General features: G+C 39.9%; 2 protein-coding genes and 1 non-coding gene across 10 annotated transcripts; 2 read left to right on the forward strand and 1 right to left on the reverse strand.

The window, feature by feature from the left end:
- Positions 1–51,281: 51,281 nt before the first annotated feature.
- On the reverse strand, positions 51,282–143,401 carry CGA (glycoprotein hormones, alpha polypeptide). Of its 3 annotated transcripts, none has more exons than XM_055136568.1 (4): positions 143,336–143,401; positions 53,425–53,531; positions 52,202–52,386; positions 51,282–51,620 (listed from the first exon to the last, which is right to left on the reverse strand). In XM_055136568.1, the coding sequence occupies exons 2-4, from the start codon at positions 53,522–53,524 to the stop codon at positions 51,543–51,545; spliced, it is 363 nt and encodes a 120-aa protein (XP_054992543.1). In that variant the 5' UTR covers positions 53,525–53,531; positions 143,336–143,401; the 3' UTR covers positions 51,282–51,542. The 3 variants fall into 3 exon arrangements, with proteins under 3 accessions (XP_054992543.1, XP_054992542.1, XP_004605795.2); XM_055136567.1 differs by lacking the exon at positions 143,336–143,401 and adding an exon at positions 75,451–75,492; XM_004605738.2 differs by lacking the exon at positions 143,336–143,401 and having other exon boundaries at positions 53,425–53,775.
- Positions 108,217–108,346, forward strand: LOC129404687 (small nucleolar RNA SNORA52). The gene has a single exon (XR_008630056.1). It is a non-coding gene; the product is annotated as a small nucleolar RNA SNORA52 (small nucleolar RNA).
- A 4,862-nt stretch (positions 143,402–148,263) lies between the features above and the next one.
- On the forward strand, positions 148,264–237,493 carry ZNF292 (zinc finger protein 292). 6 transcript variants are annotated; one of them, XM_004605650.2, is made up of 8 exons: positions 148,264–148,452; positions 191,572–191,726; positions 191,920–191,998; positions 194,125–194,260; positions 208,943–209,145; positions 216,056–216,192; positions 219,413–219,554; positions 227,958–237,493. In XM_004605650.2, the coding sequence occupies exons 1-8, from the start codon at positions 148,285–148,287 to the stop codon at positions 235,107–235,109; spliced, it is 8,172 nt and encodes a 2,723-aa protein (XP_004605707.2). In that variant the 5' UTR covers positions 148,264–148,284; the 3' UTR covers positions 235,110–237,493. The 6 variants fall into 6 exon arrangements, with proteins under 6 accessions (XP_004605707.2, XP_054991128.1, XP_054991131.1 ...); XM_055135153.1 differs by having other exon boundaries at positions 148,319–148,452; positions 191,572–191,631; XM_055135154.1 differs by lacking the exons at positions 148,264–148,452; positions 191,572–191,726; positions 191,920–191,998 and adding an exon at positions 192,801–192,846.
- The last annotated feature ends 6,300 nt before the right edge of the window (positions 237,494–243,793 follow it).

Consider the following 243,793-nt stretch of genomic DNA (forward strand, 5'->3'; position numbering starts at 1 on the left):
TCCTCTGCCGGTTCCTTCATATGTGAAGCTCATTCAAATGTGTGGAGAGGGGCCTTGAGCATGGCTGTGGCTGGGTTCCAGAGGTCTTCGGCTTCAGGAACTCTGCTCAGGATGGGAAGGGAAACTCAACCCACCCCCTCCGAGGGGCCCAGTGAAGACAGCCAGGCGAGGGGGCAAGAGACTCTGTCATTTTCTATACAGTAATGACTCTGACATACCATGCAATTTCTAAATATAGACTGGCAATCCTTTCACCTATTGGCTTAACTTCTACAATCCCTTCCTTAAATTGAGCACTGCTATATCTTTAATTTTTTCTGAATACAGTGGGATTATGGAATTGCATGTAAAAAATCAATTCAGAGATTTAAGAGATTGTCTCATAGATGGGAGCATAAAAATGTAATCATATTCACTTGCTGGGATTTACTTTTATTCAGCTCTCTTATTTCTAAGATATTTCAGATGATTGATATTCACTGATGACTAAAAAATGCATCAATATTCAAATCTGTATTTTTGCAAAGTTTTCTTTAACTAGTGAAATAAAACTCGTCTTTCAAGCAGACATGTTCCTTCATTTGTAGTACCCCAATAACCGCAAATGGAGCATTCAAATTTCAATCCATCTCAACAGACTTTGGACAGTTATTTGAGTTAATCATGGATCTAATCTCCTAAATATCTCTAGATTTTGTACAGAGATTGCAAAATTGAATAGATGTGGAATCATAAAATTAATTTGCAGATATTCAGAGTGAGCTATTCATGTCTGTCACTGACAAATATCACGAGGTTGAAGAGGTAAAGCACTTGTTCTTCATATGGCTGACCTACATTTGACCCCCCCACACACTCAATATGGTCCCTTGGGCATCTCTAGGAGGGATTCCTTAATACAGAGTCAGGATTAGGCCCTGAGAACTGACATGTGTGGAAAAAAAACCAAACAAAAATCATTCTAATATTTTGCAAAGATAGTAAAAGACTGAAAAGGAGGCAAACAGGCCCAGATGTAGAGAGCATAGAAATAAATCCACACATACATGTGCTTCTCATTTACAACAAAGGAGCCATGACCACACAATGAAGGAAAGAGTCTCTTCAAAAAATGTTGATGGGGAAACTGAACAACCATATGCTAAAAAAATTAAATTGGATCTTAATTTCAAACTATATACCAAAATTAACTAAAACTAAAAATAAGGACTAGAATAGAAAAAAAAACATAGTATATTATAATGCAAATCAAAACCATAAAGAGATATTACCTCACACAGTGAAAATGGTCCATATTTAAAACTTTAGAAACAACCATTTTTTGGGGCTGGAGCGATAGCACAGCGGGTAGGGCGTTTGCCTTGCACGCGGCCGACCCGGGTTCTAATCCCAGCATCCCATATGGTCCCCTGAGCACCGCCAGGGGTAATTCCTGAGTGAAGAGCCAGGAGTAACCCCTGTGCATCGCTGGGTGTGACCCAAAAACCAAAAAAAAAAAAAAAAAGAAAAGAAACAACCATTTTGGAAAAGTGTTAGTAAAGATGTGGGGAAAAAAAAACACATGTGGGGGGAAAGGAACTCTGGTATATTGTTGGTGGGTATGTAAATCAGTTCAATCTTTATGGATAAATGTACAGCTCTTCCTTTACAAAATAAAATGAGGGATCTGGAAATGTAATCCGGTGGGAGAATGCCTAATTGCTGGCATGAGGCTGCTAGTTACATCCCTGGAACCACAATGTTGGCAATTTATTATTACAGAAAATACTGGTATTGCTAGTAATACCAATTAGTGGGTATTGAATGCAATACTCAGCTCTGCCCTTATGATGCCTACCTCTATATTCATGGATACAGCCTAGGAAATGCAATAACAATAATAACAAAAACAATGGGAAGTGTAGGGAAAAGAAAAGAAAAAATAGAGATACTATATGGTTCAGTGACATCACTCTTTAGAATTTATCTGAAGATATGAAAACAGTAATTAAAACGGATGAATACTTGCACCCTGTGTTCATATAATTTCATCATCATCATCATCATCATCATCATCCCGTTGATCATTGAATTTCTTGAGCGGTCTCAGTAACGTCTCCATTCGTCCTAGCCCTAAGATTTTAGAAGCCTCTCTTTACTCTTCCTTTCCAACAGTGTTGCATTGGAGGCTCTTTCAGGGTCAGGGGAATGAGACCCAGAATAGTTACTGGTTTTGGAACATGAATACACCATGGGGAGTTTTCGAGGCTCTCCCATGTGGGCAGGAAACTCTTGGTAGCTTGCCAGGTTCTCCCGAGGGAAAAGTAGCCTATAAGATAGTGAAACCATAGAACAACTGAGATGTCCACATACAGAGGGTTACTAAAAGAAGATGTGGTGGGGCCAGAGTGATAGCACAGAGGGTAGAGTGTTTGTCTTGAACACTTCGATCTAGGTTCCATTCCCAGAATGGCATATGGTCTAGGTTCGATCTAGGTTCCATTCCCAGAATGGCATAATGAGCACAGAGCTAGGAGTAACCCCTGGAGTAAGGAGTAAGACCTGTTGATGAATAGGTCTTCCCTCCCTCCCCATAAGAAAAAAAAAGCTGTAGTATAGATATTCAAAGTCATACTACTCTGCCTTTAAGTAATATAAAATAGTATCTTTTGCGACTATATGAATGAAACTTGAACAGATGATACTAAGTGAAAAAAGTAAGAAAGTAAAATACTGGGTGATTCACTTATATGTGAAAATGAAGAACTTAAACAAATAATCTGTGAAAAACAACAAAACTAATTCCTAGAGAGAAATGTATGGTAGGGAAAGGGAAGGTATTGTGGGAGAAACAGGTATAGGTAGAAAGTCTTTTGGTGGTCGGATGGCACTGAGCTGTAATAGTGGGTACAGTGAATCTTATACACCTATAGAAATTCAAGCCTATACCTTTGAAACTTATGGTATAGTTAACCAATGAGTAATTCTATTTATGTATTTCTATTTATTGTATATTATATTGTTTTTATTTAGCATAGTTTAGGAAGTTACAGTATCATTAAAGTTTATGATGCCAATATGCAAAATTACTACACCCTGCCACCACCTAAGTGCCCACAACTCTCCACCAATGTCTCTTCATCTCTTCCAAGCTTCCCTCCCCACCCCAAGCAGAGCTCCCGAGGCCAAAGACCTCCAGAGCCTAGCCCCAGCCATGCTCAAGGCCCCTCTCCACACGTTCGAACGAGCTTCACATGTGAAGGTACTGGCAGAGGAACCCAGGTGTGTGGGACCCGGGACTGAGACCTCCAAGTCTGCTCGGATCGGGACTAGGCCTCTTTTGCCCAGACTCCCTATTTCCCAGTAGCTAGGTGGCCACACCCAGGGACTGCCCCCTGCACCGTGTAATCCCATCAACAGCCAACATCCAGAGACTATAAAACCAGGCTCTCGGACATCTTATAGCCTAGTTCTCCCCTTCGCAAGGGAGAACCGAAAGTTCTCAGCAAGAACCTGGCAAGCTACTGAGAGTTTCCTGCTCACATGGGAGAGCCTCACAAACTCCAGATGGTGTATTCATATGCCTAAACCAATAACAATGATGGGTCTCATTCCCCTGACCCTGAAAGAACCTCCAAAGTGGCACCATTGTAAAAGACGAGTAAAGAGAGGCTTCTAAAATCTCAGAGCTAGGATGAATGGAGACGTTACTGAGACCGCTCGAGAAATTCGACGATCAATGGGATAATGATGATGATGATGATGATGATGATGATGATGATGATGATGATGATTCTTGTGTTCATGGTTTGTTATTGTCCTGTACTGTAGGATGACATTACTTTGTCCTTTCCCTCCTTGCCACAAGTAGCTTGTCCCGGTTTTACCCAGAGTTTAGGCTTACCCCAGTCTCACCCATCAAGGTGTTCCCGAATCTCTCCCATCCCTTTGTTTAGCTATAATCACTTCTCCATGTTCTCTTCCCCAAAACAGTTAATCCGCGGCTTTCCCTTAATCTGACTGCTAATTTGCAAGGTCAGACCTTCCTAGGATACTGAATTTATATTATATAAGTTAATATTGCCTTTCTCTTCTTCTTGTGCCTTTTGAATAATTTACTTTAAAGCAATGACTGTTTTGTATGGACACAAGAAGACAATATTATGTTTTTATAACTTGGGAATTAATTGGCCTCGAATATTCCCTCCCGGGCCTCTGCTTTCTCCACTTAAGCCTCAGTTGCCCTCAGTTCCTAGCACCCCAAAGTAGGGTCCCCGACGTGGGACAGGAAGGATCCAGGGCAAGCGGTGAGTTATGTGCTACCCTGGCATCGAGATGGGCCTGGCCAGAGTGCCTAATTCTTAACTATAAGTTAAGAGCTTGATCATAGACAAATGCTGTCATGATCCAGTAGTAATTATGAGACTGGGACCCTGCCAGGGATAGGAAAGACTGATCTGGCCTGAGCACTGTAGTCTGAGATTGAGATGGCCCCAGGAGAGCAATTCTATAAGCTTTAATGCATCTCTTATTGTGTCCATACAAAATAATTAATATTATGAATTCTTATATGTTTGCTGGCTGAGGAGAAGAGAAACACATTCATGGGACTCCGCCCTTGGGTGGATCCTCTTGCTGAAAGAGAATTAAGTCCTAGGAGAAGCATCCCCTAAGGAAAAGGAACCTTACCCTATTGATGGTGACCACACCTACGTGTAGGCCCCAACCCCCTGGTGCTGTGGAGATTTAACTAGGCTGTGAGAGTGGGTTGGGGGGCCAGATCCACGGGGCCAGATCCACGAGCCAGATCCACGGGGCCAGATCCACGGGGCCAGATCCACGAGCCAGATCCACGGGGCAGATCCACGGGGAGAGATCCAGGAGAGCGGGAGAGAAGCGGAGGGAGAGAATGAAATAAACGGATCGAGCAACCAGTTTGGCCTTCTTCCTTCTTCCTTCCGTCGCCTGCCCTCGACTGACGGCACACACAGCGGTTCTGGGGCACCGGACGCGGGCGGTGAGACAGAGCCGCCCAGAGAGCCCGCGAGTGCACGCGCCCCTCGGCGTTCTTTAGTTTTTTACACTGTACTATCTATTCTCTTTTCTGCACTATCAGGATAAAGTTTTGACTTTCTAATTCAATTGATGAGTGAGATTGTCTGGTATTTGTCCTTCTCCCTCTGACTTATTTTGCTTAACATGGCACCCTCTTCTTCCATCTATTTTGCAGTAAGCTACATGGCTTCATCTTGAGTTTCAATGGCATATTATTCCATTATGATTATATACCATAATTTCTTGATTCATTTATTCATAATTGGGCATTTGGGTTGTTTCCATACGCTGGCTATTGTACTAAGCAAAGCAATGAACATAAATATGAATAAATTTTTCCAATTAATATTTTTGTTCTTTGGGGAAGATGCTAAGAAATGATATTGCTGGGCTGTATGGTAGTTCTAATCATTTTTGAGAAATTTCCTTATTGCTCTCCATTGAGATTGAACTAGAGGACATTCCCATAAACAATGAATGAGGATTCCTTTCTTATCAACACTTGTTGTTGCAAATCTTTTTGACATACGCATTCTCACTTGCATGAGATAATAGCCCATTGTTGTTTTGACTTTCATTTCCATAATAAGAGTAAGTGACCATGAGCACTTTTTCATAGGCAGAGTTTGAGGAATCATATGTGGTGCCAGATATTCAACTTGGGTCAGACATGTACAAGGAAAACATCCTGCCCACTTTATTATGTCTCTGGTCCCTCTTCCCATTCTTGTTTTCTGGGGTTTTATTTTCCTCTTGGTTTATTTATTTATTTATTTTCTCACATGTAATAATATTTCTTTTTTAACCTGAGTTTCTTGTGTCTTCTTAATTTGATGTAGTCTCATTTGTTTATTTTTGTTTTTGTTGACTTTGCCCCTAGAGGCAAAACACTAAAGACACCTCTGAGGTCCGTCTTGCAGAGAGTTCTGCCTGTTTTCTTCAGTGAATTTTTTTAGTGAAGCAAAGTAGTTTTAGTTTTAAAAATTTGAATGGATGCAGAGACAGAGACAAATAAGTTCTCAAGAGAGACGACAGGCTTTTCCAGAGTAGAAAAAGACTCCTCGATTATTTTATGGATTCTGGTCTAATCTCCAAGTCTTTTAGTCACTTTGAGTTAACTTTTGTGAATGATATGAGATGTGGTGCAATTTCATTTTTTTACATGTAGCTATTCAGTTTTTGCCATGCCACCAGTGAGTAATTTTTGAAAAATTTTGAAAATTTTTGAAAATTTTGCTTTACTATTTATGACATTTTCTGATTTTTAGCACATACTATTTTGCACATACTATTTTGTTGGCAGGGGAGGCTCCCAAGCAATGCTCAGGAGATGCAGAGGCTCCGCCTGCAATTCTCAGCCACCCTGCATGTGATTCAATGCAAGCACCCACAGCCACAGGGCTGCTATGGCCCTGCAGTGCTGGGGGTTCAGTGATATAGGGGTAGGGGGGCCTCCAGGACCACACCCAGGGGTGCTGGGGAACCATGCAATGCTGGGAATAGAACCAGGGTGAGAGATGTGCTAGACATACGCCCTGACCCCAAAGCATACATTGTGACAATTCTTGCTTAATTTAAGACATTTGGACAGATTTTTCCCATAAATTTGTCCAGAATGAATTACACAAAATCAAATCAAAATTTACATGTTTTTCTACAGACAGTAAAGAGGCAAAAGCTGACAACTTTAGTCAACACAAGCAAATATGTTAGGGAGGATTCTTACATGTTTTCAGAATTCAATCTCAGACACTGTAATTTCATACATTGCCTTTTTTGTTTTTTGTTTATTTAATCTGAGCAAATTAAAAGGTAAAGAGTTTTAATATTCTTCAAGCAATCTTCTTTAATTTTTTTATTTTATAATGTAGTTCACAATATTTTATTACAGTTAATATTCAAATAACAATTCCACCACGATTACACCTTCCCACCCCCACATTTTGGATGTTTCCATCCCAAACCCCAATTCCTGCCCCAAAGCAGAACCGAAATAACATATTTTGTATTGTTTGTTATGCAAAACTGCTGAAAATGCTACTAAAAAGTATCTTTAGAGGAAAGAGTGTGAAAATTGTATTTTGTTGTATTTCACCCAGGGGCCATTAAGCCCTTCTATAAGAGATCACTAACATGTTGTTAAAGGTTGGCCTTGTGTGCTTTTACATATATATAACTGTAAAAAATATATATTTCTCTCTAATATTGGTTGCCTCCTACTTTGAATTCAATCAAATGTGGTGTGGGACTCTTGGAGTATGGGTAGGGTATGTGATATGAAGTGTCACGAGGTCCAGGAATAGGTTCACTCATGGGTGAGGTTCAGCCCCAGCGTGTGAAGCGCGGCCATGAGCATATCCATGGTTAAGTTCTGGAGGTTTTCAACTGCTGGGGCTGGGTCCCTTCGGGCGGGGAGGGGTCTCACCCACCCACCTCCAGGTTGCCAGGGTAAAACAGCCTGGAGCAGGGTCCAGCTAGCGGCATGGTTATGGCGAGTGTCATGCTATGCTCCCTTCTGGGAGAGAAGGACATGAGATCTTTTCGTGCAATCTTAAGTGAAATAGTGGACTTCTTCTCTGGAGTTTATTTCCACCAACGTTTTAAAAGCTCTGATCATATGATGCCAAAACAAAGTGGAGTAAGAAATACCCCATGGGGGGCAAGGGTGGCAAACAAAGTTGCCTTAGTGATTTTATTTTTTGCTTGTTTGGTTGGTTTTTGTTGTTGTTGTTTTGTTTTGGTTTTTTTTTTTTGAGCACAGCAAGTAGAGTTTATTTTTCAGTGAACTCTTTTTTAATAGTAATTTTTATTTTTATTGAATCACAGTGAGATAAAGCATTACAAAGCTGTTCATGATTGGGTTTCAGTCATACAATGTTCCAATACCTATCCCTCCACTAGTGTAACTTCCTAGCACCAATGTCCCCAGTTTCCCTCCCACCCAACTCCCAAGCCAGATGCCACCCCAGCCTGCCTCTATAGCATGCAGGCACCTCTTCTCTCTCTCTCTCTCTCTCTCTCTCTCTCTCTCTCTCTCTCTCTCTCTCTCTCTCTCTCTCTCTCTCGCTCACTCGCTTGCTCTTGCTCTCTCATTTTAGGCATTATGGTTTGCAATACAGATACTGAAAGGTTTTTATGTATATCCCTTTACCTACTTTCAACACTCAGTTCTTGTTCAGTGATCATTTCACTAATGTTGTCATAATGGACCCTCCTCTATCTTAACTACCTTCTACCCCCTGCCATACCCTTGTGGTAATTTCAAACCATTGACCAGTCCTCCTAGCCCATTTTTCCTGGACTCGTGTATTACTTTCATACTATATCTTATACTCCCAAAAATAAATGCAGTCATTCCATATCTGTCCCTCTCCTGCTGACTCATTTTACTCAGCCTGATACTCTCCATGCCCACCCACTTATAGGAAAATTTCATCTGGTAGGTAAGTCAGGGTGATATGGAAAGTTTCTGACCACAAATAAGCCATTTGGTTTTTTCAAAAGCTACATGCCTGGAGGAATAAAAGCAGAGTTGACATTCTCAAATTGAACAGAGCCAAATCTTTCTATTAAAACAGTTATAGTGCTACTTGTATGCTGTATGAGAAAAGGTCACTGAGCAAAGAACAGAAAGACTATGCAAGAGCACACACTTAAAAAAATTTTAATGGGGTCTTTTCTCTTTATCATCTAATATCCTGAAATGGAACAGACTATGATTAATTTTATCACTATAAAAAATGGATAGATTTTTAAGAAGAAGTGTTGAAAATTATACTCTAGCTTTTCTACACTTAGAACAGCAGACACTTTGGAAGAGGGCACTGAAACAATGTAAGCGTAAAGCCCTATCATTTACAGTACTGCAAATTCTGGTACTTCAAATTTTAAAAATTAATAAAAACATTTTAATGTTTTAATTAATCTTAATGAATAGCTTCCACTCATTCATAGAATTAATGAATCTATGAATTTATGAATTAATTCATCCAATGAATTAATGTATAGCTTCCATTCATCCATAGAGTAAAGTAGGACCTAGTTCATTATAGTCTTGAGTTCACATTAAAAATAAAAAATCTGGGGGGCTAGTTTACAGAGAAAGAGTAGAATCAGAAAGACATGTTTGATCCCCAGAACCACATATTGTCTCCTGAGACCTTCAGGGGTGATCTTTGAGCACAGAACCAGGAGTAAGCCCTAAGTACAGCTGGGTGTGGCCAAAAATTTTTTTTAATTTTTTTAAAAAATTGAAAGATAAGGCGGTTGGAGTGATAGCATGGCGGGTAGGGCATTTGCCTTGAACGCAGCCGACCCCGGGTTCAATTCCCAGCATCCCATATGGTCCCCTGAGCACGGCCAGGGGTAATTCCTGAGTGCAGAGCCAGGAGTGACTCCTGAGAATCACTGGATGTGACCCAAAAAACAAAAAAAAAAAGAGAGAGAGAAAGAAAGAAAGAAAGATAATACAGGAGGTAAGGCCATACTTTAGGGTTAACTGGGTTCCCCTCCTCCCTAGTACCCCCCAGAATGATCCCTGAGCACAGAACCAGTACTAATTACTCAGCATAGCGAGGTATGCCCCGTCCCCCCACAAACTAATACATATATAAATAAATAATCAGTGAACTTCGTTTAAGGAGACAGAGAATCTTTCAGAGCCTGTGAATAGATAGATAAATAGACAGACAGACAGAGAGACAGAAAGATAGATAGATCGATAGATAGATCGATAGATAGATAGATAGATAGATAGATAGATAGATAGATAGATAGATAGATAGATATGCAAAGTCATTCTTTTCAGTACAACCCCTTTATCTAGAATCAAGTAGTACTGACAGAAAAACAATTCTATGTGACTTTTGCTTTGTTGGGCGTGAATTTATCACAGTAACTATAAGCTTTCAGTAATTACTAACACAGGATTGAATATTCCACGTGATCTTATAAATAATTTAGACAGGATTTGTGCTAGTGAAGAAATTTTTGCCAACATTTTTAATCTTTTATGGAGGCTGGGGGAAACACACCCAGTGAGCAATGTTCTGGGATTACTCCTGGCTCTGCACTCAGGAATTATTGCCTCTTCTACTTTTATTTCCCCTGTCCAGAATCCTGCTTCCCTGTATATATATTCTTGTTCTCTTTCTTTATTTCACAGTTCGCAGCACCCACCATTTCTAAATGTTTTACTCTCTCTTCTTCTCTCCCTCTCTCTCTCTTTTTGTCTCTCTCTCTCTGTTTTTCTCTCTTCACCCCAAACCCCCACAAGCTACATGAGAACATATATTTATTTGTCTTTTTTGATCAGTTCTACATTGTCAGTGTCTGAAAGAGTGACTGGTAGAAAGAAGGCACCCCGAGTGCTGGGGAGATAGTTCAAAGGACTGGAGCACATTCCTGATATGCAGAGACCCTGAGCTCAATTTGGCATGCTCTGGTTCCCAAACACTGCCAGGTATGGCTCTGGTGGCCCCCAGCACCACTCACTAGAGCATTGAGCCAGTTGAGTCAGGTATCACTTCACTTGAGGGGCCTCAACACAGCAACAAATTTAGGCAACCAATTTTACCTATTGAATGAAAAAAAAGAATGGATGATTGCTCCACTTCATAAAACTTGACATCCCAAAATCCCTTTCTTCTCCTTCCCATACTTCCTAATAGCATATAAATCCTTCAATTCATCATACCAAAAATCTAAGTCACTTTCAGCCAACCCTCTCTTCATCTTATCCCTGTTTCATAAAGTATCAAAGTATGTAAGTCATTTAGAATCCGACTCACACACTTCTTTCTGCCTATTCCAATTTCCACTTCACCAAGCCTAGTCAAGGTCTTACCATCTCTTGTGTCTAGATTGCCTTCGACCTTCAAGTCTCTCTTAACTCCACCTCAACTCTCTATTCTTCCATTTATTCCCCACACTGATCAAAACTAAGATCATGAAAACACACAGGTCAGATCATATTATGCCCCTTTTCTAAATCATCATCATGGAATTTAAGGCTGTTCTAACAGTCCTGTAACCCTTATCTAACTACTTGCACTGTAGTGGCCAGCCATACTGGACAGTCCTACATCCCAAAACTATAAAATGCCACTACAATTGCAAGCCTTGCTTGTGTTGTGCCTTAGTCACTGGAGCCAAATCAGCAGTTATTTTTTCTAGGACGTATTTTTTAAAATCTCTGTGACTGTGTGTCTGTCTGTTGAACTCTCTCTCTCTCTCGCCCCTCTCTCTCTATCTCCCTCTTTGTTGATAACTATTTTAGCATGTAGCCATTTATCTTAAATGTTGAATGTTTCTCACCAAAAACCCAAATCCTGAAAGCTGGGAGCAGGCATTTGTGCAACAGTATACTGCAACACAAACTGCAGGGTTTGGGCATACAGGCATACAATTGTGAGAAGGAAATGTGTACCAACATCTCAGTGAAATGCAAGTTCATATAGAAAGTACCCCATGGTGAAGGGATATTTACACAATACCCATCAGATAAGGGGTTGATATCAATGGTATATAAAGCACTGGTTGAACTCTACAAGAAGAAAACATCCAACCCCATCAAAAAATGGGGCGAAGAAATGAACAGAAACTTTACCAAGGAAGAGATACGAATGGCCAAAAGGTACATGAAAAAGTGCTCTACATCACTAATCATCAGGGAGATGCAGATCAAAACAACCATGAGATACCACCTCACACCACAGAGGCTAGCACACATCCAAAAGAACAAAAGCAACCGCTGTTGGAGAGGATGTGGGGAGAAAGGGACCCTTCTACACTGCTGGTGGGAATGCCGACTGGTTCAGCCCTTTTGGAAAACAATATGGATGATTCTCAAAAAATTAGAAATTGAGCTCCCATTTGACCTAGCAATACCACTGCTGGGAATATATCCCAGAGAAGCAAAAAAGTATAGTCGAAATGACATCTGCACTTATATGTTCATCGCAACACTCTTTACAATAGCCAGAATCTGGAAAAAACCCGAGTGCCCTAGAACAGATGACTGGTTGAAGAAACTTTGGTACATCTATACAATGGAATACTATACAGCTGTTAGAAAGAATGAGGTCATGACGTTTGCATATAAGTGGATCAGCATGGAAAGTATTATGCTAAGTGAAATGAGTCAGAAAGAGAGAGACAGACATAGAAAGATTGCACTCATCTGTGGACTATAGAATAATAGACTATAAGACTAACACCCAAGAATAGTAGAAATAAGTACCAGGAGGTTGTCTCCATGGCTTGGAGGCTGGTCTCTCATTCTGGGCAACTCAGAGAAGGGAACACCAAGTAAAATGTGGTTGGAGATCATGTGGGGGAAAGATGATGTGGGCCGAATATAGACTAGAGACTGAACACAATGGCCACTCAACACCTTTATTGCAAACCACAACACCTAATCAGAGAGAGAGAACAAAAAGGAATACCCTGCCATAGTGGCAGTGTGGGGTGGGGGGAGACGGGACTGGGGAGGGGGGGAGGGATGTTGGGTTTACATGAGCACAAAAATGTATAAATCTGTAACTGTACCCTCACGTTGACTCACTAATTAAAAATAAACTATTAATTAAAAAAAAAAGAAAGTACCCCATGGTGTGATCAGATAGGATTCTCAAGCTGATTCAGGAAGGACACATTGACTCAATGAGTGCACATCTTGAGCTAATGTTTACTCATAATTCAGACCAAATTATAAAACAACATTAAGGCAGATCTACTATGTATCCCCTGTCTAGATTCGTGCAGTCTACAATCTATTATTTATGGCACTGGTCACAATAATATGACAGATAAGTTCTTCCATCCCCACTATCACCATCACACCTGCCCATACTGGATTGAGCAACTACCAAGCTATGAAATAGAATGACTACTTATATAAGTAAATCAAACTGCAAAATATTAAAAGGCAGAAAATTGGTGGGACAGCAGAAACACCATCTGCACTCCTATGTTCATTGCAGCGCTATTCACAATAGCCAGAATCTGGAAACAACCTGAGTGCCCAAGAACAGATGAATGGATAAAGAAACTATGGCACATCTACACAACGGAATACTATGCAACTGCTAAGAAAATTGAAATCATGAAATTTCCCTATTAATGGATGGACATGGAGAGTATCATGCTGAGTGAAATGAGTCAGAAGGAGAGGGACAAATATTGAATGACTGATTCAGGCTGGAACTATAGTACAGGGGGGAGGGAATTTGCCTTGCATGTGGCCAATGGAGGTTTGATCCCCAGCATCCTATATGATCCCCCAAGCAACGCTAGCAGTAATTCCTGAGTGCAAAGCCAAGAGTAAACACTGTGCATTGCCAGATGTGACCCAAAAAGCAAAAATAAATGAAAAATAAATAAATAAAAAGAATAACTGCGTTCATTTGTGGTATATAAATATATATATATATAATAGAAGTGTGTGGGAGGTGGAGGGTAGGTAAGATAGAGAAGAGATCAGTATGACAATAATAGCTGGGAATTATCATGCTGGACAAGATCTGAGGGTTAAAAGGAGGTGAAGGGATATTCTTGACAACTTCTCAGTATCAATATTGTAAACCACAATGCCCAAAAGGAGAGAGACAGAGACAGAGAGAGAAGAAAAGTGCCCACCAAGGGGGCAGGCTGGGAGGTGGGGAACTGAGGGGTGATGGGAGGGAACCTGAGGACCCTGGTGCTGTTAAATGTACTCTGGTGGAGGGGTGGGTGTTAGAATACTGTATGGCTGAAATCTATTCATGAACAGATTTGTAGGGGTCTACCTCACAGTGATTCAATAAAAAAGTAAAAAAGAAAAAGAAAAAAGAATATTGATGGGAGATGAGATGGATGGAGTGGGAAGAATATTTTCATGCAATTTTTAAATTTTAAATTTTAAAATGAAAAGAAAATTCATTTTATTTTGTTTTATTGCATCTGATTCATTGTAGTTACAATTAAACACATAGACAGACAAATGCATAAATGCACCACCGTGAGCATTATCAACATGGCTTTTTTCTTTTAATGTTTTTCTTTCTTTTCTTCCTTCATTTGACTCATCTCTCTCTTCAATTAATCTTTAGGATGCCCTTGTTAACAATCTTTATCATCATCATCCCGTTGATCGTCGATTTTCTCGAGCAGTCTCAGTAATGTCTCCATTCGTCCTAGCCTTGAGATTTTAGAAGCCTTTCTTTACTCGTCCTTCCCAATGTTGCCGCATTAGAGGCTCTTTCAGGGTCAGGGGAATGAGACCCATCATTGTAACTGGCTTTGGCAAATGAATACGCCACGGAGAGCTTGCCAGGCTCTCCCGTGTGGGCAGGAAACTCTCGGTAGCTTGCCAGGTTCTCTGAGAGGGAGAACTAGGCTATAAGATGTCACTTCTGGGAGCTTGTTTTTATAGTCTCTGGATGTTGGCCATTTATGGGATTACACAGGCCGGGACAGTTTCTGGGTGTGACCACCTAGCTACTGGAAAATGGAGGATCTGGGAGGAAGAGGCCCAGTCCCGATCTGAGCAGGCTTGGATATCTCAGCCCTTGGGTCTCGCACACCTGGGTTCTTCTGCTGGTTCCTTCATGCGTGAGGCTTGTCTGAATGTGTGTAGAGGGGCCTTGAACATGGCTGTGGCTGGTTTCCAGAAGTCTTTGGGTGCCAGGGCTTTGCTTGGGGCAGGGAGAGAAACTCAACCCAGCCCTCTAAGGGGCCCCGGTAAAGACAGCCAGACGTGGGGCCAAGAAACTCTGCCATTTTATTCATAATATCACAAAATAAAGCTGGATTTTTTTAAGCCAGAAATCAGGGACTAGAGTGGTAGCACAGCGGGTAGGGTGTTTGCTTTGCAGGTGGCTGAGCCGGGTTCGATTCCCAGCATCCCACATAGTTCCCTGAGCACCGCCAGAAGTAATTCCTGAGTGCATGAGCTAGGAGTAACCCTTGTGCATCGCCAGGTGTGACCCAAAAAGCAAAAGAAAGAAGAAAAAAGAAAAAAGCCAGAAATCAGGTTTTGTAGAAACAGCAAGAAGTGCCTATGTTTTCATGGCAACAACCAAAAGGCATGCCATGGGCCTGCTCTTTCCTGAGGGAAAACAGCACCAGAAATACAAGCTACTCAGTACCACCATCTGTGCAGTCCTTGAAAGGTGAAATAGGAGAAATTTGGAACATTCACCTATTCAAATAAAACCATATACCAGACAGCAATGCCAAAGAGAAATGGGTGACACCAAAAGGCAGGACACAAAGAAGACTACGGCTATGCCACAGGACTGTGCCTGAAGCCTGGGCAGGGCACTACCAGACCTGCCAGCTGTCCATGCAGAAGCATGCCCTTGTACAGCTTAAGATATATTGGGGCTGGAGCAATAGCACAGCAGATAGGGCATTTGCCTTGCATGTGGCTGACCCGTGTTCGATTCCCAGCATCCCATATGGTCCCCTGAGCACTGCCAGGGGTAATTCCTGAGGGCAGAGCCAGGAGTGACCCCTGTGCATTGCCAGGTGTGACCCAAAAAGAAAAAAAAATATATGTGTGCACGCATGCATGTGTGTGCATGTAAGTGTGTATGCATGTGTGCATGTGAGTGTGTCTGTATGGTGAAGAAAAGACCCTGCCACTCAGGCAACATTCCCCCAGAGGTAGGGGCTGAATCAGCCAGAACCAGCCTTCTTGAATAATGTGGGAAGATAAGCTAGAGAGACAGTACTGCAGGCAGGGCCCTTGCCTTATTCGTGGGCAACCCGGGATCAATATCTGGGAACCCATATGGTGGCCAAGCCCTGTCATGAGTGATCCCTGAGTGCAGAGATAGGAGGAAGCCCTGAGCATCTCTGGGTGTGGCCAGATATGGCCAGGAGGGAAAAAAAACAAAGAAAAATAATAAATAATGTAGGAAGAATGAACAATTTAGTGTGAATTTCTGCAAAGGCACACAATGGTAAATCTATATGCTAGCCATATTAATAATCATACATACACAAGAGTTTGTAATTATTGTCTTTATAGAAATTTAATTATTTTATGTGCTCTTAGAATCTTTCTTTTGTCACTCTTATCACCCCATAGAAATTCATCCAAATCAACAGAATAGGTAGATTCAATTTTTCTTTGTGTGGCTACATAAAATTTCATGATCTGTCTATTGCACAATGGTGTTCATTTTGGTTCTATATTTTCTCAATTTATAATCCATGCTACAATAAGCATAAATACACAAGTATACTAAATAGTGGTATATTTGTAATAAGGGCTAGAATTCCTGGAGTGCAATATAACTATTTTTCATTTCAAATATGTTGCCATGTGTTATATCATTGAAAGGCTTTAACCAGGCATATTTTCACCTGCAATGAATGAAAGACCCTTTGACCCATATCTCCCCCAGCAATAGGTGTTACTGAGCTTTTCAATTTCAATCTGTTCAACAGTAACAAGATGACATCTTGGTGTTACATTTTTATCTTTGTGGCACTAGTGAAAAACGTTTTTTGTTTGTTATCTGTCTGAATTTCTCTTCTGTGAATTGCTGATTTCTACTTTTGAGTGTATCTCTATTGGAGTCCTTTGGCAACTTGTTTCTACTTATAAGTTTTCTCTTAGTATTACAAAACTTGGAATATTAAATAACAATGTAAATGTTAACACTTTGTTGCTCTGCCTGAAAGTATTTTCCCAAAGCTTTCATTTGCATTTTGACTTACTTTATAGTACCTTTTGTCATATTTACATAATCAAATATTCTTATTTTAAACATTTTTAGGTTTCTAATCATAGTCAAGATATCTCTAGACCCTAGATTTTTAGTAGTCAACTACTTTTTTCTTGCAGAATACTAAAATTTTTGAATTAAGTGTTTAACCATTTATAATTTAAGATGGGAATAATTTAAGTATAATTTAATTCTGATTTTAATAGGAAACTTATCAACTAATTTATCAGTCAGTTTCTTAATTTCTTCCTTCTGAACTTATATATCTGCATGCTTTTTATTTAGTATCCCATAAAAAATGAAAAATGTCTTTAGAGCCTGCTTTTCTTTATCCATTTATTTATTTCATTTTTTTTCTTTTTGGGTCACACCCAGCTATACACAGGGGTTATTCCTGGCTTTGTACTCAGGAATTATTCCTGGCGGTGCTCAGGGGACCATATGGGATGCTGGAAATTGAACCCGGTCGGCTTTGTGCAAGGCAAATGCCGTACCCACTGTGCTATCGCTCCAGCCCCGCAGAAGATAATTTTTAGTATTCTTGACAAGCAATTGAAACGATGGAAGTAATTTTCTGAGAAATAAAACCATGAAAGGAATCAGGTGCGGTTGTAAGTGGAGGTGGTAAATTGGAAAGTTGATTTTAGACATGCTTATTCAACTTATTCAAGAATCTGGAATAGTAGTTGGGTACACCAAATCGATGTTCAGAGAATGTAGAGACTGAAGAGATGAATCTAAGGGAGATTCACATATAGTTGGTATTTGAAAATATGTAATTAGATAAGAGTTTCAGTGAGGTGAGTGGAGAAAATGAAGAGAAGCAACTCAAGAATGTTGTTCCGGGGAACTCCAAAGTTAAAAGGTTGGGAGATGGGAAGAATCAGCAAAAGGAAACAGAAAAAGTAGCTAGTGAGGTAGGAAGAAATCCAGGAGAGTATGGTATGCTGGAAATCAAATGAAGAAAGTATTTTTAGAATAAGGTTATGATCAATTCTACCAAATGTTATTGATCTTAAAAATTAAAAACTAGAATTGAACAGTGAATAAAGAAACATTGGCTAGGGCCAGAGTGTTAGAACAGCAGGTTAAGCATTTATCTTGCACACTACCCACCCAGTTTGATATCAGCACCCCATATGGTCCCCCAAGCACTGCCAGGAGTAATTTCTGAATGCAGAGCCAGGAGAGGGTCCTGAGCATTGCCAGATGTGACCCTCCCCCGAAAAAAAAGAAAGAGAGGAGAGGAGAGGAGAGGAGAGGAGAGGAGAGGAGAGGAGAGGAGAGGAGAGGAGAGGAGAGGAGAGGAGAGGAGAGGAGAGGAGGGGAGAGGAGAGGAGAGGAGAGGAGGGGGGAGGAGGGGAGGGGAGGAGAGGAGGGGGAGGGGAGGGGAGGAGAGGAGGGGGAGGGGAGGGCAGGGGAGGACAGGGGAGGAGAGGAGAGGGGTGGAGAGGAGGGGGAGGGGAGGGGAGGACAGGGGAGGAGAGGAGAGGAGGGGAGAGGAGGGGGAGGGGAGGGACAGGGGAGGAGAGGAGGGAGGGAGGGGAGGAGAGGGGAGGGGAGGAGAGGAGAGGAGAAAAGGAAAGGAAAGAGGAGGAAAGGAAAGAAAAGAAAAGTGAAGAGAAGAGAAGAGAAGAGAAAAGAGAAGAGAAGAGAAGAGAAGAGAAGAGAAGAGAAGAGAAGAGAAGAGAAGAGAAGAGAAGAGAAGAGAAGAGAAGAGAAGAGAGAGAAGAGAAGAGAAGAGAAGAGAAGAGAAGAGAAGAGAAGAGAAGAGAAGAGAAGAGAGAGAGAAGAAGAGAAGAGAAGAGGAAGAGAAGAGAAGAGAAGAGAAGAGAAGAGAAAGAGAAGAGAAAGAGAAGAGAAGAGAAGAGAAGAGAAAAGAAAAGAAAAGAAACATAGACATCACTGTTGACCTGAGGAAGAAATCGTTTGGTCATATGGGTAGCATATAAGAAAGTTTAAAAATATTAATAGCAATTAAGAACAAATTTGGACTGGAAAAGGAAGTATCGAATCTTTTTTTAATTCTTAATTAGTAACATCTGTATCTCACAATGGTCATAGACTTCTTCTCAGTACTTGACTGAATATGTGTCGATATGAATTTGTGTATCATTTGTCTAACTTACTGTCAGTTTGGCAGAAGTCAAAGCCACTTGTAATCTCCTTAAACTAATAAATTACCTGGGGGTGTGGGGTTGGGCCACACAAGACAATTGCTCAAGAGTTACTCCAAGCTTTGTGCCCAGGGGTCACTCCTAATAATGCTTAGGAGACCACATGCAGTGCTGGGGTAAAGTCAGAGGTGGCCACATTCAAAGCAAACACCTTAACCCCTTACAAATAATTTATTTTAAATTTTGACCCCACTAATAAATTATCTTTTTACAGTGGTACTTATGAGATTTCAACAGATTATGTTTAGCATGACTTTATATTATGCTAAACAATAAAGTAAAATAGCATAATTCTAGTCCAGAGCCCTACGGTCATTTAAATAATGTCTGCAAGATATGAGTTAAGGAGTGAGGGAATCTGGTGGTGGAAAGTTGTCATCTATGACAGATGACACCACTATATGATATTTTAATCAAGAACTAACAGTCCTTTAAAACTCAGTTTTGAAATTTGATTTTAATGTAAAAAAATAGCAGTAGCAGAAGAAATAATAGCCCAGGGAAATAATACAATACAAATTTATAAGATTTGGACAGAAATTGTCTCCCTATGAGAATTGCATACTAGATAGAAATCAAACATGAAAGAAAAAAGAAGCAGAAGAAAATATTGTCAGTGATAATGTTCATAGTTCCACTCCAGTGGATTTTGTAACTACAGAAACAATTGTGAATTCCCTTGAAATATCTTGCCTTGAGTCATTATGGAGTGTACAAAATTCCTTTTTCAAAAAACAGAACTAAATTAGATTTTTCAAAGTTTCACTAATCTTGCCTCATGTAGTTTTTAATTAAAGATGTAAACACTTCTAAAATTCAGAGTCAACATTTTCATTGATTTAGAAAAAGCACATGAGAATGAATTCTCATGTATCATACATGAGGTAGAAACTCACATAGTGAAGAATATGTCAAGTGGAAAAATTCTAATGACTAAAATAAGAAATACAACTAAGGTGATACCTTTATCTTTGTGGAAATGAAAAAATTAGATAAGCAAGGGCAAAAAATCTATCACTTATAAAGCTGTTAATCATTTGCTTTGGTTTACTATAAACCAAGTAATTAAAATAAAGGACTCTGTCAGCATGCATTCCCATCTCGAGCGGGTCCTCCAACCACATTTTACTTGGTGTTCCCTTCTCTATCTGAGCTGCCTTTTTCTCCAGCATTGTTTTTATATGTAATTATATAAATATAATATGTAGGAAGGATTGCAATCCTTTGGGAAAATTAATATTAAATATATGTATATGTTTAAATAAATTAATTAGTAAATAAAGGACTCTGTTGTATGGGCATTGAATGACTCTTTGAAGGAAAATCAACCTAAAACGACCAAGTATACTATTGATGTGTTATTCTACTTGACTTTTCAAGTAATCAACCAGCATTCTTAAAAGAAATATCTCTCTGACATCTAAAATTATGATGTTATTATTAAATACACACAGAAACCCACTATGGAGAGCTTAGAAAATGCCAACGGGGTCGGAGAGATAGTACAGCTCGTAGAGCATCTACTGTGCACACAGTTGACACCAATTCATTCCCCAGCACACGATACGATTCCCTGAGCCCCATCAGGAGTGATCCCTACTGCAGAGCCCAGCAGTGATCCCTGAGCAGCGCCAGGGGTGGTCCAGACCACCACCACACTCCAAAAATTCAATTAATTAACTTTAGTTTGTTTTTATTTCAAATTTTTCTGAAACGAAGGTGAATGACTGGTAACCACTCCATCCACCCCACCCTTCTCCTCTCCCCACACCCACCCTGCCGGGAGGGATTCAGGAACTCTTCGGTGCAGCTACAGCACTGGGGTTTGGACTCTTGGCCATGCACTTGTGAGGCCGATATTTCCAACCTCTGGGCCATCGTCTGCACCCCCTTAAGAATTGCCTTTGCTTACTCTTTTTAACTTTAGGCATCATGATTTACAATATTGGGAATGGCAGGATTCCATGCATAAAACATTCCAACACCACACCCACCACCGCAGTGCCAGCTCCCTTCCATGTTCCAGGGTTTGGCCCGGTCCTCTCCGTCCCACTCCCACAGTAAAATGCTTCCTATGAATCAGTTTCTGTTACTCACCACTGACTCACAACCCCAGTCCCCAAGTTTCACTTTTTGACCATTGTCATAAAAGCAAGAATCCTTTCTGCTCTTCTTTTGGTTCTGGGTTTCTTGAGCCAAAAGGATATTAATGAGTGTTCTTTATAAATATACAGTGGCATAACTCAAATTTAAGGAAAGTGGGGGATACCTTCAATATAGTTCCTGTGTATTGATTATATGTAGACAAACTAAATAATATAATTACATACATCACTGTCACTGTCACTGTCATCCCGTTGCTCGTCGATTTGCTCGAGCGGGCACCAGTAATGTATCCATTGTGAGACTTGTTGTTTCTCTGTTAGGCATAGCGAATAAGCCATGGGTAGCTTGCCAGGCTCTGCTGTGTGGGCAGGATACTCACATGGTAGCTCTCTGAGAGGCACGGAGAAATCAAACCCAAGTCAGCCACGTGCAAGGCAAATGCCTTACCAGCTGTGCTATCGCTCCAACCCCATTACACACATGTGAACTAAAATATATACTGTAACAGGGCATGGAATATGTATGCTCTTGCATAAAGATGTTAAATGTATAATGGCATAGATCTATGTGACTGAGCCCATACTCTGAATAAATGAGGCCCTAAATTCAGTCCCTGGCACCAAGAGAAAGAAAGAGATATGCCAGCATCTTCTTTTGGACTAGGAAACAGTTCTGGTGAAGGGGCAGGTGTTGGAACATTTTATGACTGAAACCCAATCATGAACAACCTTGTCACTGTATCTCACTGTGATTCAATTTTAAAAAATTAAATAAATTTCAAAAAATAAGTAAAATAAGCTAAGATAGAGTATGAGAGAAGCTGTTTATGTGAGCTCTAGAATCCAGATTTCAGTATTCAGAGGAAAGCAATGAACTCCTCTTGCATTGTGTATAACAAGAAAGAGCCCTGAGAGACAGCCTAGGTAGTCACGAAGGAATTCAAGCTGAGTAAGTGCTGGGAAACTGGGTCTCCGTCACATCCCAAGAATGCAGGCTCAGGAATGGGACATGAAGCCAATGACAGCAACATGCTTCATTGGAAAATTCTTCCAAAAGATATATTTTCACAAGGAAATAAGACTGTAAGCAAGAAGAGAAAATAAATGGGAGAAGGTCCTAGAAAACCAAAGAGACGGGGGACTGGGAGAATGGTACAGGGGGGCTTATAACACCAGGCTCGTAAGCACATTATTCCGAGTTCAGATCTCTGGCAAACCTATGCAGTAAGCACAGTCCTGACAGCTCAGCTTCTGTGATTCCTGATGCCATAAGAGATTTCTGGTGGTTTCTGAGCCAGGTGTGTATAAGCACCCACAAAAAAGGTGCAACCCCATGAGCACTGCAACTCAAAAAACAAAAGGTATACAAGCACCACAAGCAGGAAGTATGACCCCCCCCAGCCCCAACAAATGCCTGTGTGAGTAGCGTCGTGGCCCCTGGCAAGCACTACAACCAGAATTTGTATGTCTATATAGACTCACGACTGTGCCAACAAACGGCTAAAGCAGCTCAAAATCCAGTGAGCTCTGTAGTTAAGTCTGTGAGCACCACAACCTGATATGCGGCCTCAGGTGCACACCACATCTAAGTTGTGCGAACACCACAACCAAACATGTGTGCGACTCCCGGTCATCACAAAAACAATATCGGCCACAAAAAAGGGAAGCGGTGGGGGTTGAAATAAAGGAGGAAAGGAGTAAAGGAGGTAGCTCATGGGGTAGGGTGTATGCTTTATGTCTAGGAGCCCAGTTCTAACCCCAACACCACATGTTCCTCCCAAGCACCTCTGGGATTAACTCCCAAGCACTGAGCTGAGAGTACCAATGCTGGGTTTGTACACCCTCCCCCCAAAAAATAAAATAAAATAAGAAAGAAAAGGAAGTAGAGTCATAAAGAAAATGTAACCAGAAGCTCATTTCTTAAGGTCCAGGGCAACAGCAGTTGAGGGATAACAGGTCCCACCCGCTGTGAGACTTAGCAGGATAGGGTGAGTATGGGTAGCAGAGCTAAACCAGAAATTCAGAACATAGGAACCATTGCGCTCTCCAAATTGAGCCAAGCACTAGAAAATAAGCAAAAAAGCTATGATATGGGGTACTTCCTTATCTGCTACACTTTATGCACTTTCTCTGCAAAGAATCTGATGCTCTTTTTTTTTTCTGTATCCACTTACTCTCTTATACACAGTTCTACTAAGTGTAGTATTTACTTCCCACCTGTAACAAGTTAGAAGCAGGAGAAAAATTGAAACACTTTTCTTCAATAGTAGCAGAGATATCATGGAAGAAAACAGATACAATTCAGATATCGATACCTAAAAGCCTTTCATCTGATGGGAGAAAAACAGATACCTAAAAACCTTTCATCTGATGGGGGAAAAAATGAGGTCATTCATGTCAATAGTCTTAAGACCCCACTATGCTAGGATAAATTGTAATAAATGAATGGTTTGATTGATTCATCTATTTATATATTTAAGAATATTTACTCAGTATTTTGTATGTTTCAGGAAGCAGGATAGTTGCATGAGATACAACCGAGAATGAGATCAAAATTACTGTTCGTGAATAAGGCTTAATCTAAATGAGAGTACATTCCACTTTAAAACAATCACTTGAGGGGCTGGAGCAATAGCACAGTGGGTAGGGCGTGTGCCTTGCACGTGGCCAACCCAGGTTCGATTCCCAGCATCCCATATGGTCCCCCAAGCACTGCCAGGAGTAATTCCTGAGCACAGAGCCAGGAGTAACCCCTGTGCGTTGCCATGTGTGACCCAAAATAATTAATTAATTAAATTAATTAATAATAATAATAAAACAATCACTTGACTACAATAGTATAATAAAGGCAAGGAATTCTACAGCACCACAGAGGAAGGTTGAAATGCCAAGTAGAGAAAATAATACTTTCCAAGAATTATTGGGGGCTGCTCTCTCTCTCTCTCTCTCCCTCTCTCTCTCTCTCTCTCTCTCTCTCTCTCTCTCTCTCTCTCTCTCTCTCTGCAGGACCCTAGTCCCCAAGTGTGTCCAGGTGCCAAGGGGTGATGTAGCCATGAATCCAATTCTTAGACTCAGAAATGCTGGCCAATACTGGGGGCCAGCAGGCTCACACAGTGCAGGAGTACTATGCGGTACCAGGCATCAAACTCGGGGCCTCTTCATGTCAGGTTCGCATTCCAATTCTATAAGCTATCCCTGGGGGAGGCTCAAAGTGATAACAAAAGAATCAGAGCTGAAAGTGAAAATATTCTAAGCAGCACAGACAGGATGCGTTCTTGAAGCTGCGGTCTAGAGGCAAGTGATAAAACAGGGCCAGTGAGGAAGGAATAAGTTAATCTTAAATATTACCAGAACTGAACTCTGGCCAACATCCAGAGAGAGACTTAAAAGCAAGCTCTCAGAAGAGAGTGATGCAGAGAGTCTCTTGCCCGCATGCCTGGCTGTCTTCCCCGGGGCCCCTCGCAGGGGATGGGCTCCAGCTCCACCTCAAGTGGAGCTCCCGGCCGCCAAAGACCACCAGAACCTAGCTACAGCCATGTTGGAGGCCCCTCTCCACATGTTCGGACAAGCCTCCTGCATGAAGGTACCCGCAGAGGAACCCAGGTGTGTGTAATCCCATCAACAGCCAACATCCAGAAAGAGACTTAAAAGCAAGCTCTCAGAAGAGATATCTTTAGTCTACTTCTCGCTCAGAGAAACTGGCAATCTTCTGAGAGTTTCCTGCCCACATGGGACAGCCTTGCAAGCTTCCTATGGTGTATTCATATGCTAAATCCAGTAACAAGCTGGATCTCATTCCCCTGGCCCTGATAGAGCCCCCAGTGCGACATCGTTGGGAGGGCCCAGTCAGGATAGCCTTCTAAGATCTCAGGGAAAGGACGAAATGAGAGGTTACTGAGCCCACCCGAGAAATTGGTGATTAACGGGATTTTCGTGATTCGTGATTCATGAACTCTGTTATGCTTACAGCCCTGTCTTATTTCTCTTATGGCCCTTTCTATTTGACATGTTCTGAGACATGGATGAAGTGATTATGAACTTTCCAGATGACATAAAACTAAACCAGATAATGAAACCACTTCATTGGTCTCTAACAAGGCTGGGGACAAAATTAACCAGATAAAATATGACCTGAGTTGAAGGAAGACCTGATCATCCTGACTTTGCATTTGACACTAGCGCACAGCAAGGCTCATCTGAAAAACCCAAGTGGCTCTACTTGGATGTACACAAGCGGTGCATGAGAGCCCTCTAAAGGATGAAAACGTGGGGGCCAGAGAGACAAAAACAGGGAGGGTACTTGCCTTACCTGCAGCAGACCCTCATTCAATCCCTGATTGAACACAAGTTCCCCCTAGCCCCACCTTAACACAGAGCCATAGAGCCAGGAGTCAGCCCTGGGACCACCAAGTATAGCCCTAAAACCAAAAAACAAACAAAAATGCAAATGTAGGATACCGGACCAACTGCAGCTTCCTAAAGAAAGCAAATAAGAATGAGTTGGCAGGTTAGAACAAAGCAGAGGAATGCTCTCATGAGCATACCATTGAAGTGCTCGGTGACCCTAATGTGTGCCAGACAACACACATTTGCGTTGCAAGGTTATCAATCCAGTTGGAGGTTATCTAGTTGTTGTTCTTTTTGGGGGGCAGCAAGGAGCCACACCTGGCAGAGCTCAGGATCTTGGCTTGGCATTCAGAGAGCATTCTGGAGGGGTCGTGGTGGTTGGAATCTATTCCCACTTAGCTGTGTGCAAGGCAAGTGTCCTGCATTCTGAACTATTGCTTTGGTCCCAAAATTTCATTTTTAAACTATTAAATATCTATTTTGATAATAGTCTGATGAATTAGTAACTACAGACCATCACACACACAAAATGTTTTCCCTTTTTTACATGGTGACAAACACACAATATAGCAATTGGAAATAACCAGAGAAACAAATGTAGGAAGGAAGAAAGAAAAGGTCAGAGTTAGTGTCCTGGTGGTGTGGCTTGCAGAACATGTTCATACTCCTGCTCTAAGCTTGAGTTTCTCTAGTTCATTTACAATAAAATTAACCACTGGTTCTGATATTTTCCTCCATCTCTAAATCATTTTTTTTTCTTCCAGAGACAAAGTTCCCAGACTTCCCTGTAGTGGTTATTACTGTACACCGCCACAGGGTGGCGCTTCAAGTCCACAAAAGCCTCTTGGAACCATGGCAAGCAACTAAATGAAACACAGGCGGCCACCGACAGGTTTTCAGACACGGACACATTTTAAATATTTTCTCTGTTGTATTGATGCATAAAGCAGCATACTCTGAAGAAAGGGAAGTGGCCATCTTTAGAAAGAAAGAAAGCAACTCTGCAGCCGGAGGGGGAAAAGAGGTTATTGAAAGCAGTTTTTAAAGATCAATAATGTGCAACCTCCTTCGACTGAGGTATGATTAGCAGCTTACTGTGACAGAAGTAAGGTCCTTGCACAAAGGGCTTTTTGTTTAATGAGCTTTTTCCCAGTTGCACAGGGGTGCTTCCACGGATGAATTTTGTATTTGCACACCAGCTGAACTGGTGCATCTTATGGGTGTGTCTTTGACACTTTCTTGCCAAGGCCAAGAGGCTGGCTGCCCTAGGACCCAGACGATCTGTCTGGCTCCAACAACTTGCTGCCCTTGGGAAAGGCAAATACAAAAATGCCACTGGCATAACCAATTATTGCACTGTCTTAGATAAGGTCACTTGCACTTTCCCCCTTTGTCAAATTCCTGAAAGGCAGGGCTACAGACCAGTGGAAAAAAGAATAATGAGCTTTTTGTTATCATAAAGCTTGTGTTGAAAGGTCCTCTGACAAAGAAAAGATAGAAATCGGGTGTGTCTTGACTGGCTCTAACATTTTCTTTTGTAGCTATACTAACATTTTTCCAATTTTCAGCTTTTATTGCATGGAATAATATAATACATATTTAATATAGTTAAGTGATAACAAAATAGCTAGTCATGCTTGGTAATAAAAAAATAGCTAATGCATTTTTATTATATGCTAAGTACTGAGCATTTTATCTCCTCACTGCCTTTAATACAACAATCCTAAGAGAAAGGAATTAGCTCCATTTGCCAACTACAGAGATAAAACCTCAGCAGGGTTAAGTAATTTCTGCCCAGACATAGAGCAAAGAGAGGACAGAAACTTTCTGAGATGCATCCCTGCATTAACGAGCAAACTTATTCTTTACAATGAACGAATTTCATTAAGGTTTCAGAATGTCCCAGTTAAAGAACTCAGCCAGAGAAAAGATGTCCTGGTTCTGAGTTATCTTGCTAATCCTGCCCCATTGGCCTGTAAGTCCCACAGAGCAGCCCTATGATTAAACACTACCTCCTCCTGGCATCCCCAAGGCCAAAATAAATCCCACTTCCCCTCTGCTTCCAATGAAGTAACTCAGGATGTTCTGCTGACCTCCATTTCCACCCCAGGGCTGGAGAACACCCCACATTACACCAGTTGTAAGACTTTTCTTAACTTGGGCAGGAGCAATAGAACAGCAGGTAGGGTGTTTGCCTTGCAGGTGGCCAACCTGAGTTCAGTCCCCAGCATCCCATATGCCGCCCCCCCTCCCCAGCACTACCAGGAGTAATTCCTGTGTGCAGAGCCAGAAGTAACCCCTGAGCGTCACCGGTTGTGACCCAAAAATTTTTTAAAAAGACTTTTCTTAACTTCAGTTGTGTTTTTCAATCCTTGAAGATAAATAATAACTACTTCACAAGATGTGAGAAATCAATGAGCTTCTAATCATTCCTAAAATAGTGTACAAGCTGATAAGTGCTGATCAGCATCATTATCAATGATCCAGCATCTCCAGATTTGCTTCCCTTTTTCTAATCAGTTTTTTAACCTGCCTATATTCTTCGAATTTCACTCCTGACCTACCAAAAAAGCAGACTCAGATTCACCTTCCTTCTTCTCCAAGGACTCGGAAAACAAACTGGTGTCTCTAAAATACCACCAGGTTTGATACTCTCCGCATTAAAAAAAAAAAAATCATGACTTCATCATCTAGAAACTACAGATGTTCAGTTATCCTTAGAACAATATCTGAAGCTTTCCACAATTTGGTCCCACTATAATTATTCCCAGGCTTTCTTCTCAGTTTTTGTTTTATTCCAGTCACACCTTAAAGCTATGTCATGCCTTTGTACACACCGTTCCTTGTTCTACTTATTTCTGTGTGTATCCCCACCTGCCAAATGTCAGTGAGTCATTGTTAAAAGCATAAAATAAATTCCACTTTTTCCCAGTCTTTCTAATAAGAATTTCTACCAATCTATTTTTCAGTCACTCATGTAATTCGTTGAATTTTCCACTCATTTTTATTAATAATCTACTCTTTTATTTGATGATTTGTTCCCTCAATTAGACTATAATAAGATTGAGAGTAGGGACTGTTGAAATTGTATTCATTTCTGTATTTAAAGGCTCTGGGGTTGGCATACAAGAGGCTCTGATGGAATTTCTCTTAGAACAAAGCTAGAGAGAACTCCTCCCTTGACTAATGGGAGTCTATACTTAAAATCCTGAGAACTAAGAGTTTGCAGAAAAGCTTCTAGGGGGTACCTGTATAATCTCTGGGCAGCTAGGGAGAGTCCTGGTGGCTCTCCCTCTCACCTCCGGAGTTGGAGTTCGACGGACTCAGGCCGCTCCACTACGGGATAGGGGCAGGAGGGGCCAGGCCATGGGTGGATGAAGGAGGAACCAAGGGCCAAGACGGTGATCAGTTGCCATTTATTCCATTCTCCCCATGTGCCTGTTCCAGTCTCATTAAGCCCCTCATCCACTCTCCTCCTGTCTCTCCCACTCATCTCTCCGAGCTCCCTCGCACAGCCTGGGCTCTCTCTCTCCACAGGCCTCCTCTTACATTCTTCCCCTACATTCTTCTCCCTCTTTCCCCCTTGCTAGTCTCTCCACGCTCCATCTTGCTGCCCTGGTCTCTCTCTCTCATCTCTCTCCAACTTCTCACCCAGTCCCTGCAGCAAAATCAACATAAGAAAGCCCTTCCTTTGCTCACAGGCAAAATACCACTTAAGGTATTTTTCTCCTTTCCTTAGTCCAACAACTTAATTAACTTTTTTTTATTTTTTTGCTTTTTGGGTCACACCTGGTGATGCTCAGGGTTACTCCAGGTAACACTCAGGAATTACTCCTGGCGGTGCTCAAGAGACCATATGGGATGCTGGAAATCGAAGCTGGGTTGGCCACGAACAAGGCAAACGCCCTACCCACTGTACTATCGCTCCAGCCCTTAAATTAACATCTTAATTCTACTTCTTAATAATAGTTATTTTGTACAGACACAGTAAGAGACATATTGAGCTTATAGGGTAGCTCTCCTGTGAACATCTTGCCACAGACTCATTACAGTGCTCAGGCCAGATTAATCATTCCTAACCCTAGCAGGGTCCTAATCTAGCTATTGCTTTTAGAATCATGAAAACATTTGTCCATTACAACGCTCTTAACTTATAGTTAAGCATTATGGCACTTTGGCCAGGCCCATTTTGATGCCAGGGTAGCACAAAGCTTACAGCTTGCCCTAGGTCCATCCAGTCCCTTGTCAGCACCCTGCTTTTGGGGTGCTAGGAAGTAAGAACAACTGAGGCTTAGGTCGAGAGAACAGATGCCCCAGAGGTAATATTATCTGGAGTCAATTAACTCCCATGTTACAAAAGCACAGTATTAACAGTCTTCTTGTGCCCATACAAAAAGGACATTGCTCTGAATTAACTATGCAAAGGACTTAAGTAGAAGAGAAAAACAATATTTACAAGTCAACAGAGCACAGACAAAGAAGTTACAAATAAACACAGAGGAATGGGAGCACTGTGATAGGACTAGCCCAATAAACCTAAGCTTCCTGTGGCAACACAGAAAGGACAAACCAATGCTATCCTACAGGTACTTGTGAGATAGAGTACTGGATTTCCTGAGGTAACAGAATATTGCACAGTTTCCAAAGGGAGAAGATAGCAGCCTATTTAGCAGCAAGCACTAAGCAAATTAACTCTTCCTGTATGTGCTGGCCAACAAAACATTCCAGCACCACTGAGGATGTAATTGAAAACAATTGTTACCAAGAAATATCAGGAATGAATATTTCAACTTCCTTTTAAAATAGTTTTAACATTGTTGAATAAATTAGTACCTAATTAAGTGTCAAGATCCATTCATAGGCCAAAAGTTTTATAAAGTAAAATGTTTACTTGCCTTAATTTGAACCATCCCTTCCCATAGTTTTATTGTGTGTGTGTGTGTGTGTGTGTGTGTGTGTGTGTGTGTGTGCGCTCAAGAACTGGGAATAAAATCCATCGGGCCCTGACACATGATATAAGGCAAGTTCTTTGCCACTGAACTATATCCTCAGTCCTTGACTTTCATATTTCAAACCCTGATCATTCTGAAGAAGATATATACTGAAGAGATAGTATAGCAGGGAGGGTCCTTGCCTTGTGGACTGTCTTTTTGGATCAACCTGGGTTTGATCCTTGACATTCTACATGGTTCCCTAAGCCCCACCAGGAGAGATCCCTGGACCCTGAATCAGGAGAAAGTGCTTAACACCACCAGGTAAGGCCCAAAAATAAACAAAAATCATCTAAACTTTCTTTAATATTTTAGAGGAGTATTTTTTCCTTTTTCTGGTATTTTGATTAAAGGAAATAATTATAGAATGTAACTAAGTGTAATATTTCCCTTTACTTTGAGAAATATTACACTTAGTTACACGGGCAGGAGCGATAGCACAGTGGTAGGCCATTTGCCTGCACACAGCTGATCTGGGTTCTATTCCTCCGTCCCTCTCGGAGAGCCTGGCAAGCTACCAAGAGTATCTAGCCCACACAGCAGAGCCTGGTAAGCTACTCATGACGTATTCGATATGCCAAAAACAGTAACAAGTCTCACAATGGAGATGTTGGTGGTGCCCGCTCGAGCAAATCAATGAGCAATGAATGGGATGACAGTGACAGTGGACTAGCAACATGCACATCAAGTATTTGATCAAGGACAAAGGGAAGACTTCATATTTTCCTTTGAGCTGTGATTTTATGGAGTTGTTAACTATTGTGCTGATGATTTTATTTTTATTTCCTATGTCCAATGAGAAAGAATATGCATTAATGAAAATCTTATAATCTGCTTTACTCACATAAAAATGTGAAGTAACATGATAAATGTATCTATCAGGAAACTCCAATCATTAGAGCCAAAACTCCAGGGACTAAAGCAGTTGTCCTGCTGCTTTCTCTTGCTGATTCTTAGATCAAGAATTTAAGGCCCCAAAACAAAGAAAAATCATCCATGCTTTTTTTGATAATTAGAGGAATATTTTTTCCTTTAATATTTAGAGGACTGTTTATTCAAGGGAATTAAGGGAGAATAAATGCAAAATAGAGATTTTTAACTAGTGCTTCAGAATCGAATTCTGACAAGCAGTTTTAAATCAAAATTGGATGACACCAGCCCCATTCTTATTTGAGTTCTTACATCATACTAAATGGGACTTTTATAATCATCTGGAGTGGCATTTCTCAATCAAGAATGTTCATTAGAAATACCTGCTGAGTTTTACAGTGTTCGTATACTTTGGCTCAAGCACCATGGATTCAGATTCAATGGTCTGGGGTTGGGCTCAGGCATCTATAATTTATAGGGTCCGCAATGAGATTTTTTTAAATTAGGAAGCGTAGATATAAAGATATGACTTACATAAAGAAAAGTCACTGTCTTTTATTCTACAGTGGATTTTATAATCATCAGTGCATCCTCTATATATTCCAGTGGGTGACCAAGTCTATCTGCCAAGGTCCCACCACCACAGAAAAAAACATCATCAGAGCTAAAATTGCATCTAGGATTTCTTAACCGATAATTATGCCCCACCATTTAAAATTAAGTCATGCTATCAATGTTCCTCTTTAAGCTTTGTATGAGCAGATTGTCAACATAGTACAGAACAACACTGACATTTCACTTCACTGCATACTAGGGAATAAAGAAAAATCACATGTTATATGGCCTTGGTCTGCCTTGGTTCATTCCAGGCACATCACTTAGCTTTTCTCTCAACATATTTAGTGGCCTCTAGAGAAACAGACTTAAGTAATCAGGAACCATAGGGGAGCCTGAACGTATGGCCCCTACTGACGGTCGGGAACAGAGAAACAGATCCAGGTGTAGGCCTGGGAGCAGTTCAGTCTGGCTTGATAAAGATGTCCTCTATTTAGCACTGTCATCCCATCGATCATCGATTTGCTCGAGGGGGCACCAGTAACGTCTCCATTGTGAGACTTGTTGTTACTGCTTTTGGCTTATCAAATATGTCACGGGTAGCTTGCCAGGCTCTGCCATGCGGGTGGGATACTCTCGGTAGCTTGCCGGGCTCTCTGAGAGGGACAGAGAAGTCGAACCTGGGTCGGCCGCATGCAAAACAAACAGCCTACCCGCTGTGCTATTGCTCCAGCCCGTACTCTATTTAGGGGTGGACAATCAATATTAGAGAGCTTTCCCAGAAAGTAAGGACTGCATGGAGGAACAGGGTCGCTGAGAATCCAAAGGTAATTAAAACCTGGAGGTCTACTATTGCCATTTGGATTCTAGAAAAGCATAGAAAAGCATAGATTTAGACCCCTGCTTGGTTCTAAGTCTCCTGGAAATAAAAGAGAAAAAGACAAGAATTAAAAAAAAAAAAGACAAGAATTTATTTCCCTTTTTTTGATTTTTGGGCCACACCCAATAGTGCCCAGAGACTACTTCTAGCTCAGTGCTCAACGTTCAGAGGTTATTGCTGGAGTGCTAGAACGACCCTATGGCTCTAGGGATCTAAGCTGGGTCTTACGCAAAAAATGCATGCATTCCAACCCATTGAGCTATCTCTATGGGCCCCAAAAGTTATTTTTTACAAGACTTATTATTTGTTCTAATAAACAGACAATTATCTTAGATGGTCAATGAGATTGAAAATCAGGAAGTATTTAGCCCAGGAACTTTGACTAAAGAACATTTAAATAACTTAATTGACTTTCTTTAATTTTACAGTGATTATTCTGAACAGAAACGTAGGTCATTCTTTTACTGATTCCCTTATATGAGTCGAAAGCAAGACCTTCCTTGAATGGCAAACTGTTTTACTTTTGCCCCTTTGTCATGTGAACTTCACCTACTGATCATAACTCCACATACCCAAGCCCACAAAACCACTCAAACCAGCCATGGTCACATGGTCAAACAAAAACCTCAGACTAGAATCTTCCTTGGTCTCCCTGTCCTATTTGGGGAAACTGTGCTTAGAGGCCAAAGTCCAGCTTACCTATTACTACCTAAATTAAAATTATTTCTGCCCCAACTTCCTACACAAGGCAGAATTTATTATCCAGCCTCTCCACCTACAGTCAACTTGCCTCAAAACCTTCTCATGGTAACCATGGTGGAAAACTATTGTTTTATAACTAGTATCTATTACATATTTATTAGAAATTCAACAAGTTTGTCTTTTTAATTTAGACTGACTCCAAATGAAACTAAAGATATTGGGTTTTTTTAAATGAATTTTATAGTATTATCATGAGGGTCTATATATTCATCCTGCTTCCTCTATATATTACCAGATTATAATAAGTTTTAATCTATTATATATAAATCCATAATATGTAAAGTCATAACCAATGTATCACTTAAAAATAAACATAAATAAGTGAATAAAATATCAGTTTATGACTATTGTGTGAGTGGAAGGAATATGCGTAATTTTTGAATCGACTTTTATATTTTTTACCCTTGACATTATATTTTGATGAGGATAACTTTTATAAAATTTATCTCCATTTTAAAAGAAGCCTTTTCATAGAGGCAGGCTGAGGAAGAGAGGGAAACTGGGGACATTGGTTGAAGGAAGTGGACACTGGTGAAGGGATTGATGTTGGAGTATTATATGCATGAAGCTTAATAAACAACTTTGTAACTCTGTAACTTAGAGTGATTTAATAAATAAAAAGTAAATAAATAATTTTAAAATTTAAAATATAAGTAAGTCTGTCAATCTTCTCTCAGTGCCCACCTATCTTACAACCTTATTTTATTATGTTTTTAATCTAGTCACTATGAAATGACACAGTTACTCATGATTGGGTTTCAGGCATACAATGTTTCAACACTTTCCCCCTGTTCACTTCCCCCGACCAAGTCCTGTATTTGCCTCCCACTCACCAATCTGCCTCTATGAGACAGACACACTCCCCAGCCCCCATTTTTGTAAGTTTCTCCTCTGTAGTTTACAGTACTGTTGCTGAAAGGATTTGATGACACTTGACCACCTTTCAGCAACATCTTCTCCTCCCAACTGAACATTCCCTCCACCTTAGTCTTTGCCCCCTCCCTATCCTCTCCCTCACACACTGAAGACCAGTTTGCATGTCCTTTGTTTCCATTGTCTTTGAGGATTTCTTATTCTACCACTGTTTCTTTATATCCTCAGATGAGAGAGAGAATTCTATATTGGTCTCTCCCCCTCAGACTAACTTCACTCAGCATGATACTCTGCAGTTCCATCATGTACCAGCAAATTGAATTATTTTGTCTTTACTTATGGCCCAGTAATATTCCATTGTGTAGATGTACCATAATTTCTTTATCCACTAATCTATTCTTGAATATTTGAGTTGTTTCCAGATTTTGGCTATTGTGGGTAGTGCCACAAGAAATGTAAGGGTGAAGATGTTTTCTCTCCATTTTGTTTTGGGTTTATATTCCAAAATGTGCTATTGCTAGATCAAATGGAAGTTCAATTCCTAGTTTTTTTAGGAATGTCTACATTTTATTCCAATTGACATTCCCACCAGAAGTGGTTAAGAGTCTCTTTTTCCCTGCATCCACGCCACAATAGTTGTTTTTGTTCTTTTTGATGTGTACATCTCTATGGTGTGACGTGATATCTCATTGTTGTTTCGATTATCATCTCCCTGATGACAAGTGATGTAGAGCATTTTTTTAATTGAATCATCATGAGATACAGTTACAAAGCTTTCATGATTGAGTTTCAGTCACATAATGATTGAACACTCATCTCTCCACCAGTGTAAATTCCCCACCACCAATGTCCCCAGTATCCCTCCTGCCATCCCCACCCCACCCCATCCCCTGCAGGCACTTTCCTTTTAACTCTCTTGCTCTACTTTGGGGCATTATGGTTGGCAATACAGATACTTAGAGGCCATCACCTTTGGTCCTTTGTCTACTTTCAGCACACATCTCCCATCCGCAGCAATCCCTCCAACCATCATTGGCTTGTGGTTCCTCCTCTTTCCCAACTGCCTTCTCCCCCAGAACATGAGGCAGGCTTCGAACTGTGGAGCAATCCTCCTAGCTCCTGTCTCTACTGGATGCAGAGCATTTTTCCATGTGTCTTTTTGCTACTCACAGTTCTTCTTTGAGGAAGTTTCTGTCCATCTCTTCTCCCCATTTTTTGATAGGGTTGAATGTTTTTTTCTTGTAGCACAGCGGGTAGGGCATTTGCCTTGCATGCCGCTGAGCTGGGTTCAATTCCTCCGCCCCTCTCAGAGAGCCCAGCAAGCTACCAAGAGTATCCCATTCACATAGCAGAGCCTGGCAAGCTACCCGTGGCATATTCGATATGCCAAAAGCAGTAACAAGTCTCACACTGGCACCCATTCGAGCAAATTGATGAAAAATGTGATGACAGTGCTACAATGCTACAGTTGTACCAGTGTCTTATATACTTTTGATATTGATCCCTTACAGATGAGTGGTTGGAAAATAATTTCTCCCAGTTTGTGGGATGTCTTTGTATTATGGTATTCATTTACTTTGAGATGCATGTAGCACTGTCATTCTGTTGCTCATCAGTTTGCTCGGGCAGGCACTATTATTGTCTCCATTGAGAAACTTATTGTTACTGTTTTTGGCATGTCAAATACTCCACGGGTAGCTTACCAGGCTCTCCGAGAGGGATGGAGGAATCAAACTTGAGTTTACTGCGTGCAAGGCAAATGTCCTACCTGCTGTGTTATCGCTCCAGTCCATATAGTATAGACCCACTTGCTTAATTTTGCATCCACTTTCTTGGTCAGTGGCATTCCATCTTTGAAGATGACTTTACCTTCAATGTCATGGAAAGTTCTGCTAACATTTTCCTCTATGTACCTTATATATTTAGTTCTGATACCAAGGTCTTAGTGTATGATACTAGAAAGAGGCCTGAGTTCATTATTTTGTATGTAGCTGCCAGTTTTCCCAACACCACTTGAAAATACTTTTATTTTTTCTCCTTTATCAAAGATATCAGATCATATACTGAGGGTCTATCTCTGGATTTTCAAGTCTATTTCATTGATCTGAGGGTCTATCTTTTTGTTCCAGTACCATGCTGTTTTAATTACTACCTCTTTGTTCTGCAGTTTGAAGTTAGGGAAAGAAACACCTCCAATCTTCTTTTTCCAACAATTGCTTTAGCTACTCAGGATTGAGGGGTTATTGTTCCATATGAATTTTGGAGTGTTTGATCTATATTTTTGAAAAATATTATGCATATTTTTAAAGTGACTGCACTGAATTTGTACAATGTTTTGCAGACTATTGCCATTTTGACAATGTTACTTCTCCCAATCCATGAGCAGAGAATGTGTTTCCATTTCCTTGTGCCCTTTTTATTTCATTAAATAGTGTTTTGTAGTTTTCTTTGTATAGGTCTTTCACCTTTCTAGTTAAGCTGATTCCTAGGTACTTAATTTTCTGGGGCACAATGGTATATTATTAAAAAAAAATCTCTCTTCTATTTGCGTATAAGAAAACCATGGACTTTTGCATGTTAATTGTGTGACTTGTCACTTTACTATACAAATCTACTGTTTTGAAGAGTTTTCTTGTAGAGTATTTAGGTATTTCTAAATATAATATGTTATCTACAAATAGTGAGAGCTTGACTTTTTCCTTTCCTATCTGAATATCCTTAATATCTTTTCCTTGCCTAACTGCTATGACATGTACTTCAATACTATATTGAATAAAAGTGGTGAGAGTGAGCAATCTTGTCTTATGCCTATTCTTAGAGGGAAGGTTTTTAGTTTTTCCCCATTAATCATAAGGTCTGCTGTGGGCTTATGGTAGATGACTTTGACTATGTTGAGGAAAGTTCCTTCAATTCTCATTTTGTGGAGAGTTTTAATTATGAATGTCACATCGTTATTTTCTATCACTGACCACTGTTGGCATTCTATATAGCCCTTACAACAATTTTATTTATTATTATTATTTTTTTTGCTTTTGGCTCACACCCAGTGATGCACAGGGGTTACTCCTGGTTCATGCACCCAGGAAGTGGTGCTCAGGGACCATATGGGATGCTGGGAATCAAACCCAGGTAGACCAAGTGCAAGGCAAACGCCCTACCCGCTGTGTTATTGCTACAGCCCCAACAATTTTAAGTTAATTCGTGCTTATTCGTTTGTTTCATTATTTTCTGTCTTGGACTTGAATATAAATTCCTCAAGGGAAAAACTGTGTTGTTTTTTAACAACATAGCACTATAGCACTGTCATTCCGTCCCAAACTTCAATTTTCTCGAGCAGGCACCATTAATGTCTCCATAATGAGACTTGTTTTTACTGTTTTGGGCATATTGAATACTCCATGGGTAGCTTGTCAGGCTCTACCGTGCAGGGGGGATGCTCTCGGTAGCTTGCCGGGCTCTCTGAGAGGGGCAGAGGAATTGAACCTCTGTCGGCCGCGTGCAAGGCAAACCCCCTGCCTGCTGTGCTATCGCTCCAGTACTTTACATATACCCCAAAATTAGCCCAGTGTCGCACAAAACTTCTCCTCAAAAATCTTTGTTACTTGACAAATAAATGTACAGATGAACCCTAGCCTTACAGAGGACCTCTTTAAACCTTTTCCACCTGTGATCCCGTTTAACCAGCAAAATTTTCTCAACTCCAGAAATATATTTAGATAAAACATATATACAAATCAAACATTTACTGATAATAAACCATGAATTTATTTTAAAACAGGGACCAGGAGATTGTACAGTGGTTTCTGTGCCAGTACTTGACTTGCAGCATCATGTGGTTCCTCGAGTACTGGCCAAAGTAGCCCTGCAGGGGTGGCCTGAGTAACCCTCACCCACACACATAAATCACTGTATCACTGTATCATTGTCATCCTGTTGCTCATCGATTTGCTCAAGCGGGCACCAGTAACGTCTCCATTGTGAAACTTGTTGTTACTGTTTTGGCATATCGAATACACCACGGGTAGCTTGCCAGGCTCTCCGGGAAGGACGGAGGAATTAAACCCAGGTCAGTCGTGTGCAAGGCAAACGCCCTACCCACTGTGCTATCACTCCAGCATGGTGTGGGATATTAAATGTAATAAATTATTGTGACTATTAGCACTGTAGTCCCATTGTTCATCAATTTGCTTGAGGGGGCACCAGTAACATCTACATTGTGAGACTTGTTGTTACTGTTTTTGGCATATCGAATAAGCCACAGGTAGCTTGCCAGGCTCTGCTGTGCTGGCGGGATACTCTCAGTAGCTTGGTGCGCTCTCTGAGAGGGGCGGAGAAATCAAACCCAGCTGGCCACATGAAAGGCAAATAAATAACTAACCAAATAAATAAGTAAATATCTAGTTGGTCATTTATATGGGTTCATGATATGAAAAGCAACATGACTGATACTGTGTTAAAAATGTATTTATAAAGTGCTGGGGGGAAAAATCACCACATTAGAAGTTGCTCTTTAAGCTGATCTGACCCTTAGACTGGGTCAAACCACCAACACTGTAAGCAGCCAACAAGAACAAGAATATCCTGTTTGAAATGACTGATAAGGAGAACTTTTACCTGATTTTACTTGGAGCTCTCTCTGACCGGTTTACCTTCTGACCCTTTCACCTTCTCATTACTTCATCCATTACCTTATCCTTTTCTTCCTCCTTAGAAATCCCCTGGCTATTTTGAAACCTGTTTTAGGTTTCTGCCTAAATCTACATACCTTCATTGCAATTCTTTGCTCTCTCAAATAAAGAGCATTTTAGATTGCCTGCTAACCATAACATTCTCTTTCTGAAGTTAACCATAAATGCTTATCTTACAGATAACAATCCATTGTTTTGGTGAGTTATCACGTTGCTCAAGTTGTTTCAGGTTTGGCCACTGGAAATTCTTCCAGGTTCATTCCTGTGATTTTCAACGTGCCTCTCCCAGGAAGTACCAGTTTAGATTTGATTTCAACTTTTAAAATAAAATCAATCTTCTGGAAAGACTGCACTGCAATATTCCACTCTAATAAAACTCTATACCTACTTTCATTCTTAAAATTTGGAAGAGATTAGTGAGACTTAAATAATATTAGCAGTGTAATAAAGTAAGTGACCACCTGAGAGTTTGGAGCTACAGTTCTCAGACTTGCAGCTTGCCCTTCTCGGGGAAAGGAGTTCTTCCCGATCCCCACGCAGTTTTAAGACTTTCTTACCACAGAACAGAATTTTAGAAGGTAGTGAAGTAAATTAGTTTAATTGAGGGAGGATACTCATTTACTCATTCTAAAGAGAATGAGAGATTCTCCAGAGAGAAACAGACAGACAGACAGACAGACAGACAGACAGACAGACAGACAGACAGAGGCCCCAAGCAAGCATGGAGTAGAGTGCTGTAAAGTAAAAGAACAAATACACATCCAAAGTTGGTTGGGATGTGGACAGCCCCAGACTAGAGTGAACTGATTTGGGAAATTGATTTTATACCCCTCGAGATACCCCAGCTGATACTAAAAGTGGTTGCTAGAGAGTTGTCAAGGAGGAAGACATTTAACTTGTGGATCTTCTATTTAGGGGCATTGCTCCTGTTAAATGGTATCCTAAGGGCGTTGAGCCATTGAGTTTGGGTTGCAGCCTCACTAGGTCCAGGGTCTGTTGCGAGGGAGCCTCAGGGTAGTCTCCACTCTGGGCTGGGTCTGAGAGTCTCAATCCTAGGGAGACAAGACAGAGCAACTTCTCTTCAGCCCCTAACTTGGTGCATTTGGTTTTTTTTTCTGAGATTCTTTGCCAAAGGGCCTCTTCCAGATTGCTTCCTTCAAAGCTGCCTTAGGCAAACCACTATTCCATTCTTGCTCTCAGTTTACTTCTGTTTCCCAGGCCTACCTCTATTGCCTGCTTTATCTAATTGTTCCAACAGGCGTTGTAATTGAGAAAAAAGGTGTGTAGAAGGAAATTTGCACATGCAGAAATTCTACTTGCTGTCAACTTAGTTGAGAACCAATTACTGTTCACAGACAATTTACAACTGAATAAGTGATCAAGAGCATTTGAAGAAAATTGGTGTATAATTTTTGTGCTGTATATTTGCTGTCCTACTTTCTACAGACATTCTGGTAATTGAAGTGGCTTTAAAATAGCAGAATGTCTTCACTAAAAATTTTTGTACAAAATTTCAATTATGAACCCAACTTTTGACATCTTTAGAAAACCCTACTCTGATCCTCATTTCTCTCTCTCTCTCTCTCTCTCTCTCTCTCTCTCTCTCTCTCTCTCTCTCTCTCTCTCTCTCCTTATTTCCCTCTCTCTCTTCCCTAAGCGTCAGCTTTTAAGTTCTTGTACAAGTGAGTCCTGAAATTCAAATTTAATAGGAAAATACTCTTCAGAGCATGTGTTTTTCTGGGGGAATTGATTAAAATACATCTAACAGCTATTTCCTTTTTATGACTCCCATTTTGAAGTTTGATAATTAACTTCTCTCTTTTATCTGAGGAAGCTCAGATGCACTTCTGTTCTTTGAGAAAAATGTTTAATATTTGCAATACCATATGCTATGCAGTTTTGAATAGGAAGATATGGAAATCCTAGCTGTCTTTCAAACAGATAACTTTCTTTGTGTTTCTCCTAATTAAAGTCAAATAGAAAGTGTCTGAAAATGTTGAATCTTGAAAAGCTATAAAGGTGAGGTTCAAATGCAAACTTAATATCAGTGGGCAATTCACAGGTCCACAGGTTAGAATTTCCCCCATTTTTATTGATTTGTCATTAGTTTACAACAATATAGAATTGCAAGACTATGGCTTCACACTTCTCTATGTGCATAGGACTCACCACACCACCACCAAGGTACCAATGCAAAAGGAGACCCACCTGTTCATTTTTTCCCCTACCCACCTGTCCCTCTGGAAATCCCCAAAGTTTTCACCATGTCTAGCATTTACTTTTGTTAGTTTTTGCCACCTCATTTACCTTGTTTAGTAAGAAGCCACATATGAGTTAAACCACCTTAATTTTCTTTCACCTCCTTATTTATTTCATTTAATAACATCATCCCATGTTCCATTTGTCCCAACTAACACAACTTCATTTTGCTACAGCAGTTAAAACTTTTTCCATTAATTTTCTATACCACGGCTTTATCCTATCATTTATCTTGTGGATGTCTAGGTTGATTTTGTGTTTTGACTATTATGAGTCATGCTGTTGTGAACATGGGAATGAAAATTGCCACCCTTTAAACCAGTATCTTTATAACCTTCTGATAAATATCAAGGTGAGATGCTGCTGGATTATATGGTATCTCTGGCTTAGAGCTGTTTTCTTTAACCCTTCACCTTCCCTTTCCTTTGCTGTTAGACTCATTGCCGCATAGTGTCAGTGGTCAAACATGTGATTAGATGCTCACATAATTGCCTGTGAAATTGGGGGTCACACTAAAAGTCGAGGATGGAACTTGGCAATGTGGAGTGATGTCAGACATCATCATCAGACTTACAGCTTTTACACATGCAAGGTGAATGCTCTACCAGCAAATCAAATCCCTAGAGCCCCCACTTTTGTTCATATTTTTTTAGGACTCTTCATATTGTTTTCCATTAAGCTGCACTGCTTTGCATTTCCACCTACAGTGTACCACGAGCCCTTTTATTACCAATAAGTTTTGTTTCAAATTTTCTTCTCACTGTGGTTTAAATTTGTATATCCCTAATATTGATAGTGATTCTGAACAGTTTTAAATGTGTCTGTGGGCCATATGTTTATCAAAATTCATTTTCTTTCATACAATTCTTCTCATTGAGACAAATCTCCCCAAGAGTTCTCCAATTTGGAATCCAGAGGAAAATGGAATTGTTAGAGCATGTTGAGAGGTCGGAGCTGCTGAATTAAATTAAAAGTATGCAGATTATGGCCTTCTGAATGAGGAGACAGAAGCACCCATATGTATTGTACAAATAGCCCCCTCAACATACTGCTCATACTTTAAGGAATTAAACACACTGGGGTTGTTTTTGATTGAAGATACAGTTTCAGTGTTCATACAAATATCATGAGGCTTATTACTCAGAGATCCCAGAAATAGGAGACTTGGGGAAACACAACGAACTGTGACAAAGTCACTCCTTTATCCCAGGTTACCAAGAAACAGGAGTTTTAGGTCAGGCTGCAACTCCTATAATTTATTCATAAGGTAGTTAAGGAAGAGGTCACTAACTTTTCATGGATTCAACTCTAAGTGTGTTTTTTGTTTAATTTTATTTTTTCATGTATTTCATCAGAGTAGCATTGTCTTATAACATCCATTTGCATATCACTGAAAACTAAATATGTCTATACTATTTGTTTTTGTGGGTTTGTTGTTGCTGTTCATTTGTTTGGAGGCCATACTTGGCTATGCTCAGGGTTATTTCTTGCTCTGCACTGATGAATTACTCCTAGAGGGGCTCAGGGGACCATATGAGGTACTGGGGATCAAATTCAGGTTGGCCACATGCAAGGCAGAAATGCCCTACCTGCTGTACTATCACCCAGTTCTCCTAAGTAATTGTTTTGAAATGTTCCTTCAGGGTCTAGGGAGATGGCTCATTAGCTGGAGTTCATAATTTGCATACTGGGGCCCAGGTATAATCGCCAGCACATGTTCTCCAGAGCATCCCTAGGAGAAACCCTGAAGCACTGAGTTTGTAATAATCCCCAGAATCATTGGGTATGAAGAAGGAAAAAGATAGTGGGGGTGGGGGGTGGCAAAAGGGGAAGGTGGAAAAGAAGGAGAAGGAAAAGAACGAGAAGAAGGAAAAGGAGGAGAAAAAGGAAGAGAAAAGGTGGAAAAAAGAAAAAGAAGGGAAAAAAGGAGGCGTAGGAGAAGAAGGAGGAGGAGAAAGACAAGGAGACGTAGGGGAAGGAGGAAAAGAGAAACTTTTACACTAGAAGGAGGATCCTAAGCTTAAGTTGTTTTTTTAATTTTTTTATTTTATAAAGTAGTTCACAATATTTGATGACATTTAATATTCAAACACCATTCCCACCACCATATTTCCATCCCGAAACCCAATCCCTGACCAAAGTGGAACTTAAATAAGATATTTTGTATTGTTTGTTATAAAAAAAAACAACTAGTGAAAATGCTACCAAAAAAGTCTCCTTAGAGGAAAGAGTGTGAAGATTGCTGTATTTCACCCAGGAACCAAGCCCTTCTGTAAGAGATCACTAACATGTTGTTAGAGGTTGAGTCTTGTGTACTTTTTATATATGCATCTGTAAAAGAAAAATATTTTCCCTCTAAGATTGGTTGCCTCCTACTTTGAACACAGTCAAATATGGCGCCGCAATCTCAGAGTATGGGTAGCGTGTGTGGTTTGAAGTATTGTGCAACTGCAAATGTGGCTGCGCCATCCAGGAATAGATTCACTCATGGGTGAGGCTCTGCCCAAGTGTGTGGAGAGCGGCCATGAGCATGGCAGCAGCTGGGTTATGGAGGTGGTTGGCTGTTGGGGCTGGGTCCGGGGCACCCCGAGTAAAACAGTCTGGCACAGAGTCTGGTGGCATGGTTATGGCAAGTGACATGTTATGCTCCGTTCCGGGAGAGAAGGACATTCAATTTTATTTAAATGCTCACACTCTGGATGTGAGTGGAATTGCCATGTTGTAAAGTACTTAGGCAGCAACTCAAAATAGGTGTTTTTTCATCATATTAAGTATTCTTTCCCTTAGGAGTAATTGGTTGGGGCCGGAGTTATAGCACAGTGGGTAGGGTGTTTGACTTGCACGTGGCTGACCCGGGATTGATCCCCAGCATTCCATGTGGTCCTTGAAGCATCACCAGGAATAATTCCTGAGTGCAAAGCCAGGAGCAACCCCTAAGCATCGAAGGGTGTCACACACACACACACACACACACACACAAAGCAATTGGAATTGGAAAGAAGAGGCACAAAACTGGAGCTGGAGACTCGGAGGTCTATGCATCTTCAGTCCACATGCAAACCGTGCCTCCATTTACCCAGTTATCAGAAGGAAATGGTGCCACCTACATTGACTCAAAGTCCAGAAGTGAGTGACTGAGTGCGATTTTTTCCATTCAGCACGGAAAGAGAAAGTGTTGTGTGAATGTCAAGTGGCTGTTTAATTTTCTGTTAAGTAAATGGACCTCTCTGTGCCGCTTGAGGTTTGTGGTCCTAACTGACTTTTCACGTCAGCTTCATTTTCACTTACACATAGCTCCTTTGGTCTTATCTTCCTGATCTTCCTGCTGGACCAGATTATTTGTATCTTTTCTAGTTACTCTCTGAATAGTAAAAACAAAACTACTTGAGGCAGTATTTTCTCCAGAACTCTCCCAACAGTAAAGTTAGTTAAGACACAAGCATTTGGAACCTTAGCTCCCAAGATTCTCTCCTCTTTTGGTGGAGAGAATAGTCACACCCACCGGTGCTCGACAGCTGCTCCCTGCAAGGGTTCTAGGGTTGCTTCCTGTGCTTGAGGAGTCGGTGGTGCTAGAAAGCCACTCTGGGTCTCTCACAGCAAGCTATGTACTAGACCCCTTTGAGCTGTCTCCCCAGATAAAGTCAACTAAAATTCTCACCAATTGAAGATAAGAGTCATCAGTCTGGAGAGACAGCACAGGGGTTAAGGTGCTTGCCTTGCAGGTGACCAACCCTAGTTTCATCCCTGGCACCACAAATAGTCTCCTGAGGACTACCAAAGCCACGCCTGAGCACAGAGCCAGGAATAACTCCTTTCCAGCACCCCGAGGTGTGGCAACAAACCCCAAAATTAATTGCTCAATTAATTATTAAATAATTTTAATGAATAATTTGATTTTTTTGTAATTTTGATTTTTAAGATATGAGTCAGCCTCCCAAAATGCACCAGTGACCATATTAGGATGAGGACATCCTGACATCTATATAGGCTGCATGCAGTGTGTGGCCTGCACAAAGGGGCTCAGTGCATGATGGCATCAGACATCTTTCATTCCATTTCATTAGAAAGTGACATTTAACATTTACTCAAGCTTTAACTGTACAATGATTACTTAGATTCCGCCAGCATTTGGGAAAAAGGTGGAGAAACTGTCATGGTTTTTCCTTTCCGCCTTAATCCAGTTTGGCTGTCTCTGAGACAAGAAAGTACCTCGCAATCCTTCTTCCTTTTGCTCTTCGATATTTTCTCTTCCTTACTTATGTATGTCATCATTATTTACTCTTCTCAATCTATCACTCTTTTTTCTTTATATTCATTTATTTATTTATTTATTTAGGGGGGAGGGGGTTGGAGAACACTAAAGCAGTGCTCAAAGGATCTGGGGACCACTTCTGGCAACACTTTGCCAGCTGGCCCAGTTACCAGGGCCCTGCAGTGAGAGCAGCTGAGAACCAGAGGTGCTGGGGACCACCAAACCCACCCCCAGTGGTTTTCAGGGGACTCTGAAGCTACACTGATGCTGCTAGACTGATGCTGCTAGAGAGATCATGTGATGTCAGGGATCAAACTTAGTATCTCAGATGCAAGGCAATGCCCTGACCCCTGAGCTTCTCCACAGCCCGTTCACGCTACTGCTCTTTCCATATCAGCCTTTCTCTCATCCCCAGGAGATATAGAGGAGCCTTGTCTGTTTTACTGAAATCCCTCTTAAGCCCTTGTCATCCATGACATCTCCATAACTTCTTAGAAAATTTTGTCTGTAGGGTGGAGCGGGGGCGCTGCCGGGATTGGGGGAGAAGGGCGAGAAGGGTACAATCCAACAGCATTGGAGGAAAGTGGTCACTCTGGAGGACACCAGCGTTCTGAAAGAAGGTATAAAATGACTACTCTTATGCAGGCTGGGAGGTCAAGAGGGTAACCGGGGACATTGGCAGATGGAAGTGGACACTGCTGAAGGGATCAATGATGGAACATTGCATCACTGAACTCCATCATGGATAACTTAGTAGCTTTGAAATTCACAGTGGTTCCATTTTTTAAGATTTCTATCTGTGGCAAATTCTTTACACAACTACAAAATAATGGAACTCTTGTTTCTTCTTTTTATGCTTGATTGTCTTGCCTGATCCCAGCCTTTTCCTGGAACTAGGATGCAACCTGCCCCCTTCCCAGTGCAGATTTTGTTCGAGCGGGCACCAGTAACGTCTCTCATTAAAAGACTTATTGTTACTGTGTTTGGCATATCCAATATGCACGGGTAGCTTGCCAGGCGGTGCCGCTCAGGCTCCATACTCTCGGTAGCTTGCCGGGCTCTCCGAGAGGGGAGGAGGAATCGAACTCGGGTCGGCCTAGTGAAAGGCGAATGCCCAACCGCTGTGCTATCGCTCTAGCCCAAGTGCAGATAGACCTGGAAAGTGTGTTTAACAATTCTTATGATATGAATAGTCAACTGCATTGCCTCAGTCAGATGTGCTATCACTTACAGGGAAGGGGCATGGAATACTTGGTGTTAGGCATAAGAAAGGAATCTCAAATGGGAATTTCAGCAGCTCTCTGGAGAACTGTTTGAAGGAAAGACCCCATTAAACATGTGCTTCCTCTCCTTCTAATAGTACTTTTATGCATCATTCATAGCTAGGTTTGAAACAAAAATTTCAGCCTCTTTGCCTGCCTCTCTTCCTTCCTCCGATCTGAGTACATATCTGAGATTATAATCTTTTCTCCACAGGACTTTCAAGATGACTGTCCCAAACTACCTCATTCATTTTCTCAGACTAAAAATCTGTCCTAGAAAACTAGTCTTGCAACTTTTCTTTCTCATACTCCAGCACACCCCTGTGGCCACTCCTGTGGGTTTGTTACAAATGACCACAAATTAGCTGGGAGCCAGCAACTCTGAGCTGGAATACTTTCCTGAGCTCCTCATCACTCAATTTCCTGTCAGATACGCTCCCCTAGTAGCACTCCTCAGGCACTGCAGCTCAAAAAGTTCCAAGCTAACTTTGGAGTCTTGGCCCCAGAATACAAAACATTTCCTATTTACTAGTTATTGGCACAGTTACTTATCACTCACACACACACACACACACACACACACACACACACACACACACACAGAGTACCAGGGTCACACCCCAAATCATTTCATTTCATCAACTTAACCTTCATCCTCGGACTGGAGCGATAGCACAGTGGGTAGGGCATTTGCCTTGCACGCAGCTGACCTGGGTTCGATTCCTCTGTCTCTCTCAGAGAGCCCGCAAGCTACGGAGAGTATCCCACCCGCACAGCAGAGCCTGGCAAGCTACCTATGGCATATTTGATATGCCAAAAATAGTAACAACCAGTCTCACAATGGAGATGTTACTGGTGCCCACTCGAGCAAATGGATGAGCAATGGGATGACAGTGCTACAGTGCTAACCTTCATCCTCATTGCCAGAAAGTCTCGACTCTCTCTAATCAAGACAATTGCAAAAGCTCCAAGTAAGTCAGGTGATCTTGACTTCCCTTTAGTGTCTTCCCTTCCTAAATCTTTTTTTCTTGCTGCCAGAATTTCTCTAACGTACAAAGTTGAGGAACCTGCATAAGTAAGGTGCACAGTGAGTAAGGTGCTTGTCTTGCATGCAGCCATTCTTGCCACTGCATATGGTCTTCACTGACTAGAGTAATTCGAGGAGTAAACACTGAGTACTGATGGATGTGGCCCAATCACCCCAAAAATCAATAAACAAAATTACAATAAAGTACACAACTGAGCACCTCTTCCTTCAATGAGCTCCTCAGACTCTCGCTTCTTAAGTATGTTTCATGTAAGAAGTGTGAAAGGGCTACTAGGGGACAAAAGAGTAGGGACAAGAAGTCCCACATGCACCAGGAAGTTACTTTTCAAGTTACCTTTCCTTTTTACTTTTAGGGGGAGGACTCCCAAGTGGTGATCAAAGGGCTCAGGGGTCATTTTCAGTGATTCTCAGCCCACTAGGCTGATGGATTCAAGGATGTGGTGCTGCTTGAGTCCAGTGGTGTTTGTCAGACCACCAAGGCTACCTGTAGAGCCTTCAATACCCAGGAGCCTTCAATAACACTCAGACTGGATGCCAATAGTGAACAGGGACCAGAGCCCCTGTACTATAGCCTTTAGCCCTTAACGTACTTTTTCTCTTTCAACATATTTTCTTCATCCCTTCTTCTCATAGTGTTACTCTGATGACAGGAAGTCATACACTTGACCACAGTGCTTGCACAGAGTTGTGATACCCTAGTCATGCTCACACATAGTTGTGATGTGTATGAGACCACACACATTTTTTGTTGTGGTACCTGGGGTCGCAAATGGCAATGCCACAGTGATTATGCTCAGCCTGTGCAAAGCTGGGGATGGAACTCACAGCCTTACACTTGAAAAGGAAGCACCCTACCACTGAGTCATCCCAGGGTCACCATATTTAATCTCATGGTTTTGCTTTTCACTTCTTATTCTATAATCTACTTGGTTTTATTTTGAAAGTAAAATAACATTTCCTCTAAGTCTTCAAGTGATATTGATCTTGCATAAAGGTGCATGTTTGTCCCAAAACACTAAGGTTCTAGTTGGAATGCACATTTATTTGCATGTTAAACAAGAACTTCTTGGGGATAGAGTGATAGTACAGTGGGTAGGGCATTTGCCTTGCACATGGCAGACCCGGGTTCGATTCTCAGCATCCCATATGGTCCCCCAAGCAGCGCCAGGAGTGATTCTTGAGTGCAGAGCCAGGAGTCAGCCCTGAGCATTGCCGGGTGTAACCCAAAAAGCAAGCAAACAAACAAACAACAACAACAACAACAAAACCAAGAACTTCTTGGCAGGTATCTATTGGTTTCTGTAGTCTCTGCATTCCTACCACCTCTCTTTAGTCTATTCATACTGGCCTTCTTCAATTCTATCACCATCATACATCTCAGTATGTTTAGTTACATACTGAGTATGTTTAGTTACATCTCAGTATGTTTAGTTACACAACTTCTTCAAGCTAGAATGTAACCAAGCCCATCTATCTTCTATAACCAATCCCTATATCTATCTCTCTTCTACTTATCTTCTATATTCAGTATCTCTGAAGATATCTCTATCTTTTGTATTCAGTATCTCCTACTGTGTAAAGTTCCAACAAGTTAACCATATTTCCCTTTAACTACCAAAGTTCACACCCTTTTACATTGTGATTCTTTGTTTATGACTTTCCTCCCAACTTCACTATATAGATTGGGTCAACGCAGCTTGTGTTATATTAATCTTGGCTTTTCTAGAACAAGCACCATGCCTGGCACATGATCAAGTATGAAGTTCAATATAGCCATGACATTTCACCTGAGTATTCATCAGTTCTAATTTGACTGTCTTAAGTTACCACAGTGATATCCCTCTTCTCACCTATTGTTTCTTATATACCCACTGTCGAATCCCACAAGGACAAGGAAACTTCAGTTAGAAGCTTTCCATTTCTTTTCAATTATCCAGAACAATTCTTTTGGGCTGACACATAGTAAATTCTCAATAAAATATCTGTCAAATGTTTGAGTGATCCAAAATCAACGCCTTTGTTCTTCAATTTAAGGCATATTATATTTTCTCAATCTTGTCATGCAAAGAATGCCATTATCTCTGAATCCCCACAATGATTTATTTCTTATAGTCATAAAATAGAAGTATAATAAATAGATAGATGAAAAATGAAGTAATATCTGCATCTTTATTTCTTAAAGAGAACAAAGATCTATTTTAATGTTTCACCCTGGTTTTGGTGTGTCTCCCAACCTGACAGGAATTTTTCCCCAATTTATCCCAACCTGACTTTACTTAGAAATGGAATCTTAAAAAAAAAATTAGTGATGATGAAAAAGCATCTTATTGAACTTCTGTAACTGATGTGATTTTTTTTTTAATTAATTTCAGGTTCCTTTAAGAGTAGAACTTTTGGGTAACTTTGATCTATACCATAGCTAACGTCATTTACTTAACATAAAACCGTGGTCCTCAAAGTAAAAACTATCTTTGCTTTTAAGTATAAATGCTCAAAAATGTGATTCTGAGCGTGAAACTGCTCTGGAACATTTGAAGTGAAAGTACTTAGTACACTACCTCATTGATAGTAAGTGCACAGTGAGTACCATGTTCATCAAGATTCCCATCTACACCTGAATGTGAATTATTAAAGTGCCTGGTTCTAACTGGAGTTTTGGAGTGATAACCAATTTTAATTAAGGACAATAATGCTCTTTCCTTGGCCACCATTCACTTAGTTACAACATGGCCACCAAAGACTCATAAAGATGCTGCCAACATTTTTTTTTTGTTATACATAAGCCAGGTAAATATAACTTTAGACTGAGAAGGATTTTGCCTTTCTCTGACCCTAGGAAATTATTGTCTAATAATTTCAATTTGTATACTTCTTTAGTAAAAGGTTTCAGACCAAGCATCTCCAATATATGCATAATCATCTGTTTATAAAATAATGGATCAGAAAGATGATGCAAAGTGCTAGTATGCTTGCTTTGTATGCTGAAAGTGTTTGTTGGATCTATGACACAGCATGGTTCCCCAAGCGCTCTAGGGAATAAGCACTGTGCCATGAGTAGCTACTGAGCACTACTGGATGTGGTGCTAAAACAAAACCAAAAAAAGAAAAAAACAAAAGCTGCATACCATAGATATGTAATTGAACAATACTAATATATCTGTGCTCTTATAAAACGCTTCAAAATGGAAATTTAAAGGAGTGATACAACATGGATAGAAAGAAACAGAAACCCACACTTTTTTCCTTCGTCCCAATGAACTATCTCGTAACTAGCCCACTGGGTAAAAGATTCAGAAGTTGTTCTAAATGAGTCTCTGGAAACCAAGCCACTGAGTGCTTGGGACCCCAGTTCATTCACTGGCTCTCTCCGCCAATGAACAAAAATGAATGAATAAATAAATAAATAAATAAACAAACACCTAGATATTAACATTTAAGAAAAAAGTAGAATTCAGTGATAGTCATGATTGAAAGACTTTATTTCTAGTGGGACCAGGTTTTTAATGATCATGCTCGAAGCTCATACCAAATTTAAAGAACTCGATTATTGATTATATCATTGGAAAAATAATAAGACAATTAAGCTGCAGTATATCCTTGAAGCATGTCGGTAGAGGTATGATAAGGGGAAAGGAGGTTTTATGTCTCAAAGCCATAGCACTGAACAAATTAATTTTTCATCTTGGGAAGCTAGCAATCATCAGCGGCTCTTTGCAACATAGTCAAAATTTGTGGTAATAACAGGTACTACAGTGGCATTCTGTGTGGTTCTCCACTTTAGCATTTCCCATTACTGTGGCCTAAAGAGAATAGGGAAAATATTAGACAAGCAAAAATGAAAATGATCTGTGGCTAGCTGAACTAAATAGATGCTTGCTACATTGGCATACTCCCTCTTTGAGCTGTTACTTTTACTCTGAAAGGTCAGGGTCAGTCTTGTATTGAGCAGGCATAGAGTACTCTTTTCCATCCTGCCCCTTGTTCCCCACATCCTTATTCTGTTCATTCGGAATAAATCAAGCCTATGCCCACAAACTTTGTGACTTTTGATTAAAGGTGACAGTGCAATCCCTCACTCTTGTAACTCCCAAAAAGGGTATTAGACAACTTCTGCCTTTAACCTCTGTCTGTATTTTTTTTTTCTTTTTGGGTCACACCCGGCAATGCACAGGGGTTACTCCTGGCTTTGCACCCACTCAGGAATTATTCCTGTCGGTGCTCGGGGGACCATATGGGATGCTGGGAATAGAACCCAGGTCAGCCTCGTGCAAGGCAAACGCCCTACCTGCTGTGCTACTGCTCTAGCCCCTCCTATCTGTATTTTAAGGACATTGCACTGATTGGATGGTTAGAAAGTTGCAGGGACCCTTTAAGTTCTCACCTTGGTAAATGCTTTAGCCACACAGCATGTAGCTTCTGAGGTGATGTTCTTTGGGACCAACATTGTCTTCTTAGATCTTGCTGGTGTGGGATATGCTCTGGAGAAGCAACAACCCATGCACTGGTAAACTGGGGCACCCAGCTTGGAGAAATATTTGTTTTCCTTTAGTTTGCATTCTGGGCAACCTACCACACACAAAAAGGCCAAGAGCAAATTAATTCAAAAATTATTCAAAAGGAATATTTTTCTTTTTGTGGGATGATAAATCTTCTTTTCTTTATGGGACATCAAAGGAAATAAATATTGAGAGTTATATGCTAATCTTCATACATGTTATTCTATTTATATTAATTACAGCTATTTTCATAGGAAAATTTTTTTTTAGATAAGCATGGAAAATCCCAATAGTGGCAGTTTCTTTTTAAGCATGCATTCCCTTTTGCAATGCTAATAGTGTGCCTATAGGGAACACAAAACTTGACAGATGAAACACCATGTTTATCTGAGAGGAGAATTCTGCTCATAGGCAAAATATTTCCCTTCAGAATCTTCTATTGTTTTATCTCATAGCATTACAAACAGAGAGGCAAAGAAAAATATTTCAAAATTAAGAAAGCTCAGTAAGTATGGAGAGCCTGATATTAAATCAGCATATGCAATTGGGAATTGAGATTCAAATATTATCATTGTCTGGAGAAAAAACTATAACCAATAGTAGCTCACAACTTTATAGCAAATGGAATCATATCAGCTCCTGTTTAAGATTTTTCAAACAAATCAGCAAAGCAACTTGACTGCATAGAGTGGTTTTATTTTTCTCACTAACTGATGAAAATTCATTTGCAAGGACAATACTAAAATGCCTCAGATATTCCAGTTTCAAGAAAACTGAGACAACTAAATAAGAGTAAATTTCTACTTGTAAATTTCAGATAAAGATTAATAAGAAATTGATTTCAGATGATAATTTATAGGTTGCTATTTAAATAGCATCATTGAATGTTATTCAAATGAAATGTAAGATATTTACACTATGTGTTTTCTGAATCTAATTTAGTTTTATATTCTCAATATATAAGTGCTTAGTTATGTTATGTATCCATCTGCAAAAATATACCTATCTGCAAAGATTTTTAAAGGAGGTATAAATGCTTTAATGGAATTATTGATATATATATCTAGAAATGTGTCTTATTACTGAAAACCCAACATAGGTCACACACCCTGCATTCCAAATTCACCATCAGGGAAGGAATAGAGAATATGCAGAAACATAGTCAATGTAACGAGAATGACAGCTGCATGTTTCCTGTAGTAATCCATGACTTTCCTGCAAAACAGACATGAAAAAAACATTACTGTAAGATTGACTCCCATGTCATAAAAACCAGAAATTTTAACATCACTACTAAGTCATTTGTGCCATGACCCCTCACCTATAGCTCCCAACATGCTTTAAAATTGCATAAAAATACTTTAAGTTTATCTTTAGGTAAAAGGTAATGAATTGAGTCTTCCCTTTTTTCATATAAATCAATGGAATAGGACTTATTGATAACTGTTATCAAATGATCTTTTTAAAATACATTAGCCTAGGGGGGGTTTGGGGTGTGAGGGGGCGGGGTGGAGCTATACTGGGATTCTTGGTGGTGGAATATGAGCACTGGTGAAGGGATGGGTATTCGAGCATTGTATAACTGAGATTTAAACCTGAAAACTTTGTAACTTTGTAACTTTCCACAATAAAAAATAAAAAAATAATAAAATAAAATAATAAAATAAAATACATTAGCCTAAGAAGAAGCTTTAGCTTTTTCATTTGGGAAAAAAATTAACAAAACTGGATATATAAGAATATGAAGTGTTTAAAGGTAGATTGATGGATCAATCGATGGATCAATAGATAGATAACTGATAGACTTGAATGTAAAATTTAAAACCTCAACCCACATTCACAGATTGAATCATAGAAAGGACAATTTCTCTTCTACTTTTATTCACTGGTGGTAGGTGAGCTCTAAGATTTATTATAAATGTTAAATATTGGAATTTCACAGTTTTTCCACACAATGTTGCAGGAGAAGATGGTAAAGGATCTTAAAACTTTCTTAAATTCACTTCTTGATTTACATATAACTATAGACATATACCTATAGATATAACTTTATATATTTTAAAGGCAAGAAGTCAGATTATCCAAGCATTTTGAATGCATAAGGGCAGGCAATCCAAGAACAAATGAGTTATTAATATCAAGGCATTAACCTAACTGCATCTGAAAATAAAGAAATGGGGAATTGGATTGTATTCCTCCATTTCTTGGAAAAGTTCACATAGGATAAACAATCAAGTCTTTAAACCCTACCTTTTAGCTGAAAATGTTAAGGATTGCCTATGCTCAATTTATCTTTAGGAAATTTAAATTTATCTTTAGGAAATAGGTAATAAATTGAGTCTTCCCTTTTTCCATGTAAATCAATGGAATTAGGACTTATTGATAACTATTATCAAAGGATCTTTTTAAAATATGTTAGCTTATGAAGGAGCTTTAGCATTTTTATTTGGAAAAAATGTTAAACAAAGTGGATATGCAAGAATATATAGAGGGAAATAAAGTATCTATTACTAAAAAAAAAATAGAACATACAAAGAATGTATAGCAGCTTTTCAGAATCTCTTTTAGAAAACAGAACAGTAAGATTAGTTCTCAATTCACTTTATGAGGTCTCAATCTCCCTGACACCAAAGTCCAAGATTGTGCGAACAAAGAAAACTAGAGATAAATGCATCTCATGAAATTAGATACAAATGTCCTTCTTAAAAATAATGTATCTGGGGCTGGAGTGACAGCACAGTGGTTAGGGCATTCGCCTTGCATGTGGCCAACCCGGGTTTGAATCCCAGCATCCAAGAGTAGTAATTCCTGAGTGCAGAGCCAGGAGTAACCACTGTGCATTGCCGGGTGTGACCCAAAAAATAAATAAATAATGTATCTGAGGAAGACTAACAGATGGCAAACAGGAACCTAAAAATATGCTTATCATCACTTATTAGGGAAATCCAAATAAAGATGACATCTCACACCAGTACGAATGGCACATATGAAAAATACTGGGACCGGGGCTGGAGTGATAGCACAGCGGGTAGGGCGTTTGCCTTGCACGCGGCTGACCCGGGTTCGATTCCCAGCATCCCATATGGTCCCCTGAGCAATGCCAGGGGTGATTCCTGAGTGCAAAGCCAGGAATAACCCCGTGCATCGCCGGGTGTGACCAATAAAGAAAAAAATTTAAAAAAATACTGGGACCACTGCTAGTGAGAATGTTTCAAATGTTATGGAAAACAGTATAGCGGTATCTCGGTAAACTAAGAATTGAGGTCCCATATGACCCAGCAACTCAGCTTGTAGATATCTACCCCCAAGACACAAAAACATTCATTCAAAAGACATATGCACACCACTCCTTATTGCAGCACTTAGTACAATGGTTAAGATATGGAATTAACCTTGGTGTTCAAAAATAGATAAGAGGATCATGAAGATTTAGTATATATACTCAGTGGAAAACTGCTACACAGCTATAAGGAAATATAAAATGATGCAACTCACTGCAACATGGATGGAATGGAAAGATAACATGCTAAATGAAGTAAGTCAGAAGAAGGAGGACAAACATAGGATGATCTCATTTATTTGTAGCATATAGAAAAATTGGGCAAGGGAATGCAATGTTTGAAAGTAGGGGATGCCAAGATCACCCTAGACCTTAGAGTATAAGAGGGAGAAGAGCAGAGAAGGGAAATTGAGATGGGGTGAGAGCTATAGAGGAAGCAATGGAGAGCAGGGGCCAAGGGGATCTGAATACACAGGTTGAGTAAAGGTGGTATAACTAAATATCCAAGCCACAGAGCCAACAACACTGAAAACAAGAGATCCAAATTTCAACAATCAAACTTAACAATATGCCTGTCAGGGTGGCAGGATGGGGATGAGAGGAGAGTGTGGGTAGAAAGGAACATGGTAATCCTGGTGGAGGCAAGAAGGCACAGACTGGTGGGGGGGGGGTTGGTTCTGGAGCATAGTATGTTTAAAATCCAAATACAGAGAACTTCTCAAATCATGGTGCTTTCATTTCTTTAATTTTTTTAAAATAAATAAAGAAAATTGAACCCAAAATGTGTAAGAAGAATTATGCAACTTGAACAACTGAGAATAATTAATGGTATGCAAGGCTGGCTCAGTATTTTAAATTCATGTAGATTAATTCATCATATTTGTAGGTTAAAGAAAAAATATCACATGATTAAATAAATTAGTGAAGAAAAGCAACTGACAGCACCCAATTCTTTTTCATGGTTAAAAACTCTCAGCAAAGAAGAATCCTAAATATTTGCTCAACCTGATAAAAATTTGCAAAACCTAGTTTTGGTGGGGCTGGAGCAATAGCACAGGGGCTGGAGTGATAGCACAGCGGTAGGGCGTTTGCCTTTCATGCAGCCGACCCGTGTTCGATTCCTCCATCCCTCTTGGAGAGCCGGCAAGCTACCGAGAGTATCTTGCCCGTATGGCAGAGCCTGGCAAGCTACCCGTGGCATATTGGATATGTACAGTAACAGTAAGTCTCACAATGAGAGACATTACTGGTGCCCGCTCGAACAAATCCATGAGCAACGATGACAGTTTTGGTGAAAAAAACAAATCTGTCTCCCTAAGATCAGAAACATCGTTATAAAGTCTACTTTCACCTCTCTTACTAAGTATATTACCGGAAATCATCACCAGCCGAATAATAAAGGAGAAAAATTAATTAAAGTTAAGAAGGTTGAAAAGAAAAAATAAAATTAAGTAAATGGCATCATTATTTATTTTTCAGAAAGGTTGGGGAGTGAAGACTGCAAAGATAACACAGGGATTAAAACTTGTCCTTCATGAGAATGACTCTGGTTCAATCTCGATTACAACATATGTTACTTCAAGGACTACCAGGAGTGATCCCAGGGCATGGAGTCAGGAAGAAGCCCTGGTGTGGCCCCCAAAACAAAAACCAAACAAACAAGTAGCAACTAGGAACCTCCATAAAAGAATCTGAAACTAGTGAGTTCAGCAAGACTGTATGACACAAGATGAACATAAAAAAGTCTATTGCATCTCTAGTATCAAATTTCTTTCTTTTTATTTATTTTTTAAGTGCTTAATATCAAACCAAGGGTTTCACACTTACAAAGCAAATGCTCTACCACTGAGCACATTCCCAACCCTTAGAAACAAATTTAAAATAAAATACAATTTATAATTATTTCTAAGAAAATTAAATGTATTGGTATAAGTGCATCAAAATATGCACAGGTTTTATTTATGTTGAAAATCATAAAATACTGATTGAATAAATAAAAAACTTTAAATAAATCTCAGCACAGCTTTTGTAGACATATAAAAGATTATTATTATTGAAATGCAAAGGATCTAGAATAGCTAAAACAATTTTAGAAACAGAGTGGGAGGAATTATTCTTCCTAGTGTTAAGTTTTATTACATAGCTACAATAATCAAAACAGTGTGATATTGGCAGAGAGATAGATATATAGACAATTGGTACAGAATAAATTACTCAGAAATAGATCTACACAAGTATGTCCAGCCAGCTTTTGACAAAGATGCCAAACAATTAACAAAGGAATTCAACCATTTCAACACTTGCTAGGGCATTAACAAAGACATAATGTAAGCTTTCTACCTTATGTGACAATTAACTCAGCAGTGCAGCACTATTCACAGTAGCCAAAGTATAGAAATATAAACAACAGTATAGAAACAAGTGAACAAGACAGATGACTTGATAAACTGCAGTATATCACTGCATCACTGTCATCTCATTGTTCATTGATGTACTCGAGCAGGCACCAGAAATGTCTCTATTCCTCCCAGGCCTGAGATTTTAGCAGCCTCTCCTTACTGGTCATTCCCAACGATTGGAGGCTCTTTCAGGGTCAGGGGAATGAGACCTATCGTTACTGTTTTTTGGCATCTCCAATATGCCACGGGTAGTTTGCCAGACTCTGCCCGTGTGGGCAGGATACTCTCGGTAGCTTGCCAGGTTCTCCGAGAGGTGTATATAGATATGTTACTCTCTATGATTTGTTGCTGAAACAGTAGCAATATTAAGTATAGTTACTTTACAAGTTTACTTTTTAGTTGTCTGAAGTATTCCATAAATATACTGATTCCCTGTAACTGTTCCATTAGGAAACCAGCCCAATCACAGAGTGCAAATAGAAACAATAGGACAGGGCCCCCAAAGGTAAGATGGTTAAAGGTCAATAGTTCATTGTTGTTTTTTTTTGGGGGGGTCACACCCAAAGAGGTTACTCCTGGCTCATGCACTCAGGAATTACTCCTGGCAGTGCTCCGGGGACCATATGGGATGCTGGGAATCGAACCCAGGTGAACCTCGTGCAGGACAAAAGCCCTACCTGCTGTGCTATTGCTTCAGCCCCAATAGTTCATTGTTTTGTGTAATCACTTTTTCTTGTTTCTGTAACTGTGCTTGCCACGCTATGCTTGCTTACATAAGTTAGCTGGGCTCCAGGATATGGGTCTGCTGAGTTAAACTAATTTTGTGGGTGCTTATGAAAATGACAGGTGAGCCAGGAAGCAGTTTTTCCTAATGAAATACCAGTGCTTCTGCTGTGCAGTATATATAAATAATGAAATACTACTCTGCAATAAAAAGATGAAACCATACAATTGCCACTACATGGATGAAGCTAGAGAGTGTTGTGTGAATGAGTCAGCCGAAAGGAGAGGGAGATACAGAATGATCTAATACTTGGGATATAAAGAAACATAGTATGTGAATAAAAGATGGTCAAGGACAATAAAACTTAATAACTGCTTTATAGAATTGGACTTACCCAGGGAGTTGGGACACCTGAGACCATGGTGGAAGAAAGCAGACATTCTGTGGAGGGTGTGGTATGGAACATTATATGCATAGAACCCTATCATTAACAGTATTGTAAATCACAGTGCTTCAAATCGGGGAAAAAAAACTCAGTATGGATCATTAATGTAAAAATCTAAACCTAAAAACTTTTAAGGGAAAAACTGAAAAAAGAAAAGCCTTGAGATCAAGTAAGATGTTTTTAGGATTAACAACAAAAGCATGATTCTTGATAAATTGGGCTTCATTCAGATTATGAAGTAATGTTATTTTAGCAAGATGAAATGCAAGGTACTGATACAAAATATTTGCAAACCATATATCCAATAAAGAAGTAGTATCAAGAATAAATAAATAGCTCTTAAATATCAACAGAATAATCCAGTTAGAAAATGAGCATTTAACTGGAGAGAGCAGACAGACCCAAAATAAGCACATAGGAAGCAGTCGACATCAAAGCCAGAGAAATAGTTCTAAGATCTGGAGCTGAGCACACACCTTGCATGCAGTAGACCCTGGTACGGATCTGGCACCATATGCCCCCTACCCCAGGCCAATGTATGTGGCCCTAGTGACCCACAGACCCACAGGCTATGCACTGTCAGGCCTGGATAGCTGGGCTAGTATCACTAAGAGTGGCCCCCAGAAGCCCTGAGTAGTGGATGGGAGACCCTCAAAATTATTTTCATTGTAATACTCAGGTAATATTTGCTTTTTCCACTGTGTAAAGGAATTTTAGAGGTCCTATGGCATGGGACACTGCAACTGCTTAAGGAAATACACAAGGTGTAGTTATGTTCTACACTCTAAAAAACACAGGCGTGGCTCGCTGCCGAAATGAGATCCTGGGGGCCGCACGTGTGCGACCTCTCCCCAGATGCAAGAGCATGACTCCAGAGGCCAGCTAAACTACTTTTAGTATGGGCAGCTCCTTGCAGAATGTCTCCAGACTGAAAACTAAGCCGCAGCCCCATTCCTGCCCAGGAGGTGAAAGGTATTTCTCTCTCCCGCCTTTTTCCTTGCCGGGGGTGAAGGGCGTGGCGACCGCCATATTATGACGACCACAGATGAGAGTCTCAAGCTTGCAATGATCCAATATCTGGAAGAAACTTCCCTGGACTTAGTTGCTAAAATACAGAAATCCAAAACTGCGCGACCTCATATCTCTTCACAACAGGTCTGACTCTAGTGGGGAACTCCTAACAATAATAGTGAGGTTTTTGTTGAAATATTGAATGTAACCAAAATAAAGAGAAAGTAAAGTGAAATTTATCAGTTCGGGGGGGGGGCAAGATGGGAGGTATACTGGGGTTTTAGTATTTTAATTTTTTTTTTGGTGGTAGAATATGGGCACTGGTGAAGGGATGGTTGTTTCAGCATTGTATAACTGAGACTTAAACCTGAAAGCATTGTAATTTTCCACATGGTGACTCAATAAAATAAATAAATAAATAAATAATAAAAAACAGAGGCGTATTTTAAAAATTGAAAAAAGGTAAAATAATTTCACACAACTGATTGTGTTTTGGAATTCTATATTTTTCATAAAAATGTGCTAATTCTGCTAACATGTTATAGACTTAACATCATTTTATTTTATTTATTTTTTTTTTTTTGCGTTTTGGGTCACACCCGGCGATGCACAGGGGTTATTCCTAACTTTGCACTCAGGAATTACCCCTGGCGGTGCTCAGGGGACCATATGGGATGCTGGGAATCGAACCAGGGTCGGCCGCATGCAAGGCAAACGCCCTCCCCGCTGTGCTATAGCTCCAGCCCCTTAACATCATTTTAAATAAACAAATTTCTAACATAACTTCTGAATCAGTAAATATTCATACTTGAAAAAGTACTCTTCAGTCATTTTCTAGTGTGTAAAAATATTTTGAGGCCAAAAAGTTTGAGAACTTTTTGCCTTGGTAATATACAGAGCAGTAAAGAAATTAACAGAATTGAAACTGTTTTCCTTTTTAAACCAGCATTCTACTTAGGCATTGCAGCTCATATATTATGAAAATTCAGCATTATGCAGTGAACAATTATACCAGAATAAATTCAGAGAGAAACATTTATAACAAGATTGCAGAATGTGAGAGCACAGAGTCAATACACATTTTAGAGTTTGCTTTATGATAAAGAGCACTGAGAAGCAAAACCAAAGTCACCACTGCTTTAGCTTTCAATAATTGAAATGACTTTGTCTTCATTTCTAAATGAAATGAGATTAACCCAGCAGAAAGGATTGACCCTCACTTTTGAGGTATTTTTAAAAACACTTTCATAACTCTTTTATCAGCCATTTTCATAAATCTTTCTCTCATCCTAATGATTTCTTTAGACATTTCTGCCTTAGAATTTAGAGGGAAAATATCATTAAGAATCAAGGCAAGAAAAAAAGATTACATTCGCTGAGATTTATGCTATTTTTCAAAATATGCTCGATTCTTTGTATTCCAAGAGAAAGAGGTTTACATACATCATGTGTGCTATTGGGTGGGTGGGAGAGGTGAGGGGGGAGGGATGGTGGAGTGACCCACACCAGATTGACCCACACCAGATCCTAGACTCAAGGATTGATTGCAGCAGTGCTGTAGGATCCTGTGGCGCTGGAAACCAGCATCCTGCTGCCTCCCGGGCCCCAAACATCACATATTCTAAGCATGGCTGCTCATCATTGGCCTCCTGCTGATCATTGCTTCACAGTCATATGATTCCAAGTAGGTGTGTGTTTTCTCAAACTGGCCTTTAATACCTTCCTTTACCCCTTTCTCAGCCACCCACCTCCAAGGAGTTGCCCAGCGGTCAGTTTCTCTGTAAAGGTTTCACCCATCTCCAAAGTCACGCTAATAACTCTCTTCACTGCACCCACCTGTCACTCTGCATATCAGTCATAGATAAATGGTCAATCTGTTCTGAATCTGTCTTCCCATCCACATGCAAGCTACTTACAAATAGAAACTGCATCCCTCTAATTGACCTGCACCCTGGCCATGCACAAAAGAAAGGCAATTGCATGGTTCTAGCTCACAGAACAGAAATAATAAACTCAATCATATTTTCCTAGTATGAGCCTTCATTCACCCCAAGAAACAAACAAGCTCTTAAATGATAACTTAGAATAAGTGTTTGACAAAGTAAAATATTTTTAGATACAAATTTCCTAGAGGGCCTGAGAGGTAGTAAAAGGACCAGGTACATGTATGCCTTGCATGCAGCTTACCCTGGATCCCCCGAGCATGGCCTAATGCAGCACTGGAGTCCCTCAAGTCCTACTACTGCTTGTACTAAGACAGTTCTCAGCACAACGGGGTCTGGGCAGCATCTCATTCAACAGCTTCAGGATTCGACTGTTGGTAGAGCTCTTGTTGTCTGAGAATTGCTGAAAGTGGTCCCTGTGGCCCATTTAGTACAATTGGGAGATAACAAATAAATAAATAAATAAATAAATAAATTGACTAGAGAGAGGCCATTCTCACTTAGCTATGTGATTTGTAGCTGACTAATATGTGACTGTAAGAGCTGAGCTTGCCATGAAAAAGGATCACTTTATAGGGGCTCAGCAGGTAGGGCATTTGCCTTGCACGCGGCCAACCCGGGTTTGATTCCCAGCATCCCATATGGTCCCCTGAGCACCACCAGGAGTAATTCCTGAGTGGAGAGCCAGGAGTAACCCCTGTGCACTGCCGGGTGTGACCCAAAGAGGAAAAAAAATAAAAACATTAGCATTCTAAGCCTACTCAATTGTGTGTGTTTAAGTTTATGTCCAAGTCTCTATCTTTGTGAATTTAAATTATTGATACAATATGATTCTATTAGGAAAAGATCATTTTCTTGAAATTAAAAAAAGAACATTAGTATTGGGCCAGAGAGATAGTACATCACATAAGGTGCTTGCCTTGCACATTGCAGACCCTACACATGGTCCCCTGAGCACTGACAGGAGTAATCCCTGAGCACAGAATCAGGAATAGGTCTGAGCATAGCCAGGTATAGCCCAAAAAACAAACAAAAAACATTACAATATAATATAATGGTAATATAATATTACCATTTGTGATTATAATTTAACAGTCTTACATATTATGTATTGTAATTATATATAGTCAATATAGTCATATAGTATATATAGTCAGAAAGTCTCTTGCCCACGTGCCTGGCTGTCTTCCCCGGGGCCCCTCGAGAGGATGGGCTCCAGCTTCCCTCCCCACCCCGAGCAGAGCTCCCGGCGGCCGAAGACCCCCGGAACCTAGCCACAGCCATGCTCAAGGCCACTCTCCACACGTTCAGACGAGTCTCACGCATGAAGGTACCGGCAGAGGAGCCCAGGTGTGTGTAATCCCATCAACGGCCAACATCCAGAGACTTAAAAGCAAGCTCCCAGAAGCGTGCGGCCAAGCGATATCTCATAACCTACTTCTCCCTCTGGGAAAAACTGGCAAGCTACTGAGTTTCCTGCCCACATGGGAGAGCCTCGCAAGCTTCCCATGGTGTATTCATATGCCAAATCCAGTAACACGCTGGGTCTCATTCCCCTGACCCTGAAAGAGCCTCCAATGCGAAATCATTGGGAAGGCCGAGTAGAGAGAGCCTTCTAAAATCTCAGGGATAGGCTTTTCTGCCGCCGCACGAGCTCGACCCCAGAGGCAACTGAACTCCTTTGGACACGAACAGCGCCCCAAAAATGCCTCCAAACTGTGTGATCGGAGCTACTGGCCCATGGGCCTCCAGCGGGGCACGGTCTTTTCTCTCTCAACTCTCTCTTATTGAACGCAGCGAGGCGATTGCCGGTTTTTAGAGTATGCAGGTACCCGCGAAAGTCCGGGAAAGCCAAGGGGGCAGGATTTCTGGATCCGCCCTGCATCCGATATTTAAGCACAGTGCCATGTGGGTACGTTCTTTTCTGCCACCACGCAAGCTCGACTCCGGAGGCAACTGAATTCCTTTGGACACGAGCTGCGCCCCAAAAATGCCTCCAAACTGTGTGATCGGAGCTACTGGCCCATGGGCCTCCAGCGGGGCACGGTTCTTCTCTCCAGGCTTCTCCATCATATGAGCACCACAAAAGGGAAGTAAAAGATTGCAGTGATGCAATTACCAAAAGAATTTTCCCTGGACTTCATATAGAAATACCAAACCACGTGGCTGCGACCTAATATCTCCTGATTGTCAGCAACGTGAAAAGGTTCCTTTTTAGCAGGTCTTACTATGGGGGGAAACTCCAAACAATAGTACTGAGTTTTTTGTTGAAATATTGAAAGTAATCAAAGTAGCAGCTATTTCTTTAGACTGTGAACTAAGCCAAAGCCCCACACCGGCCGAGGTGAGGAAATATCCTTCTTTCTCGGTTCTTTTCCCTTTTCTGGGAGAAACGCAGTGTGGTGTCCACCATATTATGAAGTCTATTAAGCAGGCATGAACTTAGAGGCGCGGGAATGGGAGGGGGAAAAAATATAAATATATATATATATATATACTTGGAACAGCGGGACGCTTGGGAAGTCTCGGGCCGATACCAGCGCATGCTCTGCCAAGACTCGACCCGGGTGGCCACACTTTTGAGTGGCCGCGATGTTGCTGATCAACCAGAACCTGGAGCCTAACTAGACTACTTCCGGTTCCAGAAACTACTTGCAACCATGTCTCTAGACTGAACTAAGCCATAGCCCCACGCCGGCCGAGGACTGGAAATATCCATTTTTCTCGTAGGGCCGCGTGGTGTCAGCCATAATATAAGGACTATTCATTAAGCAGGCATGAACTTGGTGGCTCGGGAAGGAGGGGGGAAAACCTCTATGTACTTGAAACAACGGGACTTCATATCTCTCCAGTTTCAGCAATGGAAAACTAATTATCAAATGCTGCATTGGCAGTAGGGCTGTCTTTCTTGGGGGAAAACTCCAACAATAGTTAATGTTGTGTTGAAATATGGAATGTAATCAAGGTAAAGTGAAAATGAAGTGAAATTTAACAACTAAGCAGGCAGGGATGGGGGTGGGGGGCGGGGGGTGGGAGCTATACTGGGGTCTTTGGTGGTAGAATATGGGCACAGGTGAAAGGATGGGTGTTTGAGCATTGTATAACTGAGACATAAACCTGAGAACTTTGTAACTTTCCACATGGTGATTCAATAAAAAAATAAATAAAATTATAACCATGACCCAAGTAAAATAAATAAATAAATAAAATAAATTTAAAAATAAAAATAAAATAAAATCTCAGGGATAGGACGAATGGAGAGGTTGCTGAGACCGCTTGACAAATTCGACAATCAATGGGATGATGATGATGATGATGATGATGATGATGATGATGATGACGATGATGATGATGATGATGATGATATATAGTCAATATATTTAATGATTAATTGAAAAAGTAAACATTTTATCAAAGTACTTTACAAGCTTGAGTGGGCACCAGTAACATCTTCGCTCGAGCAAATCGATGAACAATGGGATGACAGCGCTACAGTGCTACTTTACAAGCATCTATATGAAACCTACATACACACAAATACATGTACCAAGTATGGTGAACACCTGTACCTACCCCAGATGCCAAAAAGGGTACAAAGATAGAGGAACCACTCTATTATATGGTAGTGGCAAAGACCTCACTGCGGAAAGAATAGAAACTGGAGAGATCTCCTGTGGTCGTCCTTAGAAAGTAAAACAGGCCAGAGGAGTGAGCACTAAGGGAAGGCAATGAATAACAAAAGGGGCTTCTTTTTTCACCTTCTCTCTCCCTGTCACACACCCAAAAATCTTGATAAAGTAAGGAATCCACAAGAGAAGTGACTCAGTCGTAGGGCATTTGCCTTGCCTATATGAGGCCCTTGATTTGATCCTAGACTTTAAAAGAAGAAAACCAGTGCTTCATAAAATCATCAGAACTGAGAGTTCTACAGCCCTGGATTATCTGTTCTACTACTAAAATACTCAAAGGCAAATAAATATGCATATTTACTATATCATAAACATGAATCCTTAATATTTAATAACCATGTGCACTGTAGCACTGTTGTTGCGTTGTGTATCGATTTGCTTGAGCGGGCACCAGTAATGTCTCCATTGTGAGACTTTTTACTGTTTTGGGCATATCAAATTGCCATGAGGAGCTTGCCAGGCTCTGCTGTGCAGGCGGGATACTCTCAGTAGCTTGCCGGGCTCTCTGAGAGGGACAGAAAAATTGAACCCAGGTTGGCTGTGTGCAAGGCAAATGCCCTACTTACTGTGCTATTGTTCCAGTACAATAACCATGTGTATTTAACATAAATATATATGTGCGTATAAGTAAAAGTTTGTCCCAAAGATATTGCAGGTGTTTGGTGCAATGAGGCATTCTGCTCTTTATTTACAAAGATACTGCTGCTGTTCTCCATGGCTTCTCCACTGCCAGAGATGTGAACTTTGCAGTTTTTCTAGTGTTAGTAATGATAGATGGAGTGACTCATGCAGACTTTCCACACAAGGAAGTTCAGCTGACTCATAACACATTTTTGAGATGACTGTCTAGGATTAGAAGTATAAACCTTCGTTAACAAAACAAATGAAAGCTAACTGACTTTTTGAGACTTAATCCAGGCTTCATCTCATTAGCTCTAACTCACCGAGGACAGAAAAAGATGACTCTATTCAGTGAATGATCACTGAGGCAAAGTTACCTTGTAAGGGAGATCTTTAGTCTCCAGTATGTTGCCTGACATGAAAAAGGTACTTATCATAGTTGGCTAACAGCATCTGTATCTGTTTGTTTTAGCATTGTGTGGGGTCCAGAGAAGAGAGCCACTTGTATGCCTTGATGAGATCTGAAGGTGGAAAGTTACAAGAGAAAGAATGTTTGAGATCCTGTATCTCACTTCCTCCTGCTAACAGGTCCTGAGCAGGTTCACCTCTATTTTCAGCCAATGTGCCTTCCTCTGCCTCCAGTTAGACTAATTCAGAGTCTGCAGCCAGAAGTCAGAAAACTACTTAGAGAGGACTTGGACTCTAGTTTTCTTTCCTCATGTATTTGGAAGCCTAGGTCTAAGAGTGAACGTCCTATGCTTCTACCTGCAACCTTAGCCATCCTGCAGATTCCCATTTCCTTTTTGCTCACAAGCTCTAGCATGACCTTGAAACCTGTGAACGTGTTCACCAAAAGTTTTCTCCGAAGATGGTGTCAACAAGGAATGGTTGAGAGGTTGGGGTGTGGTTAACAAGGAGAGAGCTGTTAAAATATTCCCACTACTGCCTCAGCTTCCATTCTTTGATGTAAATAATTAATGTTGTCTTCATCATCATCATCATCCCGTTGAAACAATGTTGAGCTCCTGCAAAACTGTCCCAATAATCTAAGATTAAGACAACATTTGGACTCACCTCACGCATGAAGGAACCAGCAGAGAAACCCAGGTGTGTGGGACTTGGGGCTGGGACCTCCAAGCCTGCTCGGATAAGGACTGGGCCTCTTCCGCCCAGATTCCCCATTTTCCAGTAGCTAGGCGGTCACACCCAGAAACTGCCATCAATGGCCAATATACAGAGACTATAAAACCAAACTCCCGGAAGTGACATCTTAGAGCCTAATTCTCCCTCTGGGAGAACCTGGCAAGCTACCGAGAGTTTCCTGCCCACATGGCAGAGCCTGGCAAACTTCCTGTGGCATATTCATACGCCAAAACCAGTAACAATGATGGGTCTCATTCCCCTGACCCTGAAAGAGCCTCCAGTGCAGGGCATTGGAGAGGATTAGTAAAGAGAGGCTGCTTAAATCTCAGGGCTAAGACGAATGGAGACGTTACTGAGACTGCTTGAGAAAATCGACGATCAACAGGATGATGATGATGATGACCCAACACACAAACAAAGGCAAGTGGGTACAAAATAGAGATGAATGCAGCCATGAAAACACGTGTAGATACTGTGACATTTGGTAGGCTGAGAACATTAAAACTGAGACATGAAAAGCTAAATAGAATAAAGAACGTGTACTTTATGTGAAAAGAAACACAACAGTTGTAAAGATATATTTATTTCTTTAACATTTGTGCAGAAGCTTCATGCATTCAGTCATCATTATAAATTCTCCCACAGGGGGAGATGGCAAATAGTATAAACACAAAATGGCTTAGAGTTCAGAGCAAATAAATTCAAATGAAATCACACTGTTTGGTGGTGGTTTGGGGGGTTGGATTTCTGTTCACTGATAGTACTATCTTGTGGCTCCACAAAGTTTGAAAAGGAACAAAATTTTTTTGCTTTATTTTTTACACTTCTTTATTGAATCACTGTGATATAGACCCTTCCAAAGCTGAAGGAACAATTTTTTTTCAAAATAAAATGTAGAAAAAAAAAAGAGGAAATAAAGAGATAGTTTAGACAGTTACTTTATGGATGAGGGTGCTTAGAAAGAATAGATAAATGATTACCTTAAATTATTAACACTAAAAAGAATGAAAAAAGGGCCAGAGCAATAGTACAACAGGTATATTTGCATACGGCTGACCCGGGTTTAATTCCCAGTATAGTCCCCCAAGCCTAGCAGACGTGATCCTTGAGTATAGAGCCAGGAGTAACCACTGAGCATAGCCAGATGTGGCCCATAACACCAAAAAACGAAAAGAAAGAGAAAAAAAGAGAACAAAGAAAAGAAAAAAGAATAGAAAAAGAGAGCAGGCAGTACTTGGAAGAAAACTGAAGTACTCATAGAATTATAAAAATGATCTCAATTCCTTTGAGGCCACTTTGTAACAATTCTATTTTTAGAAGTTTCTTTGACCAAATTTAATAGGCTTATAATATGCATAATTTCTACTCCAGTTGGTACTCTAAGATAATTTACAATGTTAACATAAGCATGTAATTAAAATATTGGTTATCTTTCCATTACCCAGCTAGATTATTTTAGCACATTATCATTTTATAATATATTAAATCAATACACAATTTTAACAGAATAAACTATACAGCATGAGATATTGTTTTAAATAAGAAATTAAAATGTTAGTTGTAAGGGAATGCCCTGCCACAGAGGCGGGGTGGGGTGGGAGGGATGAGATGGGGGAGTGAAAGGATGCTAGGGTCATCAGTGGAGAACGGGCAATGGTGGAGAGATGGGTACTCAAGCAGTGTATAACTGAAACACAAGCAGGAAAATATGTAAATCTGTGTCTGTACCCTCACAGTGATTCATTAATTAAAAATTTTTTTAATTTTAAAAAGTGCTTTTAAAATAAAATTTAATATTTAAGTGCATTTATATTAAACTGTGTTTTCTTTCATCCACTTAATTTAAAAAGTCAATTGTCCTTAAGAATATAATAAAATAAAATGTTAGTTGTTTTTAAAATCTCCTATTTTAAAAAATTAAGGTACTATTGGTTTGGGTCACTGCATATATTTTTGAAGGTTCATGCCTCTTCAAATGCCTGGTATCATTCCTCACTCCCCAGCAAAGTACCAGTATCCCTCCATCACAGACCACTAGACATCTCCAGCCTTTCTCCCGCCCTTGTCCCACTCTGGTAAATCAGTTCTGCAGTCAGAATCCAAAGGAGTATTTTGCCCTTTTCTTTTTTATGCTTCTTATGTTCTGTTATGAGTAAAATCACCTGGTAAAATACCTAATTTTAAAAATTACTAATCTTGCTCCTGAAAATAAAATGTTGGATGGTGTAAATTTATCACTCAGAAAAATAAAACATTCAAAGGACAGAAAATTTTTATGTGGAGCTTTATAGCGGTAATATCAGAATCTTTCTTGTCACTTTAAAATGTATACATTGGGCTGGAGCAATAGCACAGCAGGTAGGGCTTTTGCCTTGCACGTGGCTGACCCAGGTTCAATTCCCAGCATCCTACATGGTCCCCTGAGCACCATCAGGGATAATTAATTAATTAATTAAATGTATACATTATATTTTGCAGTGCTTATTCAAGCCATACTCCTGCAAGCTTTTGACACAGCAACTATCATTTCTTTTTTTTTTTTTTTTTTTTTTGCTTTTTGGGTCACACCTGGCGATGCACAGAGGTTACTCCTGGCTCTGCACTCAGGAATCACTCCTGGCGGTGTTCAGGGGACCATATGGGATGCTGGGAATCGAACCCGGGTCGGCCGCGTGCAAGGCAAACGCTCTACCCGCTGTGCTATTGCTCCAGCCCAGCAACTATCATTTCCATTTAAAAGCACTAAGTCATAAAATCACATTTAATTTGAGCCAGAAAGATAGCTCAAAGGATTAGAGAGTTCATGCCTTACATTCACTAAGCCCCAAGTTCATGCTCCTTCACCAGCACCACTGGATGTGGCCCTATGGCCTCAAACCTGCTGGGCCTCCAGCCATTCAGCTTCACCGGTCAAGTGCTGAACCGTCTGGCTGCACAGCTGGGTTGAGTATCCTTATGAAAGATCTCCTAGTCTTTCAAAAAAACAAATTTATTTTGCCTTGAATTCTTTCAATCATAGCAAGGACAGGCCAGGATTTTTAACTTCTTGATCATGACACTTTATTTTATAAGAATTTTTTCCTATGATACAAACAGAACAGAGGAGTTGCCAGGAGGAGCCTCCATTCATTGCCCGTTAGTTTTTATAGACATTGAAGTTTGCAAAAATAATCATAAAGATACCATTCCATCTATATTCTTACTGCGGTATGACTTGCTGCTCCAGCATCAAAAAATGTGTGTCTATTTTAGCACCGCATATGACCCAGGAGGTTCCTGTGACTACTTATGCCAAGGGAATATGGGAGGCTCAATGCTTCCCGCTGATGAGTAGATCCCTTCATGGACCAGACAATGCCTGCTTCTTTTAGAAGTCAGCGTCCATGTAAAGAATACTACTATTCTGAGACTAAGAAGTCCAGGTCACATGGAGAATAAAACACTTGAGAATAAGACATCACATCAAGGAAGCAGAAAAGGCCAAGAAGTAATGAGTGAAGAAACCATTCTAAACAACCCAGTTCAGTTGAGCTCCCAGACTGAGCACAAATGTATGAGAAGATTTTTGGAGGGTTGGGAAGAAGATGGAGGGGATCTTTAGGCACATCTAGTGGTGCTCAGGACTCGCTCCTGGCTATACTCCGGGATCACCCCTACTGGACTTTTGGGACTACATGGGTTGCTGGGAATCAAACCTGAATCAGCCAGCCAGGTGCAGGGCAAACACTCTACCTGCTGTACTATAGCTCTGGCCCTGCGAAGATATGTCAAACTGCACAACCCAGAATATTACTCAGTGGTAGAGCATTTGCCTTGCATGTATGTTTTGCCCCGGGTTTGATCCCCAGCACCACAAAATGAATAAATGAAATTAAAGCTGTCCAACTAAGCCCAGTACATCTCCTACAAAACTTTGGAAGATAAAAATAATTTAAGATCTACCCACTAAGTTTTGGGGTAGCTTGATGAAGCAATAGATAACTAGAGCAACGGTGCTCTCTCTCCCTCTCTCTCACTCTGTGTGTATGTGTGTGTGTGTGTGTTTGTCTATCTGTCTGTCTCTGTCTCTGTCTGTCTGTCTGTCTGTCTGTCTGTCTCTCATTGTTTGTCAACAGGCAGTGCACAGGACAAACTCCTAGCTCTGAGCTCAAGGATCACTCTTGGCAATGCTCGAGGAGTCATATGGAATGACAGAGGTGGAAACCTCATTGGTCACATGCAAGACAAGGGGAGACCTGTCTGCTACACTATCTCTCCCACAACTGCTCTCTCTTGTCACAAACATTTCTTCTCCCATCTGAGGTAAAGAATCCCAGTTCTGTCTTCTAGTACGTTTCTGCTGTGTGTTTGCAGCATGAATAAATTTGAACTTATGTAATATATTTTTAATCTATGAAAGAAATATAAATAGGTGTGAAATTTTGGGGAGCTAGCATTCATTGTTGTATACATTATCTACAATAATATATGGCATTAATAATAATAAAGATAACACACTTTAGAGCCAGAGAGATAGCAGGTAAGGTGCTTTCTTTGTATGTGATCAACTGCAATTCAGTCACCAGGACCCCTGATCAGAACCAGGAATAGCCTCTGAGTACCACCAAATGTGGCCTAATTCACCTACCCCAACATTAAAACAGTAGCTATCATTAATTGAGCACTTATGTACATTAAATATTCTTTGGGGCACCTTGAATAGGTAAGTATGATCAATACTCATGACAACCTTGTAAGATATTATTCTCATTTTGGCAGATTGAAAAACATTTAAAGGTGGAAAATGCACTCACAAAATCTGTCACTGGGCTGACCAGCCAAGATTCTTTTAAAGCCTCTTTACCATTTCAAATTCCTAATGCTGAACCATACTTCAGTCTAGTGCCTTCATATATTTATACTTTACAATGAACTTAAGTGATTTTTTTTCAGATGGTGTATTCTTAAATAAGATGCTGACATCTTTTTTAGAGCAACATTATGTTTTGCCAGGTTAAATATAACTTACTCATGTAAATTTTTACTTTACATAATTATCTGACTTCACCTTCTACAGAACAGCATGAAGAAAATCATTTCATAGACGAGAGAGTTTGTACAATGGAAACAGCACTTGCCTTGCACGCATCCAACCCAGGATCCATCCCCTGCTCTGCTTATGGTCCCCTGAGTTCTGCCAAGAGTGATCCCTGAGCTTAGGGCCAGGGGTAAGCCCTGAACACAGTCAGATGCGGTCCAAACAGTGCCCCGACCCCCTTCTACGAGAGCGCGTGCGCGCGCACACGAACACGCACACACGCATGCATGCACAAACTTTTATTTTTAAGGAAGATATTTCATTTGTTTAAGGAGATGTTTTTTAATTGATTCAGTATGCAGATTAGTGTCTGATTGTTGGAAAATAGAAAAATTGAGAGAAACATTGAATTTCATTTATGTTTCTCTGATTCTCTTTATACTTACAGAGGAAAACATTATTATTTGCAAGTGAGAAAACTACACTTCCCAAAATTTAAAAGTTTGCAAAAATCACCTGGAAAGTGATCTGATATTCATAGTACCCTTCTACCTATGCTACTCAGCCTTTCTGGAAGTATTTTGTTAATCCTTTTTCTTCATCATGACTTTGATCCATGTGTTTCTTACTGTTACAGTTGTCTTCTCTAAATTATTTCCTAATACTCCCTTGAGCCACCTATTGTTCTAAATTCCTCTCTCTTTAATAACTCCATGTAGTAAATGATAGGGTTTATCTATAGTATTTTTCTAAAAAGTTGTCCCTGGGGCATTTCAATAATGTTTCCATAATTTTAATCTAATAAACCAAGGATTTATCAGTTTGCTTTGTTCCACATTTTAATAGATATTGCTGAAAAGATGCACACCAAAACCAAGGTTTGCAAATACTATAAACTGATACTAAATATTTATAGGAGTCATAATCTGTAAAAATGGAAGTATATATGATAAAGCATATTATTCTCAATGAAAATATCAATTGATTACTATATGTTTTCTCTTTGTGTAAAATATCATGCTAATTTACTTTTGAACAAGATATATGTTACCTTCTAATTTTGATATTTTTATTTTCCTGAACTTATTTTTAGGTAAATTGTAATCCCACGTTTATAAAAAGAAGGAAGGGGCCTGGAGCAATAGCACAGCAGGTAGGGCGTTTGCCTTGCACGCGGCCGACCTGGGTTGGATTCCCAGCATCCCATATGGTCCCCGAAGCACTGCCAAGAGTAATTCCTGAGTGTAAAACCGGGAGTAACCCCTGTACATTGCCAGGTGTTATCCAAAAAGAAAAAAAAAAAGAAGTGTACAAGGAAACAGAATCTGTTCTAGAATACAATCAATTGATTTTATGACATTTTTTTCAGATGGCACCCTTTTCAACAGGATATACTAAGAAATATGACTCAAAATTAAAAATAAGCTATTATTGTAATGAATTTAAAATAAAAACTTTTATACAAATCAAGATGCTTAACTTTTAAAAAAATTATTACACAGTCCATCTCTGGATTTACATGGTCAATATCTTAATTGAAATCTTACTAAGTAATTATTTCATCTTTGGTATGGAGCCACTTGCTTAAGGACTACTCCCAGCAGAGTTTGGTGCTTCAGGGTTGGTCCCAGAAGATTTCTGGGTCATGTGGTACTAGTGGTCAAACCTGGAGCTACTACATGCAAAGCTAGTGCTCCAATCCTTTCAGTCATAGGTAATTTCCCTAGTCTTATATACTTATTTAAGACACCTTCAGGGCTTAAAAAGACTCTTTTATTCTCATAAAAAATATCTTTGGGAGAGTGTGCTACTCTCCCTAGTGTTTAGGGCTACTCCTGGCTCTGTGCTCAGAATTCACTTCAGGAACTGAGAGGTGCTGGGAGTCAGCCCAGTTCACCAGTATACAAAGCATGCACTCAGTCCATTGATCTCTCTCTCTCTCTCTTTCTCTCTCTCTCTCTTTGTGAGTGTGTGTCTATCTGTCTCTGTTTCTCTATCTCTGACTCCATCTGTTGTGTGTGTATATGTGTGTATGTCTCTGTCTCGCCACAACAACCCTCCCACAAGACCTTACTTACTTTTGAGTGTAGAAAGGACTTAATCATATAAAATGGAAGTGAAAAAATGATTGAAGGAGGAGAGATCAACAAATAAGGTGAAATCCTCTAGTGGATCAGTGGAGAGAATGGACTGTAGAGCTTATGAAACAGAATTTCCTACAAAAATGAAATAGACTTCCTGCATTTTTAAGAGAACCATAAAATATCAGTCCATGATTCTTTCTAATTTTTCCTTATCCTGTTCCTCAACACAAATAAGGAGACAAAAGAGCACTGTTATTTTTTAATCTAAATCTCCCAACCAGTTGCCATTTTAACTAGTGTTGAAGCAGATACAATTAAAGTTAGCAAAGGTTTCCAGAAAGACTTATTGTAACAAGCCAACTAGACTTAAACAAATGACTTAGAATTCCAAGGTCTTCAGTAATAGTCTCAGACAAACCACTAATGCTTACTTTTGTAGCAATTTATTGGGGGAAAAAAAGAAAATGGGGGATCAGAGATGGCAGAGATGTGACTCCTTGGTAGAACACATGCATGAGGCCCGGGGTTAAGTCCCCTATGTTACAAAAAAAGAGAAGTAAATAAAATGAAAGAGGGGAGAGAAAAGAAATGAAAGGGAAAGGTTCTGATAAAAGAAGAATGTAGAAATAGTCTGTTCAGGAAATTTCTGTGTTTCTATTCAATTCTACACTGAAGATCTAGTTAAAAGATATCAAGAGTCACTTTATCACTGGCCCAGCTTGAAGATACAGTTATGCATCATTTCAAAACCAATAATAAAATAATACCAGCAACTTACATAATGCCTACTCAGCCTCAGCCTGACCCCTGGAAGTCACTCAAAAGAATACCTGTCAAGCAATATCAAATATTGGTGAGAAAAAAATTTAGGTACTGTCAGACAGACATTCAACAGAAGACATTTGCTTCCTGGCTTCTGTTAGGCAATATTTTAGCCTGAGATCACAAACCACAATTTCACTGACTTCCTCACAATTTAATCATGAGTGCTGAGAAGAAAATGTTTAAATGCTTAATTCTCTTACTAAGATTCATGCCAAGGCTCTTTAATAATCAAATTTTCAGTCCCTCACCTGTAAAACCCCCCAAATTATTTCATGCATATTACCTTCAACTGGATTTCTTTTTGCAGGATGTGTATAGGGCAGCTGATGGTGGATGTGAAGACGAATCTTAGCTTTGTCTTGTGATTTTTCAGAAACTGCAGTTAATAAAGTCCTCACCTGTCTTTTTATACTAGAAGGCTAATAAAAATTGCATGTTCCCACATGCATCTAAGCCCAGGGATCAACAGTAAATCCCATCCAGTGATTGAATATTACTTTGTAAAATTACCATGACATCAGTTTGATCTTATCTTGTTCCAACCCTTGGATTATTTGTCAGTTTGTGCCAGTTTCAGGCAGTGGTGACCACAAGGTCAACCTATGAAAGTGAATACACTGTCATTTTCTAAGCAATTTTATCAAGACTTGCACACAACATCCTGAAAGAGGACACTTTCTTATAAACAAGTCCTATGAGTTTCACATTTAATTAGCTAAGTACCTGATGTTTACTTAAAATGGGAGAAGAGCTGTAAATTTCAGATAATAAATATAAACTATTTCAGAGCTCATAGCATTATTCTAATTGGAAATAGAAAAATAAAATGAATGCCTATTTAGATGTGCTATAATTAAATGTGCATCTGTGTTTAATAAGGAACTGAGGAGAAAGTATTAAGCAGTTGTGAAGAGAACTGATTGGTTTTCAGGATATGTGTCTTTTCTTTTTCTCATTTTATTTTTTTAATACTTAGGGTTTCTTTTTTTTTTCTAAACAAAAATTGAATGTTACCAGCTATTGGAAACTTAACTCCAAGATTTTGAACCCACTGTTTCCCTAATACCTACTCAGTTCCTTGGGCTGTAGCTTCAGCCTTTATATAAAGATTATGAGCCTTCAACAGGGCCCTATTTCTGTCTACACTGATCAATGTCAACTGTCTAAGAACCAGCTTAGAAACAAAGAGTCTCCTCAGGAGAGCGTAGAAGATCTATGTAATTTTTTTTAATTGGCTTTTAATATAAAGAAACTGACCTGGAGAAACTGGAACTGAGCTGGAGAGACCAAGTAGTGGTTAAGGTATTTCCCTTGCATGCTGTCAACCCCGGTTCAATCTCCCCTGTACCATGCGGTCTTTGAGCCCTTTTGAGAGAGATCCGAACCCCCAGGGCCACCATCAGCATCCATAGGGAAAAAAAAGGAAAAAAGAGAGAGAAACTGGCCAAAAGATCAAACTTGTTCTGTGATTTATTATACATAATAAGTTGCTTTGTTTCAGTGCTCATGCCTTCTTATTCCACTATTACTTTCTTATCATTTCTTCCACTATCTACTACTTCATTTATCTTTTCCTGATGACGTTTGATTTCTTTCATTTTTTTTAAGAATTTCTGTCATTCAGAACATAAAAGATTACACGTTTTCAGACTTATTTTGAAAATTGGAAAGCTATATAGAGAAGAAAAGCAATTCAAGTCTTAATGAACAGAATTCTTTCTCACCTCAATTCTATTCAAGCATTTTACCCTATTTGAATACCTATCCTCCTTGATCCTTCTTTCATTTTCATTTTGTATGATTAAGAAAAAAATATGACTCTTATAAAATAACAGAGTAGGAGACTAACACCCAAGAATAGTAGAAATAAGTACCAGGAGGTTGGCTCCATGGCTTGGAAGCTGGCCTCACATGCTGGGGGAAAAGGCAGTTCAGATAGAGAAGGGAATGACAAGTAAGCTCTGGTTGGAGGATCCGCTCGGGAGGGGAGATGTGTGCTGAAAGTAGACTATAGATTGGACACGATGGCCACTCAATACCCCTATTGAGGACCACAACACCCAAAAGGAGAGAGAGAGAGAACAAAAGGGAATGCCCTGCCACAGAGGCAGGGAGGGGGGGATGGGATTAGAAGGTGGGAGGGATACTGGGTTCACTGGTGGTGGAGAATGGACACTGGTAGAGGAAGGGGTGCTCGAACATTGTATGATGGAAACACAAGTATGAAAATGTGTAAATCTGTTACTGTACCCTCATGGTGATTCACTAATAAATAAATAAGTAAATAAATTTTTTAAAAAAGAAAAAATATGATTCTTGTGTGGTCATATTAGATTATTTTCATTTAGTTTAATATTTAGTAATAGGTTTTACTTTTCTTTCATATGTTGACATATAAATATCAGAATTGCCCAGGCAATTCTTATGAAAGTTTTTTTGCTGCTTTATATAGTGTTTTTATATTTCATGAAAAGCAGGATGTGCCAAATTAAGTCCATTATACAGGTAGGGCCTTTGCCTTGCATGCGGCCTACCTGGGTTTGATTCCTTCCTCCTCTCAGAGAGCCTGGCAAGCTACTGAGAGTATCCCGCCCACACGGCAGAGCCTGGCAAGTACCCGTGGCGTATTCTATATGCCAAAAACAGTAACAAATCTCACAATGGAGAAGTTCCTGGTGCCAGCTCGAGCAGATCAATGAGCAATGGGATGACAGTGATACAGTGAAACAGTGATACAAAACAGTTGTCACAAGAGTTTTTACACCTATTCTCCTCCCAGCCCCCGGCCCCCAATTTCCCAAGAATATATTTTTTTTTCAGTTTATGTCTGGAGCTCCAGATTGAATCCCTCAGCACTACTAGATCCCCCAACCACTGCCAGGAGTGACCCCAAGAATTGAGCCAAGTATAGTCCAAAAGCAAAAAAAAAAAAAAAAGAAAACCAACAACAAAAATAACGCACTTATCTTGCAAGTGCTTACCTTGGTTTGATCCCTGCACAGAGACAGGAAGGATCCCTGAGCAGAAGCCAGGGGGAAACCCAAAGCATAGTCAAGTGTGATCCAAAAAGGAAAACAAACAAACAAGAAGAAATGAACAGAGTCTACAGTGGATAATTGCATGGGGCAGACCTCATTTCAATCCTCACTGAATACTGATATAGGCAGGATAGGGAAGGCCCCCTCCCCAAGGCAATGGCAAAAGCCAACCTTGCAGAAAACAGGTAAAAACAGGTTAAAACAGGAACTAAGGCCTGATAAGACCCTCACCTAACTCATCTACAGCAACAGACTCAGAGAAGGTCCTGCCGAAACATAAGGTCAGAAAAGGAATTTCAAAAAAGACCATCACCACTCCCTAGCCCCCCTGGTAACCTCCTTAGCCCCACATGGGGGCAGGTTGGAGAAACCCTCGAAAGGCCACCTTGAACAAAGGAAGGGCAAGCATATGCTGCCTGAGCCATCTGCTGCTTGCGCCCATGTGGCCAAACACATGTGGTGCCTGTGCTCCTATGTCACCTGCATCCCCCCTCTTGAGAAGTGTACTTTCATGCTTTCCTGTCTAATGCTGGCATGTGTGTTGGGGCTCTCTCCGCCCATGGAGAAGCCCAGGTTCTCTCTTGAGCACATTACTCTCTACTCTCTCTTTCTCACTTTCTCTCCCGCCTTCCCTTCAAAGCCTCCAAATAAAAACTGCAATTTCACTGGTCTCTACTCCTGAAATTCCTTTCTTCGAGGTGAGACAAGAACTCAGAAATCCTGGGTCCTGGGTGGCGGTGGCGGATTGAGAGAAAGTGACTATCTTTCTCCTCCCCACTTCACATGAATCACCTGTGGGGCCCACCGACATCAATATAATTCCCGCCCCCGCCCCCCCACACACCCCACCACCACCACCAACAACAACAACAAAACACCAAAACTGACAACCACACATAATCACCAGGAGTGACCCCTGTGCACAACACCAGGCGTAAACCCTGAGAACAACCAGGTGGAAACCAAAAACAAAAACGATTTTAAAAAATTAGAAAAATTAAAGAAAACATTGTACTTGTACTTATAGTGTAGAGAAATTTCCTTCTGTCTGTATTTTTAAATTCTTTATATTTTTTTAATTCTTTATGTTTTTAAATAGGCACATAGAGCCTTCATTATCGTTTAAAAAATTTTTTTTGCAGTACTAGAAATTGACGAGTTCAAGGCCTCATACGTGTGAGGCAAGCATTCTAACTCTGGGCCATATCTTCAGTCCATAATTTTAATTAACTCAAAAATTGTAATTATTTTAATTCTAACTGGTCTAAGTTTTGGGTTTTTTTATTTTTTTTAATTTTCTTTTTTATTTTTGGGTCACACCTGGCAATGCTCAGGGGTTACTCCTGACGGTGCTCAGGGGACTATATGGGATGCCAGGGATCAAACCTGGGCTGGTCACTCTGGCCCCTTGGTTCTTTTTTAATCATATTTTGGGACCAAGAGATGGTACAGCGTGGTTGGACACTAGCTTTGCATGTGGTCATCCAGGTTCAATATCTGGCACCACATATGGTACCCTGTGCCCCTCAAGGAGTGATCCCTGGTCTCCTGGCCAGGATGATGCCCTGAACACCACTAGATGTGGGCCAAAAATCAAAACAAACAAACCAAAAACACCATGCTTTGTTTCATATCAGAAAAAAAGTTCTATCCCAATCCTGACAGCTCTATTTCATCAATGTCTTGGATAACTGGTAGGAGAGGCAGGTGAGAGAGCTAAACCACTTCTTATTCATTAACAGTTGCCTCCTGGATGTTAAAATTTGGAGAGTTTAAGGCCAAGAAGGTAGATCTTCTGAAGGCAGGCGTGACAGATTAATTAGTCACCTGTTCTGACCACATCTTGAAAGTAGACAAGGCCACAGAAAGCCTGGGAGAGACAGCCTTGCCTGGCAGTAGGGCAGCAGGGTGAACACGCAGGCTCTGCTAAATGCAGGAAGTTTTCTAATGAAGTTTTGTCATTTACACATTGAAATTTTAAAATAACCATCTTTGTAAATGCTTCATACATGTACTTGATTTGTTTTAATAAACATAATTTGATTTTTCTAATAGCAAGGTATGATTATTCCAAACATTATGCTGCAATCAGAGGAACATCTTATTTTTTTAAGTACCTTTTTCAGCAATTTTGATAGATGCATTGAACAGTTTTAAATGTTTCCTGCAATGCGAAGAAAATGCACAACAAAGAGTAAACGGAGAAGGAATATGGCTCAAAGGGGTGGAGTACACACTTTGCCTGAGGGAACCTCATTACCAAGTTAAGAGGAATCATTGAATACCCATAATCCCGTTGATAGTCGAATTTCTAGTGGTCTCAGTAAAGTCTCCATTCGTCCTAGACCTGAAATTTTAGAAACCTCTCTCTACTTGTCCTTCCAAACGATGCCGCATTGGAGGCTCTTTCAGGGTCAGGGGAATGAGACACAGCTTGTTACTGGTTTTGACATATGAATACACCATGGGGAGTTTGCGAGGCTCTCCCATGTGGGCAGGAAACTCTCAGTAGCTTTCTAGGTTCTCCCAGAGAGAGAAGTAGGCTATAAGATACAAGCTTCTGGGAGCTTGCTTTTAAGTCTCTGGATGCTGGCCACTGATGGCATTACACGTCGCCAGGAGCAGTCCCTGGCTGTGCCGGGGGCAGTCCCTGGGTGTGATCGCCTAGTTACAGGGAAATGGAAAATCTGGGTGGAGGAGGCCCAGTCCCGATCTGAGCAGGCTTGGAGGTCTCAGCCCCAGGTCCCACACCTACCGGTACTTTCATGTGTAAGGCTCGTCTAAATGTGTGGAGAGGTCCCTTGAGCATGGCTGTGGCTAGGCTCCAAAGGTCTTCAGCTGCCGGGAGCTCTGCTTGGGGCAGGGAGGGAAGCTGGAGCCCATCCCCAACAAGGGGCCCTGGGGAAGACAGCTAGGCGCTCAGGCAAGAGACTCTGTGTCGCTCTCTTCCTGGAGCTTGCATATAAATAGAAACAATATACATATTAACTAATGCTCTGCCTTCTTCCTCCTTTTTATTTCATTTTATTTATTTATTATGTATTTATTTTTGCTTTTTGGGTCACACCCTGCTATGCACAGGGGTCTTTATTCAGGAATTACTCCTGGCGGTGCTGGGGGGAACCTTATGGGATTCTGGGAATCAAACCCAGGTTGGCTGTGCTACTGCACCAGCCCTCTTCCTCCTTTTCAAACCTCACAATGTATCTTGGTAGGCTTTTTTCCTATATCTAAGTATCCTATATAACCAAACTTTCAAAATTGTTCAAAATTATTTAACCAGTCTTCTATCAATCATTAGTTGCACCATTTTAAAACTAGATTATTTTTACTGTTACAGTAATATCTATGCAACTATATAAGAGCATACACTTTGAAAAGTGAAATGCTACATCAAAGAATACAAATATTTTTATATGTATTGCATTTGTTGTGGTGTCCATATGATCCTGCCAATGTTTGGGGGCCAGCATCACCTCTCTTAATGGTGTTGGGGGATTGGATGGTGTGATTCTGCTGTTCAATCCCAGTACCTTGCATATGTCAAATGTTACATGTTTCACTTCGTATAAACTATCACTACTAAGCTGTCACTGTATCACTGTCATCCCATTGTTCATTGATTTGCTCAAGCGGGCACCAGTAACCTCTCCATTGTGAGACTTGTTGTTACTATTTTTGGCATATTGAATACGCCACAGGTAGCTTGCCAGGCTCTGCTGTGCGGGCGAAATACTCTAGGTAGCTTGCTGGGCTCTCTGAGAGGGACAAAGGAATCGAACTCGGGTAGGCCGCATGCAAAGCAAATGCCGCTGTGCTATTGCTCCACTACGTGCAGAGCAATGCCATTACTAAGTTATTTGTTAAAAATCCAGATTCCTGGGTCAAGAAGATAGTTCAAAAGACCAGGACACAATAACCAGCTCAGAATATAAACTGTTTTTTTCAGAGTGGAAATATTTTAGGGTTTCTGTTTGTTTTGGTTAGGGGGGCCACAACCAGTGGTCTCAGGGGTTACACTTAAAGATTCCTTCTGGCAGTGCTCAGGAAAATGTATGGGATGCCAGGGATTGAACCCAAGTCAGTCACATGCAAAACAAGTGTCCTGCCTGCTGTATTATTAAACCTGTATAGAGAAATACTCGTTTTTTTTTTCTTTTTGGGTCACACCCGGTGATGCACAGGGGTTACTCCTGGCTCTGCACTCAGGAATTCTGGCAGTTCTTGGGGGACCATATGGCATGCTGAAAATCAAACTTGGGTCGGTCGTGTGCAAGGCAAACACTTTACCCGATGTGCTATTGCTCCAGCCCCAGAAATATTCTTCTTTACCCCTCGTAAAAGCTGATGCCATGAGATATGTTTATTTTTGTGAAATAGGTGAAAAATACTATCTTCTTTTCATTTATATAATGTTGAGCAGGATTAAACATTTTGTAATTTATAGGTTATTTTTCTGTGAGCTGCCTATTTAAGTCTTTCTCAAGTTGTTTAACTTGGCTTTTGACTCTATTATATATTTAGCATACAGTAGCCTCATGTAGCCAGATATGTCCTTTACTTAAAGATATGTAATATTTATGCATAGTCAAGGTGTTAGTATATATATTAATATTTTATTATAGAAAACATAAATCTTTATTTTCAATTCTGACTTTTCCCTCCTTCTGTTCCCTTTGTTACAGTTGTGATATACTAGTTGGCTGCTCATCTGTAGGGCACAGGGCAGGAAGAGAGAGCAAACACAGCTGTGCAGCCACCAAGAATGATGCCAACAGAGCTTGGGTCCCACTGTGTTAAAGTGGGGCAATGCTAGGGATCAGACCAAAGACCTCATGCATGTAAGGTGGGCACTCTACTGAGTCACATCTCAGGGTCCACTTTAGATCTATAATTCTTTCTTAATTCACTTGGGAATAAGGAGTGAAAATAGTAATACAGCTTCCTTATAAATTTAAGTGTTAAGTCAGGGCCAGAAAGATAGTATATCACTTAGGAACTTGCCAGTGCACAACAGATAATTGGTTTTATTCCCAGCACCACATATGATCCCCCAAGCCCCACCAGAGGTCACTCCTGAGCACAGAACCAGGAATAACCCCCAGAGTATCATTGGGTGTGACCTCAAAATAGGAGAGAAATAAATAAGCAAAATATTAAAACTAGATAGAAAAAGATCCATCCTTTTTTTGTTCTGGACTAATTTTAAATGATACTAAATTCCCAAATATTGGGGGTTAATTTAGGAGTTTCATATCATATAAAAATGTTCAACAAGTGACATTGATATTTATAAATTTGGGAGGATCATCAAATGTTAAGTTTAATTATTTAGTGTCTAGCTGGGCTGGAGCAATAGCACAGCGGTAGGATATTTGCCTTGCAAGCAGCCAATTTGGGTGCGGTTCCTCTGACCCTCTCAGAGAGCCCAGCAAGCTACCGAGAGTATATAGCCCACACAAGAGAACCTGGCAAGCTCCCCATGGCATATTCAATATGCCAAAAACAGTAACGACAAGTCTCACAATGGTGATGTTAGTGATGCCCGCTCGAGCAAATCGATGAGCAACGAGATGACAATGACAATGACAGTGTCTAGCTATCAAATGAACCAACAAAAAAGAATTATCACAAAGGAATTAGATCATTTTAGTCAGAAATCATATCATTAACTTGTGAATAATCTGGTTACTATACATTAGAAGTATTAGAATTTACTCTCAGGCTTCTCTTTGACTTGTCACACAATTACTGAGATAGAACTCTAATGTCCTAACTTCATTTTACTCTTTTATGCTGTATGGCCATATTTCTCATATGCTGTATGTCCACAGGTCTTACACCATACGAAGTATCATTACAAAGCTATTTGTTAAGAAATCCAGATTTCTAGGCCAAGAGGATAGCTCAAAAGTCCAGAACACAAGCTTTGGGAAGCCCTGAGTTTGATCCCCAGTACCGTATAGTGCCTTGAGCAACACCAAAGGTGAACCCCCAAACAGCAAGTTCAAAATGGCCCCAGAGCACTATGAGGTGAGAACCCAAACAAACAAAGGAGCCTCACCCAGAAAATAGCTCAGAGGTACAGCACCTGCTATGCATATGTGAAGTGCTGGGTTCAATCCCCAGGACTGCAAAGAAATAAAAAGTAATATAAAATACAGATTCCTGGGTTCCATCTGGGATCTACTATATCAAAGTGTCTGTCAAGTGTGGCAAAAATTTGCATTTTTATATCTAGAAAGACATTTTGTGCTCATTTTGTACAGTTAAAGTTGCTTCGCATTTTTTAGTAAGATAGAAATGTGCCCAAGGAACAATATGGTTTGCTTTCATTTTCAGCTGCACCTGTAGCAAAGTAAATTGAAAATGTAGTTATTTGTTCAGTTCTATGAGCCTCCACCCCTCACAAACAGGCTGGCAAAAAAGAATCAACAATAACGATAGCCCAAAGCACTAAACAATTATTCCATAGTCACAGACGAAAAGCAACAGCAGACAATTTTTCAGTTGATATCAGGGTTTTAATAAACAGCAGCGAGAAAGGTGACTGACAGTCTGAAGGAACAACCTCAGACGTGATGTCTAACACATGCAGCAGAAACAAAATCTCCCCAGAATTGATGGACAAGAAGCAGGCTGGCTTGACACATGCAAAGAAGCCAAGAATATTCTCTCCTATTTTTGTCAAAATAGCATAGCCTAATCAATAATGCAAACATCCTGTTTCTTCAGCTAACAACCTCTGTCACTTGAACTCTAAGAGAAATAAAGAAACTGCTAGTACAATTATGCATACTCTTCTTCTAGTCTGAAATGTCAATAGACTTGGCAAATACGTCTACAAAGAAAGGGAGGAAAATCTCACAGGTGAAAAGTAATTTGTTTAACATTTTCCCATTTCTGTTTTGCTTTGCACATATTGCCTCCCATTTTCATTTCAGAAAGCTTTGGGTAATAGGCTATCAATGAAAGCAGCACCCAAAAAAATGCATTTTATGCAAGAACCAAAAACAAAGCGCCTATATTGATGAGGTAGTTCAGTAATGTTTATAATACAATATGACTGGGGGGATGAGTCCAGAAGGATTTACTACCCTTATTTTTCAGGAGGACTTCTAGGAGACATTAGGTGCCACTGTGGTCTGCCTAAAGCCTCTCTATCTTAAGGACTTGGCTGTATTGCCACGAAAGGTATGGATGCTGCATTCATTGTGTGTGTGTGTGTGTGTGTGTGTGTGTGTGTGTGTGTGTGTAAATGGCAATGTACAGCTTGAGATACAGTGAGGAGCTCCAAGAGAGGGAAAATGAAAGCCTCAGTCCAATAAGGAGATTTTCTTTAGATGATGCTTTTCATCTGGGTAAGGGGAATCCAGGCTTGCTTCAAGGAGGGTGCATCAGTGCCAGTTGTCATGACCTAACATTATGAAAAATATGTTTCAGCAGAAAGAGGAGCACATGTCATAAACATACTCTGATACTCCTCTCCCACATTCCCAACACCCCCCCACCCACCAAGCTTTAGATTAATTGGAAAGTGGAAAGATTCTGTTCACTCCCAGGCCTCACAGGGAACTGACTGAGACTCAGCCATTGTTCAGACAATGGGTACCTCAACCTTCCACAAGGTACCTCCTTACTTTTCTGCAGCCAAGAACTTGTTCTTTCTTTCTTCTTTTCCTTCCTTCCTTCCTTTCTCTCTTTCTCTCTTCCTTTCTTTCCTTCTTTCTTTCTTTCTTTCTTTTATTTTTTTTGTGGTGTGGGGGGGGCGTTAGGCCACACCAGGAAGTGCTCAGGGGGTTACTCCTGGCTCTACACTCAAGAATCACTCCTGGCAAGCTCAAGGGATCATATGGGATGCCAGAAATCAAACCCAGGTCAGCAACATGCAAGACAGGTGCCCTTCCCACTGTCCTATTGTTCCAGTCCCAAGAACTCACTCTTATCATTGTTTCTCCACACCGAAGCATGTCTTAATCCCACAGGCCCAGGATAAATGTTCTAGTGGGAATCAGTGTCACTTCATCCTTCCTTGTGCTATTCAGAATCCATGGGAATGATTTTAAATTTGACCACTCTGCAGAAATATTTAGTCTGGATTCTAGGGAAAATGAGGAGAAACAAGAATGGGAAACAACAACAACAACAACAAAAAGAGATGTAAATATATGAAAATTGTTAAAAGGCTAGAATGCCATAAAATGGACTAGGACAGTTTCTTATAGATATGGAAGAAAATCAATGTGAAGATTAAATCACACAATTTAGAAAACTGAGACAACACTTTAGTATGTGGCTTCTTCTCCTCACAGTAACTTAGTTTTAAAAATTAATCTGTTTTGGGGCTGGAGCGATATCACAGCAGGTCGGGCGTTTGCCCGGGTTCGATTTCCAGCATTCCATATGGTCCCCTGAGCACCACCAGGAGTAATTCCTGAGTGCAGAGCCAGGAGTGACCCCTGCGCATTGCTGGGTGTGACCCAAAAAGCAAAAAAATAATAATAATCTGTTTGGAAAATTTTTTATAATAAACATTTTTATAATTTTTTATTAATCTGTTTGGAAAACTTTTTATATCCTTTGTGACAGAAACATTCTGGATATGATTCCAAGAATAAAATGGGAGGTTTTTACTTTAGACACAAAACACATAAAATTCACCTTATCTTTCTACTTTCACCTGAAATCTCTGTTCCAGGCCTGACACCTCTACTGTGCTTCATGCCAGAGTCTTAGCTTAAACTTCTAACTCTCCACTGAGGCATAACCAACTCCCCAAACCTTAGCATCTTAAAACAACAAATAGCTATCTTCTTACTTGGTTTTTAAGGTCAGACGTTTGCGAAAGTTCTCACTGAGAGAATCAATATCTCAGAGATTGGCAGCCAGATGAGGTCCTAGTCCTCTCAAGGTTCAACTAAGCTGGAGAATCCACTTCTCAATTCACTTATGTGTCTATTTGAAACCTGAGTTCTTCACTGACTATTGGGATGAGACAGGGTGATTATTCTGTGAACCTCTCTGAAGCAGCTCTATGTATTTTTGAGGAAAGCTGGGACAAGACAGGAGAACCTGGGGGTATGGTGTCACCAACAGGTCAACCTGTACCTGCGGAGTGAATGCATCAGCAGCACGGTGGTGCCTTCAGACTTCTTGATACCCAGAAATTGCTGCTGTGTCTTTGGTCAGACCCCAACAACTTGGGACCAAGTTCACCAAGAAATTAAATGGTCAAAAGTTAGGTATGTGGGAGTCACACTCACAAACCACCTCCGGCTCAGCTATACAAGCTCATTTTTTGGCCTTATTTCAGAGACCCATAAATTTCAAAAGAGATCAAAAGCCGCAGTCAAGGCCAGCAGTGTGAAGCACTGCAGGCAAGCGGGCACACCCTGCAGGGCATATGCCAATAGTTTATCTCTCTGAAAAAGATGGAAACAAGACAGGAGAACCCTGGAACTTCCCTGTAGTGTTGGTGGAAATGGAAACTTCAGAAAACAGTTTGGTAGTTTCCTGTAGTATTAGATATATATTTATATCATAATTCAGCAAGCTCTCTCCTGGATATTTATCCAAGACAAATAAAGGTCTATGTTCATGCAAAGAACCAAATTCAAAAGTTTATAGGAATGTTAAGCATAATCGCCAAGTCCAGACTGTAAGCTGAGCTTCTGACCAACTGGATATAAATTGGAAGTTCCCTTGAGTGCCACTCTTGGTTCTATTAGCTCACTAGAATGACTCACAGAACACAGAAAACCCATTTACCCACCAGATTGCTAGATTAGTACAAAGAATATTAGAGGATACAAATCCACAGCCAGATGAAGAGATACACGATGAGATTTCAAACAAAAGAGCCTCTGTCCTTATGTTTTTTATAGCATTAAAAAGTTTCCTGGTTCCTCAATCTCAATCATATTTTTTGGGGAGCTTATGGAGGCTTTGTTATGCATTGCATAGAGTAAATCATTGGGCACTGGGCATTGATTTAACCACCAATTCTCTATCTTCATTAAAGGCGAGGGTGGAGAGAAATGAAATAATTTGGGTTCAATCCCTGCATTAAATGGTTCCCAAGAGTGCCTTGGTGTTGCCTGGGGCCCGTAAGCATCTCTAAGGTGGCCCTGGTGACCCCCCACAGTGCCAGGCCTGGTCAGCACTGCATCTTCCAGCCCTTGCACTGAACTCTGGCCTAGTTGGCTGACTATCACAAGAAATGGTTCCCAAGTCCCTGGAGCTCTGCTGAGGAACCCCTTCCCAGTCGCATCCCCGCATAGAACCCCCCCAACCCCATGACTTCTTTAACACAAAAAATGACACATTTTTAGGAGTTCTGGGAGGTGAGAGTCAGGAATCAAAGATAGAGATCAAATAACATAGGAAGTATATCTTGTTCATCTGAATAACCAATTAGATATTTTTCTTATAAATGTCAACATCATTATCTACCCACTGTTATTTGAACACAGCTAATAGAAAAACAATCCTAACACTCAAAATATACTGGCACAAGGCCAGAATTTCAGTCATTAGCAACCACGTAGTCCAGCACATCACTGAAAATGCCTTCAAGGTGAGTCCACTCAGATTTGCAGGCTTCCAGTTTATCTTGTCAGATGCCAAGGCAAGAATTGTCTCAGTAATCTATAGCTCACTCCTCTCATCATCTGCTATCAATGACAGTATAATTTTTTTGGTCTGAACCTCTTTCAAGGTATAAATGTAATATTGAATTTCCCTCAATGCATAACCCATTTTTCCACTCTTTTAATTAGGGTCAGTTGCTGTGCTGCTCCAGATTGCTGGCAGCAATGCTCCCCCTCAGTCCACTCTCATTTATACAGAGTAGGCTTAAAGACCTACAGAATTAGTGAACTATTTGTCCTAACTACTAGGCAACAGAGTAGCTTTCACTGTCAACCTCAACTTCGTCAGGGGGGTGAAATCACAATTTACCTTATCAGAGCCTTATTAATTCTGACGTTAAAAATTTTAGACCTGGGGCTGGTAGAAGGTCCAGTGATTGGAATGTATATCTAGCATGCACCCAACTGTGGTATATATAATTCCCAACACCACAAGCACTGCTGAGTGTAGCCCTGGAGGCCCCCAGCACCAGGTTTGCCCCAGTGGTCCTGATACTTCAAGCCTGTGTAGCATAACACTTGTGCTAAACCAACTGCACAATTGGCCAAGAATCATCAGTGGGACACACACACACACCTTCCCGCTAGACATCCTAGACACCTACTCGATAGGTCTAAAGCAAAATACAGCTGGGTATCAGATTTGCTTCTGCCACCCACTGCTGCATTTCTGGTCCTGGGAACCCTGCACCAGGTAGGAAAAAGGAAATGGAGGTCATGTAGGGGAGTGGCTGTATAGTTGCAACAGCATCCTCAGCTGCTTCTTCCTTCCTTTGCTCCAGATCCCAAGAAAAGCAGATCAATCTGTCCAGTGATGCCACAACCATAGCCCTTTCTCCTGTTGAATGTTAACAACACTCATGAGGGCATTTCAGTCCATTTGTACCTTTATCTTCCATTTTAGATAAATGGAAAATGTTAATCTCTATTAAGTCATTATCCTGTGGAACATATAAAACATTTTTCAACCTGGGGGCAGAGCAGATAGCACAGCAGGTGAAGCATTTGCTTTACATCCAGTCAACCTGGGATCAATCCCCAGTATCCCATATGGTCCCCCAAGCACCACCAGGAGTAATTCCTGAGTGCACAGCCAGGAGCAACCCCTGAGAATTGCCAGGTGTGACCCAAAAAGTTAAAAAACAAACCAAACAAAACATGTCAATCTGATATGCTATCTTTTGGCACACTTTTGGGCACTATGGGCTGCAGGTGTGTCTTTAGTCCAAAGAACTTTAACTCAGTGGCCCAGATTAGCAGAGCATGCTCTGTTCCAGTTCTTGGATATTGCTTTGAGCATTTACATCTACTACAGATTTGCAGACTCTGGAAGAATGAACATTCTCTCAGGACCCAGTTGTAGCCTCCCCTGTGCTACCAGCATTGTTCCTATGCAGTATATTTGCCATTTAGGTGTGGGCTCATCCCCCACAGAAAATTTTCTCCAATGACATCTGAATTTCTGTCTCTTCTCTTGATGGAATAGCCCTTCTGGGTGTTATGCACTTCACAAGGGGTGCGGAGAGATACTATATGAGATTTAGAACACCTCTGCATTGCTGCAGACCCTCTCCTCCAGTAATTTCATAATTCCACATGACCTTAAGGCAACTCATCTGAAGGTTCACTGTGTTCCTCCAAATCATATTTAAGACTTATAAGGGGTTTATTTGTATGGACATCACCGTGTTCTACTTTTTGTGTCTCTTTAATTCCTGGGATGGCCTCCATAGGGTAGTGCCCCCAAACAACTCCTGAATCACTTTATCATCACCTTCTTTAATTTTCCCCATGTTGGTCTTAATGCAGCAGCTTCCAAAATGGGATGCTGTCCCTTCATCTTGAAAAGATCTTACATAAACCTAAGACCTCTTCTGTTCATTTGTTCATTTGGCAATGGGCTCTGTCAGTTCCTTAGGCAGCTCCAAAGTTGATACTAGAAGAAAAGATACTCCAGGCTCATGGATATGGTAGGTGCCTCCTGAGTTACCTTTGTAGGGTACTCATTTGAAGGTTGAACTATTCAGATATAAACCATTTTCCAATTTACTATGAAACTTTTCTGAGCACTTCCTCCATTATTCTTTATTAGAGTTTCTCTGACATTAATCAATACAATAAGAGTATCCTGGGAACTTTAATCAATACAGTAAGATTATCTCAGGTTCCTTGATTATTTTATGCCCTTCAGTCATTTGAAGTCCTTCTATATTCCTTCTATTAATGCCCAATATTAAGCTACCTATTGTCTCTCAAAAGTGTGTCATACCTCTCAGTATCTGTGTTGCAAGCCATAATACCCAGAAGTAGAAAGAGAGTATGGGGAATATTGTCTGCCATGGAGGCAGAGGGAGGATGGGAAATGGGGGTATACCAGGGATATTGGTGGTGGGAAATGTGCACTGGTGGAGGGATGGGTGTTTGATCATTGTGTGACTGTAACCCAAACATGAAAGCTTATGACTATCTCACGGAGATTCAGTCACTGACACTGTCATCCCGTTGCTTATCAATTTGTTCAAGCGGGCACAAGTAACATCTCTCATTGAGAGACTTATTGTTACTGTTTTTGGCATATCCAATATGCACGGGTAGCTTGCCGGGCTCTCCAAGAGGGGTGGAGGAATCGAACTCGGGTCGGCTGAGTGAAAGGCGAATGCCCAACCGCTGTGCTATTGCTCCAGCCCGGGGATTCAGTAACATTTTTTTTAAAAAGTGTGTCATAAATGGCAGCTTCTAAAAACCATCTATTGCAAAACCCCAATGGTCACTTCTGGAAGGTGTTCATAGCCTTTTGCCTAAGTTCTAGTCTATAAGACTAATAATAGTATCGGACACTTCCACAATTATGTTTGAGTTTTGGTATAAAGGCCTAACAATGTTGAGAGCTAGTGACTTTGTCATTCAGATATGGCCTCCTTTCATATCTCAAAATAAATACAACTTTCTTTTAACTGGTGTTCTTATATAAGATACAGAAATATTTCCCCCTATGCAATATACATTATCCTAAATTCATATAAACCTATAATGCCAATGCAATTAATTCAGCCTTAGGGATGAGCAGCAAGAGCAGTTCATTTTAGTTGATTAATGCTATCTCCAAAGACTCCTGGCCAAAGACTTTTGAATAGAACTGCTAACAGATACAACGGTCATTCAACTTTATTCTAGTCAGTTCTTTAATTTCTAATGTTATCATCATGCTATTTACATAGTGATATAGTATATTCTTAGATTTGAGACCTGAATCAAGTCCAAATCCCTTCTGACAATTATGACAATATCCTGATAAATTCAGATAACCCTGAGGCACACAGGAAAAGTAAGTTGGGGTCCTTCTCACATAAAAGCAAACTGCAGTCAACTTTTTTCCAAGATCAAGAAAGTTACTAAACCAATCACAGAGTAGCAACCTCCTTTAATCTAACATGGCTTTTGTATAGTCAAAGCCATGTCTGTTATGAGTAAGGCAGTGAGTAGCATTTTATATAGGTGTCATGAGTCTACAGTAAGTCTCTGTGGGATTTAAGACATGGGCCTTGCATTTAACTGACCCTTTCAGGTCCCCAGAACTACACAGTCCCCTAAGCATTGCCGAGGTATCCCTGGAGACCTCTAAGTACCACTGTGATGTTCTAGGAACCTGTATCACAGAGCAGAATCTTATTCTCAGGACCTAGAATTGACTCTCTGGCCTGATTGACCAAAGAGAAAAAGAGAAGGGTCCTCATAACCCTAAAGCACTGCTTGGGAGGCCTCCAAAATGGAGCAAAACAGAACAAAGAGAGAGAGTCCGAATTGACCCTGACACAGTCATACACTTTCAACATTCAAAACTAAAAGTATAGCTCCCAAAGAGGTTACACTAATAATCATTTCAGTAAACAGTTCCTTTAGGAAGTTGATGATACCCAGTTACAAAGAAACACCTGTCTAGGGACCATATGGGGAGCTGGGTGTCAAATTTGGGCCAACTGTATCCTAGGCAAGTGCCCTGCTCACTGTGCTCTCTCTCTCCCCAGTTCCTGCGTACATTTTCTTCTGGGAAGATATGGCTCTGATACGCTTTCTCTTTTCCTCTTTACATTTTTAAATCCTCCTCTTCCACCACGACTCAGCACTATTCTGTCCACTGCCTCCAACATTCAAACACACACACACACACACACACACACACACACACAACTTCTCATCTTCAATAAGATTCCTCAGGTCCTGAGAGACAGTATAGCAACTAAGGCTCTTGCCATGCGTAAGGCCCATCTAGATTTATTCCCCAGACTTTCATATTTTTACCTGAGCACGAAGCCAGGAATAAGCCCTGAGCAAAGCCAGTATGGCCCAAAAGTCAGTAAATTATTAGTAAGATTCTTCAAGCCATACATTTTTCCTTCTTTAAACTCTGCTGAATGGATTGTTCCACCCATTTGGGAATTCACAGTGGTTATATTAAAATGGTTATATTAAAATGTGTTTCTATAGCCATTGGCAGACTTGAAAGCACTTTCTTACTAAACATCTGGTTTGAGGGTTTTCCACCATCTATGAACCTATTTCTATTTCAAAGATAAGGGAACTGAGACTCAATAAGGGAAAATGGTTAAGATCACACAGCTAAACAGGAGATGTACAATATTTTTAGAGAAATAAATAAAGTTAAAACTAGAATATTGATTTAACATTTAAGAAAGAAAGGCAGAGCCATTTTTAATGAAGAAGAAACTATTTAAAGTCAGAAAAAGACTATATAAATTCAGAATTTCACTATGTTTACATTTAAACAGACCACACTACTGTCTGCTTAGCTTTTATGAGATTGGTAAATTAAAGGGCAGAGTTTTATCTAGACAATTCAACAGATGAATTTTTTAAAAGCTTAAACCTGGGAAACTGTACTCTCACCAGGCATATATTTCTGCTTTTTCAACTATTGGAGCTGACTGTGTGGGAGAATTAACTGTGTTAAATGTGGAATTAAAACGAAAAAGCTCTTATGTATATTTTTAGAGAATAGAAACAATTAAAATTAAATGTAACTCAAAATCCAGTTAGTAGAGCTGGCATTTAAATTGGCTGTTTAATTAGAAAAATTCTATATGATTAAAGTAGTTCCTTTAAAATGTCTTTCAAAGTACAGCATTTTAATATGCTCCAGTTCTTAGATGAGCCATTAAATTTGATCTTTGTGTTTCCCTGTGGAACGAACTTATTCTGCAGTTGATCTAGCTCTTGGACTAATGTTTTAGAAAGGAACTAATCAGAATAAAAGCGGAAAGTGAATCTTATATGGCAATAAAATATATTAGGTTTTGAAAGATTGTTAGCTTTCTTCAGTGTATAAAGTGCTAGAGAGAGAAATCTTATTCATAATGAGGTCTTAGACCTCTATCTTACATTCCATCTGAGTCATGGAGTGAATGACTATGTTTGAGGGTGTTGTTCAGTCAAAGAACTTTTAAGGTTATGATTTTGACCTAAAACATTTTAAACAAAAGACACTTAAAAAAAACTTCTTATACATAACTATAGGGAAGTCTTTTAGAAAGGATATCTAGTTTAATCCTTTCTTTTCATCGAGAGCTATGCCAAAACCATAACCAAAAGATAAGATTCCAGTTTGCTTGTTTTTGGTTATGTGGGTGGTTCTGAGGAACCATATGCAGTGCTAGGGGTCAGTCCAGGGTCAGCTCCTTGCAAGGCAAGTACCCTGTATTTTCTCTCTCTTGTCTAAGAACACAGGTCTTGTTGTTATTGCTGCTGTTTAACTCTGCATGTCAGTGACCAAATACATAGATGCCAAGTATACTTTTTCTCTCCCTCTGCACCCATATGAACATTTCCCAACTCTCTTACACCTAGGGTAGAAGCATAGGATCAATTCTCATGAGTGAATGTGAGAGCAGTGCCCCATGGAAACAGTCAGTAGGAAGGTGTCTTCCACCTTTGCTCTTTCTTTCCCCTGCTGACACTAGTAACACAAGGGTGCATTTACTGTCACTGTACCATGCAAATAATGCAGATCCACACCATAGAAGGACCAGGATCCTGATCCTCACCAAGCTGTATGCAGCAGACATTTCCACACATTGAGGCACAGGCTCTACCTTCTCACTGTCAATCAAAACTTTACGAAGCAATTAAAAAGACCACACTCTTTGCTTTGAGATTAAAGAATCAATAGTCAAGTGCTGGAGCCAGAGTGATAGGACAGCGGTTACGGCATTTGCCTTGCAATAAGGTTGATCCAGGTTCAATCCCTGGCACCCCATATGGCCCCAGAGCCCAGGCGGGAGTGATGTCTGATACTGGTGTGATGAGGTTGAGATCTGAGGTCAGGTAAATCATACATATGGAATTTCATCTTGACTGATTGTAAAGGTGGGAGCTATGAATAACTTTGTAAATTACAGTACCTCAATAAAAAAATATTTTAAAAAAATAGTCAGGGGCCATAGAGCTGGTACAACAGGTAAGGCATTTGCCTTGCATGCAGATCCCTAGTTCCCCAGCACCATGTATGATCCCCAGAGCCTGCCATGAGTGATCCCTGAGAACAGAGCCAGAACTAAGTCCTGAGCATTGCTAGGAGCAGCCCAAAGGCAAGCAAACAAACAAAATTGCAATTTAGGATACAAAATTTTAGACAGAAAACTTTAAGATGGTGCCCAGGAGCCAGAGAGAGTACAGCAAGTGAGGTGCTTGCCTTCCATGCATCTGACCTGGGTTCTATCCCCACCGCTCTGTATGATCTTCTGAGCACTGACGAGAGAAATTCCTGAGTATAGAGCTGTGAATAGACCCTGAGCATTCCTGGGTATTGACCAAAAACAAAAGATGGCACCCAGAGGGACAAAATTGGGAGTAGAAGGAGATGGGCAGGGAGGGGAGTTCTGGACCAAGAAAAGAGGAAGATGAGATAAGCTGTTATAGAAAAGCATCTATTGTTATTAACAAACAAACTATTAGGCCATGACAAGCTTCAACTATTTGGGTCTATACATAATTAGTTAGAAATTCTCTAGAAAGGATAAAAAGGTAAATTGATTGTGTCCTTCAGTTAAAAATCCATAATTACCAGTTCTATCTGGTTGGCTTCACAAATAATTGCTCGGTGATTCTTTATAACAGTTGCTTTCTGTCCAGTTCAAAGGTATTTGATCCCCCTCAAGGAAATAAATGATGACACTTCTCTGTAATGACTCCTTGGTGAAATCTTTTCAATGGCGTCATAGATAACATAGATACCCCAAAAATATAGCAACTTTTTTTTTTAGTTTTTGTTTTCGTTTTTAGAGTCCCATCCATCAATGCTGGGGGGATAGTTCTGGCTCAGTATTCACGGTCACTCTCAGCAGTGTTCAGGGGCCATGTGGTGCTAGACTCCAACCCAGATCTTCACATGTTCCAGGCTAATGTTCTCCCCCCTGAACCACATCCCCCACCCAAGACATCAAATTTTTACACAATTTTCTAGCACTGAATAGAATTATCATAAGTATTATTGAGAAATAAATTCCTATTATGATAAGTGATAGGGGAATTATTATTAGACCATTAGATCATTAACTGTTGGTCTCCCCACTAACCTACATTTCCCCCAGAAAATTCCACTATGGCTATAATTCAACAATGTATAAACAATTGGCTTCATATCCCTGTTCTAGTTGCCTAGAGTTCATATCCCTTAACCATTTTAGAGGCAAGATATTTTTTAAACCTGGGCTTCAAAAATTTAAAGCCCTTCCCCCATGAAAAAAGTTTAAGTGCCCCTAGCTCTTCTAGTTTTCCCTTCCCCTTATGTTGCTGCCATTGTTGTGATGATAGGAGACGAAGTTAACTTCACTTGTACTTAACAGGAATTTAAGTACTTAAGTACTTTAAAGACAGTCCTTATTAGCAGTCACACACTTCAGCTGTGAGGTGAACATGAACACATTTGGTTGTGGCGTGTCAGAGATTATAACCGTTCATGGCAGAAACCCCAAATGGCAGTGCTGTCTGGATTTACATTCAGCCTCTGGGGTGATGTTGGAGATCAAACTCATGTCCTCATGCCCTGCAAGGCCAACATATTTCCATGAAGCTGTACAGGGGCCCCTTAAATAGAAGTATGTTTGCCTAAAATGCCAAGATGTTTTCAGAACCCCAAGTTAAGATCCCTGCTACCAATTATCAGTGTATTATTGTTAGTATCAGGACTGGAGGACAACTCAGTATTATTTCTAAACATTTGTGTCTTGTTATCCTCAATTCATCTATTGTCCTTCGTCTTTGGATTTTAGAAATATGGAAATTTTTGTTCTTTGACATTGATTCATAGCAGAAATGTCAGTGTAACAGTCCTAGTGCCAAACATCAATTCTGTCACTATGTTTTTTTGATTTCTGTATTGATTGGGTGCAGTCTCCACATCAGAATCATCTGCCATGCACAGTGCAATTGCTTTTGGAAGCAGAATTTTAAATCCTTCACATGACCCTTGAGATTTTTTTGAATTTTGCCCTTGTCAAGCCCCCTAACCTCATTTCTCATCACTCCCCTATGTAAACTTTTTGTTCCTGTAATATCACATTGCCCATGCTGCCCTAAACCTACCAGGCTCTTTCATGCTTCTGTGATTTTGCCTGGAAGATCCTTTCCCTTAACTGTTCTCAAATTCCTATTATCCACCAAACCCAAGTTATCAACCCAGCATCATCTTTCTAGTAGTCATCTTTGGCCTGTCCACTCTTGCTGAATGAAGTATCCTTCTGATTGTACCAGTGGCATTCTCCATGACCTTGTTATTGCCCTAATATACACACCAAGGAGCTACTGTCCTGACCCCCACATTAAATTGGAAGCTACTTTGGGGTAAAAATGGATTTTATTGCATATTCTTTAAGAAGAAAGGCACCTTGCATAGATTCAAGTATGCTTTGGTCTCAAGGAACTCATCTTTTGAAGCAGGCAGTTAGGGACAGAGGGAAAAAAGGACAACCAAATGTAATCTACAATGCTTTAAAGACACCAGTAGAAGATTGTTCCTTAACTACAGTAACAAGATTAGTTCTTGAAGAGTGGAAGGTGATAGAGAAGCACAAAAAGAAGATAAAGATGATGTCCAGAAAGAGTTTGCCAAAGAAGGAGCTTTCATTTATTTAATAGAGGCTGTACACCTGGCAGTGCTCGGGACCAGGACTACTCCTGACAGAGTTCAGGCCAGCCAGTGGGGGACAGTGCTGCTTGAGGCCACCAGGATCACACCCACTTGGGTTTTTCCTTTTTTTTTTTTACCTTTTTTTATGGCATTTTCCCCCACTTCATTTAAACACCATGGTTTACAAAGTTGTTCATGATGATTTGTTACAGGCATTCAATATTCCATCTCCAATCCCACCACCACTGTCACCTCCCCTCCACTATTGTTTCCAACTTCCTAACCACCCCTCAAGCCTGTCCCCTTAGCAGGTCCACAAAAATTTATTTTATATTCCTTGTTGCCACTAAATGAGGCTGATGAAATGATAAAAAAAAATCAGCAAAAGAAAATTTGTGAAAATTGATGTATCTCACCCTGGGAATATTAAGTCATTTTCTGAAGATTGACTAAGCTGTTCTTGAAAGTTAAGCCTTCTGGGCTGAGCGATAGCATAGTGGGTAGGACATTTGCCTTGTACGCAGCCGACCCAGGTTCAATTCTCAGCATCCCATACGGTCCCCCAAGCACCGCCAGGACTAATTCCTGAGTGCATGAGCCAGGAGTAAGCCCTGAATAACACCAGGTGTGACTCAAAAAGAAAAAAAAAAAAAGGTAAGGCTTCTTGTAAATGTTTTTGTTAGTCAAAAGTAGTAGGCTTCTACATAACATTCCCATTCTGGTGTGCTCCTGCTAGAATGTCAATGTTATATAGAGTTTGGAGAAGTAGCTCTCCAAAATCCAGAATATTTAATTGGACAATCCAGTTAGTGACATAGCAGCAGCTATTGGGGTGTGGGTGTGGTTGCTGGGGCTTTGTTGAGCAGGAACGTGGCCCACCCACCTCCCGAGATAATCCCAGAGGTTTTATCTGGGTTAGAGTATCTGAGAATAGCACAGCAGTAGGGCGTTTGCCTTGTACGAGGTACGAGGCCAACCCGTGTTTGATTCCTCCTCCCCTCTCGGAGAACCCCCGAAAGCTACCGAGAGTATCGCGACTGTACAGCAGAGACTGGCAAGCTACCTGTGGTGTATTCGATATGCCAAGAACAGTAACAATAAGTCTCACAATGAGAGACGTTACTGGTGCCCGCTCGAGCAAATCGATGAGCAGTGGGATGACAGTGACAGTGAGAGCAACAGTTGATCTTTTTTGCAAGTCTCTGGAGCAGAACCAGTAAATGAGCTTACAAGGTGGCAGTGGAACATGGTGGTGGCTGCCGGGGCTTCTGGAAGTGGGTTGTGGAATGTGGGGGAGGTTGCCGGTGCTGATTCTGAGCAGACCTGGAGTTTTCAGCAAAAAAATCCAATGTACCTGAAATTTTCTGCAGGACCACACCCAGTTTTGCTAGATGTAAGGGAAGGCCTGTGGTCATTGTCACTGCCACTGTCATTCACTGGCATGTTGAATATTCCACGGGTAACTTGCCAGGCTCTGCCGAAAGCCTGTGATAACTGGGATTAAATTCATATCCTTATATCTAGGCATGTGCTCTACACCTTGAGCTATTTCCTTGCTCCCAAAAAGAGCTTTGGTGTTATGCTTTGGATTCAGGTTTTGGAGCGAGAAATAGAGAACAATTTGTCTAGGATATCCCATTAGGGCTCATAATAGAAACATTTCTACCCTGTGAGTTATAAGCTGACTAGCTGAAGTCTCAGACTGTTTCTAGACTCTTTATGGTCAGGAGACAGCTACTCACTGATCCCGTGTCTTTGTCAATTTTATACTCCCAGGGCTTGATCCTGAATATCTTTCTGATTTAGCTAAATCTAAATCTGGTTTATCTTATCCTGGCACAGGAATGTGGTTTGCCCTATCTGTCAAATATGGGTTTTTTATGACTTTGGTTTGGAACAACTAGAGTGGCCCTTTCTGTAACAAGTGCGTAACTGAATGCCAAGTGTCTGGCTGTGTCTTTACTAATTACCAGTGTTTAAAAGTCATCTCAAATTAGTATAAGCATAAGATGTAAATTTCAGGTGATTGATGTAAACAAACCTTAAGTGGTTAGAGTCTGCCTGGACCTCACTTCCTCTAGTTTCCAGCTCTCTTCCAGGAGACTTCCTCTTTTTACCTTTTTTTTTTTATCTTTTGTTTACTTGCTTGTTTTTTCTTTGTTTTCTCTTTTATTCTTTTCCTTTTTTAAAATTTTTTTTTTGCTTTATTTTGGGTCACATCCAGCGATGCACAGGGGTTAATCCTGGCTTTTCGCTCAGGAATTACTCCTGGTGGTGCTAGGGGACCATATAGGGTGCTGGGACCATATGGCCATGTGCAACGCAAACACCCTACCCACTGTGCTATTGCTCCAGCCCCCTAATTTTATTTCCTTGATTCACTGTGAGATATAGTTACAAGCTTTCATGTTTGAGTTACAATCACACAATGATCAAACACCCATCCCTCCACCAGTGCACATTTCCCACCACCAATATCCCCAATATCCCCCCACCTTTCTCACCCTCCCACTGCCTCCATGGCAGACAATATTTCCCAAACTCTCTCTATACTTTTGGGCATTATGGTTTGCAATGCAGATACTGAGAGGTCATCATGTTTGGTCCTTTACCTACTTTTGACACACAACTCCCATCCTGACCAATTCCTCCAACCATCATTTTCTTAGTGATCCCTTCTCTATTCCAGCTGCCTTCTCCCCTCCCACTCATGAGGCAGGCTTCTAACTATGGAGCTATCTTCCTAACCCTTGTATCTACTGTCCTTGGGTGTCAGTCTCGTGTTATGTTATTTTATATTCCACAAGTGAGTGCAGTCCATCTATATCTGTCCCTCTCGGACTCATTTCACATATCATGATACTCTCCATGTCTATCCCCATGGAGAGTAAATATAAGTAAATTTCGTGACTTCATCTCTCCTAACAGCTGCATAGTATTCCAGGCTACAAAATCAACACCCAAAAGTCCATGGCTTTTTTTTTCCATATACAAGTAACGAAAAAGAAGAAAGAGACACTTAAAAAAAAAAATCCCGTTCACAGTAGTACCTCAGAAAAATCAAGTACTTCGGAATTAGCTTAATCAAAGAGGTGAAGGACTTATACAAGGAAAATTACAAAACACTACTTCAAGAAATAAAAGAAGTCACTAGGAAATGGAGACACATCCCCTGTTCATGGATAGGGAGGATTAACATTATCAAGAAGGCAATACTGCCCAAAGCACTCACGAATCACGAAATCCCATTAATCACCGATTTCTTGATTTCTCGGGCGGGCTCAGTAACATCTCATTTCATCCTTTCCCTGAGATCTTAGAAGTCTATCTCGACTTGGCCCTCCTAAGGATGTTGCACTGGGGGCTCTTCAAGGTCAGGGGAATGAGATCCAGCTTGTTACTGGATTTTGCATATGAATACACAATGGGAAGCTTGCAAGGCTGTCCCATGTGGGCAGGAAACTCTCAGAAGATTGCCAGTTTCTCCCAGAGGGAGAAGTATGCTAAAGATATCACTTCTGAGAGCTTGCTTTTAAGTCTCTCTCTGGATGTTGGCCGTTGATGGGATTACACACACCTGGGTTCCTCTGCCGGTACCTTCATGCATGAGGCCTATCCGAACTTGTGGAGAGGGGCCTCCAGCATGGCTATAGCTAGGTACTGGTGGTCTTTGGCCACCGGGAGCTCTGCTCGGGGTGGGGAGGGAAGCTGGAGCCCATCCCCTCCAAGGGGCCCCGGGGAAGACAGCCAGGCGTGCGGGCAAGAGACTCTCTGCAAAGAGTCTCTTGCCCAAAGCACTATACAAATTTAATGCAGTCCCTATCAGGATACCCATGACATTTTTCAAAGAAATAGACAAAACATTCCTGAAATTCATAAGGAACAATAAAGCCCCACAAATAGCTAAAGCAATCCTTGGGAAAAAGAAGATGGGTGGCATCACCTTCCCCAACTTCAAACTCTGCTACAAAGCAGTAGTAATTAAAACATCATGGTATTGGGCTAGAAACAGAACTGCAGACCAATGGAACAGAGTTGAATGTTCTGTCACAGACTCCCAAATAAATGATCACTGAATCTTTGAAAAAGGAGCAAGAGAAATGAAGTGGAACAAGGAAAGCTTCTTCAACAAGTAGTGCTGGGGAAACTGGATAGCTACCTGCAAATAAATGAACTCTGACCTCTGTCTAGTGCCAGGCACAAAAGTCATATCAAAGTGGATTAAAGACCTCAATATCATACACATGAATCCATAAGGTACATAGAAGAAAATGTAGGCAGAACCCTCCATGACATTGAAGCTAAAAGCATATTTAAGGATGAAACACCACTGCCCAAGCAAGTGGAAACAAACATGAACAAATGCGACTACATCAAACTAAGAAGCTTCTGCACTTCAAAAGAAACAGTGATCAAAATACAGAGAGAGCCCACAGAATGGGTAAGAATATTTCAATACCCATCTGATAAGGGATATACAAGACACTAGTAGAATTATGTAAGAAAAAAAACCCTCCAACACCATCAAAAAATGGGGAGAAGAAATTAACAGAACCTTCCTCAAAATAGAAATACAAATGGTCAAAAGGCACATGAAAAAGTGTTCTACATCACTAGTCATCAGGGAGATGCAAATTAAAACAACAATGAGATATCATCTCACACACAGAGACTGGCACGCATTCAAAAGAACAAGAGCAACCAGTGCTGGCATGGATGTGGGGGAAAAGGGACGCTCTTTCACTGTTGGTGGGAATGCCGACTGGTTCAGTCTTTTTGGAAAACATGGACAGTCCTTCAAAAATTAGAAATTGAGCTTCCATATGACCCAGCAATACCACTTTTGGGAATATATCCCAAGGGTGCAAAAAAGCACAGTAGAAATGACATCTGTACCTATATGTTCATTGCAGCACTGTTCACAATAGCCAAAATCTGGAAACAACCCAAGCGCCTGAGAACAGATGACTAGTTTCCTCTTTTTTCTTAATGTTGGGAATAAACCCAGGACCTCAAGGCATGTACTTTACCATTGAACTATGTCCCCAGCCCTTTCCTTTTTTTTTACACCAGCCTCTTCCATATCTTAAGAAATATGACTCCTAGGGGGCGGGGGCGGGGAGTATACTGGGGTTTTTGGTAGTGGAATATGGGCACTGGTGAATGGATGAGTGTTTGAATATTGTATAACTGAGACATAAACCTGAGAACTTTGTAACTTTTCACATAGTGATTCAATAAAAATTTAAATTAAAAAAATGAAAAAAAAAGAAATATGACTCCTAAACCTCATGCATTAAAAAAATCTGCCACTGTGTTATTTTTCTCAAATTCCATGACAAAAAAAGAAAGAAAGAAAGAAAGAAAGAAGAAATCCAGAAGTATCTTGGCCAACAAGTCAGATTCTTACCACTGGACAAACAGTAATATGTTGGGTAATATCTCCCCACAAGCCTTCCCAAAGATGGCAATATCCCAATCCAGAGAATTTATAACTATCTGTTTATAGGGTGAAAGTGTTTGCACTTATAAATAAGCTGAGGCTGAGAGATGATTCTGGATTTTATGAGGTGGGTCGAATATAAACAATCACAAGTGTTCTTGCTTTTATTTACACATAAGAGGAAACTAAGACAGAGAATGAAAGAGAGAGTTGGAGAGAGAAGGGAGGGAGAGAGAGATAGAGAAGGATAGAGGCAGAGGAAGCTAAAAATGCAACAAAATCTATTCTCCCTCCAAGTCTCCAGAAGGAATGCAGGCCTGTGACACCAATTTTATCCCAGTGAAATTGATTTTGTTCTCCTGACCTTCTGGACTGTAAAAAATACATTTGTTTTGCTTTAAGCCAGTAAAATTATGGCACTAAGTTACAGCAGCAATAGAAAACTGTTATCGAATATAAAATTATATGACAATTAAATATGACCAAGGAACCAGCTAAAATGTGCCAAACTTCAGCAATTTAAAATACATTGATTTCCTATAACCAATAACACTCATAAGTAGTATCTGTGTTCAAAGCTACATTACATAGTCAACAATTCAAGAGTTTTTAAGCTACTGTTGTAGCTTAAAATTTAACAATTGCTGTTTTTAAGCTATTATCCTGAATGGTTTTAACATATACAATTTCTTTATTTTTTTAATTAGCTCTATGATAAATAGATAAGTAAGATGTAAGTATTCTTGGTTTTTCAGGTAATTTTTATATATATTATAAGTAGAAACAATTTTTTTATTTAATGGTCACAGTCACTAACTGTCTCCCATGTGCCAGATACTGTTGATCCAGAGATTGATAATGGATAAGAAAAATGTATATGTGAAGACAATACATATTACAATATATATTATCTCTGGCATTTGAGTGTAGCAAAGGAGACAAGTAAACAGAGCATTATAAATTGTCATTATGTTCTGAAGGAAAAGAAACAAAATTTTAAAAGCTTATAGGAAACATAGATTTTTTTCTCCAAACTCTCCAAATTTTTTATCTCTTCATATTTCAGAGAAAATAAATTGATCAGACATAAAAGCCACCTGAAAGTGGCTAATTTCATCCTCTGGAAATTTAGTACTTAAATTTCCCTGATATAGGACCACTCCAAAATTTGGTTGTAGAGCTTCTTGTTTATGCTTTTATATTTTTATTTCATTATAAATATTCTATGAAGGATTGGCTGTGACTTTCTGTAAGGGCTTCTCTTAAACATTCTGGTGAGCCAGTCTTAAGATAGCATATATTTATTTTAAAGGAGATACGGTCTCTAGAAGCATTGGCGCACTGAATATGGGTGTGCTAAAAGATAACAAGTAGGTTTTTTTAAGGCTTGAAAAAGCTTTGGTTGTATTTCCATCTTGGATAGAGGCATAGATAACATCATGTTTTTCCCTCCATGCTTTCTCTCAAGTCGAATATTATATTTGGACTGAGATAGTTATTGTTTCCCCTTTTTTTCATTCCTTTACATTATTCACCCAGAACTAATTTACACTTGAGATTGGGTGGTAAAAGTTGAGGTCCAAGAAAAATATCAAGGAATTAGAAAGAGTTCTTTTGCTTCTTATTGTTATTCTCCAGTGACTTCTAAAATTCAGCATTGCTGCTTCAAAGGTGAGGTTCTCTCACTTTCTTTCATTTGACTGTCGATTACATACATGCTTCTCTTTCTTAACACACTGGCCTAAAGTATGCAGTTTAATAAAGTTTGACAGAGTTTAGAAAGCCACAATTTGGAATAAAACAGCCAGTGGCTAGGGATCCAGTTTAGCAGCAGAGCATTTACCTTGCATGTGTGAGGCCCTGGATTTGACTCCTAGCATCATCTTCTAATAATAATAATAATAACAATAACACCCATATAAAAATGTAAGCTGCTGTTGGCTTATTAATTCCTATAAATGGTTGAGTCTCCTTAATTCTCTTCCCTTTTTCTAAAGGAAAAAAGAACATAAACACAACACAACACACACACACACACACACTCTGGATAACAACAGAAACAGATTTTATCTATTAAATTTGATCCTATAATAAGGGTAAGTGGCAGGGCCAAGATATTCAAGATACATATTAGTAATTTAAGCTATGTAATCTCAGATCTTTGTTAATGAAAATATCCTTATATGATCATGCAATTATAAGTGATTTTGAGGGCTAGAAGCCAGACTAGACAGTTGATAAACATATCATCACCATAATTAGTTCCCATAATAATCCTCCAAAGATAGGAATTTTTCTGCCTGTTTCATAAATGTGTATTTCTACTTTTAAAGACAATTTATACAATATGAAGCAGGGCTGCCGAGATAATAGTACAAGAGGCTGGAGCATGTGCTTTGTTTGCCAGAGACTCAGGGATCTATCCCCAGGACCATATGGTCCACTGAGCACTATGGGGGTAAACCCTGGAGCTCTAAACCAGTGATAGCTCCTGAACACCACCACTACTGGATGGATCCAAAAACAAGGAAACAAAAACCTTCAAGGATTCTTGGGATGGCAAGTGTGAGAATTAAGTTTACTCTCCAGGGCTAGTAGGGCTGGAGAGATAGCACAGTAGGTAGGGCATTTGCCTTGCACACCGCCGACATGGGTTCGATTCCTCTGCCCCTCTTGGAGAGTCCAGCAAAATACCAAGAGTATCTTGCCCGCACAGCAGAGCCTGGAAAGCTACCGTGGCGTATTCAATATGCCAAAAACAGTAACAAGTCTCACTTGGAAACGTTACTGGTGCCCACTCGAGCAAGTCGATGAGCAATAGGATGACAGTGACAGTGACTCCAGGGCTAGTGCCAGGGCTAATGCCCTGAGAGCAGCCCCACCTTTCAGAGTAGCCAGTCTGGTAAAATGAAATGCCACAAGGAAAGAGAGTGAGCACAGCAGCCAGAAGTATGAGCATCACATCTATGAGCATCACAAAACTCCTAGAAAGCAAAACACCCAGACTGTGTGCAAGCAAAGGAAAGTGACATTGGTGAGCACCATAAACCAATTTCTGAGATTCCAGTCATCACAACAACAACCAAAGGAAGTGATGTGCTATGAGGCAGTAGAACCAACCTTTACATTCCAGCGTTAACTCTCCACACTCCAAAACACTCAATAACTGGATTTCAGTATTGATTTCATCTGTTGGATATTGGCTATTTGGGGAACGGGGACACCTCATACCCAGCGGTACTCAGGGGTTACCCCTGGCTCTGTGCTCAGGTATCGCTACTGGAGGGTCTCAGAGGACCACATAGGGTGCCCAGATTGGCCTCATGAAAGGCAATGCCCTACCTGCTGTACTAGCTCTCTGGCCTCAGATATTGAGTTTACAAAAACATGACTTTGGGCGCTGGGGTCATAGTACAGCGGGTAGGGCATTTGCGTTACAGCAGCTGACCCAGGTTCTATACTATGCATCCCATAAGGTCCCTCTACAATGCCAGGAGTGATTTCTGAGTGCAGAACCAGGAATAACCTCTGAGCACCACTGGGTGTGGCTCAGAAACAAGCCCCAACCCAAATAAAAAGCAAAACAAAACATGGTCCTTCAAGTACCACTGAAAGCCGTGTCTAAGCAGTCAGGAGTAATCCTGAACACTGCAGGGTGTAGCACCCCAGAAAGAATAACAAAAGATTGTCTCAATCTAAAATTATTCAGCTTAAAGCACTGTTCTAAATGTGTGCTAAGGTTTACCTTCATTAACTCTACACATCCACGTCTGTCACTTGAGATCACAACATTCTTTAATCTCATTTTTCAAGTGACAGTCTCCTGCCCTTTTAATTTATTACACTCTTCCATCATTCATACGTGCCCAATCTTCACCATGAAGAGCAGTCATCCTTTAGAAATAAGCTCTTTTCTGATTCACACCATTATACTGGCCTAATGTCTTGTGAAGAAATCTATTTTTAAAATGTATTAGTTAATATATAGTTAATATATTAAGGGCCAGAATGATAGTACAGGCAGATAAAGCCTTGTATGTAGCAGACCCATGTCTATGCCCTGGACTGCATGCAGTTCCCCAAGCACTCCAAGATTGACTCTTGTGCACAAAGCCAGGAATTAGCACTAATGCGGTCCCCAAAATAAAGAAATAAATAAACAAAATCAGAAGTCTGGGACCAGGAGATTACTCGAATAAGCACATGTCTAGAGCACATGGTCAGCATGTTGAAAGCCCTGAGTTTGATTCCTATCACTGTGTGGGTCCCCAAACACCACTGAGAGCTCCTGGTGGGCTTCTTTGAGCACTGCCAGGCTCTATCTCCTGTCAGACCTACACCCCCAGGCCTAACATTGCCACAACAGACCCCGGATCTCCTAAGTACCTCTGGGGTACATATATATATATATATATATATATATATATATATTTAAATTAGAATCTAAAGGTCCATCCTAATCCCTGCTGGCTAGCCAGTGGCCTGGAGGGTTCACTTGTGGACCAGAGCACCCTGAACGCCCTCCCAGGAAGACCGGGCTACTGTGTCCTGGCCTGGGGCTGGGTTTCTGGACATTCATGATACCCCTGCTGGTCATCAGGAGCAGGGCCTCTGGGGTCCAGTGGGAGTTGGCGCCATCCATGTGCCCCAGGAACACTGGGGGCCTACTCTGGACTGGGTGGATTCGAGGAGCCAGGCTCCAGGATAAGAATTGGGGAGGTGGCAGAGGGTGAATGGGTGGGGGGTAGGGCATTGCCTTGTGAGGGAAGTAGCTCAGCACCACTCCTCTCCCCAGAAAAATAAAAAAATAAATTAAAAAATTAGAGTCTGAAAAGAAAAATTATTTCTTAATGTGTCAGCTAACAGTTTTCACTAAGGCAAGAGAATATGCAGGCCATCTCTCCTTTTATATTCTTCTTATTTGCTTGTTTGTTTGTTTTGGGGGGGGCACATCTGGCAGTAAGGGATTACTCCTGGCTTTGTGCTCAGAGATCACTCCTGGCAGTGTTCAGGGGACGATATGGGATGCCAGAGATCGAAATCATGTCAGCTGCATGCAGGGTAAGCACCCTACCCACTGTACTATTGCGCAGTCCCTCTCCTTTTATAGTCTTACCCTTTCAATTTGAGATCACTTTTCCATGATCTGGATGGATGAGCCCAACATGAAGGAAAGAAGAAACACTGTCTTCTATGTTGATCATTTATCTCATTCAAACACTCCATGTTTGATTTTTTGTTGTTGCTGTTGTTGTTGTTGTTATTTGCTTTTTGGGGGGTCACACCTGGGGATGCACAGGGGTTACTCCTGGCTCATGCACTCGGGAATTACTCCCGGAGGTGCTTGGGGGCCATATGGGATGCTGGAAATCAAATCCGGGTCGGACGTGTGCAATACAAACACTTTACCTGCTGTGCTATCTCTCCAGCTCCTCCATGTCTGGTTTTAGGAGCAATTTAAACTTTCTCACATTACTTCCCCAAATAGGGACTTACACACCAAGTCTTCTAGGACTGATTCATTATTAAGTATCACCCAACATTAAATTGACTCATAATTTAAAACCCCATAAACCCATTTAGCAGTACTTGATTATCAGCTTAACTTACAACGTTCACCAGGAAATTATATTTCTTAAAGTTATATGTCCTCTGGGTCTTTCACTGAAAGAGTTTTATGGCCTAAGTCAACATTTAGTTACATAGTCCTGCTCTGAAGCTTTATTCAGGATAAAATGTTAATGGGCTTGATCAAATTGGAGAATTTTTACTAGAGTGGGTTTATTGGAATTTTGTAGTTCATTCAATAATGCTTTTAGAGAAGAATCGTGCCCTTGCTAAAGATGCCACCATAGTCATCTCTGTGTAGGAGTTTGGGGTGGTCTTGCTAGACTTAGGAGTTTAACAAGGAGTGTTAAATTGTGCTCTCAGTTTATTGTTAGATGCTAAGGTCCACAATTCGACATTGAATAATTGCTGCCATCCAGATACATATTAGTGAGCATAACAACATACCTACTGTTCATCTATTTCTATCAAAACTCCTAAGAGAAAATTTATTTTTTATGAATTATTTCCCAAGAATTTTCTATTCTTCCCTTGTCTCTTACTACTTAATAAGCGATCTGTTGGGACTGGAGTGATAGCACAGCGATAGCACTCCTTGCACGCGGCCGACCCGGGTTCAATTCCCAGCATCCCATATGGTCCCCCAGCACCACCAGGAGTAATTCCTGAGTGCATAGACAGGAATTACCCCTGTGCATCGCCGGGTGTGACCCAAAAAAGCAAAATAAAAAAAGAATAACCATCTGTTAACTGGAGGCATCTACCCCACCCAAACGTGTTAGGTTTGTTAAAACTGGAGCAGTACCTCAGACCAAGTAAATCTGAATCAGTATTTATTTATTTATTTATTTATTTATTTATTTATATTAATGAATCACAGTGGGACTGGAGCGATAGCGCAGCGAGTACGGGGTTCACCTTGCATGAGGCCGACCTGGGTTCGATTCCTCTGCCCCTCTCAGAGAGCCCGGCAAGCTACCGAGAGTATCTCACCCCCACGGCAGAGCCTGGCAAGCTACCCGTGGTGTATTCGATATGCCAAAAACAGTAACAACAAGTCTCACAATGGAGATGTTACTGGTGCCAACTAGAGCAAATCAATAAGCAATGAGATGACAGTGATACAGTGAATCACAGTGAAATACATTTGCAGACTTACAGACTTTCATGATTGTGTTTCAGTCAAACAATGTTCAAGTACCCATCCCTCCACCAGTGCCCATCCTTCACCCCCAATGTTCCCAGTATCCCTCATCTCACCCCCACTCCTTCCCACCTCCTGCCTCTGTGGCAGGCACAATCCCTCCTGCTCTCTCTGTCCTTTTGGGTGTTATGGTTTTCAATACAGGTAACAAGCAAACATCATGTTTGATCCATAGTCTACTTTCAACATGCATCTACTATCCCAAGCGATCCCTCCAACCATCATGTATTTAGTACTCCTCTCTCCATACCAGCTACCTTTTCCCTAGCACATGAGATAGACTATCAAGCCATGGGGCAGTCCTCTGAACCTTATTTTAACTGTCCTTAGGTGTTAGTCTCCTATTATGTTACTTTATACTCCACAAATAAGTGCAGTCCTTTTATGTCTGTCCTACTCTTTCTGACTCATTTCACTTAGCTTGATACTCTTCATGTTGATCCATGCAAATTTCATGACTTCATTTTTCTAACAGCTGCATAGTATTCCATTGTGTAGATATACCAAAGTTTCTTTAACCAGTCATCTGTTATCGGGCATTCAGGTTTTTTCCAGATTCTAGCTACTGTAAATAATGCTGCAATAAACATACACGTGGAGATGTCATTTCTACTGTATTTTTTTGCATCTCCAAAATATATTTCCAGAAGTGGTATTGCTGGGTCAAATGGGAGCTTGATTTCTAGTTTTTAAAGAAACGTCTATGTTGTTTTCCAAAAACGCTGGACCAGTCAGAATTCCCACCAGCAGTGAAGGAGAGTCTCTTTCTCCCCGCATCCACGCCAACACCAGTTATTTTTGTTCTTTTGGATATGTGCCAGTCTCTGTGATATGGAATGATATTTCATAGTTGTTTTGATCTGCATCTCCCTGATGATTAGTGATGAAGAGCATTTTTGTGTGTGTGTCTTATGGCATTCAGATTTCTTCTTTGAGAAAGTTTCTGTTTATTTCATCGCCCCATTTTCTGATGGGATTGGATGTTTTCTTCTTGCAGAGTTCAATCAGTGCCTTGTATATCCTTGATATTAACCCCTATCAGAGGAGTACTGGGTGAATATCCTTTCCTGTTCTATAGACTGTCTTTGTATTCTGGTCACTGTTTTGTTGGGTTTTTTTTCTTTTTTGAGTCACACCTGGCAATGCACAGGAGTTACTCCTGGCTCTGCACTCAGGAATTACCCCTGATGGTGCTCAGGGAACCATATGGGATGCTGGGATTTGAACCCAGGTCGGCCGCATGCAAGGCAAATGCCCTACCTGCTGTGCTATCGCTCCAGCCCCCCCTTTTTTTTGAGGTACAGAAACTTCTTAGCTTAAGATAGTCCCATTTGTTTATCACTGTTTCCAATTGTTTGGTCAATGGCATTTCATCCTTGAAGATACCTTTAGCTTCAATGTCGTAGGGGGTTTTGCAGACCTTGTCTTCAATGTATCTATGGATTCTGGCCTGAAGTTGAGGTCTTTAATCCATTTTGATCTGACTTTTGTGCATGGTGTTAGGTAGAGGTCTGAGCCCATTTTTTTGCATGTAGATGTCCAGTTTTGCCAGAACCATTTATTAAAAAGATTTTCCTTGCTCCACTTCATATCTCTTGCTCCCTTATCAAAGATTATATGCTCATATATTTGAGGCTATGTGTAAGAATGTTTAACCCTATTCCACTGGTCTGTGGGTCTTTTTTTCTTCCAATACCATGCTGTCTTAATTACCGCTTTGTAGTACAGTTTGAAGTTGGGGAAGGTGCTGCCCCCCATCTTTTTTCCCCTGAGAATTGCTTAGCTATTCGTGGGTGCTTGTTGTTCTATATGAATTTTGGGAGTGTTTGGTCAATCTCTTTGAAGAATGTTATGGGTATCCCTTATAAGGATTGCATTGAATCTGTATAATGCTTTGGGGAGTGTTGCCATTTTGACAATGTTAATTCTCCCAATCCCTGAGCAGGGGATGTGTTTCCATTTCCTCATGTCCTCTTTTATTTCTTGAAGTAGCAGTTTGTAGTTTTCTTTAGACAGGTCCTTTACCTCCTTAGTTAAACTGATTCCGAGGTACTTGATTTTCTGAGGCATGTGAATCAGCATTTTAACAAAGCCCATGGACCTAAATTCAGATTGGACTCCAGTGTGATTTCTGACACCACATCTGGTACCCTGAGCCGTGCCAGGTGTGATTCCTGAGTTCAGAGCCAGGAATAAACCCTGAGCACAGCTGGGTGGCCCCAAAACAAGGCAAACAAACATAAAACAAGTCTATTTGTACTGTAAAGCTTTAGAAACTTGTCTAAACCACATTTAAAACCTTGGGCCCATGAATATCAAGAAAACTACATATGCACACACACACACACACACATATATATATATATACATATATATATACACACACACACATATATATAGTGTTTTGTTTATGTACTTGTTCACTTTCTGGCAAAAGACTGCATGACTATCATCAGATTTTTTTAAGTAGTTTTGGTTCAAACTTAGTCACATAGGGTTAAGGCCTCTGTCTAAAATATTTCATTTTCAGGAGGCCTAATTCAATCCTTGGCACCATGTGGTCCCTTGAATCATCCCCCATCTCCAAGCACTGCTAGGTATGGACCCCAAAATAACAAAAAGGAAAGGGCTGGTTTGGCCAACTGTTTACATGTTAGACTGTTAGACCTTTCCCCCTTAGATTTAATGAACTAAAACTCCCAAGCTTTAAAAATACACGAGTAAATAATGCATAAAATAAAGCCTCATTTTGTATGTAAAGGTCAATTAACATAATCTATTTTTAAAATTTTCCAACCCTTTATGAGTATATTGTAATGCCTCAAAGTGAGCAAATGAAAGTAACAAGTATTCATTTAATAACTCTTCGTGAAGTATCTTTGGGAGATTTCCCAGAAATGAAAGGACTCTAATGACTGGGTAACAAATACTTTGCAAGTTAGGTGGTTTCTAATTCTGAGCTTTCAACAAAATTGAAGGAACAGCTAATTGAGTTGTCAGTTACAATATTTTTAGCACATTACTTGAAAGAAGTTATAAAAATTGAGCAATATTGCCACAATGAAACTTCTTCCATTATTATTACTTATGGGAATAAAGATTTTCCAGAGCATATATTATTAAAATAAAAGAGTACAATGGAATTAATGATGAAAATCCCATCTGCTTCTAGTAATAGTAATGATAAATAATGTTAGATGTGTATAAAAAGTGACTGATAAATCACTATATCATAGGATGCTGTAAAAGTAAACAAACAGTAAAGAACTTAAATGATTGCACTATGAGTGCTATGAATGTCGATACATATGAACAATTATTGTTGTTATTATCATTATAATTATTACTATCATCATATTACCCCGGCACTTACATTTAAATGACAATCTTATGAGTCACATCTCTCTCTACATCCATTTTCAAAACATTTCATGTCAATAATTATTTATCAGATTATAATATGTGTATGTTGGTTTTGGTAATTGGTACTTAAACTATTGTAATGTTACCTTAATTAGAAAAAAAATTGTTTCTTTGCTGTTTTGAGCAACACATCCAGTGGTGCTCAGAGCTTACTTCTGGTTCTACACTCAGAGATCACTCCTGGCATGATTTGGGAGACCATATTTTGCTCCAGAAATTGAACCCAGGTCTGCCAAAAATATTTTTAACATAAATTCCTGAAATCTTAGATAGTAAAATTACTTTTATTTCACTTCTTTAAAAAAAATGCTCTTTTTTTGGGTCATACCCGGCAATACTCAGTGGACTCCTTATGCTGCTCAGGGGACCATATGGAATGTCAGGATGTCAGCATGTCAGGCCGACTGCATTCAAGGAAAGTGTCCTATTCAATGTATTATTGCTCTGGCCCCTTTAAGTTCACTTTTTAATATGCTTCTGTAGCAGAGAAATGTGCTATAATTATCTATTAAATTTTTTTCAGATATTAATATACATTACATTGTATAAAATTGGAAAAGTTAAGTAGAAATAAGAGTAGAAAGTTTACAAGTTAAAATTTTTTATATTAAAGAAGAGTTAGTATATAGTTTTTTTTAAAGTCTGATGATAGATACCAGATTGGAACAACATTTGAATTCCATGTGTTATATTTAAAAGAGTAGTGCAATCATTTTATTTCTAAAATTTAAATAGGATGACTGCATTCATTTGTGGGATGTTAAAAAAAAAAAGAGATGAAACTAATATCCAAGGCCAGAGAAAAAGGATCAGGAGTACTGGTCAATGGTGGGTCAATTGTGTGGGAGATGGAGGTCAGTTAAGATAGAGGAGGGTCCATTATGATGATATTAGTTGGAAATGATCACTCTGAACAAGAACTGAGCGTTGAAAGCAGGTAAAGGAATATAGATGATAACCCTTCAGCATCTGTGTCACTAACCATAATGCCTAAAATGAGAAAGAGAAAGAGAAAGAGAGAGAAAGAAGAAAGGTGCCTCCCATATAGGCAGGCTAGGGTTGGGGTAGCTTGAAGGGGTGGTAGGGAAACTGGGGACATTGGTGCTGGGAAATTAAGCTGGTGGAGGAATGCATGTTGGAACATTGCACGACAGAAGCACAATCATGAACAATCTGAAAATTCTCTATCTCACGGTGATTCAATTAAAAAATAAATAAATTTGGGGTCAGAAATACAACTCAATGGTAAAATACATGTCTTTCATAAATAAAACCTAGATCTGCTAAAAAAAATGAAAATTTGAAGTAAGCGCAAAATTACATACTTTAAAACTACTTAAACTACATAATGAAAAAAATGTAGGTGTCAAAGCAATACTAAAGCAGCTAAGATACTCACCTTGCACATAGCCCACATGGGTTTAATCCCAGGCACCACATATGGTGCCCTGAGCTCTACCAGAAGTGATCTCTGAGTGCAAATTCTGAAGAAAATCCTAATAACAGCCAGGTATGGCCCCAAGAACAAAACCAAAAGGTATTGGTTTGGTATAAATATTGTAAAATATGACTATCTGTCCAGATTCATAATCCCATACCTGCAATTCTTTGCAACAGTTATGTTTCAGAATTCCAACATATTTTAAGGGTATTAAATTTAGAAAAATAATACTATTTATGTGTCCTGTATGTGTATATGTATACTATATAGAAGGATATTATATATATGATCTCTTCATGTGTGTATTTAGATCTCTATATTTCTATCTTTGTCTCTCTGTAGATAATCTAGCCCACCACAGATTTCAGGAAGTAACTCAAAATAAAGCACACCAATATTTCTGAAAAAAACATAAATATCCACACAAAGTTGCCAGGCTGGTACAGCTTGGGCCAGGCATAATGAACAATGAACAAAATTTTTTAGATTTCAGATATAGAATAGCATAATTATAAACCTATATTACTTTTTTAATCCAAATTAAAATCAGTTTTCACTAAGAACCATGGGTTATGCCAAGTTATGCTTTTTCCATAGTTGAGTCCAAAGATTCTGGATTGTGCAAAGTCCAGGCTTCAGGCAGGCAGATCTGGCATTCCCTGAGGTATGCAACTTTCTTCTGACTGACCTGTACAGAAGCCCTGGGGAATAACTAACTTTGAGGAGGTTAGTTAAGGACATAAACAATTTTCATTTTGTTTTTTTGGGGGGCCACATTCAGCAATGCTCAATACCTCCTGCTCCCAGCTTGCAATAGATCCCAGTGTCCTGAGACCATGAAGTTCTGGGACTTCAGTCCTGGCCTCTTGACTTGGACTCTTCTTATCCACAACTTCTTACTAATACCCAAAGGTTCTCACTCTTGGCTTTTAGAGGGGTCTCTGGCACACCTTTATTTTAAAGGTATCTCAGTGTTCTTTATTTTAACAGGAAAGCAGACTGGTTCCAAGGTTTGGATGTTTTTTCACCTTTGTTTTTCTAATTCAAGATTTCTAAAATTTTACTTGCTTAACCTTCCATCAATCCTTTCATCTTTTCTCTCTGTTTCTATTTCTTATTATCTCCCTTTTTGTGTTCTCCCAAGAAAACATCTGCCCATTTTAGAAATGAAAATTTCCTCCTTGGGCTGAAGCTATAGCACAGCGGATAGGGCATTTGCCTTGCACGCGGCCAACCCAGGTTTGATTCCCAACATCCCATATGGTCTCCCAAGCACCTCCAGGAGTAATTCCTGAGTGTATGAGCCAGAAGTTACCCCTGAGCATCACCAGGTGTGACCCAAAAAGGCAAAAAAAAATTCTTCCTTATTAACAAGAGTAAAATTAAGTACACAAGAATTTCACATAAAATGAACTTGCACAGGGGCTGGAGCGATAGCACAGCGGGTAGGGCATTTGCCTTGCACGCGGCCAATCTGGATTCAATTCCCAGCATCCCATATGGTCCCCTCAGCACTGCCAGGAATAAAGTAATTCCTGAGCACAGAGCCAGGAGTAACCCCTGAGCATTTCTGGGTGTGGCCACAAAAAAAGCAAAAAAAAAAAAAAAGAACTTGCATATAAGGAAGGAGTGCTGACCTTCCAGTCTTCAAACCAACTTCCAGCCACTGCTTTCATGCAGACAAGCTCTAACAGAGATGCTGCACAGCCACAATAGTTTATGGGATGATGTGACTTCCCCCAAAAACTGTGTATTTCTTGTTTTTGAAAGATTTAAATGACTCAAGCAGTTTCTTTTCTATGAAAGCCTTCACTTCTAACTCAAGTCATTGATCAATTTGAAATTAGTTTGATCTTCCAACCTGCTCATCCTGAAGGTTTTCCTGATCACACTTTTCGAGAAGGTATTGCTACAGACTCAGGCATCAGCTGTGGTAGATTCCTCATGTCCTAAGCATGGGACTCTGTATTTTTACTTATTTATTTTGTTTATGCCTGATCAGCTAGACAGACACTTGAAAAAAAATTTCCATCTCTGGAAGCTGAAAGATAGTATAGTGAGTAAGGCACTTGCCTTGTATGCAGTGAGTCTCTGGCACCCCATATGGCTTACCAAGCCCTGCCAGCAGTGATCCCTGAGCACAGAGCCAGAAGTAAGCCCTGAGTATTGGCAGGTGTGTTCCCAAAATAAAAACAAAACCAAAAAGATGAAAATCTTCATCTGTCTATGTGGCAATAATTAGAGCTATAAGATTACTTTTGCAGAAACTCACAGGAAACTTGTGATCTATACACGTAATAAAAATTTGGCCCTTAGTGAGAAATAAAACTCTGGGATCGGGGGTACATAACTTGTCTCTCCAAGTATCCAAGTTTAATTCATTGCACCACATGGTCCACCTCTCCCCACGCCCCTCCATTGCCAGATAAAGTACTGGTGGCCCCTAGCATCGCTGGGCAGCCCTAGGCCAATGAACCACCAGACCAGACTGATCAAGTATTATTGTGAGTAGCCCCGTGCCCCTAAGCACTACTGGGAAATGCCCCTTCGTTTAAAAAAAAATGTTGCCCTAACAAAGAAAGAGATGAGTGTCCTCTTAATCCCAGGAATGACAATATGAGCATCTCTGTCATTTGTGTAGTTTCTAAGTCAATGTGTTTCTCGGCCTTTTCCAGCCCCTCTCCCATGCACACACACAATTCCACAATATGGTACCTGAAAAATACCACTAAATTGTTGCACTTAATTCTTAACATAAGCAGCAATGCACTTTTCAATTTATTGGTTCTATTAAGGAAATACTTTTGTGTTTTTCAGAATCATTTTTGTGTTCTTGGCAAGTGTCCCTCATCCTAGTGAGAGAAATGAAAACAAGGAGCAGTTTTTCTCTGAGTCTTTCTGGTTGCTGAAGGAAAATGACTTCATAGGCTTGCCTCCTGAGCTGAGCCCTCACAAACAACATTTTCTTGCTCATTACTGAATTCATCTAGTTAAGAGGGAAAGGAATTGTCATGTATTATTAGTTTTTAATTCTTTGAGCTTCTATATATCCATGCTTCAATGGTTGGGTTTAGTCTAGAGAGGCTGCAGAATTAAAAGGCTTTTCCTTTTGAAGATCAATACAGGATTTTCCTTTATTGCCTGTTTTTTTGTGGTGTATTTTGTTTATTTCTTTTTTGGCATTTCAGGGGAGCAGAAGCTCCCAACTGGTACTCAGGTAATCCAGAGGTCACTCTGATGACACTTAGTCAGCCAGGCCAGGGTGCTTTAGCCTTCAGTGCTCAGATGTCTCCAGGGCTGTGATGCTCTGGGGCACGTGTGGTACCAGTCACTAAGCCAGAGTTGACATGAGCCCTAATTGCTGTTCTAAGTCATTGGCCCTGCTTCTTGTGTTCTTAATATGCTTTATTTATACCCAATATGTCTCCACCTCCCGTGGCTACCTACTCTGTGATTATCTACTCCATGACTCTTATTTCATTCCATCCCCTGACATTTCCCTTACTCAACTCTTTATTTTATTTTATTTTATTTTATTTTTTTGCTTTTTGGGTCACACCTGGCTATGCACAGGGGTTACTCCTGGCTCTGCACTCAGGAATTACCCCTGGCAGTGCTCGGGGGACCATATGGGATGCTGGGAATCGAACCTGGGTCGGCTGCATGCAAGGCAAACGCCCTACCCGCTGTGCTATTGCTCCAGCCCCTTACTCGGCTCTTTAAAATATTGATTATATACCCTCAGAAAGTATGTCTCAAGAGTGACCACACATAGTATTCAATAAGTATTTGATTGATTCATTGATACTTTTTATAATTAACTCTAGTTTGTTAAATATTTATGTTAAGTAGTTTTTATAACTTTCCTTTTTAATTTTATTTTAATTTATTTTAATATATAGACAAAAGCTAGAAAATGTTGATGCAATTTTAGACTTGAAATTGATTACATAACAAAGCTCCAATATTAAAATTAATAGGTATGAGAAAAAAATCAATTTTTATGTGAAAACCGTTATATTTGATTATAGAGCTGTTTAGTGCTTTCTGAGAATTTATTAAGCTGCTTATTGCTGGTTGAGCCTTCTGTGTTATTGTTTTTGTTTATTGAGTTAGGTGGCTCCTCTATTACTTTCCCATCAAATTTGGTGTGCTCCTTATTTCAGTTTTCAGTATTGAAGAATCAGCATACACAGCTGAGCAGTCCAGATTGAGGATCTATGGTCTGGGCCAATGAGTTGACAGAGCAGTGGCTGTGGGAGGAGGGTGTGGCTTCTGGGGGAATGGGGGCCCCAAGGTATCCAAATTTGTTCGCTGTTTGGCACCTCGCTGAATCTTATTAAAGCCTTTAGTTGTGGCTGCAGTGGTGGGGTATGGGTGCAGTTGCTGGAGCTTTGCATACTGAATATCTGCCCATCTCCTGAGGGCAGAACCCTTGTTTCCATGAATTTTTGCTGCTTGGTGTGCATCTCCTGATGCTTAGTGTGCATCTCCTGAGAGATTTAGCCAGAAATCAGTAGAGCAGGCTTAGTGGGTGAGTCAAGTACCATTTTTAAACAGAACAAGTATGGGCAAGTTGTGCAAAATTCAATTTCTTTCTGGAAGTCTCTTTAGTGTTAATGTCACCAAAAACATCTCTTCTGACCACTAGGCCACCTAGCCACCTAGTAAAAAGTGGAACAGAGCCACACCCACTAGTCCAAAGAGACTCCCTACATCACCCCTCTTCAACCATGAGTTTTATTTGCAGAAGTGCAGACTTCCTCACAGAGGACTAGTCTCTACATTCTAACTCTTGTTTCTTTCCAAGTTCTCTTCCCCCCACCCACCCCAAGATGAGAAAATTCGGTAATGTGTTTGGTTCAGTTTAGTATGGTAGAGAGGAAGGGTACACCTAGCATGCTCAGGGGTTACTCCTGGCTCTGTGCTTAAGGATCATGCCTGTTGGTACTCAGGAACCATCTGAGGTGATGGGGAATCAAACCTGGGTCAGCAGCATACAAGTCAAGTGCTTTATTTTGGTCACTATTTTGATCAGTAGCACTATTTTGATCTCTCTGACTCTGAGAGTAGTCTATTTTTAGTTTGCTCTTAGGTAGGAATAAAGGGAATAAGGAGCAGAATCTGGACTGGAGCGATAGCACAGTGGGTAGGGCGTTTGCCTTGCATGCGGCAGACCCGGGTTTGATTCCTCCATCCCTCTAGGAGAGCCCAGCAAGCTACCAAGAGTATCCCGCCCACGAGGCAGAGCCTGGCAAGCTATCCATGGCATATTCGATATGCCAAAACAGTAACAAGAAGTCTCACAATGGAGACGTTACTGGTGCCCACTCGAGCAAATCTATGAACAACAGGACAGCAGTGCTACAAGAGCATAATAGAATCCACTTGCCGTATATTCTTTCCAGATTTTCTAAGAGATTTGAGTCCTAGAGTTTAGAACTTTAAATAACAATTGAACAAGTGGGTTGGGTTGGGGAAGGGAGGGCTGGGGACGGTGGAGAGATAGTATAGTGGGCAGAGCTCTTGGTATTCATGCATTTTACCAGGGCTTAATTCCCAAAACCGTATTTGGTTCCTCAAGCCCCATCAGGAGTTATCCCTCAGTGCAGAGACAGGAGTAAACCCTGGGCACTGCTAGGTGTGGGCCCCTTAAAAAAAAAATTGGGCTAAAGAGATAGCACAGGGGCACTTGTTAAACAGTTGACCATGGCTAGATCCTGCCACTCATGGTCTTCTAAGCCCTGCTGAGTTTAAAGCAGTTAAGAGCAATGAAACAAGACAAAAATAGAAAGTTGTCTCCCTGGTTCATTGGTTCTATTGGGGCAATGATGACTGGGACACCACACCCATGAATCGTTTGGAACATCATTCAGACAAATTGGCTCAGGGTCAGAGTCATAGTACTGCAGGTAGGATGTTTGCCTTGAACCAGGCCAACCCTGGTCCCTCAAACACCACCAGGAGTGATTCCTGAGTGCAGAAGCAGGAGTCACCCCTGAGCACTGCCAGGTGCAGCTCAAAAACCAGAACAAAAAGTTTGGTTCAATATTAAAGATGCAATCCTAACAATTATTGAAAGATACACCAAAATAATGCTTTTGAAACAAAGGATATATCAAAGCAAGTGCTCTGGCCAGTTTAGCTGTCCCCTGAACAGCTGAGGGAGGGCAGTCATCTTGGTCTTGTAGTTAGAAGTCATGAATAATCCTCTCTATTGCCTTTCTGAAAGATGTGATAGATCCGTCAGGACATCGGAGGGCAGTCATCTTGGTCTTGTAGTTGGAGAAGGACAGGCAAGCATTGCAAATACTTTTGCCAGCTTCTGCCGCATCGGCTAACACTGCTGCTCTTCTCTCTTTGAGATCTTCCTTTATTGCTTCTCAAGAACTCTCAACTGCTCAGCTTTTCTTAATTTCAACCACATACTTCTACTTTCAATAATAATTAGTATCATATTCTAATTTAGATGCTTCAATAAAAATAATAATTTGACCTTTAAACTTTTTCTCATCTTAGTTTCTTTTTGTTGTTGCTTTGTCTTTCTGCTTTTCATCACTTGTATCACTTGTCATCCCGTTGATCCTCGATTTGCTCTGGAGCGGGCACCAGTAATGTTTCCATTTGTCCCTGTCACGTGCTAGTGTAGCCCAATGATATCTGTTCGCTCCAGGAAAGAGCCTTAAATCGTTCATTCAGGGGTTTGAAGAAGAATTCTGACCATCTCATTGGTGGGCGGCCACTCGGTCTTTTGAAGTCCTGTGGAATCCAGTTGGTAACAGCTCTAGTTCAGCGGTCGTCTCTGAATCGCAGTATGTGTTCGGCCCATCTGATTTTCGACACCTTGGCAAATGATACAGCGTCCCTGATTCTCATGCTCTCACTTGAGTGAAACATGACACTCCTAGCATAGCTCTTTCAATTCCTATTTGGGATGCCCAAATAGCATTCTCATCCAGTTTACGTAGGCCCTAGGTCTCTAAGGCGTATGTTAGTGCAGGAAGAACGGTGGAGCCAAAAAGATGTGCCCAGAGCTGGAGGTTCTTCGTCCTCTTAACCACTTGTTCAAAGCTCTTGAAGGCATTCCATGCTGCTCTCTTCCTCCTGTGCAGTTCTGGCACCAAGTTGTTCCTCATAGCTGTTGCATTCGGAGATGTTCGTTCCATTGAGAGCAAATGGAACGTCAGGGACTAGTTCATTTTTCATAAACCATTTTGCTGAGATTCAGGTGCAGTCCAACCTTTCCACACTCGTGGTCGAAGTCGGCCAACATTTGTGCCGCTTGGCTAATGTTTGGTGTTATGAGAACGATGTTGTCAGCGAAGCAGAGGTGATGTAGTTGCCCACTGTCTATCTTCACTCCCATTCCTTCCCATTCCAGCCGTCACATGATGTTCTCAGGAGTGGCGCTGAAGAGGTTTGGTGAAATGGTATCACCCTGCCGAACCCCTTTCTTTACTTCAATGATCACTTCCTTATAGAATGGTGAGATCCTGGTGGTGAATCCATAATACAGCTCATGGAGGTTCTTGATGTACTAAGTTTGAACGCCCTGTTTGGCTAGGGCTTCGATAACTGCTTCAACCTCAACAGAATCAAAGGCCTTCTTTATCTTTTTTTTAATTTTTATTGAATCACCATGTGGAAAGTTACAAAGTTCTCAGGTTTATGTCTCAGTTACACAATATTCAAACACCCATCCCTTCACCAGTGCCCATATTCCACTACCAAAAACCCCAGTATACCCCTGCCCCCACCCCCAACCCCCGACTGTATAACTGATGAATTCCACTTCATTTTCTCTTTACCTTGATTACGTTCCATATTTCACACAAAACTCACTATTGTTGTTGGAGTTTTCACCCAAGAAAGACAGCCCTACTACCAAGGAAGCATTTGATAATTAGTTCTCCATTGCTGAGAATAAAGAGATATGTAGCCCCATTGCTCCAAGTACATAACTCTTTTTTTTTCCTCTTTCCTTTTCCTTTCCCCCCCCATCCCCCTTCCCGCACCTCATAGTATGGTGGACGCCATGCCACGTTTCTCCCTGAAAATGGGAAACAACCGGGAAAGAGGGATATTTCCTCTTCTCGGCCGGTGTGGGGCTGTTGCTTAGTTCACAGTCCAGAGAAGTGGCTGCTACATTAATAACCTTCAATATTTCAACAAAAACTCATTTGGAGTTTTCCCCCCAAGTCAGACCTGTTCAAAAGGAACCGTTTCACGTTGCTGACAATTATAGATGTTAAGTCGGTTTTGGATTTCTGTATAAAGTCCAGGGAAAAGTCTGCCAGAAATTGCATAGCCCACCTCACAGTCCCAGTGCATTGCTGTAAGAAGTCTCTGGAATCAAAGTCTTTAGGCGCAGAGGGTCTGTTTCCCTCTCAGCAGCTCCGAATTTATCTGGGTCAAAGGCCTTCTTAAAATCGTTGAATGTTAGACAGAGCGGCAACTTGAACTCTCAAGAAACGTCAGTGAGTGTGCGGATATGGGGATATGGTCGATAGTGCTGAATCCTTTTTGGAACCCGGCTTGCTCACATGGTTGTTCTTCATCTAGTGTTCTGCATATTCTATTCAGGATGACTCGAGTGAACAACTTGTAGATGACGAATAACCAGCAGATTGGGCCATAGTTGCCGATGTTGTGGATCTCCCTTCTTGTATAACAGATAGGTCCTGCTGGTTTTCCATTGAGACAAAACCTCGCATTCGGCCAGGTAGCATGTGAAGAGCTGAGCCAGTGTATTGACAAGTACTGGCAGCAGATTCTTCAGGTGTTCGTGTCTGACCTTGTCTGGACTAGGTGTTGTATGTGTCTTTATCAACAAAATGGCGTGTCAGATTTCAGAAGGGAGGACATTGGGAATGACCTATCCATGCTGCAGAATTTGGTGTGTGGGCAGATGGACATTGCTGTCAAAGAGATCCGAGTAGAAGTCATGAATAATCCTCTCTATTGCCTTTCTGAAAGATGTGATAGATCCATCAGGACGTCGGAGGGCAGTCATCTTGGTCTTGCAGTTGGAGAAGGACAGGTGAGCATTGTGAGTACTTTTGCCCACTTCTGCCGCATCGGCCAACACTGCTGCTCTTCTCTCCTTGAGATCTTCCTTTATCGCTTCTTTACACAGCTTTGAAAGCTCGGACATTAGCTTGTGGTTGCCTGAGGTTTGTGCAAAACCACGTTGGCCTAAAAAAAAAAAAAGCAAAAAAAAAATCCACGTTGGCGAATGAGCTCAAGAATTTCTGAAGACAGGCATCTGTTTGTGGTTTTCTCACTCTTAGCATTTTTCGCACAATCATGGAGGTGCTGAACCAGTCGATCGTATTCCTCATCGATGTTGTCAATGATGGCATCTTCCCACGTTGCTGCAATAGTGCCAAAGTGCTCCCAGTTGGTGGTCATTCTGGGAGTTCTCTTCTTAAACTTAAACTTTGCAGTCCTTTCTCCCCACTCTGTGAAGTAGAATTTTGCATGAAGGAGATGGTGGTTTGATCCCGTTTGGAATTTTGGGACAACAGTGACACAGTCAGGCAAAACCTTCAATTGAATATGATGTGGTCAAATTCGTTGTTACTGTTTTTGGCATATCCAATATGCACGGGTAGCTTGCCAGGCTCTGCCGTGCGGCCTCGATACTCTCGGTAGCTTGCCAGGCTCTCTGAGAGGGGAGGAGGAATCTAACTCTGGGTCGGCCGCGTGAAAGGCTAATGCCCAACCACTGTGCTATCACTCCAGAAAAGATGAAATCATGAAATTTGCATGTAAGTGGATCAACATGGGGAGTATCATGCTAAGTGACATGAGTCAGAGAGAGAGGGACATACATAGAATGACCGCACTCATTTGTGGAATATAAAGTAACAGAATGGGAGACTAACAACCAAAGACAAGAGAGATAAGGGCTAGGAGGATCGCTCCATGACTTAGAAGCTGGCCTCACATGCTGGGGGAAAAGGCAGCTGGGATAGAGAAGGGACCATTAAGTGAATGATGCTTGGAGGGGTCACTGGGGATGGAAGATGCGTGCTAAAAGTAGACTAAATCAAACATGATGGCCACTTACTACCTGTCTTGCAAACCATAACACCCAAAAGGGAACATACCTGCTACAAAGGTGGCGGGAAGATAGGGGCATGGGGGAAGGGGCCATGAGGTATACTGGGAACAGTAATTCTGTAACTGTATCTTACAGCAATTCATTTAAAAAAAAGCCACTAAAACAAAACAAAACTTTTTGTTGTTGTTTTAGGGTTGTACATGGAAGCCTGGGATTATTCAACAGTGCTTGCGGTTTACTCCTGAGTCTATACTTAGGGATCACACCTAGCAGGCTTAAGGGACCACACGGGGTGCTGCGTATCAAGCCATCAAACTTAGGTCAGCCACATGCAAGATAAATGCCCTACCTACTGTACTATCAGTGAAGATTTTCTATGTAAAATTACATAGCATCATAGTAATCTCAAAATACTGTTCTATATTATCAGAGATAGGGTAATTGTGAAAGAGAAGAGTTGCAAATTTTTTAATTATAGCTATGGGTAGCACTGCACTGCACTATAGCACTGTCATCCCATTATTCATCTATTTGCTCGAGCAGGCACCAGTAACGTCTCCATTGTGAGACTTGTTACTGTTTTTTCTATAGGTAGGGAATAAAATTATGATTATATATTCCTCAAATATTTTATCAATTAGTACTGAAACCTGCATTTATTCTCTTTGTTTGTTAGGGAACCACACCTAGGGAGACTCAGAGACTTGTCCCTATGATCAGGTGTAACTTCTAATGATGCTCCGGGGATTGTGTGATAAAAAGAATTGAACCTGGGCCTCCTATACAGGAAGCATGTGCCTCAGCTCAGCATCTTACATATGTTATTAGTAAAAGAAAACTAAAGACTTTAAAAGAAACTTCACATATATAATGACAAGAATTAAATCTAAGATGCAGAGACAAGGCTCAGTGATAAAGGCCTGCCTTCGCTGTGAGATGCCATGAATTTCATCTCCAGCCCTGACCCACTTGCCAAGTGTGGTAAAGGCCACACTGCCATTCGTGATCCCCAGATCCACAACAAAGCGTTCAACCTTTACTGCATCATACCAAATATGTATGTGAGGGAGAGCATGACAACTAAAGCATGCAGCCTTCACTCATCAGAGCAGCAAAGGGAAGGGGGAGCATAAATTCTAATTCAATTTTAGTAAGTGCTGTGTTAGGTCCTTGGGAATTTTGATTGATGATAAACCTATGTATATTACTTGTTAAATGTCTATTGATTTCAGCCTTATGGTAAAATAATTGCTTAGTGAAAAAACAATAGCGATGAGACAATAAAATGAAAAGCAATAAAACATTTATTCTTGAAACGATTAATGGGAATACAGTGGATGAAATAAATTTTTCTTGTAACATGATTGGCTAGCAATAACAGAACGGTTGGAAATACTGGGAGAAGAATGTAATATTAACCACTGATGATTAAAAAGTCTTGTAACATACACCTTAAAAAGCAACTAAATATACTTTCCTGGAGTCCTTTGTATATTGAAAATTTTCTCTCAAACAAACTCCTGCATTATTTACCATCAATTCATTATATTATAGCAACAGAGAATTTAACAAAGAAATATTAGCTTCACAAATCTCCCCTGAGATCAATGACTTGCAAATCTGTTCTTTGTCAGGGACACACAGCCTCCATTTTTAACACTGAGATAGCAGCTCCTTACACAGCGATTCTCTTACTTGATTAGGGGCAGAATGTCACCTTCACTGCAAGCAACCCATAGCTTTTCACAGTAATCAAATAATCAAAATTTTAATTTACACTTATAAATTGTTAAGTGGATTTTTATAGAAAAAAATTTTGATAGGGTGAACTGTTGTGCAAGCTAAGAAAGAGGGGAATGTGAAGAGTTCTAGGAGAATGTTATGATTTATTTTTAAAAAATAACTATTTGGATACCAAGAAAATGGCTCAAAGGGTTAAAGTGCATACATTGCATGCTGAGGCTCCAGATTTTATCTCTGGTGTCCCGTGGCCCATGCCTTGGGTTAGGTAGGAGGCCTGAGCACACCAGGTGCGGTATCCCCCACACACCCCCCGAAAAAAGTTTTAAAGTTGAAAAAATGACTATATGTGGACTCATATTGAAAGAATCTGACGAGTAGTTAGGTCTGTTTGTTCTGGAGCCATAGCACAGCGGGTAGGGCATTTGCCTTGCACACGGTCGAACCGGGTTTGATTACCAGCATCCCATATGGTCCCCTGAGCACCGCCAGGGGTAATTCCTGAGTGCAGAGCCAGGAGTAACCCCTGTGTATCGCCAGGTGTGACCCCAAAAGAAAAAAAAATAAATGAATAAATAAAAAAGGTTTGTTAATAAAATGCAGACAAACACCAGCACAGAACATACAGAGATGATAGAAATGAGCTATTCCTATGCCAGAACCTCAAACTTTTTCAGTGTCAGTTTCCATGTGTGCCTGGAAATTCCTGTGTCTATGTCCAATATTCCTAAATGCAGGTGCCCATTCCTTATCACAGCCCATTATCCTCTAATTGACACCACTTTTGTGGGTTTTGGAATCCAACAAGTCCCTCTCGCACCCTCAGAAATTCATCATTATCATCCCACTGAGAGTCAATTTTCTCGAGCGGTCTCAGTAATGTCTCCATTCATCCTAGCCCTGAGATTTTAGAAGCTTCTACTTACTTGTCCTTCCCAGTGGTGCTGCATTGGAGGCTCTTTCAGGATCAGGGGAATGAGACCCATCATTGTTACTGGTTTTGGCATATGAATACGCCACAGGGAGTTTGCCAGACTCTCCCATGCAGGCAGGAAACTCTCAATAGCTTGCTAGGTTCTCCGAGAGGGAGAACTTTTCGGCCACACGCTTCTGAGACTATAAACCAAGCTCCAGAGACTATTAGTAAACATAGCATACATATATAAAAACACAGACAAGTTGTAAGAGTTTCGTGCTCTACTGACTGAGCTAACCAGGGCAGGGCGCTATATAGACAAAATGAAAACAAAAAAAATACTTAGATGGCAATTGTACTATTTGAAATGCTTCATGAAATATATTTGCTCTTATCAATACCTAAGAGGACCACTACATTCTAAATTTGCACTGCACAGTAGCACTGTCCTCCCACTGTTCATCGATTTGCTCGAGTTGCACCAGTAACATTTCCATTGTGAGACTTATTACTGTTTTTTGGCATATTGAATACAACAGGGGGAGCTTGCCAGGCTTTGCCTTATGGGCGGGATACTCTCGGTAGCTTGTCAGGCTCTCCAAGAGGGACGGAGAAATCAAACCCGGGTCAGCCACGTGCAAGGCAAATGCCCTACCCGCTGAGCTATCACTCTAGTCCTAAATTTGAGAAACAATAATACCCAATATCATAAGCCACAGCATATTCAGTGGATTTAAACTGATTTTTAGATGATATTAGGAAAATTCATAATTAATGAAAATAAAAATCATGGTCATCTGTATAACAAACAAGAAGCAAACAGTCAAAGTTAACTGGTGCTGCAGAAGTGAGATGGTAAAGAGAGAAAAAAAATCTTAAATTTTTTATAAAGTGCAAACCTATAGTAGTCATAATAGAGGCTTATTTAAAGGTTCACACCTTGCTCTTGGCCCACACTGATTCAATCCCCACTAACACAGAGTGGTCCCCTGAGCACCACCAGGAGTGATCTCTGAACACAGAGGGGTATAGACCAAAAACAACAAAGAGAAAAATATGTAGATGTAAGAAACCTTTAGGGAAAAAAATGCAGGGTCAAAGAAACAGTAGAGAGATCAAGGCACTTGCCTTGCCAACCATAGTTCAAGTCTGCAGCAAACTTATGAGTCCTAGAGCAACATCAGGGGGTCAACCCTTGGCACAGAGTCAGGAATAGACCCTCTGTACCTCCTGGTGATGGCCCACCCTCCCCACACAAGAATTCCAAACAAATCAAGCAAGGCCCAAGTATCAACCCCCAGCACCAAATCAAAAATTTCTCCAGGTCCAGGTAACATTTCCAGAGAACTGTATAAAATATTTGAACATCGTTTCCAGAGTTTTTTCCCTTTGCAGTGAGGGAGTTAGTGTGGTGCTGTGCTGGGGATTGAACCAGAATTGGCTGCATGCAAGAACAAATGCCTTGTCATCTGGTCTGTCTCTCCAGTTCCAGGTTGGTTAATTGTACATGGTTGAACGTTAAGCAAAATTGCAATCCTCACTTACATTAACATAGCAATAGTGGAGCCAGAGCAATAGCACAGTGGGTAGGGCATTTGCCTTGCATGCGGCCGACCTGGGTGAGATCCCCGGCATCCCATATGGTCCCCCAAGCACCGCCAGGAGTAATTCCTGAGTGCAAAGCCAGAAGTAACCCCTATGCATCACTGGGTGTGACCCAAAAAGCAAAAAACAACAACATAGCAATAGTGCTGGAAGTGATGGGGGCAGGGGTGGGGAGCAGCACTGAGCCACGCCCAGCAGCAGTGTTCAGGGGCTATTTCTGTCTCTGTATTAAGAAGAGACCTCATGCAGTTTAGGGAGTCAGCTGCATCCAAGGCAAGGTCTGTGCCCCATATTATCTCTCCAATCCCTTGTGAAATGATTTGGTAATAAATAAAAGGAAAAGAAAGGAAGGGAGCAAACACTTTGTGTAGGATGAAATTTAACTATTAGAATAAATATGCTGCAGAAATTGGGAATTTGATGAGACTGACCATAAACTGGTGCCCAGAAGGCGGTTCAGTGGGTAAAGTGCTTGCCTGACCATCACAAAGCTACAGTTTCAAACCGCAGTGTCTAATGCCCACATGTGCACAGGTAATACTGGCAGTTCTTTGGTATGGATTCCTGGAAAGAAGGAACCTGAAAAGATTGCTCAGTGGCTTAAAAAACAAGAAAAAACAAAACAAAACAACCTCAGAATAAGTGTGTGGTCATGAGCTTAAAACCTTCCACTTGTGCAGAAGAGAATCCCAGGAGGGGAAGGTGGGGAAAGAGGTCATCCGTAAGTTCTGTAGATCACACACATCCTTCTGAGTCATTCTGACTTCTCCCTAACAACTCTCAGAAAGCTAGTTGCCCCTATCTCCCAGTGTCTGGTTTATAAATTAGAGTGAAAGAGAATTTGTTGGGAGGAATCAACAAACCACAAGAAGATAAGGTCCTTTTCAAATGTGTAGCTTTTGGGGGGGCACACCCTGCAATGCACAGGGGTTACTCCTGGCCCTGCACTCAGGAATCACCCCTGGCAGTGCTCAGGAGACCATATGGGATGCTGGGAATTGAACCTGGGTAGGCCGTGTGCAAGGCAAACGCCCTACCTGGTGTGCTATGGCTTCAGCGCCTGACCTGGTGATGTAGCTCTTTGGAGGAGTTGCTGGTCTTGCCTGTCTGAGCCCTAGCTTAATGTTTGACACCAGAATTAATTAAATAAAAGAACACTTGGCACTTCTGAGCAGTTAGTGCTGCTAGACAAAAATCAGAAACCTCTTTGTTTCTCGAAGGCTAACATAATCTTTATATAATATGATACCACTCAAACATATGGTGAGCTATAAAATGTTAGAAGCAAAATTGAAGCAAGCCTCCAATTTTCCGTTCACTCCAAGTTTTAGTTCACATCCATACCTTCAGGATAGGGTGATTTTTTTCAGAATTTTAAGTGCTTACAACTGAAAATGGCATTTATGAATAAGAATAAGATAGATCCTTACCAGATCAATACCTTGTTTGCAAGGGGCCAGATTCTCTTCCTATGTGATTATGGAAATCAGATCACACAGAAAGGCAGTCTTCCCACAGTGAGCTTGTGACAGGTGAACTTTCTGATACTGCCAGTGAAATTGAAATTCTAAATGTAACTGTGTCAGGAGAATTTGAAGTGGGGAGTCAGTGGCCCCCCTTGGAAATGAGCTCCAGGAAGTAATAAAACTAAGATATGATCTGAAAGCAGTTCCTCTGTCACCAACACTTTTCTAGCTCAGAAAAATGAAGGCTGGACCCCTGTGGAGATGATTCCATAACAAGTGAGGTCTTAAAAGATTCTGAAAGGTGCCTGCTCAAATGGAGAAGGCTTGACCCTCAAAAGAGGAGAACCTTCCACAGCAACACAGGCACTGATACAATTAGAGATGGTCACCGAAAGTTCAGGGTCTTTTTTCCTGGACAGTGTCCTAACCTTCAAAAGCCTCCAGTCCAGGTCTAGAGCATTTTAGAGCATTTTAGCTTAGTAAAGGGAAACTAAGCACAAATAATATGATTGAAAGCTTTCCTGGCTTCTAAGTGTATGCCACTGAACAATTGTGAAAATGTTCCCTGTATGAAGAATCACTCATCTGCTTAATGTGGTATCTTTTAACTCTCTTTAACAGCTAATAATCTGGGCAAAATTACTCTTATTTTTCCTAACTTCTACCTTAAATATGTCTAGTTTAAAGTATCTACTTATTCCTAATAATACTGAAATTAGTCCATGTAAAGATTTTCTTCCCTTGGTAGGATAAAGGAGGATCCAGTATGACAATACTAGTCGAAAATGATCACTCTGGACATGAACTGATTGTTGAAAGCAGATAAAAGGAAACACATGATAACCTTTCAACTTCTGTATCACAGAACACAATGCTTAAAGTGTGTGTGTGAGAGAGAGAGAAGAGAGAGAGAGAGAGAGAGAGAGAGAAGAGAGGTGCCGTCATAGAGCACAGAGGCAGGCTGGGGTGGGAGGTGGCTCGAAGGGGTGGGAGGGAAACTGGGAACAGTTGTACTGGTGGTACTGAGAAATTACACTGGTGGAGGGATGGGTATTGGGACATTGTATGACTGAAACACAATCATGAACAATTTTTTAATGCTCTATCTCATGGTGATTCAAAAAAATAAAAAGATTAACTTCACTTGATGACATGTTAGCACTTGTATTCGTTTGCCCTAAGTAGTATAGTAAATTACTGCAAAATTAATAACAGTTTTCAATTTGCTTTTAAAACCCTGCACATTTGTTATCTTTCAGTTCTGAAAGTCCTACAGAAATCTTGCTCTACTAAAAGCAAGGTTTGAGAGTACTTACACTTCTTCTGGAGGCTCAAGGAATGACCCTCCACTTTCTTGCCTTTTTTTAGTTTCTAGAGTCTGTTACATTCTTTGATTATCTCCCCTTTTCTTCAAAGTCAGCAATGCTCACATAAAACCATTCTGACCTCCATTCCTGTGATCAGACTGGCTCTGAGAACAGTCACCTTACATTAAAGGCAGGTGAGCAATTGCAATTCCACATGCAACCTTAAATATTTCTTGCTGTGTGCTCTAGGTCTGGGGAGTTCTGGGGAAGTTATACATAGACATATGTCAGGCAAATAGTTGTTATTCTTCTTACCACTTATTTCACGGTTATTTTCATTTATCACATTCTCACAGACTAATATTTGGACTGAACTATACTTTAACATATCTTTGTAGCTCATAACTCTGATATAACTGGTCTGTGCCACCTGCAAATATATGCTGAACTCCCAACCTCTGGTACCTGTGCCTGTGACCTTATCTGGAAATTTGTTCATTAATTCTAAAGATGTAATGGAGTTAAGATAAACTCATTAGAGTTGACCCTAACCCAATTCTAATGATGTTCTTAAAAGAAGAAGAAAGGGTCGGAACAATAATACAGTGGGTAAGGCGCATGCTTTGCATGTGCTAACCTGGGCTCTATCTCTGTCATTCTATATGATCCCCTGAGCACTTATAGGAGTAGTTCCTGAGTGCAGATCTAAGAATAACCCTTGAGTACCACCTGTTGTTGTCCCAAAACAAGAAAAAACAAGGAGAAGGAGAAGAAGGAGAAGGAGAAGGAGAAGGAGAAGGAGAAGGAGGAGAAGGAGGAGGAGGAGGAGGAGGAGGAGGGGGAGAAGGAAGAGGGGGAGGAGTAGGAGGAGGAGGAGGGGGAGAAGGAAGAGGGGGAGGAGTAGGAGGAGGAGGAGAAGGAGGAGGAGGAGGAGGAGGAGGAGGAGAAGAAGAAGAAGAAGAAGAAGAAGAAGAAGAAGAAGAAGAAGAAGAAGAAGAAGAAGAAGAAGAAGAAGAAGAAGAAGAAGAAGAGGAGGAGGAGGAGGAGGAGGAGGAGGAGGAGGAGGAGGAGGAGGAGGAGGAGGAGGAGGAGGAGGAGGAGGAGGATGGGGAGGAGAACACCATGCTAGCATAGATACACAGACAAAGCAGCACATAGATGTGCATGGAGAATATCATGTAAGAAAGATAAAGAAATCTGAGTGATATGGTAGGCAAATCCAGAAGTGTATAGACTGATATCTCCACCACTCAGCAGCTAGGAAGACATAAAGGAAGATTCTCCCTTACAGGTTTTATTCTGAGTGAGTATCTAGCCTCCAGAAGTGTGAAATGATAAAGTTTTAAGTCTTTCAGTTTGTGCTACTTTGTTGCAGCAACACTAGGAAATGAAAACACACTTTCAAGTTTATTTTTCCATTGATCCTGTCTGGCTACTTGCTACTCTGTCACTATGATTGGTGTGTGTTCTTTCATTTTTATTTTGGCATCACACCTGACTATGCTCAGGGCTTGCTTTTGGATCTGTGCTCAGGGATCACTGCTGGCAGGGCTTAGCAATCATATGCAGTATCGGGGATCACACATGGGTGGGTTGCCTGCAAGGCACACACCCTGCCCACCATGCTCCCTCTACAATCCGGTATCTTTCTCCTGCCGGGATCCAGAACACATAAATCTTAAACTGGGGCAGAGGAGATGGTGTGGCAGAGCACTGCCTTGAATGTGTGAGTCTACAATCACATGGACATCACTCTGATTTTCTTTCTCAGATATTTGTAATTGGAATACAGTTTCATTTGATCTATGTATTGAACCAAGTAGATGGAAATAAGGAGACGTAAATCTAAGCAATAGATTTGTGTACAAGAGGAGCAGAGAAAATTGCTGTACAGAAAAATATAGAGCCCGTGTCACACCCAAATGAGAATGTCTGTGGTGTTTGCCATAGTTCTTGCAGTTTTCTAATCTAGGACTAACCCAAGCATGTGAGTTAATAGTGTCCTTCCATTTTGACTTGTTTACAAGCACAGGTCAGCTGTAACTAATACAGTATTGACTAAAACAGAAAAAAATGAAATACAGAGCTAAGACAAACTAGAAAGAAATATCTTCAGGGGACCCAGAGATAGCTCGCAGGGCTGAAGCACATGTTGAGCATGTGGGAGCCCCAAGCTCAATCCCTGGTACCTCATGACCCCAGAGCACTACGGCAAAGTTACCCCCTAGCATACCAGATATGCACCCCCCCAAAAAAATAGAAAGAAACATATCAGATAGGTGTAGAAAGCAGGAAGCATGATGGGGGGTACGATGGAGGGTATAAAAGGCATGATCAGATCCATAAAAGGCTAGAAAGGGGGGTTAGAACTGTATTGTTTGTTGGCAGAACGGTGTTCTTAAGCAGTAAAGTTTGGTGGGGAGTCACAGAGCAGGGAGGTAACAGGCAAGATAGTGAATGCTATTGTCTCCTGCTTGCCTTCACTGCTTTGCTGGCCTTGCCAGTGAATGCCTAAGGAAATAACACTGGGCACTGCCTGCACCCAGGTCCAACCAGCCTTAAAAAGGCAGCTACAGGCTTGTTCTTGAGAACCACTGGTCCTGATCCACCGCTTTTATGCTGAATGGAGGTTCTACTCTTTACAGGAAAAGGAAAGTCATTCTTGACCTCCTCCCAGGAGTGCCAGGCTCATTGCCTATTCTTGCAGAAAATCATTTCAGTGTAAGACTCATAGTGAGCAAAGAAATTTGACTGAAAAGGGAGAGAAGGGAGAGATAAAAGGAAATGCATTTAAGAGAGAACTCCAGCTTCCCCAGAATGAGGAGAGAGCTCTACATGAGTGGGTGTAGGGAACAGGTTACATGTGAATTTTCTCTTAATTTCCTAGGCTGCAGATGAGAAAGGCTGCTAAGATGTGGTGGAAAGGAAAGACTTGGAACTTTGGGAGGTCTCTCACTTTCTTATGGAATTTCTGTTTCCAAGGAAATGCTGTCTTTTTAAAGGAAAGTCCAACCTTCTCAAATTGACTCTGGAAACCTCTCCAACGGGATCCAGCTGATCTCTTCAGTCAGAATCAACATTATATCCATGATGTAAATAAGGAAACAGAATGAAAAATCAAGCAGCCTAACCAATTTCTGTAACTCTGGAATTAGAGTTCAAACCTCTAGGGGCTGGAGAGATAGCACAGCAGGTAGGGCATTTGCCTTGCACTCGGCCGACCGGGGTTTGATTCCCAGCATCCCATATGGTCCCCTGAGCACCACCAGGGGTAATTCCTGAGTGCATGAGCCAGGAGTAACCCCTGTGCATCACCAGGTATGGCCCAAAAAGAAAAAAAAAAGGAAAAAAAGTTAGAGTTCAAACCATTAGTGGTCATTAGAAGGACAACCTAGTATTCACATAAAAGAGGCAGAAGGCAAAGTGATAAATTTTCCTGCAAGAGATTTATAAGAGCCACAGGAAGATGATATTAGGGACAATAGAGAAGAGACGTGTTGCAAAGATTTCATTGCTAAGTGTTAACAGCTGATAACACACAAAGGAAAGGGGGATGGAATTTTCAAAGTGGAATTTAGGTTCCAAGTTTCAGGACCTAAAACTTGAAAGAACAGTAATTCTCTGAATAACAACAACAACAACAAACAAGAGCCAGGACAAAAGAGAGAGTAGAAGAGCACCTTGATGAATTCATAGTGGGTGGTCCTTGGAGATGGTACAAAAGGGCTTTAGAGCAGCTTTGCATGTGGGAGGCCCAGGTTTGGTCCCTTGGACTTCATAGTACCCTGAGCACTGCTAGGAACCACCCCCAACTGCCACAGGATGTGGCCTAGAAATAAGTTAACCCAAAGCATTCATATAATTGCAATTCCAGAAAAACTTGTAGGTGGCATTAGCAAAAAGGCAGGTGGATTTGGGATGTTAAAGTGAAAAATGAAACAAAACAAAACACTTAGATTGGAGCTATTGATTCAGGTGTCATGTTTATACAAATGAAAATTTAAGCCATGAAAATAAATTAGACTGCCAAAGTAGATGATATCATGAGCAAGTGAAGGTAGAAACTTAGAAAAAAACATTTAGCAACCTCAAAGGTTCTGGTGAGATCCAAGTTCCATTATAATAGAACAACTTTGAATCACCAAAAACAAACCTAATAATTGTTCACTATCAAGAAGCTACTAAGACACACACTTGGATCTTAAGGACCCTATAAGTCATGTATATGTTCTCAAAATATAAACTTAAGAATGATAAATACGGGCTGGAGCGATAGCACAGTGGATAGGGCATTTGCCTCGCACGCAGCCGGCCCGTGTTTGATTCCCAGCATCCCATATGGTCCCCTGAACACCGCCAGGGGTAATTTCTGAGTGCAGAGCCAGGAGTGACTCCTGTGCATCGCCAGGTATGACCCCGCCCCCAAAAAAAGTAAAAAAAAAAAGAGTGATAAATAAATGTGTCTGAAAAGCTTGCTTTCCAACATAATTACACAGAAGATGACTTTTTGGGCCAGAAAGGGAAGTAAGAGGCTTTAGCTTTATTTATTTATTTTTTATTATTATTATTTTTTTTTTGGTTTTTGGGTCACACCTGGCGATGCACAGGGGTTACTCCTGGCTCTACACTCAGGAATTACTCCTGGCGTTGCTCAGGGGACCATATGGGATGCTGGGATTTGAACCCGGGTCGGCCGCGTGCAAGGCAAACGCCCTACCCGCTGTGCTATCGCTCCAGCCCCGAGGCTTTAGCTTTAATTCACAAAGTCTTCACTGCATATTCCAGGCATCCTGCACTATTCCCGAAAAGACACATGTGCTATCCTATAGTTATCTTTAACAGAACAAGACCTTCACTTTTTCTATGCTTTGAAGGGAAGCATTTGGAATTACTGTGAAAATTCTCAGTGCAAAAAAGTTTACAAGATAAACAGTGATGTTAGCATTTACAAATAATATTTTGTTTTCCATATAAACAACTCAACTGTATGAGAGGTGAAAAAGATTGAATTTGCCATAAAAATGCTAAGTCAAAGTTTTATAATCTCAGAGAAGAGGGTAAAGGAGCAATTCTAATTATTTGTAATGAGCATTGAGTTAAAAATTATGTTTTGACTTTCATCTTATAAGTTCACTTGAAGAACATATGCTTTATTTTTCAGCCCTGGGTTTATGCAATTGACAGGAAAAGAAAACATAAATTTCTCAAGGTTAGTCCTTTTAGCTTCACTCCCTGCTGTGCTGTGCCAGTCAGATCTCTATAAGAAATGATTCTTGCTTTCTAAATGATGTACCAAAGCTGCAGTTAAGTGCTTGTAAGCATTACTTTCAACAGTTGAAATTGGGGGCTGGAGCAAATACTACAGTGAATAGGGTGCTTGCCTTGCCTTGCATGTGGAATCAATCCTTTTACCCTTTGCCATTAATTCAGAAACAAAACTCTATACCAGAATGCTACTCTACTGGCAGAAATGATAAACAAGAAACAAAATTGAGCTCTATCTTAATGTTCTCTCAACTTGAGAAAATAAGTTACCTTTCTGGGTATATTTTAACATCTAATTTAACAGACAACTTTAAGCATAGTGTACTACTGGAACTTCATGTTGACATTAAAGAGTTAACAGCTATTTACAATTATGTCTAATTTTAATGTATTACGCTTTAAGAATTAATAGAGCAGCAAGTTAGTAAAATAAGTCATTACTGACAGGACTTGGAGGAACCCAAGTCGGTCACTTCAAGGCAAACACCTGACCCATTCTCCAGCCTCCTGACAAGCATTTCTTAAATTTTGAGTCAAATTAAATTTTTCTGTCTGTGTGGTAACTGCAATGAAGATATGAGCACTGGGGAATTGTGAAGCAATGCCTCTCCTCTTCTCCCTCCTCCTCAATCTTCATCTCTCTCTCTCTCTCTCTCTCTCTCTCTCTCTCTCTCTCTCTCTCTCTCACACACACACACACACACACACACACAAACACACACACACATACACACACCTTGATTTACAGAAACTTTCATCAATTTGGGAGTTGGTTTGGGCCACACATGGGTAGTACTCGGGGGCCATTCTTGACTCTGCATTGAGAAATGACCCTGCATTGAGGAACCACATGAGGTGCAAAGAGTAAGCTGCATGCAAGGCAAAAGCCATACCCACTGTGCTATCTTGGGCCTCAAATGAAAATTCTTATGGTTAAACTGTGACTGAGTCCTTGAATGGAGTATCAACCTAGCACAAGAATGAAGGGACTTTTCTATGCATTTGTTTACTACTTAAAAATCTTTATTTGAATATAAATTATGTTTATCAATTTCACTGTATTTTATGGGGCAGTTCTCCTAAGCAGATATCAGGGAACCCAGGACATACCTGGCCAAGGTCCTTACAGCTTTGGCCCTGCAGGCAGCCACTAGGGCAACATGGCCACTGTTCAGGACCTCCAGAGATACCTCTAGCGATGTACAGAAGGCCACATGATGCTAAAATCAAACCTGCACATCCTGCATGTGACCCAAGTAGTATATAGAGAACTGCAACACTCCTGGTGATTCTCTGGCATTTTGCCTAGGGACTCAGTGCTTGGGTCAGAGGATGTGGTGTTGCTCAGGCTTTGTGTTGCTGTGCTGCCGGGACTGGTAATGACAGTGATGCCAATGAATCTGGTGATACAGTTAGGCCTAGAGATGCTGGGGCCTGGAGGTGAGCATGTGGTATTCAGGGGCTGTACTACTCCCTCATCCCCTAATGTTTTAAAAACTGTCTTATGCCATTTAGTAGATGTAGCAAACCTTGTTATTAGGACCAAAGGAGGATAGAATTAGATAACCATAGTTCTAAAAACTCTGAAGTAGCACCTCTATTGCAAACCATGATGTCCAAAGGAAAGAGAGAGAGGGAAGAAAAGTGTCTGCCATAGAGGCAGGCTGAGCCAGGGGTGGAAGGGAAACTAGGGACATTGGTGGTGGGAAACATACATTGGTGACGGAACAGGTGTTGGAACATTGTATGACTGAAATCCAATCATGAACAATTTTGCAATTGTTTATCTCACAGTGATTCAATTAAAAATATTTTTTAGACCTAAAAAGAAAAAAAAATTAAAAAAATCTCCAACCACCTATTTTATAGTGGGGGCTCTGAGGAGGAGGGAATGGAGGACAAAATGTAAAAATTTCCTTAAAATTTTTTAAGGAAATGAAATCTGTCTTTTGAGGATCAAAAAAAAAAACAAAAATAAAACAAAATAAAAACTTTGAAGTGATTGTTAGAACTGAGCCTTGCCTGGGCCATATCCTAGTCAACTGAAATAGAGGTGTGGCCTCTGAGATATGGCCAGAGAAATGCCATGAAAGTCATATGGTCTACATGATCATCACTTACACTAAACTTTAAGAAACTTCACTGGGGCTGGAGTGATAGCACAGCAGATAGGGGACTTGCCTTGCATGCTGCCAATCTAGGTTCAATCCTTGGTATCCTATATGGTCGCCTGAGCACTGCCAAGAGTAATTTCTGAGTGCAGAGCCAGGAGTAAGCCATGAGCATCATTGGGTGTGATCCCCCTCCCCAAAGACACTCTATACTAAGATAATATAAATTCTAAAGAAGAATAATTCTTTTTTTTTTTTTTTTTGCTTTTTGGGTCACACCCAGCGATGCTCAGGGGTTACTCTTGGCTCTGCACTCAGGAATCACTCCTGGCAGTGCTTGGGGGACCATATGGGATGCTGGGAATCGAACCTGGGTTGGCCGAGTGCAATGCAAATGCCCTACCCACTGTACTATTGCTCCAGCCCCCCTAAAGAATAATTCTGACTTAGAGTCAGAAATAATCTCCTTACAGTTTTCTCTTTAGATTTCCTGAAATATAGTAAGAGCTCATAATATGCATCTACTAGATGTTAGTGGATAAACTCATGGTGAAGAAATTGAGAAAAAATCAGTTGTGAAATTGAGAAAAAAATACACTTACTCTGCATGTGGTGACCTAGTTTATTCTAAACACCACATATGGTCCTTCAGGAGTGAAGGACCTTCAGGAGAACCATCAGGAGTGACCAAAGCACAGAGAAAAGAGTAAGCCCTGAGCACCACCAGATGTAACCTCAAAATAAAATCAGACAAAATATTGAATTAGAAATTTAACTGTCTTGTGAAGAATATCTAAAATGAATAGTGACAAAATAAAAAACCTAAAACAAATTGCTTAAATCTTAAAGCACAAATTGTTTGTAAAAGAGAAAGTTGACCCATATGTTTTTACATTTCTTTAATGAACTAGTGAATGAATGAATGGTGTCAGGAGTCTCTTTCTAGGATCCCTGTGAACCACATCCCTAGGTGACAATAGATTTATTTTGGTGAAAAAAAAAATGAGAACATATCTTGTCGTCTTTTGATACTACGTTATCAACAGTAACATTGACCGAGAAGAAGTTCTCCAAATACTTTTATTTATTTTGGTTTTGGGGCCACACCCGGTGATACTCAGGGGTTACTCCTGGTTTGGTGCACAGGAATTACTCCTGAAAATGCTCAAGAGACCAATTTAGATGCTGAGGATTGAACCCAGGTCAGCTAATGCAAAGCAAATGCCCTACCTGCTATACTATCGCCCTGGCCCTCCAAATACTTTTAACGCATTCCAAATTAGTGTTTGGAGAGCCTCTGATTTCTCCAAAATTATTTTAAATAGTAATGATAGAATTACTGTAAAAAAACCTATATCTGTGATTTGCAAATATGAACAGAATTGAATTTCGGTGGGCAATGACTACTTTTTATTATCTTGCAATATGTCAAAGACCTTAAGACAATGAATACTGGACATAATATGGCAAAATCTTGACTCAAGGGGCAACTTATAGACTTTGTAAGTCTATTTGTAAGATCCATCCATAGACTAACTTTAGCAAAAGGCAAATAAAAATGCAGGAAGTGGGGCGGGAGCGATAGTACAGTGGGTAGAGGCTTTGCCTTGTACAACGCGGCTGACCCGGTCTTGATCCCAGGCATCCCATAAGGTCCCCCAACCACGCCAGGAGTAATTCCGGAGCAAAGAGCCAAGAGTAATCCCTGAGCATCGCTGGGTGTGACCCAAAAAGAAAAAAAAAAGTGCAGGAAGTACTAAATCAAAGTTACAAGAGCTTTAAAGAGCAGTTAATTTCTCTATAGAAGGGGGAAGGGAAAAAAGCAAACGAGACAAATGTACTCTAGTGACAGATGCCCTGCAGACTTCTCTAACTGAAGAAGAGCTCTAGTTACAGAGGAACTCAAAGAATGAGGAGGCGAGGAGAATAGTGTTTTGTGCGAGGGATTGAACCCAGGGCCTTGAATGGACCTCCAAACCCCAGTTGGTGATAATTTTTAAAAATGCAGATGCCACAGTAGTCATATCCTCTATTCATTTTCTTGTTGTTGTTGGTTTTGCATGTTTTGGGGTTACACCCCACCGTGCTGGCTGCGGATGCTCTAGTACTTACCCTGCTAAGCTCTCTCTCCTGCCTCTGAGCAATTTCTAATAAGGTAAATGAGATAGTGATTAATACCTAGACATTCAGGGCGGGGCGAGGGGTGTGTGTGGAATAATAAAGACTTTTCTCCTTAGTGGAAAGATGCTGTGAGCAAACTCAAAAAATTCTCCATAGAAGCAATGAACACTGTATTTATGATTCTAAGATGTTATTTGGTTTTATTTTACCATTATTTTCATCTTGGTAAATTTTAAGTCTTAATAACTGGCAGTCTATTAAAAACATTTCCTTAAAATATTATTAGCCCTCCCTATTTGCACTTGGTTTTTCCTTATAAAGGAGAAGGGGAAAAAATCCAAATAGGCATTATAAATATCCTTCCTCATTTAATTATTCATTCATGTAAATATATACATGCTATCTTCTTTTTGGGAGGAATTCAAGGACCAAAATCCTCTTAAACGCGCCTCCACAGTTTCTGGCACTTTGGGAATCATTTCAATATATGGGACAGCACCTGGCTCGTGCTTGCAGGATTTTTATTGGCTTCCCCTCGCTATTCCTCTCAAGGGGGAAAAAAAAAATGTCTTCCTGGGAGAAATGGGTGTGTTTCTAACCAATTCCAACCGCGCTCCAGTGCACGCTCCCTCTTTGTGTCTGTGGGCATAGCAGTTTTTCCCAGACTCGGGTGCGGTTCTCCGCTGCGCCGAACCCCCGTGAGACTCTGACTCCAGTTCTGAGGTCCTGGGGAGGCCCGCGCAGCACCCCCCCCCCCCCCCCGAGAATAGGCTTGCACCGCGCCGTGGGACTCGGCAGCCGCGCTAGGCTACGGCAGGGCAGCCAGCACCCGCGCTCGGTCGGCCCCCAGCGCGCCCCGGAGCGGCTCCGGCAACCCCTTGGCCTCAGCGGCCCGGCGCTAGCAAACAGCAGGCGGCGGGTGCCGGTGTCCGCGGGCCTCGGCTGGGCGGCCCGGGGATCGGGGATCTCCAGCGCGCCCCGGGACGCCGCGACCCAGGGTTCGGCGCGGGCCGAGCGGGGCGGGGGGGGCCCGCACGCGCGGAGAGCAGAGCCGCCCGGCAGGCCCCAGCCCGGCGGCCAGGCCCCGGGAGGGCGCCGAGGAAGTCGGCCGCTGACTGCGGAGGGCGGCGCGCGCTCCGCCACCTTCCGGCGCGGCGCCCCAGCCCCGAACGTCCGTTCCCGGGGCCGGAAGGAAGTGCGGGACCTCCGCCCGCCCGCAGCCGTCCGTCACCCGCCGCCCGCGCCCAGGCCCGGGCAGGCGCGACCTGGCTCCCTCCCTGCCCCCCTAGGCCAGACTTGCTAGAATACTGGAGGAGGAAACACAAAACCCTACCAACGTGCATCCCGCGCTGTCTAGGAACTCATGGAGCTGGAGGTGGACTCGGCCGGGAGGTCACGTCTCTCCTTTTATTAATTTTTTGAAATGTTTTTTAAAATTTTATTGAATCACTGTGAGATAGACCCTGACAAAGCTGCTCATGATTAGATTTCAGTCATACAGTATTCCAGCACCCATCCATCTCCATTACTGTACATTTCCCACATTTCCCAGCACCAGTGTCCCCAGGTACCCTCCCATCACCTCCTGCCTCTCCCCCACCCCCCACCAGCCTGCCCTTATGGCGAGAGCTTTACTTTTCTCTCTGTCTCAGTCTCTGATTCTGTGATTCTGGAATATTTTCCATAACTTTTCAGTATCAATATTGCAAACTACAGAGAGAGAGAGAGAGAGAGATTTATGGACCTCTCTCAAATCTCCCAGACTTCCTCTAAAATCTAGTCTGTGGGTGTGAAAGTTGATAGGATCCTATTGCCCCACCGCTGCCCCACGGCTTCGGCTTCGAGCTTTGCACCTATTAAGCATGTGCACTCCCGTGCAGGTACTTAGTTCCCCAGATAGGCAGCGGAGGCCTTTAGCCTTTGGGTTTATTTATTCCTTGCTCTAAGGCACAGGTCTCTGAATTCATTCCCCCAGAAAATATCTCTGTAAGTAGTGTGTGTGTGTGTGTGTGTGTTTGTGTGTGTGTGTGTAATGATTCTGATGGACTGAAAATTTGGTATCTAAAGAACAAATGGGTGGGGGGAGTGTTTGCTTTGCATGGGGCTGATCTGTGCTTAATCCTTGGCATCCCATGTTTCCCTGAGCATTGCCAGGAGTAATTCCTGAGTGCTGAGCGGGAAGTATCACCCGGTGTGATCTAAAACAAGAGAGAGAGAGAGAGAGAGAGAGAGAGAGAGAGAGAGAGAGAGAGAGAGAGAGAGAGAGAGAAAACAAATGCACTTGCCTAAAAATAAAGCATGTGTACTTGTTCCTGCACCTTTCCTATGAATTAACATGAGATTTCTGAGATCTATCTCCAAGACAGCTGACATGTCCTGGAAGAGTATCACTAATCCTTCTCATTTATTTCGAACTACATTTCTGGAGAGATTCAGTGGACTTTCAAATTTGAGCCTTAGTGAGAAATCTGTGTGTTTTGAGTAGAGTTGACTTTCGTTTGCATAATAGACTCATTTGTTGTAGGCTTTGTCCTTGCTGTCACTCTTAGACAAAACTTCCAAGAGCCTTAGAGTTAGCTCAAAGGGTAAACCACATTGCATGCAGGAGACCAGGGTTAGTTCCCTCAGTACACAGTGGGGGTGGGGGCAGGATCACCCATACTGTGCATAACCCCAGAGCACCTCAGGGTGTGGACCCTAAACCAAAACATCCTGCATGCTTCTTCAAAGCAGTTTTTTTTTAAAAAAATCTGATTTCCACAAATCATTTTTAATCTAGTTCTGATTTTCCCAAACCAATGATTATTAAATTTTACCACTTACTCTTAGTTCTTATATTTATTTCCCATAGGCACCATACATTTCTGTACCTTTGTAAAGGGGAGTCACTGGAGGAACAGAAAGATAAGGTTCAAAGACATCAAGGACAGGTTAGGAGAGTGAAAGGCAGAATGAGGAATATTTGCAAGACACTAATAGCACTCACAAATCAATTTGTTAATCAAATCTCCTTGATATTAGGTCTCAGAAGGCCAGGCCTTGATAATGACTTAATTTCCAAGTATTTACTTAATTTATTCACTTATTTTGTTTTGGGGGCCATATCTGTGGTACAGTAAGTGATACACTCCTAAGGGTATGCTGGGAACCATTTGGTACCAGGAACTTCGGCATGGAAAACGTGTGCTTAGCCCTGGGACCTATCTTCCTGGTCTTCAAATTATTGTTTAAAAATCTTATTTTGAGGGCCAGTAGGACTGCCCCATGGATGGAAACTTGTCACAAGTGGGAGGAAGGGGTAGAGGGCAGTTAGGACAGAGAAAAAACGACTGTGACAATGGTAATTGGAAATGATCACTCTGGACAAGAATTGAGTGCTAAAAGTAGGTAAAGGGATATACATGTACCTTACATTACCTGTACCTTAAACCATAAGGATGAAAAGGGACAGAGAGAGAGAGAGAGAGAGAGAGAGAGAAAGAAAGAGAGAGAGAGAGGTCTATAAATGTAGACTGGAGGCGGGGGTAGAAGGAAGAAAATTTGTGGTGGGAAATTACACTGGTGAAGGGACCGTTGTTGAAACAATGTATGACTGATATCCAATCATGGGCAACTTTTAACTGTTTCTTTCATGGTGATTTAATTAAAAAATCCTTATATTTTGTGAGACTTTTCTACATATATTTTGCTTACCCCCATTTTGTTTAGACTCATACTTGATGTGAAAATGTACTTTGCAAATCTTTCATATCTTTCTGGTCTTTGGATTTACTGGAATATTTGTTTAATATTATATTTATCATATTTCACATTTTCAGTGTTAACTTGAGATAATGTCAATTGTGGAAACTTTACTTGGACCCAGGACTGGAGTGATTTTGCCTTGCATGTGGCTGACCCAGGTTTGATTCCTCCATCCCTCTCGGCAAGCCATCCAGAGTATCCCACCTGTATGGCAGATCCTGGCAAGCTACCCTGGGGTATTCGTTATGCCAAAAACAGTAACAAGACTCACAATGGAGACATTACTGATGTCCTCTCAAGCAAATTGGTTAACAATGGGATGACAGTGCTACAGTGCTTATTTGGACCCATGTCACAACTAAAATCCATTAGCCTGCTGCTCCTTTAACTTTCAGTGAGACTGTTATATCCTTATATCATTTTTTAAATCTAGTTCTGTAGCCTTTGAATGTACTCCCTAGCCTCTTCCATGTGTAAATATTTGAAGAACCTATCTTAATGTTGAATATTATAATAGTGCACATATATATTGCACTGTTAGTGGTAGTTTTCTTTCCATGAGGGCTTCAGTTGTGTCCTCTTATATGAGACTTTATAAGGACACAGCTACCGCTGAGGCATTACAAAACTCTCATACTGGACAACAAACTAATTAGAATACTTCCTTATGTTGTTTTGGCCACACCCCAGGTGCTCAGGGGACCATTTAGTGCCTGAGTTGGAACCCCGCTGCCACATTATCCAGCCCTTTGAGCTCTCTAGCTCCCTTAGAGCCATTTTTTGGTTTTTGGGCCACACCCAGAAATGCTGAGGGTGGGGGTGGGGTGGGGGGTATGTTACTTTTGGCTCTATACTTAGGCAGCGTGTGGGGGAGGGGTTGATTTATGGGATACCGAGGATTGAACCCAGGTTGAACACTGGCAAAGCAAATGCCTCACCTGTTCCACTTTCTCTTCAGCTCCGCCCTAGAACCATTTCTATTAAGACCAATTAAATTCTATTAATTTATTTTCTTGGGTGTGTGTGGGTGGGCCGATGCTGGGCCGTGAAGGTTGTTACTTCTGTCTCTTCACTCAGGAATTACTCCTTTCGGTGCTTGGGGTATCATACGGGATGCACGGGATCAACCCGGTTACCAGTCCCAATACCAGATACCTTTTGAAATGGACTCTACAGACAATAGGAATAATTTTAAATGCGTGTACTTAAAAATTGGAATATGTGGAGTGAAAAGATTATGTGCCTCAGTAGCATCACTGTTTTTGAAATTCTGTCGCCATTCAGTTGTTAAGGGAGATGATAAAATTCACTCCTCCCTCCCCCAACTTTAGGTTTGAGCTCTAGGATTTTGGTGGTGCCTCTTTCTACTGTTTAGTTCAAGTGTCAAGTATACATTCCAAGTTATAAATAAAATAAGGTTCAGAATGTCATCTAATTGTAGCAGCACGAAAAAAAGTGCTATTGATATTTACTATTTATAATTTATTTTAGCATCAGCTTCTTCTCCTTGGTTGCAATTTTTAATGGAGTACTTTTTTTCTTTTTTCCTGACCTACTTTTTCAAGCGCCTTCATATAGTAGCGTGATTTCAGCGATGGTGATAACGTATGTAAGGGAGTCTTAAATCATGGTGAAAGAGATGAGTTAGCTATCCCTTATTCCATCCATATTCTAGATATGTTTCCCAGGCTTAGAAAGCTGTTCCCAAAGTGCACGCTTTCGTTGTCTTGAAATATTTCAAGCTCTGCTTTCTCTTGTGTGCTCCGCTCTGCGCGCTGACAACTTGGACCCTCATCCTGCTCGGATTCCAAACGTTATTTTCTCTTTGTTGCCTCCGCCCCTCCAGCTTCTGGTTCTAGGGTGGGAAAGGCGTTCTCGGGGCTAGCAGAGGCAGCGAATAGAACGGGAAACGATCGGGTACCGCGGGAGTCCCTACAACATCCCTCCCGCCCGGGCTGGTGAGACGTCCAGATCAATTTTGACAGCTCCAAGTCCCGTTCTGGGGTCCTAGGGTGGGTTTTACCCTCCCGCATCTAGGGCCCGTCTTTCAGGTCAAGGGCAAATACAACAGAGGCACCCGCGGCCTCCAGCGCTCTCCTTCTCTCGCGCTCTTGCGGAGCCGGGGTACATGGCCTTGGACGACATGGGGGCCCCGGGGAAAGCCGCGCCGGGAACTGGACGCTCGGGGAGGACGACCCCTCCCGGGGCTTCTCGCCGGTGGCGGCACCCACGTGACCGAGAACCAGGGCTGCACCGGCCCGCCCCCTTTTCGGCCGCCGAAGCCCACTTCCCGCCCGGGGTAAGTCCAGCGCTGTGGCGCGCGCCGCGCCGACCCCGCCCTTCTCCCTTCCCCTCGCCCGCACCTCCCGGGGGCTCCCAGGCGCTCCCCGCGCCCCGCCTCCCCCGCCCCCGCGCCTCCGCAGCGGGCCCCTTTGTACGTGCTCGGCGGCGTGCGGGCGCGCGGCACGTGACCGCGCCGAACGTGGCATTGTGTTATCACGTGACCCAGGTGCGTACGCGACGGAGCGGGGTGTGAAGATGGCGGACGAGGAGGCCGAGCAGGAGAGGTTGAGTCGCGGCCGAGGCGGCTGCGTGGCGGAGCTGCAGCGCCTGGGCGAGCGGCTCCAGGAGCTGGAGCGGCAGCTGCGGGAGAGCCGGGTGCCGGCCGTGGAGGCGGCCACGGAGTACTGTCAGCAGCTGTGCCAGGTGAGGGCGCCCCGGAGGGTCCCCTCCCCCTTTCCCCCGGCGACCGGGGAGAAGAGTCGGGCGAGCTCGCGCCCGGCGGCCGTGCGGCGGGGCTCGCGGCTCCCCCGCGCCGTCGGCCGCCGCCACCCGGGCGGGCGCCGGGCGCGTCTGCGGAAGGCGCCTTTGTGTGGCGGCTGCGGCGGCGGGGCTCTCCGGGCTTGAGGCGGGGGGTGGGGGGCGGGAGAGGGAGATGGGAGTTGTGGCCGGGGCGGAAAATCCCCCCCTCCCCAGGGCCGTGCCGGACCCCCCCCCCCTCCAAAGCCGGAGGCTCCGCGAGCGAAAGCATTGGGGGCGGGGGAGCCCCGGGTCTTAGTCCGCCGCCTCTTATTGTGCCGGGAGGAGAGCGGCGCGCGCCCCCTCGCCGACCCCTGCGCGCTGTCCCCCCCGCGCGCCCCCCGCGCCGCCAGCCCCGGGCCTCCCTCCGCTCCCCGCCGCCCGGCCCCGCGCGCGCTCTCCGCTGTCTCCAGGCCTTTGTTGTAGGACTTTCGCCGCGGGACTGAAGGGGCCTTTGTTGGTGTTCTTTTTTTCAAGGCACCCCCCTCGTCCGCGCGCACGGACCCCTCCGGTGGGGCGCGGACCGTCTCCCCTGGGCTGCCCGCGCCGGCCCGACGCGCCGCTTCCTTCCTTGGCCCAGGTGGCCGTCCAGGTCGGGGAGGGGCAGCTGTCCCTCGGGGGCGGCGGCGTCCCCCCCTCCACCTGGGAGCCCGCGCCTTCCCAGGTTCTCTCCCCGCGCCCCTCCTCCCCCTCGGGCGAGTCCGGCCTCGGAGCCTGCTCTTTTTGCTGCCCTGGGACCGGTGGCTAGGGCAGGGGACAGATCTCGCCTCCCTATTGTACCCCGACGCGGCTCTCCCCGCCAACCGCGCTGGCACCCCCCACCCTCCTCCTCCTCCCAGCAGTTGGCGTGCGGACGGCGGGCACCTTTTGCTCCCTGGAAATTGGGGGTGTGGTGGGAGTTGGGTTCACGTTTGCATGCAAATCTCATCAGTTATCCTTTGAAAGATGTCAAGGGGCTCCTTTGCCTGAGGGCTAGTTAGCGAAAGTAGTGGTTGCCTGGTTTTCTGAAGGAAGGCAACATTGTACCCATCATGTTTAGAGTTCACTTGCAAGTGTATCGTTTAGACCAGCTGTTCTGCAAAGATACTCAGCCCAAGGATCGATCCTCTTAGTATTTCAGACTAGGTTATATTTTCACCTTTCTTTTGAATAAAAGCTTCCGCGTTCTGAATTCTTTTCTTTAAGATCAAGGGTACTTGAACCCATACCAAAAAAAAAAGTCTATTGTTCTATGCACATTATTGTCATTATTTGATGGTGGTTCATTTTTTAAAAATTTGGAGCCATTATGGGTTGACCATGATCATGGACTTATTTAGGCCTGGTGAAACCTCCTCTCTTAGGTCTTGGCGAATGATCTAATGGCAAAATGATAGTGATTCTATCATTCTTTTGAATTTTAATTTTCAAGGGGGGTTGAAATTTACCAGTTTCACTAGACTGGCAGTCCAGCTCATTCTCTCCCCTGCCCCTTCTTGTAGATATAAAACAAGGCACCTGTGAATAGAGTTCCTTTAATCAGTGACAAGTAATAAAATCTAGCTTTGCTGAAAGATGTCTTAGATAACAGTGCCCACTGTGGGGTTAAGGCAAAATATTCTTGACCTACACTACTAGCAGAATTAATCTGAGAAACTGAAATCTCAAGCAAGCTCCATTTTTCTGAAAGTACATAACATAAAGGTATTCCTTAGAAAATATTTTAAATATATGGAACAATTTTTGTCATTTTGATTAATTTTCCAAGTCATATTGTGATTTCTCTTACTATACACAAAGTATATTACACTACATAAAGTAGCAGTGCACAATAGGTTTACAGCTTTTAAATGGAATATTTAATATACAACGAACTGTATTTTATCCCACAGTGATTTAAAAGCATCTAAAATCATTCTCTGTTATTTGAATAGGTCCTAGTATATTTGATGTTTGATCTCCTTGAACATTTTATATGTTTACCAACATTTTTTGTGTGTGTGTTTAAATTGATGTTTTGCTGATCTTATCAAATGGGAGTTGACTTGAAATATAATTGTTTCTTTAAAATTGTGTCTTGATTAGTATTACTATTTTGATAGGAGGTTGAGCAAGGCAATAGAATTTATTAAATTTATTGATTTATTTATTAAATAATTATTTTATTAAACCAGCCTATGAACAATGCTAGAAATATGGAGCCAGGCATAATGTCTTGTTTTCCAACCTTGAGATTATTATAATTTTATATATTTTTATTAAATGGAATATTTACATGATTGAAAGGGCAAATATGAAGAAATATTTGCTAGTGTGCTTCAGAGTTATATGTGTTGATGCTCATTGTTTGTGTAATCCATGTTTTGTTTTTAAATTTTAGTTTATATTCTGAATTCTTACCTCAGTGAAAGGTCAGGTTAAAGAATATACTGAAGCCAAAAATATAGAAGTTACATAGAATATAGATTTTTCTCTTCTAAATGAGGTAGGATAATCTATTTTGAGAAATTGAAAAGGAATGAAAGACAGGCTCATTTTTCTCATGATTTTTTTTTTCTATTACTGGGATGATTCCTGGAAGCTTGCCCCACTTTTGCTTTTTTACGTGAACATTTGCGTAAAGCTTAAGTGGGAGGAAGATAAGGTGATAGAGGATGGGCATATGGGGATGCCTGTCAAAAAACTTATATTAAAAAAACCCTTTGTATGTTAACTTTAATCTGGATAGTGTTGTGGATGCGTCTCAATTTTCTTATAGCCATTTTAGAATAAAAATATAAAAAAGCCAAAAAACTGTTTCTTTCATTGATTTCTTTTAGATCTCACATTAGCATAAGGAAAATTGGTTGTGATTGGGACTTCTTGGACTAGTTACTGTGTTCCAGTGGGCCAGTGTTCTCCCACGGGTAGGCACCCCTGGTCATGGTCTCTGGTTCAAGGATCCTAGCTAGAAATCGAGTGTACCTTATGCAGACATAAAAATTTTATTTATTTATTTATTTATTTTTGGGTCACACCTGGCAATGCACAGGGGTTACTCCTGGCTCTGCACTCAGGAATTACTCCTGACGGTGCTCAGGGGACCATATGGGATGCTGGGATTTGAACCCGTGTTGGCTGTGTGCAAGGCAAACGCCCTACCCATTGTGCTATCACTCCAGCCCCCCAGGCATAAAATTTTTATTAAATGGTCATTTGTGCCTTTTATTTCTGAGATGAACGTAGTAGAATTGAAACTAACTTGAGGAGTTAAAAGCATTCCAACAGAATTGTCCTAAATGAATTAAAAAGGTTAAAAGTGATTTGTTGTGGTGGGAGTGATAGTACAGTATGTTTTCCTTGCATGTGACTGACCCAGATCTGATTCCCAGATTTGATCCCCCTGTATAAGTCCCCCCAGACACCACCAGGAGAGAGTCCTAAGTACATAGAGAAGTAAGCACCATAGGATTTGCCTCTTCCAAAAAAAAGAAAAAAGAAAATAGATGTTTGTTTGATGTTTGTTGACAGCATTATGTAATAAAGTGCAATGACTTTATGAATCCATGAGTTGTGACTCTTAGCGGTCATTTATCTGCTTGTGATTACAACTGTTTTTGTTTCAGGACCACACCTCGCAGTACCCAGGGCTAATTCCTGGCTCAGGCATCACTACTGGTGGTGCGTGGGGGACCATATGGGATGCCAGGTATCAAATTTGGGTTTGCCACATGCAAGGCACTAACAGAACTATTGCTCCTGCCCTCATGATTACAAGTGTGATATACTCAATAATTTTGTCCATTTTTTTATATAAGCCATGTTTCCCAAAGTGGGCAGCACACACTGGAATGATGTTGAGACAGGTAGCCTTAGGGAGCAGGTGGAGGTAACTATTTGTTCACTTACAGTAGATTTCCAATAACACCTTTTTTTTCCCCCTGAAAAGGAGGTGGTGGGCCTCCTTTTATAAACGAGTGTGGAAACAGCTAAAAAGAGCAGCACTTCTTATCTGGGTGTTGTACTTCCCCCACTTGAGGGTCTTTCTTTTTGGTCATTTTGGACTAGGGGTTAGTAGTTTAGTCATTACTAAATGATTTGATTTTGATACTGACATGAGCATGATATTGACATTCAGGGTTATGAATGCTGATTTTCCTAGTGATCAGGGTAATTCTAGAATATTGAAATTATCCCTTTGACTAACAATAGTACCTTTTGAGAAAAGCTGATCAGAAAGAAAAACACTGCAGCAATCTAATCAGTTTGGTATACCTTTTTCATATTAATATAGTGTATGAAAACAATTTAGAATAAGTAGGGCTGAATGCGTTTAAACTATTTGCTAATTTATACTGAATTTGAGAGTTCAAGGAAATATGTACTTTCTTGGACTGGGCTGAGTGCATGCAGTGCATGTGGGAGGCCTGGGTTCTTCCTCATGGTAACCCAGTACTATCAGGAGAAAACCCCAGGCACAGCCAGGTGTGGCCTCAAAGCTAAGAGAAGTTCTGCTTTCTTACCAGAAATCATTAGCAATTACAATGGGGCTCTTTAATCGGGGTTTCCCTTTCCTTGATTTACCCTTACCCGTTATCTGTCAACCATGGTATGAGACTGTGTATAATTAGAGAAACCACAGGGGTAACTTACTTTTTTTTTTTTTTTTTTTTTTTGGTTTTTGGGTCACACCCAGCAATGCTCAGGGTTACTCCTGGCTCTGCATGTAGGAATTATTCCTGGTGGTGCTTGGGAGACCATATGGAATTCCAGGGATCGAACTCTGGGCTGGCCACGTTCAAGGCAAATGCCCTATCCGCTGTACTATTGCTCCGGCCCCTACATGGATAACTTTCATTGTAGAACATTGCTGTATAGTGTTATTGTTAAATTCTTACTGTGCTTGATTTGTAAATCAAACTTCACCATTAGGTTTAGTTATGGTGTCTCCTTGTCACTCTCCTGAAAAGGAGGCATCATCTCACACCCTGGGGTTCTTAAAATGAACCTTAGGAGGAGGGTGGGGGTCATGTTGGTAGGGCTATTGTACTTAAACTGTTCACCTTGACTGGGTTTAAAATGCTAGGAAACTCGGCATACTTAATTGTCCTAATTAAAACTGAGGTTTGAGGACTGGGGAGATAGCTCAGGGAGCTGGAGTGCAGGTTTTGCTTGTAGGCGCCCCAGCACTGTGTATTGTGTGTGTGTGTGTGTGTACATGCGTGCATGCCCTCTTCATCCCCCTCCCCCAAAAGCAAAAAGCAAAAGCAGATATTTGATCTTTTGACGTAATTAAAATCCTATACTTACTGAAGACAGCATTTAATACTAGTACTAGGTTCAGGTGGTGGCAGGGCATGTAAGATACATGTACTGTACATTCCCTGCTACCATCTAAACCTAGTTCTTGTGTTAAATCCTATCTTCAATAGCAGGGGATGTAAAATACAGGAGATTTAGTAGAGTATACATGAATAAGGTAATGAATAACGTAAGATTTAAGTATTCAAGACAGATTTAAAATTTAAGTATTCAAGACAGTTGAAGAGACGTCAAAAGGCAGCATATCATTTATAACTAAACACATTTGCTATATGTTTTATTCCCCTGTAATTGAAAATATAGTACATAGAACTGGCTTTTAAACATTCAAGCACCAAGCCGACAGGGTACGAGAAAATAACTTGATCTTCCCATCCCAGGGATACTGTTTGTTCTTTAAAAGTTAGATGAGATCCTACTGTATACCACATATTAATTTCCCCCCCAACATGTATCTGAAATCTTTCATGTTCATGTGCCAGAAGTTTCAAATTGTATGCTATGGCTGTCTTTATTTGTTTACTTTTGGTTTGGGGACTATACCTGTGGGTTCTCAGGGGATACTCCCTGCTCATAAGGGGCGATTTGCCCAAGGAGTGCTCAGGGAACCCTGTAGAATCAAATGTGTGAACTCCTTGCATAGAAAACTTTAAGTTCAACAAGCTAACTTTAGTTTTTAGTTATGGGGATCAGACCTAGGGATCTTAATTTTATGTTTAGTGATTTCAAATAAGACAATTAAGAGTTCAGAATAGGAGTAAACACTTTAGGCTTATTAGTAGTCTTTATGGAAGAAGTAGGATTTAAACTGGAACTTGGTACTTATTAGCGTTTCATTGGCACAAGAGACAAAATAACCGTGCTGTGTAAATTATATATTTAATTTTTTTAAATTTTATTTGATCTGTTTGATATTGAGATCATATATGTATGTGTGTGTGTATGTGTGTGTGTGTATATGATTTTGGGGCCACACCTAGCAGTGCTCAGGGGATTTTCTGGCTCTATACTCAGGTATCTCAGGTATTACTCCTGGTGGTGCTTGGGGGACCATATTGGATGTCAGGGATGGAACCCAGTGTCAGCTGCATTGCATGCAAGGACCTATCAACCTACTATCTCTCAAACCCCCAAAACTTTAGCACTCATTATGATGACTACTTTGAAAATGTTTAAGCTTTTTTCCTTAAGAACTGGAGGGAGGAGAGAGAGAGAGAGAGAGAGAGAGAGAGAGAGAGAGAGAGAGAGAGAGAGAGAGAGAAGAAGAGGAGAAGAGAAGAGAAGAGAAGAGAGAAGAGAGAGAGAGAATGGAGGGGCACATCTATCACAGTGCTCAGGGGACCTTGAGTGCTGGAGCTCGAACCTGGGGCTACAGCTTGTGCCTTAGCCTTTTGAGCTATCTTCCTGGCTTTGGCCTTTTCCCTTTTATTCTTAATTTTTAAAAATAGAAGCTAGCACAGTGTTGGAGGGCGTAGGTATGCACTACACACTTGCGCTTTATCCCAGGCCCCTTAAAAACTAGACTTTTCTTTTGATTACTAGAGGATATCGTAAGTTAATTTGTAGAACACTTGAAAAGAAAAGATGACTTGCTTGTTAATTAGTGATAATTACTTTAGGCATTGAGGGAGTAATAAGTCATTTTAACTTTAAAAGTTTAGATAATGCTCAGGGGAAATAACTTTTTAAATGTTCATAATTAGTATGATTGTGTGCTGGAGATATTAAATCTCACTTTCCAGAAGACGCTTATATCAATTTTTGTGAAGGAACTACCAAATTTTGGTTGCTTTCTTGATATCTCTTGGTCCTAATTCAAAATGGGGAAGGAGGAAATGTATTCTGTAATTGCCCTTCAGAATATTTTACACATGTAGTTCTCAAGGGATACTTTGAAAGTATATATTCTGGGTCAGGGAAATAGCTCAACAGTTGACCTTATGCTTTGCTTTTGGAGACTCAGTTTCAGTCTCTTGTATCACATGGTCCCTGAAGAATCATTCGAGCACTGAACTGGGAGTAGTCTTTGAGCACTTCAGGCTGATATCCTAGCCCTTTTCTCACCCTCCAGAACAAGAAAATAACACATGAACTCTCTGAATACAGCTAGAGATTCTTTCAAAATTGAGAAATGCTTACAATAGCTAAGACACTTGCCTTGCATGCAACTGACCTGGGTTCAATCCCTGACATCCCATATAGTCCCCAAGCCTCACTGAGAGTGATTCCTGAGCACAGAGCCACAGAATTAATCCCTGAGCTCTGCAGGGTATGGCCCCAACAACAAAAACAGCTATTTTTATTTAGTAATATAAGACACAATCTTTGATTTTTCTTTTGGTATTTGTTCTGTATCAGTTATTGCCAGGTAACAAAGTACTAAAAAATGTGACAACTTTAAAACAATATCTTTTTATTACTATTTTCAAGTATTAATATTTAATTCTTCCTGAGAACTTTTGGAACAGATGTAGATTATCTAATTTCATCTTACTTTTCCCCCAAATCACCTTCATCTCAGGTATTCTCTGAACTTTTCATTTTTTACAGTTAGAAGTGACCGTTTCCTTTGCCAAGTGGATTTTTTTTCCCCTTTGTGGGCCACATTTGGCAGTGCCATGGAGTTACTTCTGACTGCACTCAGGAATTAACTCCAGGAGGTGCTCGGGGGACTACCTTTTTTGCCAGGGATCGAACCCAGTCGATTGTGTGAAAGGCAAATACCCTACCTACTTTGCTATCATCTGGCCCAGTGAAGTGGATCTTTTTATTTATGCGCTGGATTCCCAGACTTTCAGAGAATCTTTACACTTCTTTATGTGTTTATCTCTTTTTCACTATTCTTTTCATATATAATCCTATTATATATTTCGCTTTATTGGTTGTCAACAGATTTTTCGTCTCCCCGCATAAGAGATTTCTGAAAAGTTTGATCCTTTACACTGCATGATTTTTGCAGTATAATTGTGAATGAGCACTGAGCTAGTATTAGCTCCCTGCACCACAGGGTGTGGCCTCCAAACCAGAAAACAAACTTTTCTTTATTGCTTTGTAATCTTCATTGTTAGACTTCTTGGAAAGGAGCCATGTTGGAATATAGATGCTGCCCCTCAATACAGTGGAAGATGTAATACATTGACTGCAGACACAAAGAGTAATGGAGCAATTTATCATACTACTTCATGTGCCTGTTCATGGTTTTTGGGAAATTCAGTTTTCAACATTTCAAAAAAAAATGATGAACTTTTATGTTGAACTAAGAATACTTAGCTCTTCATTGGACTCAATATTGGACTCATTGTGGCTATAGGCTGATGCGACTGCCTACTAACTAACCTTGTCATTTTAAAGTGTTTGTGACCCCATCTTCCTTCAATTTATACTAATCTGGTTCACCTATCTTTGTGACTACTCCTTAGTTGTCTTTTCTTTGTTTTTATTTGGGGGCAATTCCCACTTTCTCCTGGCTCTGAGCTAAGGAATCACTCCTAGTGTGCTTGGGATATCAACTGGGGTGCTGGGGATCAAACCTGAGTCAGCCTCATGCAAGGCAACTACTGCCTTGCCCATGTACTATCGCTCTGGACCCCTTGGTTGTCTTTACTGACAGATTCTTTTACCTGCCTAAAGTACACAGGAATATTAGCTAAAATTAACAATTGAGATAACTAGATCATAATTTCTGAATTTTTGCTGTTATTTTGCATTGTCTTTTATTCTTGATCAGTCACATGAGTAGCTGTTAACCATTTTCCTTACCTTTTCATCACATCCAAGGTAGAACTCTCATCAGGCAATGTTCATGATACCCTTGTGGATAAGTCAAGTCTTTCTAGTCAGTATTCGTTCTGACAGCATTGTCTGTCTGCCACTCACTGTGGATAAGGTTTGTGTCTATTCTTCTGGATCTTGCTCTTAGCTCGTCATTCCTATTTCCAACCAACTGTGAACAAGAACTTCCTCATTGAATGTTTTGGTAGGTACTTCTAATAAATCAGATCTAATATTGAACCTTCTCCCTCTTCTTTCTACACTTCCTTATGCCTAACTTGAAACCTTATAGGTACAGGTGATATTTCTCTCTATCTCCACAAAGTCACTTTTGATGCCTTGAAACATTCTTAGTTTGTCTTTTTCTAACCTCCTGTGTCCAGTCACCAGTCTCTGTCCATTTTAATCCTGTCTCCTGTATCCTCTTTTGGTCAGATCTGATGTCAATGTGACTTAGTTTCTTTCCACAGGAAAATCCACCAGTTTTTGTTCTTTTTCCCCATGAACCTTCTTTTTTGTCTTTCGTTCTCCAGTCTTATGTATCATCATTAGACTATCAGTTACTACTTCAAAGCACAGATAACTGTCTCACTGTTTCAGAGCACAGCTAACTTTTTCACCCTCTTTAAAGAATGGGAAAATTGTACATTGTTGAATTCAGATTCTGGTTTAAACACCATACGTTCAAATTCTGGCTCTGCTATATTCTATCTATGACTTCAGTTTAATTGATGATAGTATCTCATGGAGTTGTGAGGGTTAAATAAGACCTTGGATGGGGCTACAAAGAGTACAGCGGTGGGGGGAGGAGGGGTGTTTGGTGGTTGCCTTGCATGCAGCCAGCCCAGGTTCAATCTCTGGTATTTCGTATGGTCTCCTGAGTCCTGCCAGGAGTAATGCCTGATCGCAGTCAGGAGTAACCCCTGAGCACTGCCAGGTATACCCCCTAACAGAACAGAACCAAACCAAATAAGACCTTGATATGGTGCCAATCATAACAGTAAGTAAATGTAAAATACCCTTTCCATGAGGAATAAAATTAAAGCTAAGGATTTTCATGATATGGGTTCTAATTCTATAATCTGATTCATTGGCAATCGTATCATTTCTTTGTAGCCTTGGGACTTCATAGTGTTCTGGGTGTGTGTGTGTGTGTCTGTGTGTGTGTGTGTGTGTGTGTCTGTGTGTGTCTGTGTGTCTGTGTGTAAAAAGCAAGGTAGTTTTTATTAAATGAAACTTGCAACTTGCTTAGAAAGATGAGAGGAGAGAAGCAGCAGAATTGTGCTCCAGAGAGAACACTGGATTCTCCAGAGTTTGAAAATAAGCAAAGGTACATTGACATAAGCAGGCAAGATGCCGTTATTGAAGAGCAACATATAGTCTGTTTTCATAGTTCATCTTCCATGACTGTTGTACTTTTGCTTCAGTTTTCTCTTTTTGATTTTCTTCCTTTTTAGCTTAAATACCCAGGGCCTATTCCCAGCAGTGCTCAGTGGGGCCATGTGATGCTGGGGATTGAGCTCTGGTTTTCACACATTCTAGGCACCCCAGCTCCTGTGTTTGCTTGATATAAAACCATTTCTTTGTCTCTATTTCCTCTATGTCAGAATATATCAAATGACTACATTTTTTATGAGACTTCTTTTTTCTTTTCTTTTTTTTTTTTTGCTTTTTGGGTCACACCCGGCAATGCACAGGGGTCACTCTTGACTCATGCACTCAGGAATTACCCCTGGCGATGCTCAGGGTACCATATGGGATGCTGGGATTCAAACCCAAGTTGGCCACGTACAAGGCAAATGCCCTACCCGCTGTGCAATCACTTCAGCCCCTTGATGAGGCTTTTCTATACTCTGTGAATTTTGTGATATTGCCCTCTTTATGATATAGCCCTCTTTTTTTTTTTAACTGTGTATTCTTGTCTTTATCATAGTTTCTCTGTATTATAATTGTGTGTGTTTGTACATCTTCCTCCCAACTTGGAATCTTAAAAACAGGGGCCATGCTTTATTTTACTGAATCTTTAAAATATTAAAATCTTATTGGAATGATTTTTTTCTTGAAAAGATGGTTTTAATTGTTGGGGAACAGAGGTGTTTAATTTTCTGTTCTTGGACTTGAGATACAGCTAAATGATTAAGCGTATGTGTTATGTGTGGAAGTTTCAAGTTTAATCCCCAGTACTTTTATGTTCCTCAGTTGCCAATAGGAGTGCTACAAGCACTGAACTTAGAGTAGGTAGACCAAGAACTGTTGTAATCCAAGAACGGAAAAAAATTTTTTTAATAAAATAAAAATTGTGGTCTGAGAAGACCATTGCTACTGAAACTAAGTTTCTTCTTGCTAACTCTTGTAAGCTTCCACTCTTGTTTCATCTGTTTTGTTTTTGTTTTTTCAGTCCAGGGAACATACCCAGCAATACTTAGATGACCATGTTATGTTGTGAATTGAACCTGGGTTCCCGGCATGCATAGCCCTCTAAGTCTTTTGAGCCTTTTCTCTGACCCCTTGTCCCAGTTCTGACATTGGGAATCTATATTCAGTGGGATCATTCTGTTTTATCAAATATGTATAGCCCTTATAAACAAAGTCTGGCTATTTAAGTAATTTCTCTTAATAGTTTATGTTAATGTGATAGCAGCTGTTGGGGGCAGGGAGAGGAAAGGAAAAGAAGTGTTAAGAATTGAAATTTATTTAATTGCCGTTGTAGCACAACGGCAGGGTGTTTGCCTTGCACATGGCCAACCTGGGTTCAATTACTTTCTCTCGGAGAGCCCAGCAAGCTACTGAGAGTATCCCACCTGCACGGCAGACCTTGGCAAGCTACCTGTGTTGTATTCTGATATGCCAAAAACAGTAACAACAAGCCTCACAATGGAGACGTTACTGGTGCCCACTCGAGCAAATGGATGAGCAACAGGACAACAGTGCTACAGTCAAATAAGTGGAATATTTTTTTAAAGCAAGAAAAACAAAGCTTAAATCAAGTAAAACTTATCTTTTCTGGTTTTTGGGTCACAGCGTTGCCCAGCATTTAGTCTGGCTCAGCACTTGGATTACTTCTGGTGGTGCATGGGGAAGACCTATAGGTGTGAGGAGTTGAACTAGGTCAAGTATGTGCAGGGCCTGCACCTTAAGTGCTGTACTGTTTCCTGGCGTTAGTAAAACATTTCCTTATACTTTAGTTGGAATATGTAGGTGTTACTGAAATTTAGGGACCAAGGGAAAGACTGAATTCTTTCAGACAAAAGTGCAAGTAGAACAATGAATACAAGTACTTTTCTGTTGTAGGAGAGTTTGAGTAATAGAGTTTGATGTGTTCTTTATTTAGATGTAGGAATTTCATTCATTTTTAATTTTATTTGGGTAATGTGTGGAAGTTTTGAACGTTATCAGTATATATTTATACACTATAATGAAGGTTTGTTCAGGAAATTATTTGATCTCCAGATAGTTCCAAGATCACTTCTTTTGGGGGTCCCTGAGGCTGCTCCCAGCTATATTTGGCCAACCTGGCTGGAAGTTAAGTGCTAAGTAACCCGAGCCTTGCTGTGCTGGGGACCATCAGGCCCATCCCACTAGTGCTCTGGGACCTCCAGGGCCACAACCCAACCTGCTTGGGGGCGGTGACTGCATCCAGCAGTGCATACGGTAGGAGCAGTTCTTTATCAGATTGAGGAAAAACTTCTGCACTTGTGGCATGCTTATCTTCTTCTATGAACATTGTCTGTGTCAGTGATCTTTATGCTGTTTTTAATTTTTTTCTACCAATAAGCTATTGAATATGAAGCCACTATGGTATTTCTAATTGTAATCATGTGTGTGTATATATACATGCACATATACCACTTCAGCATATATATAATTTTTGTCTAGTTATTAAATTTGTGTTCTAGATAAATTTAATAGAAAAAGAGCCCCTTTCCTCTTTATGTATTTTATCATGAACTCTGAAAACAACTGTTTATGTTGGTTTATAGCTGAAAATTTCTGAGGTATATTACTAAATAACTTTTTGATTTGCTTACTCCATTTTTAGAATATTAGATAAGTGACAGTAATAGTCTTATTAGATATATATGGCCTTTTAGTCAAATTCATTGTGACATGTATTTCCAGTTTATTTTTTCAATGATGCTTTTACCATTTTTGCAAAGCACCGAGTGGCATTTATCAGATTTCCCTCTCAGGTCCGTATTAACTTTTTATTACTTCTCTGATTATGAAGCTTGATTCTTTAAGCATTTTTCCTTTTCTTGTCAAACTCTGTCAGTCCAGGTTGCTGAAGGGATTTTATGGAAGGTTCCTTCCCAATCTGCTTCTCTGACAAGCATATTTAATTTGGTTGTTTTAGTTTGGGTCTCATGCTTACATGCTGTTGGCTCTGTGATTTAGTTATATACTTCTATCTGAGACTCCTGGCCTTTCTGCCAGGTGACACCCCTCTGCATTGTCTTACTTCCCTGCCTCCATTTATTTCCTTCCCTGTCCTCTCATTTCTGTAGTTGAGTTGTTAATGTCTTGTTCAAATTACTGCTGTGGTCCTGGTTTCTTGGTTGGGCTTTTCTGATGTTGTGTGCTAAAAAGAGTTAAACCACATACTGTTATTATGTATTAGGAATTGGAGATTAGTACCTGTACTTTGTCTCTCATACTCATTTGGCCATCTGCTAGTTCGTAGAAACTAAATTCAGTTGCAAAAACAAACCAAAACAAAAACACCATGATTTTTCCAATCACATTTACTCTGGTGTAATTGTAATGGTTCTTAAAAATCATTGATTGCTAAAATGATTTAAATGAGGGAATGGAATTGTTTATGTGTTTCATAGTGAAATTATGTATTATATTTCAAGCAGTTGGGAAACAGTAAGAATTTTTTAATCTTGTTAATTAGCAATATTTGGTGGCTTAGATTCCCATATGGAATTTCTTTTGGAAAAAAATTAGTAAAGAACATCCATGTAAGTTATTTCTTAAAAATTTTAACCTAGGAAGTTAGGTTAAAAGATGCAACACACTCCTAGAGGTTTGGGACTGATGAGTGGAGTTGCAGAAGTGCTGGTGTGACTATTTTTACCCCCTCGTTCCTTTCTTTTGCTGTGATGTTGCAGTAACTAGGGGCTTGCACACAGGCCTGCTGCGAAAGGTGCAAATTATTAATTGCTGAGCTCACGGCTTTCTTCAGGTTGTGGTGCTTACAGACTTAGCCATGGTGCTCACTGAGGCCGAACTCTCATTGTGGTACTTTTCAGGGGCTGCTGGGATGCTCACATATGTGAACTAATCTATTCCTTAGTTGAGGGGTGTATGCACAAACTGTTGTAGGTACTCGGTGTACTGTCAAGGGGGTCTTACACTGTTATGATACTGGGGTCTCAAATGGCAATGACACCTGTGCTGGGGATCAAGATTCAGGGATGTAAGACAGGTACTTTGCTACTGAGCTATCTGGAGGTTTTTATTTTCTTTAAATATTTTATCTTTTTTTGTGCGTGTGCAAGGGAGCCAACCTGAGGCACCGCATATGCATATTTGCTGAGCCACAGTTCAGCCACAGCCACAGCTGCTGCTTCCGTTTTATGTTTTAATAAAAAGCAATTATGTTTGTGGAGTAACCTCTTATTTTTAAAAATGTATTTTTTCTTAATATGTACATGCCCAGTGTTTTTGTAAAGGAAAAAACCCTTTGAAAAAGTAACAAATATGAACCTACCCTCCTGCAGTGGAAAGAATGATACTTTATTTACATCTCAGAAGTAGTGAGATTAGTAGAGTGAAATGTACAAGGATCTGAGTTTAATCATTGTAAAGGAAGTTATTACTCTTTGTAATGATGAAAGTAATGAGGGTAATGAGTAATACACAATGTGTATATGTATAGTATCTAGATTATAATGTGTGTAGGTAGGGAGTAAGATGTTGCCTTGCATCTGGCTGACCTTCATTTTGATCACTAGGATCACATGGTCCTCCAAACACAGAACCAGGAATAAGCTATTAAAAAAGTTGGGTGTGGCCTCATAGACCCCACCCCCCATAATGAGGATGAAAATTGCTTATCATATACATTACTTTTAGAGGGGAGTATGTTGGGCCACATACTTTATTATTAATTTGAAAGCAGTAATTTGTAACTAAGTTGTTAATCCAGTAATACTTGGGTCTCACTCCTGGTTCTTTGCTTTAGAGGTCAACTCCTGGCAGTGCACAGAAAGGGACCATATGCAGTGTAGGGGATGGAATTGAGGTTGACCACAGGCAAGGCCAAGTGCTTCAACCAAGGCCCCTTCAATGGCAGTATGATACTTGGACTAACACTAATGTTTTCAGTTTTGTTGGTATACTATTTGTATTCTTTCAGCAGTTCAAGCATACTTTTCTGATACACTAGTAAAATTTCCAGGTTAATCACAAATGTCTTTTTACACTTACAGAGTATACATTAATGTTATTGTGTAGTCTAAGACATTTTTTTTATGTCTTTTTACACTCAAAATATGTATTGTATGTGTACTTTAATGTTACTTTATATTCGAGGAACAGGATACCTTGCAGGAAAGATTTTCTAATAGTTTTCTCAGTGTTTGGTAGGTCTATTGTCTAGTTTAAAAGTAATTGTTGTGGTGTTTTTTTCTTATTTCTTTTCTTTTCTTTTTTTTTGCATTCCTTTTTTTCACTCTTTTATTCTTATTTCCAGTGAAACAGTATTTGTACATTTGTATTCTTAGTAAGTGTGGACAAATACTTCTAGCTGTTAACTATAGCTAGTTGAATCTAGACTGAATTATAGTATCTAGATTATAATGTGTATATGTAACTAAGTTGTTAAGCTTTCAAATTAATAATAAAGAATTAATTTGGGAACTCTAATTTGGAATAGCAGGCAGTCTACCCAGTTGCTGCTTTCCGAATCCCTTTTTTAAAATATTTGGCTTCTGTATTTCTGGTAGGAAGCTTCTTTTAGAGTTTGAATTCAGCTTTTTTCCTAACCACTCTGATTACTTAGTAGCAAGCACTCCTAGGGTGAATAAATAGGGAAGGACTGGAACCTTCGGTACATAAGGTTTTATTATATCTTTTTCCATCAAGTCTTCCAATTATATGTGAGAAGATAACTTATTTTTTTACATAACTGACAATTATTAAATTTATAACTAAAATGATAGTTAAATTTTTAGGAAAATCTACATAAAAATAGTAAGTTGTCAGTCCTCTCAGACTTAATGCAGAAAAAAAAAAAGTGTTGTTAATTGTAGATCCAGAACAATCATGGTAAATATCACTGAACTTTAAACATCTCTGATTCCAAGGCCTTACCACTTAGTATTTGAGAATATACATGTCTCTAGCCAGATAAGTTGGAAAACTGTTGGATGTACCCAGTTTGCAGGTGTGTTTTGATATTTTAGACTTAATGTAGTTTGGTGCACCTGATATAAAAGCTGCTTTCACTTAAAGTTTATCTTTGCCAGCAGATGTAACATTAAATACTCAGGATTATAATTATAAGATGCAGGAATGTGAAATAAATGAATGACATAGGTAGGGAAAGAACCTTTGAGGAACAGTAAAGTTCTCACCCTGACTAACCAGTCCTACCTGTCTGCGTATTGTTTCTGTGTGGGAATGTTGGCCCAGTGTTGTTAGGTCTGGCTTTTTACAAGAACTTAAATCCAGATTCTTGTGTATAGGTCCAAGTTTTGAGATATTGGGAGCTAAAACAACCTGCCTGGGTAGGAGGGATCAGCCAGTATGTGCCAGGTAAACATATCTGGGGAATTTATTCTGTACATTTTGAGCCTACCAGAAATAGAGGAACAACCCCTTCCTGGAATAAGTTTTTGTTCTGTATGATCCTGTCACCTTTTGTGTGATTAACTCCATCTGTGTTCCTTGAAATAGTTTTCTGAGTACACCTGGAAAGAGGAATATGCAATGGTCAGTAATGTGCAGTGAGGGAGTTAACAACCCAGGTTGCTTTGGTACTTTAGAAAAGAAAGGTCTGTAAGGTCAAGATTGCTCTATACCTTGTATTAAAAGGTGGTTTCTGTGGGAAAGGGGAGAGCAAATTATTTAAAGAAACTGCAAAAAAATTCCTTCAAAGGAGTACTGAAATAGCTAGTAAATACCTTTGAAAAGTATCTTGCCTTTGATGAACTTTAGTATTTTTTGATGTTACAAAACTCATTTTTAGAGACTGGACTCATATCTGTCTATAGGGTTTGATTTACTCAGAGCCATTGAAGTAATTTGCTGTGAAGGGGTCACTGCTATTAATAGACTTATAGAAATGTCAGGTTTTTTGGTAATCGTAGCATTCTTTAAATCACATATAACACTTATTAGTGCGATAATATTTCTTAACTTTTCTCTAGTAAATTATAACAATTGTTTCCAGTTTATTTTCTTTTTGGATGTCTGGGAATGGATTGTGCTCAGGGACTACTGGTACTCTCAGGAGAACATATGCTGTGTCATAATTACAGTCAGGGTTGTGATTACAGCCGCATGCTTGATAAATGTGTAACCTTTAACCTTTGTACTATTTCATTGACTCCTATTTTCTTTTTTAAGCTATAAAACTTATATTCTTAATTAAAAATCCCGGGAGTACAAAGGTGTTATCCTTCCCATTCATTGTTTCACTCTACTCCAGAAGTAACCAGCTTAATAATTATGTATTTTCTAGATATTTTCTTATGTGTTACATAAATATATTTAACTTATAATTATGTTTATTTTAAAGTGTGGGATCATATTGTTATATCAATTGGATATATTGCTCTGTCATATTTTTCACCTATTTTATCCTAGATAATTTTTTAATTGAATCACCTTGAGATATAGTCACAAAATTGTTCATGATCAAGTCTCAGGCATACAGTGTTCCAACACCCATCCATTCACCAATGCCATTTCTGGCCACCAACATCCTCAGTTTCCTTCATTCTCCCCCGCCACTGCCACCACTGCTTCTATCCCCACAGCTTGCCTCTATGGTAGATACTTTTTTTCCCTCCCTTCCTTCCTTCCTTCCTTCCTTCCTTCCTTCCTTCCTTCCTTCCTTCCTTCCTTCCTTCCTTCCTTCCTTCCTTCCTTCCTCCTTCCTTCCTCCTTCCTTCCTTCCTCCTTCCTTCCTTCCTTCCTTCCTTCCTTCCCTCCATTCCTCTCCCCCCCCATTTTCCTTTTAGGCACTGTGAGTTGCAATACTGAAAGTATGTCATGTATATCACTTTACCTCCTTTAAGCACTTGGTTTGTGTCCAGAGTGGTCATTTCCAACTACCATTGAGGTCCCTTTTCTGTCTTAAGTGTACCCCTCTCCCCCTTGGTGCAAGCTTCTTACCATGGATCAGTCTTCTTGGTCTTGTTCCTACTGTTTTGGATATTATTCACATACCATGTTAGTAATGTGTGTGTGTGTATATATCCCGCAAATGAGTGCAGTCATCCTGTGTTTGTCCCTCTCCCTTTGGCTGATTACACTCAGCATAATACTCTCCATGGCCTATGTATAAGCATATTTTGTGATTTCATTTTTCCTAACAGCCATGTAGTGTTCCATTTTGTAGATGTACCATCGTTTTTTTTTTATCCAATCATCTGTTCTCAGGCACTTGGGTTGTTTCCAGATTCTGACTATTGTGGATAGTGCTACGATGAACATAGGGGTGCAGATGGCTTTTCTACATTGTGTTTTTGGGTCAGTAGGGCATATTCCCAGGAGACTTATTTGCTGGGTCATATGGAAGTTTAATTTCTAGTTTTTTTTGAAGAATGTCCGTGTTGTTTTCCAGAAAGGCTGGACCAGTAGGCATTCCCACCAGCCATGAATGAGAGCCCCTTTCTTTCTACATCATGCCAGCACTGGTTGTTTTTTGATGTGTGCCAGTCTCTGGTGTGAGATGATATCTTATTGTTGTTTTGATTTGCACCTCCCTGATATTTAGTGACGTAGAGCGCTTTTTCATGTGCCTTTTGACCATTTGTATTTTTTATTTGAATTTCTGTTCATCTCTTCTCCCCAATTTGTTTATACAGTTGTATGTTTTTCTCTTGTTCTACCAGTATATACCTTATTTATCTTGGATATTATATTAATCCCTTATCAGATGCATATCAGGTAAATAATTTTTCCCATTCTGTGGTCTTTTTTTTGTATTCTGGTTATTTCCTTTGAAGTGCAGAAGCTTCTTAGTTCAATGCAGTCCTATTTGCTTATCTTTGCTTCTATTTGCTTGGTCAGCAGTGTTTCATCCTTAAAGATACCTTTAACTTTAATGTCATAAGAATTTTGTCTACATTTTCCTCTATGTACCTTACAGATTCAGGTCTGATGTCAAGGTCTTTAATTCATTTTGGTTTGATTTTTGTTCGTGGCATTAGAAAAATATCTGAGTTTATTATTTATTTATTTATTTAGCATGTGTAGCTGACCAGTACTATAGTGAATATCTGTGAGATAGACCATTGCAAAGCTGTTCGTGATTGTTTGTTTCAGTCATACAATGATGCAACACCCATCCCTCCACTAGTATCCGTTCCCACCACCAATGTCCCCCATTTCCCTCCCCACACACCACCCCCAACCCCAAGCCTTGCTCTATGGCAGGCACTTTTCTTCATTCTCGTTCCTGTTCTTTTTGTGTATTATGGTTTGCATTACAGGTACTAAGAGGTCATCGTGTTTGCTCAGCGCATTCAGTATTTTTATCAGGACAGTAAGGCTGGAATAGCTTTTTAACTGCGTGGCAGCTTTGGGGTGTGAACATGACTGCCAAGGCTTCCAGAAAGGAGGTCGCCAGAGGTAGCCCATCCCAATCCAAAGAAAGCCTGGAGATTCACTCACAAAAACCACTTACCTGAATTTTCAGTAGATTTTATGTCTCTGTGAGGTCTTTCCTGAGATGGTGGAGTCAGGCCAGGTCTATGGCAGTGATTTTGGATTATGGAAGCAAGCGGCTGTCTGGGGGCTCTTGGGCAGGCACCAGGCTGACCTGGTCCCATCCAGTTTACCCCATAGTCTGTTCAGCCTTGCGGGGATCTGAGATTAACTGCTGCTTTTGATATCTATTGAGATTTATTTATGGGTCTCTGAAGCAAGGCCGGTAGAAGAGCTTACAAGGTGGCACTGGAGTTGGTTCATAGAAGTGACTGCCAGTGCTTCCAGGAATATAGGGATGTGAGGGGAGGTAGCCCGTCCTGACCCAGAGAAAGCCTGGAGGTTTCAGTTTCAAAACCCACTTACCCGAGTTTCCAGCAGATTATTTCTTCGTGAGGTCCATCCTGAACGCATGGAGTCAGGCCTGAGGCATGGCAGCACTTGTGGATTGTGGAAGCAAGCAACTGCCTGGGGCTCTGCTTGGGCAGGCACCAGACTCACTCACCCCCCTCCAGTTTACCCCCGTGGTCTCTCCAGCCTTGCAGGGGATCCAGGATTAATTGCAACTTTTGATTTCTTTTGAGAGTTATTTATGGGGTCTCTGAAGCAAGACCAATAAATGAGCTTTTATGGCTGAGCTGGAGGTGGTTTGTTGGGGTGGCTCTCACATACCTAACTTTTGGCCATTTAATTTCTCGGGGAACTTGGTCCCGAGTTCATGGGGCACAGCAGCAGTTATTGGGTATCAGGAAGTGTGAAGACAGTATCAAGCTGCTGATGCACTTGCCCCATAGGTACAGGTTGCTGTCGGCGCCATTTCCCACCCCCCCACCACCTATAGTTTTTTTTTTAATTTTTAAATAAAAAACTTGGTTAAATGATCTGTTGGATCAACAATTCTGATATAACTAAGGTAAAAGTGTTTTCTTTCCGTTTTTAACCATCTCAGAGTTATTTGAGCACCTTAAGCTAGATGTCCTCCCTTGTTGTTGTCTGTTCTGAAATAGATGTCTTTGGAGTGCTTTAACAAAAATACCATATGAGAGGTGGCTTATAAGCAATAGAAATTTCGTACAGTTCTGTAGACTGCTGAGATCTTACTTTCTGGATCAAAGGTGGTGTCATCTTACTGTGTCTTACATGGTGGGAGAGATGAGGAAGGTCACTTGGGTATCTTTTATAATCCCTTTCATGAGGGCTCTGGCCTCATGATCTATCCACTTCTGAAATACTATCTCCCAGTACCATCACCTAGGGATTAGTATTTCAACAGAATGAATTACGAGGGGGTACACATTCATTCCAATATAGTAGGGATGTCATAGTGTGGCAGTTTGTCCATGATAAGCACAGCCACTTGACTCTGGAACTCTTACCACTGATTGTGGCAAGTTGAGACAGAAACTAAATCTGTTATTTGGGTTTTTTTTGGGGGGGGGATTGCTTTGTGGGTCACACCCAGCGATGCTCAGGGGTTACTCCTGGCTCTGCTTCAGGAATTAATCCTGGCGGGGCTTGGGGTACCATATGAGATATGGGGGATCGAATCTGGGTTGGCTGCATTCAAGGTAAATACCCTGCCTGTTGTTATCACTGTATGTAATTTGTGATAGCCTGATTCTGCTTCTTTGAATATAATTATATACATATATTGGGTTTATAAGTCCTTGATATTATAGTCATTGTGCAATTAGAGATATTAGGATTACATTCTGTGTAGAAGGTTTCCTCACAGGAATTTGAATCTTTCATGTGATATTATTGTTACGTTAAAATAAAATCATCACTCTGAACTTGAAGCATGTGTTTACCTTTGTTATGACTGCTTGACTATGAGTGTTACTTTATCAAGGCACAGGTCAGCTGAATATGTCATCATGATTCTTGAATATAGAAATATTGTGGAGACTGAGTTGAAAATTAGTTCAGTGAATAGAATCTAAAAACTTAGTCTCTGGGTTATATAATGGATATATCTAAAAATCTCCACAGCATTAACATAGGTTTCTTAAGAAATTTGAGCTAAATTTGAGCACAATGTGGACATTGTGATTAGCTTAATGTCAAACACTTTTATTAGCCCAAGGTTGAGTCTTTTTTGCCAAGAAACTGATGTCATTGATTCTGAGAAATTAATGGGAAAGAATAGGAAATTTGGGTTTATTATATTCATTCCACTGTAATTCTGCTGCAAAAGTAAGCATTGGTGTTCATGAAATTCTGCAGATTGAGTGTTTGATGCTTTCAGATTGGAGATTTAGGATTTAAATTTATCAGAAACTTAAGTTTCTGGATGATCAGCTCACATTCTAGATAAGTAAGTAAGTGGGTTATATCAATTTCATAATTTATTTTCTTTGAAAATACTAATAAGTTAATGAAATTATAGTAGCAAGCCATTTACCAAAGACAGTATATTAAGACGTGAAGAAACAAATCTGGACTAGAAAATTGTGGAAGTAAGATTGTGAAATAATGTATTTCATCATAAATAAATCACTCCTGAGTTCTCACTGTTGAGGGAAAATATGTAAAAGTAGCACTTGGGCCTGGGAATGTGTGCCACCTAGAGGTATGTTTGATCCCAACAATACATTGTCCTTAAGTACCACTGGGAGTAGTAGCCTTGGCCACCTCCCCCAGCACTACTGGGTGTGACCCCCCCCAACCAACTAACAACAAATAAGCAGAATCCACAGAAGTTAATACTAATATGGTGATAGACATGCTCATCCCGAGTTGCTGAGGCCCACTCAGGCCTTGGAAGTGATGCAGATGAAGATCAGTTCTTTGAAGTTAGACTTACCACAATGACAGTCTTGGCAGTTAGGAATAACCATCTTCCCCAGATCTAGCCAGATCTTTAAACTGATTTCTTCATCTTATAGCTATAATAATGTATATTCTTTGTAAATGAAGTTTACCAATATTTCTCTTCAGTTTATAGGTGCAGTTTGATTTTCGGTGAGATTTTAGTGACTAGAGGTTTTAAATGCTTACATAGCTGTAGTTGTCATTGTCTTTTTTTATGACTTTTATTTTTATTGTTTGTTTGCCTTTGAGGGGCATGGCTATACCCTGCAGTGCTAATGTTTTATTCTTGGCTCCGCCTTCTAGAAGTGATGCTGGCAGGTCTCAGGGGACCATTTAGGGTGCTGGGGACTGAACCTGGGATGGTTGTGTGCAAGGCAAGTACTCTAGGCACTGTACTATTGCTCCAGTATGCTATTTTATGTTTTAAATCTTTCATTTTGCCCAGGGGAATACCTTGGGCTTAGGACGCCTGTCAAGCATTTGGCACGAATTTAGACTCTGATGCTGTCACATGCACTGAGTGAGTCCTGGCAGCTTTGCTCTGTGAGCCTGGAAACCCTGTAATCCCTTGAACCACATGTGATTTTCGACCGCACCAAAGATGTGTGTAAGCACCCAGACGCATGAACTTCAATCAAGCACTGCAGTGAAAAACTGTGAGTGCCCATGTACAGGAAGTGTGATGCCGGGTGAGCACATAAATAGTCACTACCATCTCAAGGAGTGCAAACGGTGGTGAGCTCCATAGCCAAGTATGCAAGCACTACAACCTAATGTGCACAGCCAGGTTATGATCTCCAGCTGTGGCAGCAGCAGTGAAGGGAGGTGAGAAGGGGAGAGAAGTTTTTAAGTTTTTAAGCTTTTTCACACACATTTAGGTATTTGAGATGTAAATTTGTTAGCATGTTGAGAGTGCGTGTGTGTGTGTGTGTGTGTGTGTGTGTGTGTGTGTGTTTGGATTTTAGGCCATACATGGTGGGCTTAGGGCTTACTCCTGACTGTTCTGGGGTCACTCCTTGTGGGGCTTACAGTACCATATGTGATGCCAGCATCAAATCCAGGTTGACAGTGCTTAAGGCAAGTGTCCTATTCACTGTACTATCTCTAGGGTCCTAGCTGGTTGTTTTAGTTTTATGTAATAGTTGTCTTGCCTTGTTTATTTCTATATACGAGATTACTAATTTTATTTTTTGTTTATTTATTGCTTTATGAGTCACACTCGGTGATGCTCAGTGGTTACTCAGTAATTACTCCTGCTAGTGTGCGGTCGACCAAATGGGATGCTGGGAATCAACCCCAGTCAGCCGTGTGCAGGCAGACATTCTACCACTATTCTATTGCTCCAGCTCTGATCTGATTACTATTTTAAAAACACAGACACAGACACACACACACACACACACACACACACACACACTCACACTCACACTCTCTCTCTCTCTCTCTCTTACTTTTAAGTCTTGCTATTTAATTAGAACAGATAATCCCACCCAATCCTTCAAAATTGACTTGGCCTTTTAAAATCAACTTATCAAGTTACATGAAAATTCTGTGGGGGAATTTCATTGGCATTGTTTACCTTTATAGATTAAATTTGAATCAGTTTGCCGTGTTCAAATTTTGTCCATGGATGTAGTATTTTCATTAATTCAGGCTTTCTTTTTATGTCTTTAAATGAATTTCTGTAACTTTCTGAAAAGATTTATATTAAATTTATTCATTGGCACCTTATGGACCTTATTAATGACATTAAAATTAGTTTTTCTAGTGTATGGCTTAAAGATCAATCATGAACAAATTTTTAACTGTATCTCAGTGATGCAATTTTTTAAATTATATTTATTCCTTTATGTAATTTTCATATTTTGATGAAAGTTTTCTGAGACAACATGATGTAGGATCATTGAGACCATTGCCTGGTTCTATTGTTTGGTTTTTCTTATAACCAAAAATGTAGTGGTTATTTCCAAATGATTAGAAGCTGGTGCTTACTTTAGGGGGAAGGTTGGACATTTTTACTTCGTGCTGAGCAAAGGCAGAGAGAGTCTTCTTTCCCTTCTATAAGATTGGGGAATAGGACTCCAGAATGAAAGTATCCTATTAAAGAGACGCAGGGTATTTAAACTTCTCTTGATAGCCTGAGAGTCAGAGTGACTGTCTGTGAGACTGAGTTAGTACTGCATCATGGCCATTAGTCATTTCAGATCTGCCCAAAATCTCTCAATAGGTAGAAAATTCAGTTAGTCTAAGCAAACATTCTTTCAAAAGCATTCATTACAATACTTCATAATTTATACTTCCTTTATTATAAAAATAGAAAATCTGAAAAAGTAAAATAAAGTCAGTTTTTCAATCCGCCATGAATAGAATTGATTCATTGTATTAGTTTAGTATCCTGAAGCTGTACCAAACTCTCTCCAGCTTCTTAAGTATATGCATTGTTTATAGTAATACTCTTGGTTTTTTCCAGCCTTTGTTACCTTTTATTTTCTTTCATTCTTTCACCTTTACTTTTATTTCTCCTTACTACTGTTGCTGTGTGATTGATGGCCAGGTGTTGTGGTTGCTTGCATACATAACCTTGGTGCTTGCAGGTGCTCATAGTCCTCTTTTTGTGGTGCTTGCTGTGTGTCATACTTCTAGTTGTGGTGTTAACGTTCATTCTGATCTTGCCAGAGGTTTCTAGGTGCTCTCACACACATCTTATTGTGCACTACAGATCACTCTGTTGTGACTCCTGGGACCCTGGCGAGCAGAGGTGCTAGGACTCATACCCAGCACTTGTGGGTACTATTGAGGATAGAACTCATACATACATGGTAGGCAGTTTCAGCCCATGCCATTCCTACGGCCCTTATTTCTCTCATTGCTCATTAGCTGTAGAGTGGAGAACAGAAACAGCGATAGCAGGTAGGCTTGTTTGTTTTTGAGTTTAAAGGAAAATGATTAACATTTTGCTCATAACTCTGAAATTTGTTTGGTGGTTTCACTACCCTCCATCAAGTTAAGGAGCTTTCCTTCCAGTAATTTCTGCAAAAGCATTTTATTTTTATTTTGAATTGGTTGCATTTTATTAAGTGCTGTTTGAGGAATTATTTTATTCGTGTGTGAATTTGGGGGCTACATCTGTCAGTGCTCAGGACTTACTCCTGACTCTGTCCTAAAGGATCAATCCACATTGTGCTCAGGGGACCGTGTATATTGCCAGGGATCACACCTGTGTTCATCATAACAAAGGCCAGTGCCTTACCAGGTGTACCATCTCTCTGATCCCCCAAACTCTTAAAACACTGCTGTGCTCAGGGCTTACTCCCCTGTCTGCACTCAGGGGTGTTCAGGACCATACCCCAGGTAGGCTGGTTGTGTAGAAGGCAAGTGCATTACCTGCTGAGATATCTCTCCAGCTGATTTGGGAAAATTTTTAAGATAACTATAATTTTCTCTTTCTGTTGTGAGGGTGAAAAAATAATTTTGTTTCTAAAGTTAAGCTTTCTTTGTATTGCAAAGATAAATCCTACTGGATTCAAAAGACTTTGTTTAGTTTTAAGGTGCTTTGTGGTTCTTTGGGGTGGGGGACGATGGGGACCTTGTATTATTGTGATTTGAATCTGAGTTTTCTGTATACAGAGTGTGTGCTCTACCTTTGAATCTCCTCCCCAACATTCCCCGCCTCTTCCCCTGGTACATTTTAAAAATACTTCACAGGGGACTGAGGAGATAGCTCAAGTTTGATCCCTGGCCTTTGATCTTCTGAGTTTGATCCACTGAACCAGAAAGAAATCTTTCTCTTTCCTTTTCTCTCTTCCTTTTTCTTTTCTTTTTCTCCTTCTACCTCCCCACCGTTTTTGGTCTATACCTGGCAATGCTCTGCACTTTCCACTGACTCTGCACTCAGGGATCACTCCAGGCCCAGGGATCATATGGGGTTCTGGGGATTGAACCCAGGTCTGCTGTATGCAAGGTAAGTGCCCTATCAGCTGTACTGTCTCCGCCCCCCACCATTACTCTTTAGTATTTCTTGCAAAAGCATAGATAGGATGAATATAATATTAAGATAGCATGAGGCCCAAATTCAGAAACACTGCAAGATAGTGGACCTGTATTCTTTGATACTGTAAAAGTTGTGAATCTCAGATTGTGAGTTGGGGTATGTTTACCTTCAACCCTCCCTCCCCCCTATTCATTAGAAAGTTTCTTTAATAAAAAAGCATCAGTTTTCAGCACAACTGTTGTTAAATTTTCCTAAAAAACAAAACCCACTTCATTCTTTGGCTGGTGAGGGGCCAGTAGACTTCCAGGTGGTGCTCAGGAGTCCTGGGGACCCCTCCCAGTGATGCATGACTAACTGGGCCAGCAGTTCAATGCAAGTAAACCCAGAGATTTGGTGTTGAGGGCCCTGTGGTGGGGATTACTCAGGTAACCCAAGTGTGCTTGGGAAACCACGTTGTGTCAGGGATCAAACTGGGCTTGGCTGCATGTACCACATGCATTTCATACCCAGAACAATATCATTGCCAACTTCCCTTTTTACAAAACTGTAATCAGTATCTTGGGCTGGTAAGGAACATTGTTTTTTTCCCCCTGTTCTTGTGATAGTTTTAAAAACTTTTCCTTAAACTCATTTTATTGAGAATTTTAAGCTGTTCCATTAGAAAAACAAGTAAAGGAAGTGTGGGGGATGGGCCTGTGAGAAGACCCAGTTGTGAAAGTGCTTTGAAGTGTGAGACTGACTTGATCACTGGTATTCCTGTTGATGCACCAACTGCCATCCAAGCAAGCCCTGCTGTCTGTGATCTCTGGCAGGGCAAGCTATTTCTGGCCACTCCACAGCCAGGTGTTTGCCAGCATTGCAATACAGTCCCTGGGCAGAAATCACAATTGAAAAGAACTTGAAGAATTGAGACCAGTGTGTGACAATCAGAATCTGATGTATGACCCTCATTAAGTGTGTAAACACTACAGCCAAGTGTGTATGAATGAGATCATTCCCACCCCTAGTACCACAAAATCAGCAGGAGGAAAGGAACTTTCTGCCATTGAGCCACATTCCCAGTCCCAGGTTTTCATTTTACTGATTTCTCCTTTCTTGTATGGTTATTTTCTAGGTAATGTATTTTTACTATTTATTTGTTTATTTTTTACTGGGGCTTGAGAAGGTAGTACAGGGGTCATGGTGATGGCTTTGCATGCTACCCATTCTGTTTTGAATTCCAAGGCACTGTATATGTTCCCCAATGCATCATCTGGAGTGACTCCTGAGCACAGATCCAGGAATTGCACCAAGCACTGCAGGGTGTAGCCAAAAGTATTTTTTGTACTGTTCTTCCCTCCCCCCCATTATTTAACTGCTTAATTCAGTTGCTTGTATACAGTTCTGCATAAGCCACAGAAGCCATCATGAGGTCAGAATAAGCATGTTACTTATTTATATGTAGTTTGGGGACAGTAGCTTAGGCATTTGTTGGTTTTGTCTGGGGTCATACACAGGACTGAGATTGTCCTGATGTGCAGGTTAGTCTCATCTAGTGGACTGAGAATGGCATCTATCTTTGCTTCTCCTGGGAACAAGTCGGCTATATAATGATCTGTTTATATAGATGCATGAGACAGCAAGAGCCTTATACTTAAAGTTGTCCCATCACTTCTGCCTGATAATTTTGGTCAAAAGTTTGATGGCATAGTAAAATACTTTCAACTGTTAAGAATATTACTGTCAAATCTTGAGGAAGTATGTGACTGCAAAGATGTGGAGTCTTATCTCTCACACGTGCCATCCCCAATGTTTTGCTTTTCCAAGCTTTTAAAGTTCATATGAGGAGTATAATAGCCCGCATATCTTTAAAAGATTCACCAATTAACATTTTGGTGTACTTTTGTCTCAGACTTCTCCACAGTCCCATCATTTAGCAGGCATCATTCCTTGCCCTCTTGATTTTATCTCCTTGAGCCTAAGACACAATCATCATAATGAGGAAATTTAACATTGACAGATTGATTCTAATTCATATATTCATTTCTTTTTCCCAGTTATGTCTTTTGTGGCTATTTCATTTTATTTTTCTAATGCAGCCAGCTTTGCTTTATCACAATGTGTTTGTTTGTTTTTAAATTTTTTTTGCTTTTTGCTTTTTGGGTTATTCCTGGCTCATGCACTCAAGAATTACTCCTGGCGGTGCTCGGGGATGCTGGGAATCGAACCCGGGTCAGCCTCATGCAAGGCAAACGCCCTACCCACCGTGTTATCGCTTCAGCCCCAGCATGTATGTCTAATAATCACTTGGTATATAAAACAGCACAACAAGTAGGAGTCAAACAACACCAGTCAGACACAGAGACAACCTTATAAGGAGAACTGTATAGTTGTATACCTATCTAGTGATGAAATTAATATGGTACTTTGCCTTGAGATAGATAAGGTTTTCTTATAGAAGTGTTAGAAAGGATACATTTTGTAAGCTACTGTAATTCATATATATATATATATACATAAACACACACACACATATATATATATACATATATACATACATATACGCACACATACAGCTTTTTGGGTCATACCTGGTTACCCAGTGATGATGCTCAGGGGTTATTCCTGGCTCTGCACTCAGGAATTACTCCTGGTGGTGCTAGGATTAGGGGTGGGGGAAGGGGAACATATGGGATTCTAGAGCTCGAACCCAGGTCAGCTGTGTGCAAGGCCAACACCCTACCCACTGTACGCTCCAGCCCCTCCCCTGTATATTTTTGTTGTATGTATTTGGGCAACACTTGACTGTGCTCAGGGTGTACTTTGATTCAGTGCTTAGAGATAGCTTCCAGTGATACTCGGGGATTGTATAGTACCAGGGATTGAAACCAGGGCTCTTACATTCTTGTATTCCTGTATTCTAGTGTTCAAGTCTTGTGTTCTAGTCTTTTGAGCCCTCTCCCCAGCATTTTGCATTCTTTTCTATGTTCTTTTTTTAGTTCATAGATCTAATACCATTCTCTGTGGATAGTAACTAGAGTTTCTTGGAGTTTGGTTTTTATTCCCTGTATTCCCTCTGCCGTCTCCAGTAGTTTGTTTATGCCTCCTTCTCTTCTTTCACCGTAAGGGGACCTATTTTGATTTGTTTCTTTCTTTTTTTTTTTTTTATTTTTTGCTTTTTGCTTTTTGGGTTACACCTGGCAATGCACAGGGGTTACTCCTGGCTGTGCACTCAGGAATCACCCCTGGCAGTGCTCAGAGGACCATATGGGACGCTGGGAATTGAACCCAGGTTGGCCGCGTGCAAGGCAAATGCCCTACCCGCTGTGCTATTGCTCCAGCCCCCTGATTTATTTCTTGAAGAAATCCTGCTGTCAGAAGTCTTTGGATCTTGTTTCTTGCATTTCCAGAGAGGTTCAGTTATTGATTCTGGCCATAACTTAAATAAAGGACATGAGGGAGATATTTCTATAGTCAGTATGCAAAATTGACTTAAGAGTATAAAGTGACCAGAGAGATAATACAGTTATAGTGTTTGCCTTGCATGCAGCCGACCTGGGTTCAATCCCCAGCATCCCTGAGCACTGCCAGTAGTAATTCCTGAGACCCGAGCCAGGAGTAACCCTTGAGCATCACTGGGTGTGGCTTCTCCTCCCCCCCTCCCATTAAACTTTTCTACAGAATAAGGTTTTGGGGGTAGGAAAGTGCCTAACTTCGACCACTTAGTTAGGAAACTGGGTTGAGGCAATCAGGGAGGGTTAAATGCTTAAAAGAGACTTTCAGTCCTTTCATTCTTTGCCAGCATCTTCACCCCCATTCTCAGAAGTGCAGGTTCTAGTGCTTCAATTTCCAAACTCATTGGTGATCTTGCAAAGTTAGTACCTTGACGCAATCTCCAGGGTGGCTAGCGAAAGCCCCATCAGCTCTCCCTCTCGCTGCTTAGGTTCGGTTAGTCCCACATTGCCCCTAATTCCTGTCTCCTCCTTTCTCCTGCTCATCTCTCCATGCACCTGCTCCTGCATTCTTCCCCTACATTCTTCTCCCTCTGTCCTCCTTGCTAGTCTCTCTGTGATCCATCTTGCTGCCCTGGTCTCTCTCTCTCTCTCTTCTTTCTCCAACTCCTCCACATTGGGGGTTGACACCACACCCCCCACCCGTCTGGTAGCAAAATCAACATAAGAAAACCCTATCTTTTCCCAGGGGCAAATGCCACTTAAGGTGTTTTTCTCCTTTCTTTAGTCCAATAACTTAATTAACATCTTAATCAACATCTTAATTATACTTCTTAACATTATTTTGTATGGATACAGTAAGACATACATTGAGTTTGTAGGGTGCCTCTCCTCGGGACATCTCTCCATAGACTCAGACTACAGTGCTCAGGCCAGTTTAATCTTTCCTAACCCTAGCAGGGTCCGAATCTAGTTATTACTTTTGGGATCATGACAGAATTTGTCCATGACCATGCTCTTAACTTATAGTTAAGCATTATGGCACTTTGGCCAGGCCTGTTTTGATGTCAGGGTAGCACATAGCTCACAACTTGCCCTGGGTCCATCCAGTCCCTCGTCGGGACTCTGCTTTTGGGGATCTAGGAAGTAAGGGCAACTGAGTTTTAGGTTGAGAGAACAGATGTCCAGGAGGTGAATTGTCATTCCTAGTCAATTAACTCCAGTTACAAAAGCATAGCATTAACTATCTTACTGTGTCCTTAATATATGAAAAGGACATTGCTCTGAATTAACTATGCAAAGGATTTAAGGAGAAGAGAAAAGCAGTATTTACAAGTTAACAGCACAAAGAAAGAGGTTACAAATAAACACAAGAATGTGTTTATTTGTATTGTGATGGGAGTAACCCAATAAACCTAAGCTCCTTGTGGCAAGGCTGAAAGGACAGACCAATGTTATCCTACTGTGGAAGTTATTTTTCTTACAGTGCAATTCTTTCATGTGTTTTCCAGCATTTAAAATATCTTTTCTCTGCAACTTTTTTCTAGTTCTTGTAGTTGATCCCATTTAAAGCGTTTGCTTGTGTGTGTGTGGGGGGGAAAGGGGGTGGTGGCTACACCTATCAGTGTTCAGGGCTTATAATTCCCGGCTCTGTGCTCAGGGATCACTCCTAGCAGTCTTAGGGGACCTTATGGGGTCCCAAGGACCAAACCCAGATTGGCTGTGTGCAAGGCAGACATTCTACCCACTGTACAATTATTACTTCAACCCCTCCTTCTCTTTTAGTGAGGTTTGGAGACAGTAAGGTGCAAAGTGCATTATGTATCCAATCCACTATTTTTACAAAAACGTAAATGAATTTTACCTTGAAATTAAAAAAAAAATAACACTCAGCCAGGCTCACAGAACCAAAAGGTCAAAATTGTAAGATGTAATTTGTATTCTTATATGTAGTGAATTTTTCCAGAGTTTATAATAATTTGTGATACAGCAATTGATTAAATGCAGAAATGGTTGTGATAATCATGGCCTTTTCTAGTACATCAAATACTGACAAACTTAAAAGTTATAAAGCATTGACACTCTAGTTCTGATTTAAGTTTTTTCCAGTTAAAATTTTACTGTAAATGCTTTACAGTAATTGTTATCTTAAGTCTATTCATAAATACATGATTTAATTTTTTTATTTCTAGCATGGTAAATATCAGGTATACCCCACATGAACAAAAACTCTGCGTTACTTTTATTTTAAGAGAATAATGGATCATATTCAAAACACTTGAGTCTGCTCTAGAGAATGCAAGATATAAATAGGAACTAGAACAGTGTAAAAATAGGCAACACTCTAGTCTGCTTTATATAGAATAATAGTGTAATTTAGTCTTCAATTTCATTATATTTAACACCTTTGTGGTTTGATTTCTCTTTTGTTTTCTCTCCTGATAATTCTTAGAGGAACTAAAGGAAGCCTTTGTAAGTTCATCTATACTGTCTTTTTCCCACGTGTATATATGTTCTTGTTTTCTACTCATTTAGATAATGAGAAATTGACATAAGAGCCAAACTGCTAGTGTGCATTTCTTTTCCCAAGGGAGTGGGAATTGGTTCTTGGGAAACAAAAAGAAAATTATAGATGTTACATGATTTATATATCTTGTAGCTCATAAGCAGATATGTAGTATTATCTTTATTGAGAATGAGAGTAGTTTGAAAAATACTAAAAGATCTCTTGGAAATGAAAAGGAGATTGAGATTCATGTCAGAGATTCTGTTAGAGCATGACCCTTTAACCTTCGGTTTGCTATATGTATTTCCTTCTAACAAGCTTATTCTGTAATAAGCTCTATGGAGACTATGATCACAGATGCTTTGTTAGGAGTCTTTTACATCTTAGTTTCTGTTGAATTGTAGAGGCCGCATAAAATTGGGCACCAATAAAAGGTTTTTGAATGTGTACTGACAGTATTAATTGCAAATTAACTGTGTGATGAATTTGAGTTGATTCTGGCCGTATGACCTGGATGGTATTTCCTCTGTGAATGGGATCATGAATAGGAATGTTCTGAAAAGGTTGCTCTATATCCCTTGAAGAGGGCAGCATCTTCAGGGCTCACCCAATACCCATGCTGCTCTCAAGTTGATGGCCTGACTCCTCATTCAACTCTAGCCAGTCATTGCCTTGATACTATCAGGTCCCAATTAATTTGCGTTTGTTTTTATTTTTAAAAGAAAGGTCAGAAAATCAATTTTTATGTTTTGCTTATAACTTAAATACTAGAGAAAAATCAGTATTTATCAGGCAACATGCACACCAATACAAATCTCTACAAGCAACACTCAGAACTGAAACCCCCACCCCCTGCTATTCCCAAGTACACACTAGAATTTATTCTCTTTGTTAGATGAAATCTGTCTCTCAATTCTGCTGTAGGACTCTTACTGCATACTGAACACACACCGAACGAGCATCTTGCTCCTGTTCAGATAACTTGAATGACAGGACCTCTGGACCTATTGTTAACTACTTGCCATGTGGTTCTGCCTAAAACAGATGCATACCCTTCACACTTTAACCTTCTGGTCCTGGTTTCCTGTTAAACACTAGGCAACACCAACTCTTATGTGACTAGTCTTCAAATTTCTGAAATACTGAATGATTTTTATTTCTGCAGAGGTGTAATAGTATTTAAGCTCTCAAACTGAAGTCATACTACTAGGGTTTTAATCTTTGCTCTGCCTTTTAAAGTAACTATGCTGTCATAGGTCTTGTTACATTAACCTTTTATACCTCATTTTGTCTATTTTGAATATAAGCATATTGTAATTTACTTGATTGTAGATTTTATGTATATATATGTATACATATATATACACATAACTCTCAGAATAGTCCATGACATACAGCATGTACCAAATTAAGCATGCTTACAAATTTTATTTGATTTCCTAATTTAATTACTTATTAATGGAAGCAGTCTGGTGCCTTGAAAGAACTCTTAGGCTTCCCTCACTTATGCTCTGTTCCAGTTTTTACCAAAGTGGTTGATACAGTTCTGGAGGGGAAGGGGTGTCCTGGAACTGTTAGGGGCACAGTAGTGGCTTTGGATACCAAGGAGAGGGGACTTCTGTTTGCTTAAAGAAGGTAGATTTCCAGAGGAAGAGTAGTTACTTTTCTAAGGATGGTGTGTAGACTAGAGAATTATCAGAACCTCTGCTCTCTACCACTTCTTTTTAAACAAGATCACAGTAGCTGTGTGTGTGTGTGTGTGTGTGTGTGTGTGTGTGTGAGAGAGAGAGAGAGAGAGAGAGAGAGAGAGAGAGAGAGATTGATTTTTTTCTTTTTAGGTCACACCCGGCGATGCATAGGAATTACTACTGGCAGTGCTGGGGGGACCATATGGGATGCTGGGGATCGAACCCGGGTTGGCTGCTTGCAAGGCAAACACTCTACCCGCTGTGCTATTGCCCCAGCCTCGTTGTTTGCATTTTTTAAACATAAAAATACACACTTATTCGTTGTTAAGGAAATGTGGGAATAAGGAAATTGGTGAAACAAAGAATGAAACTGGCCCTTCCCCCACTTTCCTAATAGAATCCTAATTTCAGTACCATTTTTATTTCATATCTTTCTTTTTTTAATTGGGGAGGATGTTGGGGGTGTACCTAGAGGTTCTTGAGGAGATCATATATGATCCATATGCACAAGTGCCTTCTATTCTGTCTCTGGTCCCTCACAGTTTTTTTTAGAGAAATAGGCCCCACCTCTGATGTTAGAGAGTTAAGTTCTGATTTTAAAGTCAAGCCTGGGTGATTTTTGGCATGGATGTGTCCTTCAAGAAGTTTTGTGGTAACTAGATTCTGGGAAAGGTTTCCTTGTGCCTAAAAGAGGTGTGAAGAAATGGTTTCATCTTCTCTTCTGTTAGTGCTGAGTATCAGGCTGGGAGTGATAGCTCCAATGCTTTATACATGGAAGCACCAGGACCAATTACTAATTCTCTTGCTACCCATGAGCACCAAGCTGATGATAGCCCAACCTCCCACAGTTCGCTAATAAATGAAGCCTTCTACAACTCTCCTGAGACCTGAGGATTGGATGTGAGCACTACCTGAGGATGGCAGAGTGAAGGCATAGACAAGTTTTTGAAAACATTGTTAAATTTTCTTTCAGTTAAAATTCACCGATAAAGAAGAGGTGGCTGGAGCGATAGCACAGTGGGTAGGGCGTTTGCCTTGCACGCGGCCGACCCGGGTTTGATTCCCAGCATCCCATATGGTCCCCCAGCACCGCCAGGAGTAATTCCTGAGTGTAGAGCCAGGAGTAAGCCCTGTGCATCGCTGGGTGTGACCTGAAAAGCAAAAAAAAAAAAAAAAAAAAATTACCGATAAAGAAGTAATTTTTTTTTTGAGTCACGTGGGAGATAGACGCTTACAAAGCTGTTCATGATTAGGTTTCAGTCATATAGTGTTCCAACACCCATCCCTCCACTAGAGTACATTTCCCAGCACCAGTGTCCCCAGTTTCCCTCCCATCCACCCCCATTTTAGGCTTTGTGGTTTGCAATGCAGGTACTGAAAGGTTATCAGGTATATACTTTTACCTACTTTAAACACTCACTTGCCAACGTGATAATTTCCAGCTACTATTGTTATACTGGTCCCTTCTATCTTACCTACCCTCTGCCCCCCACACACTTGTGGTTGATTCCAACCATTGACTAGTACTCCAAACCACTGTCTTCCCTGGCCATGGATATTTTTCTTCATAGATATATGAATATATATTTATGTGTGTATATAAGTATATATGTATATGTATACACGTACATATATGTGTATGTATATGTTTGTGTATATATGTACAATTTTATATACACAAATGAATGCACTTCTGATTGATTTCACATGATACTCTCCACATCCATCCATTTATAGGCAAATTTCATGACTTCATTTTTTCCTAACAGCTGCGTAGTATTCCATTGTGTAGATATGCCGTAGTTTCATTATCATTTGTCTGTTCTTGGGCACTCAGGTTGTTTCCAGATTCTGGCTATTATGATTTGTGCTGAAATGAACATAGGAATGCAGATGGTGCTTTTGCTGTGTGCTTTTGGGTCCCCAGGGTTATATTCCCAGAAGTGGTATTGCTGGGGCATATGGATGATCAATTTCTAGTTTTTTGAGGATTGTCCATATTGTTTTCCAAAAAGGCTGGACCAAAAGGCATTCCCACCAACAATGAAGGAAAGTAACTTTCTCCCCACATCTGTGCCAGCACTGGTTGTTCTTGTTCTTTTGCATGTGTGCCTGTCACTGTGGTGCTAGATGATATCTCGTTGTTTTGATTTGTATCTCCCTGATGATTAGTGATGAAGAGCTATTTTTCATGTGCCTTTTGGCCATTTGGAATTAAAGAAGTTACTTAGTACCACTGTGGTCAGCAAATTGTATAAATAATATCACAAGTATGCAGAATAATTTAAAGGATATTAAAAGATACTTTGCATTGATGATGTAGCTCTACAGATTATTTCACAGAGGTAGGGTTGCCTGACTTTTCTAATTATGAATACCTTTAATACTGTGCATGTCATTGGATTCTTTAATCACTGTAGCACCGTAGCACTGTTGTCCCATTGTTCATCGATTTGCTCACAGTGGAGAGGTTATTGGTGCCTGCTTGAGCAAATCTTTAATCACTACTCTGTAAAACAAAATTAAATGGTCTTTAAGGTCTCTTCTGTTTACGTTTCAGGAATATAAGTCTGGTTATTTCAGAAGTCCTGCCTGATCGTCCTAATATAGGTTAAGGTAATAGATACAAATAAGTAACTTTTTAAAAATCGTAATTTTTTTAATTAAGACATTGTGATTTACAAAGTTGTTCATAATTGAGGTTTAAGTATAGCTTCATTCCACCACCAGTATCAACTTGCCTCCCATCCCCCTAGCCCCAGGTAACTTAATTGAAAAAATAAATAATTTATTCACCAATCATGTTGGGGAAGCGTTAACTAGATGCTTCCAGTTTCATGGTAGTTCTGTTTTTTTGTTTTGTTTTTTGCTTGTTTTTTGCTTTTGGGTCAAATCCAGCGATGCACAGGGCAGGCTTTGCACCTCTGCACTCGGGAATTACTCCTGGCAGTGCTCAGGGGACCATATGGTATGCTGGGATTTGAACCCGGGTTGGTCACGTACAAGGCAAGCGCCCTACCCGAGGTGCTATCATTCCAGCCCTAGTAGTTCTGTTTTTTAACTAACAAATAAAGTGTTAAAAATGTACTTGGTAAGTGAATATCAACTTAGTCTTTTATAGATATTTGCTTTTTAACTCACTTTTTTAGTTTGTTCCCTGTATCTAATTAATATGATAATTGTAGCAGTCTTATCATTTTATAGCCTGAGATTATCTTTTATAGCGTCTCTGTAGTATACTATTTCTATTTTTTTTTATTACTATTTTTTTTTTTTAATTTTATCACCATGTGGAAAGTTACAGAGTTCTCAGGTTTATGTCTCAGTTATACAATATTCAAACACCATCCCTTCACCAGTGCCCATATTCCACCACCAAAATCCCCGGTATACCCCCTACCCCCACCCCAACTGTATAACTGATGAATTTCACTTAATTTCCTCTTCACCTTGATTATGTTCCATATTTCAACACAAAACTCACTATTGTTGTGGGAGTTATACCCTCAAACAAGATAACCCTAATAAGGAAGCATTTGCTAATTAGTTTTCCATTAAAAGATTGTGTAGTATACTATTTCTAGACTATTGAATAGCCTTTTCTAATTGGTCTTTTTAAAAAAAATTTTTTTTTTTTTACTAAAATTTACTTCCTCTGGGGCCGGAGCGATAGCACAGCGGGTAGGGCGTTTGCCTTGCACGCGGCTGACCCGGGTTCAATCCCCGGCATCCCATATGGTCCCCCAAGCACCGCCAGAAGTAATTCCTGAGTGCAAAGCCAGGAGTAAGCCCTGAGCATCGCTGGGTGTGACCCAAAAAGAAAAAAAAATTTTACTTCCTCTTTTGTTACTTGTAAAATGAGATGAAATTTTTTTTCTTTAAAATGTTAAAAAAATTTAACCACCGTGATTTCCATGGTTACTGATAGGGTTTCATGAATATAGCAGTCCAACCCCATACCCTCCAACCCCATACCCATTCCTCCACCATTGTAGGGTTTTCCCAGAAACAACTCCCCTACATTCCATCTCCCTGCCCTAAAAGCCTCAGTTCTGTAGACCAGTCGTCAAGTTCTGTTGCCTTTGACTATTATTATTTGCTTATTAAACTATTTTATATACCACACATGAGTAAGATCATTCTGTGTCTGTCCCTCTGCTGGTTGACTGCACTCAGCATGATGTCCCTCTATCCCCCCTCTTACATCCAGGTAGTGGCAAATTGCAGGATTTCATCTTAATTGCCAAGTTTTCATTTCATTGTGTATATGTACCAGAATTCTTTTTTTTTCTCCCCCCCCCACCAGAATTGTTTTATCCAGTCATCTGTCACTGGACAGTTGGGCTGTTTCCAGGTTTTGGCTATTGTGAATAGTCCTGCAGTAAACATAGAAGCACAATGTCTTTGCAGAACAGTTTTGGAGCCTTTGGGATAGGTGCCAAGAAGTGGAATTACTGCATCATGGAAGCTCAATTCCTAGTTTTTTTGAGAAGTATTCATATTGTTTTCCCAAGAGGTGGTCCTGTTGATATTCCCACTAGTGGTGGATCAGGTTTCCTTTTTTTCCTTATACTCCAGCACTGCTTGTTTTTGTTCTTTGATACATGTGCTAGTCTCATAAGTCTCATTGTTATTTTGATTTGTATTTCTCTTATGACCAGTGAGTTTTTATACATAGTGGGAGGTCATTTTTTAAAGTTCTGTTTGTTCTGATGTTTTGTGACTTACCAGTTATTATTCATTTGGTTACATATTAGAAGTTTAAAAGTTTTCTTTGATGTTAATGTTATTGCTTAATATAAAGTTACTTAATAGCATCCTAAGTGAAATATTTAATTCTATAAGGAACTTAATATTTTATTTGTAGAACTAGACCTGTGTACACATATGACTACCTATGACTTTCAGGTTTTTTGAGAGAGAATTGCAAGAGAAGAAAGGGAAGAGTTTCCATTTTAAGACTGGGAAATTACTGTGATGTATTTTATTTTCTATTAAAAGTTAAAACTTAGGAATTTGAGTCACTAGAATAATAAGGTTAATCTAAATATTTGATCTAATTCTTGTGTAAATTTGGCACATGTTCCAGGCTTGAAATTCTGGGACAAACATGATTTTTTTCATAAAGGGGAGTTATTTTATTTTTAAAATAACTTGTGTAGAAATACAGATGCTAGCTGAAGCAAGAATTGCTTGCTTAGTTATTTTGAAATCCTTAAGATGTGAGTAGGCTATTCTGTGCCCCATTGCCATAAAACACCTGAATAAGCCATGCTGATACTTCACCCTATTTATTTTTAAGACAGTAATATTCTCAGTTTCATTCCTAGATATAGAGGATTAAATTATAAAAGACCCTCTGAATACAGACATTTCCCACTTGCTTGGTAGCTTTATCTGGATTTCTTCCCCACCCCACCCCTTTTTTTTCTTTTTTTTTTTCTTTTTGGGTCACACCTGGCGATGCACAGGGCTTACTCCTGGCTCTGCACTCAGGAATCACCCCTGGCAGTCCTCAGGGGGCCATATGGGATGCTGAGAATTGAACCCGAGTCGGCTGCGTGCAAGGCAAACGCCCTACCCTCTGTGCTATCACTCCAGCCCCCCCCCTTTTTTTTTTCTTAATAGGAGCCTTCCCCTTAGGGGCAGGTAGAACCACCTGTCACACTTTGTCAGAGAGAGGTGGCAATATGTGGTGCTGATTACTAAGTTCAGGACCTCACACTGCAAGACTTGAGCTCCGTCCAACTCACCTCTTTGTGCTTTCTGATTTCTTTGTTAAGTCCTCTAGAGACATTATCCTCACCATCATCACTGTTAATATTATTGCTTTCACCAAATACTATTTTACAATACCATTTCTTCAACAGAGTTAGACTACTATTGGCTTTGATTTTGACCTAGTAGTTATCAGTGAAATAAAGGACTCAGTCCCACAAGGCTGTTCTCACGTTAGATCTGATTTCAAATACTAAGACTGTATCCAGGTTGCTGTGGACTAACTTGGAGTGGGTCAAGATCTATGAATATGTTTACTCAGAACATAAATTCATTAGGTTTAGTTTATCAGATTATCTTTTTCTGTTCTTTCATCTTTATTTTCTCAGGTCACTTACAGTTTCTGCTAGCTAGAAGTTATTAGGGAGGAAAAGACAGTATCCTTTTGAATATTTTCTGTTGTGTATATTTTGGTAGTAGAATACAATCCCTACCCCTCCTTCCTTCTTGAAATGTCAAGAATAGCAATTGTGGTAGTCTTCTTTATCATAAAAGCATTTCATTAGAGTCTTGTTTTTTTTTTTTGTTTGTTTTTGTTTTTGTTTTATTTGTTGTTTGTCTTTAGGCCACACCCGATGATACTCAGGGGTTACTCCTGGCTCTGCACTCAGGAATCATTCCTGGAGGTGCTCAGGGGACCATATGGGATGCTGGGGATCCAACCCGGGTCGGGCACATGCAAGGCAAGTGCCTTACCCCGTTGTACTATCTCTCTGGTCCTACAGTCTTGTTTTATTTAGCTCATTGTAGAACCTTTTACTGTTTTTAGTAAGTTAAAATTATAGTAGTTGTAGAGTCTTTCCTGTGGATTGTCATTTTAATTGCTATCACCACATTTTTCATTTCTTTTTTTTTTTACTCTATGATTATTTAAAAAGAAAACATTTCAAATGTCATTACTTATGCTTAGTCTATGTCCTCTAACATGCTTAGTAGCTAACTTCATGAAGCTTTATTGTTTCCCAGGAGTGTAATACTGAAAAATCTGAGGCTTTCTGGTCTGATTCCCAAAGGAAGGTCACCTTGCCTGGAAAACCTGCTTTCTAATAGCACTAATAACTTCTTGTTTCATCCCCTCTGCTTTTATGTTGCTCTTTGGAGCTTCTTCCTTCTGCTGGTTGGGATGCTGTTGGAGTCATGAATCATTGTATAGAGCCAGTAAGATTGTAACAATTGCTCAATTGAATTTTGCCTAAGCAGTGTTTAATTTTGGATAAGCAGTATTTTTTCCCTTTTAGTATTTGGTGAATTTGAAATATTCACTTCACTAAGGACTGAGTACTTAAGTACTGTGTTAAGATAAGGACTTTATTTAAAAATTACTTTACCTATTAATGTATGCTGAAGGTCTTGTGGGCAGTAGTACTGTGTGTGTGTGTGTGTGTGTGTGTGTGTGTGTGTGTGTGTGTGTGTGTAATGATTTTTTGGCACCCTGATTTGCAAAACTTAGTAATTGTTTCTGGTATAAACTAGTCCATCTTCAGTTCCACCCCTGCCAGCATTAGCATTCCTTCACCAGGTTTCTTCCCACCTTCAACCTACCCTCCTTATTAGACATATTTTTAGGTTTAACATAGTAGTTTGGATCTTGTCCTTACAATAGTATTAGGTCTAGTAGTTTACAGATATCTGACCTCTACACCACCATGTCCATTGCCCCCCACTCTATTTTCCTTCTTACTGGCATTTTTGTTTCTGTAATACAGGGCAAAGGGTTTGCCCTTTCTGGTGCTTTCCATTTACTTGTCTAGTTACTCAAGGGATAGCATCCAGTATTTGTTGTTCTCCTTCTGATTTACTTAACATAATATCCTCCAGTTCTATCCAATTTGAGTGGATTACATGATTTTATCATTGTGACTGCAAGGCAAACACCGTTAGTGTGTGTGTGTGTGTGTGTGTGTGTGTGTGTGTGTGTGTGTATGCGTATGCTTGTGTATGCCCCATAACTGTATTTTCCAGGCATCTATTAGACTTGGACACTTCAGTGCTAAGGGCTGTAGTGAATATATATATATATGTATACACACACACACACACACACACACACACACACACACACTTTTTTTTGTTGTTCTGGGTGTTCTGGTTCTGCAGTCCAAAACTACTGGCAGCGCTTGGGGAGCCAATTCATGGGATTGATCCCTGGGTGGCTGCATGTAAGGCGAATGCCCTACCTGTTGTCCTATTTCCCCAATCCAGGAACATATTGGAATAAATGATTTAATGATAATTAATAATAATGATAATAAAATATTACCTTCTTGGGCATTTTGGTTGTTTTTTTGTTTGGGAGACCACACTGACAGTGCTCAGGGTTTACTCCTGGCTCTGTGCTCAAGGACTGCTACTGGTGGTACTTGGGGGACCATATGTGATCCCAGGGATACATACTCAGGTCCTGGTCAGCCTGCATGCAAGGCAAACACTTTACCCATTGTAGTATTTCTCATGCACCTGGAAAAGTACATCTTTCTGACAATATGTAATTTATTGTTAGGTATTGAATGTTTTTCTACCGAAATAGAAAATCTAAGTTTTTTTTTTAAAGTTTTGCTGCATGCCAGTCAAGCATGCCTGGTCAGATACACTTTTTAAGTATTACAAATTTGGGAAGATAATACAGTGTTTTGGCTAGGAAAGAAAGGAAATAATACACACAACTAGCTTTCTTAAAATTATGTTATTGTTAAATTAACACTAATATTTTCTCCTACAGAGAACTTTTGGTGCTATGACTATAATTTAATACTTTTAATATAAATCAACTTTGTTTTTATGACTAAAATTGCTATTTTGTAAAATATTTCAAGGAGGAAAGAAAAAGAGTTTATGTATCTGCTAGTTTATATTGAATACTTTTTATTCTTCCTTCCAAAACAGACACTCCTTGAATATGCAGAGAAATGGAAAACTTCAGAAGATCCCTTACCTTTATTGGAGGTATACACAGTGGCTATCCAAAGTTATGTTAAAGCCCGGCCTTATCTTACCTCTGAATGTGAAAATGTAGCATTGGTTCTGGAACGCTTGGCATTGTGAGTAGACTTTTAAGTAAATAAAAAATAGATATAGCTTATTTTTTCTTTCATCTTCATAGCATAGATTTTATTATAATTCAAATTAAAATAGATACGCTATAGGAAGTTTGCTGTGCTACTGGAATGATTAGTTTTCTTTTACCTTGAATTTTAATAATGATTTGTATTCTTATCAATGTTTTCTTTTTAGAAGCTGTGTTGAACTTTTACTGTGTCTGCCTGTTGAGTTATCAGATAAACAGTGGGAACAATTTCAGGCACTGGTACAGGTGAGAATACTTACTATTAGATTTGATAAGGTATATCTTTCATCATCTTTTTTTTAATTAATAATTTAGTTAAACTTTAAAACATCTAAGTCATTACAGACCTTGCTGTTCTTAATAATATGCTGTCTTGCATATAGCAGGTACTCAGTGAATATTTGCGAAATGGGTTTGTATTAGAATGAATTTAGGTAGATTGAATATTGCATAGTTCTTTAAGCTCAAACAAATTAGGACTTTGCCAAAGCAGTAATGGAACACAAAAGAAAATGCTTCATTTGCATTTAGAAACAACTAAATGTTGAATATCTGCGATGTATTTTATAAGAATTTTTACATCTCATTTAATCCTTTGTGGTGGTCCCATTTTAAAGGTGAGGAAACAGAGGCTCATACTTAATATTCATTTGCCCAAGTTTTACACTTATATCACAAAGTAGTTATTTGAACCAGAGTTCTTTATGCCAAAGTTCATGCTTTTTCTCCTACATCTGAAAACGCATGCTTTGTTTCTTTTATTATTGCTATTGTAAGTATGTAAGTCCTATACAATTTAGCATTAGTTTTCTTTTTAAGAATGTTTAACTTTTGTTTCAAGCACTAGATTGTGCTGGATATATTATTTCTATTAAGTAGATTTTGATGAGTTAAAAGGAATGATCCTGCTAACTAGTTTCAAAAAGTATAGTTGTCTATTTCTCTAGTCAATAGTTCTTAAAACATCTTTTGTCCTTATGTTTTTCTATAGGAGATATATTGAAGAGGGTTAGTCTCAAATAAAGTATAGTTAGAGAAATCAACTTTCCTATTATTAAACATTAAGATCTACATCAAGTGCAAAATTCTTGAAGGTAGGAATCGTAATAGCTTAATATCATAGGATTCCACATGGTGTCGTCTTACACATGATAGATACTTAATAACTGTTTGTTGAAATGAAGATGTCTCGTCCTGTTTGTTACATTGCGACTAACTTTTTGATCATGCAGTTGCCTGCTTCAGCATATCAGTAACTTATGTGTTAGTTTTTTTTTCCCCAGCAAACTTTATTTTTAAAGGTAAATCTTTCAGAGTTCTTTACATTATTTGGCATTTAAATTTGTTCTGTTAGAGAATTAAGTTGTTGATATAAAAATATAACAGGTTCCTCATGCTACTTATTTTTTCAATGTAAGAAAAACTTCTAAATTTTCCAGTTTAAAATTATAGCAGTAATTGATACTTTTTCATAGGGGCAATGAGGGGGAAAGTAACTTTTAAATTCCACTTATGGGCGCTTTCAAAAACTGCTTAAAGAAAATTACGTACAGCACATGAACTAGTTGCAGTGGGAAGATTTATCACTTGAACAGTTTTCTAAAGCACAGAACACAGCGTTAAGAATTTGCATGGCACTCTGCTCTCATTTAGAGCTTTTTTCAGGTTAGTTTATACCTGCTTATAGTGTTTGCTTCATTCTGTGTGGGTTTTAACCATTCAAACATTCCTGACTCCACTAAGGATAATTTCCATTAAGTACAAGGACTGGTTGCTTCCTTTCCTAGAACTTTGCCCGTAGAAAGTTTCAGTAGAGTCTTTTTAAATTTAATGACAGCTCTTGGTTTTTGGTGTCCTAAAAAATGTCACATGTATGAATACGTATACACAGTTTGTAAGCAAGGTTCAATGTTAGTTATATAATGATAAACTTAAAAAGAACATATTTGGTGGTTTTTAATAATAGGTTTCTTTATTGAAATTTGTGTATTGCCAGTATAAAAGGCCTAAGGGACAGTAGTGTTTTTTTTTTTGGAAATTCTTTTCCTCAGACAGGATTAAAAATGTATAAGGGTTTTAATGCTATAGGTACTCTAATCATTTCCTTGTGGAGTAATTGCTCATGGTTTAGATTGGGGGAATTTTATGGACTTCTTTAAGTACACTGTATTGATTTTAAGCTTACAATTTATTTAATTCTTATCCTTGACATCTTTTAAAATTAGAGGTAAAAGAATTCAGCATTTTGTAATGTGACATGAAAATTTTAAGATAAAGTCTTACTTTTCAAAATTTAGTATATATTTAAAGCTTGATAAGCTTGCTTTTAAAAATCTGTTGTAATTCTTTGGATGTTTATTTAATATTTATAGGTAGCTCATGAAAAGCTGATGGAGAATGGCAGCTGTGAATTGCATTTTTTAGCTACTCTAGCTCAAGAGACTGGGGTGTGGAAAAACCCGGTACTGTGCACTATTCTTTCCCAGGAACCATTGGATAAGGATAAAGGTAAATTTTCTAGAGAGAAAAAAGAGAGGGAGAGAAAGAGAGAGAAAGGGAGAGCATCATTAAACTAGAAAAAAAAGTGCTTTAAATTGTTTTGATATAATTTGTCTCCAGATATCCCAAAGAAGGACCATTTTGTTCAGTTTTATCTGAGTTGTCTGAGGCCCTTCACCTCTATTTTATTTGGGGAACAATATAAAGGATTATATAATTTTTAAGTAATAGGAAAACTAATTTTCCCCAAGATCTTTACAGTAGAGGGATTTCCTCTACACTGCCCTGGCAGATGACAATCTGTATTATATCTGATAACTTATTTGACAAATGGAGAAGACTAAATAGGATAAGTAATTCTTCAAAATAAAGAAATCAGTGCAAAATTATTACATTTTCTTAATCAGCTTATTGCTTAGTCTGATTTTGTTCAGTTATGTTAGATTATGAGTTTGGGCAGTGAACATCCCAGTTGAATTTATATTGATGAAATCTCCACTGGAATGAGATAGCTAAATCACTAGTGTGTAACACTGTTTAGAGTTCAAAATTGTATATACCATAAAGACACAGTAGTTGGTCTTGGTACTTTTCTTGAGATTATTTAGGAAAGTGCCCAGACTTCAGTGTAATCTTTCCCAAGGCATTTAACTAGAGAAGTTTATATGCTTATGTTGTTTAGTTTATTAGTTAACTTTTTCTTCTCAGTAATAGTAAACTCTAGGTATTTTACAATGTGGTAGCATGTTGTGAAGGCCTAAGAAAAGATTATTAGATCTGTCGTTACAAATTCTCATACTTTTGCCAATAGCTTCCTAGCCAGTTCCCCCAACCAGTTTATCTTTATGCTTCTTATTTCTGTCTCCCTTTTTCACTGAATCTGTATGCTTTCCCGATTGTTAGCTGTGTTATCTGCCCTTTAGTTTTCACAAGTTTTTTAATTTAATTTTTTTAATTAAAACATTTTTTTAACAAATTATTTATTAAAGAGCTATGATTTACAAAGTTACTGACAGTTGAACCAGTCCCTCCAACAGTGAAGAAGTTGTTTTTAACCCTTTTCCTTAAGGACAAATAAATTTTAAGACCTTGGAGAAATGTAGAGTAATGCCTCATTATTTAAAATAATAGCATTTAAAAGTAGAAATTTTGAAATTTTTTTTTACCTGTAGCAGATTTTATTCCCAATAATATATATTAATACCATTAAGCTTTATATTTAGTATAAGTTATACTTTGTAATCTTTCTTGGCTTTTGGATATATTGTTAATATGTTGACAGTATGCTAATGTAATATCGGTTACATTATATAGTTACTGACTGTGAAAAATGCTTTTCCAGCCATGGTTTTTCTTAACCTTCACAATGGTTACTGTGAAGAGGGTAGGGATCTTATATTGCCTCCTGTTTTGTTCTTATCATACAAGACAAGGTTTAAAAAGATTAGTTGTCTTTTCTACATCACCTTGCCAGTGATAATGTGGCAGAAATTGAAATGAGATTCTCAGTCTCTCTGTTTTTTAGGAAACATGAGTAGGGCACCTCCTGGTGATTCTCAAAGACCAGGGTCAAGGAGGTAAGGCTCAGGGTGAGGACTTGAGGCCTCAGTAATAGTGCTCAGGAACTTCAGGCCACATCTTGGTGATGTTCATATGACCAGAGTGCTTGGGTTCAAATGAGGTCTGCCTCCTATGCTATTTCTCTGACCTTTCAACTTTTCTCTTTTGTGTACTAAGCTCTGTGGCACCTAATTTAATAAAAATTGAATTATATCAAACATACTAATGACATAAGTCCCTTTTTTTCCTTGTTTGGTTTCTGGAGAGTTTTTGCAGAATTCACACATTATGCTAAAGTAGTAAAATTCAGTCTTTATTCCAGAGATCTAAGATTTAATTTGAAAGAAAATACACTCATGGCATTACTGATTGAATATGCTTAGCCTTGTTTTTGTTAGTAAATACCTCTGCCCAACTTTGTGCTGCTGTATTTTTATTTTTTCTAATCTTTAGCTGATACAGCCTCCTCTGTGATAGCATATGGGTTGTAGGTTGTCAAACTTCAGTAAAGCTCCTGAAGCAATAAGAGAAAAGATATGCAGTTCATCTTGCAGGATTGATCATAACTTGGTATTCTGTTACTTAATATGCTGCTTTGATGGTTATTATTAGGTAGGGTATTATTTGTTTTTAGTCAATAATTCCCATAAGCTACGAATGAATGCTTATTTATTCATTGGAAATAGGTGGAGGAATTAACATTTCAGACATACATAATAATTCATTTGCATTTTCAAATTCAGTGGTTCAAAAATAGAAAGCATTTTGGTTTTATATATCTACCTCTATATAAACACGCACACACACACACACACGTCTGTCTGTGTGCGTGTGTTCTCCGAATGTATTTATGTTGGGATCACATTCATTGGTATGTCGGGGTTCCTTCTGGCTGTATCAGGTGTCACTCCTAGCAGTACTCAGGGAACTGTATACCACCTGAGATTGAACCAGGCTCAGCCACTCTTGCAGTACATGGATTTTTTTTTTTTTTTGAAAGACATGAAAAGCTCAGCTAAGTGAAGAAATGTACTCTTTGACTTGGTTAAGATTGAGTAGAACTCCTTTTATTTTTTTGGTGCCACTCCTGCTCTACGCTCTAGGGATTACTCCTAGCCGTGATCAGGGTACCAAATAGGATACCAGGGATCAAAACCAGTTCTGCTTAGTGCAAAGCAGGATCCCTACCTGTTGTGCTATTGCTCCAGACCCAGAAATTACTTTTAAATGCTTATCTTACCTTAAGGTGTTAGCATCCTCAAGCAAAATACATAATTGAAACAGTCAGTGGCTGGCCTTTGAAATATCACAGGAATTCCATTTTTGCTTATATATTGTACTTTAGTGCTTTAGTAATTTCTGGATTGCTTATTATTTTTGCATTATTTTAGCTTCTAAAATATCACTGAGGAATGCTTTATCCTTTGGTTCTAGAGTACAGTAATGATATTCATTCTGTTCTTAGAATCCCTTTCCATGAAAATCATTTAAGTTGTATTCTTGGGGTTTTCAGTCTTGAGCTTCTAGTATAGCTGTTCATAAAGCTATATCTAAGTATAAATCTCATATATTAAAGCAGTTGAGATCATCATATCTGTACTTAATCTTATTCTGTAGATTCAAAAGCCTTCCTGATAGTTACATGATTTTTAAATATATCATGATTACAGATATTTTGATGCATATTGTACAAAGTTCTATTGGTAGGAAAAATGGGGTTTGATTCTTGGCCACACCTAGGGATTCTTAGGATACCATATATTGCAAGGGACTGAATCCAGGATTTCTGGATGCAGTGCTTGTACTTCAGTTGAGCTGTCTCCCTGACACAATAGTTGTTCTTTTTAATGTATTATTCTCAGATTTATTGTGTGCCTTAAGTATGGTATGATCAGTTTATTTAAATTTTTCATCTTCATTGGTTAAGACTATTCTGAAGTTAGTATAAGATATTACCTATTTTGATAGTATCCATATTTGCACACTCAGTGAGGTTATTATTGCACCCAGAGTTTTTGTTTGTTCATTTTTGGGTTTTGGATCATACTCAGCTGTGCTCAGTGCTTACTCCTGGCTCTGCACTCAGTAATTACCCCTGTGACGGTGCTCTGAGGGCCATATGGGATGCCTGAAATGAACCCAGGACACTCGTATGCAGGGAAGTTACTATACTGTCACACAGGCCCAGTTCATGCAAGTTTTAGAAAATAACTACTTATGCTTTGTGTTTTAGTACATAAGTTTTACTTTTTTTCTTGTGTTCATTTTTTACTGTATTAGATCATTTTGTTAATCAACTTACCATTATCCTTCCTATTCCTGATTTTGTTGTTTAGGGTTTCTGTTTAGCCCATATTTCCTCTCTTTTCTAGACCTTAGCGTACAAGGCATCCAGGTCCATTTTAAATGGTAATAGTTATTACCATTTAAAAATTATATCCAGGAACTTCGCATTGTTTGGGCTCGAGGAATTTGGGCCAGACCTTGTGCTGCCCAAGGCTTACTCTTGAACTTGTGTTGGTGGGGGAGGGGGGACTAAATCACCATTGACCGCATGCAAGGTGCCTCTCCAAGACAGCATCTAGGATTCTCACAAAAGTCTTCCTCCTTGCTGTCAAGCCTTAAATCGGTAGCCTTTGATTATGATTGTTAAATCAACCTCTTCTTCCTTGTCTACTCCATAATTCTCCTTTTTGTCTGCAAGGATTTGATGAAGGACTAACAAATATTTGGTTATATTTCTATTAAGTTTATTTTATATTGCAGCCAGAAAGGTCAAGGGGATAGAGAATAGGCTTTGCACATAGGAAGCATGGGTTTGATCCCAGCGTTGCACGGATGACCTTTTAAAAACTGAGCCAGGAGTAGCCCTTGAGCACTGCCAAGTCAGTGCCCCCACTCAACCCCTACAAAGATTGTTTTCTGTTGCGGTTTGTTAGATTTTATTTATTATTTATAACTAAACTTTTCATTATAGAATAGTTTCTGATTTATAGAAAAACTGTGGAGTTCTTATATATCCCATAATCATTTATTAAATGGTTATGGGATATATAAGAACTACTATTTACTATAGGAACTACTATCTACTGTCTTGTGTAAATCTTTTATTTGTAAGTACACAGACATACATGTATAGTTTTGGTTACATGATTTGCACAGTAGTGTTGTAATTTACAGTACTCATAATCCAAAAATTTCTGCATCCCACCACCACCAATGTGCCCAAAGAAACACCTTTACTATCACCTTTAGTCCAGTGTTCCTCCCTCCCTCCCCCTTCTGTTATTTTAATCAGTTTTGTAATCCAAGGCCAATGATATATCAAAAACAATGATCTATCATAATGATTAATCCTATAAATAAATAAATCCTATATTCTGTTTTATTTTTCTGTGTTTCACAGATGAGGAAACTGATCTGGTGTTTGCCCTTTTTCCTCTGACTTACCTCACTTGACGAGATCCTTCAGTTCCATCCACATGCAGTGAATTGCAAAATTCCGTCTTTTCTTATAGCTGCATAATATTTCATTGTGTGACTATTCCATTGTGTGAATGAATTTGTACATTCATCTGTGGTTGACCATTTTGGATTGTTTTCATGCCCTGGCCATTGTGCTAAGTGCTACAGTGAACATAGATATGCATAAGTCTTTTTGAAATAATATTTTTGTGTTTGGGGACTAGCTGCTGAGAAGTGGAATTGCATAGTTGTGTGGGAACTGTGTTCTTAACTTTTTGTGGAATGTCCATTAAGGCTGAACCACACGTCCCCACCAAGAGTGAGTGAGTGTTCCTTTGTGAACAGCCCCAGCAACAATTTTTTTCCAGTTTTTATATGTCATTCTGACTGGTATGAGATGATATTTCATTGTTTTGACTTTCAGTTCCTGATAATAGTGATGATGAAAACTGTTTTATATACTTGCCACCTGAGGACTTCTTCAAAGAATTGCCTCCGCATATTTTAATGAAATTATTGGGTTTTTTGATAGTTGAGCTTTGTGCTTTTGATATCTTGGATATTAGCACTTTTATTTGATATATTGTGTGCTGATATTTTCTCCTGCTCAGTAAGGTATTTTTCAGCTCAAGTTTCTCCATGCCAAAAAAAAAATTTTTTTTTCAGTATTTTATTTTATTTTATTAGTTTATTTTTAATTAGAGAGTCAACGTGAGGGTACAGTTACAGATTTATACATTTTTGTGCTCATGTTTCCCCCATACAAAGTTCGATAACCCATCCCTTCACCAGTGCCCATTCTCCACCACCAGTAAACCCAACATCCCTCCCACCCTCCCCAGTCCCGTCTCCCCCCACCCCACCGTGCCGCTATGGCAGGGTCTTCCTTTTTGTTCTCTCTCTCTGATTAGGTGTTGTGGTTTGCAATAAAGGTGTTGAGTGGCCATTGTGTTCAGTCTCTAGTCTATATTCGGCCCGCATCACCCTTCCCCCACATGACCTCCGACCACATTTTACTTGGTGGTCCCTTCCCTGAGTTACCCAGAATGAGAGACCAGCCTCCAAGCCATGGAGACAACTTCCTGGTACTTATTTCTACTATTCTTGGGCGTTAGTCTTATAGTCTGTTATTCTATATTCCACAGATGAGTGCAATCTTTCTATGTCTGTCTCTCTCTTTCTGACTCATTTCACTTAGCTCCATGCAAAAAATTTTTAATATAAACATTTTTGTTTATTTTTTGTTTTATTAATCTATTATATGTTACTTTTTTCATTATTCATAAGCCAGTATTGATAATTTGTTACTAGCTTAATTTCATGCTTTATTCAGATTTCTTTATTTTTTACCTGATGTCCTTTCTTTATTTCAAGATTCCATTCGGATACTATGCTACGTTTATTCATATGTCTCCCTTGGTCCCTTTTGACTTTGACAACTTTTGAGGCTTTTATTTTATCTTTTTTTTATTATTATTATTATTTTTAATTTTTATTATATCACCATGTGGAAAGATACACAGTTTTCAGGTTTATGTCTCAGTTATACAATATTCAAACACCATCCCTTCACCAGTGCCCATATTCCACCACCAGAATCCCCAGTATACCCCCCGCCCCCTACCCCCCACTGTATAACTGATGAATTTCACTTCATTTTCTCTTTACCTTGATTACGTTCCATATTGCAAAACAAAACTCACTATTGTTGTTGGAGTTTCCCCCCAAGAAAGATAGCCTTACTAAGGAAGCATTTGATAATTGGTTTTCCATTAAAAGATGGTATGTTTTCAGTTTTTAGAAAAGGTCGTGCGGCCGCTAGTGCGCGGTTTGGATGTGTTCCAGTCCCGCAACCCGGAGCCGTGTTAGTTGCTGCTCAGTGTCGCCAGGGCTCCATTTGGAGAAGGCATCCCAGCTGTACCTCCTCCGTCTGGATCCCTGGTGTTGGCCCGGGTTCCGGTCCGGAGCATTTCTCCGGCCGCATTGCTCACCAGACTGCCTGGCCTCTTCTCTGTTCAATATGGCAAGATGACGCCGAGGGTGGGTCGAGGGCGGGACTTCCGGCGGCCGGGGCCATTTGGAGTTTGGGCTGGCGCTGCCCCACTCCAGTGCCCCCCCCCCCTCGGCTTGGATGTGTTCCAGTCCCGCAACCCGGAGCCGTGTTAGTTGCTGCTCAGTGTCGCCAGGGCTCCATTTGGAGAAGGCGTCCCAGCTGTTCAGGCTTTCTTTGTGTTTGGTGACCTTGACAGTTTGAGGAGTGTGCTCAGGTATTTTGTAGACTGTCCCACAATTGGGATTTGTTTTTTGTTACTTGATTAGAACTGAAATTTTGGGTTTCCTGGAAGAGGACCACAGAGGTCAAATACCAGTTATTATCTGAGGGTGCATAATCTTGACATGGCTTCTCACCATTGATGTTAACCTTGGTTATCTGAGAGTATGTTTGTCCTGTTTATCCCTTTTGCTCTTTTCACCTCTTTTCCATGCTGTACTCTATGAAAAAAAATAACTTAACGCAACCCTTCTTTTATTTTATTTTTTTATTTTTATTTTTTTAGTTTATTTTTAATTAGAGAGTCATCGTGAGGGTACAGTTACAGATCCATACATCTTTGTGCTCATGTTTCCCCCATACAAAGTTCGATAACCCATCCCTTCACCAGTGCCCATTCTCCACCACCAGCAAACCCAACATCCCTGTCCCGTCTCCCCCCACCCCACCGTGCCGCTATGGCAGGGAATTCCCTTTTGTTCTCTCTCTGATTAGGTGTTGTGGTTTGCAATAAAGGTGTTGAGTGGCCATTGTGTTCAGTCTCTAGTCTGTATTCGGCCCACATCACCCTTCCCCCACATGACCTCCAACCACATTTTACTTGGTGGTCCCTTCCCTGAGTTACCCAGAATGAGAGACCAGCCTCCAAGCCATGGAGACAACCTCCTGGTACTTATTTCTACTATTCTTGGGCGTTAGTCTTATAGTCTATTATTCTATATTCCACAGATGAGTGCAATCTTTCTATGTCTGTCTCTCTCTTTCTGACTCATTTCACTTAGCATGATACTTTCCATGTTGATCCACTTATATGCAAACGTCATGACCTCATTTTTTCTAACAGCTGCATAGTATTCCATTGTATAGATGTACCAGAGTTTCTTCAACCAGTCATCTGTTCTAGGGCACTCGGGTTTTTTCCAGATTCTGGAACGCAGCCCTTCTTTTAAAGGTAGTGAGCTAAGGTCTGAATCCTTGAAGGGACAGAACCTACATAATTTGTAATTCTACTCAGATTTGTCCTTCTCTCTGTGAACTCACTTGTATTTTCTGCTTTGGTAATAATCCATGCTGCTTTCTTTTGAGCTCATTTTTAAAGTTACCACCACTGGAAACTCTTTGAGGTAGCTTTATGTCGTTCAATGTCCTCGCATCATTGTCCATTTAGGACTGCTTCCCTTTTTGGTGCTATAGAATACTCCAGGCTGAATCTGTTCTATTCCAATCTTGGGATCAACCATTTCTCCAAAATTTCTTTGGTTCCTTTTATTGGGAATAGTATTAGAAACCCAGACCTGGCACAAGAATGGGCTTTTTTCTTTTTTCTTTTTTTTCTTTTTTCTTTTTTCTTTTTTTTCTTTTTTCTTTTTTCTTTTTGGTCAGTCACATTCGACGGTGCTCAGGGATAACTTCTGGCTCTGCACTCAGGAATTACTTCTGGCAGTGCTTAGGGGACCATATGGGATGCCAGGAATCAAACCTGGGTCAGCTCCATGCATGACAAAAGCCCTCTCCACCATACTATCACTCAGGCCCCCATGGATGGGCTTATTGTTAATGAGTTATCATTGCTTACAGGAATGATAAAGGACAAAGCAAGAAAATATGGGTATACTTAAGCTAGTTGCTATGCCTATGTTCAACACAACATATATGAGCTCAGCTAACTATAGGTTGTCTACAACTCTGTTCTCCTAATATCCTTTCAATCACCCCAATAGAATGTCATGTCATTGGAGTCATAATTTATGTAGCCTATTTAGACGGGTTTGTCCTTCCATTGGCCATCCATTTTTTAAATTAGTATTAGTATATTTGAATATATGTTAATTTTTTGTTGTTATTGTTAGATGCCAAGAGATGGAATTGCTTTGTCACCTGGAAGTTCTATATTTTTTGTGCAGTCTCCATAATGTTTTCCACCAGAGGCTGATGAGATAATAGTCCTACCAATAATAAAGGTTCCTTTTTCATTGCACTCCACTAACACTTAGTTGTTTCTAGACTTCTTGATGCAGTAATGAAATGGTTATCTCATTTAAATTTTTATTTACATTGGGCGGGCCTCTGTCATCTGTGAGGAAGTGTCTGATATCTCTCATTTTTTGAAAGGGATTGGTTTTGTTGTTGAATTTTGTAAGTTCTTGAATATTAGCCCTTAATCAGCTGTATGTGGTACATATATTTTCTCAAATTCAGTTGAGTGTTAATTTTAGACTTTAGGCTTACACCTGATAGTATTCATGGTCTGTGTAGTGCTGGAGACTTGAACCGGCATGTGGGTCATGACTGCCATGTGCAAGCATCTTACCTCGCTTATTATCTCTCTAGTCGTGAGTGTCTTTATTTTTGCCATAGTTCCTTTCATATTGCAGGATCTTTAAATAATTTGAGCTAGTCTCATTCATTTATTTTTGCTTTGTTTCCATTTTCCATACATCTAGATAATAAAGATACTCTGAAGTTTGTATTTTGGAGAATTCTGCCTGTGTTTTTCTAATGTACCTTATGATACTCTGTCCTAATTTTTAATAGTTACATTTCTTTTTCTGAATAAATGCATGCCATGTATAGTTAATTTGAGACTTCCTCTCAGATATATTTATTTCTGTAGGGTTCAGTTTTGAAAAATATATTTTCAGCATCATTTGATAATTACTTATTCCATCTCTTTCTATTAGCTCTGTTTATCCTAAAACTTATCAGAACTAACATAAGAATTCTTCAATTCTTGGGGCCAAACAAATAATGGTTCAGTGGTAAGACTCTTGCCTTGAACATGGCCATCCTGGGTTTCATCGCTGGCACTGCTTGTGATCCCCTGAGCATCACCTGAGTCATCCATGAACATAGTATCTCTAATGTGGTCCAAAAAAAAATTGGAGATTTCTTGAGTCTGTCTTGCATCTGTTAATAAAATAACAAGCATAAGAAACAAGTCTTTCTCAAGAACTAGTTACTCACTTCTACCCACTTGATTATCTTTGGTGGGTTTTTTGTTGTGTGTTTTTTTTTAATTTTTGAGTGCTAGGGATCTTCCTGGGATTTGGTGAAATACTGTGTTGCATAGATTAGTGTTAAGTCTGACACTTATGGAGCAGCCTTACTTCTGAGTTTTTTCTGTGTATGTCATCATCATAAGCTATAGCGCTGTCGCACTGTCGTCCCGTTGTTCATCTATTTGCTCAAGTGGGCACCAGTAATGTCTAGTACATTTTTAGTTCAAGAAGTCAATGAGTGTGTGTTTTAAAATCATTAGTGAGTGATTCTAACAGGATTAGAAACCTTAACTTTTTTTTTTTTTAATTACTATTTTAAAAGAGAAGTGTTGCAGATTCATGTAGGCCATAGTGCAAATTTGGGGCTTTACCCTCTGAAGACAAAAGGAAATAAACTGGAGGAAAACAGGAGTCTAGTGCTACAACATATTTGTACACACAAAACACTGGGTCCTAATGATAATATGATGGGGGCTAAGAATGGATCCAGAAGACAAGCAGAATATTATAAATTAGTCTGGCACATGATTTGTACTGGGAGGATAGGGGAGAATGGTGTGAGTAGAGGTGGAGAATAGGGAATGAGTATTAGATCAAGATAGAAGCAACAGATTTAGGTGGTGGTTTGGATGTATTGATGAGGAGGTAAAAGTATGTTTAAAGGCACCTCTCAGTTCTGACTTGAGCACAACAAAGTAGGTGATGATATACTTATAAAATAGCTAGTTGGAGATGCTTTTGAGGAAAATGTATGTTTCGTGTATGGAAAAATTCACCCAGATGACTAAGTTGATTCTATTTTGGGAGAAATACAAGATCTAGTCTTCAGTTTGGGTGCATAGTAAACTCACATTATTTGTGTAATGACTTAGCACAAAAATTGAACTTAGATATTGTATGCTGTTATTTAAATTTAATAACCTTTAGTACAGTAAATTCTTACTAATATTATCAAAGCTTTGTTCAATGTGAAACAAGCTATTGCTTTTGGTTTGGGGTCACATGGGGCAATGCTCAGGAGTTACTACTGGCTCTGCCCTCAGTAATTACTTCCGGCAATGTTTGGGGCACCATATGGGACGCCAGGGATCAAACTTGGGTGGGCCACATGCAATGCGCACTATATCTGCTATACTATTTCTCTAGCCCCTGAAACAAGCTATTTTTAATTAAACTAGATAAATAGCATTCATTTACATTTCTATTTACCTAGCCCCTTTTGTAGGAACAAATGTACTAATAAAACCTGCTTTTTCTGTGAAGTCCATAAATACAGAGAAAATAGATAAAAGCTACTGTCACTGTCACTATCACTGTCATCGAGTTGTTCATCAATTTGGTCGAGCTGGCACCAGTAACGTCTCCATTGTTAGACTTGTTACTGTTTTTGGCATATCCAGTATGCCACGGGTAGCTTGCCGGGCTCTGCCGTGCGGGTGGAATACACTTGGTAGCTTGCCGGGCTCTCCGAGAGGAGTGAAGGAATCAACCCAGGTTGGCCGTGTTGAAGGCAAGGTGTGCAGTGGGTAGCCCTACCCAGATAAAAGCTACACATAAGTAAAATTAAGATTATCATAATCATTTTTTATGTCTGGGAAGCACTAAAGCAGGTAATTTTAAAATTCAGTATTATAATTACAAGGAAAACATTTTCTAGATTAGAAATAGAGAAGGATATAAAAGAATATGAGAAAGGAAAGCAGTGAAAGAAATGGAGGAAGATTAGAGGGAGAGAAGCAAGCTTCCAGCAGATTCTAAAATGAGTGTTAGAATGTATAGAACATAATTTACCTTTGATTAATTTGAATCATAACTATATATATACACACACACACACAAAATTCTCTTTTACAAGTGAATACTACTTTGAGCTCTTTGATGCTTATAGGCAGTTATCAAATGAGGTTTTTCTTCTTTTTTTCTTTTTGGGTCACACCCGGCGATACACAGGGGGTTACTCCTGGCTTTGCACTCAGGTATTACTCCTGGCTATGCTCAGGGGACCATATGGGATGCTGGGAATCGAACCTAAGTCGACCACGTGTGAGGCAAACGCCCTACCCACTGTACTATTGCTCCAGCCCTGAGAATTTCTTTTCTTATTCTGTTACTATGTAAGGATGGAAGTCAGAAGACCCCATTATTATGCTCCTCATTCTATCATTAACTGACTTTACCCTAAAAAGTCATGCCTTCTGTGAGCTTTAGTTTACTCATCTACCAAATAATGGAGCTAAGGACAATTTCTAAAGTCTCTCCTGTTCTAGTAATCTTTATTCCTTTGAATTAATTTTTACATTAAGTGGAGCAACAGTTTTCTATTCCTGTGTTTAAAAACAAGAACACATCTACATTTAAAAAATTTAGTGTATATATTCTTATAAATTGAGTTAGCACAGAAGTTATTTTGCACAATTTGCTGTTCTAATGTACTTGATATCTGGAATTTTAGGTATTATTTGAGATTGTCATCTTTTTTTCTCTTTTCTTAATGGTTCCACCTTTTGTGTCCTGGTACCACACGTCCTCCTGAGCATGGATGGATACTGTCCTGGATGCCCCCAAGCACCCCAGGGTGGCCTGATGGCACAGGACCCCTAATATTGAATTGCCAGCTGCTTGACCAAGAATCCTTGGAGTGACCCACCCCTGCACCACTTGAGAGACTTCCATAATTAATAATTTTTTTGTGTGCTATGCTCTTTCTGAATTCATTGTGTGTGACTTTTAGTGGGAGCAGTTGAAATAATTTCTGGACTGTGGCTATCACAGTTTCTTTTAAGAGAAACTAAAACTTTTCCTGCTTTTTATTTTTGAGTATTTTTATTTGTAATTTCAGTAATTTTGACCATTTTTCTTAAAACTTTAACTTAAAATCTTCATATATTTGCTTGGTAGTGAACTGAACTGTGGACAAATATTTGCAGCTTGATTGTCCTAATAGGATTATGTCACACCCCCCCCAAAAAAAAACAAAGAAAAGGCAATGCTATGTATCTCAGTAAGCATCAAAATGTTCCATGGTTAGGTTTAATCTGTGTTCAGTCTCTATACATTTTGTTTAGTTCAAACATACTCTGAGTATAGTCTCTCGTTCTACTCTTCAGAAAATGGGTGAAATTGGGATCCATGTGTTAAAATGCTATGTGTGCATATAAAATGCTTATATGTATGTTTAATGATTAAGATGACATGATTATCCAACTTCTCCAAGAGGTTTTTATAGTGGGATACAATTACAGATTTTTTAGAAAAAAGCAATACTAAAGGTAGTAAGGAATATTTAGAGAAGGAAGAAGAGCTTGGATTTTTTCCTAGCAGTGATTTATTAGATCTGTCCTAATAAGATGATAAAGTTTTTAAATTGATCTTTTTAAAATTTTGTAAGCACTAAGAATTTCAGTGGTTTGAGAAGAATAGGAATATATTAAGTATAAGTGGATCTTAAGCAAATTAGTATTTATATTTTTAGATGACATTACAAACCCACAAAAAAGTAATACTTAATTAGCAGACTCTTCCCTTTTTTATTTCTGTAGATATTTTAATTTGTTCTGCAATTTCAGTTAATGCAAAATGGACTTGACCTTTGTAAAATAAAAAGTATATCATCAGTATTGAATATAATTATTAGTTGAGTATCATATTCTAGAATGGTGGTCTTCAACCATCAGTCTGCAGGTGTACAGAGATTGAAAACCATTGGTTCAGCACCTTGGTTATAACTGCCACCCCATGGTGTTAGGTCGATGTCTAAGCCCATTTTTTTGCATGTGGCTGTCCAGTTATGCCAGCACCATTTGTTGAAGAGGCTTTCCTTGTTCCATTTCACATTTCTTGCCCCCTTATCAAGGATCAGGTGATCATATATTTTGGGTTGCATGTAGGGATATTCCACCCTGTTCCATTGATCAGCGGTTCTGCCTTTGTTCCAGTACCATGCTATAACTGCCACCCCAAAGACCTATATGCAGGACAGGTGCCAGTATACACATGTAAAATTTGAAGAATACTGTTCTAGAATATCCAAATATCATTTTTGTGGTTGCTCTTTTAAGTGCAGTCTCTTGCACTGCAGAATTCTAGGAATGCTAATCGTTGGTATGAAAGAATAATGCTGTGGTGGGGGCAGGGGAAGAATTTAGTATAATTTTCATAATACCAGCTTTAGAGTTCAATGCAAAATTATTTTGATCAAGATTAATTCACCTCTAATGCAAGTTTCAAAAGTAGCAGTAGAATTTTTTACTTATAAGGTTATAATATTTTGTGAGAGCCTGGCAATAGAAAATTAAGAAATTTATTCTGTATTTTCAAAGAACTATATCTTGTTAAGTGTATTGCAAATGCAATATTACAAAATGTTAATAACCTATTATGTTTTATTTTTTAAAGTGAATGAATTTTTAGCTTTTGAGGGTCCCATCTTGCTGGATATGAGAATTAAACATCTAATCAAAACAAATCAATTAAGTCAAGCAACTGCTCTAGCCAAGCTGTGTTCTGATCATCCTGAGATTGATACAAAAGGTAGTTTTAAGCAAACTTACCTTGTCTGTCTCTGTACATCATCTCCAAATGAAAAGTTAATCGAAGAGGTGAGTATGTTGCCTTTGATTAGTTAATACTTCTAAAAGTAAAGAAATTAAAATATTAACTAGATTAGAATGTCTTTGATTTCACCCTTTCTCTTAACAAGGAACTACTGATACTTTGAAATTTTGGCATAATGACAGAGTTGGTTATAGGAGCTTTTTTGGGTAGTGACAACTTGGTTGGCAGCAGCTTTCAGATATAATTGTCAACTAATTTATTTTTTGTTTTAAATAATTGGATCTTTAAACAGTGCTCACTAAATTATGGAAGATATAGTGGCAATTTACCAGTTTTGTATGATGATAATACATTTCAGTATTAGAATCTTAACTAGTTTTTCACTTCAAAATGTGTGCACAGGGGCTGGAACAATAGCACAGCATGTAGGGCATTTACTTTGCACGCAGCTGACCCAGGTTCAATTCCCAGCATCCCATATGGTCCTCAAGCACTGCCATAAGTAATTCCTGAGTGCAGAACCAGGAGTAACCCCTGTACATTGCTGGGTGTGACTCAAAAATATGCAAAAACAAACAAAAAATATGTGCACAAAATTTTAACTGAGTATTTTAATGTTGTAGAGTTTAAGACTTCCTCTTATAAATATATGCTTTATTTGGTTTTTGATTTCTTTACATATGGACTGGAGCGATAGCACAGTGGGTAGGGCATTTACCTTGCACGCTGCCGGCCTGGGTTCGATTCCTCTGTCCTTCTCGGAGAGCCCGGCAAGCTACCGAGAGTATCCTGCCCACATGGCAGAGCCTGGCAAGCTACCTGTGGCATATTCAGTATCCCAAAAACAGTAACAAGTCTCACAATGGAGCCGTTCCTGGTGCCTGCTCGAGCAAATTGATGAACAATGCGATGACAGTGCAACAGTGCAACAGTGCAGTGCTACATATATAAAATATAGGGATTTTTTTTTTTTTTCTTTTTGGGTCACACCCGGCGATGCACAGGGGTTACTCCTGGTTCTACACTCAGGAATTACTCCTGGCAGTGCTCAGGGGACCATATGGGATGCTGGGATTCGAACCTGGGTTGGCCGCGCGCAAGGCAAACGCCCTACCCGATGTGCTATCGCTCCAGCCCCAGAGATTTTTTTTAAAAAAAAAAAAAACAACTTTTCTAGGGAGATGTCACAATGATAACATCAATGTTTTTATTTGCGTATTTAATGTAAAACTTCCTTTGTATGGAAAATTTGATTTGTTTTTAACTTCTAGTTTGGTATAAAGGTAAGATTATTTATGTATTTGTATGCTTTATACTATAGACTTCTGAATGTAGAATCCTGGTCCAAATAGAAAATTTGCATTTGGAGAACTCATAATTCCAAAATGAAGTTAAGGGATAAGAGCAATAGGACATCAGGTAGAACATTTGTCTTACATGCAGCTGACTCAGGTTCGATCCCCATACTGTCTGTGGTTCCGAGTCCCACCAGGTGTACAGAGACAGGATTAAGTCCTGAGTACTGCAGGGTCTGGCCTACCCACTCCCAAAAGGAAACTGGTGGCAGGATAGGAGAATTAAAAGTTGTTGATCAAGGAACAGGAAATAAGTGTCTTGTATTTTTAATATGAGTGTTCTTCAACACTGGAGCAATAGAGAGAGGAGAATAAAGAGATTGTGGAACATTTAAATATCTCTTCACATTGGCAAAAGTTGACATTAAATAGGACAGTGAGCAGTGTCCTACATGATCTCTTGAGTAGTCAGAGAAAAATTGTAAATATTATTAGTACTGTGAACCACAGAATCTCAATATTTTTATTTTGATTTTTTTTGGGGGGGGCCACACCCGGCAATGCTCAGGGGTTACTCCTGGGTCTGCACTCAGGAATTACTCCTGGTGGTGCTCAGGGGACCATATGGGATACTGGGAATCGAACCTGGGTCAGCCACGTGCAAGGCAATTGCCCTACCCGCTGTGCTATCGCTTCAGCCCCAAGAATCTCAATAAATTTTGAAAGGAATAAAATTATAACCAGAATCAGGAAGGAAAGCTTCAGACAGCTTAATTCCCGCATAAAGTTAGTTATATGGTATAATGGTGACTTCTCTTAAGAATGAAAAATGAGAAGGAAAGATAATAAGATGCAGACCAAGTTTCAAAGTAATCCTGTTGCTATGGTGGGGACAGAGAGGATACTGTGCTGTGATATTAATTTCTAGGCAGACTGTTTCAGCATGGAAAATTCTATCAGCAATTTGTACATTGGGCAATACGTGTTTTTTCTTTTGCTATTGTCATTTTAATTACCATTAGAATAAACTAAAAATTAAAGTTTAAAATAGTTTTAACTAATTACTTAACAGATACATAGTTTCTTGATATCTTTGAGATGTCTTGTAACATCTAGTTTTTTTACATAAATTAGGTTTTTTTTATTTTATTTTTTTTTTCATAAATTAGTTTTATGCTGCTATCTTTTTAGCATCAAAAAAGTTTTTATTTTCAGTTCAGTTCCTGCTCTAAAGTCCGTCTCTTCATCCAGTGTTCTTTAGTAGATTTTTGTCAAGTGATCCTTGTGTAGCACTGACTGAACATAGGTCTTAAGGAAGCATAACTTATGTTAGGAAGCTATCCAAACATATGGTTGTTAGATTAACTTTGAGGTTATAATCTTGAGTGAAAATTCAAGAGGAGTGTGTATTTCCAGATCTCTTGAATAGTTACACTAAACCAAAATTCACTCTTGATTTAATTATCCAGAGTAATAGCAGCTTAACCTGCTCTGAGAATTCCTCAGGGAAGTTCTTTGTTTTTTTTTGGTGGGGGGATTATACCCGGAGATGCACAGGTGTTACTCCTGGCTCTGCACTCAGGAATTAACCCCTGGCGGTGCTCAGGGGACCATATGGGATGCTGGGAATTGAACCTGGGTTGGCTGTATGCAAAGTGAATGCCCTACCCACTGTGCTATTGCTCCAGCCCCTCAAGGAAATTCTTGATTAGGACTCTGAAAGTCTGATATATGGAATTTTTTTTTTTTACCCTTATTAAATAAGTAGAACTAGATGTTCCATGTTTCTAAACAGGGCTCAGTTTGACACTACCCATTAAACAAAGCTAGATCTCACAGGACAGCACAGACAGGAGATATAACATTAGACAGGCATATTTACCTGTTTCTTGTTAAAAATTTTTTAAGTGACTGGAGTGATAGTTCAGTGGATAGGTCACTTACCTTGCACACAGCTAACCCAAGTTAGATCCTCGGCATCCCATACAGTCCCCACACCCTGCTAGGACTAAGCTCTCAGCTGGATGTAGATATCTGTCCGTGTGCCCCCCTTCCGCACCCCCCACCACCAGAAAATCCTTCTTAGAGATTTTTATATTACGTAAAGTTTTTCATTGTATCATATTAAGTAAGTCAGTTAAGAATGGCTTTCACCAAGGCCTGCCAGAAGTAAGGAAAGGAATTTTCTCATTGCTTCCTTCAGACAAGGTATTCTTACTCTCTTTCCTTTTCTCCCTTTCCTCTTTCCCCTCCCTTTTCGCCACCCCTCCTCTTTCCATCCCTGGCTCTTTTTCCCTTCCCTCTTCATCACTCTTCTCTCCTTCTCCCTTCATTCATTACTTTTTTTTTTTCTTTTTGGGTTACACCCAGCGATGCACAGGGGTTACTTCTGGCTCTGCACTCAGGAATTACTCCTGGCGGTGCTCAGGGGACCATATGGGATGCTGGGAATTGAACCCGGGTCAGCCGTGTTTCCAAGGCAAACGCCCTACCCACTGTGCTATCGTTCCAGCCCTCATTTACTTTTATTTAATCTATCTGGATTTGTAAGTATTTGAGATTTTTATTTTTCTTGTCTTTTAAAAGCTATTCTTTAGGGCTTTAGGTACAGCGGGTAAGGTGTTTGCCTTACATGCGGCTGACCCGGGTTTAATCCCTGGCATCCCAAACGGTCCCTTGAACATCACTGGATATGTTTCAAAAAGCAAAATAAGTAAAAACAAAATAAAAACAAAAACAAACTATTCTTTAGTATATGGTGGGGAATTGGGTCTGAGAGATAATACAGGGCTTAAACTCTGTGTTTTGCTTGGAGCTAACTCAGGTTTAATTCCCCATACCACATGAGCACTCCTTGAGCATCTTCAGGTACAGCTTTGGAAGTCCATGAGAGTACAGGACTTCACTGAACCACCTAGAATTAGTGGGAAGGCCCCCAGTTTAAGTTCTTGCCTTGCACTTGTAGCCTTCAAACTTGTTGAAAGTGTTCTATAAGGATAGCTTCTAAAAGTAGAATTGCTAGATTTTAGAGTAGTTGAAATAATCTAGAATTGTAAAATTTATACACTGTCACTGTCACTTTCATTCCCTTGTTCATCAGGTTGCTCGTATGGGTTCCAGTAACGTCTCCATTGTGAGATTTGTTGTTACTGTTTTTGGCATATCGAATACACTATGGGTAGCTTGCCAGGCTCTGCTGTGCAGGCAGGATACTCTTGGTAGCTCAAGGGGCTCTCCGAGAGGGCCAGAGAAATTGAACCTGGGTGGGCCGCTTGTAAGGCAAATGTCCTACCCACTGTGCTTTTGCTCCAGTCCCAATACAAGTTAACTTGTACACCCTTCAGTGCAAGTTAAAAATGTAGCTTGAGGCAGGTAGTATAGTGGGTAAGGCATTTGACTTGAATGTGGCCGACCCAAGTTTGATCTCTGGCACCCTACTTGGCTCCCCTGAGCCCCACCAGGAGTGGTCCCTGAGTACAGAGTCAGGAATAAGCCCTGAGTACTGCTGGGTATAGTGCAAAATTCAAAATACAAATAAACTGGGACTTCCTAGTTGCTAAACATTTCTGGGACTGATGAGGTAATACAGTGCGTAGGGCACTGACCTGGTTTGATAGGATTCCCTGAGTGCAGAGCCATGAGAAAGTACTGAGCATCATTGGGTGTGACCCCAAAACAAAAGCAAGCAAAGTTTAGCTTAAATATGTGCCTGTCAAGCAGCTTGGGTTGTGGGAGGGTTCGGACCAGGAGATGTTTGTTGGTGGAGGGAAGTTAACTGCTGGTGGGACTGGTGTTGGAACATTGTATGCTTGAAACTGTTACGATCAACTTTGTAAATGAGTCAGAGTGCCATAAATAAGTATATAAATTCTGTACTATTTTATGTAATCTAGTATTCTAGTGTATTTTATAGACTTTTATATATCACTGTCATCACTGTATCACTCACTGTCATCCTGTTGTTCATTGATTTGCTCGAGCGGCCGCCAGTAACGTCTTCATTTGTCCCTGTCGCGTGCTAGTGTAGCCCAGTGGAGTCTGCTCACTCCAGAAACACGAAGAGCACGTTGTTGTTACTGTTTTTGGCATATCAAGTATGTCACAGGTAGCTTGCCAGGCTCTACCATGCAAGGGAAAAAATATAAATAAATTAAAAAAAAAATAAAGAGGTCGCACAGCCGCAAATGTAGCTGTACTCCAGGAAAAATTGCGTCGCTTTCTTCGCCGAGCACTTGGAGAGTGGCCTTGAGTATGGCTGGGGCTGGGTTCTGGAGGTTTTCCACTGCCTGGGCTCTGCTTTGGAGGGAAACTCAACCCGCCCTCCTCCGAGGGGACCCCAGTGAAGACAGCCTGGCTCGTAGACAGGAGACTTTTATATATAAATATATATAGTTGGTTTGAGAGCACGCCCAAGAGTGCTCAGGGGACCATATGGTTTGCTGAGAATTGAATCCAGGCCAGCTGTTTGCAAGACAAATGTTCTACCTGCTGTACTCTGGTCCCGACAAGTAGACATTTTTTCAGTTATTTGGTATAAGCTAATGTGGTATTACCTATAGGGTCAAGAGTTTTAGAGATAGACAGTAGTGGTGGAAAGAGCACTGCAGTGTCGTGTTCTGTGACTAGGTTGCAATATTGCATTTCATGTTTTCTTTAAGAAATGATTACTATGAGGCCAGAGTGATGGTACAGAGGATGACACACGGCTTGCCTGTATTTGATCCCTGGTAAACCGTATGACTCCCTGAGCACTCTTAGTTGTGGCCCAAAGCAACCCTCCCCCCAAAAATAAGAAACAACTGTTATTAAACACTGAAACCTCAGTATTTATTCTTAGTATTTTCAAGCCCAATTTAATCTGTTAAATAAGACCTCTATGTCTGTTACCATTGAACCTCATTATGAAAAATTCATCTCAAGGTTGTTATCATAGACCATTTAGACAATTCATTTACACACATGCCTCTCTTTTTTTCTTGCATCCCTTTCTTCCTCCCCCTGCCCCCTGCCTCCAAAATATATTCACTCTTTTGATAAGAATACCAACAAAGAGTGCACATACGTACCTCAGTGGTACATAGGTCCTATGTTCTTTAGTTCTTTTTGCCATTTGACAGTTAATAACTTGTTTTTCAGTTTTGCAGTGATTTGTGATTTTATGCTGTACATTACATTTTTGATTTACAACTTATAGGAATCATGTAAGTTCATTTTCACATAGCACATCTTTGTCATAAGTTAGCACATTTTAATTTTAAGGAAATTGAGTGGATATACTTTACGTACCTTAATGAAGAAGTTTATCTTATTAGAAATTCTTAAAATTTTTCCACTATATGCCTTTTTTGCCCAGGTGATCTTTTTGTGACCCTATGTATATAGGTTAAAAAAAAATTAGGTATAGTAAAGGGTTTAAGACACTTGCACTGGACCCACTGACTGGATGTTGCAAAGTTATTAAAACATTCAGTTCTCTGGCCATGAAAATAGTATTTCTTGAAACTGCAGCCCAGTATTTCCCAGGAATAAAAATTATAACTTGGTTGAATGAGTTCATTAAGTTTTTCTGATGAAAATGACCTGTATGATAGGTAATGAAAATTTAAAGTATAATTATGTACTAGTATAATATCATTTTATTACTATTCTTTTTCTGTAGATTTCAGAAGTTGACTGCAAGGATGCCCTAGAGATGATTTGTAACTTGGAATCAGAGGGTGATGAAAAAAGTGCTCTTGACTTATGTACTGCATTTTTGTCACGGCAGCTTCAACAAGGAGATATGTACTGTGCTTGGTGAGTTAATTTTTTAAAAAATAGAGAAGATTACTAAGCATATGAAGATTAGTTGTGAAAATTAGATAATTTTAAAAATGTTTTCAAAAGGCGCAGCACTTATTTTTAGAAGTTAAAAATATGCAGACTGATTATGAAGATCTTAATGTTACAAATTAAACTTTTTGTATTTGAAGCAACCAAATTCCTAGTGTACCAATATTGATTAGTAATTTAAATGTTGGAAGATGTAAGTTTCTTTTTTTCTAATGCCACTATGAAACATTTCTTTCAGTTATTAACAATCTGGCAAGCTCTCCCTGACATATTCCATATGCCAAATATAGTAACAATAACAGGTCTCTTTTTCCTGACCCTGAAAAGCGCCTCCAATCATCGGGAAAAAATGAGTAAGGAGAGGCTGCTAAAATATCAGGGCTGGGACGAATGAAGACGTTACTGGCACCTGCTCGAGTAAATTGATGAACAGTGGAATGACAGTGATACAGTGATATAGCAATTAGCAATCTAACATTGAATGTGTTTTGTTTCTCTTCATATTATATTCTTAGTTGCCTAACTGGTATTTATCTAAAAAAGCAATTTTTTTTTCCAGATATAAGAATTCATGTTTCACTAACTTCTTTAGTGCACATTTTATGGTACATTTTTTTATTGAGCAGAGCTTGTTATATACAGTCCTTTGGGAGTGTATAGCTAACAGATGTTAATGTTAGCTTTAGTTCAGAAAATTTAAGATCAGTAGTTTTAAAATTAGTGTTAGCTAAAAGCAACAATTTGGTTCCTCGACAGTATTGATAGTCTTATGTGTCTTACTTTGACAGCATGAAAACAAAAAGGGAAGTTTGATTTGTAACATAAAGAATATTTATTATGTACTGAGCAGTTGTACAGTGAGTAGGGTGCTTGCCTTGCATTAAGCCTAGCCAGGTTCAATCCCTGAGACCCCCATATTGTCCCCTGAGCACTGCCAGGTGTTGGGTATGACCCAGATTCCCTTATACCCAATTCTACCACAACCACCAAAAAAACAAAAAAATAGGATATTAGGGCTGAAGAGATAATGCACAGGGTAATAACAAATAACTATCATTGGGAGAATTGACTCACACAACTGAGTTGGAGGGGGTGGGGTTGAGGAGAAAGGGTACTGGGGTCCTTGCGAGAAAAAGGTGGATACATAGGTAAAGAGTGTAGTGTTGGGATTATGTACATGAAAAGACATTATTAGGAGTATTGTAAATCATATAATTTAAATTTTAAAAATTTTATTGAATCACTTGTGAAATAGACCTTTACAAAACTGTTCATGATTAGGTTTCAGTCGTATAGTGTTCCAACACCCATCCCTTCACCATTGTACATTTCCCAGCACCATTGTCCCCAATTTCCCTCCCACACCCAGTCTGCCTCTGTGACAGGCACTTTCTCTCTCCCTCCCTCCTGCCCTCCCCTCCCTCCCTCCCCCTCTCTCCCTCTCTCCCTTTTGGGCATTGTGGTTTGCAATACAAATATTAGAAGGTTGTCGTCTATGTCCCTTTACCTACTTTTAACACTCAGTTCTTGTCCAGCATGATCATTTGCAGCTATTATTGTCATACTGGTCCCTTCTCTCTCATACCTGCAGAATCTAAATTTTTTTAAATGCTATTTGCTAATTTAATAAACCTTTTCTTGATCAGCCAGGAAAAAAGTTTTTTTGAGGACAGTAGATTTTCTATGTGATGATGGTAATAAAGGTAAGAGTAGAAATTTTATATTAAGACACATGTAAGATAAATAATGAAGAATATGCTAGGGGCTGAATGTTGAAAACTTAGTGGGGAGGAGAGGCGTGGCAAAATAGTTTGAGACAGTAAAGTTAATTAGGAAGCAGTACAGCTGGGAAGTTACTAAAGCTTCCTTATGGATATGGGAGGGGGGTAAAAGAAATGTCAGTGAATAGTTATGAGGAAAGTTTTAAGCAGAGACTATGGGACTAGCAAAAGTGATGCATTAAATTAGATGGTGAACTGGAAATGTGTTAATCATTTTTTTCATATATTAAGTTTCAGGTTTCAGAAGAGATCAAAGTGGAGAGAAATCTTTTAAAGAACTAGAGAGGAGAAAGTGGTCACGGCTGGAGAGACAGATTTTGAAGTCCTCAATATATAGGTTAAAGTATAGTTAATGAACAAGTTACTCAGGAAGGTAGTGAAGAGGGCAGATTTTTTAGGAGTAAAGATTGAGTATATACAGATTGAAAAGGCCTGTGTTGAGAAGACTGCTTGGTGAAGCAAGAAAGTTTTGTGGAAGTTAACCCTGGAGGACAGAAGAGGAATAGATGATAAGTAAAAGGGAGGAAAAAGTCATCACATCAGTGGAATTTTCTTTCTTTTGTTTTGTTTTTGGGTCATACCCAGCAGTGCCTAAGGACTATTCCATGCAGAGTACTCAGGTTCCTCTCCTGGTGGTGCTGGGGACTGAACGAGAGGGTCCTGTATATACAAAGCATGCAGTCTCCCCATTTCAAATATCTCCTTTACACAGTAGAATTATTTTCAGTTGAAAAAATTGTATTTTGGGCCAAAGCGATATTACAGCAGGTAGGGCACTCTTGCACACAGCCAACCAGGGTTCAATCCCCAGTACCCCACATGATCCCCAAGCCCTCGTGCAGTGATGCCTGAGCACTGCCAGGTGTGACTCAAGAACCAAAAAAATAAATGCAAATTTAAAAATTGTAATTATACTAGAAATAAATATTAACTTATTCCCCACCCCCTCTTATTTTTCTGCTATTGCACATACGGTGTTATTCTGGATTCTGTGTCATCCCTGATTTAGTCGACTTTAAAATTACATTAGAAGATATAAATTTAAAGTTTTTTTTTAAATCATTATGACAGTCATGCATTTTATATATACAAACTTGTATTGTACTTATTACATAAAATTCATGTGATTCAACATTGTTGTTACATAACTTATTTAAACATCAGGTGTCTTCCTACTAAAAGGTAATGCCTCCTTGTTTTAAAAAGATATGAATAATGAAAAATCCTGAATTTATTTAGTCTCCAGAAAATTGAGATCTATTTTCATTCTAACTTATTGAACATTAGAATTAGATCTAAAAGCAGTTTAGTTTCAAATGTAATGATTTGAGTGGTGTAGTTCATGATTGTTAATATTTTTGTTCCAGCTTTTAAATTAAATTTTTTAAAATTTTCTTTTTTAGGGAACTCACTCTCTTTTGGAGTAAATTACAGCAAAGAGTAGAACCATCTATACAAGTTTACCTAGAAAGGTGTCGTCAGCTTTCTCTATTAACCAAGACAGTTTATCACATTTTCTTCCTGATTAAAGTTATTAATTCAGAGGTAAGAATTATTAAGATTTTTTTCTTAAGTTAAAATACATAAATTACAAAACATACAAATTTAGAAAGGCTTTCTTTTTTTGAACCACTTGGTGATTCCTGTTTATTTCTCTTAGTGCTTTGAACATTGATTTTCTTACCAGTCTTTCAAGGAGGAGAGAGTCAGGGGTTTGCTCTTAGCCTAATGCATAATATTTGTTTGTATTTTGTCTTTTTACTCTTGCTATCAACAATGTTTTGATAACATGGCACTTGAAAAATTTAAGATGTGGACATAGAAATAGAGATAGCCTTTATTGCTAGCAATCTGACAGGTTATATTAACTAAATTTTTTTCTACAAAATAGCCCAAAGTATGTAATAAAATAAAGTATCTCTTTAAATGTATAGCAGCTTAGATTGCAAGAATATTAGGGAATCCCAAGTTCAGGATGAAGAGGTATCTTAAAACTAAAATATGGGAGAAGATTGGTGGGTACACTGGCCCTGGGTGTGGTGTTGGGATTATGTGCATAAGAAGAACCCATTGTAATAGTATTTTACAACACAAAATTTCAATTAAAAAAATAAAAGCCAAAAGCAGACTGACTACCACTTGGTGTGACCCAAAAGCAAAAACCTGAATACTGGCCTTTCCAAGGCTGGCAGTGTTGGGATATGTTAATGCTTGCAACAATGAAGAGTTTCCATATCTTCACTGGGACAGAGTATAGTTGACTGAGGATAGAAAGTTAATTATCCTGCAAGTTGGATGCTTAAAACTTCATGAGGTATAGATCTTCATCTCCACCGCCATGACGTACTATGATTGATAAAATAAACTAAGAACATTTATAACTCAAATAGGTTATAGGGAAGGATTCCTGTGCATATCCAAGTAATTGAATTTCCAAAAGTAAGAGATTGTCAGCCATGAAAGAATTGTAGAGGGGAAAAAAAAATAATAAGGGGTCATAGCACTAATACAGCGGGTATTGCCTTGCATGTAACTGACCTGGATTCAGTCTCTGGCATCTCATATGGTCTTCTGAGCACCACTAGGAGTTATTTCTGAGTATGGAGACAGGAGTAAATCCTGAGCATCACTGGGTGGGTTATCCAAAAACAATAGGATAAAATGTCCAAGATAGAAGGGAACATAGAAATAAGAAAAAAAAATCTTACATGAATGGATTTCAGTAAAGTAAAAAGAATGGTCTTAAACTTTAAGTAATACTATTGTGGATAAATAAATCTTTAAAATAAATACTTAGCACTGTATGGCACTGTCGTCCCATTGTTCATCGATTTGCTCAAGCGGGCACCAGTAACATCTCCATTGTGAGACTTGTTACTGTTTTTGGCATATCAAATATGCCACGGGTAGCTTGCCAGGCTCTGGTGTGTGGGCAGGATACTCTTGGTAGCTTGCCGGGCTCTCTGAGAGGGACAGAGGAATGGAACCCTGGTCAGCTGCGTGCAAGGCAAATGCCCTACCTGCTGTGCTATCGCTCCAGTCCAAAATAAATATTTAAAGATTTAAAATGAATTAAAGCACAAGAAAGATACTACCATAATGCCCACACTGATTTTAAAGTGTTAAAATAATTTTTAGAAAATTTAAATAGTGTAGTAACTTAAATGAAAGTACTTAACAAAATAGGTTAAATAGTAAATTACACTAAGGTGGGAAATGAGCATAGATTGCATATGTATTTCTATTTACTAAGTAAGCCAGAATTCAAGTTTTGAGAAGTTTATGCAGCGTAAAAGGTACTTTCTAACTGATGTGTAATTGTCTTGAAAGGAAATGAAAAAGAACATTAGCCTATACTCTTAAAAGTACTGATTCTGTAGTTGGTCGTTCTTACTGTATTTTTACTTATTTACTTAACATATTTTTTCCCTCTATATCAGTCTTCTTTTTCATTTTATTGTGCTGTAGCTAAAAAATAAACTTAAGGAATTAGTAAATTTCTTAGGCAATTATTGTGTAATTTTAAATATAGATTGTTATGGATTTCATTTCTTTTTAGGGGATGTGGGGGGGCAATACTTAATGGTGCTTAGGGGACATATATGGTACAAGGATTGTAGGGTAGAAGCCCCCCCCCCCTTTTTTTTTTTTTGGCGTCACACCCGGCGATGCACAGGGGTCACTCCTGGCTCTGCACTCAGGAATCACCCCTGGCGGTGCTCAGGGGACCATATGGGATGCTGGGAATAGAACCCGGGTGGGCCGCGTGCAAGGCAAACACCCTACCTTCTGCTATCGCTCCAGCCCGCAGAAGCCCTTTTGAAGCAAGCACCTTACTTCCTTGTTCCATCTTAACTCTCCAGCCTTGGATTTTGTTTCTTAATCAGATATATCAAGATGGTGAGGTAAAGGTATCTCATCTTTATTCTCTCTCAAAGTCCCTGTTTGAGAACGTAAATACTTGTACAAGAACTGCACTGCTCTGGGATAGCACAATGGGTAAGACGGTTTGCCTTGCACGTGGCCAATCCTTGAATCATTTGTAGCTCTGAAGTAGAATGAAAGATTTTGATGAGAAGAGCTCTCCTTTGGATGCTCAGTTACCTGATATGGCTAGTGAATCTCATAGATATTTCCACTGTGGCATACAGTTGTGTTGTGTAGCTTTTTTCCTAGAGATTTTATGATCACAGCCATAAAGAAAATAAAATATGCTGTTAAAGTATGAATACCTGAGAGAAGTTTGTTTCTGTGGCCAGTGAACAAACTTACCGAGATAAAACATTGTAATTTTTCTGTTCTAAAAACTTTATCATTACATGATGGTTTTTCATTTCTAAAATCTGATCAAATACAAATTAAAAATAAGAATTATAGAATTACTGTTTTCAGGACTGAAGGAGACCTTACAGGTACCTAGTTGTGACCAAGTTACAGTGTAGCTTTTTTTTTTTCTTTTTTAATTCACAGTGAAATTTCACTTCAAGGTTACAGTTGGGTGTACTGGCCATGACCCTATACTTCTTTTATCCTTGTCAAAGCTCCAGAAGTTGGTGAAGACTGTTTAACAGCTCCTCACATTTTTTTTTTTTTAAATTTATTTATTTTTAATTAGAGAATCACCGTGAGGGTACAGTTACAGATTTATACACTTCTGTGCTCACACTTCCCTCGTACAAAGTTTGGGAACCCATCCCTTCACCAGTGCCCATTCTCCACCACCCGTAAACCCAGTGTCCCTCCCACCCTCCCCAATCCCATCTCCCCCCCACCCCACCCTGCCACTGTGGCAAGGCATTCCCTTCTGCTTTCTCTCTCTAATTAGCTGTTGTGGTTTGCAACAAAGGTGTTGAGTGGCCGCTGTGCTCAGTCTCTAGCCCTCATTCAACCCGCAACTCCCTTCCCCCACATGGCCTTCGACTGCAATGTAGTTGGTGATCGCTTCTCTGAGTTGACCTTTCCCCGGAACGTGAGGCCAGCCTCGAAGCCATGGAGTCAACCTCCTGGTACTTATTTCTACAGTTCTTGGGTGTTAGTCTCCCACTCTGTTATTCTATATACCATAGATGAGTGCAATCTTTCTATGTCTGTCTCTCTCTTTCTGACTCATTTCACTCAGCATGAAACTTTTCATGCCCATCCACTTAACTACAAAATTCTTGACCTCCTTTTTTCTAACAGCTGCATAGTATTCCATTGTATAGATGTACCAAAGTTTCCTCAACCAGTCATCCGTTCTGGGGCATTCGGGTTTTTTCCAGATTCTGGCTATTGTAAACAGTGCTGCGATGAACATACATGTGCAGATGTTGTTTCGATTGTACTTTTTTGCCTCTCTGGGATATATTCCCAGCAGTGGTATTGCTGGGTCAAATGGGAATTCAATATCTAATTTTTTGAGAGTCGTCCAAATTGTTTTCCAGAAGGGCTGAACCAGTCGGCATTCCCACCAGCAGTGAAGAAGGGTCCCTTTCTCCCCACATCCTCTCCAACAGCGGTTGCTTTTGTTCTTTTGGATGTGTGCTAGTCTATGTGGTGTGAGGTGGTATCTCATGGTTGTTTTGATCTGCATCTCTCTGATGATTAGTGATGTAGAGCACTTTTTCATGTGCCTTTTGGCCATTCGTATTTCTTCCTTGGTAAAGTTTCTGTTCATTTCTTTGCCCCATTTTTTGATGGGGTTGGATGTTTTCTTCTTGTAGAGCTCAACCAGTGCTTTATATACCATTGATATCAACCCCTTATCTGATGGGTATTGTGTAAATATCCTTTCCCATTCTGTGGATAGTCTTTGTATTCTGGTCACTGTATCTCTTGCGGTGCAGAAGCTTTTTAGTTTAATGTAGTCCCATTTGTTGATCTCTGTTTTTACTAGATTGCTTAGTTCCGTGTCACCTTTGAAGATACCCTTATCTTCAATATCGTGGAGGGTTTCGCCGACCTTGTCTTCAATGTACCTTATGGTTTGTGGTCTAATGTTGAGGTCTTTAATCCATTTTGATCTGACTTTTGTGCATGGTGTCAGGTCAAGGTCTAAACCCATTTTTTTGCATGTGGTTGTCCAGTTGTGCCAGCACCATTTGGTAAAGAGGCTTTCCTTGCTCCACTTCACTTCTCTTGCTCCCTTATCAAAGATTAGATGGTCATACATTTGGGGTTGTGTGTAGGGATATTCCACCCTGTTCCATTGGTCTACGGCTCTGCCTTTGTTCCAGTACCATGCTGTTTTAATTGTTACTGCTTTGTAGTAAAGTTTGAGGTTGGGGATGGTGATGCCTCCCATCATCTTTTTCCCAAGAATTGTTTTAGCTATCCTTGGACGTTTGTTATTCCATATGAATTTTAGGATTGCTTGATCCATTTCTTTGAAGAGTGTCATGGGTATATTTATAGGGATCGCATTGAATCTGTATAATGCTTTAGGGAGTATTGCCATTTTGACAACATTGATTCTCCCTATCCACGAGCAGGGTATATGTTTCCATTTCCTCATGTCCTCTTTGATTTCATGGAGTAACAGCTCCTCACATTTTAACTTAAAATAATTGTTTTTCTTAAACTCAGATCTATAAAAGAAATAGAACAGATAGCTTGGTGCCTCTTTTTAGATTTACTCTTCACTTTTCCTGGAATCTTAAAGATTACAAAACTGTAGCCCCACTTATTTTATTTTTTTTACATTCTATTTTTTTAACAGTTTAATTAATTGAACCACTGTGAGATGAACCTTTACAAGTTTGTTAGTAATTAGGTTTCAGTCATCAGTCATACAGTGTTCCAACACCCATCCCTCCCCCAGTGTGTTTCCCAGCACCAATGTCCCCAGTTTCTCTCCCATCACTCCCCCCCATCCTACCTCTATAGACACTCCCTCCCACTCTCTCTCCCCCTGTCTCTCTCCGTCCCCCCCTACCCCTCTTCCTCCCTTCCCTCCTCTCTTTGGGCATTGTGGTTTGCAGAAAAGATACTGAAAGATTATCGCGTATTTTCCATTACTTACTTTTGATACTCAGTTCTTGTCCAGCTGTCCAGTGATCATTTCCAGCTGTTACTGTTATCCTGGCCCCGACTCTGTCTTACCTACACTATACTATGTCCCACACACATTTATAGTTGATTCGTACCAGTCCTTCTAGTCCCTGTTTTCCCTGGCTATGGATATTAATCTTATACTATGTAGTGCTGTCGTCCCATTGTTCATCGATTTGCTCGAGTGGGCACTAGTAACGTCTCTGTTGTGAGACCTGTTACTGTTTTTGGCATATTGAATACGCCATGGGTAGCTTGCCGGGCTCTCTGAGAGGGACGGAGGAATCGAACCCAGGTCTGTCATGTGCAAGGCAAACTCCCTACCCGCTGTGCTATCATTCTAACCCATAAATACAATAAAAGGATTTATTTTTTCAATTTATTTTTTGCCTCTTATTTTATTTTTTTTGCCTCTTATTTTATTTTTTCAATTTATTTTTTGCCTCTTATTTATTTTTTCTGCTTTTTGGGTCACAATGCACAGAGATTACTCCTGATTCATGCACTCAGGAATCACTTCCGGCACTGCTTGGTGGGGACCATATGGGATGCTGGTAATTGAACCCAGGTCCGCTGCATCCAAGGCAAATGCCCTACCTGCGCTATATATATATATATATTTTTTTTTAATTGGATCTTTCTTTTGTAGTGGAATGTTGCTCATCACAGCACTTGATAAAAAGTAGGTGCTAAATGAGTAAAATAAGTTGGCTGTCTGACCCACTTTTCTGTTTTGTCTCTCCAGCAGCGATTGCAGGACAGAGCAGGGGGGTAGAAAATAGATAAAAGTTGGATAAAGTAAAATTTATTTTTTGTGTACTACTCAATAAATACTTCTGGTAACTAAGTATGTGGGGATTTCACGTCAAGTCATTCTTCGATACTAACTAGAATACCAGTTAGGTATTCTGCAGTATAACTCAGTTTACACACTGTCTACCTGGCAGGAGCAGAGTTCACACATTAAAAACACAATTCCTTTGGGCCAAGGAGAGAACTCAGAGATTACTGCACTGACCTTGCACACCAGAGACCTGGGTTTGATCCCTAGAAGTGCTGGGTGTGCCTCTAAAAACAAACACACCCCCTCTCCCTTCAGTTCCCAAACATTCCTTTCTCACAGTGGGTTCGTTAAAGTCATTGTCGAAGAATTTACTGAGCTTTTTGTCACTAATTGGGCCTTCTATATTACTGTTTTTATTTTATTTTGTTACTTTTTTTTTTTATTGAGCTTAGTGGTCTTTTATGCTCCTTCCCATCTAATTTGATGTGCTGTCAGTATTGTAGAATTTGGTGGTATTGTGCATCACCACCACCACAGCGCACTCCATGATATGTAGAACTGGACTGGAGTTTCAGTGGCTTGGCTGGGCTTTGCTTACATCTATTCCAAGGTTTGTGGTGGAGCTGTGAAACTGGGCTGTTGTTTACATAGCGGTGGGATGCAAGTATGACTGCTGGGACAGTATAGAGAGTGGGGGGAAGTTGCCTGCCCCCACTCCAAAAAGACCCCAGATTTCTCAGCCCACAGGTGTACCTGGAATTTTTGTTGGCTTGGCATCTCGTCAGCTATTAGACATGAGGCAGTGGAGTTGGACCATTGGTATGTCAGGGAGTGCGGGGTGGGTGTGCAGCTCTTGGGACTTCAGCAGGGCAGGGACTCTGCCCACCCCCCTTCGTGGTCACCAGAGTTTTCAGCCCAAAGACCAGTGTAATTGTGAGTCAAACTCAATTCTCAAAACATACTGACTATAGAGCTTTTATATTTTGTAATGTGACATATCTCAGTTTATGTTCTGACTAGTAGCCTATAAACTAAATTTGAAATTATATATATAAAGTAATGAAGGCTCAAAAGAATGTAAAATATGATAGTTTGATTTATTGATATCTCTTAATTACGCTGTTATGTTATGCTGTTCCAGCGTTAAGAATGGGAGATACCATTCGAGCATATGATAGAACTAGATTCTGCCTTGTTAAAGATCAAATAACTTTGTAAATAGTGAAAATCTTTTATTATTAATAAATTATGGAACATGGAGACATTTTTAATTGACCAGGTTAAGAGAATTTTGTTTCACAAAGATTACAGATACAAACTTTGGAATTGAGATTTATGATAAAAATAATGGCATCTCTTGATCACTCAGTGTATGCCAGATATACTAAATTATACCAGTTACTTTGTTTCTGCTGTTTTCAAATTTATTTTTAATTTGTTTTTATTTTGGGGTTACATCTGGTGCCCAATGTTCTATGAGGTGCCAGGAATTAAACCTGGGCTTCCTACATGCAAGGTATGTTTTCATCCCACAGAGGAATCTTTTTGGCTCCTTCCCCTCCGGGCACTCTAGGTAGACGATATCCATTCATGTTCACAGCAATTTTATGAAGTTTTAGTGCTGTTTTGATTTTTGTTAATAAATTAGATATGAAAGGTTGGAGAAGTAAAGAGCTAACAAGTTTGCCTGGCCTTTAGATTCTTTTTCCCCTCAGGCCGTAGCTCCTATTGCTTATGCTTTTACGCTATTCTATACAAGTTGAACTCTTTAACACCAGTATCAGTGTATTTTACTTACTTACATACATACACACACAGAGAGCAGCACCTGTTTTGTGCTAAGTCACTATCACTGTCATCCCATTGCTCATCGATTTGCTCGAGCGGGCACCAGTAACGTCTCCATTGTGAGACTTGCTGTTACTGTTTTTGTCATCGGGTAGCTTGCCAGGCTCTGCCATGCAGGTGAGATACTCTTGGTAGCTTGCCAGGCTCTCCGAGAGGGGTGGAGCAAGGCGAACGTCCTACGGCTGTGCTATTGCTCTAGCCCTTATGCTAAGTAAATCTCTTAAATGTTACTAAGTTAAAAATGTTTTATTAGTATAGATTTAAATTTCCTATTTTCTTTTTCACAGACTGAAGGGGCTGGACTTGCCACCTGTATAGAACTGTGTGTTAAAGCGCTTCGCTTGGAATCTACAGAAAATACTGAAGTCAAAATATCCATTTGCAAGACCATTTCATGCTTGTTGCCTGATGATCTGGAAGTTAAGCGTGCTTGTCAACTAAGTGAATTTCTTATTGAGCCTACAGTAGATGCGTACTATGCTGTGGAAATGTTATATAATCAGCCAGACCAGAAATATGATGAAGAGAATCTTCCAATACCAAATTCTCTACGCTGTGAGCTCTTACTTGTGTTGAAAACTCAGTGGCCCTTTGATCCAGAATTCTGGGACTGGAAAACCTTAAAAAGACAATGTCTTGCGTTGATGGGGGAAGAAGCTTCCATTGTGTCTTCAATAGATGAACTAAATGACAGTGAAGTTTATGAGAAAGGAGTAGACTACCAGGAAGAGATTAAAGAAACTTCAGTAAATGGACTTTCTGGTGAAATTGGTGTTAATTCCGGCCTCCTGAAAGACATTTGTGATGAAAAGCAAAAGAAGAAAGAAATCAAACAATTAAGAGAGAGAGGATTTATTTCTGCTAGGTTTAGAAATTGGCAGGCCTACATGCAGTATTGTGTACTATGTGACAAAGAATTCCTTGGTCATAGAATAGTGCGACATGCTCAAAAACATTACAAAGATGGGATTTACAGTTGTCCTATTTGTGCAAAGAACTTTAATTCTAAAGAAACTTTTGTTCCTCATGTCACATTGCATGTTAAACAATCTAGTAAAGAGAGACTAGCGGCTATGAAACCATTAAGAAGATTGGGAAGACCTCCTAAGATCACAACTACAAATGAGAATCAGAAAACTAATACTGTGGCCAAACAAGAGCAGCGGCCTATTAAAAAGAATAGTCTCTATTCAACAGACTTCATAGTATTTAATGACAATGATGGTTCAGATGATGAGAATGATGACAAAGATAAATCTTATGAACCAGAAGTAATCCCAGTGCAGAAACCAGTACCTGTTAATGAATTTAATTGCCCTGTATCTTTTTGTAAAAAGGGCTTTAAGTACTTTAAAAATTTAATTGCTCATGTAAAGGCGCATAAGGATAATGAAGATGCCAAGCGCTTTCTTGAGATGCAAAGCAAGAAAGTTATTTGCCAGTACTGTAGAAGGCATTTTGTAAGTGTCACTCATCTCAATGATCATTTGCAAATGCACTGTGGCAGTAAACCATATATCTGTATACAGATGAAATGTAAAGCCGGTTTTAATAGTTATGCAGAGCTCTTAACACACCGAAAGGAACACCAAGTCTTTAGAGCAAAGTGTATGTTTCCTAAATGTGGTAGAATTTTTTCAGAAGCTTATTTACTATATGATCATGAAGCACAACATTATAATACCTACACTTGTAAGTTCACGGGTTGTGGTAAAGTTTATCGGTCTCAGAGTGAACTAGAAAAACATCTGGAAGATCACAGTAATCCTGAGAAAGTGCTGCCTCCTGAAAACCAACTTAATCCATCTGGAGATCCTCTGCAGCCTTCTAAAGTGAATCAGAGCACAGAAGGGAACACTGAGAAAGAAAGAGAGACATCCATGCTGGCTTTAGAAAATAATATTCAAAATGCCGTACCTGCAGATAGTAGTAATTCTTGCAAAAGCAAGGCAGAATCAGCTATAACCAAACCAGACCAAATTTCTGCTTCTGAATTTAGCCAGTCTGATGGACCTTTGTCAAATGGCTTAGAAAATCCTGTTGCTACTCCTCTCCTTCAGGCCAGTGAAGTTGCTGTGTCCATTAAGGTGTCACTCAATCAGGGGATTGAGGACAACTTTGGAAAACAAGAAGGCTCAACTGTGGAAGATTCTGGTGAATCATTGGTAACAAACTTACATCCTCCAGTTGAAAATACTTGTAATGATTTGTGTCATCCAGGTTTGCAAGAGAGGAAAGAACAAGATTGCTTTAATGAAACCCAGATTCCTCAGAACTCTTTAGTAAATTCAGAAACACTCAAAATAGGTGACCTTGCCTCACAAAATTTGGAAAGACAAGGGAACAACATGGTGACCTTTTCTGTGCAAAATCAAGCTGGGTTTCAAAATTTACCAGCTTCTAAGTTTGAATGTGGAGGTAATGTTAAAACACCATCCGGTCTTTATAATTTACCTCTTAAGACTTTAGAAAGTATTGCTTTTGTTCCTCCACAACCCAACCCAACCTTGGGAACTCCATCAGTGCCTCCAAAAGCGCCAGTTCAGAAATTCAGTTGCCAGGTTGAGGGTTGTACTCGAACATATAATTCTTCACAAAGTATTGGGAAACACATGAAGACAGCACATCCTGACCAATATGCTGCATTTAAAATGCAGCGCAAAGGTAAAAAAGGTCAGAAATCTAACAACTTAAATGCACCAAATAATGGGAAATTTGTTTATTTTTTGCCGTCACAGGTGAGCAGTTCTAACAATGCATTTTTTACACCGCAAACCAAAGCCAGTGGGAATCCTACATGTTCAAATCAATTGCAGCATATTGCCCCTTCCATTTTCCCAGCTCATTTAGCAAGTGTGCCCACCCCACTGTTGCCCTCAGTAGAAAGTGTCATTAATCCAAATATACCTTCTCAGGACAAAAATGAACAAGGGGGTAGTATGTTACGTTCCCAGATGGAAAATTTATCTAATACCACCTTGCCAGCACAAATGGAAGATCTAACCAAAACAGTTTTGCCTTTGAATATTGACAGTGGCTCTGATCCTTTCCTTCCTTTACCTGCAGAAAGTAGTTCCATGTCTCTCTTCCCTTCACCAGCTGATAATGGGACTAACTCTGTTTTTTCCCAACTGGAAAATAGTACCAATCATTTTTCCTCACAGATTGAGGGAAATACTAATTCCTCCTTCCTGAAAGGGGGTAATGGTGAAAATACAGTTTTTCCTTCCCAAGTGAATGTTGCAAATGATTTTAATAGCACAGGTGCCCAGCAGTCTGCACCTGAAAAAGTTAAGAAGGAGCGTGGACGGGGCCCAAATGGTAAAGAAAGAAAACCCAAGCACAACAAAAGGGCTAAATGGCCTGCAATTATCAGAGATGGGAAATTTATATGTAGCAGGTGTTACAGGGCTTTTACTAATCCCAGGTCTCTGGGTGGACACTTGTCTAAGCGATCTTACTGTAAACCACTGGATGGAACAGAAATTGCACAAGAACTTCTACAGAATAATGGGCAACCCTCTCTTCTTGCCAGCATGATTCTCTCCACTAATACAGTAAATTTGCAGCAGCCACAACAATCTACCTTTAATCCAGAAACATGTTTTAAAGACCCGTCGTTTCTTCAACTTCTTGCTGCTGAAAATCGCTCTACATTTTTACCAAATACATTTCCTCGGACAGGTGTGACTAACTTCAGTACAAGTGTTAGTCAAGAAGGAAGTGAAATTATTAAACAGGCTTTGGAAACTGCTGGTATCCCCAGTACATTTGAGGGTGCAGAAATGCTTTCTCATGTTCCAACAGGTACTTGTGTTTCAGATGCAGCACAAGTAAGTGCACCAGTCATGCCAAATCCAGCTGTGCTACCCCTCGTGCAGACTGTGTGCCACTCAAATTCCCTGCTCCCACACCAGAGTCGGACACCAACCTCTAAAGCTTCCTCCAGCGAGGAGTGCGGCAGTTTGCCTGTTTTTCCAGCAAATAACATGCTATTGAAGACTGTTGAAAATGGTTTGTGTTCTAATTCATTCCCTAATTCTAGCGGGCCAGCACAAAATTTTACAAATAATAGTTCCCGTGTCTCAGTTATAAGTGGTCCTCAGAATACAAGGGCCAGTCATTTAAATAAAAAAGGAAACAGTGCTTCTAAGAGAAGAAAGAAAGTTGCCCCTCCACTAATTGCACCCAGTGCTTCCCAAAACGTGGTAACAAGTGACTTAACAGCAATGGGACTCATAACAAAGAGTATTGAGATACCAACTACTAACCTTCATTCAAATGTACTTCCAAATTGTGAATCTCAGGGTCTGGTGGAAAACCTAACACAGAAATTGAATAATGTTGACAATCAGTTGTTTGTGACTGATGTAAAAGAGAACTTTAAAACTGGTGTCGATTCCCATACAGTGTTAGCTCCTTCTTTAACATTAAAAGCTGAAAATGGTGATTCCCAAATGATGACTTTGAATTCATGTACAACTTCAACAAATTCTGACTTGCAGATTTCTGAAGATAATGTTATGCAAAACTTTGAAAAGACTCTTGAAATTATTAAAAATGCTATGAATTCTCAAATACTTGAGGTTAAAAGTGGATCTCAGGGTATTGGTCAAACATCACAGAACACTCAGATAAATTATAATGTTCAGCTTCCTTCAGTTAACCCTGTACAAAATAACAAATTACCTGATTCTTCTCAGTTTTCTTCCTTCATGGGTGTCTTGCCAACAAAAAGTAACAGTTCTCAGCCGGAAACAGTACCTAAAGAGGATCAAATACAAGAAATTTTAGAAGGCTTACAGAGATTAAAATTAGAAAATGACCTTTCCACTCCAGCATCCCAATGTGTGCTGGTAAATACATCAGTGACACTTGCTCCCCCTCCTGCCAAATTAATTCCAAATGTCACTGTTGTTCAGCCAGTTTCCGAGATGATAAACAATGTTCAGTGTAATGAAAGAGTTAATAAACCTTTTGTGTGTCAAAATCAAGGCTGTAATTACAGTGCTATGACAAAAGATGCACTATTTAAACACTATGGTAAAATTCATCAGTATACGCCAGAGATGATTCTTGAAATTAAGAAAAATCAATTGAAATTTGCTCCATTTAAATGTGTAGTGCCTACATGTACAAAAACATTTACGAGAAATTCTAATCTTCGGGCACACTGTCAATTGGTACATCACTTTACAACTGAAGAAATGGTAAAGTTAAAAATAAAAAGACCTTATGGAAGAAAATCTCAAAATGAAAATTTATCAACCCCACGAATTGCACAAGTAAAAAGACAGCAAGCTATGACAGAGGAAAATAAAAGGGAATTTCAGCCTCCTTTAGAACTGGGAGCAATGAAGGAAAATGTGCTCAGTAATGTAGCTGTGGTCCCAGCAAAGGAGCTTATAGAAAAAAAAAGTCCTGAAAAAACAGAAGGTTCTTCACAACTAGTTGCAGTTACTTCAGAACAATGTAATACAAATTCTCTCACAAACATACAGACCAAAGGACGGAAAATTAGGAGATACAAAAAAGAAAAGGAGGAGAAAAAACGCAAGAAGCCAGTTTCCCAGTCCCTTGAATGTCCAACAAGGTACAGCCCCTATAGACCTTATCGATGTGTTCACCAGGGTTGTTTTGCTGCCTTTACAATACAGCAAAATTTAATTCTACATTACCAGGCTGTACACAAATCAGATCTACCTGCCTTTTCTGCGGAAGTTGAAGAGGAAAGTGAAGCTGGTAAAGAAAGTGAAGAAATTGAAGCTAAACAAACTGTGAAAGAATTTAGATGTCAAGTGAGTGACTGTTCTAGGATTTTCCAAGCAATTACTGGCCTAATACAACACTACATGAAACTTCATGAAATGACTCCTGAGGAAATTGAAAGTATGACTGCTTCTGTGGATGTTGGGAAATTTCCATGTGATCAGGTAGAGTGCAAATCTTCATTTACTACATATTTGAACTATGTTATTCATCTTGAGGCAGACCATGGGATCGGGGCAAAGGGAAATAAAACAGAAGAAGATGGCATATACAAGTGTGATTGTGAGGGCTGTGACCGTATATATGCCACACGGTCTAATCTCCTCCGACACATATTTAATAAGCATAATGACAAACATAAAGCTCATTTGATTCGGCCCAGAAGATTAACACCTGGCCAGGAAAATATATCAAGCAAAGCAAACCAAGAAAAGACAAAATCTAAATATCGTGGGACAAAGTACAACAAGTCTGGAAAGGAAGGAATCAAAATGCCTAAGACCAAACGAAAGAAAAGAAATAATTTAGAGAATAAGAACGCAAAGATTGTGCAGATTGAAGAAAATAAACCTTATTCTCTGAAACGTGGAAAACATGTGTATTCAATTAAGGCTAGAAATGATGCTTTATCTGAGTGTACAAGCAGGTTTGTAACCCAGTATCCATGTATGATAAAGGGGTGTACATCAGTTGTTACTAGTGAAAGCAATATAATTAGACATTACAAATGCCACAAATTATCTAAGGCATTTACTGCACAACACCGCAATCTTCTAATTGTCTCCAAACAGTGTTGTAGTTCACAAGCAAAGGAAACTTCTGAGCCAGAAGTTGATAAGAGTGATGTGAAAAATTCTGACACATGTTTATCTGAGAACAGTGATAACTCAGCAACAACTGCAGTTCCACAGAAGGATACTGAAAAAAAGGAGAAAGATGAAATGGATGAACTAACAGAATTATTTATTACAAAATTAATAAATGAGGACAACACAAATGTTGAGACTCAAACTCGTACCCCTTCAAATGTAAACAGTGATTTTCAGGAAAATGTCTCCAGCCAGTCAGAAAAGCAAAAACCAGGTAATTTGAAGAGAGTTAATAAAGAAAAAAATGTTTCCCAAAGTAAAAGGAGGAAAGTTGAAAAATCTGAACCAGCATCCACAGTTGCGTCAAGTAGTTTACATAAAGAAGAAGAAACTGCTGTTGCAATTCAAACCAGTGAGGACCATCCTTCATCGTTTGATTGGAGCTCATTTAAACCAATGGGATTTGAAGTATCTTTTCTGAAATTCCTTGAGGAGTCTGCAGTGAAGCAGAAGAAAAATACTGATAAAGACCACACAAATAGTGGAAATAAAAAAGGGTCCCATTCAAACTCAAGAAAAAATATTGACAAGACTGGTATGACTATTGGAAATCATGTATGTTGTAAAGAAAGTGAAATCTTTGTACAGTTTGCGAATCCATCACAGCTTCAGTGCAGTAATAATGTAAAAATTGTCATAGACAAGACTCTTAAAGATTGCACTGAGCTTGTCTTAAAGCAACTTCAGGAAATGAGACCTACTGTCAGTCTGAAAAAACTTGAAGTACGTTCATATAATCCAGATGTATCTGTTATGAAAGAAATCAGTATGGGTAAAACCACAGGGAGAGGGCAGTACTGATAAGTAATGTATTATAAATACATCTTTTACAATTTAATTTTTAATTGGAAGCCATCACGCATGCTAGATTTGTGAAACTTTTTTTTGTTGTTGACATGAACTAACCTAGATAGACATACAAAAAAGAAAAAAAAATGACACTTGTTGTCATGTAAAGCTTTTTTTAATCCCTATGGGACCTGAGGAATAGAATCAATACTTTAGTTATTGTAAATAGTATATAGATAGACCTCAGTTTCTATCAACCAGTTGCCCTTTCTGTGAACTAAACTGAATTATCTGTGTGATTGATGTTTCACCAGGTCACTGCTCATGTATACCAGTACTTTTTGTTTGTAGATAATCTTTTTTTGTATATATTTATTATTGTAAATCATTTACTGCCACCAGCAGTCTGTAAGTCTAAACTATTAAATGACACATTTATATTTGGAACTTTAATTTTTAACTAAGTGATCAACTTTTTAAAACTTATTGTTTTAAATTAAGAATTTTTTAAATTAAAATAGAAACTCTGCTATAGTTCACCAATTTTTACATAAAACATTTACAGGATGATCTCAGCATTTTCACAAAGTTAGACACATATCAGCATTTTGCTCTGCTTTGTAAATTTACCATCCAGGATTTTATGGTGGTATTCATGTGAAATTAAAGCAGATTCTTTGGCAGTTTCCTATAGCTATAGTTTTTTTTTCAATGCTTCTGATTGGAAATAGTTACTATAATTCCATGAAATATAATGGAAATGTGAATAATGAATTTATTACATTGAAGATTTTAAACATTTGTTATAAAAAAAAATCCTTTGTGAATGTGATAGAAACTAGTAGTGTGGAGCAGTGTAAATATTGAGGTGGTGATTTGTGAAGTAGCCCAGTATTGCCTTAAATAAAATCACATTTCATTTCTTGTTTTATACATGTGATCTTATAAAGGTTTGGGGGGGTTGTTGTTTTTGTTTTTATTTTTTTTGTCCATTTTCTGAAATTTATAGATTGGTGTATAGCTTTAAACTGTATAAACTTTTGTGGAAAGATTTTTTTAAACATTTTTATAAATCTTAAAATTGGTATCATCAAAGTGAGCCCATCTTGTGTTTATAAAATGCAAGAGTCCTTAACATTTATAACTACATAGATAAAACACTTTCTATAAGGAAGTCGGATGTTTTGATTTTACTGTTTATAGATGTTAGATTGTACAGATTTGTCTGTATTTTCTCACCATATCTAATGATACTTTTTCATTAGAATGGTCTTCCAGAGCAGTATTAGTTGTTAATAATGGTTTATTTTGATTATTCAATATACAGTTAACTCATAGTTTAGCTTTATTCACCATATTTATACCATGGAGTCATGGCCAGAGATAGAAGTTACTTCAGGAGAATTTTATGACCTTCATTTAAAGTTCAACTAAAATCAATAATGGAAACAAAAGAAAACATCCTTTAAATATTTAGTTTCTGTTTGCCATTAATAGTAACATTGATTTTTTTTTCCTTTGTGTTGTTATAAACTAATTGCATTCATAATATTAATCTGAACTATTGACTACATTGTGATTATATGAAAATATGTATATTCCCCGTGCAACATCAGAATTGCAGGAAAAAAATTGAAGCACTTAAAATTAATTGAAATTGCTGGTACTCTGAATAAATAAGCATGGTTAAGGAGTGAATTATTTTCTTTTGGAAGATGCTTTTTTAAGTTTTATTATTTAAGTGCAGTTTTTTTAGGGCTTAATGGGTTATTTTGAAAAGTTGGTTTCACCTTACGGTATGCATAAAACTTACCAATATGCGTAAAACTCACATTATAAGCCTTAGTCTCTGGTAAGCCCACTGTTATTTATTAAAATAAAAGTTGTTCTATGGGTAATTAATACATGTTTTTTTCCTAAATTAACTTTAATCCTTTTAATATTAAATTTTTGTTAACAACTGGATGTTTCCGTACAGTTTTCTTAGAAGTTGACCACGCTCTTAAAGATAGACATTTGGCAAAACTGCCCTATATAGTGCAGTAAGTAGTAGGGTTATTTCTCTTAATTGTAGTAATGAGCTACTATTAACCGAAAATTTTAGTGTATTGGAGCTTTTCTTTTCCTCATTAGCCTAAGGAAATTGACAGTAGCTATCTCTGTAATTGTTCTCTTACCTATCAGGAGAAAGACTTTGCCAACATTGAGTTATTTTTTAATATTCCAGGTACTGTATGCTAAAAGTAATTATGGGAAAATGGGCTTTTTAGCATGGAACAGAAAAATCTAATGGTATAAAGTAAATATGAATTTATAGAACAGCATGTTGGTAAATTTGATATGGAATGTAATGCCTAAGTATTAAAAATAATCATAAAGTATTTATTTTTTCATGGTATACTTTTCCTCAATCTATTGTCTTGAGATATTTCCTTCCCACAGCCAAAATTTTGCTGAGATTTCATCATTTAAAAAATGGAATTTCTCCCTCTTCTAAACTTCAATAGTTGGATTATTCCAGATCAGAACATGTTACATCTTTGTGTTAGTGAAGTGTATTATTTCTGAAAATTTTCAGTATTGTTAATTGAGCATAAATTATTACTTTAAAGGGTTAGAGAGTTTGTATTTTAACATGGCAGAGAGAGAACCAACACAGTTGCTGTATCTGTTTTGATTAAAGTACAGAAATACAGTCAGTGATTAAAGCATAGTGAAGCTGGACTTAAGATTGGTTTTTAGGCCTTAGACGGCAATAAGGGAGAAGGGAAATTTGGGTGTGAGATAGGAACATTACAGTGCAATCACAGGATTGCTGGTGGTTCGCGTGGAAAGAAAGGGAGCTGCGGAAGCTGGAACCTAAAAGAAACTGACCAAATCCTGGAGCTTCTTGTAGATCAGGTTTAATCATGGTAGTGTTTTGGTCTGGTTGGGTGGTTGGTTTTTTTCTCCTGTCGCTGCAGTTTGCTTAAGCATATCAGGTATCATTTGTAGAAAATTAATTGGTATGGTGTAGAGAGACGGGCTGGATATATTGGAGGTTAAAACAGACTGGAAATAATGCGGGGGTGGGGGGAATGATGGAAGCCAGAAGAAAATATTAAATAAACCTGAGAAAGAAATTTGCAGATATAAGAGATGTTACAAAGTTGAACCGTGGGGTAGGTTTTTCCAAAATGTTGATTGTATTAATACACCAAGAGATTGGTGAATTCTTAAAATTTTCTAAAGCCAGCTCCTTCCGGAATGAATCCCTCTTTAATCAGTGTACTGGGAAGTTCTGCTCTATAGAAAACATTCACTCTTAAAAGTGGAAATTTTCCAGATTTAAATGATAGTGAAAACTTTTAAATGTTACTTTATAGGTACATTCTACTGGTTTGGAGCTAAGGAACAAACAAGAAAGTACTAATCTAACATGGCATTTATTTAGGCAGTGCTAAAAACTAGCAGTTTGTATGCCAGTGCAGCTATGTCAGTTGTTTACAAATGATGGTCTCATTGGTCCATTCATTGATCCAACTGATTGGGTCTCCTATTTCTGTTTAAATGTTTTTAATTGAGACTTAAGAGTACTAAAGAGAATTGTATACTTTTAAAACATGCTTTTAACACGATCCTGCATTTTAATTGTATTGAGTCATCAACAAAATGTACTTTAATGAAAATCTGTTTTCTTGAGGCAAGCAGTGGGTAGGGAGTTTGCCTTGCACATGGTTGACTCTGGCTCAACCCTTGGTATCCCATATGGTCCCCTTGGAGTAGCCTCTGAGCATCACTAGTGTGCTCCCACCCCCAAAAAATATATATCTGGCCAATTGCCAGACATTCTTACCCTGGGCCACATTTCCAGTGTTTTCATTTCCTTAATACACATACCAAGGTTCATTCCCTGCCCAACACCACTTTTAGAGTATTGATATATATTGTCTCCTGGAATACTTATACTCTCCCTGACTCCTTATCCATTAATTCAAAGTTTAAATGTTGTCTAGTCAGAAACCCAGATGACTCTAAAATTTCACATGCTCATTCTCTAATAGTTTTAAAAAATTTACTGCTGGTTGACATTTGTGCCTCCTAACACTACCACACAATGAATACATCTCTTCATTCCGAGTGATCTTGCAAATCTATGCCTCCTATTCTTTATGATGTCCCTATAAGCAGAAGTCTTACATTTTGCCCTACTCAAACTTGTTGCACTTCAAATAAATTGATTCCTTATCTCCAACCACAAACTTCTAGTTCACCTACGTAAATTATCTTGGCTAAAAGAACTTTATCACAATTAATAAACTAAGCCTACTAATTTGAGAAGAGGTTCCGTCAACCTCTATTTCTCTGAATTAGAGACTAGATCCCATTCTTAAGTGCATACCTTTGCATAATAACCTCATACCAATGGTGCCGTGTCTCCAGCCCTTCATCTGATCTTTTAATTTTTTTAGAAAATAGAAAAATTTACAGGACTATTTTATTTTGTTTTGTTTATTTTTTGTTTTTGGGTCACACCCGGCGATGCACAGGGGTTACTCCTGGCTCATGCACTCAGGAATTACTCCTGGCGGTGCTCGGGGGACCATATGGGATGCTGGGATTCGAACCGTGGTCGGCCACGTGCAAGGCAAACGCCCTACCCGCTGTGCTATCGCTCCAGCCCGACAGGACTATTTTAAAGTTTGCCACCAAATCCCTATGCTCCCCAAATACCAGTTCCTGAGTCAGGCTTCATCCCTCTCACCTCTAAAACCTAACTTTTCTTTAATCCTCCTTTTTTTACTGACAGTTTATGACTGCTATGCCCCATTGTGTAGCTACTATGTAAAATAGGCTATGCAAGTATAGTTTTATTTATGTGGTCTGTATTGTAGCTAGTCTCAGTAACCTTCCAAAATACTGTTTTTTTTTTCCTTCCTATGTGTTTCTATAGTTTCCCAGAACTGCTTGTGTCAAGATCAGAGGTTTTACATTACTGTAGGTTACCTTTCTGCCTCAGAAACAGTGGGGTTGACGACTCTTAATTTTTTTCTAGTTTCTTGACTTGAATTTTTACTTGGTTTTTTTTTTAACCTTGACTGCTCCATCATGGATTTCATCCCTCATTCCTTTTCCAGTATCTAATCTGGGATCCTTTATTTCTGTACACTATCTAGATAGTACATTCAGTGAAGTATAGTGTTAACAATTTTACAGTCACCTCTAAGACCAAACTTTATAGTGCTGGGCTTATCCATTCAACTGCCTTCATCATATTTAAGCATATCAGCTCTAAAACATTGGTTCCTTCTTTCCCTGTCTTTAATAGATTATTTTTCTGATAGTTCTAATGTGGATAAGTAAAGCTAGCTATCTGAGTCTTTCAAGACAGTTCTTATCAGTGTCTCATAGTAAACAGTTTATGTCCTTTACCTGTTTAATCACAGTTCAAATTTTTATCTAAAGTGTAGAAATTATTTCTACTCTGTTTGCATGTCTCATCCAGTTCCTCATTTCTTGCCCTTACCTCCATTAGTTTCTTAGGCTTTCGGAATATTCCCCCAAACAGCTAGATGTTTTGAATTTTTTTTAAGTAATTTGGGGTAGGTGGAATGTTGGTGGTGGGTTGGTCATTTTCTTCACATAGGTTAATGCCCTTTGAGTAAAATAATGTTTTGATTAGGTTTTACTGTGATTCTTGCATATTTCTAAGCACAGTTTGACCACTTCTGTTCTCGACACATTTCATTTGATTTCCTCAAACCATCTGAGTGCTTTGACAAATCTGAGGGCCCTTGCTTTCTGTTTAAAAGATGGTCTTAACTGTGCTAGTATTTTCATATCTCAGGCCTCTATCCCCATACTTAAACATTTCAGTTCCTTTATAGCAGTAGCACAAGAAACAGCTTTTTTCACTTTAATTTCTATCCTTCCCACCAATACTTATATCTCAATAATCTAACCTATGAGTTGCGCAAAAACTGCTTTCAGTTTAGGTCATCTTCCACTCTGATTCAGCACATTGAACTACTTAGTACCATAAACCTGTTGAATGCTTGGATGGGAGATGAAGAGAATAAACGGTCCTAACTTAAATAACTCAGAGTAATACACAATTAGAAATACTAGTGAGGTGTAAGAATAATAATGTGAAGACATGATACATAGAGTCTTTGGTACGGGAAAGCATAAATATTTTTCTAAAGAAAAGTAGGGTTAGAGGTGTTAGGAAGGAAAGAGAAAAAAAGCCTCCAGGCTAAGAAGTAAGCATCAAGAGTTTTGGGGACAGCTTTTAAAGAAATGTTTAAAGGCTGCTGTAGAGAATAAATTAAGGAGAGTAAAGCAGAAACCAGCTCACACAGTGTCTTGGAAAAACCTAGTTGTAGTTAACTTTATCCTGTGGAATACATTCACGTTTAAGTTTCAAGCAAAGGAACCAGAGACTAGTACAGTGAGCAGGGCTCTTGCCTTGAAACTGACCCAGATTCTATACCTACCACCATATGATCCCCCAAACATACTAGGAATGATCTCTGCAGGCAGAGCCAAGAATAAGCCCTCAGGGCAACTCTGGCCCCCGAACAATAAAAGCATCACAATTGGAAACTTAAGACCAATTAATGATCCTCTGGCATCACTTTGGATTAACTCAACTCCCTACCTATACTACCCCACCTCCCCCATTATTCCCTCCAAAAAATTTACTTGGAGAGTTACTTGGTATAGACTTGAGTTAAAGAGGTCTGTAATAAGGAATTGCTTTTTATGGATTGGGAATAGAGAACAAATTGAGAGAATTCCAGCTGGAGTACGTGGGTGAAGAAATGCCATTTGTTCAGGTAAGGCAGAAAGTATGTTGGTCTTGTGAATGTATGTCTGCCCAGAGAAAGTGTAGAAAAGGAGCATAGACTTACTTTTGTTTATTGAATCACCATGAAATAGAGCATTACAAAGCTGTTCACAATTGGGTTTCAGTTACACAATGTTCTAACACCCATACCTCCAGTGTAATTTCCAAGCAGTTAACTTCCCACACCACTCCAAGTACCCCTCCCCTCCAGCCTGCTTTTCTATAGACGTACCTTGGAGGAACACAATATTTAGGAGTAGATAAAAGGGGATGGGCTGGAGCGATAGCGCTGTGGGTAGGGCATTCATTCGCCTTGCATGCGGCCGACCTGTGTTCGATTCCTCTGCCCCTCTAGGAGAGCCCAACAAGCTACCGAGAGTATCTCCCCTCACAGCAGAGCCTGGCAAGCTACCCATGGCGTATTCGATATGCCAAAAACAGTAACAAGTCTTACAATGGAGATGTTAGTGGTGCCTGCTCAAACATATCAATGAGCAACAGGATGACAGTGACAAAAGAAAATGTAGGAAGAAAATAAGTTTGATGAGGGACACACAATTCTGTCACATCTATTTTGGTAAATTAGATATGATATACTGGGATCTGGGGATCATGGAGTCCAGAGTCTTAAAACTACAGGAAATTGTGTAGACATGGGCCAGTGAAAAGCTTTCTGTTGAGAGGGGATAACATAATACTTGGTTTTGGTTATTGAGCCACATCTGGAATACAGGCTGCTCCTGACTCTGCCTGGGGTTGCTTCGGGCAGTAATCAGTGGACCATGCAGTACTAGTTAACTAAACTCAGCCTTCCGCATGCAAAACGTACTCAGTCCATTGAGTCTGGCTTATGTTATTGTAAATGGTGATTCCATTTTAAAATTAGATGGAAAAAATATCAAGTGTAGGTTAGTGATTAAGTTCAAAGTCCTTAGAGATTCTCAAGTCAAAGTAATCAATTAAGGGTCCTAGACTAAGGTTCTTGACTTTAAATCCTGTGAGGACAAATAATCATGCCTTTTTCTAATTCCTGAGCACTTAGTTCAGAATCTCAAGTATAATAGATATCATATATTTAAGATGAAAGAAAGGCAAGCATGTAGGAAAAGAAAGGTCAAGGAGAGAACCCTGATGAATACCAACTGGGAGCAGGGGTGGGGGGAGGGAATAAGATGATTTGGACTTGAAAGGTTAGCTGAGATCTGGAAGAAAGGGGAATAAGGGGATAAGGAAAAGATAATCTACTTGGGGGGGGGGCTGGTGGAAGAGGATCAATCTGATAAGCCTTTGAAAGGTGGCTGGATCTGCCTAAAAGGAAAAGACCAGAAATATCCACAGCATTTTGCGTGATAAGTAAAATTTTTTTCTAAGAGTGGCAGTTGATAATAATTAAGCTTTTCATTTGATGTGCTCTCACCCCAACCCCCACTCGTCTCCTACTGTTGTCAGATCTTACCCACCCCTCAGCGGTATTCCAGTACAATAGACAAAATCTGAATTTGGATTTTAAAACCGTAGCCTGGAACTCAATTTCTTGTGTCTTGGCTATGTATGCTTGTTTAACACCCATGTAGACAGCCCTCAGATGTAGAGCAAACAGATTGCATCCTGCAGAGCCTATGCAGAATCGATATGGTGCAATGGTGCCCTCTGGTGCAGCGGTCACAAAGTACTCAGTTCAGAGATCTCAAGAGAACGGCCCAGAAAGCCCAACATACATGTATTGCTCTAGTAGAGACAATAGGTAATGTTTAATAAACAATCATGAGCACTTTTGAGTTTTAGTTTTTTACATGTCAACTCATTTAGTCACAACTGTAGGAAGAAGACTGTTACTGTTGGGTGTCACCACCTGATCGTGAAACTT

This window comes from Sorex araneus, chromosome 4 (genome assembly GCF_027595985.1).
Source record: "Sorex araneus isolate mSorAra2 chromosome 4, mSorAra2.pri, whole genome shotgun sequence".
Taxonomy (NCBI): domain Eukaryota; kingdom Metazoa; phylum Chordata; class Mammalia; order Eulipotyphla; family Soricidae; genus Sorex; species Sorex araneus.

Coding starts and splice junctions, on each gene's coding strand:
- CGA (XM_004605738.2), bottom strand. CDS start 53,578: ATGGGAGTCAATCTTACAGTAATGTTTTTTTCATGTCTGTTTTGCAGG. Junction 52,387..53,424: donor TGGTGAATTTGGAATGCAGG/GTGTGTGACCTA, acceptor TGTGTGTGGTAG/GTTGCCCAGAATGCAAACTA. Junction 51,621..52,201: donor TGGCTAAAGCATTTACCAAG/GTGAGAACTTAA, acceptor TATTCTCTTTAG/GCCACAGTAATGGGAAATGC.
- ZNF292 (XM_004605650.2), top strand. CDS start 148,285: ATGGCGGACGAGGAGGCCGAGCAGGAGAGGTTGAGTCGCGGCCGAGGC. Junction 216,193..219,412: donor GGAGATATGTACTGTGCTTG/GTGAGTTAATTT, acceptor TTTCTTTTTTAG/GGAACTCACTCTCTTTTGGA. Junction 219,555..227,957: donor TTAAAGTTATTAATTCAGAG/GTAAGAATTATT, acceptor TCTTTTTCACAG/ACTGAAGGGGCTGGACTTGC.